This window comes from Dryas octopetala, chromosome 9 (assembly GCF_963921425.1).
Source record: "Dryas octopetala chromosome 9, drDryOcto1.1, whole genome shotgun sequence".
Classification (NCBI taxonomy): Eukaryota; Viridiplantae; Streptophyta; class Magnoliopsida; order Rosales; family Rosaceae; genus Dryas; species Dryas octopetala.
Window position 1 is genome coordinate 356,973 of NC_141374.1, and position 270,772 is coordinate 627,744.

At 36.1% G+C, this 270,772-nt stretch overlaps 15 protein-coding genes, 3 long non-coding RNA genes, 2 other non-coding genes and 4 pseudogenes across 42 annotated transcripts; 12 read left to right on the forward strand and 12 right to left on the reverse strand.

Annotated features, from left to right (window-relative positions):
- Window positions 1-7,323: 7,323 nt before the first annotated feature.
- CP12-3 (CP12 domain-containing protein 3) lies at window positions 7,324-8,091 on the reverse strand. The gene has a single exon (XM_086227729.1). The coding sequence runs from the start codon at window positions 7,926-7,928 to the stop codon at window positions 7,545-7,547; it is 384 nt and encodes a 127-aa protein (XP_086083855.1). The 5' UTR covers window positions 7,929-8,091; the 3' UTR covers window positions 7,324-7,544.
- Window positions 8,092-19,628: 11,537 nt separating this feature from the next.
- Window positions 19,629-22,997, forward strand: BUBR1 (BUB1-related (BUB1: budding uninhibited by benzymidazol 1)). Its single transcript, XM_086227948.1, has 12 exons — window positions 19,629-19,759; window positions 19,985-20,209; window positions 20,313-20,372; window positions 20,553-20,697; window positions 20,817-20,974; window positions 21,057-21,138; window positions 21,229-21,295; window positions 21,363-21,417; window positions 22,110-22,269; window positions 22,374-22,453; window positions 22,688-22,765; window positions 22,860-22,997. The coding sequence occupies exons 2-12, from the start codon at window positions 19,998-20,000 to the stop codon at window positions 22,921-22,923; spliced, it is 1,161 nt and encodes a 386-aa protein (XP_086084074.1). The 5' UTR covers window positions 19,629-19,759; window positions 19,985-19,997; the 3' UTR covers window positions 22,924-22,997.
- Window positions 22,998-35,862: 12,865 nt separating this feature from the next.
- On the forward strand, window positions 35,863-37,981 carry BZIP60 (basic region/leucine zipper motif 60). The gene is made up of 4 exons (XM_086228132.1): window positions 35,863-36,472; window positions 36,802-37,022; window positions 37,446-37,739; window positions 37,830-37,981. The coding sequence occupies exons 1-3, from the start codon at window positions 35,982-35,984 to the stop codon at window positions 37,694-37,696; spliced, it is 963 nt and encodes a 320-aa protein (XP_086084258.1). The 5' UTR covers window positions 35,863-35,981; the 3' UTR covers window positions 37,697-37,739; window positions 37,830-37,981.
- A 116-nt stretch (window positions 37,982-38,097) lies between these two features.
- LOC147273010 (uncharacterized) lies at window positions 38,098-40,184 on the forward strand. 2 transcript variants are annotated; one of them, XR_015119683.1, is made up of 4 exons: window positions 38,098-38,257; window positions 39,425-39,819; window positions 39,902-40,006; window positions 40,102-40,184. It is a non-coding gene; the product is annotated as an uncharacterized LOC147273010 (long non-coding RNA). The 2 variants fall into 2 exon arrangements; XR_015119682.1 differs by lacking the exon at window positions 38,098-38,257 and having other exon boundaries at window positions 38,267-39,819.
- Window positions 40,185-46,873: 6,689 nt separating this feature from the next.
- On the forward strand, window positions 46,874-53,068 carry LOC147273011 (pyrophosphate--fructose 6-phosphate 1-phosphotransferase subunit alpha). The gene is made up of 19 exons (XM_086257401.1): window positions 46,874-47,114; window positions 47,632-47,804; window positions 48,127-48,239; window positions 48,425-48,499; window positions 48,594-48,707; window positions 48,794-48,861; window positions 49,086-49,169; window positions 50,241-50,294; window positions 50,472-50,552; window positions 50,655-50,748; window positions 50,828-50,901; window positions 51,083-51,193; window positions 51,274-51,318; window positions 51,399-51,455; window positions 51,669-51,773; window positions 51,859-51,975; window positions 52,104-52,207; window positions 52,319-52,484; window positions 52,771-53,068. Exons 1-19 carry the CDS (start codon window positions 47,025-47,027, stop codon window positions 52,897-52,899), a joined length of 1,854 nt encoding a protein of 617 aa, XP_086113527.1. The 5' UTR covers window positions 46,874-47,024; the 3' UTR covers window positions 52,900-53,068.
- A 221-nt stretch (window positions 53,069-53,289) lies between these two features.
- On the reverse strand, window positions 53,290-54,306 carry LOC147273012 (non-functional pseudokinase ZED1-like). The gene has a single exon (XM_086256615.1). It carries the CDS (start codon window positions 54,304-54,306, stop codon window positions 53,290-53,292), a length of 1,017 nt encoding a protein of 338 aa, XP_086112741.1.
- A 16,580-nt stretch (window positions 54,307-70,886) lies between these two features.
- Window positions 70,887-74,375, forward strand: LOC147273013 (protein FAR1-RELATED SEQUENCE 5-like). 2 transcript variants are annotated; one of them, XM_086257014.1, is made up of 3 exons: window positions 70,887-71,109; window positions 71,437-73,411; window positions 73,956-74,375. In XM_086257014.1, exons 2-3 carry the CDS (start codon window positions 71,489-71,491, stop codon window positions 74,118-74,120), a joined length of 2,088 nt encoding a protein of 695 aa, XP_086113140.1. In that variant the 5' UTR covers window positions 70,887-71,109; window positions 71,437-71,488; the 3' UTR covers window positions 74,121-74,375. The 2 variants fall into 2 exon arrangements, with proteins under 2 accessions (XP_086113140.1, XP_086113139.1); XM_086257013.1 differs by having other exon boundaries at window positions 70,887-73,411.
- A 1,485-nt stretch (window positions 74,376-75,860) lies between these two features.
- On the forward strand, window positions 75,861-77,797 carry CDKB2;1 (cyclin-dependent kinase B2;1). Its single transcript, XM_086256177.1, has 8 exons — window positions 75,861-76,138; window positions 76,403-76,544; window positions 76,671-76,732; window positions 76,858-76,969; window positions 77,069-77,162; window positions 77,258-77,327; window positions 77,424-77,562; window positions 77,660-77,797. The coding sequence occupies exons 1-8, from the start codon at window positions 75,918-75,920 to the stop codon at window positions 77,750-77,752; spliced, it is 933 nt and encodes a 310-aa protein (XP_086112303.1). The 5' UTR covers window positions 75,861-75,917; the 3' UTR covers window positions 77,753-77,797.
- A 95-nt stretch (window positions 77,798-77,892) lies between these two features.
- Window positions 77,893-80,975, reverse strand: LOC147273015 (protein PIN-LIKES 3-like). The gene is made up of 10 exons (XM_086256176.1): window positions 80,602-80,975; window positions 80,266-80,345; window positions 80,050-80,174; window positions 79,856-79,977; window positions 79,557-79,772; window positions 79,333-79,425; window positions 79,110-79,210; window positions 78,654-78,706; window positions 78,388-78,573; window positions 77,893-78,208 (listed from the first exon to the last, which is right to left on the reverse strand). Exons 1-10 carry the CDS (start codon window positions 80,734-80,736, stop codon window positions 78,078-78,080), a joined length of 1,242 nt encoding a protein of 413 aa, XP_086112302.1. The 5' UTR covers window positions 80,737-80,975; the 3' UTR covers window positions 77,893-78,077.
- A 12,117-nt stretch (window positions 80,976-93,092) lies between these two features.
- On the reverse strand, window positions 93,093-94,748 carry LOC147273016 (uncharacterized; annotated as a pseudogene).
- An 8,737-nt stretch (window positions 94,749-103,485) lies between these two features.
- Window positions 103,486-119,039, forward strand: LOC147273017 (ARID/BRIGHT DNA-binding domain-containing protein). 3 transcript variants are annotated; one of them, XM_086227653.1, is made up of 14 exons: window positions 103,486-103,846; window positions 104,134-104,397; window positions 104,536-104,684; window positions 104,771-104,810; window positions 110,979-111,031; window positions 111,559-111,604; window positions 112,071-112,163; window positions 112,415-112,534; window positions 112,662-112,713; window positions 112,809-112,881; window positions 113,780-113,846; window positions 113,957-114,007; window positions 118,236-118,328; window positions 118,687-119,039. In XM_086227653.1, exons 2-14 carry the CDS (start codon window positions 104,134-104,136, stop codon window positions 118,789-118,791), a joined length of 1,206 nt encoding a protein of 401 aa, XP_086083779.1. In that variant the 5' UTR covers window positions 103,486-103,846; the 3' UTR covers window positions 118,792-119,039. The 3 variants fall into 3 exon arrangements, with proteins under 3 accessions (XP_086083779.1, XP_086083780.1, XP_086083781.1); XM_086227654.1 differs by having other exon boundaries at window positions 104,134-104,370; XM_086227655.1 differs by lacking the exons at window positions 118,236-118,328; window positions 118,687-119,039 and adding an exon at window positions 116,789-116,886.
- Window positions 119,040-122,237: 3,198 nt separating this feature from the next.
- LOC147273018 (ATP-dependent Clp protease proteolytic subunit 5, chloroplastic-like) lies at window positions 122,238-127,917 on the reverse strand (annotated as a pseudogene). Its single transcript, XR_015124263.1, has 6 exons — window positions 127,462-127,917; window positions 126,808-126,926; window positions 126,595-126,708; window positions 126,030-126,513; window positions 125,286-125,439; window positions 122,238-122,547 (listed from the first exon to the last, which is right to left on the reverse strand). The product of XR_015124263.1 is annotated as an ATP-dependent Clp protease proteolytic subunit 5, chloroplastic-like (transcript).
- Window positions 127,918-137,600: 9,683 nt separating this feature from the next.
- Window positions 137,601-143,246, reverse strand: LOC147273019 (AT-hook motif nuclear-localized protein 27 pseudogene; annotated as a pseudogene). Of its 3 annotated transcripts, none has more exons than XR_015124217.1 (2): window positions 143,032-143,246; window positions 137,601-139,317 (listed from the first exon to the last, which is right to left on the reverse strand). The product of XR_015124217.1 is annotated as an AT-hook motif nuclear-localized protein 27 pseudogene, transcript variant X3 (transcript). The 3 variants fall into 3 exon arrangements; XR_015124216.1 differs by lacking the exon at window positions 143,032-143,246 and adding an exon at window positions 139,398-139,519 and having other exon boundaries at window positions 137,601-139,301; XR_015124215.1 differs by lacking the exon at window positions 143,032-143,246 and adding an exon at window positions 139,398-139,462.
- A 10,530-nt stretch (window positions 143,247-153,776) lies between these two features.
- On the reverse strand, window positions 153,777-154,628 carry LOC147273020 (subtilisin-like protease). The gene is made up of 3 exons (XM_086227925.1): window positions 154,365-154,628; window positions 154,163-154,234; window positions 153,777-154,059 (listed from the first exon to the last, which is right to left on the reverse strand). The coding sequence occupies exons 1-3, from the start codon at window positions 154,527-154,529 to the stop codon at window positions 154,006-154,008; spliced, it is 291 nt and encodes a 96-aa protein (XP_086084051.1). The 5' UTR covers window positions 154,530-154,628; the 3' UTR covers window positions 153,777-154,005.
- Window positions 154,629-169,048: 14,420 nt separating this feature from the next.
- LOC147273021 (cinnamoyl-CoA reductase 1-like) lies at window positions 169,049-171,984 on the forward strand (annotated as a pseudogene). The gene is made up of 6 exons (XR_015124194.1): window positions 169,049-169,216; window positions 169,501-169,670; window positions 169,864-170,049; window positions 170,859-171,014; window positions 171,254-171,443; window positions 171,581-171,984. The product of XR_015124194.1 is annotated as a cinnamoyl-CoA reductase 1-like (transcript).
- Window positions 171,985-173,204: 1,220 nt separating this feature from the next.
- Window positions 173,205-175,313, reverse strand: LOC147273022 (Photosystem II reaction center PsbP family protein). 2 transcript variants are annotated; one of them, XM_086227522.1, is made up of 9 exons: window positions 175,171-175,313; window positions 174,985-175,069; window positions 174,802-174,911; window positions 174,617-174,682; window positions 174,345-174,410; window positions 174,133-174,215; window positions 173,848-174,042; window positions 173,584-173,628; window positions 173,205-173,444 (listed from the first exon to the last, which is right to left on the reverse strand). In XM_086227522.1, exons 1-9 carry the CDS (start codon window positions 175,247-175,249, stop codon window positions 173,418-173,420), a joined length of 756 nt encoding a protein of 251 aa, XP_086083648.1. In that variant the 5' UTR covers window positions 175,250-175,313; the 3' UTR covers window positions 173,205-173,417. The 2 variants fall into 2 exon arrangements, with proteins under 2 accessions (XP_086083648.1, XP_086083647.1); XM_086227521.1 differs by having other exon boundaries at window positions 174,345-174,422.
- Window positions 175,314-185,118: 9,805 nt separating this feature from the next.
- MGT6 (magnesium transporter 6) lies at window positions 185,119-191,646 on the forward strand. The gene is made up of 4 exons (XM_086228552.1): window positions 185,119-185,814; window positions 187,254-187,702; window positions 189,928-190,203; window positions 191,068-191,646. Exons 1-4 carry the CDS (start codon window positions 185,475-185,477, stop codon window positions 191,344-191,346), a joined length of 1,344 nt encoding a protein of 447 aa, XP_086084678.1. The 5' UTR covers window positions 185,119-185,474; the 3' UTR covers window positions 191,347-191,646.
- Window positions 191,647-205,402: 13,756 nt separating this feature from the next.
- On the reverse strand, window positions 205,403-205,509 carry LOC147273024 (small nucleolar RNA R71). Its single transcript, XR_015119796.1, has one exon. It is a non-coding gene; the product is annotated as a small nucleolar RNA R71 (small nucleolar RNA).
- A 12,433-nt stretch (window positions 205,510-217,942) lies between these two features.
- LOC147273025 (uncharacterized) lies at window positions 217,943-219,310 on the forward strand. The gene is made up of 2 exons (XR_015119717.1): window positions 217,943-218,099; window positions 218,873-219,310. It is a non-coding gene; the product is annotated as an uncharacterized LOC147273025 (long non-coding RNA).
- A 9,911-nt stretch (window positions 219,311-229,221) lies between these two features.
- Window positions 229,222-234,372, forward strand: LOC147273026 (AT-hook motif nuclear-localized protein 10-like). 2 transcript variants are annotated; one of them, XM_086257100.1, is made up of 6 exons: window positions 229,222-229,435; window positions 230,022-230,548; window positions 231,873-231,916; window positions 232,790-232,921; window positions 233,416-233,577; window positions 233,710-234,372. In XM_086257100.1, the coding sequence occupies exons 2-6, from the start codon at window positions 230,101-230,103 to the stop codon at window positions 233,950-233,952; spliced, it is 1,029 nt and encodes a 342-aa protein (XP_086113226.1). In that variant the 5' UTR covers window positions 229,222-229,435; window positions 230,022-230,100; the 3' UTR covers window positions 233,953-234,372. The 2 variants fall into 2 exon arrangements, with proteins under 2 accessions (XP_086113226.1, XP_086113225.1); XM_086257099.1 differs by having other exon boundaries at window positions 229,223-229,435; window positions 231,864-231,916.
- Window positions 234,373-252,378: 18,006 nt separating this feature from the next.
- On the reverse strand, window positions 252,379-256,319 carry LOC147273027 (uncharacterized). 5 transcript variants are annotated; one of them, XR_015119618.1, is made up of 6 exons: window positions 255,287-255,754; window positions 254,241-254,341; window positions 253,273-253,346; window positions 252,936-253,050; window positions 252,778-252,822; window positions 252,379-252,602 (listed from the first exon to the last, which is right to left on the reverse strand). It is a non-coding gene; the product is annotated as an uncharacterized LOC147273027 (long non-coding RNA). The 5 variants fall into 5 exon arrangements; XR_015119617.1 differs by adding an exon at window positions 256,030-256,319 and having other exon boundaries at window positions 252,379-253,050; window positions 255,287-255,364; XR_015119616.1 differs by having other exon boundaries at window positions 252,379-253,050; window positions 255,287-255,364; window positions 255,447-255,754.
- Window positions 256,320-257,872: 1,553 nt separating this feature from the next.
- On the reverse strand, window positions 257,873-262,721 carry LOC147273028 (nuclear pore complex protein GP210-like). 8 transcript variants are annotated; one of them, XM_086228629.1, is made up of 8 exons: window positions 262,357-262,721; window positions 261,094-261,163; window positions 260,735-260,768; window positions 260,140-260,199; window positions 259,932-260,000; window positions 259,537-259,683; window positions 258,925-259,077; window positions 257,874-258,111 (listed from the first exon to the last, which is right to left on the reverse strand). In XM_086228629.1, exons 3-8 carry the CDS (start codon window positions 260,756-260,758, stop codon window positions 258,043-258,045), a joined length of 522 nt encoding a protein of 173 aa, XP_086084755.1. In that variant the 5' UTR covers window positions 260,759-260,768; window positions 261,094-261,163; window positions 262,357-262,721; the 3' UTR covers window positions 257,874-258,042. The 8 variants fall into 8 exon arrangements, with proteins under 8 accessions (XP_086084762.1, XP_086084755.1, XP_086084754.1 ...); XM_086228634.1 differs by having other exon boundaries at window positions 257,875-258,111; window positions 260,307-260,768; window positions 262,357-262,718; XM_086228628.1 differs by lacking the exon at window positions 261,094-261,163.
- Window positions 262,722-265,314: 2,593 nt separating this feature from the next.
- LOC147273029 (heavy metal-associated isoprenylated plant protein 28-like) lies at window positions 265,315-266,176 on the reverse strand. Its single transcript, XM_086228450.1, has 3 exons — window positions 266,034-266,176; window positions 265,767-265,839; window positions 265,315-265,663 (listed from the first exon to the last, which is right to left on the reverse strand). The coding sequence occupies exons 1-3, from the start codon at window positions 266,037-266,039 to the stop codon at window positions 265,455-265,457; spliced, it is 288 nt and encodes a 95-aa protein (XP_086084576.1). The 5' UTR covers window positions 266,040-266,176; the 3' UTR covers window positions 265,315-265,454.
- Window positions 266,177-268,097: 1,921 nt separating this feature from the next.
- Window positions 268,098-268,182, forward strand: TRNAM-CAU (transfer RNA methionine (anticodon CAU)). Its single transcript is given in 2 exon segments — window positions 268,098-268,135; window positions 268,147-268,182. It is a non-coding gene; the product is annotated as a tRNA-Met (tRNA).
- Window positions 268,183-270,772: the final 2,590 nt, after the last annotated feature.

Here is a 270,772-nt window from a genome sequence, read left to right on the forward strand (position 1 = left end):
TTGTGCCCCTTGAGCAAGAAGAGCACAAATAATTATGTTCTTTTAACATTGGTAACAGCACGGTCACTAAATTCATATTTGTTTTCGCAATTGATGTTTCCGCTTTGAATAAGGCACAATTAAGTGTTATGTGTCAAACGCATAGACACAAATGCCTGTACCTTTTGTGCTTCCGTTCTGACAGTGAGACAGTCTTCACAGTTCATTTGACATGACATTTAAATTCACATGGCACAAATACAAAATTGTGCCCAAAGAGTGTATTTTAATAAATAAAAAACATATTGATATGTACAACAAATTTAAGCCTTTTTCATACAATATAGTATTGTTTATACAAAAATTATACGAAAAATATAAACACCAAAATATAATTTTTATTATCCTTTAAATTCAAAACTATCAAACAACCAAAATATCTTAACACCAAAATAAACACTATCAGATTCTTCATATCTCTTGAGTGTACCACTAGATGCTGACACAAGAAATCATCATAATTCCCCATGTATGTGAAGCTCTCCTTCTCTCTCTTTCACAAACCCAGAAAACTAAAACTCGCAGCCAAGGCAAGCTCTAAACTTTTTCGGATCATGCTTTAATATTAAAGAAATCAAAGATATGCATAAAAATAAAAATTGGCAACCAAACCCACAAACATCAACAAGAACATCATCTTCTTCTTTATCAAATATTCCCAATCGACAACCTGTAAATGTATCACCTTCACCTAACCTGCAAAACAACCAACAAAACTATGAGTGAAAGAAAAAAATAAATTAAAAAGAAACAAACCCATCCAACCAAAAGAAATAATTAAAAAAGATAAAAAATTGAAATTACAGAAACAAACCCACCCCCACCCGACCCATTCACCATACCCCCAGTCCACTGTTGGTGTCCCTCTCGCGCTAGAGGTCGATTTGATCGTCGGGCACCAACAGTGGTCTGGTGACGGAGGCAGGTATAGAAAGAGAAAGAAATGGAGAGAAACAGGGAAGGAGGGAGGGAGGGAGGGAGGGAGAGAGAGAGAGAGAGAGAGAGAGAGAGAGAGAGAGAGAGAGAGAGAGAGAAGGAGAAGACAGAAAGAGAGAACGAGAAGGAAAGGGAGAGAGGAATACACAGTCTTGAAACTGTAATCCTATTGAAGACAGAGTTTATTGGGAAGTGTAATGTTTAATCAATTAATCTCATTAAATATTCAATTGGGCACAAATGAGCACTTTTGTGTTCACCCACAAGCACAAATAGTATATTCATGTCATCGGGTGATCATATCAATCTGATGCAGATGTGATGGGAGGGTTTTTTACATATGAATTTCGGCACGAAATTTGTGTCCATTATGAGAGGACACATATAGGTGGCACAAATCAAGTATGCCCAAAAATTACAAAGCACGTATCAACTACCATTTGTGTTCAATGTAAAAAAGGTATCACAAAACTATATTTGTGTTCTTTAATTGTGCCCAATGCCCATTTCTCTAGTAGTGATTGGTTTTGGTTGTGTTAAGAGAAAAGACTTTTTTTTTTAAGGCTTTTATTTAAAAGGAGTAACTTGCATGTTTGTTTCGGTGTTGTTAGCGTTTAAAAAGGAAAAGTTCGGTTTTTAACTTTGGTCTTACTTTCTAGACTGAGTTTTGTTCATGCTTGTTCAGTTGGGGTTGTGAAAGATCAAAAGATGAAAAGACACTTCTTACTCATGTTTCAAGTTTCGTTTAAAAACTGTTTTTTCTTACCTTTCGGGACTAAAACAGGATTCTGTATTTCTATGTAAGGATTTTTGATCTCAAATTTTTATGAGTGAAACTAGACTTGGTATTGAAAGTTTTAAGATAAAAATCAAGTGAAACAGAGTTGAAATGAGATTGTAGTGATTTTCTAAAGATGACTGAAAATAATGGACTGATCAGTGTTTTGATAGTTTCGTTGAAACTATGGGTATATTTTGTTGGGATCTGGAGCTCCGTTTGACTTGAAAACTTTTATGTGACCACTTGGATGAGTATGTTTTCACTCTGTAAAATTTGAGAACATTTGAACGGATACAAAAATTATGAAAATTCGTACTAATTTTGAGGTACAATTTGGAAGGTTTCTAAATAAATGAGAGTTTTGAAAGAAAGTTTACTTTCTGGTAAGTTAGAGGTTTTTTATCACAGAAAATTCTTATTTAAGTTTTAGTTTTGAAACTTATTTTCTTTTAAAGGTTTACACCTTGCTTATTTGAAAAACAAGTGAAAGTATTTTTGTGTGCTTAAGTGTAATGCTTGGGGTTTGTGTGTTTGTTAGGAAACCGAGTGGAGAACTTTGAGCTTGGAAGGTTTGGCAGCTAGGTAGGGGGAACCGACCTAATAAATTATGTTTTCCTATATGTATACACTACTATGTGGTATGCTTGTGTTTGTTAAGAGGATAAGAGATGTGTTGTTAATAGGTTTAAAATGGAACAATGAAAAAGAGCAACATGTAATCAAATTGGTTTACTTACTAGGGCATAACTTAATCACTCTTATCATTGTTCATTATTAACGAAAGTTAAGGAAAATAAGAGAGGGAATTGTTAGACACCCTTTATGGGACTGAGTTAAAGTTGTGGTATTGTTCTATCCTAGAGCTTGAAGCATGAACCCTTTTCTAACTACTTCAGTTTCAGAAGGAAAGTGTTTTATTACTCTTATTGAACTCTCTCATATGTTTCGGTTGGCATAATTTTTGGATGTGAGTTTAATGAGAGTAAGAATGTGAATGTTAATTAAGTTGTTGTTATAAGGTTCTTGTAATTGATCCATGAATCCGGCTTTTTCATAGCAACAATGTCAATTGAACAAGACCCTATTTTGCATGCATTGGATTGGCTGGGAATTGTGTACTTGCTGCCATGATAATGTTCATATCATACATATCATGTCATTAGTTCATACATATTTTTGAAATGTTGAGACTAATGAGAAGTTTAAGTGTTTGGACCTTTTTTACTTGAAACAGTGGGTTTCATTTTATAAACCTTGGGTTCGAATCCCTAAAACATCGGTGTGTGGACCCTAGAGGGTTATGTTTGAGAGTATGCTAGGAGGGTGACATGCTGTAAATACAACCTATTTTGTGTTGTAATAATAGCCTTTGTGGGCCTTGGATGGACGTTTCGCTATCCGAATTCATCACTATGGATTGGGAAGGGAGTAAGATAGTTGACAAGAAGAGCCTATCGGTACTAAGGTCCACTGTTATTTATACAGGTTTTTGATTATGTGAGCAACAACCCACATGTATGCTTGCATGGCACTATTCACGTTGCATAACCATGCATGAGATTGATTTGGGAATGTTGACTAATAAATTAATCTAAAACCGTGTAACTCTTGGAATTCAGTATGATATTGTGCTATCATTGTTTTAGTGATTGGTTATTTGATTTGTGCAATATTATGATCTTATTTGGTTAATGTGGAAGAACAGAAACTCTAGAAAAGTATTGAAGTGATCCTTGTGCTTGTCCTAAATATTTACTATAAGTGTTTTCTTGAAAACTCTATTTTAGTATCAAGTAAATTATTGTGTGTAAAAGGTTTTGGGTCGGTGAGCACAGGATCAGCTGTTTTGGTGATGCTCACTCCTACACAGACTCTTTTGCATGTAACTTTAAATACTAATTTGGGAATGTAAAGTATGACATCGGAATCCAACGTTTTGAACCCCGCCTCACCAATTTGATCGCCTATCAGACTCACTAGTGAAGAGAAGGATCCGTCTATGATCGAGTGGGTAACTAACCACGTATACTTAGTTAATTTGATTGGTAGTCTATTTCCTATTTAATTATTACATGGCTCATAAAAAGTTTGTAAACGGTTTGGTTTTTATCCTTTAGGAAAAAGTTTCCCTATACTATTGTTTTGGGTGGTTTCCTAAACTCCATTTATTTTAATTTAAAGAGGAACTGACTTTTGTATTTAACTATGAAGTTGGGCCTATTTCATATATACCACAAGAACCGGACATTTACGTCTTCAGTTGGGTTCGCAATCTTTCACTGTTTCCATGTGCATCTATCCATTCCATTTCCAATTCTTTCTATGTTGGAAGTATGAGTGTTTAGCCTTAACGTTAATGGAAAAGAAAAAAATTTATTCTCAACATTCTAAGCTACAAACAAAAATATTTTTGTTTTAAAAGTTATTCCATTGACGTGGCAGCTGCCATGTCTCAAATCTCCTAGGCCCAGGTTTGGGACATGACACTTTTAACAGTAGTGCTACATATACCACATTTTTATACCATAATTTCATACCACCTTATGTGGCAACTTACATGGCATTTATACATTGGATACTAAAAAATAAAAAGAAAAACCCAAAAAGAAAAAGAAAAACATTGTCCAATAAAGTAATGACACGTCAGATGGTATAAAAATGTGGTATAAAAATATGGTAAGTATAGCATTATTCTTATAATCATCCATCTTTATACTTTCCAACCCAATTAGTTGATAGGCATGTTGTTTTGTTTAAACTACCATTCTCTGGTAGGGTGGGCATAAACCTGCCCAACCCACCAACCCGCCCATTTAACTCGACTTGGGTCGGTTCCAACCCATGTCAAAACAAGACAACCCACAGGCTCTACCCTATTAAACCCGACACTTATTGGGTCAGTTTCAATTTGGATACCCTACTGCCCGTATCCCACCCGCCCACCCAATTAATTATAAATTTATATTATTTATATTTTATTCAATGTATAGCAAGCCCAATTAAGGCCATTAATTATTGTCCTTAAATATTCCAAGGCTTGGAGTTGGGCAAAGCAAGTGAATGGGTGTGAGATGTTTTTATAATGGAAGTGAAGGGTTCAGTTTCACACTTTTGGCGATGTGGGATTGTAGGATTCAGAATTGCCTTGATGAAATGCATTAAAATGCATCTGCTTTTCTCCTCTTATAAAAGGAGTCCCTAGGCTTCACTCAAAACACACAGCCACTTGAGATTGTTAAATCTCGTGGGCTGGGCCTCTAACATCTGGGCCATAGTTAAAATTTCTCTTTGAATTTTAGTTTTTGGGTTGTGTGGTATTGTTGTTGGTTTGGCCCGTAACCGACTCAATTAAATCGCCAAACCAATTCAATCGAACCCGACTAACTAGCCTATTAACTGGGCAGTTTAGGTTGCCAAATTTTAGGCTCGACTTTTCGGCCCAGTTGGCAGGTTGGGCCTTAACCCCCCCCCCCTCCCGATGCCCAGCCCTATTCTGATTTGAAAAAGAAAACCCATTGAGCAAATCATTGGGTTTTGTAATTTTTTTCATAAATTTTTTTTGGTTTTGTTCCATCCAAAATAAATTACAATCTATAGTTTCTGTTATTTTCAAACTCATTATGTAAATAAATACATCCACTTATGCATCGATATGTATGTAATCCATTTAAAATTTGTTTTTGGCACCAAGAGATCTGAGTTTAATGGTTGAAGCTTTTTGAGATTAAGAAATCTGGGTAACAATTGATAGATATGAAAATTGATCTAAAATTTTGATGGTCGACATTTTGGTCAATTTGGATGGTGTTGTGGCCAGCTTAGATAGTGATGCAGCTAAGTTTTGTCAACCCTGAGTGTTTCTTTTTTCAAACCCTAAGGGGTATATTTGTCTGAAAATTGCCAAAGAGTTATGAAATGTAAGACCCATAATCTTAATCTTCATTAAAAATTGTTATTTTATAAAATTGCCCAAAACCTTACATCAAATAGCAACATAGAGGAGAGCCAACTTGGTTTATCCTCAATCCATTTTTGGAACTCAGATTTTGCTAAAGATGTGCCACTTGATTACTATTACGAACTCTTGTCGTGCATCCTCATTTCTCAGATCTTGTTTCGAGTATCATGTCTTTTATTTTTCTACTGGTCTTCCGTCCTTTTATTTCTTATGTTATTCACGCTTGTACTTCTTTTGAACAGTTTTATCGTATTTCGGGTTGACCCATTTTGTTGTAAATATTTCTTAAACATAATCCCTGCTTTCGGTGATGTTTACTAGGGCTTCTTTTGTATAAAACTCAAATACCCTAGTGGGTTGGTTTGTATTTAATATTTAAATTGATGCATTTCAGATCTTGTGTGCATGTGTTACTTTAATCCAACCCAAATCCATTTGCAAAAAGGACTTAACTTGTTCTAAGAAACTTGAGAGTCTAATGCTCGGAGTATGGGTATTATACTTTCGAGGTTTTTGGAACGAGTGCCGCTTTGGTATCTCGGTTAAGGGCTGCTACATTTGGGTGGGATATATCTGTCTTCAAGTTATGTTATATGTATAGATAGATGAAATCTTTTAAACCTAGATATTTTGGTAGATTTGATATTCTCAAATATTTAAAATCAAATTAGGAGTATAGATGCTTAAAATTAAGATTTTTAATTTGTTTCCCTTATTTCTCTTAAGGGGCAAAATAGAACTACGAAAATATGGAATTAAATATTTGGACTTAATTTGACCAAAAAATAAAGAGACCTAAGCTAAATCCAACTTGAGTTTTTTTTTTTTTTTTTATATAGTATCTAAGAGCAATTCTCACGACATCCGGGTTATCCGTATATAATTCGTATGAAATTCCATACCAGCAATCCTATATATTAATTATGTATAAATGAGCAATCTAATTTCATGTATGCATATAGGATTGGCAAATAAGATTGATATATAGGATTGGTTTGGGGGTGTGGACACACTTGCCTAAATTTGGGTAACGGCTACAAGAGAGAAATCGAAAGGAAACTGTATCTGACCAGGGATGGACGCTCGGGTAACCTTCAAGGTCTCTAACTCCTCGATTCAGAAAGCTTCTGCCTACACCTTCCTGCACCCTCCATCTAAATCATCCGCAATGGCTCCGTATTTCTTGCTACGAGCTTAACGGTGGCTACGAGACGGTATTAGGATTTTCTGACATGAGATTGGCATATAAGATTGCTTGTTTATACAAAATTGGCATACAAAATTGCTCATATAAAATTTTATATGTGGTAGACTTGGATGGGAGAATTACTCCTTATATGCCTCAACGAAGGGAACCTCTTTTCTTTTGCTATCTTGCTATTGTAGTTGTGTAATTTTGGGTTTCTAGTTACCATCTACCTCTTGGGTACTTAATTAGTTGTTTTTAATTCTATTGTTTAAGGGTACGCACCTTTTGTTGATCACATTACAAAACAATTTGGTTGGGATGAAATTCCCCAGTCCCAACCCCGAGTTATGCAGGAAGGCTAATAAATACCAATTTAATTAAGAATTATGGGCATTGCACAAAATAAAACTAAAGAAAATTAAACAAGAGCACCTCACATAGTAATTACTAATTATATTATATTATTATACAGATTTATTAATTTATTTGGGTGTTACACTGTGACTAACAGATGCAGCAGCATACATACTAGACTGGTAGTGGATGAAGATGAGAACGGTACGATCTATGATTGAAAGGGTGGATGATAATTGAAAATAATAGTCTGATTTAAGTAAGAATACATGGATGGATCTAATGAATCAATGATCGTAGAGTCGGCACTCGTCGGTTTCAGGGTTGTCCTGACAGAAGGACTCAAGAGGATCGTGTTTCTGCAGCTTAAGCCTGAGATCCGCCTTGGCTTGGCTGACCTCCTCCACCTCGTCCCACGCCACCTTGCACTCGTCCGTGATTGGGTCGCCTTGCCCGCCGCACACCTCCTTCGCCTCCATCACCTTCTTCTCGATCATCTCCGTCAGCTGCTTCTCCCTCATCTGCGTCCCTTTGAACTTCACCACCGCCATCGCCTTCGTATTCCTCTTCCTCACACTCACTCCCACTGGAACACTCGTATTAACCCCCTTTCTCATAAACCACACCGACGGTAAATCCATCTGAAAACTCGAAGCTGATAAAGAAACCATCGATGCTCGATCGATCTCTCTGAAACTGATCCAAACCCTCACTCTCTACTCTCTACTCTCTACTCAGGTCTCCCTAACAAAATAATGATGAGAGAGAAACACCTTGACGGATTTACCTAAATACCCCAATCAAAAAGCCCGAATGGAACTCTCTAGAATAGAACAGCACTTTCTTTGTGTTACATGATTGACTTGAATTAATTATCCTTATTTATTGGGTTACTTGTCCCTTGGCATGGACAGGTAATAGTCTAATCATTGCTACAGGGAAGAAAAGAGGGCACATCGCTAGCCTTATCCACAACCACAACAACAAAACTCTTTGGAAATTTCGGATAACGACCACAACCAAAACATCCAATCAGGGCCAGCCAATCTCTTTTATTTCTTGAGCAATGCTGTCATCACAAATTCACATCCAACGGTACAAAACCTACGGTTTAGAGTATGGCTAGATTGGTTTGACCAAAAAATCAAGATCCTACCCAAAATTGCTCCAACTGATGTCGAGAATAACCCTATTAGAGAGGAATCGTATCGAGATCTCAGTTTGCCAACCAAACCGGTATGTTCGGTTCCAGTTCTCAGATCCTAAAACCGCTGGTTTACCGAACCAAATCGAACCGAGTATATATAACATTTAATTTAAATATTACATTTTTATACATTTCTATACCCTAAAATACCTTTCTATAATACATTTATATATATTTCTATAATTTATATAAAAAATATATAAATTTATAAACCCTAAACCCATTCTATACCCTAAACCCCATAATTAATAATTTATATAATACATTTCTATATAAAAACTAATTAAAAAGACCCTAAACTAATATTATATCATATTCTAAACAATTTATACCATATAAGTATATAACTATAAACTAAATACTAAACTCTAGATCCTATTCCTATATCTCATACCCTAAACCCTATTGTGTATTTTAAAAATTTTAAATCTTATACATTATAAGGCTTATTATATCCTATACCGATATACCATATACCCTAAGACTGTAATTGATAATAATTCAATAATTTATAGTTGGTATATAACTAATAACTATAATCTATAGAAATGTTTAGTATGGTATAATATGATAATAGTCTATAAATAATAACTATTGTCTATATAAATGTTTAGGGTATAGAAATGTATTATATAAAATATGTTTATATAAATTATAAAACATATGTAATACAAGGTAAAAACTCCAAACCCTAAACCCCACCCAAACCCCAATGTCCAAACCCCAAAATACCCTAAGTCTAAATTTTTAATGAATTTTTAAAACTTTTTATTTTTATTTTTTAATCTTCTCTTCTCTCTCCTACCAACACTCCCTCTTTCTCTCTCATTTCTCTCACTTTCCCTTTCTATTTCCCCAACTTCACGCTCTCTCTCTCTCTCTCTCTCTCTCTCTCTCTCTCTCTCTCTCTCTCTCTCGCCATGCCTTTGATCGGTGATACACTGTCGTCCTGGCTGATGGACACGAGACCACCTTCGAAATGCTCACCTCTCCCTCCTCTCTTTGCCCATATGTTTTGATTTTCCATAAATCCAAGGATCGCGGCGACCTGAGCTGGGGCAGAGTCGAGCCCTTTGCCGGCGATCTCTGTGCTCTGACGGCTTTGCGACTTCCCACCACCCAAAACTCATTCCTCTTGTCGAGCCGGTCATTTTGGTACCTTTCTCTCATGCCGACGACTCCCCAACGCGGAGAATCGAAGCCACCCAGTTCGACCTCCGACGACTTCTCTCTCTCTCTCTCTCTCTCTCTCTCTCTCTCTCTCTTAACTCAAGCCGGTCAAGGCCTATATCGAGCCGAAACGACCAGAAATGCCGGTCCGACCGAGTGTCAGTTTACCAGCATTTCGGTTCTGGTCTCGGTAACCAAAAGGGTCATCTGAGGGGGGTCCAGTCGGTTGCCGGTTTGGGGTTCTCGATTCAGTAACCGGACCGAACCCACCCCTAGTTTAGAGGATTCTTGCGGTCCTTTTTTATTTTTTTTCTTTTGCATCCTCCCCTTAATGTGAAATGGGGCTAACATGCCTTCCCAATTCATCTCATATTCTTATCTTTTAGATTTAGAGAAATTTCATTAAATAACACTTTTTAATATCACTCTTAACTTTTTTAACCCTTTTCCCTCAAAATTAACTTTTTTTACTTTTTGGCCACTTTTCAGACAAAAACATCCTTTTAATTGCCACATTTTCAATATTTATCAACCAAAAAATTGATTTTAACAAAAATATTAAAAATAATAATAATAATAATAATAATAATAATAATAATAATAAATATGATGAATTGACTGCAACATCATCTAAATTAGTAGATGTAGCACCATTTGTTGAACATATCTCGACCATTGTCATTCACCATTTGTCAACCATTTGTCGACGATTAAATTTCATATCTAAAATAACAAACACAAGTCAAACTTATATAACTCATAATTTTTTCAATCTGGAACAGCAAACCCAGATTGAAATTTCATATCTAGAACAACAAACCTAGATCGACATAAAGATCTAAAAGTGAAAAAATTGACAAAAAAATGTGAATTTATTAAAATTGACAAATAGATGGTGCTACAGAAACCTATATAAATCAAACTTTTATCTTATTTGTGTAAATATTTATGAACAATTAGTAACCCATAAATCAAACAAAATTTATTAGAAAATTCATCATTGATTAAATCCAAGGAATAAAATTTCATTTTTTTGGGATACCGAAATTTTAACACTGATATATCAAATTTTCGTTAATATTTCTCTGAAATTTCGCTCACTTACACAGTCATTTTTCTCTCTTCCCTTTCTCGGTGAGGGGAAGATTTTGGTGGTGAAGAGCAGCAGCGATTTGGCTGGAGATAGCTCATATATCAATCATTCAATCCTATTCCTATCCTAGTGCTTTAGTTTATATAATAAACATAGACTATTATTATGAAGAGATTGCTTTTAAGATGCCAGTTATTAAGTAGTTAGATACCACCTCTCCCTCTTTTTTTTTTTAAGCTTTCCACTCGCAAAAAATATATATATAAATAAATATATATATATATACAAATAAAAACATGGTAATGGTTTAAACCATCACTGAACAAAAAAAAAAACAATTGGTGAAGTCAACAATCGTTAAAGGAATTTATAAAAAAATTCAAAATATTGCAGCAAATTAAGATGAGGAAATCAATCAATCATTAAGGAAATGAAGTAAAGACACCTATATTAAAAAACAAAAACCAAATAGAAATTATGCTATGAATCTGTCTTCCACAAAAGAATAAATTTGAAAGTTATTTTGGAGATGTAACCATTCATATATCAAATTACCTATGGATAGAGATTTGTAATATATTAATCAGTACAACAAACGTTGTATTTAGTATTTTATTAATTAATATAAGCCTGCTGTTATAAAACGAATTGAACAACTACAAGTAACTTGTATTTTTTTTTTTTTTTACATTTTGTCATGTACTTTGTTTTCTAATAAAAATATACTGACATGATTATATGTGGACCGAATCACAAATTAATTATGAACAAAAGTAGAGTATGGTGATTTATTCTTGTTTGGTATATAGATAGAGTATGGTCCATATTGTATGGACAAATTACAATGTAGAGTATGAGCAAATTATACAAATTATAGAGTATGGACAAATTATGTATGTCCTTGCAAATTATACAATTAGTCCATGAACAATTAAACATCATTTGTTATTAATTATGTTTGTTTTTGCAAATTATACAAATTATAGAGTATGAATAAATTATACAAATTATAGAGTATGAACAAATTATACAAATTATGTAAATTATACCCTCTTAATATTAATGTAATACAAATTATACAAATTCTTCAATTAGTCCATTAACAATTAAATAATTATACAATTGAAGTGTTTGTTCAGTAAAATTTATGTAATTATTAATTAGTGAACCATTTTTATTTAACAGTATTTGCTTCCAACGCGCATTATATTAATCTTATATCATTTGAAACCTATTATATAATTTAGTTTCTTTAATATTTTTTATCAATGTAGTAGATAATATGTTAAATAAACATATAATAAAGTTTCATTTAAAATTTATATCGTTTCTGTTTAATTTTTGTCGAAATTTAAAATTTATAGAAATTTTCATCCAAATTTCTACGAAATCCAAATTTTATTCCTTATAATTTAAATCAACAATGATAACATTTCAGAATTCAAAGTTGAAACAAAAAATAGATTACATAAAAAAATTAATAAATTAATATGATGAACTGGGATTGGGATTTGGCAATTGATTTGCGGAGGAAGATGCATCCTCGACTGATGAAGCACAACAGCCTCCGCACGAAGCAATTGTGGGTTAGGAAATGGAAGATATGCAAGTGGGCAAAGGATTTGGATCCGACAATGCAAATGGAAGATTTGGCAATTGTGGGTCCAACGATTGATATCCTCGTCGATGCCGTCACTCAGATCCCTTTGATCTGGGTTTCTTCTTTGATCAACTCACTGAGCTCAGATCCCTTTCACTTACTTCTCATTCAACCTTGTTTCAACAACCAATATGATGAACTAGGGTGCAACACTAGAGAGAGAGAGAGAGAGAGAGATCAGTTCATCAGGGGAGATCTGAAGTGAAATGGGAAGATGCAGATCAGGGGTATTTTTGTCCCAAATTTAATTTTAGACTATATGTTTTACCTTAAAAATATATTTGGTCCATATAGTTTCAAAACTTTGCATTTGGTTTATGTCGTATACAATCTTAGGATAATTTTAACAAAACTCGAATTTTCAATTTGGGAATAAATTATCTATTTTTTTCTAGAAAAATTTTGTTAGGAGATTTAAAGACCATCTTATGGTTTTCCAAAACTTAATTTGAATTTTCATTTTCGTATTTATTTGCTAAAGAGATTGAGGCTTGCTGAATTTTAAAGGTTTGAACTTTAAGTTTGAGATTTCTTTAAATTTTTATTTGAAAATCAAATTCAATGTTATATATATAATTTTTAGTCCTTCTTGAGTAAAACTTGCGAATTTAAACAAGTTATTAATTTCAATTTGAGAAAAAAATTTCATGTTGGGTGTAAAATGTCTTAAGATTGCAAATCATATAAAACATGTTAAAGCCCCATAGATCTAACTCACTCTTAAAATTGGCTTGTAAAAGGAGGATTTCTTGAGGCTTATACACTGTGCAACCCAATTATATCATGGCGATATGAGATATTTAACAAAACACATGGACTAAATGCCAGAGTTTTGAAACCATATGGATCAAATCTGTTTTCGGGGTTAAACACAGGGACCAAAATCATTTTTTTTGCTTAACTTTGGGAGAAAGTTGTGAGAATGTGGAGTGTGTTGTCCCACATTGAAAAATTATAGCCTTGTATAAGTGCTTATAAGGGTCTTCGACCTCTCCTCCTATTGTTAATTTGTTTTAGAATGAATGCTCCAATTTCCTTCATGGTTCAAATTTTAGACTAAAAAAAAAAAAATTTATGTACAATTTCACCTTTAACATTGGAGATCGAGCCATGGTCCAAATTTAAATTTTTACCCATACTTATCCTCAAATTGGAGGAAAATATAGGAAAAGAACTAGAAATGCTCTTACTTCCTCTTTCATCATCCTTTGTTCAGTATGTGTAATCCAAACACTTGATCTCCCAGCTCCTCTCATCTCATCCCCCACTACTACAAAACACCCTATTTGTGGTGGTTTTAATTCGCTATCAAAAATAATTTTCTAGCGGAACAATTGCAAAATCTGCCAGGATTGCAATGCACGGGCGGATAAGGTCTCTGATAGGATAAAATGCGCAGGGAAAGCACTTTTCCTGGCGAACAGCTGTCTAAATTCGCCTGGACATTAATTTTACGCTGACAAGGCATTAAAGTTTAATCCGACAGGAAAATTATTCACGTCAGATATAAGCGCCATCATATGTATTATTCCTGGCGAATTAGTCCGACAGGAAACCTTCCGCGTCGGACCAATCCGCTAGCATTCGCATTATTCATGTTAGATATATCCACAAGTAAAAGTAATAAAATATATAAATAAAAAATAAAAAATTCTTTCCTGGCGGATATAACCGCTAGAATCATTTAATATATATAAAAAAATAAATACAATTGTATTTGAAATAATTAATATACATAGGGGTAAGTTCCCTCCATTTTTATGGACTTCCCCCATAAAATATAACCATAACTCTCTATAAAAACACTATCAATATGAAATCCATCACGTAGAGACGAAATTCTGCTCATGTGAGGAAAGAATAGAGGCTTAGGGTTTCGAAGAACATACTTGGTGTGTGACGATGAAATCGGTGGGTCAGAGGCACTACTATTGTACGTGGTTTTTCGGCTACGAGGGTCATGACATGGACCGATGAAAACCTTGGAAGAAGGTTCGATGATTGTTCCAGAGAAGGTTGTATAAAATCTCTATGTTTGTTTTATTTTCATTACACATCTAGATTCCTCTGTTTTTTGGGTGAGTAATTTTCTGCTTTTATTTGCAGAGATTTAGCAGAGGATGTGACTTCATCATATGTATGGATCCTCCCATGTGTGCAAGGTCAAGGCAATTGATACCTAGATTGATAAGGACGAGTTTTCTAGAGACACAGGTTGATCGGGTTCAAGCAAGGGTGAAAAAGCTTTGCTTTTGTTTGCTCATGTCTTGAGTGGTTTTTGTGTTTTTCTGGGTGAATGGCAAGGGGAATGGACCATACATGTTGTTTTCGGGTTACTAATGTTTTGGGGTTGGTCATTAAGAGTTGAATGGAATAGAACAACGCTATCCCTTTTTGTCTTGTGTATCGCCTTTGTTATTTTCTAGAATGACATTTAGGACTTCCTTATATTGTAATGACAATGTTTAAGTTCAATGAAATGTTACTTTAGCAATTTTGAATATTTAGAACATTTTTTCTTTTGGATTGTATTGAAGATAAACACATAAACCTATTAAAGGAAAGAATTGACCATTCACAAATGAGCCTTGTCTTTTGCAATCAAAATTCATTCCATTTAATTCGATCGAATTGCAAATGAGCCCTGTATTTTCAATCCAAATTAAGTACGTCATATGGACAAACAATCAAAGGAGACCTATTATGCAATCAAAACAAAGCATTCCAAACCACATAAAGCCAAAAATAGTTCTATAAAAACTTAGTTAAATTATCATCCCATTCACTTCAACATTTTCCTAAACATGACAATAAATCCTTAACCAAATAATATATACAAAAAAAAAAAAAAAAAAAATTCCAACTAAAAAATAGTCACATTTTTCCTAAGACTTGTGCAAAAAATCTTGTGATCATCCTAACTCCAAATTACTATTTAGAACACAAAAAATCAATATTAGCTTCAAAGGAACCTCCAAGGGATTCTCTTCTTGACAAGTGATTTGAATCTTTTATTGGAGAGATAAGAGGTAGTCACATTTGAAGTAGAAGGCTGTGATAAGGATTGTGGCCTCACTTGTGGCAGAATGAATGTTGACTGTGATGATGAAGATGGTCCCATAGAGGTTGAAGGTTGAGATGACACTTCTCTGATTAGGGGGTTGGATGAGAAGGGAGGCTAAGATTACCATGCGGGTGTTGGTCTTAGTGAAGCCTTTCTTGATTCCTGCATTGAATGCCTAGACTTCAATCTCAGATTTGGGGTTTCTTTCTTACTTGCAAGCAAACTCAAGTCCGTAAATATTGTGTTTCAAACTGCTATTAAACAAAGAACAAAATGACAAGGTTCTTGACCTAGTCCATAAATATTGGTCGATTGTCAGTTTTGAGAAATCACTTAATTCGGTTGGTCGGGTGGGTTGGTTGTTTGGCCAATATGGGTCCGACCCGACCCGACCCATTCCCAGCCCTACTTGAAATACTCCCTTTAATATATTGGTAGATGGTTTTGAACTTACCAGAGTCTATTAGATATAACACCATTTTGAATACCCTATTTTAGAGTAAGCGTAGTAGGTAAAATAAATGTGTGAGGACGTTTTTTTTTTTCTACGTCGGATAATAGCTTAGACATGAATTTGTGAATATTTACAAAAAATGTCATTGCTCCAATTTGAGTAATATTTAAAGATCCATGATTTGAGGCATTTATTACTCCTAATTTTGAATGTTTTAATTGATGAAATTTCATGATTCATGCATCCAATTAAAAAAAAAAATTTGTTACCAATTATGAACATCAACATATAAACACTCAAATACAAAAAAATTAAACACCCAATATACATATAATATACCTATAATATGGATAAACAAAAATGAACACAGTAAGCCTCCACTTTGGGTAAAAAAAAAGAAGAGAAAAATATCTAATAAAAATGTAATAAATCCAACACAATACAAACATAACACTAAGATATATAAATATAAATACCAATACCTTGGACTCAGGTATATAAAACAAAAGAAGAAAAATAAGAAGATACCTATTGCTCAGGTCAAGAAAAATGTATAATTACCAACTTCCTTAATTTTGAGGTATATATACCAATGGTTTCATCACCTCTTACTCAGGTAGAAAATGTGAAGAAAAAAAAAAAAAAGCTTTTTTACCAAAATACCACCTGGGCTATAGGGATGTACTCCCGTACCACCCAAACTTTTTTTCTTGTCAATTTACCACCTGTCATCCATTTCTGTCAATTTTTCTGTTAACTTAAAGGGTACTATTGTCAATTCATGTTATAGAATATCTTTAAAAAAAAAAAATCCAAATAAAACTCTAAACTAAAAAAAAAAAAAAAAAACCAAATCTAGCCAATCCACCCTCACCCATGATGTGGGACCCTGTAAATTTTTTTAATTTTATTTGAAATTTATTATGAGATTTTGATAATTTATTTAAAGAAGTTATGGAAGTCAAAAATAATATTTTGACTCCTTAGATAATTAATACTCACTGAGATGAGTCCGTATGATTTTTCGGTGATTTTTTACGAGACCCGAGCTATTTTTAAGGAATTTACAAAAGTAATATTTAATTATACTTAAGGGCAAACTAGGAAGTTTAAGAAAAAAGTTGATTATTTAATAGAAATATAGATGGCAGGTGCTACATTGGCACATATTGATAACTTTAGGTGGTAAATTGGCAAAAAAAAAAAAGTTTAAATGGTACGAGAGCACACCCCCTATAGTCCAAGGTATTTGAGTAAAAAAGCCAAAAAAGCCAAAAAAACCAAAAACAAAAACCACAATCATGGGTGAGGGTGGATTGGCGACATTGGCACGTTACTTACATGTAAGTAAGGATGACAGGAAACTTGAAAAACACTGCAAAAAACGTTGTGTTGAACTTTTGAAATTGTTAACCTAAAGAACATGTGAGAATGTAAGCTTAATAATGTTTGAAAAACGTAAATGACGTTTCTTCTTAATCTTTTAATGTTGGTCGTATTACACTAATTTGGACAAGAAAATACCTATTTTGAAAATTGAAAACGAAATTAAAAAGGATATACTTAATAGTAAACTATTCAAAACCCCATAATTAGAGCTTAGTTATTTCAAAACCTCCACCTTTATTAAAACTAATTCAAAACCCCCTATTAGTCACTTAAACTCTCCCAAAACCCCATGGTCAACTAACATCCACCTATGTTTGACCCACATTTTTTTAAATATTCCTATTATAACCCTGTTATTCAAAATCAGTTTTCTTTTTTAATTTCTCTCATCCTCACGCTCTCTCTCTCTCTCTCTCTCTCTCTCTCTCTCTCTCATTCCCGCACCTTCTCTGTTCTCTCTCCTCCGCGTGCGGCGATCGCCGGCGCGTGTGGCGTCGTCTGGCAACGGTTGCCAGCAAGACCACCACCACCACCACAAGCTTCGTCTTTCTCTCCTCTTCCTCCCTCTGTCATCACTCGCCCCGAATTAAGCCCAAACAGCCCAGATCGCTGCGACTACGATCGGTGGTGCTCGCCGGCGATCTGCCTTTTTCGGCAGAGTTGGAATGCCAAACCACCCAAGCCTTCTTCCTCTCGACGTCATGAGCACGATGGTGTGCTCGGATTCTCCATCCAATCAGCCACGGCGGCAGATCGATGCCACAAAGGCCGCGGCTTTTCCGCCGGAGATCTGCCTTTTCCGGCAGCCATTTATGACGAGTCAGGTACCTATCTTCTTCACCTCGTTGTGCTCTTCAATTATATGTATTTGGATTGGTCCAATTGTTGAAGAAACAAGAAAATCCAAATCAAACCTCACGACCACTGCGGCTGCTCTGCCGCGAGTGGTGGCGATTAAAACCTTATTTTATTCATTTTTTAGTGGGTGAAAATTCAGTTTCTTGGATGGAACTTTAAGCCTATATTTATTGATTAAACAGTTTCAGTTTGTGAAATATGAGTTTTAAATGAATTTTGAATGAAATTATGGTTCTGAAATATGATGAATCAAATTTGCAAGTAGAAACAGATCGAGGCAGTGGCGACTGTCGTGTACTCGTCGCGCGTGAGGTGATCGGACGACGTTGTCTAGAGTTTCAGTTTCACTAAATTCAATTTCAGTGAATTCAGTTTCAGTGCATTCAGTGAACTGAATTTGAATTTAATGAATGCAATGAAATTGAATTCAGACTGAAACTGAATTTAGTCTATAGTGAAACACTGAATTGATATAATTGTTATTTTTTGTCAAGTAAAGGTGTAATTATTTTAGTGAAGGTGTAATTGTTTCATCACTTAATTCAGTTTCAGTAAGTGAATTTATAACTGAATTCTTCAATTCAGTGTAACTGAATTTCTGAAATTTAGTTTCACTGTAATTGAATTCTTGAAATTCAGTTTTAGTGTAACTGAATTCTTGAAATTCAGTTTTAGTGTAATGAAATTCAATTTCAGTGTTTGATTTTAGTTTTAGCGAAATATTGAGTTCTAACAAAAACTTCAATTCCAGAAAAAAAAAAAAAACAGTTTCACCAAAATTCAGTTATAGTGATGTCAGCGTGCGTCAGAAGGGTAATTTAGGATTATAAGTTATAGGGGGTTTTGAAAGAGTTTCTAGATGGGTGGGGGTTTAGGCAAATTTTTTAGGTGATTAGGGAGTTTAAAATTAGGCACTATATACTTAATTTACAAAGTCAAACATAAATGAGAATTAATTACCAAAAAAATAAATGACTAAACCTTTTAAATAAGGCATTAATACACACTAATTTGGAAAACTCAGAAAACTTTAAAATTTGGAAACGAAAACCAGAAATGAAAAATCTTAATATTCAACTTTATAAATTAATGTTAATTAATTACAAAATTATTTTATGATAATACCTTGAAATAAAGCATTAATTGACAAAAATAAAATTTACTTTTTTTCAAATCACAAAATGAATTTTTTTACAAAAAATGGATAATCCTACGTGACAAATTAAAAAATAAATATATATTTAATTTCTAAAAAAAAAAAAGTAATATCAAATTGAATCTCCAAAAATAGATGTATTTTTAATTAGCTCAACAAAAGAGCCGTCGAACCACGTCTAGGAGCGGGAGAGTACTAATTTGAATTTAAAGTTGAAAAAAAAAAATAATAGTAAACTTCTTCAGACCTCGTCCACCAGCACACCGCCCCTCTCAAGGCTCATCCCTCGCAGGCTATCATCTCATTATTTTCATCCGCCATCAGAAATTTCTATCAAAACTCGATCTTTTCAAGTTGTCATTCCTTCCTGACTGGCCGATAATTCACTCTTCTCCCTCTCAGATCTTTCACTCTCGAGTTTCCGTTGGATTGGCTTGTTTCCGGTCTGCAGGTAAGCTTCAAATTTCACGAGAACAACTTTCTATTTTCTGTGATTTTTGAATTTTATGAACACCAAACATGAAAATATTACTGAAATCTTGTAATTATGTGCAACTACTTGTGATTTGGTGGCTGGGAGATAAGCAATGGTAGTTTTAATTTTTTCTGGATTTTATTCTCGTTATAAATTAATCTTTTTTTTCTTGGAATTCTTGGTGCCCAAATTGGGATACAGTGCGGGAGTGAGTATGGCGGATAGTGGAGTTGAGATAGAGAAAGTGGAGAGGTTGGACCCAGAGACGGAGTTTTTGGCATCGAAGCGAGAGACAGGGAACGAGTGGGAGCTGTTTAAGGAGAATGTACGGCCCTTGAAGAGAGGCCGCAAAGTTGCCATCTTGAACGACGCTCTCAAATCTCACACCGACAATCAACTCAAGAAGTCCCTCTTTGACCAACGAAGGTCTTCTTCTTCTTCTTCAAAGGATCAACTTCATCTTCCTTCACTTCCTCGCTTTTCTATATAAAGGCCTTTATCTTGATTTTTATTCCTTTTTAATCATTAGGCGGTTGATTCAAGCCATTGACGAGTATCAAGGAGATGATCCTCTCCACCCATGGCTTGAGTGAGTACTCACTACTACTCTCTACTTTTTCCCATTTCAATCATTTCATTTGCATCTTTTCCATTTCGCAAATGGGGTGTTATAACTTGTTGCACAGAAAACAAAAATGTAGGTTTTTTGTTATTATTTGTGACTTGGTATGTTGTCCTTCAATTTTCTATCTTTGTCTCTCTCTGAAAGGTGCATCAAGTGGGTTCAGGAAGCATTTCCCCCTGGTGGGGATAGCTCGGGATTGGTTGTGATATACGAACAATGTGTGCGCACATTTTGGCATTCAGACCGCTACAAGGATGATCTCCGCTATCTCAAAGTCTGGTTGGAATATGTGGGTTCTTTTCCTTTCTCATGTTCAAATTTGACATTACTTTCTTTCTAGTTCTAGCCTTCTAGGTGCCAGTTTCAGACCCTTAATTGATAATGTTGAGAATGAAATTCATTCTGCAGGCTGAAAATTGTGCGGATGCTCAAGTCATTTACAGTTTTCTCGATGCAAATGAAATTGGCAAGACACATTCTGAGTTCTACATATCACATGCTTTGCTCATGGAATCCAAGAACAAAATGAAAGCTGCCAATGAAATATTTAATCTTGGGATATCTAGGTTACCTTTTGTTGAATTTGATGTCTCGTTTTTTGGTGTTTCGTACACATTGTAGAACTGCATTAATTATTCCATTTTACAGGAATGCTCAGCCCATAGAAAAATTGAAGGATGCATTTAGGAAATTTCTTGCTCGCTCAATGAGAATGCCAAAAGCTTCAGAGGTATGAAAACCCATTTACTGTTTTTGCAGGACATATTTTAGTATTGGTTTTGTACAAGCCATTTACTCTTCAATCTTTTTGAACTTTTAGGAGGATTCAATGGAGAATCACTTGCCTACCCGGAGCTTTGGAACTCTCCTTTCTAGGGGAGAAAATCGTAAGTTCTATTGCTATTTTCTGGATTAGTATATTCCTGCATTATTTAATTCCAAGAGATGTTGCAGGAATGCAGACCATGGAGAGCTCTGATCTGTTGAGGAAGAATTTGAAGCGAGACAGGTGAGCGTATGGAGTTTCATATACTTTATTTTCTCTAGGTTAGTTGGATTATTCTAAGTAAAAATATTTGTCCTGAATTGTACTGAACCTCAGAAACTTGTTAACGTATCACCTAAAACCCAATAAGTTGTATGTCCATTATCAGTTCAATTATGCCAGTTTTGATAATTTGTCGTTGCACAAGAAATTTGATTCCAAAAGGTGTTGAATGAGATTTTGTTATTGTTTTCTCTTTAGTTTCTTTTTCTTGAAAATAGAAATTGATAGTAATATACCTAGAAGCTGAGCATTCTTTGTTTAGTTTCTGTAAATGCAGTGAAAGTGACTTCAAACACATCTTGATTCCATTAGTCATTATATTCTTGTAATAAAGGTCTTTCTAAAATAATGAGGCAGATCAGTTAAGTAGTTTAACTTTTCTGGTGACTGAAATTTCCACTGTCATAACTTATATTGTGATTTTTTTTCACTGGACTTATAAACTTCCTTTTGTTTAGTTCGTTCCATTAGTCAGATCCTTCATTTCTCTTTCTTATTCTTTTTTTTTTTTTTTTTGTCATTCTTCTTCCATTCACTTAATATGATGCTTGATCAATATGCACATACTTTGTTTTGCCTGTGGGCATGCTGTTTATATTTATGAGCTGTTAGAAAACTGGTGCATGAGATCATAAGTTTTCCTGGCATTTTAGGGTTGGCGTCCCAGCTCCGATTAGCATTTACAAAGATTCAAATTCTGTTGATATTGGCTCGCATCACCATCCAGACCAGAATTCTTGGCGCACCCTTGGACCTAGAACAGAGAGAAATAAAGAAAATAATGCAATCCCTACCAAGTGGACAACATACAAGGTTTTCTACCCTCTTCTGCTTCAATATATAATTGATGGAAAATTTGATACTTTGATATGCTCACAGCGAGTTATCAAACTGTAACTAAGGTTTAATTCTTTCAGATTCCTCAGAGACCTGGGTCTAGAACTGGCGGAGCAGGTGCTAGTAGTATTGAGGTTTTTGTCGATGAAGAATGTGAAGAGTGAGTAATATGACAGTTAATTTAGTTTAATCAGTATTTTTTTTTTTTTAAATGTTAACCCATCTTGGTAACTTATTCTGAAAACGTGATCCCATATGACAAACTGTTGTAACAATCTAGAGCAGCTTTTGTGATGTTTTCAGAAGTTTGTTAAAATAATGGCAGGGTTTCTGTTGCAAAACAATTCTTTCCATCGCATTATTATTTATTTGCTTGTTACAATTTTCTTTCCAGGACACATGGAATGAATGTTGAGGGTGCCAAGTCTTCAACCTTGCAGCTTAGACAGGGGGATGAGCGTGACCTCAAAAAGTAAGCATTAGTTTTTCTGAGAATTTTGGTTTAGAATCTAATATGCTGTTTGTTTCAATTGGTAATAAGCATTTCCAAATGTTGTTTTGTGCAGGGAAACGGAGTTGTTGAGGGAGGATCCATTACGCAATTTCCCTCCAAACAGCCTTCCTAGATGATAAATGCATTAATTCTATGATTGTTGCAGTGCTGTGTGATTTCTTGGTGGGTCAACTTTTTGTCTCCAAAGCCTTATCCATGTTTATGCATTTCAAGTTTCAAGTTGGATGTGTTAACTTTCAACTTAACTTGTTTAAAGGTTGAGAAATTCTGGGGCAAGCAGACTCATGGCCTGTGATCTTGTGATCTTGATAAGATCCTAACCCTGGTTCTCCTGCTTACTCAAGCTCATGTCAAGACATTTCATCAGCCCATTCTCCAGTAGACCAACACACTGTTGTGATTGTTTTGCTGATTGTGTAGGAATATTCCTCAGCTTCTAGAAGTGCTTTGTAATCCTTCGGGAAAAATATGCTTGCTGATACAATTAAATTTGGGTGAATTCCACCAGAATTAACTGATGTATGTTTGTGATATTCTATGGATATGCAAAGAGCAATCTATAATCTGATGTTTAGAAATTAGAATTTCTCCTTTCAGTTGGTCAACTTTCACCTGAATACGCATTTACAAATAAAGTCTCACTTCATTATTAGTTTGTATTAGAGGAGAAGCCCCTTTGGTTCCGCAATAAAACATAATTTTAGTTTAATGGGCTTGTGTTCTAATGAGATAATTAATTAAGAAGCTCCATTAACTTGTGGTTATGTTCAGTGTTACAGTTTGGTTTTCTTTTCCTTCTTTCTTCCATTTGTTATTATTATTATTTTTAGTTTATTTTATAATTAGTGTCTTGTGACTCTGGCTTGACTATGCTGTGATTTAGAATCAACCCAATTGAAGTGGAGGGAAAATTAGGTTAAAAAATAAGAAATCTGTAATAGGGGTGTTTGATCTTTGCCTCTGTTCCTTTAAATATCACCGGGGTAGCAATCATGAATCAAGAACTTCTGGAGAGAGCATGAATGACATTTAATAGAGGTATAACCCGGGATGTGAGTGTGAGTGTTCTTGTAGATAAATTAATTTCTGAGTTTTAGAGATTTGGAAAAAAAACGAGGAAGGGATGAAGCTAGAGAGCAATATCATGGTCTACAGAGTATGGGTTTCAACATGTGATTTGCTACCCACCCATTCAAGGTGGGGGGTGTCCTACTAACTCAAGGGCTTAGGGGTGCCATACGTGGCTTAACCTTCATCGTAGAATTAATCACTTTAATGCTCTGATTAGTTACAAGTCCATGCTATAAGGCTTGGCAAGATAAGAGCAATAAGGAAAGCGAAGATAGTGAAGGAATCTCAATGGAAAATGTAAATGAAGAGAGGGTGTGGATTTTTTTTCGGCCTAAAAAAAAATGATTTTTTTTTTTTATTTTTTATCACAAATGGTCCATCAACTTTCACCCAAATATCAATTTAGTCTTTAAAGTGTATTTTCCCTCAATATGGTTCTCTATTTTTACTACCGCATATCCATGTTGTCCTTTCATTGTATTTCGTTCAAATTTTCATAAAAAATTGTTATGTGCAATGCACGTAATCCTTTTTCCATGGGCAAAATAGTCTTCACACGTTCTATAACCATTCAAAAATATCTTACAAATTTTTTGTCACTCTTTAATTCCAAGTTTACCTTTAAAAAATACTAAACAAATTAAAGATAAAATAATTAAAAAAAAATCATCTCCAACTCTAGTTTTAACACATTCTCTCTCAATGTGTTAAGACATTATCATCCCTGAAAAAAGGTTTCGTGCAGCACACATGATCATTTTATACAGAAATTCAAATAGAATTGAACAAAAGAGCAACATTGATGTGTAGTGGTAAATATGAAGGATTACATTGAGTGAATATATATTTTAAAGACCAAATTGATATTTTGATAAAAAGTTGAGGAACCATTTGTGATAAAAAGTCAAAAAAATGCTGTTATTCTCACCCTTTATTCATCTCACCCACCTTATTTTTCCACTTCTTATTTAATTTTATAAAATATGAATATACTCTTTTCATCCACCAATATTCCTCCACCAATATTCCCAAGTAGGATTACTATTTGGTAGCGCATAAAAACGTTTAGTGGCAACAAAACATGGAGAAAAACTTTGATGGGAACAACCCCAGCCAACTCACTTCGCTGAGTGGCACTAACATCCATTCAAAATTTGCCATTTGTTCCATTTTATTTTCAATTTTCAATTTATTTTCTCTCTAAAATTTACTTTTAGATAAAATTAAAAAAAATTAATTAACAAATGGCAAATTTTGAATAGATGGTAGTGCCACTCAGCAAGGTGAGTTAGCAGGGGTTGTTCCCACCGAAGTTTTTCTCCTCCAGTGACAACTTGCCTATAGCTTATTATTATTTTTTATTCTTTTTCTAAATAATTATTTGCTATTTTTCAATTATAAGTATGTTTTTTTAAGTACTTGTTGGGTAACTCAGTTGGAATGACACTAGATTTACTTACAATGCATCCAAGTTTGATCCCCCTCTAAATAAAAAATAAATGTATGCCTTCTTAAGTAATTTTTCCAAAGTAAAATTAGATTTAAATTTTGAACAAATGACAATAATGGTCCTCGAACTTTACCTTTATTATCACTTTGGTTCACAAACTTGTTTTTTGAATTCTATAGTCTGTAAAATTTCACCTGTGTATCACTTAAGTCTATTCCATCAATTATAGTCACGTAGGTAAAAATGGTAACTCATCCCTTCTTTTTTCCCAACGTGATATACATGACTAAAATTGACAAAAAAATATAGATAAAATTGACGGAATGGACTAAAGTGATATACGGGTGAAAATTCGTGAACTATAAAATTCAAAAAACAAGTTTGTGGACCAAAGTGATACTTGGTTCTCTTTGGGTTGTTTATTCCCAAATAATTGGGAATTATTCCTTCCACTTTTGTTGCTCATGGGTTGGTAGAACTTAGTTTCATTTTGCTTCAATTGTTACCATTATCCAAGCCGGTGGCCCAATATTAATGGCGTTTTTCATAAATTACAATATTCTTAGTGCAGGGGGTTGTACGTGAGTTCCATTGAAATGTCTTAGTACAGGGGGTTGTGCGTGAATCCATTAACAACACATGGATTAGCTGATTTGGGGGTTGTGGCAAGAAGACATACATAACCATTGTTGGTTTGATTGCCGAAGGCGTGAACGGCCCATTACTCAGGTCAGTTGTGAACTCATATTTTTGTGTATATTTTTTGTGGTTTCATGGGTTGCTCAGCTTCAAACATTGAAATCTTTGTGGTTCTATTTTTTTTATTTGGGGTTTAGCACTTTAGTGTGTTTTGAGATTCGTTAAGATAGTAAATTAATGTTTTGATTGTCGTGGTTGGTGTTAGTGATCATTGATTAGAGTTTGCTGCAATCATGATTTTGCAATGGTATTTTAGAGATTTGAGTTATTATGTTCTAGGAGTCAAGCATGAGAATTCTTAATAAATTGATAAATTGATTAGTTTCACTCATACCAACAAAAACTGTTGTATATATACAATTAACAAACTCTCTTCATTTGGTGCTGTATTGTGTAACCACTGAGGCAATGTACTTTTTGTTTATATTGTCTTGATGTACCCAGTGGGAATTTAGTGTATATGGTTTTCAATAGCCAGCTGTACCTCAATTAAATGTTTTGGTTTTTAATAACTTTTTACTTGCTGGAAGGCTGAGTTTGAGCTCTATAAGTCATATTGATAAAAATGCCCAATGTTATTGTTGATTTTAGCTTGAGTCATAAAATAAAAAATTCCTATATTGTTCCTGCTATCCTTTGTTTAATTTTGTATTAATATGCCTTATTTCCAAGTGACTTGCAATTTGACTTATTGCAGTAATCGTGCAGGCTAAGACTGCGTTTCTGTACTATAGCAACCAGGGTTATTGCTTGATTGAAGGCTCATCCAGTGTATCACTTAGTTGGAGCAATTATGAATAAGGGTTGGGTAAAGCTTGATCGCAAGAGCCTTGAGTATCAGACTCACCTCACGCAGTTCCTAGATACCTGTTTCTGAAACCATTCTGTTGATAATAGAGTACAATGTCCTTGTCGATTATGCTACAATAGATTTTGGAGGTTTAGAGATGAAATTCATGACCATCTTATAGTTGAAAGTATGGATCCTAGGTACATGGAATTGCAATGGATCAATCACGAAGAGCCTTTAACGAATCCAAGCATTCCCTATAATGAAACTGACATTGGTGTTATGAAGCACGACACTGAGTTATTTAACATGCACTATATGATTGGTGATCTATTTTCTTCATCAAGCAGTACTGAGCCAGTAGAAGGCAACTGTACAACCCCACCAAATGCCCCTAGATGTAGTTCGGAAGCCCAAAAGTTCTACAAATTTTTGGAGGATGCGGATGCCCCACTTTATCCCGGTTGTGACCGCATCAAAAGGCTTGAGTTCATTTTTTCTCTTTATCATATAAAATGTTTGCACGGTTGGTCTGACAAGTTTGTTTCTGACCTTCTAACCTTGCTCAAGAGATCCTTTCCTATAGGAAAGACGCTCTCTCCATGTTTTATCATGCATACTAGGAAACTGATTGGTGAGCTTGGCTTGTCATACGAAAAGATTGACGCTTGTCGACATGATGACTGTATGCATTTTTGGAAGGATCACAATAGTGATGTCTCATGCAAGATATGTGGAGAAGACCAGTACACCAGCTAGGGAAGTGGAAGTGGTCACAAGGTTGTCGCTAAGGTTTTGAGGTACTTTACACTTGCTCCACGACTTCAACAATTGTATATGTCAAGGCATACTACTGAGTATATGACTTGGTACGCTTCAAACTGTGTGAAATATGGTATCATAAGGCATCTGGCTGACTCTTCTTCTTGGAAGGAATTGGACAATCATTTTTCTCACTTTGTAAATGACCCACGAAATGTCAGAATCGGTCTAGCAAGCGATGAGTTTAATCCGTTTGGGCACATGAGTAGCCAACACAGCACTTGGCCTGTAGTTATTTCAATCTATAATTTGCCCTCTAGATATGCATGAAGCAGCCATACTTGTTCCTTTCTCTGCTGATTCCGGGTACTAAAGCCCCGGGAAATGACATTAACATTTACTTGGAACCCCTTGTGGAAGAGTTATGTTTCTTGTGGACTGAGGGCATTCGTACTTACAATATTGCAAAAACCAGTCATTCACCATGCGGGCAGCATTGCTTTGGACAATAAATGATTTTCCGGCAATTGCCAATTTGTCCGACTGGAGCACGAAAGGAAAATTGGCTTGTCCACAGTGTAACCATTTCATGGAATCCCAATACTTGAAGCGGGGTCACAAGCACTGTTATTTGGGCCACCAGAGGTTCCTTCTAATTCACCACCGGTTTCGAAGAGAGATGAGTGCTTTCAATGAGATGGTTGAGAAACGGCTTGCCCTTATCTCCTTAACTGGGACTGCCGGTTTGCAACAGCTAAGCACTCTATCGTTCAAATTTGGCAAGCGTCAGTTCAACCCACTTGCTACGCAATGCAGTAGTTCAGGTGAATTGATAAACTACACTGGTCCATGGAAGAAGCAAAGTGTATTTTTTACTTTACCGTACTGGGAGTTCAATCTCCTTTGTCATAACCTGGACGTCATGCATATTGAGAAAAATGAATGCGACAATTTGGTGGGTACACTCCTGGGAATTGAAGCCAAAAACAAAGATGACATCAATGCAAAGGTTGATTTGGAGTTGCTAAATTGGAAGCCGCTAGACCCATCAGACGTGTAAGTAAAATTTACTGACCGCCTGCAGCATTCACCTTGAGCAACATGGAGAAGGTACAGTTTTGCAAACTGTTAAAAAGTGTGAAACTCCCAGATGGGTATTCATCAAACCTTGCTCGATGTATCAACGTCAAGGAGAAAAAAATCCAGGGTTTGAAGATTCACGACTTTCACGTGCTTCTACAACATTTAGTTCCGTTAGCTATAAGGAGGTTGCTCTCGAAGCCTATCACTTCCATTTTCCTTGAGTTATGTAATTTCTTCAAGACTATTTGTAACAAAACATCCACTTCGAAGGCATTCCTGGATCTGACCCCCCGTATAGCTCTAACATTGTGTCAAATAGAGCGTATCTTTCCCCCTGCATTTTTCGATGTTATGATTTATCTGTCAATACATCTTGCCACCGAAGCCTCTATTGGGGGACCAGTTCAGTACAGATGGATGTATCCAATTGAGAGGTACAAAACAAACATAAAACTATATTTTTTGTGTTTATATTATTATGCTAACACTTTGTGTTGTTGGTACCTTCCACTGAAATGACTTCAGATTAATAACTATCAAATTTATTGATCAATCACTAGGTACCTACACACTCTCAAGTCTTATGTGAGAAACAAAAGTCGGCCAGAAGGCAGCATAGCTGAGGGATACATCATTGAGGAGTGCTTGTCCTTCTGTTCAATGTATTTGGAAGGAGTTGACACTCGCCGCAATCGTGTTGGCAGAAATAGCTACGAAGGTGAGAATGTCACTCGGCTAGGTTATGCTATTTTCCAGGGGCAAGGCAATCCCAAAGATAGTGACACCAAATTCTTATTAGACAACAAGTTGAGGGAATGTGCGCATCGCAATGTTCTTTTTAATTGTGCAGAAGTTCAAGACTTTGTCAGATATGAACTCAGTAACCATTTGTAATCCGTTTCCAGTCATAATACAAATGCTCTATTGAACTGTCTTCATGTTACTAAACTATTTTGATACACATTATGTTCTTATTTCTAAGTTTTCTTTTTAGTCAACATCAGGCTGCAATACGTTCTTCGTGGAGTAGGTAAACAACTTTTTTGGAATTAAGCTGACACCCAAGCAGATAATACACTAACCAACACCTTTAAGAACCATGTAAGTCGGTATTCTCTCTAGAATACTTTTATTATTTTAAAAAATTTAGTCTTCATCATGTAGTTATTGCCAACTACATTCTTCTTAAGCTTCTGTAGCAGTGTTCCATTATACAACTCTAATTCCTACAATCCAATGAATAATATAATCTATTAGTTCAATCAAACTATAACAAAAATTAAAACTCCTAGGAATTCTCTTGTACAATATCCATGCTATTTCATAATGCTTTACCAAACATAATGTATATCTAAGAATTATCTTTAATTCATGTAAACCTTCTATCTAGTACTACTTTTTTAAAAAAATTGTCCAAACCTTATTGCAACAGTAAAAAAATGAAACAAAACTCATTAACTAAATTAACATAAGACCTTTTCATGCTCACAAAAGAAGAAAGGCAAGTGGTCAATAATTGTTGCAACCACTTAAAAGACATTTTATAACTGTTTCTCTTCTTTAACTTGTAAGTTGCAGATTAATCCATACAACACCACAAATTATATGGATCACAAGACAATACAAATAGGTCCAAAATTAATATAAATGTGTCCAATAAAGAAAATGATTCACAATATAATAAATCAATAAATATTGCCATGCATTCATCATAGTCCCAAATAGCATGAGGTTATCAAGCTAAAGGAAACATAGCTCACCAAATCTGCAAATAGCAAATATTTGTTATGTGTACGAAATGTCCCAACTAATATGCATGATGCCAACTAAAAGTTATCAAGATATTATTATACATAAAGTATAAGTCACATAAATAAATTAGGAAAGAACTATAATTGGGTCAAAGCACTTACATTAGCAATGTAATAGATAATAAAGTTAATTCCAATGATATATCAAGATTGTTTGATCAACCTACGTTGCTTTAAACAGTAAATGAGATATATAAATAATTTATAGCATTAGATTTCAAGTAAAATTATCATCAATGGGTGCTCATCACACTTCAAGTTAAATATTAGGCTAGCTATTGTACCAAACAATCATCTACGCAAATCAAAAAGTAATAGATAAATCCACTTACAATATAATTTGGATTCCTTTTTATGCAAGTCGAATTTTACAACTACTCCAGTAAGCTATTGATGATAATGGTTGTAATTTTACAACTACTCTATTATGTCATAAAAATCCAATTTTGGTGTAGTGATTGGTACTAGCCTTAATCTATATCTCATAGAGAACTGTTTTGGCATCTAGATTGACAACCAATTGAAGTCTGGAGTTTAGGTGGACCCTGACTTAGTGGCACTGTCATACGGCCCAAGTAACTTGGCTACTTGGTACAAAAGTTATCTCTCAAATGGATTCTGATTCAGAATCAAGGATGTTGACATTAAGAAGAAGAACTAGAATAGTGGAGTGTTTGTTATAGCTGACACCAATAGTTATGCTAGCAAACGAGACATGAACCCCAAGATCGATCTTGTAGGATACTACGGTGTTTTGACAGACATTATAGAATTACAATATGATGAGAATAATGTGTTATTCTATTCGACTGCGAATGGGTTGACACGGTCGCTAGTGTAAAAAAAGACGAGTTTGGTTTTAAATTAGTGTCTTTCAAGAGATTGCTCTGGTCGAATGACACCTTGGTCCTTTCGAAACATGCTATGCAAGTCTTCTACGTCGACGACCCTATAGATAAAGGGTGGAAAGCTGCAATAAACACCCAACCCGTGATTTATACGACATGTCAACTATGAGTGCTGGGGATGTTTGTGGTGCACAAGTTTTTGACAATCTTGGCACCGACAACAATTAACGTGTTGCAGCCTACACACGATATTAATGGCACGACAATATATCGTCCCTTCACGCCCCCGCACTCTTGAGTCAGGTAAGCCTATTCAAACTTGCTTTAGGTGAAGTGCTGAATTTTTTCTTAATTGTTGTTATTGTCCATTCATTTGTTTCCCATGACATGTTATGAATCCTTTAATTGTTTTCAAGTGTTTCGATTGGTGCTATAGCATGTTGTTTATGAAGCACATATTAATAGAAGCCATGAGTGCACTGTGGAAGGTCTATGAATGATGTTCAGAAAATATATATTAGCCTTGTGTCATATAAATAATTTGAGAAGTAGCTAATTTTTGGTATGCTGCTTAGTGTTTTAATTTGAAGGGTGTTAGAAGGGGGTTTAATCATGATTGTTATCATGTAAGATGTTTCTCCTATTATCTTCAAAATGCTATGGTTGTTGTGCTATGCATATGGTTGAGGAATGGCTAGTTCATCATCATTGAAAACCTCTACAAAAAATGGAGAACTTATTAGATGTGAGGAGCGAGTTACTAGTAGATGCAGTAGGCGACATATGGCATGACTTCCCTAACAGGAAAGGGATTAGTCAGGTCCCTTAACTAGGGCGCGCTTCGTAGGGTGTTGGCAAACAGCTAAGACCACGACTACATTGAGTTTTGCAGACAGTGCGAGATGATCAAGTCTGACTGAAATAAATTATTTGAGCCAGACTTTATGAAGTTTGTGATATTTTACGAAAATCTTTTGGAACAACATGGGGAATACCACAATTTCACTAGAATGGATGTGGTACGTGAACTGGGAGAAAGAGATGGATCCAGTGATCCTGCCTGATGGGAGACGAGTTTGAGGTGCTTTTAAGGTCACTCGCTTGTTGGCAGTAGGTGAGTATGTTTTGTTAGCTGATGTTATGAACTTAGTGGTATGACAATTAGGGATGTTATGAACCTGGTGGTATGACAATAGGTGAGAATGAATGTAGTATTTTTATCAAAGTTGGTGGAGAACTTAGTAGTATGACAATTAGGGATGTTATGAACTTAGTGGTATGACATTGGGTGAGAATGAATGTAGTATTTTTATCAAAGTTGGTGGAGTTTGCAGAAAGTGAACTTTTGAAAATGTATGCAGTCAGACTAAGATGTATCAGTTAAGCTTGTGTAATCAGTTTCAATGCTTTAAAGTAGTCTAATTATAATTGAGCCATATATTAATGCATTTTGTAGGTTTGTTTGGCAAGCATTTGCCATTAATAGGACAATAATTAAATAGGGTGGCATAATACATGAACTCCATCAATAAACCCAAAAACCTTATGAGTTATGTAAGGTTAACTAATACAGTCACCTTTATAAAATATGAAGTTAAGCCAAAGATATATATGTTAACATTTTATGGACGAAACCTTAAAGTGTATATTCAATTACAATATATATTTAAGTATATGTAGATCTTATTTTAAAGAAAATTATATAAAGAGTGATATATATGTACATGACAAGTGGGGAAACCCCTTTTACACTCATAGTCATAGATGGTTGAAAAGCAAACGTAATAGTTTTCCTACTCCCCCAAAAAAGTGGGGATCTATAAAGTACAAAATAAATACACCTATTCTAACTATGTGATTGGGTATCATCTGTGTTAGAAATGATATTGCATGTGGTAAACCATCCAATTGAGCAGTAAACGTGATAGCCAATTTTGGTTGAACTGTTGTTTGAAATATTCATTTATATGTTTTAATAAGGTAAGTGTGGATAGACAGGAAGAGCTGGATAGGCGCATGGCAGAGTATGAAGGGATCCCAGCAAACCCATTTATCACTTCTATTGTCTGCAACAGGATATTTGGAGAAGTAGTAGGACCTGAAACTGGTGGACGAGTAAGAGCGATGGGCTTGGGGTAGCACCCGCAAATATACCTGGCTTGGTAGTTCAGCGACGTGGGGTTGGGGCAGAGCTTCAAGAACTGAGGTTGCCGAATGAGCAACTGGTGGCTGAGGCAGCCAGACAAGTGGAGGTTCAGAGGCTTGAGATGGAGCACAACCGAGGTGTAATGGAGCAGTATCGTGTTGAAATGGAGAGGCTGCTGATGATCAACACTCAAGAGATATTGAACATGCAAAGGCAGCAGTCCCAACAAGATTTCAACTTCAATGGGAGGCTGACCACAGCTTTAGACAGCTACTTCAGGGGTAGCATTGGCACAAACATGAGCAACACTGCTTACTTGGCACCCGCACTGCCCCCACTTCAAATTGGCACAAATTTCTTCGATCTTCCACATAGGCCCTCTGCATTTAATTCATTCTCTAGAGGGGGAATGACTGGTTCCCCACATATGACGCAACAGCTTCCTAATCATGACATAGGAGCGGAGGATGGAGCTGGGGAAGCTGTTGGCGCTTCAACCAGCGGAAGTGGGAGGTCATAACAAACTTGATTCTGGCAAACGGTGCAAGGCTGCTAGTAAGAATCCTTTTGTTGTTCTGAGTATTATGATAATTAAGCTCTTTTGGACACCTTTTGTGATGGAAATGCAAACTTGGTAGTTTATATTATGGTTTAGGCTATGATATATATTATCAAGTTTGTAAGGGTGGATAAATACTTGAAAAGTATATGATTAAGTGTTGCAGCCAATAATTATCAAACATGGGTTTTGGTATCTCTGCTAATTATTGTTGTAGAAATTGTGAACTGTCTAAGTTATTGAGAATGGTTGTAACTTTGCACTTCTAAGTCTGCTTGTAACATTTAGAGAATTTCAATATATGCAGCATTTCCATTTTACATCAAACTTGCAAGTCTGTTCTGGTTTGGTTGTTCCATTTAACTTCTTACAGTTTATTTTCCTTGCTTATATGAAATTGAGATATCTGCTAGTCTGTTAGTACCAATTAGATGTGTTTAGTTGGTGGTGCAGAATTGTGCTTGTTGTCATGCAAGTATCAGCTAAGACACTTTTGAGAATAAGATTATGAAAAATGCCTGGCAAGTACCACTATTAACATTGAACCAACCCAGAAATGCAGTTCTAGTACTTGCAAATTTAGTTTTAATTGGTTACTGCATAAATTTTAATCCCACTGTAGCAAATATGTGGTGAGAAATGTAAATTGAATGCCAATTAATTTATCACCACAGTTCTGGAATGGTGGAGGAGTTTTGAAATTTGAAAACCAAATAAGCAACCAATTCACAAATGGTGGGGATGCGCAACATCCAACTGTTAGGATTAGTGATCTACCTAATCCACTTTTAACAAAATAGTACTCATGTCCATGGGATGGGATTGTTTATTGGGATTAATGCTCACCAATGTAGCAACTTTACAAGTAATGATGAAGGGGAAAAACCAACTACCTGCAGGATAAGTGAGAAGCAAGGGTATCAGACTATGATGACAGTTTGTGTCTTCAGAATCCACCATTCCTATATTTGGGTTTCCTTAGATGGCTTGCCACCCCATTTTGTACCTCTAACATGATAATAGTAGCTGAAGGGTAGCAATTGGAAATCCAAACCAAATATAGTGGTTGTTGACTCAATAGATAACATAAAACATTGGTGGTGATAACCATAAAATGTTGTAGTGCATCAACTATGTCCAGAGTGTCATTTAACGATTTTATGGACATAAACCTTGACGAACGTGCTATATTGTAAATTGTCATTATAAATTTGAAAAAAAAAAAAAAAATTGTGGACCAACATACCCCTATCATTTGTGGATGTATTTGTAAGTGAGTCTAAATTTTTGAGAAATTTAGAAAATTAACCTATTTTGATTGCTATTAAAGATTTATAACCTTTTTTTTTTTTTAGAAATTTGACCTTAGAATAATGCTTGAACTCCCATCGAAAAGTGCTCAAACCCCCCTAGAGTAATACTTGAACTCTATCGAGTAGTGCTCGAGGAGTGTTCGAGCACTTCTCGAGGGGGGTTCAAACACTACTCAAGGGTCAAATTAAAAAAAAAAAAAAAGATTAAAAGTTTTTATTTGACTTCAATTTTGATTAATTTTTCAAATTTCTCTAAAGTTTTATATAAAAAGTGGTGCCCCTTTAAAATTATTGATATATTTACGGGTGGGAATAACAGCAGTGAGCAGTTACAGCACTCAAAAAAAATTGTCTGAATTTTTCTTTGTCCAGCTGGCATGATTCTATTGGCGTGGTGATGGCATCGCTGCAAATCCTATGTGGCTTGAGAATATATAGCGATGATGTGAAGATGATCACACTTGGAGCAGCGAGACAAGCACTGCCGCACGTGTCATCCCTGAGTTTTCTTACTGAAGAAGAGTCTGAGTTTGACCCAGAAACCGCGTTTCCATTCCCTTTTCTATGCTATGCTATGCTATATATTCCTCCAATGTCCGTGTATTTGTTTTGGTATTTAGGGTTTTGTAAATAGTTTTGAATATGGAATCGGAAGGAGACGTTGAATTCTTGGGCAACGACAATGACATGGTGATCGGAGAAATCGATTGGGATGTTCTGTTGGAGGGCGCGAACGCGTTGGATGCGTTAGAGTTAGAGTTGGAAAATCCAGTCGTCCCGGCAACTGGTTCTTCGTCGTCTTCATCATCGTCAACGGTGGAGGATGCTCCGGCGAACCCATCGCCGGATTCGTTTCCCTCTTGGATCGGTGAGATTGAGACCATTCTGATGAAAGACGACGATGACGGCAAAAAGGTTGTTGCTTCGACGGAGGAGCCTAGTAATCAATTCTATCAGGATTTTATAGCAGATATACTCGTGGAGTCGCCTTCCACTGACGGTCCTACTGACGTGGATTCCAACGCTTGCGCCGATTCGGAGAAGGAAAAACTCGGCGGATCGCCGCTCAACGATGACGTCGACGCCGACGCCGACGCCGACGCTGACGATCCCATCTCCAAGAAAAGGAGAAGGTACCATTAATTTGTTCTTATAATCTTATTATTATTCCTAAATGTTTGTGTTAGGGTTTTCCAATTTTATCAAGCAAGATTTATTTCATGGGCTTTGCTCTTAATTGCAAATAATTTGGTTTTAAATTTCTGTGGTTGTGGTGTAATTATACGATGACATTTTATAATCAGAAAATGATAGTTTTGTAATGGGAGTATTATTTTATTACAAGTTCAGTTTTTTAATGCTTTAATAAGAGATGGAATTTAGTGGGCAAGGCCAAAGTAAATGAATAAATGGACTATTGTAGAAATAATATGATATAGTAGAATGTGGTTTGGAATTCCAGGCAGCTGAGAAATAAGGATGCGGCGATGAGATCAAGGGAGAGGAGAAAGACTTATGTGAACGATCTGGAGATGAAGAGCAAGTACTTTGAAGCAGAATGCAGGAGACTGGGGCGTTTGCTCCAGACCTGTTATGCTGAGAATCATGCTTTGCGCCTCAGTTTGCAGATGAGCAATGTATATGGTGCTTCCGCCACCAAGCAGGAGTCTGCTGTGCTCTTGGGTATGCTTTATCAACCATCTTCTCTTTGCTTCCTTTGTTTATCCTGGTATCATCAAGCTTAGTAGGTTGGGGGAAAAGTGGGATAATTTTTTTGGCATGTTAAAATTAAAATCATAACCGAAATTTGTGGGGCCTTGTAGCAATTGTGTGCATAGATTTACCGCCACGCTACACCCTAGGCTTGAGATTGAATTTCCTCCATCATATGGCTGATTTACAAAAAAAAAAAACAAAACAAAACTAAACTAAACAAAGCAAAACAAAATATAAAGTTAAAACCATGACTGAAATCTGAAGTATTATTTGGCTTTTGGTATGCTTGCAATGAATGCTAATTAGATCATACACAATGTGTTGGCTACAATGATCTGGAATACTTGGTGTTTGGCATGCTGATTAGTTTTGGTCATGGTTGCTCTGCAGAACTCCTGCTGTTGGGTTCCCTGCTTTGGTTGGTGGACATCATCTGCCCGTTGGCTCTACCTCTAATGGCCCTCCTACTAAATCGAGGGAGGGTTCCTCGGGACAACCTGGGAAGGAAAGCTCTAAAAAGCGTGGGTCCAAGAGAGGCAGGAAGTAAGATGTTTGGGCATTTGGTGCTACAATCTTTTGTTAAAAGTAGGAGATGCAAAGCTTCCAGGACAAAGATGAAACAGAGTTTCCTTGTTTCTTGAGTTTTCTTACGAGCTGCCTCTCCCTCTAACCTTAACTGTTGAGGTTCGTTGGTTGGTGTTGGTTTGTTCTTTTATTTTATTTTTTTCCATTTTCTTTTAGTTGCTGATAGGACCTTTGGTTCTTTTGCATTAGGCGTTTTGGGCATTAATGCTGGCGGGGAGGGCCTTATCGAGTAGACTATCTAGATCACCATTATGTTTTGAACTATGATATGGAAATCCTTCAATTATGCTTTTGTACCCTCTTCTTGGTTAATTTATAATGAGATCGTTATATATATAGAAGTAGTTGCTTTACTAAACATGGTCTATTTTTTATGGTTTTATAATTCACATGATTGGTATTTGTTTCCTCTTGGGGGATTCATCTCAGTTGAACACTTCCTTTTTTTTAGATCCAAGTGATATTTCATTTGTTAAGGTGCGGCTGAAATAAGTTCAGAGTTTGTGTTTAGACAAAAGAGAGAGAAAGAGGAGCAATTGAGTCGTGAGACTTACAAAAGCTCTGATACCATGATAAGCTTTGCAAGAATATGGTTTGAAGCCTCAAATCATTCTGAGGTATTCCATTGAATATATAGGATATACAAACGTGTTTAAATGAGCTGTACAAGCTAGAGTTACACTCCTTAATTTCATGAATTGTCTAGCCTATACGTAATAACTCTTAAATTACATGAATTATAATTACAATAAATGAGATAAAAGGGAAAGTCAACTAAACCAGGTAAACTAAGTAACAAGCAAGCCAACTAATGTATATCTCGTAATGGTGCGTGAAGGAGAAGGATCATAACTGAAATTAACAAGGAAAACAATTAGGGTGAGCCTCAGTAAGAGCTGTGAACGGCACCCTCGAACAGTTATTTGATTCTTTCTTCTTCTTTGTTCTTTTATTCTTCTTTTTTAGATGGTAATGAAGACAGAATATCTTAAGTTTTGCAAAGTGCATTTTTGGGGTCAAAGGGAGCTTAAATAAAGTTCAGGAGTGGCTGAAAGTAGGAAATTTAAAAATGAGAAAGAAGAATTAAGAATGAAGAAACCTTAAAGTCTCATTGAGGCCATTCTGGGAGTCTCACCAGAAACTTTCAAACTTCCAAGAAATTTCATTAATCAAAAGTTGGGTAATTCCTCTATAAAGAATTGCTTATATTAAGGTTTTTTTTTATTTTTTATAGGAGACTTGTTTATATTAATGTTAAATCCTAATACAGTATGAAGAAGCTATTATAAAATTAGGGTGATAATCCAATAGACATAAAGCAACCTAAAACTGTAAACTAAAAACAATTATTGGAAGAAACACATATTGGAAGATAATCCAATAGAAAAACACCTTTCATCTCTATATGCATGAATGCCTTTAAAGTTTAAACATTGTTTCATATTCGCAACTAAAAACAATTAACAGAAAAAACTAAATCCCTATGCTCGCACTTAAAGTATATGTCCATCTATCAACTCCATACCATGGTTATCCCATACATTTTCAACTTTTGCATTTCTAATCCATCTTTTCAAAACATATTGATCAGGCAAATAAAAGTCACCATGCACTTTTAAAAATGCTACAATGTGTCTACAAGGGATTCCTTCAAACTCAAAATATTGGCAACTACACTTTGCAAAATTAGAAATCTTATCGTACACAAGCTCTCGCACTTTAAAATCCTCTTTACCAACCCTTTCAACTACATAAACTGACTTCATGTCATCATCATTTTTCAGTTTTGCAAAATAAGCATCACTTTCAAAAATCTTTCAACCCTGTATGGAGTTGATAGATGGACATAAGTCATTGATGATGGAAAATACGAAGTTATCTCAACTTTTTTCGGAGGCAGTTGATCTTTCTTTGCTCTCAAAAGAAGGGACTAAGTATTTAACAGAGACACTCGAATCAGCTGTGGATCAAATTAAGCAACTCAATAGCACTATGAATATTGAAGAGGTGCAAGTAGCGAATAAAGAGTGTGAGCTGGTCATTTATGAACCGCTACCAGTTAAAGCAAAAGGATGAAGCCAACAAAAGAGAAGGCAATCGGTAAGCCTAGACTTTGTAAAGCATGTGGACAACGTGGAGTGGCACATGATAAAAGAAATTGTCCAAAATTGAAGGACCGGTATGCATTTTATAGTTGTTCTTTGATCATTTATTTCCATTTAATTACATTATACTTGTGTTGAATTTTTATTTTCTTTTAGGTCTATCATCCTAAACAACAAAGAAACGCATGTTGAAGAACCAAATTTTGTTGTGTACTCTCCATCTTTTGAAGAATCACTTCCATGATTATTTTTTCTCATAAGGTATGTGAGCCAAAAATTATTTACAACTACTTTGCACTTGTCAAGTTGTCAAACTGTAGTAACATTTTATTTGTCATTTCTCCATTTGCCTCCAGGTTTTATCAGGTTGGGCTAGTTATCTTATGCGGATGAAGAATTATAGATGACTAGATGAGTCAAATTTTTTTTTTTTTTTTATTTTTTATGGAGAACTAGATTTTATATTATGTCAGTGACTTCTTTTGTTTTTTATTTTCTATTTTCTGTACATTTAATCAAGCTACAATTGTCTTGCAATTAAAGTGATCAATGATTATTTGCCCCTTTGATATAAAATTTTATCACCAAGTTGTGTCAGAATATGTGAGTTACGCCCAGCGCACTATTCGCTAAGCTAGTGATTATGGGAACTAGTTTGTTACTTGGATCAATAATCAACTAGCGTATATGAATGGCCACTTTTTCAGAAGTACACCAGCTGAATTTCACTTGCTCAAGAAAATAGGACCACTTATTTTTATTGGACAAATTGGTTGCCAAAACAAGAATGTTTGACACACTATTGTTGAGTGGAGAAGCATGAGACATTAAAATTTGTTTAGTTGTAAGTGTTATTATCATAGCAAGTTAGCAACTAATAGCATCTACAAGAAGCTTGTAAGCAAGCTTAATTAAAATTCACAGCTTTAAATTGATGTACTTTTGCACCTCATGCATCTTACGTACTATTGGACAAATATATTGCCTCAACTTGGTAAACACAAGCAACCTTCCTTCGCCTACAAAACGAATGATATACTTCATTTGAAATTGATATTTGACACTTTCACAAGAAAACAAAAAAAGAAGAAGATTATGTTTTCATGGTGACCAAGCTAGTTAACCAATATGATCTATATACAAGTACTATCCAAGATTGATAACAAAAAAATCAAGGCTGATATTATATCACAAAAGTAGAGCTGCACACAAGCACAAGGTGAACCTCTCTCGATCTATAGATAATCAAATTAATTGCTTGTACAAACATTAGTAATTATACAATACCAACATTAGCTCAATTCTAACAAAAGAAAAACAATTTTGTCCAGAAATATCCAATAAGTCCTTCTAGACCTTCCACCTTCAATAGGGTTTAGGAATGCATCATTAATAGCCAACATGGAAGCTGGATTTTTGGCTTGAGGCAATCAAATGCTTCTCCTCTTACTTTATCTGCTTTCAGCACAAAATCATCCATACACGATGAAACTAGTAATGCTGCCCAAACATGAATGAGTTGGCTTTCAGAAAATAACACAAATTATAACCAAAAGTTTTCTGGTTTTTCACATCAATTTTTCAAGTAATACTACATAAAGAAGATGTCCTTAACAAAGCAAAACAGGAAAGAACTAGAAAGATCCATTAAGATCTTCTTTTTTTTTAAAAAAAAAAGTGTCCAAAATCGTAAAGAACAAAATTGATATATATATTGAACCGATAATAATTATCTTTATAAAGAGAATTTTAGCCAAAAAAAATTCTATTCAGAATAATCTCAATAAGTGCCGAAAAAATTATAACCAAACTAATAGAGATGCAACAATTAGAAAAAATCAATTTCAAATGTAGAGATAGAGTTGTAGCAAATTAAAGAAGTTCGATTGAGAATATTCCCTGCAAATACCCAGAAAAAAAAAAAAAAAAGTTATAGGCAAACCAAATTTGGAGATACTGAATTAAACAAGCATAAAATCCTTTAAAATCATCAGAGAATAATATAGAGATTGCATATGCTGAGCCATAAAAAATCGAAAACAATTAAAAAAGCCTATGATCAAAACGTACCTGGTGTTTGGCAACAAGGAGGCCAAAGGGAGAGCGAGAGAAGACGATGAAGGGGGGGAGAGAGAAGGAGAGTTAGGGTTCTACAATGCTTCTGAACGTGGGAGAGTTGCAACGTGAGTTTAATTCTTTTTTTTATTTTTCTTGAACGTGATTTTTTTGGAATGGGTGGGTTTTTGAGTTGGGTCAAGTAATTTAAGTTGGATAGTAGGCTGAATAAATTGTAGCCGGTTTAGAGAGATGTTAGTTTCTTATTATTTTACAAACAAGTTAGTTTTAGAGCGCTCATATATATATATATATAATTTTGTAAATGACATAAATTACAAATTTTAATTAATCTAGTCCCACCGACTACCCACCCACGCCACCACCTTCCCCACCCTCTGAGTCTCCAACTACACTCGTCTCTCTCTTCTATTCTCTCTTCTCTTCTCTCTATATACTCCTCATCTCTTCTTTGCATATTAAAATTCCTTCACAAGTTTGATTTATTTTTTTCTCCAATTCCAAGAGCCCAGCAACCAAAGACAAAAAAAGCATCTCCATTAATTGCATCTTCTTAGAATAAACTTGGAAATCAAGTTGGGATCAGATTGATGGGGATCCCAAATGGCAGACCAAACAAAGATTAGCCCAACATATTTCAATCACAATCATAATTGTTACAAAAAAAAAAAAAAAAAGAATGACAAGGCTGCAACGGCTGCCACTGGAGGGAAGTGAAAGAGTTTAGAGAGAGAAATAAGAGAGAAAAAGAAAGGGGAGGAGGTTATGAGGGTGGTTGGAGGGGGGGAAGGAGGTGGCGTGGGTGGAGATGGGTGAGTAGTGGGCTTTATGATTTTTTGTTTTTCTAACCTTTTAATTTCTTAATATTATTTGTGGGAAAAAAAAGTTTGTAGATGTGGCAAGATCTAAGTCATAAATGATTATTAGAGGGCTGAGATCAAAAGTCAGGTATAGTCTAGTAGGAAGAAAACTAGCAAAGGATCCAAGCCTGGATGGTGGTTGTGGTGGGTGGGTCTTTTTTCTTAAAATCTCAAATGTTATGGATTTTGGAAATGACACTTATTTAGGTGGAATTTAAAGTCATAATTTATGACTCTCAAATTCCATAATTTTTCCTGCGTAAAATTCTAAGATTTCCGTATTAATGAGACCAAACAAGGGAATTAGAGATTTTCATTTCTCAAATTCTGACTTTTAATGAAATACCAAGTTAAATTTCTCTATCCAAACACACTGTAAGTGCCTGTTTTAGTTTACTTATAACTAAATGATATTCTCTCTCCTCTCAACCATATCTAGCTAATGAAAAAGCAGTTCCTAAAATAGTTAAGTGAATAGCTAATCTGTTGGAGTATGATTTTAGGAGGAAATCAACTAATATATTATATAGCTAGGGAAGGAGATAACTAACCTGTTGGAGTTGCTCTTATAAGATATGTTTAAATATATCAAAATTAAGTTATATTTCATTTACTGTTTTAAATTTTTTATTAACTTGAATATCAAAAGTAATTTGCAGTAATTTAAAATTGTGACATAAGTATATAATTGCGTTACACTTATAATCGCCCCCAAGGACCCCAGCAATAGAATTACAACTGTGGGGCAACCAAAAAGTTGTAAGTGTGACTGTTACATTCCTGATTCAAACCTAATACGTAGTATAGAATTGGTGAATATTAAAAATATTTTTCAGCCCACTCATTTTGAAAACTTGGCTTCCTCCATGTTATTCTAGCCTTCTAGACTTCTAGCTAGTAGCTACTGGAGGAAAAAAAAAAAAAAAAAACAATGCCGCTGGGTGTGTAGGAATTTTGGAAAGAGAGAATTGAAAATACGAGCGCTGAGTGTTAGGTAGGTACAGATCCGGTGGGCAGTGATGATTTTACTTTTTAGTTATGCAGTTTGGTAAGTCTGTGAGCTCCTTTGAAATTACAAGAATACCCCTAGCTGCATATTCAAAGCGAATGTGCGCAAAAAGATGCCTTACCTTCCAATTCCCAAATTCCATCTTCCCAGCTAGTATTCCATCCCGCGAGGATGTAGCATTATCAAATTTGCCCTTTTAAGTCTTTAACTTTCTCACATTTATATATTTCCCCTAAGCTTCTTTTATTTTTTCAACGTCAATCCCATCCTAAACCTATTTTTCTAGTTACAATGCTAAACCTTTTATTTTGTCAATGCGATGAATATCACTCAAAATAGTTGTGTTACGAAAGCTCTTTCATGTGGTTATTGTGTGGATTAAAAGTAATTATGGCATTTTTCTTTTCTTTTCTTTTCTTTTTTTGCTAGGTATTTTTTTTTTGTTTTTCTTAAGTCTCAATCAATAATAGCATGATAGGATAACTTATTTGCAAAAACACGTTGATAGGGCAATCCACTTTAATGAACCGAGCGCTCGCCAATTTTTGTGTGTGTGTTTAACAATATAGTTACTATTGGATAGTAAAACCATTGTCATTGGGCAACAATAATTATACAAAATCGCATAAAAAAAGATATTTATAGATATACATCTTGCTTTTTTTCTTACATACGTCAAAAATTCGTAAACCAACATAAAACACAAAAATTCAAGCTGATAACAATAACAATGGTGTTACTGTTTGTTACTTTATGATAGTAATAATAGTTATTACTGTCGAACAATAACTATATGCCCAATACATAAAAGTATAAATAAAAGAGACGTCGAGCGCTTGACATTGTAGATTGGCACCTCCCAGTTATAATGTGGACCTCTTTATAATTTTTTAAAAAAGAAGTGGGTGTTCTTAATATTGCAAATTTTAAGTGGGTTGATTCATTATTAGTGGATGTAAATTGGACTTATAATTATATTTTGATTTTTTTCTTCCCTTTCAATTTCATGGCAACATAATTTTTTTTTTTGGTACAATTATGGCAACATAATTTTGCATGCTATATAAAACAATATAAAATCAGTAGTCTCACTCCGATTGCTTTTAATTGTATGCTAATCCATTCTTTTATCTATAGGTATTGTCTTGTGGTGTTGTAATAAAAAAAAAAAATTGAACTATTTGCTGTTTTAATAAAATTAGGGTTACAAACTTATGTCATGCTATATATGCTAGATGGTAACAACTTTATATAACTGAAAAAAAAAAACAAGAAAATAATGTGACCAATGTACACATTGAAAGGTCCAATTTTAATGCAAATTTAGGATAAAAAATAGTTTTTTTTTTTTTTTAAGAAAAATAGTTTATTTCATTATAATTTCTTTTAGGTGAGTATATGAAGCTTTTATAATTGGGTTAGTGAGCTTGCAAGATGTTTTTAATAACGATATTTTTAATATAATATTCAAATATTAAACTCTAAATCTAAAATGAATTTAATAAGAGATACCTTTTTGCGAATGGTAATTGTTGATATTCGTAATGATCGAGCACAACTACGCGTCGTAGAAATAGAAATGACGAGACTTGAGTGATTCTTAGATCGTTGTTTGCCTAGACATGGGCTAAGGAAAATGCCTAAGAGACTAGAAGCACGTACGGAGGCCCGAAAGGTCTAGTGGATGGGGTGAGACCCAAGCATGGGCTCGAGACCCAAAGGACAAAGGCCCAGTAATGGGCTTGGCGACCAGTGGGCCAAGTCTGGTGAGGCTTGGTGACCCAAAGAAGCGAGGTTAGGCTAGCCTTAGCTTAGACATAGGTGGTAGCCCGTGATGGACCATGAGTTAGCAGTCATGGGTGCGAGCACTCAATATCATAAAAGCGCATGGTCTAAGAGGGCCTTGATGGAGTGAACGTGCGAGGCTAAGGATAACTTAGTCTCAGCACGAAAGGAAGGCCCAAGCCCTAATGATCTAGGCTTAGGGCTTTGTTGTTGGGGAGTCTCAGAGGCCTACACCTGGGGGACGCCCCAGGGAGAGGGTGCTTTGAAAATGACCCGATACCGGTGTCGACTCAGGATTGCACTTGGGGAGGTGGTGAGATCCATATGCGACTAGGGTGGAGAGGATGAGTTTCTTAACTAGAAGGCCCAGCTTGCGCGAGAGTTAGCTTAGGAGGAGACGTTTTATACTTGGACAAGGAGTCACGACTTATCTTAAACTAAGTTTTAGGCGGCAAGCTATTAGGAACCCTAATTGGACAAGGACTAGGAAACCTTCGACCATAATCACTATAAATAGGGTGCGCTAGCCCCCATGTAAGACAGACAACCCTAGCTCTCTAGAATACTCTAAAGGTGTGATTATTGACTTGAGCGTCAGAGGATCTTTGGCCGGTACCACATCGGTGCCTCCTTACGCTTAGTGTCCTTTTGTTTTGAGTGTGCAAGGTAGAAAGAGAGTGACATGGAGGTTAAATGCTAGTTTGATTGCGTGACGAATTTAACGCATCAACAGTAATAAAGTAATAATATTTTTTTTAAATTAATCAATGAATTTTGAACTCAGGACCTTCTTCCTAAAAAGAAGGGATTATGTGCAATCCACTAGATCAAATAATCATTGTCATAGTAAGAAAAAATATAAGGAGTCTATATATGACATTTTCCTGCATCTGCATCTACCACTACAAAATTGCAACTACACTATATATTCTCAATAAAGAATACTAACTTTATATCTTCAACCAATAAACCTACTAAAGCATGCTAAACATACTTTAAAAAAAACATATATCAACCCCACAAATATTAAGTATAAAATCAAGAAAAAAATTTGATTGGCAAACTATAAATGCTGCTGCAGCTATAGTTGCTATGTAGATGCAGTTGATGAGCGCTCATTGGTCTAAGTACACTGACAAACACACATGGCGCATGCAAACTGTCATTTTGAGTAACGGAATAAATTTATGTCATTTTTAGTAATTTAAGAAATTTTTAAGCTCTTGTGAGTAATAAACCTTTAAAAAAGGAGGGATATTCGTATGAGCGATGGTAGAAGTTGGGGCAAATGAGTGAACGAAAAATAGAGGGGATGGCTAAGTGGTAATAAAAGGGGAAGTGAGGGGTGAATTGGGAATTAAAAGGAGGAAAGAGAAAAGAGCAGAAGAGGAGAGGAGGCATAGTTGGTTGTATCGCCAAATGCCAATGGCCGGGTGGTTTTGCCCCCTATAAAAACGGTCTTTTGAAGACCCACCCACCCCTCACTACTTGAAGTTGTACTTCACAACAAACACAACACGCGAATCACAGATTCACAGACAACTCTCCCATGGATTCAGACTACGGCATTCCCAGAGAACTCTCCGATGTTCAGAAACACCGATCCCTCTACCAACCTCAGCTTCCTCCTTGTCTCCAGGTCCATCTCTACCTCTTTTTCTTTTCAATCCTACAATTTCCTCCACCTTTTCACTTCTTTCTCACTAGTCTTTGCGATTCGTGTTGCTGTTTTCTCCTTCCAAATTTCAGATCCAGTTACGATTAGATCTACTGGGTATCCATCCCTAAACAAAACTAAAACTTTGATGGAACTCTCTGAACGAATCTGTTGTGTGTTTATTGTATCATCTGTTTTAGGTCTGTTGCATTGCCTGCATATTAATTAACTGTTGCAGATTTGCTATTCTAATATATTAAAGAATCACGTCCATGACGTTACCATACTGCTTCATTCTAAAATCTAAATGAGATGCACATGCTTGATTTAGTGTATTTCCTACGCAATCTATGAATGATTTGAGGATTTTCCATCTCCTTAACATAATTCTTTTGATGTCTGGGGTTGATCAATTATTTTTAAATGGGGTGATTTATCTTTTACTTCAGAGTGTTGAAATATTTTACCGAGGACATGTTTATGCATTGTCATTTCGCAGGGAGTTACCGTAAGGGTTGAATTTGGTGATGCAACTACATCTTTAGACCCCATAGATGCCCACACCATCGGTCGATACTTTCCACACACTTACGGTCAGCCTTTGGCTCACTTTCTCAGGGCGACTGCTAAAGTTTCCGGTGCTCAGGTTATTACTGAGCATCCAGCTATTAGGTATGTGCACATGTTGCATTATATCCAGTCATGTAATAAGTAAACATGATACTTTCTTGAATTTTAACGACTCCTGTTACGTAATTTGTCTGCTGTTGTAACTCTTACTGCCGATATTTTAATCTGACTACTATTGTTTGCATTTATCATCCTTAATTTTCAGTCTGAATGTTCACATGGTCTCTCCCTCTGTTATCTCCTTATTTATTGTCATACTGGTTGTCTGGTGGTGTTCCAGTTATACATATTTGGTTTAAATCTATCCAAATACTTTTTTTTTTTTTTCTGAATTATTTATTATTTAAATTATTTTCTTTAACAGGGTTGGGATTGTCTTTTGTGGGAGACAATCTCCTGGAGGACACAATGTCATATGGGGTCTTTACGATGCTCTCAAAATTCACAACCCCAAGAGTACCTTGCTTGGGTTTTTGGGTACGCCATATTCTCTTCTTTGGGTCTTTGTATCTAGTTTTTTGTTGTTTGCATTGGGTTATTAACTCATGTTGTGTAAAATGATTTTATTGTTTCCTGTAAAGTTTTTCTGGATTCTCTCTCTCTCTCTCTCTCTCATCATAGAAATTGACATTCCGTAAGACGATACTCTTATCTGTTAACAGGTGGTTCTGAAGGTTTATTTGCACAAAAAACTCTTGAGATAACAGATGACATTCTTGCAACCTACAAAAATCAAGGTAGGAAGTGACAGGAATAAATTTTACTGTTTTGAGGGATTCATTTTTTAATGTTAAAACTTATGACCTGTGTGATATGATTGTGCTTGACCAGGTGGTTATGATTTGTTGGGACGCACAAAAGATCAAATTAGAACAATTGAGCAAGTCAATGCCGCACTAAAGTCATGCAAGGATTTGAAATTGGATGGCCTTGTCATTATTGGAGGTATAGTTGATTCCTAAGGTTTTTTTAGTTGGTGTATACAGTTTCAAACTACATGAATTGAACTTTTAAGTTTGATTTATTTGAAGGGGTGACATCAAACACGGATGCCGCTCAGCTTGCAGAGACATTTGCTGAAGCAAAATGCTCAACAAAGGTACTTTTTGAATGATACTGTAACATAACCTATTGTTTCCTCAATTACTGTTTATATGTGGCAACATAATTAAAATTTTAGTGCTTCTAATATAATTGTCTACCTTGCGCCTTGTGTAACTTAATTGGGTATATGCATGTGCTACCGCAATATTGATTGCATGCTTTAATTGGCTATATCTATATGCTACCACAATTTTGATTGCACATTTTAATTTTGTGCAGGTGGTTGGGGTTCCTGTCACGTTGAATGGAGATCTTAAGAACCAGTTTGTGGAAACTAATGTTGGGTTTGATACAATATGTAAGGTATAAGTCAAATGATGCTAACATTTTACCTGCAAGAGCAAGGGACTCCCTTGAGAGCTTTCTCAACTTTCCTTCTATTATTATCTTTCTTTTTCTTTTGGATAGATCTTCTTAAGTTCCTTCAAAAGTGAATTTGCCTTATGTCACATCATAATCATATTTTTTTCTTTAGTATGGCAATGTGTATTTCTTTAAAAGTGAGTTAAACGTGAGATTGTGTTGGGGCACTTGCGTGCCGTGCGTAGGGGTGTGTTTCGGTTGGATCAGATCAGAAATAGGGTGTTCCAATTCCAATCCAAAAATTTTCGGAATGGAATTTCTATTCCAATTCGATTCCAAAAAATCCGAATTTCAACATCTCATTCTGATTCAGAATTTTCGGATTTTTTCGGAATATCACATTTTCGGAACTTTCAGATAAAAAATCGAAATTTTCACATTTTCTTATATTCGGAATATTTTTTAGACCATCTTCGGATTTTTTGTGTGTGAATAATTAATGATGAAATTAATTGCCCCATCTTCGATCTCCCCTCCCCCATAATAAAAACAAAATACACATATATTTATAATATACATATGTTTATATTAATAGTATTAGTCATCTTTTTTTAATATATATGTGTGTGTTTGAAACAAATAACAAATTAATGAAACATATAGTAGAAAACTAAATAAATTATTAAATATATAATATTGAATATAAATACGGAATAAATTGGCATAATTTCAGAAATATCATATCGGAATGCCTTAGGAAAATTTCGGATCGGAATTCGGAATTTACAGAAACATTCCAATTCCAATCCAATTTTTTTCGGAATTTTCGGATTTGATTCGGGTGTTCCAAAATTGGAAATTTTCGGATTGGAATCGGTCGGATTCGGATTTTCCAATCCAAATCACACCCCTATGCGTGCGTAACACTGGTTGATTGCTTGATGTTAGTTATATAATAACCATGTATAGAATTTGTTTGGATTTTAGTAAAAATACTGTTTTTTTAGATGGCTTACTTAGTTATAGAATATCATGAAGAAAATTGAATTTTCTGCTATCTCCTTTACTCAGGTCAATTCCCAGCTGATCAGCAATGTCTGCACTGATGCTCTTTCTGCAGAGAAGGTAATGTACTCAATTCACATAATTTGCTTATCCTAAGTGAACTTATCATTTCACAGTCTCTTTATGCTCTTTGAAGTGTTTGTATGTCTTGTTGATCTTTCTGCACCACAAATTTTCTTTATTGTGAATTAATTCTCTCATATAAAGTATAATTAACTTAACTTTCTCTCTTTCCAGTATTATTATTTCATCCGACTCATGGGCCGGAAGGCATCACATGTTGCCTTGGAGTGCACCCTCCAATCCCATCCAAACATGGTTAGCATTCTTTGTCTGTGGTTGCTCTAATCTAAAATGTTGTTCTGCCTCTGGTAGTTTCCTTGATCTCTTTTCTCAAATCAAATTCTATGCTTTCTGCAGGTAATTCTTGGGGAGGAGGTAGCTGCATCAAAACTAACTCTTTTTGACATTACAACACAAATTTGTGATGCAGTCCAAGCCCGTGCAGAACAAGGTTCCCAATAGTCTTGTTGCTTTCCTTTCATTGTTTGGGTTTCATGTTTCTGTGCCCTAATCTAATTCCTCTGGTTCAGAAAAGAATCATGGTGTCATCCTATTGCCAGAAGGACTTATAGAAAACATTCCTGAAGTGCATGCTCTCTTGAGGGTAATGCATGCAAATATATCCTTTTCTCCGCATCTCTCTCCCCAGCCCCCAAGTGATGAAGTTTCTGTTTGGTTTTGTTTTTGTTTTTATTTCCATGCAAAACCAAAATTTGTTTTCTCTTTCCTGATATTTCCAACCTATCTTAATTTTTATGTTAATACTGGAATCTTGTTCCTTACAGGAAATTCATGGTTTGCTTAGGAAAGGAGTTTCTGTTGATAACATATCTTCCCAAATTTCACCTTGGGCATCTGCTTTGTTTGAGTTTTTGCCACCCTTTATCAAGAAACAGGTTCCAGTCAGCCTTTTGATAAATATCTGCCATTTAGTCGATCTTGATGAATAATTGGGTCTTTTTGTTTTTTGTTACAGCTTCTCCTTTTCCCGGAATCAGATGACTCTGCACAGTTATCCCAGGTAATTGCCTTCAGATATACCTATTTTGTTAATGGAATTACCCAACTAAAGGTCCTTGATTATTTTGTTTTCTTCTACAGATTGAGACAGAAAAACTCATTGCACATCTTGTGGAGGTGGAGATGAATAGGCGCCTGGTATATTCTCTCTCTCCCTCTCTGAAAACCAACTGGACCGTTATTTCATTTACTTTTATTTTTGATAATATTTGTGTTTCTGTATTTCTAAATATAGATAATGTCTATTTGTATTTTCCATCCTTATTCTTTATATAGGTAATTGATTTCTTAAGAAAATTCTACGGGTTAATGTTTAACTATTGGTACTGATGTGTTTTGTTATTTGAGCAGAAAGAAGGCACATACAAGGGGAAGAAATTTAATGCTATCTGCCACTTTTTCGGTTATCAAGCTCGGGGGTCTTTACCATCAAAATTCGATTGTGACTATGCCTATGTATGTTACTTTCTAGGGCCATTTCATCTCCTCAATCTTTGTGCTATTTCTATGCTTCTTTTTAATATAATTAATACCCTTGCAGGTTCTAGGGAACATCTGCTACCATATTCTCGCAGCTGGTTTGAATGGTTTCATGGCAACTATAACTAACCTGAAGAATCCTGTGAACAAGTGGCGTTGTGGTGCTGCTCCATTTACTGTAAGGATTTCCTTCTTATAAATATGTGTCTTTTGTTTGTAAATTTTCTTTCCTGTCTTTTCAGTTCCTTGGTGTTTTAGTGGTTTAGGACATTGACACCTTTGACTTCATTTGATTAATGCTATTAGGCAATGATGACTGTTAAGCGTTGGTCTCAAAATCCTGGGGCTACTTCGATCGGAAAACCTGCTATTCATCCGGCTACTGTAGATTTGAAAAGCAAAGCATATGAGTAAGTCATGATATGAGTCTTGTTTATATAATGAGACCACGCTTGCCCATCTGAGAATAGTCGACCATTATTCTACATTGCTTTTACACTGCTGTTTGACTTTGGTTGCAGGCTGTTGAGACAAAATGCTACAAAATTCCTGCTGGATGATATTTACAGAAATCCAGGGCCTCTTCAATTTGATGGTCCTGGTGCCGATTCTAAGGCTGTCACACTGTGTGTTGAAGACCAGGATTACATGGGGCGTATCAAGGAACTGCAGGAATATCTTGACAAGGTACTCAAAATGCCAGTCTCATTTTCTTTTTTGTTTCAATTGTACACATTAGGAAATTACAATGAATTGTGTGAGAATGCAGATGTCATTTAGAATGTTGTGATTGATTATCTATACGGTGATGAAAGTTTATATGGGAGGATAGCAAATATATGTTTGTGTAGCTCCTTTGTTGCATGATTAACAATGAATGCTGTTTAATCTGTTGGTATGGTCTCTGTGGCATTCATGATTTTAGTTCTAATAGATTTCTCTCTCTCTCTCTCTCTCTCTCTCTCCTCTCCAGGTTCGAACCATTGTAAAGCCTGGGTGCTCACAGGAGGTTCTGAAAGCAGCTTTGAGTGTCATGGCCTCTGTGACTGAAGTCCTCTCTGTTATGTCGTCACATTCTTCCAATGGCCAGTCATCTTTTTAAGAGTAACTTAATTGCTGAACTTTACTGGTGTTGATGCCTATTGTACGTGGAATTCTAAACTGCTTTGGCATCTTCATCTCTATTTTCTTGGTTAATATGCGGATTGTAGGAGGTTTGGAACTGTCAAATTATGGTAATAATCAAGATTTTGTTTTCCCTTTGCATGTAACTTTTTGTGCAAAATAATTGAGGATTGTATTTCAAATTTTGACAAAGATGAAATGATGTTGATGTTAGTAAGTTGTCTGCCATGTGAGCAAATGCTTTTTCACCATATTGCATCCTTTGTAGCAGTTATCGAAAAGACAGAATAAGAAATGGATTATAAAGAAACTGAGAAAGCATGTCCTCTATGGTCGACATTTCAATTCAGTAAAAGAAACTTTTTATTCAATGGAGGCTCCTGATGTGTTTGAGCGCTTTTGCCACTTCCTTGATTGTAGGTCTGTCTTCAGGGTTCAATCTGAGACACCTCAGTGTGAGCTCTGCACACTCCATTTGTTGTCTATTGTTTCCTTGATCACACATTGTTGTCATTGGCTTTCTTAAGACATTCTCAACAACTTCCTTTTCTATCTCATCCCAACTGCAATTACGAGCCCTTAACATCGAACCTCTTCTACTAGTACTGGAACAATCTTCTTCTGCAACTCCAAGTCCCAGCTCATCACATTCATGCAGTATATTCCATGCTTTCTTTCCTGTAAAAATCTCGAACAATACAGCCCCAAAGCCGTAAACGTCGCTCTTATCTGTAAATCGACCTGTAGCATGCGATTCAGGTGCAATAAACCCAACACTCCCCACCACTTGAGCGTCTACATGTTTCTCACCCAAAGGAACTGGTAAACACAGACCAAACTCGAAAAGGTTGGCAACAAAATCATAGTCCAAGAATATATTCCTTGACTTGATTTCGCGATGAATGATGGACTTGGACACACCCTCATGAAGATAAGCAACTGCTTCTGCTATTTCTGTAGCTATCCTCATCTTGCTGTCCCATGACAGTCGGCAAAGATGGCCAAACATATGATCATGGAGATTGCCATTACCTGCAAATTCGAAGACAAGTGTGGGGAGTTGGGTCTCCAAGCAACACCCCAAGAACTTCAACACGTTTTTGTGCTTGCTTAACTGTGAAGCCACTGCAACTTCATTCACGTACCATGCTACATAATCATCATCTGGGATTGATAAGGTAGCCCTGAAGTTCTTGACAGAAATTTCACGACCTTCATGAGAACCTTGGTACAATGTATAGGTCAAGCCGTTGTGTAGAATTTTGGTTTGGCTGTAGTTGTTTGTTGCAGTTCGGAGCTCATCGTTGGAGAATATCCGATAAGGATTACATTGGCCGTTGAAAGAATTGATGAGATGCTCTAAAATCCGAGCTCCATTCACCATGGCGAAGCCCTCCTCTTCTTTTTGAGCTTTGGAAAATCTAAGACACGGAAACATGTTTCAGTAATCAGTGATTGAGGTTTGTAGGTACGTAATTTGTGGTTCCACAAATCTTGATATATAGAAACGGTGCGTGCCTACCGTTGAAAATGGATCGAAATTGATATGTTTCCTTTAGCTAGAAAGTCCACAAAGCATAAACATGTTCACACATGCTGCCTTCAATTGATATGTTGTAGTTTCAAATTGATATTTGAAACGACGTTTTTGGTTCACATTTTTCGTACGAAAAAAAGCAATAGAATGAGATGTTAATTTCTTTCTATCATTCTTGTTTAATCTTCATAAACAAGAAATTTCACTGCTTGTCCAAGTCACAAATTTGAGTCATAAAAAAAAAAAAAAAAGAAGAGAGATTGTATGCATCATTACCTCAAACTAACATCCATAATCATCAAATATTTCCACAATCATCATCCAAGAAATATCCTAAAATTTAGAAGTTCATCAAACTAAGGAAAACAATGAGAAAATTATAAAAGTCATTACATCACATTAAGATCCATAATCACCATCTAGTAGGAACATATCTCAATCACGAACTCCCTGCTCTTGAATGAGTTTCTGAACATATGCATCCCTTTCCTCATCATTACCCATAAACTTGAACACAAATATTGTTGTTTGATCTGCAAACAAGGTCAATAGTTGGATACGAACCGAAATAAGAAGCCCCATCCTCCTTAACTCATCCGCTATGAATTTGTTCTCATTGCGATCCTTCAAACTATTAGCTAGCACTTGCACTTTGGTGTCTATATTCTCATTCATAGACTGAAAGGCATCAGCAATTTTTCCTAAACCATCAAAAAGCCAGTCAGCTAGTCTTGCCCTCTTCCTACTTGAGGATGCAGCCTGAGTACCTACTTAGAACCGCATTGAAGTACCTACTAATTGTCTCTCGAGATCGCCCAAATCTATTATGAATTGTACGATTTTTTATGTGATAGGCAAGTATATGTAAGAACATACAAACTTGCTCCTCAACGCACGCCCTACCATTCATCTTCAACCCTCCACTAGTACAAAGTAATTCACACAAAATTCCAAAGGTGAATCTATCCATTCGGAGCTCATTCACACATGTTATATCACTATCACTTATAAAGCGATCTAGAAGACTCAATCGAGTCTCATTCCTAGCAAAAGTACGATTCTTAAGATGATACTTTTCATAGTAATATGCAATTATAACATATGTGACAGCAACCATCATCATGGATGGACACAATCGAAGCCTCTCTAACTCTATTGCAAGTATAGCTGTAACAATCCTCTTTCTCTTTTGGGTCATCACTTGTTTTTTATTTTGATCCATCTCTAGTCATCATATGAAAAAAAAAATTAATTAAGTATCTAGATAAAAGAAAGAAGCAACAAAATAGCCCCAAGTATCCAGATAAATTAAAAAAAAAAAAAAAAAATATATATATATATATATAAAGAAGCAATTAAATTCTTCCTAAATGGTTTCATAAGTTTGACATGTTAATTCTTTCCTATAAACCAAACAGCAAATTAGATTCATACATTATTATGATACCAATCTAGGCCTGCATAACATATAAGACAGTTGGGTGATCTGGCCATTTACCATGTATTATGTTCAATATATACCCAATTGGCCAATTGCAATTTACTACACCAAACTTTTTCAATGTGGTAAACCAGCCTTCTTTTGTCAGAAGCACAAACAATTCTTAGATACTGCCCCTTTTTTTCTTCCCAAAATATTAAAAAATGTTGATTAAAAATTGTACGTAAAAGACCAAATTTAAGAAATGGTTATTAACTAAAGACAAAATCCATAATGTTACCAAAGATAAACTAGATGTTGCAATGGGCAATAATAATGAAAAGATCTAACCAGCAACATCAAGTCAGAAAAGGGACTTAGAAGGCTAGACAGACATGCAACATGCAAGATAACCCACGCACATACTTCCAATTTCCAAACATGAATAATAGAGAAAAAGCATGGAACTTGAAATGAAAGAAACAATGAACAAGAAGCAACTATTAGTATGATATTTCTCCACTTCAGAGACCCAGTTTACATACAAAGAAATCATTCAATCAACCAAAATGGTCCCAAGAAACTGGAACACTCGAAAATAGGAATGGAATCATCTCATATATGTAAAAAAGCATAGAGAAAAAGAAAATTAAAGAAGCCAAGAAAATATCCAAAAGAAAGCAGTGAAGAAGACCCAAGATCAAGAATATCATGTTCTAAAATCAATCAATCTGTACATATAGTTCTATCAAAAGAATGTCTGAACAATGTATGAAAGAATCATAACATAACCCATATGAAAAATAGCTGGAGAACCTTTGATTTTACAAAGATTTTTGTCATCCCTAAACCCAAAAAATAAAAATAAAAAAAATTCTAAAGATTAGAGAAGGGAAAAATTTACAAACAGGACACATATTTTGATGGTTGTTTCATTTTATGACATTAATTTTGCTTTGTGTTAATGAATGACACATATTTTTATTTTGTGTCAATTAAGGACCATGTTTTTTTTTTTTTTTTTCAATTTTTATCTCAACTTTGGTCCAATGTTGGACCGATCAAAATTCCACCAAATTCAGAAAAATTATACTGGGTTTAAAGATATGCATCTTCTTTTTACAACCATATAAAGATCACCCAAATCGGATCTCTACAACTCCAGATAATCGGCCCCAAAGTAGAGTACCCGAAATTGTCCGATTTTCCAAATTTTTTCCCAGAGGTCCGATTGGACAGTTTCGGGTACCCTACTTTTGGGCCAATTATCTGGAGTTGTAGATGTCTGATTTGAGTGATCGTTATATAGTTGTAAAGAGAAAATACAGAGCTTTAAACCAAATATAAGTTTGCTAGATTTGGTGGAGTTTTGATGGGTCCAATGTCAGGTCAAAGTTGAGATAAAACAGGGTCCTTAATTGACACAAAATAAAAGTATGTGTCCTTCATTAACACGAATCAAAATTCATGTCTTGAAATAAAACAACCATCAAAGTATGTGTCATGTTTGTAAATTTTTTCCATTATAGAAACACCTGGTGAGGAGAAGACGGAGATGAGCATGACAAAGAGCAGAAAAGATGGAGGCGATTGATTCTTGAAAAGAAGATCTGAAACATGGAGGCAAGCATGTGAGCAGCAAACGACCCAGGGCAAGAGACGACCTAGCAGCAAGAGACGCCTCTTTCAGAGTGTGTTTGTGCTTGTCCCTTCGTGTCCCACCTATTTGGGACCAGACTAAGTGTTTAGTCCTATATATTTTGTAAAGCGCACCAAACATGGGACACGAGACTGTTGTCTATTTTAATTGAATAGTTATGTCCTGTCCCATGATCCAAACAAAGCCTTAAAGCCTAGTATGATCTCTACCTTGGGAGGCTCGGTTTACTTGGGGCAAGCACAAGGTAGCTGTAACACCTTTAATTTTCGCCTTATGTTAATTTTGTTACTAAAGCTTTCTAACCTTGTTCTTAAGGTTTGTTAAAAGAATTGGAATTTCCCTAACTTTATTTTAACTAACCAAGACCTTTGATTGTGGTTCTAGAGTTTAGTTGCTTGGAAGTGAATTTTGAAAAAAGGAAATTCAAGAGTTTGGCGATTATTTTATTTATTTTCATTTTTCAGAATTAAATTATGAGTTGAGAATTTTTCATAATTTTAACTAACCAAGATCTTTGATTGTGGTTCTAGAGTTTAGTTGCTTGGAAGTGAATTTTGAAAAAAGGAAATTCAAGAGTTTGACGATTATTTTATTTATTTTCATTTTTCAGAATTAAATTATGAGTTATGGATTTTTCATAATTTTTCTAGAAATGATTTAACTGTTTGAGGCTATAGGAAATTAGTGATCATCAATATGAGTCCGTAGGATTTTTCAGAAAACTATTTGGAGTCCCGAGCTATTTTTGGTGAATTTCTGAAGTTTGGATAAATTAGAAAAAAGGAAATTAATAGAAATTCTGATGCGAACGTTGACTGGGCTGACAGCATCCACGTGGCACGCTCCGGTTGGAGGAGGCACGCTGACTGGGTGCAAGTCAGCGAGCTCACGAGCTCCTGAATGAGACCGGCCGCACTTGATCACCCTCCCACGATTTAATCCTAGCCACTCAGCCTCATTAAAGCCCATTCGATTTGAGCTGTCCATTCGTTGGAGCAACCTGGTCATGCCGGGTGGGTCTCTTTGACCCGCGTGTTGACCCGAATCGCCCTACCCATTTAACCCGCCAGATTACCCATATTCTTTCACAAAATACCCGTTTTCTTGACTTGTTTACCCATCGGACCCGGTTCGTGTTTTAAGCCTTGTTTGTGCATTTTTAGTACATTTTGTACCACATTGGAAACTCACAACTTCTTCCTACCCCCTTGTGCCTATAAATAAAGACATTTGTACCTCATTTTCACTTGCACCACCAAATAGAGTTTGAGAACTTCTCACTCTAACTTTAATTTCTCTTTCTCTCTGTATAAAGATTATTATCCTCTATATTCTGGAGTAAACTCATATTTTTTAGAAGCTCCCTCTTAGTAAAATATTTTGAGGTTTTCTCTTGGAGGAGAAGACCCAAGCTTGGAGAGCTTAGTGGAATCTAACTTTGGAGGTCTACAACCGAATAAGGGTTCTAGTCTTTTCTTTCTTATTTATTTTTCTTAGGCTTTAATATTAGGTTGCATCCTTAGATTAATTAAGTATAATTTTTTTATTAATTAAGTATGCCTAGGTTTATTTTGGAGATTTAAATGCTTAATTTATTTGGTTAATTAAGCATGATTAGTTGTAACCTTAATTTAGAGATTTAATTAAAGGTTATTAACTTGTAGAGATTAAATTGGATTTAAGCTATTATTCAAACTTGATTAATTAGTAAAATATTTTAGAGAAATACTAATTAATTAAATACTTGGATAATACTTAGGTTTGATTTATTCTAACCTAAATTAATTTGTGGAATTGCTTTAAACCAAGGTAATTAGTCAAGTAGTTTGACTTTAAAATTAACTTGAAACTTAGAAACCTTAAAGAGTTAGTCCACTTAGGACTAGAGTCTTTAGGGACGTGTGACCTAAAAAGATGGATCATAACGAGATTGTGTTGAACTTAACTTTTAACTAAGTTGTTGTATTGTCGGACACTAGGAACACCGGTTACAGAATGATTTCTTTGTGACGTGATAAGAATGCGATGGATTCGAAACGGATGGTAATGCATAGGCTATGTAAGAGAATACGTGAAGAGCATTGGATTCTAGGTAGGGGGATTTATCTTACATTCCTGACTATGGACTCTTGTGTGTGTTTATGTTTTTAAATTGTTATAACATGCTATGATCTGTGAGCATGGGTAGCATTGTACACACATGACCCTGGGTGCAAGTCTCTAAACCTTCTAGAAGTGATCAGTCAAAGTTATGGGGTGCCTAGCCAAGCTAATACGTGTGACGTGTGCTTGTGCAAAGCCAGGGCTCAAAACCGATCAATTGGCAGATGGTACGGTTCTCAAATCCCTACCTCTGCCTTTTTGTATTCTCACTATAAATGATTATTGTGAATTTGCATGCTTATAATCATAATTACTGTACAACCAAGTCATAAATGTTTTGTAAAAGATTTTAAAGGAAATGTTTGAAGAACTTGTTTTGGATGATTTAAGAATCCGATGGAAAAAGATTTTCACTAGGAAAGGTTTTGTGATTTTCAAACCTAGCAGGGTCCCCTGAGAGAAATCATGATCGTATGAGATGCTTACCCCCTACATTGTTTTTGTGTTCCTAGTTTATTAGATGTTTTTATATATAGGTACGAGCATGGTAAAGAGACGAACTTGGACGAGGGTCGAGCAGAGTAGCATCTTGAGACTTGTCAACTTCTTGTATTCAATTGATGTTGTTATTTAATTGATATATCATGTCGAGTATGTTTGGTTGATTTTTCCTCTATTGATTTGAGATGGTTTTGAGTTATTTACTTTGATTTTACGTTTGCGTAGTTTTAAAACCTTTACTCTATGCTTGCTATGTATTTCAAATTTATTTAATTTTTCAAGGTTGCAATGAACCACAGTAACCTTGGGGGTTGGTGTTATAAAGAAGTCTTATTTTTACTTCACATGTTTCCGCTATTTATTATTAGTGCCTAATTTTAAACACCCTAATCACCAAAAAAATTTGTCTAAACCCCCACCCATCTAGAAACTCTTTCAAAACCCCTTACAACTTATAATCCTAAATTACCCTTCTGACGCGCGCTGACGCATGCTGACACGTGCTGACGTCACTGTAACTGAATTTTGGTGAAATTGTTTTTTTTTTTTTTGGAATTGAAGTTTTTGCTAAAACTCAATATTTCGCTAAAACTAAAATCAAACACTGAAATTGAATTTCATTACACTAAAACTGAATTTCAAAAATTCAGTTACACTAAAACTGAATTTCGAGAATTCAATTACACTGAAACTGAATTTCGAGAATTCAATTACACTGAAACTGAATTTTAGAAATTCAGTTACACTAAATTGAAGAATTCAGTTATAAATTCACTTACTGAAACTGAATTAAGTGATGAAACAATTACACCTCGACTAAAATGCAATTACACCTTAATTAAAAAACAATTACACATTTACTAAAACAATTACACTTCACTAAAACAGTTACACCTTTACTGAATTTCGTTTCACTAAAAAGAACACAGCAACCTATCAAAAAAAAAAAAACAACAATACAACAAGTCATTGAGATGAGAGGAGTAGCCAACAATACAACGTCGTCTGATCACCTCACGCGTGACGAGTACACGACAGTCGCCACTGCCTCGAACTGTTTCTACCTGCAAATTTGATTCATCATATTTCAGAACCATAATTTCATTCAAAATTCATTTAAAACTCATGTTTCACGAACTGAATGTTTCACAAACTGAAACTGTTTCACGAAATAAAACTGTTTAATCAATAAATTAAGTAAATTTGTATATACTTATAAATCAATTAAAAACCACATTTCTATCTGATTTATAACAAATTCAATTAAAACAGATTCACAAATTATATATTTCACAGACAGATTCACAAATCAATTTCAAATTAGGGTTTTCAAATCAGGGCTTTTGAAATTCAAGGCAATTGAACCAAAATTTGTATACCAGTAGAGAGAGACTGTCAAGGGGAGAAGAATGAGACCGGAACCACTTCAATCCGCCGCTGGAATCGCCGGCAAAGACGGCGATAAGTCTCAGACTTTCTCGGCAACGATTCGTCGTCCACGGTGGTCAGTTAGAGAATCAGAGACTACCATCACACTCACCACGTCGAGAGGAAGCTTCTGGAAGTGAAGAGCGGCTGCGACGTCGTCAGAATCTCGAAGTCACCGCTGGAGATGACGATCGGACTTCGGGCTGTATTTGGGTTTCTGTGGATTTTATGGGAAAGAAAAGGCCATGGATAGATAGAGGAGGAAGAGGCGAGAAGAACCCAACCGGTCTGACACCTCGTCGTCGCTGGAATTGACGGATCGCCGGCGAGAGAGCTCAGATCTGCCTAGACCCAATCCGGCGTCGACGTTTGGTTTCACGGCACGTGGAGGGCATAGGGAGGAAGAGAGAGGAGAGACGAGAAGATTGGGATCGGTCTCGCCGGCAACCGTTGCCGGACGACGGAGCACTCGCCGATGACAGCCACGCGGAGAGAGAGAGAGAGAGAGAGAGAGAGAGAGAGAGAGAGAGAGAGAGAGAGAGAGAGAGAGAGAGAGAGAGAGAGAACACAGAGGAGAAAGAGAATGTGAGAGAGAGAAATGTGATTAACTGATTAAGTGACCAGCTGGGGTTATAATTGGAATATTAGAAAATTTGGGGTCAAACCCAGTTGGTTGTTAGTTGACCAGGGGGTTTTGGGAGAGTTTAAATAACTAATAGGGGGTTCTGAATTAACTTTAGTAAAGCTGGAGGTTTTGAAATAACTAAGCTCTAATTTGGGGGTTTTGAATAGTTTACACATTTATTATCTCTAATCTAATCCGGTCCATTAAATTCAAAATGCTCAACCCTCCTTGGGTGTCTTGGGGGATTAATGCTTGTTTAGTGACGTTTAATCTCTTGGGATATTTAAGGTAGGTGCATCTGTTGCATATTCGGGATTCGGGGTGTAACAGTAGTAAATTGGGCAAATTTGATTGGAACTTTTTTTTTTTTCAAGAAGGTAAAAAATACTTCATTTTAACTCACAAAATCCTTTTCTACCCAACAAACAAAATCAATACAAAAGAGAGTATATTTAGATAAAGAATGAGTAACTCAGCATATCTTCTTCCACTAACTAAAAAACTAAAAAGAAATCAAGAACCTCACCCCACCTCACCTCACCTCACCTCACCTCACCTCACCTCACCTCATTTTACCTTACAACATCGCCACTCTAACCTTGTACTCTTTGGCAACATCGTCATCATCCACCATCTCTCTGTGAGAATGTGGAGTGTTGTCCCACATTGGAAGATTATAACATTGCATAGTGGTTTATAAGGGTCTTGAGCTACTTCTCTTATTGTCAATTGGTTTTGAGATGGATAATTAGATTTTTTTATGGTATCAGAGCAGGTTCACTCGCGCGTGTTAGACCTAGTGGCCACATATGCTCCACATCACCCAATATGAGTATGAGTTGTCCACGAGTTTGGCTTAAAGTGGCGCTACACGTGTGGGGGCAACTTGGGCTACTCTAGAGAGAGAGAGAGAAAAAAAAAAGTTTTCTTAATTTAAAGAGAAAATATAATTACATCGTAATTAAAGTTAAACAAGTGTCATGTTTTAAGTAGGTGGTTATGGCACTCACCAAGATGATGTGGCAAGAGACTTCCCCACATAAGTTTTTCTTGATCAATTAAATACCAAAGAGCGTATTTTCAAATTTATATCCAATCCCATGGATTTTGATTGTGTTTTTTTTGCCATAATCACATTGAATCTCTGAGTTATCTTTTCAAAGATTATACGTAGTTTTGGATGTGATTAGAAAATAATTGTCTGACACTTCTCTGTTGCTAGAACTCTTTTCTTGAATGGCTAACTCATCTTTGGTCTCAATCTTAATAGTTGACGATGAGCTGACCAGTTTGATACCAGGTGGTGTAGGTAGGATTGGGAGAGGTGGATAGGCCGCCGCACCTGTGAATCATCAGCTAGTGTAGTGACGGTTAAAGGAGGAGTCGGATGTGAATCGTCAACGAACTTCCAAAGATCATGTCCAACAATGAAAGGACGCATTTGACGTTGCCAAAGGAGATAGTTTGACTCAGTCAGCTTTAAGAACTACGCAATATTAAGATCAGGAAGGGTTGAAGGGGGATCAAATTAAAGAAGACGCCATGAGAGAGGCGAGAGAAAAAGGAGGAGGTGCACGCGGCTAGGGTTTTGAGAGAAGAAAGGGAGGAGGTGAGGCTAAAATCCTAGGGCTCTTGATGCCATGTAGAAATATGTATTTCTCATTAATCAACATGTAACACATTACAAGTATTTATAGAATACAATGGTGTAACCCTCAAGACATCTTAATACACAAGTAAGCTATAACTAGGAAAGTGTAAGCCAATCCGAGAAATCCTAGGACTCCTTGATTACTATGGAAGTCATGCTATCAAATTTGAGAACATTGAAATGATATATATAAATTAGGTTGTATTGATAATTGAAGCATGGGTCTGGTTCGTATGTGGTAGTTTAATAAAAATTACTTTGAACAAAAATCATGGGTCTTCCTTCTTTATTCGATCATTTTTTGAATGTCAATTTTATTCTCGATCCCTGCCTACATGAACCAAATAATAACATGTACGTTTTAAATTCATGGAAACATGGAGTGAAAATTAAGCTAGCAAAATCAAAAGTAAACATGCAATAATAAAAAGATGAAGGGTAATTAAGTACTAGATCAGAGCTGTGGTGGTTAATTAATATAAGTATATATATATATATATATATTACTGAAAATAGGATTGGGCCACTTTATTTCTTAGCTTCACTAGCTGCTCTAAATTTTTCTATATCTTCTGTTTTCCAAATTTTGTTTTTTGTTTTTTGTTTTTTATACATTTATTAGCATTACTTGTATGCAATCTTCATTTTCTTTGAAATTTCTTTAATGTGGAGTTTGAAACCTCTGAATGAAACTTTTGATGAAAACCATATACCATATACATTGTGAAGTTAATTATTACTGGATCACTTAAGAAATAAAGAGAACAACCATTTTAAACCTCAAGATTTTACCATTTAGTTAGTTATGATCATTACTGACATTATAAATTTTTTATGTTGGCTCTCATTTTTTATATAAGTAACCTATTAAATTTTTAATGTAGATGAATGCTACAAATAATAATGATGAGGAGTCTGGTGAAGTTTCAAAGAGAGTGGATCGAAGTACTCAAAATATAGATTGAAAATACAACAGATACAAGCCCTAAAGGATAACTCCTAATACAGCTGTATATATTTATCTTAGATATTATGTATTTATCTCTGTTCTCTTTATGATAATGATGTAAGCTTAGTCATACCTTTTAGGACTCTTGTATCTATGCTCTATATATTGGAATACAATGGACTCCACAAGTGTGATTGATTCTCTGATTTATTTCATGGTATCAGAGCCACTAGAGTCCAACGACAAACACTCTACTGCTTTCTAACTCTAGTTCATTCAATCTCAATTCTTTTTTTTTTCTTTTCTCCTTATCATGTTGTCTGCTGCAGATAGCAGTCATGTCTCACACTCTGCGCCCTCCTCCATCTCCGGCCCAACTACTGTAACCGTGAAGCTTCATAAAAGTAACTATTCAATCTGGCTAGCCCAGATTCTCCCTCTAATTAAGAGCAGAGGACTCACTGCTTTTATTGATGGTTCTAGTCAATGTCCAAATGCTTTTCTAGTGGATCCTAAGACAGGCAAAGACACTGATGTCGTGAACCCTGCTTATGAAGAATGGATTCAAAAGGATCAACTAGTTCTTTCCTGGATCAATGGATCAATGGATCAATGAGTGAGAGCATGCTTGGTACCGTCACACGGCACAACTCTGCTCATACAACTTGGGCATCTCTTCAAAGGAGGTTTGCTTCTAAGTCTCAGAATAAAATTATTCAACTTAGAGGAGAATTGTTGCGTACTTTGCGAGGTGATCTTTCTATAACTGAGTATTTGGATCGTATCAATTCTATTGCTGATAACCTATCTTTATGTGGTGCTGCTGTGTCTGATCAAGATTTAGTTGCTACTATTATGCACAATGTTGGTTCTTTGTATGAAAATACAGTTAGTGCAACTCAGGCTCGGGACAGTCCTATCACTTATGATGATTTGGAGGCACTCCTTCTCAGTGCCGAACGTCGACTACATGCTATTCATACTCCAGTCACTGACCTTGGGGTCTCTGCTATGGTTGCCTCTCGCAACACTCGTGGTGGCTTCAAAACTCGTGCTTTTCCGTTTGGTCATCGTGGTGGTTGTGGTCCATCGCGTGGTCGAGGCCGTGGCTCTGGCTTTTCTAGTTTTAATTTTTCAGGTACCAACTCGGGTAATGCAGGTGGTGTTCTTGCTTCTCAGAAGTCTGGAAGCTCTACTGGTAGTATACTTGGTTCCAACCAAGGACATAATTCTCATGGTAACAATCACTCATCTGCTGGATTTTTTTCTCATACGGGAAACCGTATTCAATGTCAAATATGTGGTCGAAATGGGCACTCTGCCCTTGATTGCTATAACAGAATGAATGGTGCCTATGAGGGACGTATTCCCACTCCACAACTCACAGCCATGGCCGCCCAAACCTCTTCTACTGGCACTACTTCTTGGCTTACTGATACTGGAGCCAATGCTCATATTACCACTGAGATTGGTAATTTAGTCAATCCTCGAGAGTATCTTGGTGGGGATAATGTTAATGGTGTTCTTGGTGGCTCAGGTTTGAATATCAAACATATTGGTCATTCCTCTTTATCTCTTCCACATCGTTCTTTCTCTCTCTCTAATATTCTTCATTGTCCATCTGCATCAACCAATATTCTTTCTGTTAATCAATTTTCCAAAGATAATCATTGTTATTTTACTTTCTTTCCTGATTTCTTTCGTGTGCAGGATTTGGGGACGGGGAAGATTCTTTTCCAAGGCAGGAGTGACAATGGTCTCTACCCATTCCCTATTCCGATCAGTTCTTCTTCTCTTAGTGGTCGAGTTGCATGTTTAGGTGTTCGTGTGCCTGGTGAACTTTGGCACTCACGGCTTGGTCACCCGTTTTCACCAATTTTCAAGTCTTTAGTTGCTCATAATAAATTGCCAATTTCTTGCTCTCTTAAGTTGTCGTTTTGTCAGTCTTGTCCTTTGGGCAAAAGTGTTAAACTTCCTTTTGAATTATCTTCTAGTATTTCCAAATTTCCTTTACAATTAATCCATTCCGATGTATGGAGTTCCCCATGTTATTCAATTTCCGGATTTAAGTACTATGTTCTTTTTGTGGATGACTATTCTAGATATTCATGGATATATCCAATGCATTTCAAATTTGAAGTCTTTAATCATTTTGTTAAATTTAAAAATTTGGTGGAAAACATGTTTTCAAGCACAATCAAAGCTTTTCAATCAGATGGTGGTGGAGAGTACAAAAATAAACAATTTTTGGAATTTTTTACTCATCATGGGATTCAACATAGATTTTCATGTCCCCATCATTCGGAACAAAATGGACTGGCCGAGTGTAAACATCGACACATAGTGCATACTGGTCTTACGCGTATGGCTCATGCAAACATGCCCAGCTTTTATTGAGCTGAAGCTTTACACACGGCAGTTTATCTAATTAATAGATTACCTACACGTGTTCTTGGTCACATTTCTTCTTTTGAAAGAATTTTTAACAAGTCTCCAAATTATTCCTTTTTTAAGGTCTTTGGTTGTAGTTGTTTTCCATATTTGCGTCCCTACAACACTCATAAATTGCAGTTTTGGTCCATTAGATGTGTGTTTCTCGGTTACTCCTTAAATCAATTGGGATATAGGTGTCTTGACTTATCTACTGGCAGAATTTTTTTATCTCGTCATGTTGTGTTTGATGAGCAGAGTTTTCCGTTTCAAGAGACCATTGGCGCTACTACTACGGGGGTGTCTTCTCCATCCTCAAATCTGCAAGCATCTAATCCACCATTAACAGTTTTTGCACCATCCTCCACTACTGCTGGACCTCTGCCCTCCGCTACTCCTATTCCAACTCCGTAATCTCCAGTTGCCACTTCAAACCCAGTGTCTACCTTGCCCCATTCACCTTTACCACTGCCTGCTACTACGATACTAGTCAGCCCTACAACTGCTCAGTCATGCAGTGCTCCCTCATCTCCAACTCGTACCTTGACTCCTCCAGTAAGTCGGTCTGCCCCTTCTTCTCCACCTTCATCTTCACTTATTGCACCATTAGCATTACCTCCACCTCCATCCTCTCAAGTAAGTTCTCTCAATACTCACTCAATGGTAACACGAGGCAAGGATGGTATTATTAAGCCCAACTCCAAATATTCTCTGCATGTGGCCTTTAATTCCACTAATGATGAGCCTTCTTGTTTTAGTCAAGCAAATAAACAAGAGTGTTGGCGGCATGCAATGGCTGATGAATTTCAAGCATTACAAATGACTGGTACATGGATATTGGTTCCACCGAATTCTACCATGAATATTTTACCCAATAAATGGGTTTTTCGTATTAAACGCAAGTCGGATGGCTCCATTGAGCGGTTTAAGGCCCGCCTTGTGGCTAATGGTTTCCACCAGCAAGAGGGACTTGATTATGGCGAAACTTTCAGCCTCGTTGTTAACCATTCCACCATTCGTCTCATTTTGGCTCTATCAGTTCAGTTCAATTGGCCTATTCGGCAACTAGATGTCCAAAATGCATTCTTGCATGGCTTTGTGTCTGAAGATGTGTATATGAGGCAGCCCATTGGATTTGTTGATCCTAAATATGTTTGCAAACTTCGCCGATCTCTCTACGGGCTTAAGCAAGCACCTAGGGCTTGGTTCAACTGTTTTTCTTCTCATTTAGAAGATTTGGGGTTCACAGCTTCCATGTCTAATTACTCTCTCTTTACTTATCATAGTGGATCAGTCCATATTTTTCTCTTAATTTATGTGGATGATATTCTTATTACAGGCACAAGTCAATCTCATATTACTAATTTAATCTCTACATTGGGGTCCTTGTTTATGATGAAAGATCTTGGCCCAGTTCATTTTTTTCTTGGCATGGAAATCCACCGTTCTTCACAGGGTTTGCATTTAAATCAATCCAAGTATGTGCTTGATCTTCTTCGGCGTACAAATATGTTGGATGCTAAACCCGTCTCCACTCCAGTGGTTAGTGGCCGTCGCCTTAGTGCATCTGATGGTGATCCTCTATCTGATTACACTCAATATTGTAGTGTGGTGGGAGCTCTCCAATATCTTACTCTTACTCGTCCAGAAATTGCTTTTGCTGTGCATCAAGTTTGCCAATTCATGCATCAACCAACCACTACTCACTGGGCTGCTGTCAAAAGAATCCTTCGCTATCTCAAGCATACTCATTCTCATGGTTTAACTTATACTCCTGGTTCTCTGCAACTTACAGCTTATTCTGATGCGGATTATGCAGGTGATCCTAATAATCGCCGTTCCACAGGAGGGTACTGTATTTATTTAGGCTCCAACTTAATTTCATGGAGCTCCAAGAAGCATAATGGGGTTTCCAGGTCAAGTACAGAGGCCGAGTATCGGCAACTAGCGCACACAGCGGCTACTCTATCATGGTTTCGTTTCCTGTTTCGAGATTTGCAAAATTTTCTTTCTTGTCCGGTTCTATGGTGTGATAATATCAGTGCTCTTGCTTTGGCCTCTAATCCTGTATTCCATACACGTACTAGACATGTTGAGGTCGACTACCACTACGTTCGAGAAAAGGTTGTTTGTAAGGAACTTCAAGTCTGTTATGTTTCCTCCCATGAGCCTTGCAGACATCTTCACAAAGGGGTTGTCCACTGCTCATTTTCTTTCTCTTCGCTACAAGCTTCCAGTGCGCTCTTGCATCCTCAGCTTGCGGGGGTGTAAAGGATAACTCCTAATACAGCTGTATATATTTATCTTAGATATTATGTATTTATCTCTGTTCTCTTTATGATAATGATGTAAGCTTAGTCATACCTTTTAGGACTCTTGTAGTTGTATCTATGCTCTATATATTGGAATACAATGGACTCCACAAGTGTGATTGATTCTCTGATTTATTTCAAGCCCTACAAAGAAAAAGGCTAAAGGCATAGCAGTAGGTAAGCGTAAATTGAATTTTTGGCATGAGAGGTAAATTTCATATAACTTTATACTACTATTTTTCTTTTTTATTCTCATAAAGTAATATTTGTAATTGTTGTTTCTTTTTATGCTTAGTTTTAGATAAAGAACATGCTGACTTGGAACAACTCACTGAAGACGTCTTCAATTTGATTATTGAGGATAGTAGAAACAGATTAAAACAATGCTCTAATAGCATTTCTACTAATGATTGATGAAAGGTATTGACATTTAATGTTGTGGTTGTAATCTATATACAATTGTTACCTCTAATTTACATTACATCATGATCAGATCAATCATAACTCATAAGTATATCTCATATATGTTCTGTTTCAGGGCAGAATCAGAGAAGTACTTGGTGTGACATCAATCATTTCCTAAAGTGGTGCACATGCAATGTGTTTTTATCATTTGCTTTTGTTCTATTTTTATCAGAGAAGTACTTGTTCTGTTTTGACTGCAATATGCTTTTCAAGTCTTCATGTGTAGATGATATATCAATTATCAATGTTGTTTTTTTTTTTTTTTCCTTAGATTCTTTTGCATTTATTTTGGAACGTATGTATTTAAATTTGGAGTGTAATTTATGGAATATTGTAAGATGTATTGCAAATCATATTTGTAATGTATTGTTTTTATGACTTATGGAGTATTGTAAAATGATTATTAATTATATTTTTGCTTAAAAACGATTAATTTTTTCTTTGTAATAGGTAGAACTAGTCGTGTTCACCCGTTATTTTTCATATGGTGTTTGTGTTGGTCTTTTTGTCACCCATAGCTTAATGGGTTGCGTCGTGTTCATGTTGGTCTTTTTGTCATCCATAGCTTAACGAATCATATCATATTTACTAATTTTCATTAACGAGTTGTGTCGTGTTTAACCCAAACACGCAAAATCACGAACGGTGGCCAAATCTATTTACTATCACAGTATCACATAAGTTAAAAGTTAGCAGGAGAAAGCTAGAACTCTATCAATATGCACTAACCAAAACTAGCAGACTGTCGGCATTTAAGGAAACCACGTCATTAAGCACATTGTTGACTGCTGCATCGAGTAGCAGCAGATCATTACCCCTCCATAAGAGGAACAAAGTTCCATCTTCCTCTCTCACACCCAAAAGTGTTTTCCCCAAACTGAAAACCCTCAAATCCCCAAATTCCCTCCTATCCCTCTCAACGCTCTCAACCGAACCAAAACTAGTGCAAAGCTCTGGACTTTCTTTTTAAATTTTATGTCACATTGCCACCAAAAATGACAAACCTACCATGAAGTTGAAATTCAACTGCGTAGTTTTGGTCCGTTGAAGCTCGCCTGCAACTGCAAATTTCCACACCTTGTTGCTTTTCCTGAGCTCTCTCTGCGGTCAGTTCTCTTTCTCTGTTTCTCTCTGCCACCACCCACTGGTTTTTTAATTTTAGTATTCTGCAGCCATAAAACCCCACCATATCCATATGGACGTGTCAATACAATTTAAAATCTTGAAATTATTGGGGAAGTTAGAGACTTTATAATCATCACCTTCATATAATCAGTCATGGACTTTGAGCCTCTCAACATTGAGAATGATGTGGTGGAATTTGACATGGGTGGTTCTGGCGAAGATGACACCACTGCCCTCGACTTACAACACCCAGATGATAACTATGATATTTTCGATGATGATTTAGTCCAACCCTCTGATTCTACTAGGTCTCGTGATGATTTCGCTAATGGGGATCCCAACCTTGAACCCTATGAGGGCATGGAATTCGATTCTGAACAGGCCTCCCGCATTTTCTATAATTCTTATGCACGGCGAGTTGGTTTCAGCACCCGGGTTAGCGTGTATCAGCGCTCACGTCGTGATGGCTCCATCATATGCCGCCAAATTGTGTGTTCCCGTGAAGGCTTTCGTCGTGATGGAGGTGAAAATAGGTCCAAGCGGCAGCGTACAATCACTAGAGTTGGCTGTAAAGCACAGATGACCGTGAAGAAACAGAGTTCAGGAAGATGGGCAGTTTCGAAACTAGTTAAGGAACATAATCATGAGCTTGTGCCTCCAGATAAGGTGCATTGTCTCCGTTCACATAGGCACGTCTCTGGTCCTGCTCGAAGCCTGATTGATACCCTTCAAGCGGCTGGGATGGGTCCTAGTGGGGTAATGTCTGTGCTGATCAAGGAATCGGGTGGAATTAATAATGTTGGTTTTACAAAAGTCGATTGCCAGAATTATATGAGTAGCAGCAGGCAGAGAACTCTAGGGAGTGGTGGTCAGTTCGTTTTTGACTATTTGAAGAGAATGCAGGTCGAGGATCCTGGTTTCTTTTGTGCCGTCCAGGGTGATCTTGAGAATCCAACAGGAAACATTTTCTGGGCCGATGCAAATTCAAGAATGAATTATAACTACTTTGGAGATACTGTTACATTTGACACAACATATAGAACAAACCGATACCGGGTCCCATTTGCCCCATTTACTGGGTGGAACCATCACGGGCAGCCTGTTTTATTTGGATGTGCATTACTCCTTAATGAGTCAGAGTCCTCATTTGTTTGGCTATTCCAGACTTGGCTAGCTGCAATGTCTAGCCGTCATCCCTTCTCAATTACAACAGACCAGGATAGAATCATTCGGGCTGCCGTTATGCAAGTATTCCCTGGAACCCGCCACCGATTTTGTAAATGGAACGTGTTCCGGGAGGCTCAGGAGAAGTTGTCCGACCTGTATCACTCACACCCCACTTTTGAAGCTGAGTTCCAGAGGTGCATCAATGTGACAGAGACAATTGACGAATTTGAGTCGTGTTGGGAGTCCCTTCTTCAAAGGTATGATCTTGCGGATAATGAATGGCTTCAGTCAATGTACGATGCTCGGCAGCAATGGGTGCCGGTTTTTCTTCGGGATACATTTTTTGGGGAGATGGCCGCAGCCCAAGGAAGTGATAATATAAACTCATACTTTGATGGCTATATAAATGCATCAACCAATATTCAGGTGCTGATAAAGCAATATGAAAAAGCGATCGCCACTCGCCATGAAAAGGAAGTAAAGGCAGATTATGATACAATGAACATCTCTCCAGTTCTAAGGACACCATCTCCAATGGAAAAACAAGCTGCAAAACTTTATACAAGGATAATATTCATGAAATTCCAAGAGGAATTGGTCGAGACACTTGCTTATCCTGCAACTATGGTTGATGATACAGGATCAGAAACCATGTATCGGGTCGCAAAATTTGGGGAAGACCACAGAGCAAACATTGTTAGGTTCAATGTTTTTGAGAAGAAAGCTATCTGTTGCTGCCAAATGTTTGAGTTTTCTGGTATTATTTGTAGGCACATATTAGCAGTCTTCAGAGTAACCAATGTTCTTACACTTCCATCACACTACATATTGAAACGTTGGACCAAAAATGCAAAAAGTGGAGTTTTATGGGACGAACACACTCTTGGATTCTCAAATAATTCTCAAGATTCCTCTGCTGCTTGGTATGACAACCTACGCAGGGAAGCCATCAAATATGTAGAAGAGGGGGTAGAATCTGTGCATGTTTATAATGTGGCAATGGACGCCCTTCATGAGGCTGCGAACATGGTTGCTGCTGCAAAGAAGCTTGGTCCTGGAGTAGTGATACAAAATAGTCCGATTAATTGTAGCCAGCAGCTTCAGTCTTGTACTGTGGTAAGTTCTTTTCGCAGAAGAGGCTTCACTTTGCTTGGCCTCTGCATTGTAACATTTTGTTGTATGTTTTCAAGACATAATTGTGTGCTCAGTGCTGTGTGTATCATCTTCAATATGCCTCCCTTTTTTCTCTGTCATTTGGAACTTTCTGCAGGTCTTTTCTCCAAAAACTATGTGTCTAAAAATCTGAACAGATGTTCTAGACATCAAATTGGGTTTTAATTCATATCAAATTAAAATGGTCTAGGAATATGTAGATCTTCAGTTTCTAAGCCATAGATTCTGTCATTCGTTTTTGATTAAATTTTGGAATAATATACCCTATCCATTGATTGGTGATCTTAAATAAAATTTTGAGAGGAATTGGGGAAAAATTATGAAAGGACTTAGAAATTGTCCAAGTATGTATCTAGTTTTGAAAAATCACACAATTTCAGAATTATTTTTTCACCAATTTCCACAGTTTGCTGCTCTAGGTTCTTTAATGCATTTTGATCTGTTTGTTGCTTTCTTCTAACTTCTGCCCTTGTCTTCAATTTTGTAGGATCAAGACAAGAGAATTCAGGAATTGGCAGCTGAGGTGGGAAATGCAAGTCAGCAATGTGAAGCATATAGAGCAAAGCTATTTTCTGTTCTGAAGGATATGGAAGAACAGAAGTTAAAGATATCAGTGAATGTTCGGAATGTAAGGCTAAATCTAAAAAGTTAGAACCTTTCCACCCCTTTCTTGTAAACTACCAAAAAGCAAGTGGAAGAGGGAGTCTACACCGATGCTAATATTAAGGGGATATTGGAATGTTTTTGTTTTCCCCTTATTGTAGGCCGGGAAATTATGCAGAGTTGTAGAATAGTGTTTATGTAGTTGATGGAGAAGAAATCAAATAACTTTTGATGTCTTCCTGTTGTATATAAAGGTTTTGTTAGAGCAACATGTTCTCTTGTGTAACTCTTGAGTGGAACTTGGTTCTTTTTTTGTTTTTGTTGGGTAACATTGAATGGAGCATTATGCAAGATGTATGCTGTTCCATGTCTAGTCTCTCCAGGACAAAAATCTCCAAAGTACTGCTTATTTGGAAATCAGAAATGAAAAATGCATGCCTAACCCACAAAAAAGGAGTAAAAAATAAAAGAAAAGAAATGAAGCAACGCAGGGAAAAATTATTCTGTATAATCGATATATTAACACGTGGTATAACCAGTCTATGTGTTATAAATTTATAATATAAACACATCGTCTAATAATACCCTTAGTTGTTAGATTGGTTATACTACGTGGCGGTATATCAGTTATACCTTATAATTTTTCCAGCGGAGGCATGAGTGGGATTTTATTTGAGAAATTTTATTTAATAATCCATTTAAATATCCCTTAAACTTTTTTGACCCCCTAGCTCCAAAATTAACTTTTATGATGCTTTTGCCTGTGAAATACCCATAATACCCTTCATATATATAAAAAAAGAAAAAAAAAAAAACCCCACGTCGCCCAGGAAAACCCACAAAAAAAAACCCCTCGCCTCCCCCTCGTCGCCCAGGAAAACCCAGAAAATGGTTGATTTTTTAAGAGATCAAACCCATCAAACCCATCAAAACCCAGAAAATTTTCAGATATGGTGGAATTTGTGGTTGTCATGTGGCCATGTGGCGACCACAAATTCGACCATATGGCGATCAGAAATTCCACCAGATCGTGTTATAGCACATTCCACTAGATTTGAGTTTTCGAATTTTTTTTTTGTTTTTTTGTTTTTCAAATTTGAGTTAGAAGAGAAGGGGAGAGAGATAGAGAGAGAAAATGATGGGTCGCTGGCTGGTGCCCACCACCATCCTCCACCTCCTCCACCGACCTCTCATCTCTGTCTCTGTCTCCCTTTCCCTCTCAACCCATTTAGAGAAAAATTCAGATCTAGATTTCGAATTTTGTTTTTTAGATGTGGATTGGGAGAGAAGGGGAGAGAGATAGATAGAGGAGATGATGGGTCATTGGCCAGTGAGGGAGGTCGCTCTCCATGGCGATTGCTGCAGGAAGAAGGTGGATGAGGGTTTGGCTATTGCAACAACTTGTCCAATTTTTGGTCGACACATGGTGGACTGTATCGACATTTTTGTATATAAAAGAGTATTTTGGTCTGAAAAATACAAAATGATCATTATTATTAGTTTTGGGGTTATGGGGTCAAAAAAGTTTAAGGGGTATTTAAAAAGGTTATTGAATAAAATTTCTCATTCTATTTTCTGTTTTGATGGGCCGCTCAATTGGGCCTAGTGGGGGTGGGCCAACATGGAAAGGGGGCTTTTTATGGAGAAAAAAGAAGAAGAAGAATGACGTTAGAGGATTTGAATTTCAAAAAGAGTGGCCGTTGGGGGGCAACGATCAAAATGCTCTTAAAACGGTTATATATATAAGGGAGGGTCGGGATCTAATGTAAAGGCGTTGGAGACTCGAAAATTGAAATCAAAATCAGCGAAGCAAGAGAGAGAGAGAGAGAGAGAGAGAGAGAGAGAGATGGCAGGGAATGCAGTGTCGGCGATGGAGGCGTTCGAGAAGCTGGAGAAGGTGGGAGAGGGGACCTACGGGAAGGTGTACAGGGCCCGAGAGAAGGCCACCGGGAAGATCGTGGCCCTCAAGAAGACTCGACTCCACGAGGACGAGGAAGGCGTCCCTCCCACCACTCTCCGCGAGGTCTCCATCTTGCGCATGCTCTCCAGGGACCCCCACGTCGTCAGGTACTACCACTCTTTCTAGGGTTTCATCAATTCTTCGATTTTATTGCGTTTCTTAATTGCTTGTTAGAAACCCAAAACCCAGGGTTTCATTTCTCTATTTTGTGTTTTTTTTTTTTTTTTTTTGGAATAGGGTTTTAAATTAATCTGACGGATACCATGTTCTCTGTTCTTGTATTCATAGAGATGAATAAAATTCTTGGATTTTCTTTGTTTCTATTGCGTTTGTTAATTGATGGTTATGTAACCCAAAACCCATACCTATAGGTTAATGGACGTGAAACAAGGCCAGAACAAGGAGGGCAAGACTGTACTCTACTTGGTGTTTGAGTACATGGACACTGATCTTAAGAAATACATTCGCAGCTTCCGTCAGTCTGGAGAATTCATTCTTCCCCCCATCGTTAAGGTCTAAATTGGATTCTAATTCTGGGTGTTTTATTTTCTGCTTCTTCTCCCAAATCTTTGTTCCCAATCAATTTTAATGAATCACATATATTTATTAACATAAATGGTGATTTCTATTGTAATGCAGAGTCTGATGTACCAACTCTGCAAAGGTGTTGCCTTTTGCCACGGTCATGGAATCTTACACAGGTAAGCCTTTGTCACACAGATACGCAAGAAAGTACACGATTACATGCTGCTACTATTTATTTATTTATTTTTCATTTTTTGCTCTTCTTGGTTGGTTCATTTTCTTTTGCCACATTGAGCTGCAGGGATCTAAAGCCTCACAATCTCCTGATGGACCGCAAGACTATGATGCTTAAAATTGCAGATCTTGGACTAGCTCGAGCATTTACTGTACCAATCAAGAAGTATACTCATGAGGTAGTGCATGCTTTCTGATTTTTTTAGTTCAAGAGGTTTTGATTACAAGTTATCTTGCTTTACCAGAGTAGTGAATGAATTTGTGGAATTATGTTGCAGATATTGACCCTTTGGTATAGGGCTCCTGAAGTCCTTTTGGGAGCTACCCATTACTCAACCGCAGTGGATATCTGGTCTGTTGGCTGTATATTTGGTAAACATATTTTTTTCTAATGAGTGTGTTTGATTTTCAATAATTTAATTTTCAATTGCGCCATTGGTTTAATAGTATATTCTATTTGAATGTAGCTGAACTTGTCACAAAGCAAGCACTCTTCCCTGGGGATTCTGAGCTGCAGCAGCTCCTACATATATTCAGGTTCACTAAGATGGCTTCCACTTACCCTTAGCAGTAATGTGCCTTCTTTCTTCCTGGTCATTTAGACTAATTTTTCTTTATGGATCTTTGATGTAGGCTATTAGGCACTCCAAATGAACAAGTGTGGCCAGGTGTAAGCAAACTCATGAACTGGCATGAGTACCCCCAGTGGAGTCCTCAAAGTTTGTCAAAGGCTGTTCCCAATTTGGATGACAATGGATTGAATTTGCTGTCGGTATGTCAGACCACTCAAATTGGTTGATACACTTTATAACAAGTTTTTGGTTTTCTATATGGTAAGTAATGCTTGTTTTAAATGTTTACATTTACAGGAAATGTTGCAATATGAGCCTGCAAAACGTATTTCAGCCAAGAAAGCAATGGAACACCCTTACTTTGATGATCTGAACAAGGCTTCTCTCTGAAAAAACATGATTTAGCAGATGACAGAAGCACACTATCATATGTGGATTGGGATGCTTTCTTTTGATCATCGCTAACAGATGTTTTGTAGTGAATTTTATTTGCTTTCCTCAAGCATATTTGCAGTTGTAATATCTTAGGATTGATCAGAAAAAGTGGATTGCTCAACTTTGCTTAATTCTAATGTCTGATTACAAGACTGAAAACTACCATTGCTGTTTACAATTTGCAAGAATGTTTTTTTGTTTGACAAATTTGCCTACGATTCTATTAGAAGACTGATGTATAAAATTTTGCCGCAAATGGATAATCTGCCTTGTTGCCGGTTCACATTCGGACCACAAGCCACATGAAGAATGCCGACCAAAAGGTAAGTGATACCGAAGCAAAAATGTACGTCCACAGCATGATGACTGAACATTCCTTCTCTCCGGCTCCAAACAATTGAGTGATGGTTCCTGCCAATTATTAAGGATAAATGTTGAGAACATGAAGGAAATTTGGTAATTGAAGATAAGGTGCATATTTGTTAGGGAAAAGAGTGACTGAGGCTGATCACAATTGAACCAATTTGCACATTACAATTTGTGTTGCTAAATAGTTGGACAGAAACCTGCCAGAGATTTCTGGTTTATACCTATGTTCATTGCAGGAGGGAGTGAGAACTGAATCAGAAGAACAAACAGATACAATGGGTCAGAGTGCACCAAGCCAAATTTTAGTGCCCCTTTAACAATCAATATGCCTGTAAGAGGCAGGAAAACATAGCGAACAAATATGATGCCAACAACGAGGGATTTCTGTATCCCTGACCCTCTCAAACCTGAAAGAACAATTTCAAATGAGTTAAACTAAAACTTAAGTATCAACATAGAAAAAGGTCGCCCTCGTATGAGTTTGTACCTTTAAGTAGGTTTCCTCCTACTATCAAAGTGAGAGTTGGGATAGCTCCATCTCTGCAATCAAAAAGAGAGAAGTTAAAATACCTAAATAAGCAACAAAGTGAACATTCAACCAAAAAAAAAAAAGCAACCAAGTGAACAATACTGTCTTTGCAATCAAATTTTAGCATGGTGAATACACCGTCTCTGCAACCATCTGCTTTGACCATGTTTTGTGCAATTCGGATTAACACTAGAGGACTATTCTACAATGCACAATCAACCAGTCTTACTTGTGTGAACGAACTATACTACTACAGCACATGAGAATCAGAATGCGCGGCAATAGGACCAAACATACATCTTCACTAGAATCTTACAATATTAGAAACTACAACATTAGCGTTGGTTGTCCATAAGTGCAAACATCAGGTCTAAATGACAAGAGTTGGATACAGTTTGTGCATAAGTTTTATACCCCAACAACAAAGTAGTGTCTTGGATCACCCGTAGAGGAGCACCATCTCCTATCAACAATTTTCTAATCTGAGGGACGAGTCCGATTACAAACCCAGAAATCTATAAAGAAAAAAGCTCAAGTTTGGTCATTGTGTCAATAAACTATTGCTTAAGCTGCATCAAAATGCATTTACATCAGAAAAATAATTGAAACAAATAAATAAAGTGATGAAAGGTCATACCGCTGCCATAGTTGAAGGGGCAAATATTGTTTTCAGATTGATATTTCTAAACACCATCACTATACGTTGCATTATTTTACCTGAATTTGTCACCTGCCATGACAAATGACAACGATATGCCATGTTATACACAAATTATAAGTAGTTGGAATACATGAACAAAGCGAAAAATGATGGTAACATAACAAAGTTAGCAATTCAGTTAGAAAAATGAGGTTAGCAACCTTATCTTTTTCTTGAGATATAGTGCAGGGCAGTGCAAGTTGATCAGAATCGTCCCCCACTATCACATAGTCCTTTGAAGAAAGCAGAGGCTCACTGCAACTTACTTGGTTTGATGTGGAGGATCTCCCAGAAGACTGGGTAGTGTCTTGGGTGTCCCTCGTTGAAGATATCCGCACAATATTATACACATAGGACCACAAATAAATTGCTCCTATCTATAGAAGAAAAACAATTGTTTGAGGACCAGAAAAGTGGTAAAGTAATAAAAGTTATTGAGGAGCAGAAGAAATGTAGGTACCGCCATTGAAAGCGAAGCATAAGCCAATCCATAAGAACGACAGACATCAGGAGCTCCAAATGGGCTCCCTTTTTCTTTACAAACAGCTGGGATTATAATGAGGAGCATGTTCCCCAAATTTCCTGTTCACATAAACTCAGTGATTTAGAAGGCAGAAGCTAGGTGGTGGTACAAATTAAGATTCAGAAAACAACCTGCAGCACAGCAACCCAAGATGAGGCCTCGCAGATGAGCCGGAGGCCTTGTTAGTTGGATGAGTATCCATCCTAGTATTGAACCTATAATAAATGTGATGAGGATATTCACCGGCATGAACCACCTACACATTCACATTCGATCAAACTACTTGTAAACTTTTTAATTATCCCATTAGAAACTGATAATTACTCATTAATGAAACTGTAACTCACAACTTAATCATGCTTTCATAAGTTATTGTCTGCGCAAGGTTGGTCCCCACCAGGGCAGGACTGAATACATAAAATACAACCTGTTCACAAAAATATCACAATCACATTCTGAAAGATGACTGCATGATGCATGTAGAAATTACAGTGAAACCAAACAGAACTGCATGGAAATTCTTTGATTTTAGCAACCAACAGATTCTGTGTTTTTTTTTTTTTTTTTTTTTGTTAAAAAAAGAAAGAAAGAAAGAAGATTGTGTTCAACATGAGTAAAGCTGAAAAAATCGTAAGCCACACAAACTATCAAAATAAATAAAACTGATAAAATTAAGAATTTACTGTGTTTAACTGCTTCCTAGTATCATCTCCTAAAATATTGACTCGATCAAGTGCAAGATATGAGCCAAGCGCAGTAATTAAGAGCACTTTCAATACTGGAATTGATGCGGTGATGAAGAGCTGAAAAAGTCCCATCTTTGCTCCAAACCAAGCCCTTCGACCACCCTCTCAATTCTGAAAACGGTCTTCACCAATTACCAGTTATCTCCTCCGCTAACAAAGAAGAACAAAAGACAAACAAATTATACCTATAATGTGTGAGGATTTGAAGAACACAATATAAATATATAAAATGACGCAGCCGGCAGAAGAGGACAGAGCAGGATATTATTATTAATATCAAATTGTTCAATATTATGTCAGAATTTGTTCAACGACAAAAGAGATGCATTGAATGAATTGATGAATATGAGAAAATGGTTGCGACTTACCAAGAAGCACATGGTGTGCACAAGCGTATACGGTCTTTGTAAGTCCTAATAAGCAAGAGCAGGTTGCATCCAATTAATGTGGATATGAAAATGAGGCACTGCGTCAGCACGTGCGTCTCTTGTGTTGGTGGATGCCTCAAATGCCGATCGACAACCAATTCACGTCTGCATTTTCTGTCTTTTTCCGGTTGCTATTGACGACTGAATTTGCATGGCATCCCCTGGCGTTGTGGGACCCATCTCTCTCTCTCTAGTCTCTATCTCTTAATGTCCCTTTCTCTAATTTTGTCACATGCTCATAATGCTCAGTGATCATTCAATTCATTTCTAATAAATCCCCCTTTTCTCTCTACCTCTTGTCATCTTGTGTGTCTAAACCACCCTAACAACAGATTCTCAGAACAGATTTAATGGTCCTAAATGGATGGCCATGCATCCATGTGATGCAATTAAAATACAAAAGATTCCCAAACAAAAAATAAAGGAGATCCCTCAAAAGTCAAAACCCAACAAAAAAGCAAAAACGTTACACTCGTGCTGTCAGCCATCCAATCCCAATTTCTTATTCCTTAGTTATTCCTCAATTTATATCAGCCCTGGCCCTATTCCTCCTTTAAACCCTATTTCTTATTGGTTTGTGCATGAATAAGAAATAAAAGTTATCCAGTTTTTTAATTATTCTTTCATCTATTATATATAATAAATAAAGGTATGTAATAAATGAAAGAGATTATAATTGGTATTTTCAAATATTAGAAAGGATATATTTATTTAGAAAAAGTGTAATAAATGCTTTTTCAAGATGAGGGAAAACAAAATCCAAGTTGGATAAAGAGATTCATTTTCCTCTTTTTTAGTGAATCATGGAACAATAAATCATTTCTCATCCTTACATTTACCAAACATGAGAATTGAATTGATTTCTCATTCTCAAGCCTCCAAAATTTAAACCAAACAAGCTCTTAGTTCTTACTCATCTCTTTTTTATTTTCATTTTTCTTTGATAAGGATGGCTCTCACCCATCTTAACCTTCACAACCGGGTACAAACATATTGTCAAGAAGCTTCTAATTATATTTCTTATAAGCATAAAAAATATGATTATCATAAGCATGAGAAATGTGATTCATTGAATTTGAAAATTTTAATAAGTGAATTAGAATGCAATGACTCACCTTTATCATACTTATGTATGCTCATGTTTCTTATGATGCTTATAAGAGATTTTCTCAATTTTATATTTAATTATGTTAATATCTTTATTTTTGAGAAATTTGATCTCTTATAAACGTGAGTAATGTGAGTCATTGAATTGTAAGGTTTTAATAGGTGCTTTGTAATCTAATGGTTGACATTTTTAGTGTTGATGTATGCTCACCTTTTTTGCTAAATGAGAATTTCTCTTTCATTTTTAATAGTTTCTTTGTTTTGTTTTGGGGAAGATGAGAACTTGCATTAGGTACAATAATAATAATAATTATTATGAAGTGATTATATGAGTTGAATGGGAATTGAGAATGATGATATATTCCCATTAGAGTTTCTTCTGTTGATAGCTCACTAGGCTGAAACAAAACAAACGAGTGAAACAACTTACAAGTTATACACTTATACACATACACATTTGCTAGCAAAGCTTCACTGTTGCTGAGCTCATCTCCAGTACTCCACAACAAGAAAGCCGGCAAATAAAACTACCAAAAATAAAGGACCAATTAAACGGATATCTTTTACTAGAAAGCAAAAGCAAATTAAGCCTGATAAAACGTGTTTGAGGAATAAAAACTGATTGATTTTGATTGACCACAAAAGTGGTATTTATATAGAGGGTCTATAACACAATTACAGGGAAATAAATGACTACACTAATTACATATTAATAGAAATAAATGAATACACTAATTACATATTAATACCATATAATAAATGTATACACTAATTACATATTAATACCATATAATAAATGAATACACTAATTATATATTAATGCCATATAATTCCCATTAATTACACAGTTGACTCACGTCAACACTCCCCCTCAAGTTGGTGCACATATGTCACACATGCCCAACTTGACTAGTGAGTCAAGAAATACCTTGCTCACTACTTTCTTAGTAAGCACATCCGCTAATTGATCTTCGGACTTGACAAACGGAAAGTTAATTATTCCAGCCTCAAGTTTCTCTTTGATAAAGTGTCTGTCAACCTCAACATGCTTAGTCCGATCGTGCTGAACAGGGTTATGAGCAATATAAATTGCTGACTTATTATCACAATGTAACCTCATACCAATCCTTCGTTTAAAACCAAGGTCTGTCAATAAGTTTCTCAACCACAGTAGCTCACATACTCCTAGTGCCATACCTATGTACTCTGCTTCTGCACTCGACCTAGCTACAACCTTTTGTTTCTTACTTCTCCAAGTTACAAGATTTCCTCCTACAAAGGTGAAGTATCCTGAGGTTGACCTTCTGTTATCAGCTGAGCCTGCCTAATATGCATCAGTGTAGCCTTCAACATTCAGTTGACCATACTTAGAAAACAACAAGCTTTTACTTGGAGCAGACTTTAGATATCTCAGTATGCGCTCCACAGCATCCATATGAGGTTTGCATGGAGCGTGCATAAACTGACTCACAACACTCACTGCATAAGCAATGTCAGGCCTAGTATGAGACAAATATATTAATTTACCAACCAGCCGTTGATATCTCCCTTTATCAGTAGGAGATGCACTCAAGCATTCAAAAAACTTGTGGTTCTGTTCAATTGGAGTGCAGATTGGTTTACACCCCATCATTCCTGTTTCAGATAAAAGGTCAATACTTTCGTTGAGAAAGGAAAATCCCATTTTTAGACCGAGCAACCTCAATCCCAAGAAAGTATTTCAAGTCTCCAAGTTGCTTCATCTCAAATTCAGTGGCCAAATACCTCTGTAAGTTGGATATCTCTTCAGCATCATCACCTGTCACTACCATATCATCCACATATATAATTAAGGCAGTAACTTTACCTCCTTTACTCTTCAAGAATAAAGTGTGATCGGAATTACTCTGTCTGTAACCATAATTTTTCATTGACTTGGAAAATTTACCAAACCACGCTCTTGGAGACTGCTTCAACCCATATTAGGTCTTTTTCAACTTACACACCTTCCTTGTTCTAGAAAATTCAGATATGCCTGGCGAAGGATCCATATAATCCTCTTCAGTTAAATCACCATGTAAGAACGCATTCTTTACATCAAACTGAAGAAGTGGCCAATCTAAATTAGCAGCCAATGACAACAGTACTCTAACTGTGTTTAGTTTAGCCACTGAAGCAAAAGTTTCCTCATAGTCTATGTCATATGATTGAGTATACCCTTTTGCTACCAACCTGGCTTTAAATCTTTCAACGGACCCATCTGCATTGTGCTTGACTGCGAACACCCACCGACATCCCACTATATTCTTTCCCTTTTGTAGTGAAACAAGTTCCCAGGTTCCATTCTTTTCCAGCGCTTCCATTTCCACATCCATATCTTTAGTCCACCTAGAACCTGCTAAGGCATCCTGCAATTTACTAAGAATAGAGACATCAGATAATTGATGTACATAAGATACATAAGACTTGGATAGCCTGTGAGATGAGATATGGTTACTAATGGGATACTTAACTTTGGCCTTAGGGTCAGGTTCATATGTGACAGAGGGTTGACCACGAGTAGAGTGAGGTGGAAGTTGATATTTAGAAGGGTTAGACTCAAGAGTAACTAAATTATGATTATGAGAATCAAGATTAGACAATACCTCTGTGGAATCGATAGGAGAAGATTGGACCAATGGTTCAGTCGGAGTAGTAAGTGGTAGTGTACTATCATGGACCATAGTCTCGGAACCTTGGGAATCATCAAACACATTAGAAGAACCACGAATTTCCTCACCAATCAAGTGGGACTGGTCCTCCAGTGACTGTTCTTCTGCGGACCAATCTTGATGATGCTCTGAGGATCAGTCCTCTAAGGCATGCTCCTGCAATTCAGCGCCAGTAAATGCCTCAAAGAACCCAAAATCTTCGCGATTCTGCACTTCATCAATGGTCTCCCCCTGAAGGGAAGAATCAGAGATCCGGCTGGAATAAAAGAACAGATGTTCATGAAAAGTCACATCCATGGTAACATACATTCGCCGTGAAGACGGATGATAACATTTATATCCCTTCTGAGATGACCCATATCCAACAAACACACATTCTAATGCACGAGGTTCAAGTTTAGACCGTTGATGAGAATGTAAGTGAACATACACCACACAACCAAATACCTTAGGTTCCAAATGAAGAACTGAGGGTAATGAACAGTGATCGGATAAGACATCTAACGGTCGTCGAAAACCAAGGGCACTGGAGGGAGTCCGGTTGATCAAGTAGACAGCAGAACTCAAGGCATCACCCCACAAATGTGACAGAACATGACCCCCAAGAAGAAGAGAGCAAGTAACTTCCAAAAAATGTCGGTTCTTACGCTCCGCCACCCCATTTTGTTGAGGAGTGTGAGGACAAGAGGTCTGGTGGAGAACCCCAACAGAATGCAAAAAATCAATGAACTCCCGATTTCATATACTCACCACCATTATTAGACCGAAGAACTTTAATAGCAGACCCAAATTGAGTTAAGACCATCTGATGGAATTGTTTGAACACAACACACACATCACTTTTATACTTCAGAAAATATACCTAGGTCATCCTGGTGCAATCATCTATGAAAGTAACAAACCAACGCATGTCATTATCAGTGGTGCATGGCACTGGTCCCCAAACATCTGAATGAATTAAAGCAAAAGGAATTCCAACTTGATTATCATGTGAATGAAAAACTGTTCGATGACTCTTAGCCAACAAACATGTAGCACAATGAAAATCGGAAAGATTACACCCAACAAATAATGAAGGAAATAAACGCCGAAGGTAACGAAAGGAGGGATGACCTAATCGCTTATGCCACAACCAAATCTGCCTCTTATTATGAAAACTATCACCACCCACATGATGAGAGAAACTGTTACCATCTGGCTTTGGAAACCCGCTATCTAGATAGTATAAACCACCTCGTCTTTCACCACTGCCAATCCTCTCCTTGGTACGAATGTCCTGAAATACACAATGAATTGGAAAGAAAAGAGCAACACAATTATAAGACTTGGTTAGTTGACTGACAGCAAATTACAATTAAGAGAAGGTACAAAGAGAGTGTTTGTTAAGGATAAGGAAGATGACACAAACACAGTGCCTACTCCAACAACCGTAGAAGACACCATTGGCATTTGTAATAAACGGCTTTGCGCATTTAGAGGACAAACTCTGAAACACATAGTGATCACAAGTCATATGATCTGTTGCACCTGTATCAATTATTCATGCACTATCACAGGTAAATTATGGAGTGCTCAAAGCGAAACTAAATGTACCTGACTTGGCAACAAAGCCGGAAGCGATGACAGAATGGCCTCTGGGAACCAGTTCCTCCACCTTAGGATCAGAAGACACCTTCTGCCCCTTTGGATGTCATGCCGAATAACCATGTAGTTTGAAGCATGTCTCAACCACATGACCGTCACCACCACAATGAGTACACTTTTGAGACTTCTTAGAATCAAATCGATTAAGAGCATGCTTGCTCACCATGGCAGCCCCATCAACCTGAGATGCTCCAAGCATAGCATCTTGTCTATTTACCCCTTGACACACCGTCGCATAGGCCGCCTGCAAATTTGGAAGAGGAGACATAGCAAGAATTCGTGCCCGAGCACCATCCAAATAAGAATCCAAGCCAGCCAAGAACACATACAGCCGGTGAGAATTCTGGATGGTATTGTATTGCTCAATGTCATGAGTACACTCCATAGTACACGGCTCGATCGCATCAATTTCCTGCCACAATTTTTGCAACTTTCCAAAATAAAGAATAATATACCCTCCATTTTTTCGGATAGAAAATACCTCACAATGAAGCTGGTATGCCTTTGAGGCATCTTGTCCCACCTAATAGGTCTGTTTCAGTGCATCCCAAATGGCTTTCGCAGTAGGCAAACGAAGAAAGATGGTCCGGATGTCTTTTGTCATGGCATCAAGAAGCCATGACTTCACCATGCAATCATCCTCATCCCAAGTTTCATATTTTGCAGAATCCACATCTTTGGGTGCTGCGTTTGAACCAGTGATAAAGCCCAATCGTTTCCTGCCTTTGATTTTGTTATGAGCATTAAGAGCCCAGTCAACATAGTTAACGCCATCAAGCTTCTTAGGAGTGATTAAAGCGGACATCTCTTACGAACTCAATGGTGGGAGAGATGAATCCACCACATTCTTGCCTTTATGACGGACTAGAAGAGTCAGAACCATCAACCATAACTGATGATTGAGTGGTAGTAGTAGCAGCGGCAGAGAAGAATAAAAAAAAGATCTTGGCTCACAAACTATAATTTGGATCCCTAAACAACTTTACAGAGATCAAAAAACAAGATAAGTTTGTACGATTTTGTGGAAGGAATTGATAACCAAGGTACCTAGAATCACAATATTCCCAAAACACAAACAAAACCCTTATTCCTATGGATATGCAAAGGCATAAGGGGTTGCTCTGATACCATGATAAAACGTGTTTGAGGAATAAAAACTGATTGATTTCGATTGACCGCAAAAGTGGCCGGTATTTATACAGAGGGTCTATAACATAATTACAGGGAAATAAATGACTACACTAATTACATATTAATAGAAATAAATGAATACACTAATTACATATTAATACCATATAATGTATACACTAATTACATATTAATACCATATAATAAATGAATACATTAAGGGTTTTTTTCATATTTGGTACCTGAACTTTGACCTATGTCTCAATGTGGTACCTAAACTTTAATTTGTCTCTATTAGGTACCTTAACTATTATTTTGTCTCTAATTGGTATGAAACCAAACTTCTGTTAAAAAAATTAACAGAAGTAGGGGCATTTTTGTCCAATTCGTTTGCCCATCTTCATCTTCTTCCCGAGCCCCTTTTTTTCCTTATCCTCTATAGAACCAAACCCATTCAACTTCAGCAAATCTGAATAAAGCTAGAACCTAAACCCAATCCCACCTCCCATAAACTCTCTCTCTCTCTCTCTCTCTCTCTCTCTCTCTCTCTCTCTCTCTCTCTCTCTTTACTCTTCTTTCTTCTCACCTTCCACCTCCGTGATGTGTGAAAAATCAATGTGTGAAATTGCTGGTGGTGTGTGAAAAATGAAAATTGACAGGGCATGCAACTGGCACTGGTGTGATTGAACATGGGACTACCGGCGGAGTGGGGCGGTGGCTAGCGGCGGATGTGGGTAGCGATGATACAATGAGAAGGAGAGAATATACAAGGCCAGACCCCATGATAAGGCCAAACTCAAAGCAGTTGCTTTAAGCGATCAAAATTGCTATATGCATATGTCAATGACATATCTCCTAATGTTCACACGAACATGTTGGTAGCAGCAAGTGAAAGAAATGATCTTCATTTTGTTTGTGAAATTTACAAAGTTGCAACTGGGTCTTCTCAACGATTGAACTCAACTAGCTATCTCACTATTGCCAATGCTTTTGCAAAGACAGATGATTGTGATGAGCTGCTACTCAGACTCACTAAGCAAGTACTGGAACTGGTTGGGAGGTGGGATTGAGTGTGGGTTATAGATTTTTTCTGATTTGGTGGAGTTAGCATGGGTTTAGTTCATTGGCCAAAAAAAAAAAAGAATGAGTTTGGTTCTATGGAGGATAGAGAAAACAAGGGCTTTGGAAAGGAGATGAAGATGGGTAAACAAATTGGACAAAACTGCCCCCCACTTCTGTTAATTTCTTTAACAGAAGTTTGGTTTGATATCAATTAGAGATAGAATAATAGTTAAGGTACCTGATAGAGACAAATCAAAGTTTATGTACCACATTGAGACATAGGTCAAAGTTCAGGTACTAAATATGAAAATAACTCATACACTAATTATATATTAATGCCATATAATTCTCATTAATTACACAGTTGATCGACTCACGTCAACAAAGCCTCCACTTTAGAAGTTTAGATCATAAAAAAAAGTGATGAATGAAGTCAAAAGCAGTCAAAATTGTTGAGGTGAAACGACCCTACACGCCAACAAAGAAGAGGGCGGAAGGGCTACCTTACCAAGTCTGCAAATATAGCAGTTGTTGGCTTCAGGAATTTCCAGACAAAACCAGAAAAATAAATATATCAGACCCAAAAAAAAAAAAACCTTGAAAAAAATAAAATAAATACCAAAAAAGGACTAGTCACAAAGATTGTAAACACATCGGTTTAAACTGAACAATAGTAACACGAGGAAAAGTGTAGCACCATCGTTCCATATCTTGGACAGCCATAATGGGCAGAGACAATTTGAGCATGTGAGCATAATAATATTGACTGGGTGAGTGCGCACTACTCATTTTGCTTACCATGCCCGATTACAAGATGGAACAAGCTGTCAAATACTTCCATCAGTATGACTAGAGTAAAAAAAAAAAAAAAAAAAAAGCGAATTAAAAGGGGCGTAATCCAAGGTGTACAAAACAAATTGACCAAACAAAAAACAAAGTTGTTCAAAACAAGGTCATTACGGCCACTAATTTGAGAAGTTAAAAAAAAAAATCTATACAAAAATAGCATAAGTGGGATAATGTCACGCCTCTTACACATGTACGAGAGATTTTTTGGTGTAACCGATACACCGTCACGTTGTATAACTAATCCAACGTGTCATAATATGGGTGAATGTTATTAATATTATACCCTAAAAGAGATAAACATATTGTTCAACAATACCCTTATACGTTGGATTGGTTACACCACGTGATGGTGTATCGGTTACACATTAAAAATTCTCCACGTGTACATGTCAAAGTAGGGGTCACTACAAAAAAAAACACATTAGGCGACGAATTTTTTGTCAGCTAAGAATTTGGGCGACAAATTTTCTGTCGGCTAAAGCTTGTCGCTCTAGACTTTAGGCAACGAATTATTAAAATTCGTCGCCTAAAGTGTACATTTAGGCGACAAAAACCAGATTTAGGCGACAAAAACCAGATTTGGGCGATGAATATGGTTCATCACCCATCATGACTTTTGGCGACGAAATGTCAGATTCGTCGCTTGAAGTCATTTTGGGCGACGAACCATATTCGTCGCCTGAAGTAACCTAGGGCAACTAAATTTGAACTTCGCCGCTTAAAGTAACTATAGGCAACAACTCAAATTCATCGCCCAAAGAGACTTTGGGCGACGAAGTTAAAATTTTGCCACCCTAGGTTACTTCAGGTGACGAATATGGTTCGTCGCCCAAAATGTTTTTATTTTTCATTTTTTATTTTTTATTTTTAAGCTTTTCAAAGTTATATAAATATAACACAAAATTTATTTAATAACTTTTTATTAACACAAATTAGCAAAATTATAATTTCATACAAAGTAATAATAACCCTAATGGTTAATCTAGTTATTCTAAACCGGTAGCGTCATCGTCATTCATGTCTGGCGGCGGCTAATGACAAGATAGTAGCGGGACAAACCCAGGTATCGTCCTCGTCAACGTGGCGTACAACGCCTCCTTCTCCGCTCTCTCGGCTCGTAAGTCCTCCTGCAACTTCTTCACTTGAGCGGACAATCCTACGACGACTGCAGATGGCTGAGAAGAAGACGAAGACGAAGACCGAACATCATGAATCCGCCCATATCCCATGCCACGTATTTCCTTAATAGGCCTAACACCCAATGAGTCTATCATAATACAAAGGCCGACATCGGGATCGGGTACTGGGATCGACTCTAACGGAGTACCCGGAGGGTGCTGCTCGGCCAAGCCCTCCAAATATCTTCTCGAGTTAGCTATCATTTCATCCTTCAAAATATTATATACATAAATAACCAATTAGAAAATTTAATATAAATATAAAAAATTGTGAAAAAATTAAAATATAAAAAACTAACATGTTTTGCCTTAGCCGCATCACAACCGAGATGAACATAAATATCCCCGAAAATGTATCTCCGGGAATTGCGACCTACCCTGAAAAATAAAATAATGTTGTTAAAGACCTGAACAATATTAAGGAATATATATGTATTAAATTAAATAATGATATACCCGACGTCGCGACTCCACCTGATATGAGATGGGCGTCGGACCACTATGATGGTTAAACGGCTTCCTTTTTCGGTTCCTGTCATTGGCAACCGACTTCCTCTGTCAAATATTGTACAAATTGTAAATGTGTTAGTGTATATATACAATAATATAATAACAAAAGAATAATCAGTTTTTTGAAGTATTAACATGATGAAAACGTACCAAAAACGCGGGGCTTATGAAATGATTGCACAAAAAATGTCACTGGTCAAGCCGCTCTACCAACTCCATAGGGGGGTTCGCCAATGCCTCAACTGCCGACGAAAATCCCTTAAAGTTCCTGTGTAGTTTGTGCTTCAACTGCCTGTAGGACTTGATGAGTAAATTCATCATGTACGTAACTGTGAGGGGATGATCCATCTGAATGTCAAAATTAACCTAAAAAAAATATTAAATTGTTAGGAATAATCAAATTCATTATTTTGTATTAATTATTGAGATATACTCACTGAGATGGAGCGGATCACTTTGTTTTGAATCTCTGACGGCAATTTCATTACAAGGAAAAAACCCTTTAACAACATGCATTTCGCGTTGTTAAAACCTTTTCACAACGTGAGCCCCTGCGTTGTTGAATCCGCAGTTGTTAATACTCTAGAACAATTAACAGATGCACGTTGTCAAAAGTTCACAAACACGTTGCTAATACATATAACCAGATGTACGAACGAAGAAACAACAAAGTTTGCACGTTGTCTAGTGTATAAGTCGCAACGCGCGGCGCATGTTGTAGTATATACAATTTCGACAACGGGCATATGTGCGTTGTAGTGAATCCTTTGACAACATGCCATGCACGTTGTTATACAAATTAAAAAATATATATATATATATTAACAAACATGACCTATGCAGCTATACTACAACCAAAATTTATATCCACAATAAATCTTATATACCAAAAGAAAATATATCTCATTAATTCACCAATCAAAAGTTATTTCCCAATGAAAAGATAACTAAAATATATATATATTTAGTTAAGAGAATTAAACATCCACCAATTCTTCATATGAAATGAAATTAGAAAATATTAAAGTTGGACACCTTGCATTACAAAATTTGGTGTGTGGCCTATTTGCTAAGTCTGTTCTTCACTATACTAACACCACCATCACCATCACAAGTTCACAACACAAGCTGATGCAAAAACCACCCTATCTTGAATATATTGAAATTGAAATAGGATAGCAGCAAGTCCATCTTGGGGTCACCACTACAAACATACAGAGATGAGAAAATAAGAGAGAGTGAGAAGGGGAGTGACATGTATGTTTGCACTGAATACAAGAAAAACTAGAAGAAAATTGCATCTCAACTGAGGCTGAAAAAATATTGAGGCTGAAATTATGGCATAGTAAATATCAATTGAGGCTGAAAAAATACCTGAAAGAAAGTCATATCTCTTCCTTTTACGAACAATTAAGGATGAATAGTTTTTCTACAGCAATTTGATAGAGCTTTTTGGCCATGCAACTGTACTGCATATAGCTTCATTAAGCCGTTTGAATTCATTTGTGGCCCTATACAAAGATAGTTGTTCATTAAGCACGTCATCAACCCATACCTTCCAACAATCACGCCCAAGGGGTATGTGATGTACGTGCGTCCTTGGGTCTGTTGATGAAATACGTCCTTCAGCCACAACTTTCTTTGAATCGAAATTGTACCAATGCATGAGCTAACACTTTGCATTTTCCAAATTGTTGCTTTTGTCTTGCATCTGACGGCTTCCTTGTTGTGGCTACAAATAGCATAATGAAATTGATATCAAGACTGATGTGTTTATATTTCATCTTAAAGAAAAATATACAAAACTATATTTGTAATGAGAGCCTACTTACAACAGGAGTACATGCATGTGAGCTTATCATATCCTCCACATTTTTGGTTTGGTGCTGTGAAAAAGATACAAGTAAGATTGACATAGAATTTGTAAGTATTAGAACATTATAAGATTGAAACTGACTTAGTACATGGATTATTACACGAAATTAAGTACCTCTTGACTCAATTTTAAAATTGCTTCTAGCTTAGCTTCAAAACTGTCCAACTTTTCACCTTGAGTTTTTACTATAGCTTCAAGCTCCTTAACTCTTACATTACCATGAACTGCTGCATTTACTTTGGAGGGAGTCACACCAAAACCAAGGGCACGAACTCTCCCACGAGTTTTAGGTCCCAAAACTCTTGCAAGAGCATCATCTTGTACAAGATCTTTGCTTAATGGATTCTCTTTTGACTCACTAACCTTCTCTTTTGATTCATCTTGTAAAAGTTGAATATTATCTCAGCAAAATAGCATCAGTATTACACAAGTGAGAGCTTTTGTGAGGCTTACCATTAAGTCACCAGCTACCTCATTGACAGGGGTTCCATCCTTTTTCTGATATGCTTGAAGCCAAAATCAACCCTTGTTATTTGTTCAGGATTAGGATGGTTCAGTTTCTACACGAGTATATAACATATTTAGCTATATTAACTTAGCAAACAGTTCAAGTTAGAAATACAAACAACACAATCAATTCAGTTTGTTACCATTTCCTGCTCCAAGTAAGCATAGCCTCTTCGACTTATTGTATGTTTGATTTTTTGCTTCTTAGCCATTGCTTGGTACTTTTCCCTGTCAGCCTATACAAATATATTTTCAAATGTTAACCAAAAAGAGTACATAATTCAGTTCTAAATTTTCATCACAACTCTATCTGAGAAACTATCATTGCAGAACAGTCAAGTTTGAGGATTAAACTGCACCTCCTCGGAAGGAATTAGCTAATAAGCCTTATATCGTTGGAAAGCTTTGGAAGTCAGCTTTCTAGAGAATTTGACAGATTGTAATTTCGAATTTTATAGAGGGAGATATGATGGTTTTAGTGCCAGCTGTTCAATACAGGAAATTTGTGCGAAAATTTGCCCGAAAAATCAGTTCAAGATTGCAAGAAAAATCAGTTCAAGGCTACTTCGAAAACTAAAATAAAAAAACTTACTCGAAATTGAGGTCCAAGTCTCTCGGTGACAACAATTGGTCTCATGCTGCGTTTGATGTCACATTTGGTGGTTTCAAAAGGCCCATAGCACGTTTCTTATTAGGCATTTCACTTGCTAGGAAAATCTAGCTTGTTACTTTACATCTATATTGCCTCCAATACTTTATCATCATTTGGAAAACAATGGGTTGATGAACCTCATTCACAATGAAGTATTACTGCAATACAATGAATTATTAGATATTAATTTTTTTTTAATACACTTTGATGAAAATATAATAATTAACTGAATGTGTGTCTCACCTGAATTAAAGACCATAAATCACCCTTCAACTTACTCCATTCTTCCTTCTCAAGGTCTTTCCAAGTTATCACGATAGACACATGTTGGCGTGCTATGACATCAAGGAAGGAGACCAGTTTTTGTGAGTTTTTGGCAGGACTCCCATTGTAGTTGGACCTCGTGTCTTTTTTGGTTCTGTATGATATATTTTCAGGGGGCCGGTCTCTCATTATTGGCTGGTTCATTAAGTGAAGTAGTGGCTACCTCATTGGCTGGATGAATAGATGGCAGCATGGGTCTCTCATTGGCTGGATCAATAGACTGCATCATGGGTCTCTCATTGGCTGGATCATCATTCTTCTTCTATTGTTTTGCAGACTTTCCTTTAGGGTCTTGGTCTCAGTCCTTTTCACTCCATTAGTAGTCTTCTTATTGACAATTATAATTCCCTCATTTCCATTATGGGTTTCAGCAACAAAAAGAGCTCAACGTAGCTGTGACCCTCTCTTTTCGGGTCTCTTAGAGGTCTAAATAACCAAGTAATTAAGGGAGCTTGTGAGAAACAACTTATTAAACACTTGATCATGATAAACAGGCCCAAGAAAGAAAGAAAAAAAAAAGTAACTTTTGTGCATCTATTCAAAACCAAATACGTATGTGAAAGCCTTGCCTCAACAGTATCCATTAATTTTGTGACCTTGGCTTGATTCAACAGTGAAGCTAGCTATTCCTCAACAAAATGCTACCAACAAACCTGGAAAAAGAAAGGAGATCGTAGAATTTAGCAAAGTACTTGAGATTATTTTATAAATTAAACTCTTTCATAACTAAGAAGCTACAACTAAAAAAAAAAAATAATTCTAAACATTAATAGAAAAGCAACCACAAACTATTCCACAACAAGCTATTACCCAATTACAAACCATTGATATAAAGATGAAGATACATTTATGTAGTTCACTTAATAAATAGCACAAGCTAGCCATCACACTTGGAATAAGTTTTACTTTAAAAAAAAAAAAATTAGCATAAGCACATCAAAATCACGACACCATGAAATACATTATGCATCACATAGCACCCCATCCACACCCATCCGTGCATATTCTTCTTCCTCATCTCCATTGTAACCAAGTCTTGATCCATCAAATGGTGTAGATGGTACACATTCAATCTCATCACAGCTATCAAACTCTTTAAACCCCCTTGGTGGTGGGTGCATCACAACATACCAATTTGAAGTATCATCCACCCTAGAATAAAAAATTTGCTTCGCTTGTGATGCTAGAATAAAAGGATCCTTTTGAAACTGACTTTGTCCTTGATGGAGGTTGACTAATGTGAACCCATCCTCAACTTTCACACCATTCACAATATTTGCCGAATCGCATTTGAATAGTGCAATATGAAATGAATTATAGGACAAAACTATGACTGACAGGACCGTCCCCCGATTTTGCCCTGAAACTCGGAATGGTCCTGTGGGATCCAAATTCAAGGAAAATCCTACCGAAAATTCGGCAGAACCTCCCCTGAAAATGGACTAACCCAAAAATTTATAAACCTATAAATAACACTTCTAACAATTAACAACCACCTTTACCGCAAACAACAGAGAGTCTCAGACTCAGCAAATAAAAATAATCTATTCAGAGGGTCCAAATGCGATTATCAAAGCTACTAATACAATAAGTTTTACACTAAAACTAAAAGAAATAACAAGGTGGACATGTTGCCTAAAATGTCCGAGGAATAAGAGTGGAAAATTATGTCTCGACGTATATGGCTCGACCTCCACTACCGCTACAACCTGGGGGGACACATTCAAAACAAGACATAAAGAAAAACGTGAGATAAACTCAGTGAGTGGACGAGTTAAGAAAACAAAACATAAAATTTATTCATTCTTTTAGAAGTCTTAAAATAATAATCTCTAAGACTTTACGATCGCTCTTTGAAATCCCTCAGTTTTAAAAACTATTTTCAAAATCTCTTCTCAAACGTCATATGAACTATTTAAACACAAGATAGAAGGGTTAAACAAGTAAGAAGTCGTTCTTTGAAACTTTCTGAGTAAAAGTATTTTGTAGCACCATATACTTAAGAATCAATATTAAACATGAAAAGAAATTTCCTCTTTAAACTTATAAATTAGAAAATCCTTGAAAAGAAAAAGGAAGTTTTATCGTACTCATACCCGTAACTGTAGATAATATCCTGGCCACAATCCCGCGCACGGGCAGGCTCAAACCCTGGCCACAATCTCGTACGGAGAGGTCACTCCGCACGAGCAGGATCATATCCTAGCCACAATCTCGTACGGAGAGGTCACTCCACACGAGCAGGATCATATCCTAGCCACAATCTCGTACGGAGAGGTCACTCCACACGAGCAGGCTCATCCGATCAATACGTGCATTTACACAGCAGTTTTAAAATACTCTTTAAATCTCTATTTACTTTTAAGATAAATGAATAACCCTTTTTTTTCCCCCCTCAACACTCTCCTTAATAATCCAAACCCTAAAGTGTCATCTCTCATATCACAACATCACAATCAACATAAATATTCAAAGAAGACGAATATCCAAGACATATGAAATCTTTTCACAAACTAAGTATAAATTAAAGCATGCCTCTTAAATTAACAATTTCTTCGATAAGAATTTGACATATAAAAATACATTTAAATATTACTTGATCGTTTAAAATATGAAATCCAAGGTATGGGCATTCAAACCTACATGAGTGATTAATTATGAAACTTGAATTTTAAAACTCCAGATCAACTCCAATTTAAAACATAGAGATCAAACCACATAGTAAAACATAATCTTATAAAAAATCAAAGTCCACTCACAGTAAGAAATCTAGCTTCAATCCTCCGCCAGATTGTCTCGAGCCTCGATAATGTTACCTAGTTTTCCGTGAGAGGTGGCCGGAGTAGCCGGAAATCGATGGAAAACCATTAAAGAGCTGAAAACTTTCGAGCTTTGATTTGCTTTGTACAGTCCACTACAGGTTGCAATCTATGTATCAAATGAAAGAGGACGTTGAGACGAATCCATAGCCACCAAGATTGCATCAATCGGACTTCGGACGACCAAGATATGGCCAATCAAAGTTTTTGCTGTAACCCACGGGTAGAGAGAGAGAGAGAGAGAGAGAGAGAAAGAGAAGATGCAGAAGAGAGAGAGATTTTCACGGAGAAGATCAGCTGGCCCGTAAATTACCATTTTGCCTTCCAACTTCAATAGCTCATATTTTGTCCCTCATAACTCGGATTCATGATCCGTTTTCGCCTACACACTCGTAAGCACGAGCTCTATCCAACCATGTCAAAATTATAATTTTTTAAATAAAATTTTCAATTAATCCCTTTAAAAAAAAACTCAAACTTTTCTATTATGAGCATTTGTGTCTAAGTTCTTAAGAAATTCATCCACAATGGATCCGGGTCCGAAAAATATTCTAAAAATTCCTATGGGCTCTTTTTGACTTGTATTATTTTTCTATTGCTTCAACTTAAACTTTGAGTCCCCGAAATATATTCAACTTAATTTAAATATTTCCAAATAAAATTTCAATAAATCCTTAATGACTTCAATTAATTTATAAAAAAAAAAAAATCATTATAACCTCAATTAAGTTTTCATGAATCTCCAAACATTTATTTTTGTCCCCAAATAAATTTAGAAATCTTTTATGGGTTCCACAGCTCAACTTTCCTTTGTATTTCTTAAGTCCACAACAAGTAAAAAAATTTAAATTTCTAGTGAAAATTTGGGTCGGGTTTTTACAATGACATCTCTCAAAACCCCATAGTAATTGACTTTCTCATTAACCATTGCATTGTCCCTTGCACTAGCTCTACAAACCGTTGTCGCTTCAATGGTAACTCCACTCATATGTCGAGATTTCTCTTTATCTTGAGTGCGAAATCAAATACTATAAGCAACCCAGAATATGAAAGGGCCTGCTGCAATGGGCGACGTGAAAGCCACCTTAAAATCTTTGACACATTTTGGACTACCATCTCAGCCTTAATCTGTTTAAGGTATGAGCATAAGTTAGAGATAACAGTGGCAAATAAGATAAAAGTGAAATCTAAATTGTGTAATGTCAAATATATGCATGGCAACCTTATTTGCAAACCATGAAGTGAATGACTCCATGTGTTTCTTCTCTAACAAGCCTTGCATAATCAGTCGTAAGACATCCTAAATGCTATGAACTTAGTTTCAAGTTCAAAATTTCTTTTTCAAAAATTGAGAAACAGTGGTTGGGATAAGTTCCTTAGGAATGTGGTATCTATTTTTGAGAAAAATGGCATTGATGTCCCAGATTTGAGTGCTCGCCATATGGATGGCACAAGTCGAAGTTGTCAGCAACAAGATTTTATTACAGTTGAATATTATTATCATTTTTATATATTTAATGTTGTAATAAATTTTTAGTTGATGAAGTTAGATAGCAGATTCACTGAGGAAACAATGGAACTTTTTAGCCTTAACTCAACATTGGATCCTCGTGATGGGTTCAAATCATTTGACATCGATAAAATGTGCACTTTGGCTGAGAAATTTTATCCTTGGGATTTTGGTGAGCATTAATTGTTTACTTTAAGAGAACAATTGGAACATTATGAGTATGAGGTTCGTGAACTTTTAGCTTTTTCAAAATGTGTCCTCTTTTTCTAAATTATGTCAAGAACTTGTTGGAACAAGAAAAACATACTGGTTGATTGAGAGATTGATTCGTCTTATGTTGACTCTTCCTATTTCAACGGCAACAACAGAGCGAGTATTTTCATCCATGAAAATTATTAAAACTAGACTTCAAAACAAGATATGTGAGTTTTTTGCTGATTGTATGGTTATCCACATTGAAAAAGATCTTGTTGATACTATTAGTTATGATTCTGTGATTGATGATTTTTATCTTATGAAGAATCGTAGAGCACAACTTAAGTAGTGTTATATTGTATTTGCATTGTATGTTTTTTTGTTATTGTCTTTTTTATGACTGCATTTTGAGGTGTATGTTTTCTTATTTATTAATGGAATTCACTCGTACTGTCGAGTTTTCTTTAAATAAATTTATTTTAGATCAAATATGTGTTTTAACAGGTTATTTAAATTTGAAAAGTATAAAAAAAAAAAAAACAAAAACAAAAGAGATGCTGCCAAAATTTCGATAGCCTCCAAGTTTGTGTTTTTTTTTTTTTGTCGCACATAGCCTTTAAGTTTAGCCCACTCTATTTTCAATTTCTAGGTCCGTCCTTGAAAGAAGCAAAACAATACGGTCAAAGCATAAATTTTTTTTTGTTAAAAGTGGCAAGGTTGCTTTTTAAAGCGGTAGTCCATATATTCAAAGCATTTGAGATTAAGTTTGATTGTTCATATTAGCCTTAATGATACAAATTTAAATAGAAATTTTGAAAATAAATGCTGTATAATTTTTTGCACATCTGAGCTGAGATGAAAATTGAATGCAAGAAAATATCAAAATGTCTTGTTCCAACAGCTTTACAGTGAACATGTAGATTTATATATATACATTATGTATAGAATATTCAGTAATGATAAAGAAACAATAACTTGTATTCTCTAATCTGTAAAGATTTCATCAAGAAGAAACTAAATCTAATTGTGGCTTTTTAATATTATTTGGCTTTTTATGATCTATCACATTTTCTACCTTTTAATATTTACTAGTTGGGATGATTAAGCAAGCCTTTAAATGATATACTATTAAGCAAGTCTTTAAATGGTACATCATTAAGCAAGTCTTAAAATGAACCTCATAAGCCAAAAAAATAAAGTACACAAATCTGAAAATGACAATCATCATAAATCATGCCCATGTTCTAAACTGCATCGAAAATGGTACACCAAATTATACAATATTTTTTAAAAAAGATGGAAGCATACTTTAATTATATTACAAGTTTAAAACAACAAAATATAACACACTTAAAACATATTTAACAGAAACTCACCCCTTCCTTAAGACAATGAAACACACCGACAAAACAATTTTAGCGCAGCTTTTCCAAAACCAAGACAACAGCACCTACAGAAAATACAATTTTTTAATTAAAAAGCCCAAAGATGTTTTAACTGTCATTGATCAAATTTTAGAAAAACCTTTGCAGTCATTAATGCATTCTTTATTGGCGCTCAAAATAAGGAAGGATGATATACACCTTCTAGAGTATCATGAAATTTGAAATTCATTAATAGGTTTGGAATTGATGAAACACACCGACAAAACAATTTTAGCGCAGCTTTTCCAAAACCAAGACAACAGCACCTACAGAAAATACAATTTTTTAATTAAAAAGCCCAACGATGTTTTAACTGTCATTGATCAAATTTTAGAAAAACCTTTGCAGTCATTAATGCATTCTTTATTGGCGCTCAAAGTAAGGAAGCATGATATACACCTTCTAGAGTATCATGAAATTTGAAATTCATTAATAGGTTTCGAATTGATGAAACACACCGACAAAACAATTTTAGCGCAGCTTTTCCAAAACCAAGACAACAGCACCTACAGAAAATACAATTTTTTAATTAAAAAGCCCAAAGATGTTTTAACTGTCATCGATCAAATTTTAGAAAAACCTTTGCAGTCATTAATGCATTCTTTATTGGCGCTCAAAATAAGGAAGCATGATATACACCTTCTAGAGTATCATGAAATTTGAAATTCATTAATTGGTTTGGAATTGATTAGTTGGCAATGAAGATGAAAGAAGAGAGAAAATGACAATTCTTAAAAAAGTGACAAAAAAGTAATTAACCAAATCAAATAGACCAAAATGCATATATAAATGGATCTCTTTTTGCTCTACGACACAAATAAATTGACAGAATAAGAAAAAAGAAAAAGGTGATAGTTTATAATTTTGTACTTGATCAAACTGCCTACTGATCAGGGGCCAATAATTTTATGCTTCATGATCCACAAATTGCAAGACATAATCACAAAAAATCATGGCTATGTTGTAAAATTTAATAAGACCATCATATTTAGCGACATAAAATCATGGCTATGTTCTAAAATTTAATAAGACCATCATATTTAGCAACAAAAAAGGAAAATGAAATGAAAACAACTTAGTCAAGCTCTCTCCTCAAAACAGCAGTAAAAAAGAAACATCAATCATAAACAATGAAGCCCTCTCTCTAACTGTTTACTTTGTATTGTATATTTTTAAAACTGCCTACTGACCAGGGGCCAATAACTTTGTTCCTGATCATCCACAAATTGCAAGACACAATCACAAAAAATCATGGTCATGTTCTAAAATTTAAAAAGATCACGACATTAAGCAACATGAAAGGAAATGAAGATGAAAACAACCTAGTGAAGTACTCTCCTCAAAACAAAAGTAAAAAAGAAACATCATTCACAAACAATCAAGCCCTCTCTAATTGGTTACTTCATGTTGTATATTCTTAATCGAGAAAATAGAGGAATTGATGTAAACCCAGAAAAACACAACCCACAACTCTTACCTAGTAGAGGCACAAACCACCAAATAGCCAGAAAAAAAAAAAAATCATGCAAAAGAAATCCAAACTCACAAAAAAGAATGCAAGATTGCACAAAGGATTGCATTCACACACAACAAACACAGAGCACAAAAATACAAATAGACCAATATGAGAGAAGTAGATGAACGAAAATTTTGACTTATCTCGTGAAGAATAGGAGCAGGCCAACAGACAAATTTGCATCCCACGATCGCAAACAGAAATCAAGGGCGATAAGAAGGCCAGATCACGATGAAACAGTGAATTCCTCATCTGGTATAGAGCCTGCGACAACGTCTATCAATCAATGATAAGAAAAGAAAAAAAGAAAAAAAATTCTATAAAATCTTGTGGCTGACCTTCGCTGCAAGTTCAATCGACGACATCTTGCGCATAGGTTCCTCAACAACCCCAACTCATGCGACAACTAGATGGAAAATCTGGTTACAAAACTCATATGAGTGTGTCTGAAATCCAAGAAACCAAATTTTTGATATGGTTAGAAAATGATCACCCAGTCCGAAATGGATGACTTCTGACAGCCAAAAAGGCAAATCAGGGTGAGTGACCAAAAAGGCCACACCCAACCCTACTAACTTGCGATGGCAAGCCATATAAAAACAAAAAAACAAAAAACCCCTGAGACAAAACCGAAAGAATGGAAGGAAACGTAAAAAAATAAAAAAGGCAGGGGTAAAAAGTGAGGGAGGGTGAAATGACCAAAACGGACCCAACTAACCCCACTAATTACAATGGCAAGCGACTATGAAAAAAAGAGAGGGTCAAAACAGACTTTTCACTATACAGCTTAGTTATAGTAGCAGCCTTCAACGCATTTAGTTTATATACAATTTCTTGATTTGCCTAGATTCTTGCACTTCAATTTTGATTGATAATGAGCGGGACGAGGACCTACTCTGGGCTTGGATGTATGGGCCGAAGAACTCTGTATGCCTCCTTGGGCTGGAGGACGCTAGTGTGGCTTCTCTTCTCCATCTCAGTACATCCTTCAGGTTCAGCCCATATAATGTGGGCTGGTGTCATCCATAGATAAAATAGTTTATAAATTATCTTGTAGTAGCAAACTACTAATAAACTTAGTGTAAATGATTCTAAATTAAAAAGTTGGTGTAAAAGATATTTTCAAGATTTTTTACCGATGTACTTGTTGTATTTTCATAGATGCATATTGATTTCGCAGATACATTGAAATTTTTGTGCAAATGCACTAATTTCACAAATACACTTATTGTATTTTTATATATGCACTAGGCCGGCCCTTTTTAGAATTTTGGCAAGCTCAACTTATTTGGCTAATTATCTTTAGTCGGACCCTAAAATAGTCCCATAGGATAAAACAGTAATTAACTTAATAGAAAGGATAGGAATGGAATGTGGTAAAAGTTTGATCTCCCAAAGTTAATCGTCGAGGCGTTGAGTGGAGTCAAAGGCGGTTTCAACTTTGAAGTCGGAAAGGAGCAAAGAGCAGAGGGAACCTGCCTCCCTCGGCCGTGGCCTTTTCTGTTTTGTCTTATTCGCTCGTTAACCAGCTCTGCTCAGCTCTGCATGCCATCAACGTTTGTTTCCATGTATTCCGGATAACAATTCACTTGTCTTTCTCTCTGCTCTTCCACTCTCCCATTACCTGCATTTCCAATTTCCAATTTCCAGACCCAAATCCCTAAACTAAGACGACGCCGTTCCTCTTGCACCCTTCCAGCTTCTCTCTCTACCTCTCTCATTCACTTCAGTCTCACCGGCAGGCCCAGCTTCACATTTTCTTGGTAATTACTTGCCTTTTATTTTTCTATTACTCTGTTTGGTTCCCTGGATAATCAGAGAAAACCAAACGGAACTTACATTTTGCGGTTTTCTTCATTTTTTCTTCCAAAAAAATAAAATTGGGAATGCTATACTTTTATATTAGTCCCACTTTTGCTGGGACCAGGCCGATAGCGTTTGGATTTTCAGAACCATTTCTCATGAAGAGGGAAAACTAAAAGTGCGTTTCTTTGTTTAATTTTTGTTTAATTCATGTGTTTATTTTGTTAAATAATTGAGTTTCATTTAGATGGAGGACAAGGAAAAATTGGGCCAAGATTTGCAGAATGGTTCGGAACAGCAGGAAGCTGAACCGGAAGGCAATGCTGACAAGGACGATCAAGTTATGAGGGATGCTGTTGAGGACCAGACGGATGCGGCTGCTGATGTTAAAGCTAATGATGCTCTTCTTAGAGATGTGCCCATTGAAAATAAGGAAGATGTCAGCAATGCCTGTGTCGAAAATGTAGACAAACATTCTGGGGAGGTGAAGAATGGGTTGTCTGATATCCAAGTACTTTACTTTGATTTTAAACTTCAGACCAAATGTTTTTATTTCACAGCCATTTGAGTAAAATGAATATTGTTTGTCTGCACTAAATTTCTTTTCCCTTCACTTTCTTCGAACAATTATTTTGCATTCAATTTGAAGATGGCTGAGGCTGAGGAATTGGAGGCACCAGAGGATGGGACTCCAACACAGATAGCAGCATTTATGAAGGAGCTGGAGACTTTCTACAGGGAGAGGGCCTTGGAATTTAAGGCCCCTAAGTTTTATGGAGAACCGCTAAATTGCCTTAAGTAAGTTTCTGGTTATAATTGTTTTCACTATTATTTGTCTGAAATCATGCCTGGACTAATTTCTGTGTGCTTTTTGTGGGTTGTAGGTTATGGAGAGCTGTTACTAGATTGGGTGGTTACGATGTGGTATGTATGCATCTTGTTGCTTTTTGAATTAATTAAACTTCATGTTCAGTAGAATCATAAATCTGTTGTGGGCTATGGTCAACGTCTGTTCTGCATGTACATAGCATTGACAAGAAAGCTTGCACTCAAGTACAACTCAATTAAAAGTTTCACACTTTGCTTGTTTATCAGTTTGAGTGTTCACAAAACCATGACAAAATTAACCAAAATTGTGTTTATATAATTCAAAAATGTCTTTCCTCTATGATTAATTTTTTGGCCTGACTGTCATATCAATAATGCATTGACTGGACTGTCAAGTGCTGAGATCTTAGGATGCATGTAAATGAATAGGTTATTTTTGTTGTTGATCTGATCAGTTAGACTAAATTAGATGGAAACTCTAGAGCCTCTGAGTTTTGGGATCCTGTGCTGGAGAAAATCATTAAAAGTTTTCATTGGTGTACTTAGTTTTATCTAGTCTTTCAATTTATTATCTTTATTGTTTTGTATGCTAACACAGGTGGTTAAAAGGATTGAGAATCTGATGAGGGAATTTTTGTGGGAAGGTGTAGGGGAATTTAAAAAGGATCATTTGGTTAGCTGGAAAATTGTGTCTCATCCTCAAAAGTTTAGGTGGCTTGGGGGTGGGAAATTTGAGCAAAAGGAACTTGGTTCTCTTAGGGAAGTGTTGAGATTTTATTTAGAGACTAATTCTCTTTGGCATATAGTTATATGAGCAAATATGGTTTACATGCCTAATTCTCTGTGTTTTACTCTAATCACCAACCACATACTTGGAAAGGGGGAGAGTTTTGTTTCTAGGAAGATACTTGTGTAGGGGACTCCTCTTTTACTGTCCACTGTCCCATCTCTATAGGATTTCTTTATCTCATAATGTTTTCATTTCCAGTTTGTTTGCTCACTCTCCTTTGCCTTCACTGTGGAATTTCAACTTTCATAGTAACTTGAGAGATCCAGGGATTGTGGAGTTTTCCTTGCTTCTAGCATTGATCAAAAAAATTTCATTGTCACAACCTGGACTTGATAGGAGGCAAGGTGTCTTGAGTCTTCAGGTACTTTTTCATGCAAGTCTTTTCTACTCATTAATCACAGATTAAACCTTCCCTATTTTCACTCATCTATTATGATTTGGACAGCCAAGGTGCCTCCCAAAGCCCAATTCTGTTCTTGGATTGTTGCTTATGGTAGGGTAAATGCTTGTGAGGTCCTTTAGTGAAGAGACCATATTTTTTTTTATCCCCTCACTGGTGCTTTATGTGCCAAGGGGCTGCAGGGAGCACTGATAGTCTCTTTTTTCATTGTCCAATGGCTTTGAGATTGTGGTATAATTTGCTTCAAGTTGCTAGGTTGCACTGGATGCTGCCCTTCTCTTGTACTGCCTTGTTTGTGGCAAGTTGTTGTGCTTTTGGTGATGGGGAGAAGGCAAAGGTATTGTGGAGATGTCGCTTGTTAACCATATTGGAGTGAGGTGGCCTGTTTTCTTCTAAATTTGGATTTGGAAGATGCAATCTGATGCAAGACAGAAGCATAGGCTGCTGTCCAGCTATGGTAATAGGGCAAAAACCACAGTAGAAAAGAAAATCCAGAAATAACAGTAGAAAGAGAGAGAATAAAGCTATAGAATCAAAGTTGGAACGTAGAAAGATGAGTTCTAGGATTTAGGAACCCAAAAGAGACTCTCACATCAGAAATCTCTGAATAATATTGTGCCAAAAACTGTCTATTACAACCTAAGCCTTAAGATTATTTAGGAAAACATTTCCTTAATTGACTAAGAAAACAATAAACCTTAGCTAACTAGGAAAACATAAAGTAAAATTACCTTAAAGACCTAATGAAATAAGGAAACTAGACTCTAAATCCAGCTAGGAAATAAAAATTAAAAAGCTAGTAAAAAAAATAATAAGTCTTGGAACCCTAGGAGATGCTCTTGCATCAACTCTACCGGGTTGGGAAAAACTCGACTCCGGCGAGTAAGTCTTCACAACTTCTGCGGATAATCCAGATAAACTCTTCTTGAACTTACAGTCTTGAAATTGATTTCTTCCTTTCCAAACAAAGAGATATTTGGAATATTTGATCAAACCACAGTAGAAAGGAAAATCCAGCAATAACAGTAGAAAGAGAGAGAATAAAGCTATAGAATCAAAGTTGGAACGTAGATAGATGAGTTCTAGGGTTGAGGAACCCAAAAGAAACTCTCACATCAGAAATCTCTGAATAATATTGTGCCAAAAACTATCTATTACAACCTAAGCCTTAAGCTTATATAGGAAAACAATTTCCTTAATTGACTAAGAAAACAATAAACCTTAGCTAACTAGGAAAACAGAAAGTAAAATTACCTTAAAGACCTAATGAAATAAGGAAACTAGACTCTAAATCCAGCTAGGAAATAAAAATTAAAAAACTACTAAAAAAATAATAATAAGTCTTGGAAACCTAGGAGATGCTCCTGCATCAACTCCACCGGGTTGGGAAAAATTCGACTCCGGCGAGTAAGTCTTCACAACTTCTGCGAATAATCTAGATAAACTCTTCTTGAACTTATAGTCTTGAAATTGATTTCTTCCTTTCCAAACAAAGAGATATTTGGAATATTTGATCCTTCTTGAACAGTTAGCTTTATTGTCCATTATCAATCTCACATCCCATAATTTCTTCACATCAATTTTCATTTGATTTACAAAATCGATCAGGTTCTTGGCAATCTTGAAGTTCATTGCATCAACTCCAATAAAATCAACATATTCAGAAGCATTATTTCCTATAGTCTTGGGACTTCAGGATTATGGGCTCATCTTCTATGATGTCTTCAAGAATTTCCTGTACCACCTTATCTTCAAATTTATATTGGTTCCCTTCCTTCAAAAAAATTTCAGACCCAACTTTTTCTTTAGTCTCACCAGATTCTTTGTCATAAGTTTTCTCAAGCTCCAAACAAATAACATAACAAGCTTCAGAATCATCTTTCTAGAAAACTATCAAATACTGGAGGAAGATCTAAATTTAGAAAACTATCATCTTCCAAGTCATCCAAAGTTTCTTCAAAAGGGCTATCCGACTCATGAGAACCACGATTCTCAGATTCAATGCCATCATAAGTGGAACCTGGATAATCATAACTCACCACTTCTTCCAAAAAATGTTCATCCTCAAGACTACCTTCCGGTATGTCCGAGGGGTTGCATCCACCTTCCGGAATCTCCATACGGGCTTTCGCACGTTCCTATCTTCGGATCGTTTCCACCGCTCTTGACAGATCTTCGATCATATGCCACATCTCCGCCATCTCTGTTTGTAGAGCTTGGTTTCCTTGTCCCCCCGCCTCTACCACGTCCAACCAGGGTTTGCTCTGATACTAATTGATAACAGAAGTATAGGCTGCTGTCCAGCTATAGTAATAGGGAAAAAACCACAGTAGAAAGGAAAATCCAGCAATAACAGTAGAAAGAGAGAGAATAAAGCTATAGAATCAAAGTTGAACGTAGATAGATGAGTTCTGGGGTTTAGGAACCCAAAAGAAACTCTTACATCAGAAATCTCTGAATAATATTATGCCAAAAACTGTCTATTACAACCTAAGCCTTAAGCTTATATAGGAAAACAATTTCGTCAATTGACTAAGAAAGCAATTAACCTTAGCTAACTAGGAAACATAAAGTAAAATTAAAGACCTAATGAAATAAGGAAACTCGACTCTAAATCCAGCTAGGAAATAAAAATTAAAAAGCTACTAAAAAAAAAATAATAAGTCTTGGAACCGTAGGAGATGCTCCTGCTTCACAATCTCTTAGGCTATTTGATTTTAGTGGCCTGTGTTTTTATGTTTTGGTTTGGATAGGTGTCATTTTGTCTGTTTTTATGCTATGAGTGTCCTATCGTAAGTTGATTGAGGGCTTTTTTTATGTGGATTGCTGGACAACTTTGATTGTAGCTTTCAATATACTCTTTCTGTTTCTTTTCCAAAAAAATCAAGGTGTTTTGTAGAGGATTGCTAGATTGTTAAAACCATTGACCACCCAAGAATAGTATTTGAATTAAAAGGTTCTAATGCTTACTACATTTAAAAAAATTATGGCAACTTCAATGTTGCGCCAAAATCTAATTGAATCGAGTCGAGTTAACCAAGAAACAAGCATAGCCATCCATGTTTTAAAGAATTTTGGCTGGTGAAATTGATTTGGATTTGGATTGATTCGGACAAAATCTAGTGAAATCCAGTAAGACCCAAAAGGGATGGGTCATAACTTAGCTAGACTTGGTTATAGCTTGGTCTAACTCATTCCAAAATCAAATGGGATCATTATAACTAGAATGGACATGGCTTAAAGCTCTGAATTGGATTGACTTGACATGACCAAGTCCAATCTAACATTGGGCATGTGAAAATCGATTTGGAGCTTTGACTGGCTTGTACAATTGCATGGAGTAATGGTGGTCAACGACGTTGGTCTCGTTCCTTAAATTTTCCTGTTGATCTTTACCTACCAATATCCTACAGCAATCAAAAGGCCCAAATTAAACAAACAGTAGCTTTTCTACCTATTATTTCTATTTGTCCTGCATTATGTTAGTTTCCTTAACTGGTTTGGGAACTTCCCATTATTCTAGATTCTATTTATTGTGTGATTTCCTTGTTCATCATGGACCAGCCTCTATACATAGGCCTTCACGTAACTCTTTTATTACGACTGATATTGAGTAGTGTAGACTAGAACCTGATTCCCTCCTCCTCCTCTCTCTTCTTTTACTTCTTTTTTCATCTTTTTTATTTATTTTGACATTATCCTGAAGGACGAGATCATGAGTTTGAATCTCTACAACTACAACCTTCGAATTTATATTGAATATTACGTGTTGGACTCTCATGTGGTGGGGAAGATATACATGTGATGGGGAGTGTTAAGAGTATATAACAATTTTTGTTCTACATGCTATAAGGGGAAGTATTTTTTTTTTTCTTGTAATTTGTGTGGCCCTAGATGTGAATCTAGGATGGTGTGTGGTATGAGGTGAAGTTGTCCACCTCACACCCAATATAAGTTGTCCACATATATGGCTCAAGTCATGCCGCACGTTAGGGGGCATGTTGAGAGTTAATCCCAGATTGGGAATGTAAAGCCTTGTGTTATACTGTATAATGTCTTGGGCCTCTCCACTTATTGCCAATTAATTTTGGGTTGGATGGTCCAATTTCCACATAAGTATTTGACAGATCACTTCCCACCTAGACATTGCAACAGGTTCTTTTTCTGAGTTGTGTTCCAGACATCTATGACTGTTATGCTCTTTCTTGAGAGGGAGTGTTAGAATTTATGTAGTCTATTTTCCTTAGTTGCCTTTAATTGGTTTGGGAACTTTCCATCATTCTAGATTCTAGTTATGATGTGATGTGATTTGATTTTTTTTTCCTTATTTGACTTGGCTTGGCCTGGCCTCAATCCTTAATGGAACTCTTCTATTAAGACTTTGATATTGACTGATGTAGACTAGAAAACCCTAGCTGACTCTACTTTCTTTTGACACATAAACAAGGGTGCAATGTCTGGAAGTGCACAGTTATATGTTAGGTTGATTGCATCATCCCATTTAATGGACTAAATGTGAACTTGATTTCTAACTTTGCCTTTTGAATTAGCTTGGCACATTTGGCATTGCCCTTGCCTTTCAACATTATAAAATTTGAGCTTAATTGCAAAATGCTTGGCTCTTATCAAACCAAATCCCTACCTCTTTGTTTCAAACCTCAAAAAATGATGTGGAACAGATATGTTTTATTTGAATGGCCTTCTGTAGGAAGTTGTGCTTATGCTTGACAACTTGACTAAGCCCTGGCCCTGATTATATAGGAAAATGTTTTTAGATTCTGTGATACCTTCAGTTATTCCCTTATGCAGGTGTAGAAAACTTTGCCTTTTGCCATTTTATATTGATGTTAATGACTAAAGGAATTATTATTGTTTTTTTCGTGTAATTAGTAAAAGGGAATTTTATTTTCATAGAAGTTTAAGCTGCCAAGGTGTTACTGTCATACATTTCCCCTGTGCTTATTTGTTTGTTGGTATCCGTATCTCTGATATTCATAAAGTTTACTTTTGTTTTTCTTCTTATTATCATGTAAGTATACTCATTTATTGGATTATACTCTATGGGTAACTGTAGGTGACCTCATCGAAGTTATGGCGGCAAGTAGGAGAGTCCTTCCATCCCCCCAAGTAAGAAACATACAGTTAACCGTTGTTTCTAGTGATAATTTAGAACCTGCATTACTCTTAGAAAAAAATTCAGAACTTGCAATTCTTTGACATTTTGAGTTAGCTGTTTTACTGTTTTAGCTGATTTACTGTTGCAGGTTTTTATGGATTTTTCTTTGTAAGCTACATATAGTCATGCCCGCGAAAAGAAAAAAAAGAAGAAAAAAGAGATTACTCTAATAAAAAATTTAGGACCTGCATTACTTTTGACATTTGGTTTGTAAGCTGCATTTAGGTCATATCCCCTAAAAGAAAAAGAAAAAACAAAAACCAAAGGAGATGTTGCAGAGAACTATAATTACCGCTATTTTTTCCTTTCTTATTTTGCATATTTTGGTTTCAAGCTGCTGAACATACCATAATTTCTGGGTCTAATATGGTTTTTTTTTTTCTTTTTTCTTTTTTCTTTTTTCTTTTTTCAATTTTTAAATTCGCAAAATACACTATTCCATTTGATGGACTTAACTGTTTCTCTTTCTCTCACTCAGGACCTGCACAACAGTATCTTGGACGTTCCGCATATTTTATGAGAAGGTAATGTCTGTTTAAGGATGAGATGATCAGCAATTATGAATCTTGCACCCTTAAAAGAACTTGATTTGTCAATAGACTTTAACTCATGATGATTACCAAAATATATATGTGCTTTAGGTATGGGAAATGCTAACTGTAAAGTAGTTAAGTTGCACAAGCATAACTTAAATTGGATCATGTTGTTAATTATGTTAAATACTTAGAATAAAGTGGATTTGTTATTTAATGTGCATATTAAAGGGGATTGGGTTCCTGTTTCTTATCAAATATAAGGGATATCTATTTTTTGTGCTTATGCTTATTTCTCACGGGGAACTTGACAGTCTTGACCCCACTAAAAATGAATATCATGCATCTGTTCTTATTAGACTTTTCCAACTACATGGTGAAAGTGTGTTTCAATCGTCATAATTGCTAGTTGTTGCGAATGTTGTCTTATATTCCCTGAGTTTATCAACTTGTGCAGGCACTTTTAGAATATGAAAAGCATAAGAGGCAAATTGGTGAGCTTCGACTACCCAAAGGACCCCTCACGCAGTCTACAAGTGTTGAGAAGGAGGTGAAATTTCATTTATTTATAATTTTTTTTTATTGCATCTGGATTACCTTTTCTGTACTAGGTTTATAGGGATCTTGTTATTATTACTTACCCAGAAAAATTCATGGTCTGTTTTAGTTTCCTTTCTGAATAGTCAGAATAAGGCCATAATTTCCTCTCTGTCTGTCTGTCTGTCTCTCTCTCTCTCTCTCTATATATATATATATATATACATATATTTAAAGTGATAATTCATTTATTTCTTTGTGCAGGTAAGTAGTCATCAAGCTCCTGGATCAGGTAGGGCACGAAGGGATGCTGCAGCTCGTGCTATGCAGGGTTGGCATGCACAGCGTCTTGGATATGGTGAGGTTGCTGAGCCTATTATTAAGGTCTGTTGAAACTCTGTCTTAGTATAATGACTATACTTATTATTATAAGTTTTGTATGTCTGGAAAATTTGTATGTCGTTCAATGCAGTCTAACTTATGTTTTTTTCAAATTCTTTTACTTGGATAGGACAAGAACTTAAGTTCTACCCCAAAGCGTGAAAAGAATCTTAAAAGCATCGGTACGTTCCCCTGAGTATTCCCCTGCAATGAAAGATCTTTCTGGCCAATCTATGTTTTATGCCCAAGTACATTAACTATCTTATACTCTTGGCAGGTTCTGTTAAACACAAGACACCAGCCAACCTGGAGCATGCTGAAAAAACTACAAATATTGAGGCAGATAAGCAGTTAAGATTGCTGCTTGCTGGTCATTTCTGTAAATTAATTTATTTTACTACGATATTTGTTTTGTTCCAAATCAACTCACCCTACTAGTGTCAGTTGCATATTTTTGTTTTCGTGCATTGATAAAAAGTGATCCTGTCAGCATTTATTTGATTTTTGTGGAGTTCTTGTTGTTATACTTTAATTTGGAATAAACCTTGCTGAGAATAATCTTGTATAGTTTAAATGTAAATCCCCATTGTTAAATTAGAGCATCCAACCCAAAACCAATCGGTAATGGGTTGAGAGACCCATGATTTTATATATTGTGATGCAATGCTTCAAATAAACGATGCAAGATTTTTATATCCTCAACATGTACCCTTACGTGTTGCTGGACTGAACCAAACACATGGATTAATTATATTGAGTGACGTGGAACATGTGTGACCAAATTGTGTTTGACATGTGGGCAAATTGTCCGCTCTAATACCATGTTAAAGTTCGAGTATCCAACCCAAATTCAATTGGAAATGGGTGGAAAGGGCCTAGGGGTTAAATATTGTGATGCAAGGCTTCAAATACTAGATGTGGATTTTTTACATTTTCAACATCCATTTGCATAAAAGAAGCAAAGGACCTTACGAAAGAAATGGATATTTTCCCCATTGGACATTTGCTGCCTTTTGTGCTTTGGTTGCTGATTGGCTGAAGAGAATAATATAAGTGCACCTCTTCAGTAAACTGTAACATGTAGCACTCCCTAACTCCCTCAAAACATTTTAATGCAATAAACAAGGTAAAAATTTGCTAAATAAATCCTACAAGAAACAAATCTGTATGCATATTGAGGCTGCTTTTGATTTTGTTTGTTTATTTTTTTCCTGATCAAATCATGGCTACATGGTTTTCATCTGGTAGGGTAGTCACGACTGTTGCTGATCTTGGACCTCCAGCTGATTGGGTGAAGATCAATGTGCGAGAAACTGTAAGTGTGTTTTGTATTCTTTTTCCTGATATCCTTCCTTAGATTGTAGATTGATTCAATTCCGGGGTATTTTCTCTTGGTCCTAAATCTTTCACTGCCTATGTGCTCAGAAAGATTGCTTTGAAGTATATGCTTTGGTACCTGGTCTTCTGCGTGAGGAGGTGAGCCCTTGTAAAACCCTCTTCCTTTTACCCTTCTATTTACCTCTCCTTTGTGCTTATTTTTGCTATGAACTAATATATGGAGATATGAGGATGGTTGAGATAGAGCAGATGGACTGATGCAGGTTTTGGTTATGTTGAGATTATATATTAGACACTTCTTACACTAATTAAGTCACAATTAATATGGCTCTTGGTAATGACATTCTATTATATTTTGTTCCCTTAGATTTGTTGAAAGAAATTATATTATATAGAAATTCATTTATCTATATCTTGTGTCTGAGTCTGGCATGTGCTTAGAATGCTCCTACAAGGCTATGATTTCATTAATTGTAGCAGTACTTGATTCCTTTTGTAAGTCTATGCGTCTAGCTAAAGGAGAGTATTCTAGAATGTTCGGTAGTGTTTGTCATATAGTGATGCCAATATCATAAACCTTTAGGTATAGTGATAAGGATGGTAAATGCAAGGATGAAAATATTGGTATGTCGGCTCGATATTTTGCAGAAAAATTCGTACTTTAGAAGACGGACAGAGGTAGGCGGGGGTGAAGTTCATATTTCCCCTGGGTGTCACTGTAATCTTGATATTTCGGTCCGGTGAGATTTCGATATTGATATGAAATTGAAGATAAGACTGGAACAACGGCATATCGCTGATGTTGAAGAGAAATTCAAAAACATTTAATGGACATGCCACTGAAATGTCAAGATGAAGAAGCCCAGAAATTAAAAAACCCTAAAACCCATCAGAAGTTAAGAAACCCAGACAAAATCTGAACAGAAAATTGATGTTGATGGTGTAGCTCAAGAAACCCCAACAGAGAACTGATACCCAATAATGGATTTGGTACTCTCTGTTTTAAGAAAATGTCAAAGGGAAGTGTGAAGACATGTCTGCAACTTGGAGAAGCCAAAGAATCGTGTCAGGGAGATAGAAGAAACTAGAATTAAAAAAGAAAAAGAAAAAGGAAAACTAAAGAATTGTCTCCTAACCTTGATGGATCTCTTAATCTCCCTCTTTCTTTGACTGGTCCTTTGCAATGCTAGGCTCAGTATATGTTGGTGCTCCAGGATTGGTTTTGCTAAATGATCGATTGGATGGTTCTTCATCAGACCCTAGTTTCAAATGACTCTCTGTTGAGTCAAACTCTTGCTCATGGACATCGTCATAGTATGGCTGCAAATCTGCCACATTGAAATGTTGTTGACACCACATCCTTAAGTTGCATGCAACAATGGGACAAGAAATCTCAAATTCGTTTTGGTAGATGAGAAATGTCAACCTTTTGTACTTAATAAATTATAATGTAGCGGAACCAGTAAAATAAACCCTAAATTCCTCAAAGAGAAATCTGAGTAAAGAGTCTTCTGTAGTAGGATAAGCTGAAAAGATGAGATCTTAAAAATGATTATCAAATTAATTGGAAAACTGAATGACCTTTCAAGGCTTCAAAGGGTCTTACTTAAAGGCCTATTATATTAAATACATCCAATAAATGTAAATTATGAATGTAAATTCATAATGCATTAATGGATGTATGTTCATAATGTATCTGACTTTAAAACTGAATGTACATTATGAATGAGCATTCATAATGTACTGACCCCTTAGCCTACTCAATGTATTGCCCAGCCCTTTCAATGTACTACATCAAATTATGTACCTAAAAAAGCAAGTAGAACCCCAATCTGGAGAAGCAGAAAAGGCAAGAGCACCATGAGACTTGCAATAACCAAGAGCAAGCCCAGTATAAAAACAAACATAGAACTGTGCAGGGAATATCAGAGCCAAAGGCCAAAGCAAGAAAAACAATAGGCCAGACAATTGAACAAAAAACCAAGAGTACACCAATGTGAGACCCAACAAGAACAACAACCACCACAAGCAGGTACAAAGCCACAAAGAAACCAGCTGATTACTGATATAAAACCAACAGGAAATAATAAGAAACCATATGAATACAGCTTCTTGGGCATCATTCCTCTCTTAACCCAAAATTATGAAAAACCCCCGTCCAGAGCAAGCATCAATCCAGCTCTCATAGGCATTGCTTCCGGAGACAATGAGTGCATGCTATGGCTGCCAACAAAGTTAATTGCTCTGCAAATCTAGAGAGAGAGAGAGAGAGAGAGAGAAGGGGGGGTTTGCCGACTATGTCTGCTGGTGGTGGGGCTAACAGGGTGAAGTGTTGTCGGAAGGGTGGGGGGAGGAGAAGGGGTGGTGGCCAAGGGTTGGGGTGCTGTTGGATGGGTTTGCATTTTTTTCTTTAATTTTTATTAGGTTTTTTATTTTAACTGAGGGAATAATTGAAATTAAAAAACCAAATAAATTTAAAAGAACTCTGTTTTAATTTGGAAACAAAAGTTAATGTAGGGTTCAGTAAGTATTTGGTGGGGTATAAATATAATTTCCTTCAAAAGATTGTGATTAGTAAGTAGTTGACAAAAATATAATTGTCCAAAGATAGGATGTCCTAACCACCCAACAGCTATTCCATCCCCGTTGTCCATTGAGCCCGCTCTGAATAATTATATAATTTTATTCTATATTTTATAAATAGAAAATAAAAATCTATATAATATATATATATACATATTATATAGATTTCTATATATATTATCCATATTATCTATATAATAGATATTTATATATTTAATATTTATATATTTAATAGTAAATATTATTTTTAAATATATTTAAAATAAATATTTATTTATTTAATATTTATTTGGAGCTAAGAGGTAACTGTATCTCTTTTTCCTGCATACCTACCAGATACACTCGAATGAATACACCTGATGGTGGTAAAGTGAGACCACATAAAGAGCTCTTCCTCATTCAGTCAGATTATTCAGTAAGATATGGGTTTTTATTCCTATTCTTGCTAGTCAATAAACACTTTTATGAGAATCAACTTTATTTTCATTTTGATTCCTAACAATTAGTAAACACTTTAATGGGAATGGTAGGTCCTAATTCATCCTCACTTTGATTCCTTCTCATACCGATTCCAATTTAGTAAACATGCCCTAAAGGCTAGGAAGCATCGACACTCCTGGGGGTGGAGTGTCGTGTGTCAAACACCAAAACCAACACGACACGACATGCAATTTGGCGTGTCGGTTAACTTTTTGTCAACTTTGACTTTCCGACACAGCAGCGACACGCGAGAGACACACGGCGACAGACGAGGGACACGACAGGGGCTTATTTGCAAGGTTTTTATTCGTTCGAAATTTTAAACATTTTATGGGTAAAATTAAAAACTTGTAAAACTTGGTACATATATGTTTGGTGCCACTAGGGCTTGTGACGACAGATTGGAAACTCTGAAATCTGAATAGAATGAGAGAGAAAGGGAAGAAACGAGAAAGAAGAGAAGGAGGAGAAAGAAAAAAGTTTTTATTTTATATTTGGAACATGTTTTATGTTATGTATTATGGATTTATATGGTTTTTTTAAGCATAAATATATATATTATTTAATCGACGTGTCGGAGCGTATCGTATCCTAGTTTTTTGGAACTTTGTTGTATCGGTGTGTCATATTGTGTCGTGCCCCCCGTGTATGTGTGTGTGTCCGTGCTTCCTAGCCTAAAGGACAATTAGAGGCAGAAAACAAGTTTCTAGACACAGCTCAACAAACACAGATTTCCAAAGCTATTAACTTTGTTGAATGGTCCACCATCAGTCTATCCTAGTTGAAAATGGCTCGCCATCAAGTCAAACTTTGCTCATGTGCATATTCATAGTATGGCTTCAAATCTGGCATAGTGAAATGTTGGTGAAACCTCCATGCCTTGAGGTAGTTCTACTTGATAAGCTTTTTCACCAAAGATGCTTTAGTATGCGAAATGGGCCGTCATCCTTGTTCCGAAGCTTACCATACTTATTCCTTGGGAACCTCTCTTTAAAAGTGTCTTTGATGCTTATCTGCTGCTTTTTTATACATATTTTACTTTCTTCCAATTTTCACTCTTACTTAAGAATGTGAGTCGGTAATGTATTTTGCCATATCATCAACTTCTGCAATAAATTTGTTAGTGACTATCAGAGGAAGTAAATCAAGTAGACCATTTGGACCATTTGCAAACATTTGTTTATTCTCCTTTATATATGCATGTCCATATGTGTGCAATTACATGTCTGTGTGTATGAATAAAACACCATTTATCACATCTTTATGATGATTGCATGACCTAATCTGTGACACTCATAACCAGGTGCGAGTCCAATCAGATCCGGCTGGACGTCTGGTTATAACAGGTCAACCAGAGCAGGTTGACAATCCTTGGGGTATCACACCGTTTAAAAAGGTATCTCTTACTGCAATACTGACAATAATACTCGCCATTTGCTTTTAGGGTTTGTGCATGGCCCAGTAAGCTCCACTATTAAAAATAAAAAATGTTGTCCCCTGTTGGGTATTCTATCTCAATCACTAATTTGGACAGTCGGAAGCTTTAAATCTTTCCTTATGAGCATTTCTGGTCTTTAAACTAGACTGTCTTATAATGGCCAAAAAAAGTAAAAACTAGACTGTCTTATGAGTGTTTCAGCTTGTCATTTAAAATCTTTAGGAACTGACTTTCTTACTAAAGTACATAACTTCATTATATGTTTGGAAAATTACAAGTGAAATAAAGTTACAATTACAGTCAGTGTGCTTTTCAGGTTGTGAGCTTACCTGGAAGAATTGATCCACTTCAAACATCTGCTGTGGTTAGCCTACATGGTCGGTTATTCGTGCGTGTTCCGTTTGAACAGGGATCGGTTTGAACATTCCTCCTTTCATGGGTCAATTGGTTAATTTTGAGGGTAGAATTACAATTTTTCTTTTTTAGGATAGATTTAGGATGTCAAGGATAATGTATAATCAGTTAAGGTACCAATTTCAATGCAAGCTATGGCTATTTAATTCAAACTAGTGTCTTCTCTAATTATATTTAATGCACTCCTGAACGTGCATGTATGTCGCATATTTTCTCGGATTTGAATACCTACTAATATTTGTGGTATGTTGCATATATATCTCGCAAAGAGAGTCCCCTTCCAAGCATCAGTTCCTATTCAAGGCTACAACCTCCATAACAATTCTAACCCTATAACTATAACATATTCTACATGCTAAGGTATTGCAACTCTTGCTAATTAACATTCTTTGCCAAAAAAAAAAAACATTCTTTATGCTGCCCAAAAGTTAGTATTAACTTGATTGTCAGAGTTTCTGAAAGGATCTGCGGGTCTGACCCCTACTTCAATTAGTATTGTTTTTTTTTTTATTTTTATTTTTTTGGGGAGAAAGAGGGAAGGAGAGATGGGCAGAGAGAAAGAGGAGGGGATGGGGTTGGGTTTCCGGGAGAGAGAAAGAGGAGGGGATGGGGGTTTTAGTGGGGAGAGGGGAGATCGAGTAAGGTGGCGGGGAGGTCGCCGGTCTTGAAGCGAGAGAGAGAGAGAGAGAGAGAGAGAGAGAGAGAGAGAGAGAGGGGGGGGGGGGCGGGCCAGGGTGGCCGTCAGTCTTGACGGGGAGAGAGAGGGAAGGCGAGATGGGCAAAGAGAGGGATGGGGGTTTTGGATAATTTTGTTTTGAGTGTTTTTTGTCATTTCACAAATTAAGTTTTTGGGGTGTAAATAGAAAAAATATATATATGTGCAAATAACAATACTCTTAATATTAAACTAAGTTCTAAGTTCAATTCCCTTAATATATTTTTTTTAAAAAGGTTGTTTGTGGGGACACCATAATCCATAATCGTATCTTGGCCGTGATAATTGACCCCCCACAAATGTCTTGTATTCAATTTGGATTGTAGTTACTACTTAGTCACCAATAAGGTTGTCAATTAGGCAAGTTGACTCGGACTAGAGGTCTAATTGACCTTACCAAGGTTTTAGCATGAGCTCATTTCTGAATTAAAATAGGATCGAGTTCAAACCAATCCAAGTTGGATAAAACCTAAATGCTTTGAATAAGTTTTGAATAATATGTATCATTCTCTTATGGTGTGTTTGGATGGAGAAAAAAAACTTGGAATTTAAACAAAACTCAGCATTTAAGAAATTATATGCTCTAATTTCCTTGTTTGAGTTCATAAATATAGAATTTTGTAATTCTATGTGGAAAAAAACTTGGGTGTCATTTTCAAAATTCCAATTTTTATATAAAAAAAAAAAAAAAAAAGTCGTGTCCACCAATCACCTTGCCAATTAATTACAATACCACCACCACTACCACCATGATGCCGCTACCACCACCACCACCGTCACCATCACTGCCACCGCCACTGCCACCGCCACCATCACCACCATAACCACCGACACCACCTCCACCTCCACCTCCACCTCCACCGCCACCACCACCGTCGCCACCACCACCTCTGCCACCACTACGACCGCCATTGTCGCCACCACCACCATTGACACTGTCACCACCACTACCACCGCCCGCTGCCACCACCACCTCTGCCGCCACCACCACAGCCGCCACTACTGCCACCATTGTCGCTGCCACTGTCACCACCACTGACACCGCCACCACCACCACCACCACCACCACCACCGACACTAACACCGCCGCCGCCTCCATCACCAGTGACATCACCACCACTGCCAATGTCACCGTTGCCACCACCTCCAATACCCCAATTTTTGCCACCACCATTTCTCCCACTGCCCGTGGGCCATCACCCCTACTACCATCGTCAACTCACCACAAACATCATTTTTATTGTTGCCACCATCACCATCAGTCTTTTATAAAACTACTATAAATTTCGTATTTAAATTCTATTATGATTACATTTATCCAAACAAGAGAATTTAGAAATCCTAGAATTTTAAATCACGTCATTTTTAATTCAGTCTTTATGAATTATTTAGTAGTCTAAATTATTTCATCCAAACGCACTATTAAGGAGGGAATATATATATATATATATAGTAGTGCTCTAAAGCTAACTGGTTAACAAGTTAATACGAAACTAATCATGCTTTTAGGCTTACCATATAACTAATCTCATAATATCACTACAACAAAAAACCCTTTCCATGACGTTTGAAAAACGTCATGGAAAGGTTTTCATGGCGTTTTTCAGGCGCCACAAACGAAGTCCTAGATACCGTTGTCATGGAAAGGGTGGCCCTACTACGGCACCCAGAAAACGCCATCTTAAATTGTTTTCATGACGTTGAAAAATTGTCATCCTTCCGCACTTTTTATGACATTTGATTCGTGTCATGTAAAGTCTTTCCATGGCATTAATGAATTGTCATTGAAAATGGTTAACTTTAGATGACTTTCAATAAATGTCATCTAAAGAGTTTACATGGCATGGCTTAAACGCCCTTGAAAGGGTACAATTATATGGTGTTTGATCAGAGTCATGAAAAACCTTTCCATGGCGTTATCCAAATGTCATTTAAAATGGCTAACTTTAGATGACTTTCAGTAGCCGTCATCTAATTGTGTTTGCATGGCAGGATTCAAATCCTATTGAAAGGGTTGGGCCTACTACGACACCTGAAAAATGCCATGTTAAAGTGTTTCAACGTCCTAGATACCGTTGTCATGGAAAGGGTGGCCCTACTACGGCACCCAGAAAACGCCATCTTAAATTGTTTTCATGACGTTGAAAAATTGTCATCCTTCCGCACTTTTTATGACATTTGATTCGTGTCATGTAAAGTCTTTCCATGGCATTAATGAATTGTCATTGAAAATGGTTAACTTTAGATGACTTTCAATAAATGTCATCTAAAGAGTTTACATGGCATCGCTTAAACGCCCTTGAAAGGGTACAATTATATGGTGTTTGATCAGAGTCATGAAAAACCTTTCCATGGCGTTATCCAAATGTCATTTAAAATGGCTAACTTTAGATGACTTTCAGTAGCCGTCATCTAATTGTGTTTGCATGGCAGGATTCAAACCCTATTGAAAGGGTTGGGCCTACTACGACACCTGAAAAATGCCATGTTAAAGTGTTTCAATGACGTGTTTTAAACGTCATGAAAAACCTTTCTCCATTGTTTACATTGCCATTGAAAAAGTTTAACATTAGATGACCTAGATCATTTATGTATGGCATGTTTGAAATGCCATTGCTTTTGATGACTTTACAGGGATGCCATGGAATATTGGGTGTATTTGAAAAAAACAATGATAATACTAATCAATTTTGATCAAATGCATGTATTATGGCAATCTAAAGCTAAACCAATAAGAATGACAGCACCAAATTAGAATTCACATTAAAGTCAACCAAATTATTCAAGGTTTTCCACCATTACAACAAAAGGATAATTATGTAGTAATGAAATCCTAATACACATAATGAAATGTTGTTTAATAATATAGACATTGTTTCTAGCTAGTACATACACCACTAGAAACTTAAAATACTATCCCAAAAAGCACATGTATATAACCTCCAAAGCCAACCTATTAGTGGTAATTTGAGTGAGGATGATTCTGTCCAAAAAGCAGCACTACTTGTGAAGGCCATTCCTAATTCCACTCGATCTTTGCTCCTTGATCTGCAGTGACAATGATAATAAGTGTGAGCAGATAGGCTTTTGGATGAAAAAAATCATGCACATCAAGTCATTGGCCATATCTATGTATGTATGTATGTATGAAGAGCTAAATCCCCAGTTAATATAAACTCATCAAACTCAAGGCAAAGCTTTAATTAATCAAAGCTAGCAAATACAAGGATGTTGCAGACAGAAATGTTGAGGTTGGAGTCTGCCAACAAAACAGATAAATTTGGGACTTCCTAGGCCTAGAGTCCATTCTCAATTCTCAACTAACCACTAAAGATAAGCACTTTGAGATGAGGCAACGCACAACTAAATTCTCAACTCTCAGAACATAAATATTTGGGACTTGTATTGGTCAAATAATAAAACTTGTATTGGTCAGAAATTAATACTCTTTCAATCCTTAATTCATTAGAAAACAGACACACCAAAAAAAGCCATAAGAACAAAAAAATTTACCATTCATTGCTAGATTTGCAATTGCACATTAGGGGGAGAGCATGTATTACTACTTGCTGATGCAGCTGGCATTAAAAAAATATTGATACTACTTAATGCTTTATACTGATACAGTGATACTAAGTAGTTCTTTATTCAGATAGGCTTAATTATTGATTTACCACCCCTCATTCCCACTTTACCACCTGAAAGTTTTTTTGTCCCAGATTACTACCTGTAACTTACATCCGTGTCCCATTTTACCTTGTTCCATCAATAATTCCGTTAATGCTGACGTGGCGCACTGGATGTGCGCCACGTGTCACATCTTTTTTTGTATTTTTTGATTTTTCTATTTTTATAAACTTTGAAAATTAATTAAAAATAGCTCCGAACTTAGAAAAATACACGGAAAATTCCTACTGACTTGTCTTGACTAGTACTAATTTACTATGGGGTCAAAATGCCAATTTTCCCTCTAAAAATTTCCAAAAAATTTGGAAAGTCCAAATTTATTTCTAGAAAATTAAAATACTCTAGACTCTTTGGAAATTCATAGAATAATCTCCCGAACTCCAAAAAATATGAGGTCTGCACCGTTAGTCTTCTAAAAACTAACAATACCTTTCTCGTGAACACTTGCTACCCAAAAGACCTCTCGGTCTTAGAGAAAAATAAAATTCCCTATAAAATAAATTCTAGAAAAATTCTAGAATTTCTGTAAAGTCTCGAAATAATTCTCTAAAACAGGCTTTTGGTAATTTTTCAAAATATTTTTGAGAATTTGTCCAAGGGTTTACGAAAATTCTAGAATTTTTTCTAGAATTTATTTAATAGAGGAAAATTTATTTTAATTTTTTTAGAAATGAATTTGGACTTTCTAATTTTTTTGGAAATTTTTAGAGGGCAAATTGGTAATTTAACCTTATAGTAAATTAGTGCTAGTCAAGACGAGTCCGTAGGAATTTTTCGTGTATTTTTCTGAGTTCAGAGCTATTTTTAATTAATTTTCAAATTATAAAAATAAAAAAATAAAAATAAATGCGAAAAAAAAAAGATGTGACACGTGGCGCACATCTAGCGCGCCACGTCAGCATTAACGGCCAGATCGTCAGCATTAACAGAATTGTTGACGGAACAAGGTAAAATGGGACACGGATGTAAGTTACAGGTGGTAATCTGGGACAAAAAAACTTTCAGGTGGTAAAGTGGGAATGAGTTACAGTTTTGGGTGGTAAATCGATAATTAAGCCATTCAGATATAGAGTTAGAGCTTTATTCAACATGGCACAATAGCAAGAATTTTAAATACAGAAAGTGAGCTTTGTTCAACATAGCACAACATCGTAACCCAATCAGACATATTTATAAGTCACATGTTAGACAATAATCATTGAGTCCAAATATCACCATTTTGGTCGCTAGCTTGCCATACTTGTCTTTCAATAAGGATTACTTAATACCTGCGCTAGTTGGACTATGAAATATAATATACATTTTTAACTTTCATATAGCCAGCATTCCAACTCAATTCTAAACCTTTGTTCCAAGCAATTGATATTGTCTACACAAGTCCTCTTCTTCCAAAATAATTGAGATTCTCAATGTGGATTACTCTTGGCCACTAGCCAAAACCCCAGTAGCATCTTCAACAATCATTATATTTATAGAAAAATAATTGGAAAACAACAAAAAACACTTGTCATTAATTACACAATTTATCTTCTTTTTTTTTTTCCCAATAACTAGGATGGATCCTTTGGTAACGAGTATAATATTTTACAAATCAAATGCTCTCCTACTCAATATTATAATTACATATATGGGACATCTGCACTTTTGCAATTATTCCCCAGTCTCCCCATATGAAGTATTATTTTTAGGAAAACAAAAACAAAAAAACGAGAAGGAAGATGAGGCATTGTGCCACAGGTAAATATCCTATGGGATTTGCCAAGATTAAACAAATAATTATAACATGAAGATGGGACAATGATTTGAGAACTTCAGAATAAGCATGTGATACAACAGTATATTGTAAGGAAAATGAACAAGGTAATGAATTACAATCACATTCAGCAGCAAGATTGGCTATACATCAAAAACCGCATGGTTTTTAAGCCATCCTTTGTAGTTAAGAATTCTAATTTTATTCATATAAAAATTACAATTCCTACTGCAGAAAAATAAGCAATGAAAGTGAGAACAACTAAAAACAAAAACAGAAAAAGAATGAGGATATAATTGGAACACGATTCCCAACAATATACTTATGAATTCTACATCCAGCGTACCTCATCAGCTTCAAAACTTAGTTGCAATAACTGGCTGTGTAGTGTTGCTATGTCTCCTTCAAGTTTCTCTTTCTGATGTGCCTCATCTTCCAGCATCTTGCGAAGCTTTAAGATCTCATAATTTCCAGCTGCCTAGCATATCAAAAGCATTGATCTATGTAACACCAACAAGATGTCAATTCATTAAATGAGATAAGAACTATTAATTAATTGAAAAACAAATATATATATTGATTAATGGTGAGTGGTGATAAACATTGTTTTGGATGCCAACCTTAACAAAAAGTAAGAATTATTGCCATAACAAACACCTCTTTCAGAGTCTAAATACATAGTCGAGTAATACAATATTAACAAACTACGACAGTCTTACAAGTATTAGGCAAATGAAATCTTTCACAAAATAAGTAACATTTCAAGCTTAAATTTGCCTCAGTCTCATGCAGCCACAAGAATAATGAAAACACCACCCTTCAAATTTTATGAACAATGGGAGAAAAACCCAATGAAGAATAGAAATTTCAGCTGTCCCACACACAAAGACAAGAAAAAGAGGGAAAGAAATTAAACAAAAGTTTAAGCAAATCAAGTCAAAAGTATCTAGAAGGTAGGAAAAGAGATGGTTCGAATAAACTTGCATTACCAACACTGGTACCTTTATATCTATGTAAGTTGACACCAAACACATACAGAGACACACTTGGAAGACCCGTTAATAGTAACAAGGGAAGAGAAGGCATGTACCTAGCTGCTAGTCCAACACATACAGTGGAGACATCAGGTGGAATATGCCTTATAGTGTCAAAGATAGCCATACCTAAGCAGATAAAAAATAAGTCAGTCAAGTAATCAGCAACATGCCTTATGAAAAAAAATGGTAAAAATAGCAAGACAGTTTCCTAGGATCGATTATACCAGCAGTAACAGATCCTTCTAGTAAATTTACATATATGACATTATCTTGTTAAGAAATCAGAAAACACACAAACTAATCAATTAATTGCACAATTGTCTTTACCTTACCAAAAGCATTGCAAGATGCATGCATAAGAGAGAGAGCAACAGACAGACAAACAGACAGAGACTGGAAACCAGAAACAAGAATAAAATAGTATAAAAATAACACCCAACAGGCCTTCTTAGGATCAACAGCATCAAGGTAAAGAAGTTGAGCAACAATTATATTTGTCATGTCATCATCAAGAGCTCCCCCACAACGTATTATGCTCTGAGAGTCAAAATAACAACAAAACCATGAGTTAAAAGATAGTAACTAGAAGTGCAGAACTCACCTAAGCTACCACCTTACATGATGGAAAAGTTGACTAATAACACTTTGAAAGCGTTCTTGCACCATTGGGGTGGCCCCTGTCCCTGTGCATATGCAGGAAAGTATGGTGGAGATGGAAATTGCAAATCATCCCTAAAACATCATATTCAAAATGACATAATTAAAATAAATTAACTTGAATTTATCCAAGATAAAACTAATCATGCAGGCATGAATCAAATCCAAACCCACATTATGGACCAAATTCTGGACGAGAACTCCTATCTGGTGCCCAAAATTCACTAGAGTAGACAGCTTTCACTGGAGAACTCGAGAGGTTTTTGCCATTCCCAGCTAACTTTTTCAATTTCCTGCAAAACATAAAAAACTTAATGTTCTATCTGACACCAATAAAATGGAAAGAAAGCTATAAGTTTTCCTTTATCTTGTGGTAACCTTAGCTAAAAATTTCATGATTACAGTAGAGATACAAAATGTACAGAATTGGGCAAATTTTTTAATCCCAGATGTTTGGAAACTCAAAGCATGACCTCTCAATTGAGCTTAAGCTGAAGAAGTTCCCCCAACTTTTAGATAAACATTACAACACTGAAGACCAAACATACAAATAGAACTCATAGTATCACTTTCATTATGCCCATCATTTTTGTCAGCAATTAATTGAAATTTTGAGTTTGCAGTTATTTTTTCGGATTATGAAGTATGAAATTTCTTATCTTGGCCAATCAAAACAGCTCTATTAATATTAGAAATTTGAGATTCGCTAAATAATGAAGATAAAAAATTGAAAACTCAAAATTAGAAATGAATTCACATTCTCATAAACCAAGCATCAAAGTTAAAAAGAAAATATGGAGATTGAGGTTGAGGTTGGTGAGAAAGTACCTGGAAGGAAAGCGTTGGAGACAAGAGCTAGGGTTGGGGGGTGAAGAGGAGGGAGTTGAATCTAAGAGACGAGGTCGAAGTGGAAACGCAGGTCTGAGCCATTGTTGTTTGGTTTACGTATTGAAATTAAAATCGTTGGCTCCTTATCTGAAAAATAAAGCTCACGGCGGCAATGTGCAGAGTGGAGTGTTGGAGCAAGCAACACCTTACTACCTTAAATTAATTTCCAGTCTAATATCTTCCAGTGCAAATCACATTTACTTTGCCCTCAATCCGGATTGGGCCATGCTGAAACTAAGGTAATCCAAATTTGGTTCAGTGTGTGGCTGAGTCTGAAGATAGGTGAGGCTCGTATTTCTACAAAAATTTTCATTCCCACCTGTTGGAGAAAAATATTTTGGCTGAAATTTTTTTCAATTCACCAAATTTTTCCATGGCGTTGAAAGAGTGCCCTGAATTCAAGTATCCATGGCAGTGTTCCTTTTGCCATTAATTTTATGACATTTATGAGTGGTCATGGTTTAGTCAGAGTATCATGACATTGAAAAAACGCTATTCCATTTTTAATTTTTGCTTAATTGTCATAATTAACAACTTATATATTGCATTCTATGACGTTTTAAAACAAAACACCATAATAATACATTTTCATGACATTAATTTTTAAAAAGCCATTAATTAAATGTCCTAAAAAGTTAATTTTGTTGTAATCTAAATTGTACATTTTTTAGGCCATACTTCAAAGATCATCATTGTAGAAAATCAACTAAATCAGAAATCATTTAATTATCAAATTGTGATTAAATAAATAGACGACCATTGTTTTTTATAAAAGCCTATAAATAGTTATTATAATAATCAAATGGTTAAATCACTTTTGATTTTGCAGATTTTTTATTCCTAATATATTTATAAAGTATTCCTAATGCTATTTTTACATGGACCAAGTGGGGATAGGCCTCACCAAAAAGCCCAAGGCCCGAAGCCCGCCCGGCCCATTAGGCCCGAAGACCGATTTGGGCCAGCCCGGCCCGGCCCTGAAAGTCTCTTGGGTTGGGCTTGGGCCATCCCCTTGAAGCTCATAGGCCACCCGAAACCCGGCCTGTTTAGGCCCGCCCAAAACCCAATTTGGGAATCATAACATATTTAATAGGTTCTTCATGTGTTTACTCTAATAAATTATTAATATACTTATTAAGTTATTATATAATACTGTAATGTTAGTAAATAGTAATAGTGTAAACTATATAATACCATAAATAATAAAGTAATAAACTTTTAAAATTATATACAACATTACAACTATAATAAAACATAAATGTATGTGTATGTGTATATATAACTTTTATAATACAACTATAATTAAAGTTATTAAACCACGATCGTCAATTCATTAATTCAACGATCTGAACCGTTCATTTTCTATTTTCATAGTCAAAAATCATCCTTACAAAAAATCGGCTAAATCGAAATTCATCTACCCATTCGATTATCATTAGAAAAACCACGATCGTTCATTAATTCGACCATCGTTATGTCACTTTTACATCTCCAATTAAGCTAACTTTTTGCAAGAATTCTCTTTGAGTGGGGAACTAAAACTTGAACGGTTCGGATCGTTGAAAACACGATCAATATGTGAGCTTTTACATATAAATACACTTGAAGAGTATAATTCTAATAACTTTCCCGTTGAAACCTTGTTGTTTCCATAATTATGAAGACCACAACATGATTTCAACAATCTGTCCCGTTCATTTTCTATGTTCATAGTCAAACATCATCCGTACAAAAAATCGGCTAAATTGAAATTCATCTACCCATTTGATCATCATTAGAAAAACCATGATCATTCATTAATTCGACCACCATTATGTCACTTTTACATCTCCGATTGAACTAATTTTTTGCACAAATTATCTTTGAGTGAGAAACTAAAATTTGAACGATTCGGATCGTTGACAACACAATTGCATCGTTTGTTTATAAAAATATGTAATAAAATATATAATAAAACATATGTACATTTATGTTTTATTATAATTGTAATGTTGTATATAATTTTAAAAGTTTATTATTTATGGTATTACACTATTACTAACATAATAGTATTATATAATAACTTAATAAGCATATTAATAATTTATTGAAGTAAACAAACGAAAGAGTTATTAAATATGTTATGATTCACAAACTTGACAAATAAACTAGTCAGCTTAGTTGGTTGAGAGTTGAAGTTTGTTATGTGAGGTCTCATATTCAAATCACAACATAGCCAAAATCCTATATTTTTGTTGAAGATATATATGTGTCTAAACAGGCTTTGGGCCCATTTGGGCCGCCCGTTCGGGTCTAGCCCGGCCCGGCCCTCCAAGCCCGTAAGCCAAAGCTCAATTGGCGGGCCTTGGATTTGTGTATTAAAGCCCAAGTCTGGCCCGAAAGCCCTATTGGGCTTCTATAATTCAAGCCCAAGTCCGGCCCAAACCCGAAAAATGCCCGGCCCGGCCCATTGCCGACCCCTAAGTGGGGAGAATATTTGGCACTTGATGTGAGTGGCTCATGTGTCACATAACTGTTTAAACGTGCATTTATCCACTCCCATGAACCTCTCATGTAGTTAATTGGAATCTTATACCTACAACAGAAGCTTGAATGTAAGAAAATAACTAGTTCCTTATTTTTTTGGATCTGGCAAATCACCTCTATGATGGACTGAGCTTATAATTAAAGCACATTAAAAAAAAAAAAAAAAACTGTAGGTCTCTAGCTACTGGTCTCTCCATAGTCATGTTCAGTCTGAAATTCCATTAATCCGTAGACTTAGAGTGGGAGAGAGACTAGACTATTGTCTACCTACTCAATTATGGCTAGAGGTAATGGTCATTATTGGTTACTGAGATTTTATCATCTTGAAAGTTATGGCTAGAGGTAATGGTCATTATTGCTCTCGCTTACTACTAATAATTTTTGCATTAGTATTTGTAGGTAATTAATAAGGATGATTTGAAGTAATTAGGCCTTTAGAAGCATTATAATGGCAAGAAACCCTTGTGCGTCCAATGAGGCATGTTCTTTAATTATATTCTTGAATAGGCTTAATTATCGATTTACCACCCAAAACTGTAACTCATTCCCACTTTACCACCTGAAAGTTTTTTTGTCCCAGATTACCACTTATAACTTACATCCGTGTCCCATTTTACCTTGTTCCGTCAACAATTCCGTTAATGCTGACGATCTGGCCGTTAATGCTGACGTGGCGCGCTAGATGTGCGCCACGTGTCACATCTTTTTTTATTTTTCGCATTTATTTATTTTTATAAACTTTGAAAATTAATTAAAAATAGCTCCGAACTCAGAAAAATACACGAAAAATTTCTACGGACTCGTCTTGACTAGCACTAATTTATTATAAGGTTAAATTACCAATTTGCCCTCTACAAATTTCCAAAAAAATTAGAAAGTCCAAACTTATTTCTAAAAAATTAAAATAAATTTTCCTCTAATAAATAAATTCTAGAAAAAATTCTAGAATTTTCGTAAACTCTTGGACAAATTCTCAAAAATATTTTGAAAAATTACCAAAAGCCTGTTTTAGAGAATTATTTTGAGACTTTACAGAAATTCTAGAATTTATTTTATAGGGAATTTTATTTTCCTCTAAGACCGAGAGGTCTTTTGGGTAGCAAGTGTTCACGAGAAAGGTATTGTTAGTTTTTAGAAGACTAACGGTGCAGACCTCATATTTTTTGGAGTTCGGGAGATTATTCTATGAATTTCAAAAGAATCTAGAGTATTTTAATTTTCTAGAAATAAATTTAGACTTTCCAAATTTTTTGGAAATTTTTAGAGGGAAAATTGACATTTTTACCCCATAGTAAATTAGTACTAGTCAAGACAAGTCAGTAGGAATTTTCCGTGTATTTTTCTAAGCTCGGAGCTATTTTTAATTAATTTTCAAAGTTTATAAAAATAGAAAAATCAAAAAAAATCAAAAAATACAAAAAAATGTGACACGTGGTGCACATCCAGCGTGCCACGTCAGCATTAACGGAATTGTTGACGGAACAAGGTAAAATGAGATACGGGTATAAGTTACAGGTGGTAATGTAGGACAAAAAAACTTTCAGGTGGTAAAGTGGGAATCAGTTACAGTTTTGGGTGATAAATCGATAATTAAGCCTTCTTGAATAATTTAAAATATTAATAGACGATTAAATAAAAAAGATCATGCTTTCTAACATCTTCGATCCCTTGCTTCTTCAAAGGTTTCCTCTTCCTTGTACATAGTTGCTTCAGTCAACAAAGACTAATATATATGAATATATGATGGATGACCAGGACCGGCCCACAGATATTTGGAGCCCCATATTACAAGTCCACACAAATAAAATTAAAGTGCTTTTTTTGGTTTTTTCGTTCTATTGTCAGACGACATGCATCTAGAATATAAAAAAATATAAAGTAAATGATTATAAAGCCCAATTTTGGGCTTTCACTACTTTTAAGACCCAGGCCTTTTTTTGGTGTTTGAAGGAAGCCCAATTTATACCAACCCGGTCCTCACTTCCGTCTCCGTCATTCTCTCTCCGTCTCTTTTTCTCTCCGTCTATCTCCATCTCCCTCTCTTTCTCTGTCTGCAAGCTTTGCCGCTGCTCCCTTCTCCGGCGACTCACCATTGTTGCCGTCGTTGATCGGACAATTGTTGCCCCTGCTTGGATCGATCTCGGTGCCTTTCTTCGGCAAACCACCACGAAGATGATCCTCCCTTCGCTTTGAGAAAGAGGTAGCAGAAGCCTCAGCTCCAGATCGACCTCCTTCCTCACTCCCCACCTCACAATTATGTCTCTCTCTTCCTATCTCTATATCTCTTTTCTCTCTCAGCTTAGCTTGGAAACATGGCCTACGCTACCACTGAATTAGGGTTTCTGATTTTGGGACTCCAATTTCAGATTTTGGGGTTTCTCTCTCCACTGATTGGTTTGTATGCTAAGCCATGAAAGTAATGGATTATTAAATGATGTTGAGGAATTGAGTTTCTAAAAGGTAGAACGTGGCATTAGCTTCTGTACTTGTAGTTTGTGTAACTACTTATCTATAGTATCAGTTTGTGTAACTACTTGTATATTAGTGTTTCATTATCATTATTAAGTAATTCATTGTTTGTGTTTCAATGGCAGGGGAGGTTTGTTTCTCTTGACTTTTCCTCGACTAGAATTCTGTGGTCATGCCTATATTTGTTTAGGTGGCAATTCAAGTAGGAATCAAAGATGTACTACTGGAAATTTTATATATTGTTCAAATCATTTATAGTTATGTCATGCATCTTAGTTATGTTAGTAGAATATGTCATATTCATTTTATAGCCAATATGTAAGTGGAGGTACGATTGTTACTGCTTGTCAGTAGCAATATGTAAGTGGGTTATACAGTAATATGTGATTGTTATTTAAAATGTTATTTTATAGCCAATATGTAAGTGGGGTTACGATTGTTACTGTTTGTCAGTAGCAATATGTAAGTGGGGTTACGATTGACTTTTCCTTAAAAATGTTTGTTGATGCTTAGTTGCTGCGTTAAAAAGTGGTGTTTGTAGACATAATTTTATAGCAATAGGTGATTATTATTGCAGACAGTAGCAATAGGTGATTGTTATTATCAAACAATAACAATACCTGATTACTACTGCGAAGCAGTAGCAATAGATTATTATTACTGTCAGGCAGTGGCAATATATGATTGTTACTGTCAGACAGTAGCACTAGGTGATTGTTACTATTCGATAGTAACAATTATATTTATTATTAAAACACAAAAGATTATGGATGTCTCATTCTTGATTTTTTGCGTTTTATGTTGGTTATTATTTAATATGTTTATGGAATAAAAATTACCTAAATTATGATTTATTTTTTTTTGTACCAATTGACACTGAAATTAAGAAAAAAAATAAATTTAAAACACTGTAGCGCTCTACAGTAACAGCGTTACTGTAGCAGTGCTTGTTTTAAAATGTGAGCCGCTACAGTAAAATACTGTAGCGTATGCCGGATGAACAGTACATTTTAAAAAATGGACTTTAAAAAAAACCCAAAAATATATATATCAATGAAATGTTGTTTTTAAGAATTATCAAAAATCACGTTGTGAGTTTAGGCCTCTTTACAATCAAAAACATATTTTTTTAGATCTCCAGAAAATTATGCTCGATTATTAACCCAAACTGGCTCTTTAAAGTTTTATAATTTACCAATGAGCAAGGTAAGAGGGCCAGCCCATCAGAATTGCATGCAAAGGTAAAGAAACCAAAATAAACAAATACAATTTTTGGCACAATTGAGGTCCTTGAGGATCCAACAAGGTTCCCTTTGTTTCCATGATTGTGCAAGAATCGCCACATGCACCAAGTACAAGTACAAGTACAAGTTAATGTGCAATTAATGATGGACTTTTTATATTTTGTATAGTAACTAATCACATAGGAAAATCAACATTGTGAAGCCCTATAAAATTGGGGTCTGGTGTGGTTGCACCACCTAGGTCCTAGGACCGGCCCTGTGAATGACACATGTTATGAAAATATATTATAAGATGTTCTAGTTTCGCTAATAACCATTTGGTTTAATATATGGCAGCCAATCTCTCATTTGTGGATGAGGTACTGAATTTAAATCTCATATTATTCATTAATAAAGAAAAAAAAAAATATGTTATAGTTCCACTATTGCATTTTTTAATTAATTAATTCATATATATTGCTCAGAAAAGAAATATCAGGCCCACTGCTTTTTCATCATTATCTTCCTTTCTTTTGTGTGGCTTGAAGCTAGGGGCCGGGGTGATTCATCAATCTAACCAACTTTCTGGGAAAATCTAAATAATGAAAATTGTACAAGACAGATCGATATTGAGTGCAGAAAGAAACGGTAGATCTGTTCGATCAATATGTAAAGAAAATATGCATGAATAAATCATGACAATCATTATATCATTATATATTGTGATGTTAATTTGCATATCAATCAGTAGTGCTAGATATACCACATTTTTATACCATAATTTTATACCACCTTATGTGGCAACTTACATGCCATTCATACATTAGATACTAAAAAAAAAAAAAAAAACCCAAAAAAAAAAAAAAAAAACTCTATCCAATAAAGTAATGACACGTGAGATGGTATAAGAATGTGGTATAAGAAATGTGGTAAGTATAGCATTATTCCATATCAATATATGCTAGCTATAGAAGAAGTTGTACATGCGTGCGCATATATTGTTAAATATTGCTTTAGATCATGCTGAACAAAGAGGACATTTCGCCCCCTTGGATCTACACCAGTCAGAAAGTAAAGAAACACTACTAGCTTTTCAGTTAAAATCATGACCAACGAAATGGATCAATTAATTATGCTAATGGTGTTCTACCAAATTACTATATAGTTCTTTCAAGACCTTGTTATCAATCGACTATAATGAACAAACAAACAACTATAGAAAGACAAATAATAATAGAGAACTTTAGGGTTTGTTTGGAAGTATTTCTATAAGAAGCGCTTTCATTAACTAGAAGCACTTTTGTTAGAAAGACATAATTTTTTTCAAAAGAAATTCAAGTGCTAGCTGCTTATGAATGTATAGCTCTGTTTTCTCAGAAAGCGTTTCCAAGTGTTTTTATAATTTAAAAGTATTTTTATTTTATTTTTTGCTAAACACAAACAAAAATATTTTTGACTATTTAAAAGCACTTTTAAAGCTTCTAAAAATATTGTCAAACAACGATTTAAGAGTGTTCTTACGTCCTCAAAAAAGTTACAACTTATAAAGACTTTGTCTCACGCTCTAGGGTTTTAATCTCTCTTTCACGCTCTAGGTTTAAATCTCTCTGTCATGCTCTAGATTTTACTCTCTCCCACGTCTAGAGTTTAATCTCTCTCACATTCTAGGTCTTAATCTCTCTCTCACATTTAATTGGTTACTCTCTCACACATTTAATTGGTTACTCTATAGTGTAAAACATAGAGTTTTTCTACATCTTATTAATTTATACCTTTAATTATACGTATATAATATATAGACCTTAATTAGGCTGCAATCCAAAATAGGAAAATAAAAAGCTGAAAGTTGAGCTTTAGTAATTTGCCTCTCAGAAGCTCCAGCTTCACGTACCTCAAGCTTCATTCTGAATTTGATCCATATATACTTCATCTTAACACCCCAAGAATTCTCCCATATAATTAGTCCAAAAATCCTCCATAAGTGAGCCAAAAACACAACAATTGGCCTACAGGCCTCCTGGTCCTTGGAGTATGGAATAATTAGCAAGATATATATATATATATATATATATAAGTAACTCACTTTTTGCAGAATATTAATATTAAAAAATTAGGATTAAATGCCAAATGTCAATAGTTTTTTAATAAAACAGCAAGACACTAATTTTTTTTAGTTTAGGTACTAACCTAGAGTAAAACGTTTTGGATTAGGTCACAAATCAGTTTGTTATACAGTTGTGACTGTTGAATTGTAATTGTCGAACAGTCACAGTTGTGACTATTTAAAATTTATAAAAAATCCAAATTTTTAAGGGTTTCATACTTTTGATTTAGGTTTGGGGAATGAAATCCTATAACCCAAAGACTAAATATTAAAGTTTAAGCCTTACAAATATTGAAAAAACAACAAATCAATAAAAAAGTTATGACTGTTAGACAGTCATAGTTCGATATAACCATGTTTTTTAAAGTTGATACCTAAACTGAAATTTAGTACCTAAAATGAAGTGACATAAATATTTTAGTAGTTAAAATGAAAAAACATTATAATTTGGTACCTAAAGTCAATGAACCTTATTAATATTGCATATGAGAGGAGTTTAGGCCTCAGCATGCTTTTACCAAAAAGATCTCAGAGTTTATGACAGAAAATCAAAATGATCAAGAAAAAGATGCTATCAACATATATAAAACTATAAATTAAAGAGATGGACGTAGGAATCAATATATATTTCCAGTTCTTAATTAGTAATTTTTTTAAAACTCCTTTTCATCAAGTTTCAACAATTAAACCATAAAATATAACTACCAGGTTTTTTTGGGGTTATTGGGTTCCTTTTTATCCGACTAGGTAATTAAACATTATATTATTAGTATATATATAGGAGCTCAACTCAAGTAGACTCCACTCTTTGTACTCATAGAACCCCAAACTGAGAGACATTATGTTTTAAGGTGTGCAAACTATATTTACAATTTTTAACTCCCTTGGAAATTGACCAAAAAAATAAAAAACTCCCTTGGACACAGTACTGTATTTACGTTTTGTAACTGACAAGAACGTTAATTAGATTTTTCTACTTTCTACTGCTGTAACGTTTGGTCAGCCAACTGCAAGTTCGATAAGAGAGAGATGCAGCTTTGGCATCGTTTCTCGAAACTCAGTTCTAGACTTCTAGGGTTCCTTTTATTTATTTATTTTTTATTTGTTCTGTAAGAGTGAAACAGGCTTTCCAAGGTGCTTAATTACTTTTGCTCTGTTGGGTAAGTAAAAAATGTAGTCAAGGAATCAAAAAAAGATGGAGAACATGCACATATACCCACATGCAATGCAACAAAAACAAACGCCGGCCACTCAAGTTTGGGTTCAGGCCATCTTGTAAAAAACAAGGAACTAAAGAAATTTATACATATATGGGCATTTTAATTGTTAATTTAACTAAAAGAAAACATAGGATATCACACTTCAACGCACCAAAAGAAAAGTACATATGCATATATATATAATAATATATATATTATTATATGAATTAATGGATGTTTGTGATTGTGAATATATATAAAAGAAAGAGAGACATTAAGAAATATCGATAAATAATTAAAGAGAAAACCAGATCAAAGACCATCAAATATATATATATATTTAAGTTAGTATTTAAGTAAGGAAAAGATCCAATCAAAGGATTAATAAATTGGTGTCTGTATATCTATATATATATATGCATATATCATATATATCAATGTTCATTAGAAATAATGAAGACGACGAAACACATTCTTTATATTGAATCAAAAACAACAACATATATAACATATATATGACGATGAAGTACTTGTACTGGTGCAGAAGATATAGAAACTTGAAAATGAAACCCTAGAAATTAATTAATGTGCATCGCCAAAATACAAGTAACAAGCATTTATGTATAAAACTAGCTGAGATCAATTGAGAAAGTAGATGGGAAACAGTAGTAACCCATTGATTTGGAATTGATTCATTAGTTACTGACCTTGCCAAATGCCAAATGCCAAATGCCAAGTGATCGAAGATCTGCATCCTTGTTTTGTAGCTTATTTCTTGACTGATCGATCCGTACACCATTCAGCCCTGATGAATAATGTGCAACTTAAATGAAGGAAAGCATTGATTTAATTCGGTTCCAAGCTTGCTTAATTCTTTTAATTGGATGGTTGATGATCGAATGGAGGATCAAAATGAGCACCACTACTAGAAGATCGACTAGTAGTCTAAAATGGAGGGCGTGGAGTAGTAGTTCCAGCGGTGCCCCACCCGAACAAATCAGGACCCGGAAAGGGATAGTTCCCTGCCCCCATATTCCCTCCCAGATTGAAAACCCCAACACCACTACTGGTGCCAGTTCCCTGATGATCCCCAAGCTGCTGTCCTCCACCAGTCACCCCCGACGACTGCGACGCCGTCGGCTGTTGGACTTGCAAGCCTCCGCCACCGCCACCGCCACCACCACCACCCCCAGTAGCCTCTTCTTGATCCTCATGACCATCCGCTACTAATGGTAGCCTTTCAAACACCGCATTTGCAAACGACGCAGCCATCAAAACCACTGGCCCCGAAGCCATCAGCGGGCCCACCACGCTTCCTCCTACGATCTGCCCCTGCCCGCCCGCCAAGAATATCGACAGTCCTCCCGCACCCGGCGGTGCCGGAGGCGGAAGCACCGTCCCCGACAGCGAAAGTATCTCGAACCGCCCGTGGAGAGTGACCACACTCCCCGCGGGCGACGCAGGCTGACGCAGCGTGACATTGGCCACGGTGCCACTGCCACTCAGCACGCACACTCCTCTCCCCCTTCTTCTGGCGTAGTTTGAGACGCTGTCAACGATGTCGGCTCCGGCTGAGACTTCCAGCACGTGGGAGCGGAGAGCGTTGGGGCTGTCACGTGTCACGATGATCGGGGGCTTGGGTTTGTTCTTGGAGCCTGCAGGACGGCCACGCTGGCGGCGGGTGGAGGAACCACTGCCACCACCACCACCACCACCGGAACTGGTGGCGGCGGTGTCAGATTCGATCTTATTGTGGTGTTGGTGTTGGTGTTGGAGGGGAGGGGAGTCTTTAGAATCAGAAGAGGGTTGTGTGGTTTGGTGGTGGTGGTCATGTACATGTACAGAAAGAGATGGTGAATTAATTAGAGGTGGTCTGTGGATGTGGAATTCGGGCGTCAAGAGCTGGTGGACGTAACGAGAACCACTTGGGGTGCCAGCAGCTGCCTCATTATTGTACCCCGCCATCGCCACATCTAATTTCTCCCACCACTTATTTGCCAGCTTCAATTCCTTTCTCTCGATCTGCTGCACCGATAGATCGATGGATCTGATTACAAATCTTCTCAACTTTCTAAGCAGTCGTCTGAGGCTGAGACTAGTACTGCTTAGCTTGAGTGCACAGTTTCTACATACCCCCGAAAATTCCAAGTACTAGCAAGTACTGCAGCTTCTGCTCCGACCGCCCTTTCCAATCAGACCCAAAACAAGCTGTCAAAATCCAAAGCCAAGGACTACCTCGTACGCGTTGCTACGGTCTGCCTGCAAATTATCAGATCTTCAAGAAAAAAAAGAAACATAAAGGGGGGATTTCCAACAATATATACTTGAGTGTAAACGTAATTAACAACAAATTACATTAATGATCGAAACGGAGAAATTAGCAAGAAAGCTAGCTCATTAATTTGACATGGAAAATTCCCAGATAATTAGATGCCACTGTTGAGCTGTGGACTGTGAAGAAGAAAAATATGAAATTCTTCTGCGACTACTGTATGAATGAGTTTGAGAAGAGAGAAAGATGCGAGAGTTTTGAGGAGGAAATGCTGGAAAAGTGTGCGGTAAAAGCAGAATTCCAAGCAATTACCAACACAAAAAAGGAACCTATTTAGTATATCATGCTACGCGCTCACCGGCCCCATGGTGCGCGCGTCTACATTCCCGAATGCATTCATCTTGCACAATAACGATTATGTCATATTTACTTATTGGGCAGAGTTAAACACTATGTTAATTAATTATGTTGACTACGTTTTTTTCAATTTCCTATCAATTGGAGAATCCAATTTACAATTAATTGATAATAAGTGTAGAAGATGGATGTATATTGTCATCTATCTTATGTGATTGACCCAACTAGCATAATTCATGTGATTTAATTAATCATCTATTTTGGTCAAAGCTAGACTTCTTATCTTAGAGGGTCACACTCATTTTTTACCAAATGTGACAAATCTCTTGTTATACACTCACTTATCTCAATGCATGAGTCACTTATACGTTTCAGAACATAGGCGTTATGCTCATTATAAGACCATAGTTATGTACGCTGAATTGTCGATCAACACCTATCAATAGATGCACAAGATAATTGTGAACATAGATAGAGCTCTCATTTAACAAGCTTATAAAACTCTATACGACTGCTATATCATCTTTGCTCGTGTTTAGTATACTTATTCTCTAGTAAGCACTCATATGCTCACCTAATCACCTTAGTGTCCCAACATGTGTAGCCTGAGAGCGGCTATTCTCCCCTTAAATAGGTGAAACACATGCTAGTGGTACTAGGTAACATAACAGTAATAATTTTCCTCAATTTGAATTTCTATATTAAATACGAAACAATCAATAATAATAATTTTCTTATATATAATTAAATAATTAATTAGATTTATTATGTTCTAAATAAATAAAGAGCAAATTATCTGTAAGTACCTCAATTATACACTGATTTTTAATTTAGTACCCCAACTTTAAAAATTTGACAAAAAGTATCTTAACTTTCATTTTGTGTCAAAATAGTACCTCCGTTAGTTTTTCTGTCAAATAAACCGTTATATGCTGACGTGACAGGGGTATTTTCGTCTTTTTACCCACATTTAAAAGATAATAATATTTTTAAAAACTTTTGAATAAAAAAAATTCTTAAAAAAATTAAAACTTTTAAAATAAACATTAAAAAAATTAAAACTTTTTATTTTTAATTTTTTTCCCTCCCCTTCTCGCCCCCAGCCATCCCCTCCCCTTCCTGCCACCACCACCCAGCCCCCACCCATCCCTTCCATTTTCCCGCCTCCACCCAGCCCCCACCCAGCCATCCCCTCCCCTTCTCGCCACCACCCAGCCCTCTACCCCCCACCCCCAGTCCCGCACCCCAAACCCAGCACCAACCCTCCCTCACCCATCCATTCCCGCCCCCACCCATCCCTTCCCCACCCATCCCCGCCCCCACCCCCAGTCCCGCACCCCACCCATCCATCCCTTCCCCACCCATCCTCGCCCCCACCCCCACCCAGCCATCCCTTCCCCTTCCCTCCACCACCCAGCCCCCATCCAGCCTTCCCCCACCCATCCCCTCCCCTCCCCGCCCCCACCCATCCTACCACCTCTCCTGCCCGACCCACCCTCTCCCCCCCCCACCCCCAATCCCGTCGCACCATTTGCAGAGAAAGGCGCCGCAGCGGCAAGACCCACACCCGCGTGCGGCAACGACGTGGGTGCCCTTGCTCCCCCCCAATAGCCCCGTCGCACCCCACACCCAGCACCAGCCCCAGCCCCCCCACCCTCTTTCTTCTTCCCCACCCTCCCCCCAATCCAGCCCCTCCCCGACACACCCCAACCTCAACCCAGCCCCCTCACCCTCCCTGCCCCCCAAAAAAAATTTAAAATTTTGAAAAGTTTTAATTTTTTTAAGAATTTTTTTTTATTCAAAAGTTTTTAAAAATATTATTATATTTTAAATGTGGATAAAAAGACGAAAATACCCCTGTCACGTCAGCATATAACGGTTTATTTGACAGAAAAACTAACGGAGGTACTATTTTGACACAAAATGAAAGTTAAGGTACTTTTTGTCAAATTTTTAAAGTTGGGGTACTAAATTGAAAATCAGTGTATAATTGAGGTACTTATAGATAATTTGCTTATAAATAAATAATTGACTTTAAGACATAATTCTAGAATCTTCCTTTTGCAAAATATTCATCATCTCTCCTTCCTCTGCTTAATTGACATAATGGTCATGTTATATATTTCTCTAGTAAGCACTCATATGCTCACCTAATCACCTTAGTGTCCCAACATGTGTAGCCTGAGAGCGGTTCTCCCCTTAAATAGGTGAAACACATGCTAGTGGTACTAGGTAACATAAGAGTAATAATTTTCCTCAATTTGAATTTCTATATTAAATACGAAACAATGAATAATAATAATTTTCTTATATTAATTAAATAATTAATTAGATTTATTATGTTCTAAATAAATAAATAATTGACTTTAAGACATAATTCTAGAATCTTCCTTTTGCAAAATATTCATCATCTATCCTTCCTCTGCTAAATTGACATAATGGTCATGTTATTTGTCTGAGGCTAATCTAGTAGCGGATGCATATTTGGGCAAGGACAAGGTGAGTAATGTTTGAACTTGGAAGGCTATATGCTGGAAAATGTGATTTAGATTAGAGTCATGTTTTTTTTCCGCATTGCCTTTTTGAGAAGTTATCAATTAGTATATAAAGAATTAATTAAACCACACACTAATCTTGAGGCTTTTTTTTGGCCAAAATCTTGAGGCTTTAATTTTTTAAAAAATCTCATTTTTATTAAAAACCTAAGTGACTAAATTTGAGAAAATATGGACATGTATGATTTGTACCAGAGTCCACAAAAGTGTTGGATCAGTCTAATCCATCCAATTTTGCACAACACTATTTTCTCTTTCTTGGTAACAGATAGGATGTTATGTATTTGATAAGCGGGATTTTGGTTGGCCTTGAGGTTTCTATATATATATAAGCTTTCTTTTGTATATCCCCTCTTCCAAAGAAAAAAAAAAAAAAAAACTAGAGATGCGTGATGCCTCATGAAGTAGAGAGGATTAAATTAAATAGGTAATTATAAAGATATGCAAATTAACTCTAATTACGTAATGGAGAAAGGCATATATATATGTTGTGTTAGCTTTACAGCCTTTACCCAAGTCTCTTTAATAAGATGGGCAACAACTAATTTGACATTTATGATCTCTGGATAGATAAGTTGTCGAGTGGGTATTGCGGACTTTCTGAGTTGGACCAGTTGGTTACCACAAAAAAGCAATCGCGTAGCTTATTGAATATTGATTGTCCGACGAGGCTTTTGTCATCATTACTGTTCCAGCAACTTAAAGCTAGATAACAATTAAAAATTTGTTGAAAAGAAGAAATATGCCTTATTAATCTAGAAAAGACTTTGATAGCGATTTGTACCATTTGCAGAGAAAATATTACCTCAAAGCAGGTTCCATGGCAGCTGTACCCTTTGTTGAATGAAATTTTGAACCATTCTGCTGATTTTTCATCTGTGACTTAAAAGTGGGTGGGTCGAGAAACCAACAGAGCCGCAGATGTGATCTCTAGGCTTGCTAATTGGAGGATGTGCCCTTTGGACTGGGTCTCTGTGCCCTTTGGGTGTGTTGGTACTGATGGGCTTTTTTTAGATTAGCTTTTGAGTTTCTGGTTGATCACTGCAGATTTGTTAGTGTGTTGGTATTGTATTGTCCTTTTTGTTTTCTGCTACTTTGTTGCTTTGGTTATTTAGTAGTTGCTGTGTTTTCTTTGTAAACTTGTTCTTTGTCTTTGGGCTTATTTAATGAATTGATGTTTCCCTAGCCATAAAAAAAAAAATATAATAATAAATAATTACCTCATAGCTAGTTAGCTAGTTATATGCTTTTTTTAATTACTTAATGCAGAATGGTTGACAGAGAAATTTATGCAATAGTTTGATCGTTGTAAATTCAAAAAATCTGAGAAATGATTTCTACTAGTTGGAGGGTATGGAGAAATGATTTCTACTAGTTGGAGGGTATGGTTCTGAAAGTGGCAATATTGCATATCGATTCGAAGGGAATCGTGATACGAGTCAAACTCATCGCTTTGCCCATATGTCTTTTTCGACCTTCCGAGATCGTTTAGGGCCTCAAATCTGCGTTTTAAACTTTCAGACATTTTATTTATTTGCGTTTATATTTTATTTGGAATTATAATTACCCGTGGACCTTAATTATAAGGTTGTTTGCATCTTAGGGTTTCTTAAGCGTATTTAAGCAATTTTACAATTAATAAACAATTATTATTCAGAATTTATCAATTTAACTATTGGGGTTTTCTCTCAATTTCTTAGTGAATTTCAGGGTTCTTGTTCTTTTAGGTTCACGCTTGTAAAGCTTGGTCGATTGTACTGCATCACTTGCTCTAATTAAGGTTTCTGCTAATTAATTAAGCTGGTAAGATTCACTTGATTCCCACACATGCATTGGGTATAAATATATATACATATAATTCAAATTAGAATGAGTTTATATTAACTAATCTTACATTTACAGTAATATCTGGCATCATCCACCATGCATATTAATGTAAGCTTAAACTCCATAATCAGTAAAACCAACATGAAATGAATCATTCTTGTTGACAGACAAACAATTAAGTAAGAGCCAATAACATTAATAGAATTCTACCTGATGATGCCATTTCCACAAGAACAAGAACAGAACAAATTAATAAGTCTTCTTCACTAATTATTCTAACAATTATTCTAACAATAGTTAATTATACTATTGGTTTATTTATTTTTGTCCAGTTTATCCTATTTTGGCCACAAGGCAGGCATGAACCATCTCGATCACCCAAAATAAAAGTCTTGCGTGAATACATGGAGCAGTCGAGTATGGTACAAAGATTTAGTGTTAACTGCACTATACATATCAGCATATATATATATATGAACGGATGTCGCCTTATACACGTCTCAATCAAAAATATTTGAAAAAGGATCGATTGTAGGGCCCTATTAATCGACCCTTGGAGAAATGGAAGGACAAGGAGTGGAGGGACTTGAACTCCAAAGTCGAAAGGAGGAAATTAAATTGAAGGGAAGGCAAGGTATAGCTTTGGCTTTGGGCCATTGCCCTCTTATTGGAACTTGGACTTGGAGGTGGGTCCATCTTCCTTTCCTTTCCGTGGGACATGGGGTCGCAGTGCACATACGTACAGTGAAGACTGATGCAGATCGATGAAGGATCGATGAGAGGCGGCCAATTAAGAACACGTGCGCATGCTCGGAAGCGAACAAGGGTCACGTGAGGTCAACAGGTCTGCGTGACAGCGCCAGACCAGGCCACTTGGAAGCTGTCAGGACATCGAAACTTGGTCAGCCTTATCCGATGCGATTGATGCGATTGCGAGGCTCGGCCGATATGCGAATTTGTAATCCAAATGATGGTGTAAGGTTCAGCGGAGGTGACTCAAAATTGGGCATGCAGTTGAAAATGCAGTACCAATGCATACCAACTTTAGGAGTACCAGTCCTCTTATAGTTAGTCAGTCCCCAGCCACACACGCTAAACTAAATAGTCTAATAAATTAATATATAGGACCCACCTTCAGTGGTGACTACTGACGTGTATGATGGTAGACACATGTACAAAGATTAGAAAAACTGTGTCTTAGGGTTGGTGGTAAAGGGTTAAGAATAAGTTTGGTTAGGATTCGATTGCCCCAACTCGGGTAATTAAACACACAGAGAATTACACAATTAATTATTGATCTAATAATATTTTTTTTACTTAATTGAAATATTTCTTAAACTTGAATTTAGTTTTTTCGAATTAGAAAAAATACATATATAAAACTGGAGATTCCAATTCAAATTTATTAACAATATATAAATGGAAAATCTCACCTTTTTATAAATCACTATACATTATTATAATTTTTTTAATGTGAAAAAACATTTCACATTCTCACAGTATTTGCACACATATACATAAGCTTGTTCGAAGTACTGCTTGCCCAGTTGCCCTTCCAAACAAGGCCAAGGTTAAACCAGACAGTAAAGAAATTAAGAAAGAAATAGACAAACACGACGATGCGTCCTTTCCAAAAAAAAATGTTGGAAAGTTCAAATTATCGATGCCACCATCCTTGTTGTTATTGAATGTTGATTGTAATCTTGATGGAGGAAGCAGCAAGTTGGTGAGTTGATATATATCGTTAATTACTTTTTGGTGGTCTCAACTCTCAACTACTGCATTAAGGTTTGGGTAGAAAAAAATAAATAATACTAATATATATATATAAAGAGAAAAAATGGACAAAAAAAAAAAAAGAGGCAAATTTGGATTGGGCGTTTGCTTTCTCTCTTGTAAGCTTAGCTACTTCAATTTCTTGATTTTGATTATGTTCTATTTCTTACTCTTGTTAAAAAAAAATGCGAAACAAAAAAAGAAATAAAAGAAAAAAAATAAAAGGACAGTAAAAAGAGAGAGAGAGGAAAAAGAACAAAAGAAAAAGGTTATTTAGTCTAGACAAAAATCGACCAATGCTGCTGATCTGGACATGTCAACCGTTGTTGTTAGGTCTGAATATAGAAGTTGACGGCTACTGTACGTTAAAATTCGACCGCTACTGTTAGATCTGATAGAATTTGACCGCTGCTGCTAGGTCTAGATAAAAGTTGACCGTGGCTGTTTGGTGTGGAAAAAAGTTAATAGTGGCTGCTTGGTTCGGATGAATGTCAACCGCAAGATCTTTAATTTGACACTTGTTCAAGCTGAACAATAGAGAATATAGTTTGATTAGAATTCAGGATTTAATTTTGTTATTATGAGTTGATTAAGGAATTAGATTCCTAGTTGATTATGAAATAGAGTTATTTTCCTAGTTGATTATGTAATAGGTTTATTTTCCTAGTTCGGTATTGTTTCTACTATTATAAAAATTCCACTAAGAAGAAGAAGAATATACAACTGGAAAAGATTTTTGACAAAGCTCATATAAATAAATAAACAGGAGTTGTTACTAATGCTCAACCAAAAAAAAAAATTATTAAAAGGGAAGAAACAAAGGGTTGACGAATGGGAACTGAGTGTTGTAGAAAATACAGATAGTGGAGACGAAACTGATTTTGATTAAAAAAAAAAAAAGATACAGAATTTATTAGGAAAAAAAACAAAGGAAAAGAGCTTCAGCTTCCGCATTATTAAAAACTCCATACCAAATTTTCAAGCTAGAACATCAAATTAGGGATTAAAGTTGTTAAAATTCTACATTGACAGGATACAGTTGGGATGTACATGATAAGAGTTCAAGTGAGAAGAGTCATTCCTCTTCTCAACCTAAGGAGCCCTAGTATTAATTATCTTATTTCTCTATGTATTATCAGCATTTTTATTTATTTTGTATAGACTATAGATAGATACTCCAACTGTAGGATAACTAATCTAGTTTTTCCTATCTATTTGATTGTAAACATGTTGTAATTAAGTATACTCTATAAAATATACAAAGCCAAGCCCTTAGTTGTGTGGCTTAAATCATATCCTGGTTTCGACACTTGTTTCGTGATTTACGTCTTTCTCTCACTTGTTCTCAGTTATATATAGTGTGATAACATTAGTGCTCTCTCCGAGCAAGGACTCGCCATGTGGAGATGGAGATTGATTATCGCTATGTGCGTGAAAAGGTTGCTTGTAAAGAACATTGGCTATATTTATACTCTTAATCAAATTGCTGATACTTTTACCAAAGGTCTCTCCCCTCAATTGTTTGGCTATCTTATTGCCAACGCACGATACCAAGCAACCCACCCGAACAACCATCATTAAGGTTGGCACTATTGTTAGGCCAAGATACAACACTTTGTGAAGTGACAATATGCACCTTCGGGCAATGCAACCGACACCCAATCGAGGCCGACGACACCCCCACTGATGCCAATGACAATGATGCTGAAGCGGTTCAATTGAGCATAGATGAGAATGCTCCAGCCTTTCAACCACTTAGTAATAGTCATCCGAGGCCACCTGGCAGAAACAAATCAAAGAAGGCCAAACACAATAATCCTCAAGCGGCTCAAATTGCTAAGAATAACGAATACAAACAAAGGCAAAAAGACTTGGATCATGAAAAATGGACCTCACCACCATGCATGTTCAGAGAACAACGAGCGTTTTGGGAGGTACGACAGCGTGAAGTTATGGCAAGATGGAATGCAAGTACTGCTAACAAGGCAAATCAGGGCACATCAAGCTCAGGAAGATACTATCCCGGCCAACACCAACTTTTCACAATTTGACTAATGCTTCATTGTATTTTCAATTATGTTTGTCGTCTACTTTATGTGTGTTTCATCAATATGCGTGTACTTTATATCGTATAGTATTATGAATTGAAATAAAATATTATATTATTAAGGGTATTGTGTTGTGTTTACCATTTTTATACATTTTAAATATAAAAAAATATCAAACAACTTGAAAGATAATTTAGTGGAGAGAAAATAGAGAAATTATAATTGGGTAATAAAATAAAATATTCAAATATATCTAATATTGACCTTATATTAAATATCTCGTTAAAATAAAATATAAATTATAACTTAACAATTATTTAATTTTAATTATATTTATATTTAATTTAATTAAGTATAACAATATGACTCAGCATATAACAAAATTACTATTCACGCCACTTTGATACTCCTGTATGAGTATCACACTCACCACACTATTGTGGAAAGCCTTGGTAGCTTAATTGTGGTTGATTAGACGGTCCAAAAAAAAGTTGGGAAATAATAATGAAGGGCCATTAAGGGGGACAATGCGCCGCACCACATATCGATCACTTAATTATCCACGTGTCTTAATTTGTTTATAAAATTATAATTAATAATATATTAAAGTAATTAAATTAGTCCAGTACTGCAGACGGTGAAGGCGTACTGCCTGCCCACGTAGGCTCGACTTGTATTCTTTCCAATATTTTTCGATCTAAATATGCTGGAGGGGACAACATCCCCTCGCTTCAGTTTCCATGCCCTTCCACTTTAATTACTTTTGGTCCCAACCAAATAAACACTAAATTATGACTACTGTATGTTGCTACACTCCTCTACTCCTATGCATGTTCAAATTTCTGGTGTTCCTTCTTAGTTTCAACACCAAGTGTTTACAATTTACTTTCGAAGAGTTATTCTCCAATGCAAAACGAGGATTGCAGGTTACAAGCGAGATGAGTGTCAATGGTCGGTAACCATAACCATAGAACAATGATCGATTCAGTTCTCAATTACTGAGTTGTTTTTTTTCCTCCTTTTCTGGGTACAAGGTTAGATCGAAGCCCATGTTGATGTCCCTTATAATAATGGAAACAAGAGTGAGATTTAATTTTTTTATTTGAGCTTGTTAGATATTTAGAGGGTATTTAGGACACTCGTAGCTAATGGCTTGTGTAAGCTTTTATTATAATTTTATTTAGAAGTAGAGGAGAAATACAAGGCTTTAGTAGATGTCTAAGACAATAGGACTTAGGACTATGGCTTTTAGTATTGCCTCTAACTTGTATTACAATAGGCCTTCTCATCTTATAGATGTTGCTAACCGACATACCCAAAGGACTTGGCTTTTTCTAGCCATAAATTTATCATATATTCTAGATAATTTCACAAACTCGTAAACTTCTCTAGTTAAGATAGTTACTAATAGATTTATCCAGAATACTCTTTCTTCTTATCAAGTTATCATTTAGATTTTTAGAATTATGTAGAACTATGTGAAATATTCTACCTTTAATTTGTATGAGATTTGAGAAAATTTCTAAAATTTTGTAATATTTTCCAGTAATGTGCGTTAATTTTCAACAGAGCTGAGGGGGAGAGTATCCTTGTTTGGTTAGTGTTTACAGAAGAAATTAAAATCATTTTATAGATGAGGCTGAGAATGTTGTGGAATGTAGAAGTATTTATGTTAAGAAACCAGATGCTCCCGTGGCTTGATGTTCTAGTCTTGAGTCGACGAGGAGAGACTAGAGAGAGCTCCTTCTCAGACGCACGTGAGTGGTGATAATGGTGACCAAGAATTCAACGACCATACATGTAACACAAAGCTGACATGGAACTATTCACGTGACCCAAATCCACGTGGATAAGTGGGTGGCTGGGACAGTCGAACCAATAATTTGGATCCAGCCCCACAATCACGTGTGTCCTCTCACCGCGATGCACTCCACATTTGTGGACGTCATCACCATCTCATAGGATCCTTCGTCCTTGTATTTGTTGTCCCAACTTCTATAGTAAATGAATTTGTGTGGAAACAAACTTGTATATTTATGAAAGAAACATATAGATTTATAACACTTTGTTCTTGTTTGATGCAAGATATTGGATTAGATAAGTTAAATTGTTAAATTAATGTATATTCAATGAAGAAGATGGGGAAAAGATAGATTAACCATAAGGAAAAATTTATTCCCACTAATCACACTATTTTTGTGGGGATTAGAAGATATAAGTTTTCCCTTATGACTAATCAATCTTCTTCTCATTTGATCCTTCAAATTAGAAGTTTATTCTTCGAGTACATATGAAGTAAGCTGCTTAACCTATTCAATCAAATCATATGCATCAAACGAAATCTTTGTGTGTACATTTTTTGCATAATGCGAGCAACTTCATTATGTCGATATTGAAATTGTCTGGTTATAGGGATCACTGAATAATTCACATCCCACATAGTTGCATATAAATAATATTAGGACTAGGTTTGGTTCAGTTCGATTCTGCTCAGTTTTAGGGATGAATCGCGGACCGAACCGATTACAAGGAATTGATTCGGTTTAGTTCTACCGGTAAAAGTATTCACAATCAAACCGAACCAAACCTAATCCTATATGTTCAATCGGTTTGGCCTGGCATTTTTTTTTTTTCCTGTTTTAACTTATTGACCAAAATCTTCAAGCTGGAAATAGCACAACAAAGAGTGACTCAGTGACATATAAGGTTGCAATCCAACAAACTATAAAACTTTTTGTATACTAAAATCTAGCAAGATATTCCCTTTAGGGAATTAACCACTGAAACAACCAATTTCTATGATTCAATAAATATAGATTCACTATCAATTCCCTAATTCTCATCTTTAACAATTGCCAAAGTCACAAGTTGGTTCAGGTATTGAGAAAGTAAATGGCCTCAATTCAGCAAGAAAATTCTTGATCATCATAATTTATATGTTCAGGTAGAAACAACCAATTTCTATGATTCAACATGTACAACATTACCCACAATTCTAGTTCAAATTTAATAAATTGGAACATAATCAAACATAAAATTTATAATACTGAGAAAAAAATTCAACAAATCCAAAAAGAAAAATCGAACTTGAAAAAATTGAACAGAATTTCGATTAGGGTTTCAAAATCATACTTGATTTTGAAAGTTTTCCTTGGCAGTGGATTGAAACTCGAGATTGATGAGAAGAATTCAAGAACCCCTGAAAACGAAATTAGGGTTTGTTGAGTTCCTTTGAACCCCCCAAAATGGAAATCGGGGGAATTGAAGGAGATGAAACATAAAAAAGAGAAGGAAGACTAACTTCGTGAGGGGTGGGTTTCACTGATTTCGATTTGGGGGAGTGGGTTTGAATGAGTGAGGCCGTGAGGTCGGAGGTGAGGGAGAATGAGTGAAAGAGAAATGGAGAATGAGAGTGGGAGATAGAGAATGAGTGTGAGAGAATTAGAGAGAGAGAGAGAATGAATAGAGGGACTAAGGGGGTCAAAGGTCATAGGCAGGTGGTTCGCAGTGCCTGCGAGAGACAATGAGAGAGGGAGAGTGTCGGGCTGAGAGAGAATGAGAGGGTGTGAGAGTCTGAGAGTGAAACAAGATAGGAGGAGAATGGATTGATGGGGAAAGCAAATAACCAAAATGATGTCATTTCATAGTTTTCATGCAGCCATCGGTTCAATTCGAACTGATCCGAACCAAAAGGATGGTCGATTCGGTTCGATTTTTGGTCAAAGACCGACTTTTTTGGTTTGGTTCGGTCGCTTTTTGGTTTTCAAACCCACCCCCAAATAAAATACTAGCTACTTTCATAAACCATGATGCATTCGTACTATTTTATCATGCTGATCGTCACATGCTAATGCAATATGATCGGCAATTCAAAAGATAACACATATCTTTTTTATTTTTAAAAAACCATGTATTGCGAAAATATTTGTTTTCTTCAAGTATGAAGTATTGAATTCCTTTGAGTGATCCATCGCATCAATACAATAATTTGAAATGACAATTCACCAAAGTTTTTGTCATATAACCGAAAGGGCAAAAGTGCAGGAGCTTTAGGACTATGCCCCATCTTACATAAACAAGGATGCATTCTACTATTCCTCCTAAATTCATGCATGAATTTGATCAGTAGATCGATTTGTCCCAGACATAAAATAGCCACTCCATGGGCCCTTCATGTATTTCACCTCATCTTAAGTCCTTTAGTGGTGCATATACCGAAACCAACCCTCACCTACCCAGCCACCCAGAATCAAAAAAGAAAGGGCGTACCTCAGACTCAAGATGAAATCAGTCGTTCCATATTTATATGGCTTTCAGATGGGGGGCATAAAATAAGAAGATGACATCAAGTTTAGTTTATGATATGACCAACATCAGCTTTAGCTGGTGTATGACTGTCTTCGTCATTGACTTATACTAAGCATTTCACCATCAGACAGACATAAGTTTGTACTTTGTATCTAACCATTTCTCTTCAAGAGTTTGGGATAAAGTGGCAAGCAAATTTCCCACATCATCATCCTCATCTCTGAACTTACATACAATCTCCACTATGTGAGATTGAGATTGTATTTGCTCTTTCATAAAAAAGGAATTAAAGATAGGAGAATAGGATTCTAGGAGGCAAAAGATTCCATCAACCACTTGTTTCAAACTTTCATAATGAAAAGAGCAAGAAAGAAAAAAAAAAATGTATTGAAAAGAGAACTAAAATCTATATAAATTTGACTAAAGCAAACAAAGTGGCAAGAGAAATGACATTATCTTTTCTTAGAAAAATACTATTCTTCCCAAACTCTTTTTCCAACTCTTCCCAACTAGGTTCCAAAATATTACAGGTCTCATTTCATGCAAGAGAATGGAAACAAAAAATAATAGAAAAAAACAAGTTGGGATGAATAACATTTTAATATGTCGTATCTTGCCCCACAAATTCTAGGCACATGCGAGGTGCTAGCTTAGATGATGCATCTGACTGTTTTAGTTCCTTTGCATTGAGAGGTTTGGAGTCACATTTTCTATATTGTGCTATACTGACCCAATCGAACTGCCACTTTTCCATAGAACTTTCTTGCCCTGTAGACCTTCATTGATATCACATTCTTCCAATAGGACTGCACAATCTTAAAAATCAAAGGAACCACATCCTCCCAGCACACCATGAAGGTTACAAAAGTTACAACTTGCAACCACTCAAAGAAACAAGGCCTCTGTAGAAGGGTAGGTACTTGATACAACCTTGCATCAATGTGACTGTGAGTCAAGGTTGAATCATCTGAACTTTTTTTACTGCCTTTTGCTTACTAAAGTACTACTTTTATAACCAAATAGGTTTGTTCCAGAGGAAATAGAAGAAGAAACATATTCAAGGACAGGATTAGGACAAGAAGAGCCTCACAAAAAGCAAAACCTATATGCAAATGTTGAGAGGAAATAACCTAGTCCTGATTCGATAGACTAGCTAGCATTCCAAGGGTAAGGAATGCTCTAAACCTTGACAATATCAACCTAGCCATGAGAAGGTATTGCCAATAATCAATGACATACTCAAAAAAGGGTAAGATATTGCTTGCATTCGCATCATTAAAAAGTTTTTCATACTCAAAATGTGATGTTCATCAATGAAGATTTAAATTAGATTTGTGTTGGGTGTGCAAAACGCAATTGAAATGAAACACCAACAAGAGAAATGATGAAACAGTGAGTGGGAAAAAAAAAAAAAAGCAATAACTCCACCCGAACTACCTATTAGTCCATGGAACGAAAAAGAAAATGTGCACCATGAAAGCACAATCAATTCAACATCTTAGTCCTTATGAAAATAGATCGTAAATCGATGAATGTGTTTCTAAATTTTATTATCCAGACATTGATGTCAAAACAGCTAACATGTTTTCAATCAGACAAATGAAATGAGCCCCCACTTTATCTTTTTTGGTCAGTTTACATTGCCAGTAGAACTGTAAATAAATAGGTGTTCAAAACTGGACTTGTACACAGTTTATTTCAAAATATACAAAGGTATTTCAGGCTAACATAATTTCCACAAACATTACAATTACAAGACCTGACTGATAATTCAGCGACTTAAGACAACAGAAACACTATTGTAACTTACAACTTACAAGTTACTCCTCCGGTTTTCGATTTTTATTCTTGTTTCCATATATCAAACCAGTCTCCTGAAACACAATTCAATTCTCATTACCCAACAAGTAGTTGAGAAATTCAATTAATTTCATTTAAGACTATCACAAACTCAGATGTGGATGCGTTTCACAATACCTGAGGATCAGGAACGGGTTTCCGTTTCTCTACATACCCATGTGGATCCGAAGAAGCTAAAGCAGCCCTTTCCTGCAAACCCAAAATTAGAGTTAGCTGTTAGCTTTAGACCCTTGGTTTAATTGTCCAATTTAATCCAGAAAATAAAACATAACAAGTATGTATGTATGTATGTATGTATGTATGTAAGTAGAAGACGAACCTGTTGTTCTCGCTTGAGGTCCTGTGAGGGCTTGACCCAGAGGAAGTAGGCTAGAGTCCCAGCCACAACCCACGAGGCCATGTTGCTTCCTCCTCTTAGCCCTCCCATCGAATTCCCTACGAACGACCTCGCATTTCCCAATGTTCTTCTCCAACTGCTCGTCATTCCAGTGGGAACTTAGGGTTTTGTAGCGTCTTTCGCCGATAAGGGATTTAGGATTTTTGATTGCCAAAGTGTTCCTCCTTGTCAATGTCCGATCTGCAACTCCCAAAAACTGTTGCACCGAGACGGTGGAATCAGAAGGGCCCGCTCAAGTAAAGAAAGGAATTTAGGCCTATTGGGCCTCCCTTGCAGTCCAAGAGTTTTGATTGACTATTAGGCCTCTTGGGCCGAAATTTGATGTGGGCCCAACCCACGTGAAAAGCAAAGAGGAGAGAGAGAGGTAGACATATGATGGGCAATGTTCAGGTTCAAAATCGACAACCCATATTTTGTTACATATCCGGATCTTCTCCTAAGCTAGCTAATCTCCTAATCTAACTAAGTTTTTTATTTTAAAGTTCCATTTGTCTATTGTAAGATCCTATGGTCTACAATAATTTAGGAATTTGTTTTTCATTTATATTGTGAAATGTAAACCTTTAACTTAAAAAATAAATAAATAAATAAAGGGATTAATATCATTTTGCTCCCCAGACTATTACACTTGTATCAGTTTGCTCCTCATACTTCTAATTTGGAAAATTAAAGACTCTGACTTTTTCAATTTTGCCAATTGAGGTTCTTTTGTCAATTTACACATTTTTTATCCAAATCTTTGAGGGCAAAATGGTCCCTTCCAATTAGATCTTATCATTTTTTCTTCATGCATCATTTTTCCTCTTTTATTTCTTGCTAAATTTTGCTTGATCATCTCGACATTTTAGATGAAAAATGTATAAATTGACGGAATAACCTTAATTGGCAAAATTGAAAAAGTCAGGGTCCTTAATTTTCCAAATTAGAAGTCTGGGGAGCAAACTGATACATGTGTAATAGTCTGGGGAGCAAAATGACATTAATCCCATAAATAAATGAAAACGTAGACTTTTTTTCCCGATGAATTCGTCTCCTACATAGAACCCTTGGCTGCCAAGGACAAAATAAAAAATATCATGCCATTGCTGCCAGAGCTAACAACTTGCTCAAGTTCACTCCATGAATTGGTTGCTCAAATTTGTCTTGACATGGTAATTCGGATTGATTCTGAAAGCATATTATCTCTCTCTCTCTTTCTCTCTCTCTCTCTCTCTTCTATGTCTGACTTACAACAATCAAAAGATCTGCTTTTTGCAACCATGTTGAATTCCTTGGGTTCAAATTGGTATCCAATAGCCCAACGACACCTCTTCAAAATTCCCAATCCCAATTCTTGAAGCTCCCTAGTTTTGTTGAAAAAAATGAATGAATAAATAAAAAAAATAAAAAAGAATAAAAAAATATATTTGCGTTTTCATATATGTAGCATGAAATTTTCACAACCAGATGTTCTATAACAAAATGGTACAATTAAGTTTCTAGGTTATTCACATTCATTGATTTGATATCATTTTTTTAGCAGATTCAGTGGGGTAACTTTGTGGATGCAACCAATTCATGGAGTGAACCTGAGCAAGTCGTTAGCTTTGGTAGCAATGGCGTGGTATAATATTCTCCCATGTTTTCGTTTATTTATTTATTTTTAAGTTAAAAGGTTTATATTTCACAATTTAAATGAAAAACAAATTCCTAAATTATTGTAGCCATAGGATCTTATAAGCCCTTCCACAGTGAAGGTCTGAGTTTGATTCTGATTTATATCTGAAAAGTGACATGATTCCTACCTAAATAGTGCTGAGAGTGATTTCTATATTTGTTGTATCCACAGTAGTGCTAAGAGTGATATTTGAGAGTAATATTGTTGTACCAAATTAATTCAGGCCTAATCTTAATTAATGATCATTAATTTTTATTTTTAATTATGAAAATTATACCAATGTCATTATTTTAATAAAATCTTTAAAAAGAGTCCAATTTTTCATATATTTAAATATTAATTATTTGAAGAGTAGAGAATTACTTTTTTTTTTTATCTTGATCTAATGCACCATTTAATAAAGGTTAATTAATGCACCAAAATTTCACACACAACACACAAATTTATTTCATTTCATAAACATGAACCATAAACTGGGCACATACGTAACTTGCATAAGGAAAAATAATAAAAAAAATGAAAAATAAGCAACACACATAGATAATAATTGAAAAAAAATAAGAAAAGAAATAACAATGATCAATGTAATTTGGTATTAGGTGGCGCAGCTGCCTAATAAACTCAATTAAAACCACACTGAGTTATAGGACCTCAATTTTTTGCTTAAGTGTTGACTCAGAAACTAATCAAATAAACATAAATCTGAACCTCAAATTGACTCTCGAAATAAACTCACAGATCTTGCATCCAACTTAAATCAAACACATGCAAATGCCAAGTGACAACCTAAGCACTCAAAAGATCCATCATTGTAGGCATCTCAGTGCTAGCAACAACTAAAGTGGTGTGTGATTGTTTTGCAAAGTGTATTCACCTTTCAAGGGTTTAAGTTATCATGCTCATGTGAGAAATGTGTGTTCATTATGTTTGTATTTCAGATTAAACATTAGCAACACAGAGAAGGCAGAGATACAATTTTGGTGCCTGGAAAAACCAAAAATGGGTTAAAAAATCAAAGGTCTTTTTGGGCTGACCAGACAATCCACTATTCAAGAGTTTCAATACAAGGGAAAGCACACAAACACACTCATTCACTTAAATCATAATCTAAGTGGCAGTTTATTACCCTTGTGCAAACTTTTTGAGCCAAGTAATCAATCTATCATGTCATTGGCAGCTCACAGCTTGAGCTCTTCAATGCACGACACCGACGACAAACAGGCACAACGGAAACGGAACAGATGCTATGAAATGCAACTGAGGATTCTATAAGAATCAGCTCCTTCAAGTAATCAAAACTTGAAGTAGTCGATGGAGAATCCAATACTAAAATCTATATGAATGTTTCAAGATGATGATGAACATAAAACCAACTCAGATTTTAGAAAACACAAAAATCACTTTGAAAGATCAATTTTCATCAAAAACCAATTTTCTCACTATAACTCTCTCTAAAACAACACAGAGACAAATTCAATGAATTCAAGAGTTACCCACAAAAGAGATGACACCCTTTGTTTTGTACAAACTATTCTCACCTAATCGGGACACATGGATGATTCCTACTTGTTTGAGCTAAGGACAAAATGACAGCAAAAAAGGAATGTCCAAGAATGGAATCATAGGCTGGTTTGTGATGAGAAGGATGATGTGGATTGAGATAAGAGAGGAATGAAATATTTGCGCGCAGCAAACAAAATATCCACATGTGAGTGAGTGTGAGTTGGGAGAGACAGTACAGTGCACGTGAGTGTGTGTAGGAGATAATGAACAGTGCACGTGAGTGAGAAATTTGAGCAGAGGGATATTCACATGGTGTGTGCGTGAATTTTGAGCTAAGGAATAAAAACTCATGTGCACAACACATGTTTCTTATTAAGGAAAGCCTATTTAAAACATGTAAGGAATTAATTCACTACACATGAAAAATGATGCATGAGATGCATTTCACCTTAGTCCACTTGTTTTGATTTTTCCATTCTTGATCTCCTCAACCCAAAACAAACTCTAACAAGCTAATTGTAAATTCTAGGGGTGGGCATTTTAACCGCGGACCGCCAAAACCGGCCGAACCGCACCGCAAAAAACCACGTTTGACAAAAAAAAGTCAACACCGCCAAAAAAACCGAACCGCACCACTTCTCTCTGGTTCCGGTTCTACACCTTATTTAACCGCACCGAACCGAACCGCACCGCATACTTGCAAAAAATATATTTTTTTATATTTTATACACATATTGTCATATACACCATTTTATATATTTTTTATATATATTTATACCATTTTTATATACTTTTTATACACTTTTTGTACACATTTTTATACACTTTAGACCCTAAACCCTAAACCCTAATAAAATATTGGGTGCAGGTATGACTTTTGAGGCTTTGAGTTGCTTGAGGTTTTGACTTTTGAGGTCTGATTTGTTTGGTTTCAGCTGCTGCCTAGTTGCTGCCTGCTGGAGGTTTTAGCTGCTGCCTGCTGCCTAGTGCCTGCTGCCTAAGTTAAAACTTTGTTATTTTTGGCCTTTTGGTTGGTCTATTGGTTTGTAAACTTTGTTATTTTTTGGTTGGTTTGTAAGTTAATTAACTTAATTGGTTTACTTTGTTATTTTTTGGTTGGTCTATAAGTTAGTTAACTTAATTGGTTAACTTTGTTATTTTGTTTGGTTGGTTTGTAAGTTACTAAGTTGTAGACTTGTAGTCACTTTATTTGTTTGATTTTGAAGCAGGTTTATAACTTGTAGTAAACTAGTAACTAGTAAATTAGTAACTTTGTTTTAAGCAGGTTCTTAACTTGTAGTTGTAGTCATTATAATTGATTTTGTTTTTAACTTTTAAGTTTTAAGTAATAAGCAGGTTAAGCAAAGTTTAATGTGTGAGTCTTTTTGGTTAAGTTCATTGAATTAACTTGTAAATTTGTTTTCTTGTTGCCAAAACTTGTTAATTAGGATGGGTTTGCATCATTAAATAATTGGGCTTAGGCTTAAAAAAACAAGTGTGAGGCCCAAAAGTGTCAATCTGAATAATAGCCCATTAGGCCCAGAACCGTGGTGAAGAACTGCACCGCACCGCATCTTGAATGGTCTGGTTTGGTTTGGTTTTTTTTATTTTTTTCACGGTTTTATGCACCGAACCGCACAGTCTATTCATGTCTGGCGCGGTGCACGGTTCCGGGGGAAAAGTGAGTCGAACCGCACCGCACCGCGCCCACCCCTAGTAAATTCTATCCTAAAGCTTGTTGAATGTGGCAAATATAAAATAAACATAATGATTTTGGCAAGGAAAATCTAATTTAAAAATTCTTAGAACTAACAATCAATAGCTTCGATTTGCTTGGATGAGACTCCCTTCGCGACTCCAGAGGTGGGCAATTAGATCTTGCTTAAGTTTTAGGTTCTGGGCAATTAGAAGTAGTTGGTTATGAGCAAATGTTGCCTTGTTGCCCGGTCCCAAGGGACATATCGCTGTGTGTTGGAGGTACCACCATGGATCGGTTGTTGCTCACCATAATATTGGTCACAGCTCTGGCTGCAATCACCATCAAATTTCAAATTTCTTCTTCTAACTCATCTTTTTCAGTGGTATCGTGACAAGACACCAAGTTTGGGTTTATGAACGGCATCCTGAAAGATGAATTATTGGTAAACTAGGTGAACACATGAATATTTAAAGAAAAAAGTGGACGTAAAATTTTATCATGTCAGAAGCTTATCTCTTTGAAATCTAAATGAATCTGAATCTTATCTTGACAAAATCCAATCCGTACGTAATCTTATCATGTCAATTTAACATATATATATCTCTTCAAAATCTAAATGAATCTGAACCTTATTTTGACAAAATCCAATTTGTACGTAATCTTATCATGTCAATTTGACGTATCTCTTCAAAATCTAAATGAATTTGAACCTCATCTTGACAAAATCCACTCTGTATATAATCTGTATTATGTTAGGGGGTGATAGTTATGAAAAGGCGCATTTGGAGTCGAAAGTAGATTCATTAAAATAATTGGAATTACAAACACAATTGAAAATACAATATGCTTACAACATAATCGAAAATACAATGATAAACTACTCATGAGGTGGAAAATCCATATTTGGATAGTAGTACCTGGCGGATGTTGACGTGCCCTCATTCTTTGCATTAGCCCTATCACGTGCACTCAATTTTTCTTGCACTTCAATTTGATGTTGTTCCCAAAATGCTTTTCGTGCCCCGTGCTTGGTATCTGTGTCTATTTTCATGACCTCCACATCTTTTTGTTCCCTTTGCTCTTCATCAATCATCTTCTCTCTAGCTAGGCGCTGAGCATCAAGAACCTGCTCCCTTTGGTAGAATTTCTCCATGTGATTGGCAATTTTGTTCACGTTCGGATTATCTTGCTTAGTCTTTTTTGAAAGATTTCCTCCAAGTGGCCTAGAACGGGCATTAGATAGTGGTTGAAATGCCAGTGCTTCCTCAGCTGGGGTTTCTGCATTGGAGTCGTCATTTGGTGTTTTATCAATGTCGGTGGGGGTGTTGGTATCGGCAACGTTTGAAGAACCCCACTTCACACAGTGTCTTGTAATAATGGCCATATATGGGAAAACCTGAAAGATTTGTTTTTATTTAAAGATTTATACCGCGCATATGCTTGATCCACCTATACAAATGATTCGAAAGAAATTAATAATTAGGTATACGGAAAACATATAACTCAAATAATTTGTTAAAAAAAAAAAACTCACCAACATGTCATTATTGACACCGCTAGCACACTCTCTTTGAGCCGCAAGGTAGTTAGTCCACATTTTTGTGCAATAATGGCTTATTGTCCTAAAATGAGCTTTGAGAGCGTCGGGTTGTCGACCCAAGGAGCGGGCTTAGGGATAATTCTCAATATATATATAGCGTGAATTTCTGCCCACCACTCGGGATTTCTTTGATTGGCACCAAGGGTCTGATTCAACGTTTTTGCTAGCCAAGTCTTCACGAGAGCAATTTCTTCATCGCTCGACCACGACGAACCTTTCTTCCCTATCAATGAAAAAACAAAAATTTATGTAAGACTTTTTTGAGAGAAAAAGATTGATGAATGTGTGAAAATGGATGAAGATAAGGGTGTATTTATAGAAAAAAAATATGAAACTAGCCGTTGGAGTTCCTCCCATATTTTCTATAATTTTTTTAATAATTTTTCTATAATTTTTTGCATTTTTCTATGATTTTTTTATTAATTATTCAATTAAAAATACGTAGTATTTAATCTTGTATGTTGATCTCAAACGGACAAGTCATTAAAGCCATTAGATTGCAACGGTCATGAGTCTGCAGCTGGTATGAAGGTGCGCCAGTGTGGGTCCCGCGTCAGAAATGCAAATCACGTGGGCTGCTTTATTTGTTGGCAGGCTGCTTTTGATTGTTGGTGGGCCAACTGCCAGGGATAGAAATCAAACTCACTGATGTTTAGGAATTAACATCACAAATAGAAATTAGGCCAAATAGAAATCTATATCTCCGGCCCACTATGAGAGTGGATTTCTATTTTTGAGTTTGATTTATTGGAATTAAAATCAAACTCAGGCTTTCACTGTGGAAGGCCTAATAGACACATGACACTTTAAAGTAAAAAGCTTAGCTAGCTTAGGAGAGGATTCGAATCCTTTTGTTACGTTGGGTTGTCTGAATTTTGAACAGTTCAGAGTATTGGACCGTTGTGTTTGATTTTTTTTAATTCATAAATTTACCAATAAATGAAAGAAATAATAAGAAAATTTTGGAAAGATTTTGAAGGTTGGTATTAGGTGGTTTATCTGCCTAATTAACCTGATTAGAAACACGATTAGTGATGAGAACCAATTTTTGATTAACTGATCACAACAGAAAGTATTCTACTCGTGCACCTAGCGACCAATCAAACAAGTAATAATCTGTAGCTACAGATTGACACTCGAAAACAAAACACAAATTTTGCAACCAACACAAATCAAACACACACAAGGATTAAGTGACAACCTATGCACTCAAATGATCCATCAGTGTAAGCATCCAAGTGCTATCAATAACTAAAGTGGTGTGTGAGCAGATTTTCAAACTTTCATTTAGCATTCAAAAGGTTAAGTTAACATGCTAAAGTGGAGTGTGTGATTTTGTGATAGAATTTTCAAATTAATAATAAACAACACAATGAAGATAAACAACAAACAAGACACAAGATTGTTCATCCAGAAAAACCCCTAACGATTAAAAATCCGGGGGACTTTTCCAGCTGATCAAGCAATCCACTATCAAGGGTTTCAATACAAGCAATCACACAACAAGCTAAATCACTTTAGTCCTAATACTAAGTGGCAGCTTCTTACCATTGTGCATCCATGTGCAAACACCTTGAAGCTAGCAATCAGTCATTCATGCCATTGGCAGCTTCTTCTCGAGCTCTTTAACGCACGGCACCAATCGCAACCAAGCAAGTGGATTCCAAAGATAATGCTATGAAATGCAAGTATGGATTCTTTAAAAATCAGCTCCCTCAAGATACAAAACTTAGAGAAGTTGATGGAGAATCTAAAATCTAAAATCTAAAATCTATATGATTGTTTGATGAAGATAAAGAATACTCAAGACCCACTCAGATTGTAGAAACAAAAACCCAGATTTTAGAAAACAATTTTCATAAGAAAAATGATTTTTCCTCATTGGTATAACAAAAACACACTCTCTCTAAAAATGTCCAAGGCGTAAATTCAGAAATGAAAGAGGTGAGGAGATGTGTGAGCTGTACCCAAGGAGTTAAATTTCGTTTTTCAGGGGTATGAAAATTTGAGCATATATTCGTCAACATTTCGTCGAAATTTTCGAAATTTCGCTCTGTCTTCTCCAATAATTTCTCCTTTTTTGTTTTCTCCAGTAGTTTCTCTTTCTCTGTCTTCACTCTTCGCAAGAGAGGGAGATCCCAGCCAACTCCCGGCCATATTTAGGCAGCCCAAGAGGGGAGAAGAAATCGGGGAGGAGAGGAGGAAGAGATCGGAGAGAAGAAGAGGAAGAGAGGGAGAAGAGAAGGAGGAAGAGATTTATGCGCCTGGGCTGGAAAATGGAAGAGAGAAATGAGAGGGAAGAAGAGGCTCTGCCACGGGAAGGAAAATGGAAGGAAAAGCCGAAAAGGTGAGGAAAAGGAAGTGAAGGAAAGAGAAAGAAAAAAAAATTCACTCACGGACTCACCAAACAATATTCAAGTCAGCTAGCTAGCTGTCCACCTAAGACCCAGCTTTTATTTCTTCTCTTTTGAGGTAGGCCAACGCTGACACAGTCAAGGTTCAAATACTTAATGGATACTATTAAGTCTATTATCATGTGAAGAGAAACAAAAAGGGTGATGTGTCATGTACTTAATGGATACTATTATTATGTGAAGAGAAACAAAAAAGTAAAAAAAAAAAAAAGAGGTTAAGGGTTGATTGGGGTTTGGGATTTGGGACTTTTGGGCAATTGAAAAGATAAAAAAGAGTTTGAAGTTTCGTTTAATTATTTTTAAACTCTAAACTCTAATATATTTTTATATAAAAAATAATAAAAAATACCCTAAGAGGCCTAAACTCTAATATCTTATATTATATCATAAACAATATAGAGTATAGATTATATAGTATGAAGAATATATTAATTATATTTATTCATTATACTAAGTTTATTTAACAGTATTTGCCTTCAGCGCGCATTATATTCATCACATATCACTTGAAACCTACCATATAATTTAGTTTTTTTAATGTTTTTTTATCAATATAGTAGACAATATGTTAAATAAACATATGGTAAAGTTTCATTCAAAATTTCCGTATTTTGATAGTAATTTCCATCGAATTTTTGTCGAAATTTAAAAATCTTCGAAATTTCCGTCGAAATTTCCATCGAAATTTCCTCGAAACCCGAAATTTTATTCCTTGGCCGTACCCTACATTTTATCAAAATCATTCTTATCTAATTTAGACACTTAGAGGCTCCTCAATGGTTTGAGCAAGAGGACAAAACTAACAAAAAATAATATCCAAGAATATTGCCAAGAAAATATAAGAATAATGATGTGGCTGAGAATTAATAAAACGGTAAGAGGAAATTTTAGCCAAGCAAAATACACAGCCACCTGTACGTGTGAGATGTGGAGTGGGAGAGATGATGAATAGTGTACTGGTGCTGTGTCTGTGCGCGTGAAAACAAGTTGAAGGCTAAAGAGCTAACATCACATGTCCTTTAAAAATTGAATTAATGAAAGTTTAGCTCATGTGTCGTGCATAGGCCTCACCAAAAAGCCCAAGGCCCGAAGCCCGCCTGGCCCATTAGGCTCAAAGCCCAATCTAGCCCGAAATTTGAGCTGGCCCGGCCCGGCCCGAAAGTCCCTTGGGCTGGGCTTGGGCCAGCTCCTTGAAGCCCACGGCCCGCCCGAAGCCCGGCCCGATTAGGCCCGCTCGAAGCCTAGTCCAAAGCCCGTTTACACACAAATATATCTTCAATAAAAAAAAAATATAAGATTTTGACTATGTTTTGATTCGAACATTAGACCTCACAGAACTAGCTTCAACTCTTAACCAACTAAGCTGACTAGGTTATTTGTCTAGTTTGTGAATCATAACATATTTAATACGTTTTTTGTTTGTTTACTCCAATAAATTAGGTTTTACATAATTTTTATATAATTAATATAATGTATTAATAATTTAATATATAAGGAATCTCAAGTTTTGTATTAAATATTTAAATGGATTATTTGGGATTTGGATTGTTTTAAAAGTATTATTTGGGGTTTGGTTTGGGGTTTAGAGTTTTTATTACAAATGTTTTATAAACATACGATGAAATTGTATTTTCAACGATCTAAACCGTTCATTTTTTAGTTATTCACTCAAATATCATCCCTGCAAAAAATTAGCTCAATCGGAGATGTAGAAGTTAGGTAACGGTGGTCCAACTTATGAACGATCGTGGTTTTTCTAATGATAATCGAACAGGTAAATGAATTCCGATTTGGCCAATTTTTTGTAAGGATGATCTTTGACTATAAACATAGAAAATTAACGGCTCAGATTGTTGAAATTACGTTGTGGTTTTCACAATTATGAAAACGACAAGGTTTCAATGGGAAAGTTATTAGAATTATACTTTTCAAGTGTATTTATATGTAGAAGCTCACATCTCAATCGTGTTTTTAACGATCTGAACCGTTCATGTTTTAGTTTCCCACTCAAAGATAATCCATGCAAAAAATAAGCTCAATCAAAGATGTAAAAGTGAGGTAACGGTGGTCGAATTAATGAACGATCGTGGTTTAATAACTTTAATTATAGTTGTATTATAAAAGTTGTATATACACATGTACATTTATGTTTTATTATAGTTGTAATGTTGTATATAATTTAAAAGTTTATTATTTATGGTATTACACTATTACTAACATAATAGTATTATATAATAACTTAATAAGCATATTAATTATTTATTGAAGTAAACAAACGAAAGAGCTATTAAATATGTTATGATTCACAAACTAGACAAATAAACTAGTCAGCTCAGTTTGTTGAGAGTTGAAATTTGTTATGTGAGGTCTCATGTTCAAATCACAACATAGCCAAAATTTGATATTTTTTTATTGAAGATATATATATATGTGTGTAAATAGACTTTGGGCCCATTATGGGCCGCCCGTTCGGGCCCAGCCCGGCCCGCAAGCCCCGAGCCCGATGGGCCGGCCTTGGGCTTGTGTTAAGGCCCAAGCCTGGCCCGGCCCGAAGCCCAATTGGGCTCTTCTAATTCAAGCCCAAGCCCGGCCCGAACCCAAAAGATTTGGGCCGAGCTGGCCCAGCCCGGCACATTGCCGACCCTTAGCCGTGCATATGCTTGTTTAAAAGCATGAAATGAGCTATAAAAGCCAATTTACGAAATGAGTTTTGAAGTATCAACAGTCATACTGATTTCGTGAAATCATAAAATGCATTATACCTTAGAGCTTTTGCATTGCAACTTCAATCTTGATTTCTTTATCCCAAGTGTTTTTAACCTTAATTCTAGCCTAGAGTTTGTGAGTGAATAATTAAAAATAATTACATTGATTTTGGCAAGGAAAAGCCAATTCAAAATCCTAAAATCTAACATATTTCAAAAATTTTTAGAAAAACTTTACTAATGTTTCCAACAACTACTTCACCCAAATTTATAAATGTTAAATTTGATCACGTTTTCTAAATTTTCTAACACTACCAAATTTCGTAATAAGTTAAATATATTCAATATTAGTATCATTATAAAGATCTCATCGAAATATTTACAAGGGTATAAATTTCATAATATTGAAGTTATTAAATTATATTATTGAAAACTTAATAATAAAATAAAGGTATATTCTAATTTGGTACAAAAATTTGACTTTTAGCACAATTTGAACAAAAATAACTATTATTCTCACTATGAGTACTATTCATGCTAAAAATATTAGTCTCACTTGTAGATTGGGCATTAAGGCCTTCCACACCATCCATGTGAGAAGGAGAGACTGAGTCGAGAGAAAGAAGACAAAGAGAGTGAGATAAGAAAGAGAGAGACATAGAGAAAAACAATAGATATTTACACGTGCAACAACAGACTGTATAATCTTAGTAGACTTATTGTCCTTCTCGTTAGGTTTTAGGTTGGTTGTATCTCTAGTTAAGCTTTTTAGATTTTTTGTATCTAGAGGTAATTTATTAAAAATAAAAACAACAAACAAACATTACTTATTAATTCACAAAATGCAATTTTCTATAATTGTAAACACAACATATATACTCTAATTCTAATAAAAAACATGCAGGTGTAAATAAAAAGCTAAACTGAAAAGGTTTGACAAAAACTAAAAAAAAAAAAAAAAAATTACAATTGAAAAGAAGTAAAATAGAACACTATAATTTTATACAAAACATACCGGTCTAAGAACTAAACTGAACTATAACTAAGCATGCAGGTACACAAAATTTTTGCACCTTAAGTCAAAAAGTAAACTGACATTACATCACAAACTAAATTTATTCACAAATTTCTATTGTAATTAAAGGCCCGTTTGACACTGCTTTTAAAATTGACAAAAGCGCTTTCAGATTAATAAAGCTTTTGGTTGTGTTTGGCGAAATAAATAAAAGTGCTTATGGATTATAAAAGCGCTTTTAAGTGGTTTTTTGAGAAGCACCTGTCAGGTGCTTCCTCAAGAAGCACTTCCAAGTGCTTAATTTTGCATGAAACACTTGAATTTTTTATAAAAATCTATATGTGCTTATGAGTAGAAGCACTTCCAACAAAAACTCTACTGATTATAAGCGCTTCTAAGAAGCAGTGTCAAACGGGCCCTAAATTTGAAACAACTATAAATACTACCGAAACTAAACAAGTAAAAGAATTAACTATCACAAACAAAATAAAATCAAAGACTAAACGAAAACAAAAGAAAATAGCAATCAAATCAAATCAAACAAAATCTAAGGAAAAAAATGTAAATCTTATAAACGCATGCAATCAAATCACCAATAAAAGATGAGAAAAACAACAACAAAACAAAGGATCAAAGATCAAAATCCCCACAAAGATGAAAACCTAGCAGTCAAAAACCCCCAATCGAAAATTGAAACCTTAGGGAACAAAAAAGCCAGAGAACTCGAAGATGGCAAGATCCCGATCAAAATTTCAAGTTCACGATCAAAGATTGCAACATCGCAAGCTCGAGATTCGCATCAGAAGCTCAAAACCGAGATCGAAATCTCACCACCAATATTGGAAGCTCATAATGAAAAAAAAAATAAAAAAATAAGGGTCCTTTAAGTAGAAACCCAAAATGAGAAAGCAATTAAGTAGAACCCCAAACTATCTAATGAGTGCTCGGTAGGAATTGCTGAGCGCTCGGTGGTTCTTGTCGATCGTTCAGCGTTGCAGATGTAGCCTGGATCTGCGACCTTTTCTCTGTATCTGCAACCTAAAACATGCATCTACAACCTAAAAGCTACATCTGCAATCTAAAAAGATGCATCTACAACCTAAAAAGATGCATCTACAACCTAAAAAGATGCATCTGCAATCTAAAAATGTGCAAATGCAAATGCATATTTGCATCGCCTTGCTCGGCAGGCTACCGAGCTCTCAATATAACTGAAATCAAAGAATATAATTGAATTTTTATTTTTTTTCTCTCTGCACATGCGTACACAGATAGATTGAGTTTCTAATTAATTTTTTATTTGGCTCTTAAGAATAGACAAATGACATTAATTACCTGCTTGTTTCACTAGAATCAAAATTTTATTTAGGGTTAAATACAAAAATGGTCCATAAACTTTACTGTGCATCTCAATTTAGTCTACTAAGTATAAAAAGTGTCAATTTGGTCCACGAACTTTTCAAATTGTACCAAACAGTACAAACGTTAACTTCTATCGAAAAATTTAACGGAAACTGGTCATGTGCATAGCAAGTGACCACACTTTCAGAGGCATTCTAGTCCGTTCATCACATTTTCATGTGACCAATTCCGTTAATTTTCGGATGAAAGTTAACGTTTGTATTGTTTTGGTATAACTTAAAAAATTCATAGACCAAATTGACATTTTTTATAATTAATGAACAAAATTAAAAATCAGTGTAAAGTTCGTGAACCATTTTATACTTTAACTCTTTTATTTATTTCTTATTTTCTTCAGTTCTTTACGTGCTGTTACAGGGTTACTGCTGTATACGGTGAGATCAAAAAAGGGACGTTTCTTTGGATTCAAAAGTGTCAAATGACGTCAAAGACTCAAAGGAAAGAAAATGACGGTGCGAGGAAGAGCGAGAAAAAGAAAGCAGAACTATCTAGTGAGTAGTGACTGAAAAATATGCTTTTATATTAGGCTCTTCTCGTGAACAGTTGAACCTTTAAGGCTACCCTAAAAAGAATATGCATTAACACAGAGAGAGAGAGAGAGAGAGAGAGAGAGAGAGAGAGAGAGAGTTGTTCGTACTAAAATGGCGGTTGAGAAGGGAAGGTTTTGTGTAACAGGGGCTGGAGGGTTCGTTGGCTCCTGGGTCGTTAAGCTTCTCCTTTCCAAGGATTGCGTTGTCCACGGAACCGTTAGAGAACCCGGTAATTCCTTCTCTTTCTTCCTTTTGTTCATTCATTCTTTAGTAAATTATTGTGAACAATACACTTTCTATTTTTATTGTTTGCTATGTTACTGTTTCATCGCCGGATGCATCTGTTTTTCATTTTCATTAATTATCAGCTAGATCTCGCTTATATTGATTAAATATTACATATTTCCTGTTTAATTAACGAAAAAGGTATACATCAATAACAACTAGCAAAATCTTGGAAATGGGTGCATTGTGAAATTCTTGATAATACTGTGTCTGTGTGTGTGTATGCAGGGAATGACAAGTACGCCCACTTGAAAAAACTTGACAAGGCATCTGAGAACCTGAAACTATTCAAAGCGGAGTTATTGAACTATGACTCCCTTTGCGCAGCAATTGTAGGTTGCGACGGAGTTTTTCATGTTGCCAGCCCAGTTCCGTCCACCACCGTGCCAAATCCTGAGGCAAGAATCTTATCTTTCTCTCATTCACCCCCCAATACACTCGTTTGTCTTGTTCGCATAACAATGGTTCTAACTTCTAAGCTATATAATGAATATGATTCCTGCAGTATTTGAAGGATTGTACAGTGAGTGTATGTATGGTTCATAAAATTTTAGTGTGCTAAGGTAATATTTTGATGTATCTCTGTTGCAGGTACAAGTGATTGAACCTGCCGTGAAGGGAACCCTTAATGTACTTAAAGCATGTGTTGAAGCAAAAGTCAAGCGAGTTGTGTTTGTGTCCTCTGTTGCTGCTGTGTCCATGAATCCTAGGTGGTCTCAAGGTCAAGTGTTGGATGAAACTTGTTGGTCGGACAAGGAATATTGCAGAAAAACTGAGGTAATTACCCCATGATCACCAATTATAATTGTCTGATGAACGGTCTTAATGATCAATGCAGCTTGTAATACGTACAGTAGTGGAACCAAGAAATGAAAACACATACACACTAAGAAGAAGAGAATACCAAGAACAAAAGACTTCTATAATAACAATTTGTGATTGTCCAGGGAATATCAAGAGAATAGGAGTAAAAGAGTGAAGACTCTATATATACTATGAAGTTTTTATAGAAATAGTAATCCTAAAGAAATGTGAATAATCCTCATTAAAACTGGAAAGTAAAAAAAAAAAAAAAAATAGGAAACAGGAACTTACCCTTGTTCAGAAGTTTGGAGATTGACCAAAATCCTAAAACTACATATGTAATTAGAATCATGACAAGCTCTTTTTGAAATTGAAATTTAGATTTTACATTTAGAGGTTATTACAAAAACAAAATTTACTAAAACAGTAAATTTGTGTGTTTATTTATTGAGGCATAAAAAATGTAATTTTATTGGAAAAAAATGTTAGGGTCCATGGAAAAGCTATACATCTTGAAGATCTTGACCCTTCATTTAGGTAGAACTCATCCATGTAGATCTTGTTCATAATTTCATCTAGTGCCTTTTTGCTTTCTTAGAATGAGACAAATCCATGTAGGCACTAGCTATGCAGACTGCATCACTTTACTCTTAAGTTATTTTATTGTCATTATATCACATTCTTATTAGGTGTTACAAAATTTAGCAATTATGAACATAGACTGATCTCTACTGCAATAAATCTACATTTGTATGTTGACTGTCTAGTTATTGTTTTGCTAGAATTGGTATTGCCTTTCAAAAACTGAAGCAGAATGTGAGGCACTGGAGTTTGCAAAAAGAACTGGGCTTGACCTTATAACTGTTTGTCCTACACTTGTATGGGGACCAATTCTGCAGTCCACTGCAAATGCAAGGTCCTTGTCAAGTTTTTGAAGGGTACTTACTTTTGACATAAACACATGGTGCATTAATTTAGTTTTAAAAAAAGCTCATCTTTAGGTAACTGTCTACATATTCTGTTTGGTTTGTCTATTTTTGTCTCCCATTTTGGTTTTTATGAAGCAGGATCTAGGTTTAGCCCCCATTCATGATCTTTAGTAAGTTGCACATAGGGCTGCATTTTCTCATAATCTATATTATACATATTAACTGGCTTTAACAATGTCTTCATGCAGAAGGGTATGAGTCATTGGAAAACAAGCACCGTAAAATAGTTGATGTTCAAGATGTAGCTGAAGCACTCCTTCTGGCATATGAGAAGCCTGAGGCTGAAGGAAGGTACATATGCACTGCTCACAATACCAAGGCAGGGGATATTTTTGAGAAGCTGAGGAGCATTTATCCTAATTACAATTATCCTAAAAAGTAAGGTTTTCCTTTTACTTTAATAGTTGGAATTAGAATGAGGGACTTTGTACTTCTGAATTAATGGACAAGAATTTCTGTTGTTATGGTTTGCTTTCTTTACTAATTTGAGTATGCATGTGTATGTATATTGGCAGATTTGTTGAAGTAGAAGGAGAAACAAGGGTGAGCTCCGAGAAACTGCAAAGGCTGGGTTGGAGTTACCGTGCATTGGAAGAGACTCTCATTGACTCTGTTGAAAGCTATAGAGAGGTTGGACTCTTAGATTGAACCATCTCACGAAGATGAAAACTTGTCTCAACTATTGCAAAACTTGTCTCAACTATTGCAATGCCAATTAAGCTTGTGGAATCCAGAGGACCAATATGTACTTCTAATGTGAGATTCTTCATTTAATGGTAAATAAGGGATCTCTTGTGGGACTCATTCCACTTTGTAATTGGACGATCGTAGTCGTCTATATTTTATGGATCAACTTTGCAAAAAATTAGATAAATCAGAAACATCATTTAACTGTTTAATTAAATAGTCATCCTTTCAAGTGTTTGTCTAAAACATTATGTTTGTTAATTTATTTGATTAAAATTAGATATCTTAATGATTGTTTATTTGTTTAATTTTTTGCAGAGATGATTTTTGAATAGAAACTTACAAATTTGTCAAATTGAATTGTTAAAATACGATATAGAATGTCCCCCCGAAGAATCACTTAAATAAAATTATTTAAGTAGCTTGCATCCTTCAAATTAAGACAGGAGACGTGTCTTTGCTGTGATGGAGTCGTATTGTCCCCTAAGATTAGGTCTTGACTCTCATTATATCTCAAAATCTTTTTGAAATCTTTGGATGATGATAGAGGAAAGATGCCTAAACTGCTAAACAGTCATCTCCATTATTATCCCCCACTGAATGATGGCTCTTGCATGGTATGAGAGGTTATTTCTTCATCTTTGGATGATAGAGATGAAGCATTTGTCATCTCATCTTTTGACTGAATTAATAATTGAATTTGTGATTTTAACTCTTCTTTGGATAACTTGTGTATGTTCACAATTAGAGAATTAAAAGTGAATTGGAAATCCGGATGTTCTTGTTCATCAATAAGATTAATTACTAGATTTGAAGATTCTCTCAGCTCATAAGAAGTTCCTGTAAAGTCAAGATAGCTGGCATCAAATCTAATCCACCATTTTTTTTTGTGAGTCTTTCCAGATATGGGATATAATCACAGGTATATGATCATCGCCTTCAACGACTCAAAACCATTTTATTATCCATGGGACTTCATAAATCACAAGGAACATGAAAAAGAATCTTCTACAGTTGAAAGGAGCAAAAGGGGAAGTTGTCCTTATAAACGAGGCTGTAATTGCAATATTTTTATTGCATACAGATTACAAAACATAGCTATGATGATTGATGGGAACTTGGCAAGAAAAGGTTCATGTATTGTAATTAACGAACGACGGTGGTGGCTGGTTTTGGGTCAATTATTTTCGGGTTCTCTTGCCAAACCAAACTCATTTGATGCATGTTTTTTAAATCAAACCCAAACTAATTTCGGTATACCTAGAAAGCTTCAAGAAGGCTGAAGAATTATTAAGAAACTGGATACACTTTGGGTTCCAATCATTAGAGCCTGCTTCTTTCCAGATTATAATTCCCTCCATGGTGGTACTCCCTCCCCATCCCCATCATCTGATTTTCAGGGTTGAGGCTCTTAGAAGTTAGCACCAAGCCAGGATCATGGCTCTTCCAAAATGCAGATATAACAAAAATCATGAAATCTCAAATAGAGTTGCTGCTGCAATACAAATATACAATCTACATAAATCTGTAGTTACTTAAACGCAATCTGTATTACATGTAGAAATCTTCTCTTGGCAGCTGTTTGGTTGAAATGTCTTACATTATATTACCACGAAATTTTGAATGTAATTGATCAATCAAAATTGGAGCCCTTGAGGTTGTTTGTCAAATGAACCTAAAGGATTTGACAGCCTGCAAAACCAAAGAAAACTTTAAACTTTGGGTAAATAAATCACAAGTCAGTTAAAAGGAAAAGATTTAACTAACTATATGCCCAAATATCAAATATTTTGTCTATGTATAATTAAACATTTTTATGTTTTAAACTCACTTTCTCAATTTTGGAACTGTATTTATCTGATTCTTCCTCTACAAACTGCAGAAAAATATTGAACTGTAAGCATCAAATGAAGAAAGAAAGAAACTCAAACTGAAACACAGAATTTAGAAGGAAATGATGTTTAGCATAATATGTAATGTTCTTTTATCAGACAGTCTAGCCTAGCAACATAAGCATCTTATATTGTTTGCCAATAGAGGATCTTCTTAGCATAGTGTATGTACTATAGTATCTAGTATAATTCCATTTAATTACCTGTCCAGTGACGGTATATAGTCTGTTGTACCAGCCGTTGGATGCCATCCCAAGTGCTGAAAACAGGTGCTTGCAACTTTCACCAGGTTTTTGTAGCGAATACTCAACGTAGTAAAGCCCTTTAGATGCTTTGCAATCTATAAGCTTTGCTTTCACTCCTGCTGGCCTTTGCCAGCTCCTGTCCAGTCCACTCACCTTTGAAGCCAAACTTAATGTGTAAATTAACAAACTTCCCTACCAAAAAAATTATGCACAAACTAAAATTACAAGAAATAAAGCAAGTACCAGAGTCTCAGCAAAGGCTTCGACTTTGCCAAACGATTCCATCTTTGTAAAATCTGGACCAAGCCCCGTGATTACAACACTAACTGAAGCAGCAATCAATTATTAACAAGGTTCATTAGTTGAGGAATCAGAAATAGGTACTAAAGAGACAGATTAAATTAGCTAAATAAACAATGCTAAATTATAAACCCTGAGATTGAGAGATTACCCACTTGAGCTATAACCATCTTCAGGGTAGAAAGCAGTTACTGATTTAAATCCACTTGGTTCTCCTGCTCCTACTTGCCAGTCTCCAAAAACAAATACTTAAGCATTCAGTACTATAGTTATGCTCCAAATTAGTTTAAATGCATATTACTTTTACTTAAGAAATATAACTGCTAGTGATATATGAATGAAGAATTAAACATATTGAATCCAACCATTCAATTCGATTCAATTAATTTTGTATATACACTAACCCAGTGAGTGGGTATTCATTCACCTTGAGGAATCCATATCTTGAATTTGTTGACATCATCCGTGTAACCACGAAAACCCTCTGGCTCATCTGAAACTCAAATCTAAAGAAATTAAAATTTAACTCATGAAATGAAATTCAACTACAAACTATGAAAAATCAAAAGATAAATGAAGAGGTTGGGAGAGAAATTATCCATTTTTTTATACCATTCTCTGCCAATGCATTTGTGGTAAACATTTCCGGAAAAGAAAAAGCAGCAAACGTCGTTCCGAGCAAAACTTGTCTTCTCTTAGCTTGACATAATTGAATGCCAAAACTGTAAAACAAAAAGAGTTACATATACATTCCCCTTTCCGAAATGAATTAAGAGAAATTAAACAGTTATACACCATGGTTCTGGTTCTGGCTCTGGTTCGTGTTCTTGTTCTTTGTTTTTGCAACATTGCACATAGCGTTTTCTACAGATTTTGATCCCTGGAGAGAGAGAAGCAAGAATTGAGGTGATTAAGTGTGACCTGCGAAGAGTGAAAGTAGTGATTGGGGTGTGGGAGTCATGAGCTGATAGACACAGACACCTCTCTTGTTCGACGAAGCGGCGAAGTGGCATGTGCGAGGTCGCAGGGACAGAGAATACCAAGACGCAACGCACGCCATGCCTTTTAGATTTGCTTCTGCCTTCTGCTTTGTTTCTTCGTTTCTGTTTGCTCTATTTTGGGCCATTAAGTGCATTTCTTTCTTTCTTTTTCTTTTTCCTCTTCACTTTCACAATATCTTTTTCCCCAAGGAAAATTTAGCAAAACGACATGAACTTGCATAGTTGCACTTGCCCATATAATTTTTTTTTTTTTTTTCTATCATCCTGTATTTTTAACTTTTATTGTCCTATTTATTAGGGTTTAGGGTTTAAGGGTAAAGTTCAAACAAAAAATTTTAAGGGGCAAACCACAATTGATTTAATTAAAAACTGAAAAAAGAAACTAAAAAGTGCGGTTGGTGTAGTGTAGGCTATGTAGCAACCCCAAAAAGTGCAATTATAATGAAATTTTTGTGTTAATAAGGACTTATTTGGATGTGTGAGAGTAAGTATTACTCTGAGATTTATGGGTTTAACATTTAGAACTTATAATTTTTACACAACAGTGCAAGAGTACAGCCACAATTGAGTGTAACTGTAGTGCATTTGTAGTCGAATGTTTGACTATAAACTATAAAGTAACATGTGCACAAGATATTAAATTTCGAAATTTTCGCCAAAAATTTAGTTTTTTTAGGGTGCCGAAATCGAAATACATGTTTAATAATTTTTCGGGAGATTTCGCCGAAATTTCAAAAATTTCGGCGAAATTTACCGAAATTTATCGAAATTATTGAAATTTTCATATTTTCTATTTTCTCCAAGTTCAGAAATTCACCAAAAATAGCTCGAGACTCTAAATAATTCACCGAAAAATTCTATGGACTTGTATTGATGAGTACTAATTTCCTATAACCTCAAAATAGTCAAATTGCTTTCAAAAAAATTATGAAAAATCCTACTCTTATAATTTAATTCTGAAAAAAATAATAATCGCCAAATTCTTGAATTTTCATTTTCTAAAATTCATTTCCACACAACTAAACTCTAGAACCACAACCAAAGGTCTAAGTTAGTTAAAATAAATTTAAAGAAATTTCTAATTCCTTTAAACAAACCTTAAAACAAATCTGAAAAATTTAAGTAACAAAATTACCATAAGCCAAAATTTGGTTGTTACACTTAGTGAAGACAAAGCTTGGCTAGGTGAGAGGCACGGGAAAAAGGGAAGGAAAGATAAAAAATAAAAAATAAAAGACTGAAGAGAGAGGCACGAGGAAAAAAAAAAAAGGGGAGAAAAAAGGAGGGGGGGTTTGGGGCCTTTGGGCAATTGGAAAAAAAAAAAAAGTTTGAGATTTCGTTTAGTTATTTTAAACCTTAAACTTTAATACATTTCTATATAAAAAAATAATTAAAAGTATCATAAAGGGCTTAAAACCTAATATCCTAAAGAATATATAGTATATAGGGTTTAATGTATAAATTATAGAGTATAAAGAGTATTAGAGTATATAAAATATATAGAGTATTAAGGTTTAGATTTTAGTGTATAATTAAATTATACAGTGTAAAGAATATACTAATTTTGTTTATTCATTATACTAATTTTATTTAACAGTATTTGCTCCAGCGCGCATTATATTCACCTTATATCACATGAAACCTACTATATAATTTGATTTCTTCAATGTTTTTTATCAATTTAGTAGATAATATGTTAAATAAACATATGGTAAAGTTTCATTCAAAATTTTCGTATTTTGATAGCAATTTCCGTCTAATTTTTATCGAAATTTAAAAATCTTCGAAATTTCCGTCGAAATTTCTTTCGAAATTTTCTCGAAACCCGAAATTTTATTCCTTGCATGTGCACTAATTATTCTTGATATTTAAATATTTACTTGAATATTTATGACCAAGTTAAAAAAATTTAGAACCCTTATAATAATTGTCTAAAAAAATAGTGAAAGCAATAATAGTAAATAATTACCAACCTCCATTTTGGAGCTACGTCATTTCAAAGCGCGCATTTACCTATCAATCAAGTAGCAATATGAAATTTTTTGATTTTAACCGAACCGAACCATCATTGATAATATATATTAATTTTTATATATTAATTATTTTATATATGATTTTAATATCTATTAATATAAGCGATCAAAGAAAAAAAAAGATGGATCAAAGAAGAAACATACAAACCTACAAAGCGCCCTCATCAATATAAGCTAATCTTGTTTTCTATTTTTGCTCATTTAGTCTTCCCTTTTTTTTTTTTTTATCCAATATCAATGTTTCATTTCTCTCTTTTAATGTTACCATTCGTCTCTCAGATTCATCGATCATACGAATTATTGCTCTCCATCAATGACTATGATAACCCCTGGTTGGTTGCAAAGAACTGGTCAGATGCGGCAGTCAGAGTAGAGCCAAGATTGTGCGGAGATTTGGAGATCTGTTTGGAGATCACAAGCTTTAGATCTCCGATTGTGATCTATGATCTTGTTTTGCTGCCTTGATTTTGTGATTTGATTGAAGGCGCTTTGTAGGTCTGTATGTTTCTTCTTTGATCCATCTTTTTTTTTTTCTTTCTTTGATCTTGTTTTCTGACCTTGATTTTGTGATTTTATCGAAGTTGCTTTGTAGATATGTATATTTCTTCTTTGATCCATCTTTTTTTTTTTAATTCAGTTTCATTGGTCGATTTCAGTTGCAGTGATCGCTTTTGGTTTTAGTTGTTGTTAATTTGGCTCGCATTTGAAGATTTCCTGGTTCATGGAGAATTTCCATGGTATTCTAGGATGAAGTTAGGAGTCCAAATAGGTGTTGGAAGATTATTAATTTTTGGTGCGTTTTGGACTTCGTTTTAGGCAAGTTTTGAGGTTTTCCTTGTATATAAAGGAAACTTATTTCCTACTCAAAGTTAACTTTCTTCCTACTTTATCTAGGATTGTAATCTAAGGCCTATAGTTATAAATAGGACCTTAGGGGCTTAGAAAAACGTGAGAGAATCAGATTAGAGTGAGCAAGTCCTTAGGATTCTTGGGAGGCACACAATCTAGAATAGGTGAGATCAAGATTAGGTAATTAATCTTGGGTGAGAGATCTAGAGTTCTTGGGAAACACTTTGTGAAAGGGTGTACAAGGGATTTGGGGATTGGGTTATGTGATTTAGTCCAATTGTAATCTTAATACTTATTATTCTCATAGTGAAGAACGAAGATCTCTCCCGGGGACGTAGGCAGGAATTTTGGCGAACCTCGTAACAAATCTCGGTGTGATTGTGTGTGCTTGTTGGTTTATTATTTTCTGTTTTCTTGGCCGTGTTTGTTCTTTATCTTTCATCGAATTATTGCTTGTATGACGTGACGGTGGGAATTAGGATTTAATTCTCAAACTACATCAACAATTGATATCAGAGCCAGGTTTCGTGTTCATCGATCGTGGTTCCGTTTTTATCGATCAAGGGTAATTTGTCATGGTAGCGGGAAATAGTGGTGTTTCATCTTTTAAGGTGGAGCAATTTGATGGAAGAGGTAACTTTACTCTATGGCAAAAGAGAGTGAAGGATGTCCTAGTTTCGCAAGGCGTGGCACGCGCCTTGAAGGGAAAGGAAGAAGGAAAGCCAGCAAAGATGACAGATGATGACTGGGAAGATTAGAGTGCAGGTGTGTGAGCACGATTCGGCTTTATATTGCTGATAATATTATCAACAATATAGATGAAGATTCTGCCCCGGAATTGTGGAAGAAACTAGAAAAGCTTTATTTAGCTCAGAAGTCTATGGCCACAAAGTTGAATCTGAAGCGGGACATATATAAGCTGAAGATGGAAGCGGGTGCAAATCTCATGGATCATATGAACGTGTTCAAAGGACTGCTGAATCAACTCGAAAGAGTTGGGGTAAAGATTGAGGAAGAAGATCGAGCCCTCTTACTTCTAACCTCGCTTCCTGATACATATGACAACATAGTGGATATTTTCTTGTATGGTAAGGATACACTGAAGATGGAGGAGGTCGAGTCAACTCTCTTGTCTAGTGAAAGGAGAAAGAAAGTTGAGGATAAAGATTCCTTGTTTGTTGCTCATGGTCAAAGAGGAAGGCAAACTACCAGTGGTTCTAGTGATAATAGCAAGGCTAGATCAAAGGGTAGTGGTAAGGGCTGACAGTGCTACAAGTGCAAAGAGTGGGGACACATAAAGAAGGATTGTCCGACTTGGAATAAGAAGGATGGTCATGGCTCTACGGCGGTAGCAAACTGTAATGAATTTGGAGAACTTCTCACAGTCTCTATAGGTAACACTTCTTCTCATGGTAATTGGATATTGGATTCGGGTTCTACTCACCATATATGCTCTAGGAAAGAATATTTTGAAAAGTTTCAAGAGTCAAAGGGAGGATCTTTCTCTTTGCCTGACGGGTCCAAAGTTGACGTCATGGTGGTTGGAATGGTGAAGATCAAGATGTTCAATGGGGTGGAGCATACTTTGGGTGGAGTCGCTTATGTCCCAAAGCTACAAATTAAGGAATTTGATATCCTTGAGTAGGTTGGATTCCAAGGGCTACCTGGTTTTGATAGCAGGTGGAGTCATGAAAATTACTCATGGAAGCATGGTCCTAATGAAGGAAGAGAAGTGTGGTGGTCTATATTGTTTGATAGGAACTCAAACCTCGATGGTTGGTTGGAAACGAAATGCACAAGAAATCAAGCGCTTGAGGAAGGTCTCGTTTGCGGGTACAGCAGAGACGGTTGTGACATGTTTCCAAGGTTCAAACGATGGTGAGAAAGGAGATCCTATTGGAGGAGGGGGTGAATCGAGGCCCCTCTTCGGTGCTAATCGGTAATTGGTTACACGATGCAGCTGCACATATGTATTGGCCGTGCGAATCAAGGGTGGACCATAGTTTCTTGATTCGGGTTATGTGTAGTTAGTACAAGGTCAAGGCCAATGGTATTTGGTGCAAGGTAATTTGCATGATATGCTCGCTAAGATGAAGATTGTTGTTAATTTGGCTCGCATTTGAAGATTTCCTGGTTCATAGAGGATTTCCATGGCATTCTAGGATGAAGTTAGGAGTCCAAATAGGTGTTGGAAGATTATTAATTCCTGGTGCGTTTTGGACTTCGTTTTTGGGCAAGTTTTGAGGTTTTCCTTGTGTATAAAGGAAACTTATTTCCTACTCAAAGTTAACTTTCTTCCTACTTTATCTAGGATTGTAATATAAGGCCTATAGTTATAAATAGAACCTTAAGGGCTTAGAAAAACATGAGAGAATCAGATTAGAGTGAGCAAGTCCTTAGGATTCTTGGGAGGCACACAATCTAGAATAGGTGAGATCAAGATTAGGTAATTAGTCTTGGGTGAGAGATCTAGGGTTCTTGGGAAATACTTTGTGAAAGGGTGTACAAGGGATTTTGGGGATTGGGTTATGTGATTTAGTCCAATTGTAATCTTAATACTTATTATTCTCATAGTGAAGAACAGAGATCTCTCCCGAGGACGTAGGTAGGAATTTTGCCGAACCTCGTAACAAATCTCGGTGTGATTGTGTGTGCTTATTGGTTTATTATTTTCTGTTTTATTGGCCGTGTTTGTTCTTTATCTTTCATCGAATTATTGCTTGTACGACGTGACGGTGGGAATTATGATTTAATTCTCAAACTACATCAACATTAGTTGCAGTGATCGATTTAAGTTTTAGTTTAAGTAATCGATTTTAGTTTCAGTTACAGTGATTGATTTCGGTTTCAGTTTTAGTTACAATTTGAATTTTTTTTTTATCAATTTCAATTAATTTCAGTGATTAGTTTGATGTTTAGTTATAGTTTCAGTTTAGGTGTATTTTGCACCTAAAATATAATCAGGTGGATGGCAAGAAATTTTGGGAGAGTTTTGGGATGGCAGAGGCGAGGAAAAAATAATCTAATGGCTAGGAGCTTAAAATTATAGACTAAAACAATAATAATTTCTTGTCCAACACTTTTGAAAATTTCCTTTTAATAATAACAATAGGAGCATGAAGATTGGCATGGACACCAGATATCATATGCAAATTTATTTGTCTTACTATAATAATGTCTACACTTATTGTCAACCAATATATATGAAATGCCAAATTTACCCTTATTACTTAAAATGAAAGTAACAATATATTAAAATGAAAGGATGATATGATAATTTCAAATATTTCGTTTCCTTCTTGTTTGTCTCTCCTTGTCGAGAGTGGTTTGAAGTTTTAGGAGCACTATCTTTTTCTTGTTCTAAACCCTAGGCGCCGTCGATATTGGTTTTTTCTTAGGGTTTATGTATGAATTCTCAACGTTTTTGCATGTTTTTGCCTCAGTTGTGGTCTCTCTATGTGCGCGTGTAGAAGTGTGGGGGTGTGATTGTGTACTATGGATAGGGATGCAACTCGGGTAGGTTAGGAGGATTGGAAAGTCAAACCATTGTTTATTTTTCAGGTTCGGGTTTGGATTTGGGTTTAGGCGGGTTGTAAATAAGTGAAGTCAATACAACCCAACCGTAACTTGGATTGGGCTCAAGTTGCCCAATTTCCTGAGTTGGGCTTAACCCACAAAATTGATAAAAGTAAGACACAACAATCTACACTACATGAAAAGTTAGCAAAGGTCACTTTTGTTATTAACTAATTAAGAAACCAGTGCAATTCATGTTTTCTATAGTCAGAATACACTGTTCTTGCTTTGAACATTTAATGCAATTCCCCAAACAATTGTAAATGGAGTAACTAACATGTTTAGGGATAGCCAAATTCGTGATTACTAACTTAAGCAACCCAAACCCACAAAGTTGAGAAATTTGGAAAACTAACCTAAATTGAAGTCAAATAAAGACTTTTAACCTTTTTTTAATTTTTAGAAATTTGACCATTGAGTAGTGCTCGAACCCCCCTCAAACACTACTCGATAGGGTTCAAATACTACTCAAGGAGGGTTCGAGCACTACTCGAGGGTCAAATTAAAAAAAAAAAAAAAAAAGAAGATTAAAAGTCTTTAATGGCGACAATCAAAATGATTTCTCCAAAGTGCAACCTTCCAAACTATTGCAAAAATATCTTTAAGAGGATGTAATTGAATGATCCTAGAGGGATCTTGCTCCTCTACTTTAGAGAGTGTGCTGTTGCATGTCTTTCATAAAATCATGAGCATTAAAACAATCCAATGGTCTAAGATATGCCACATCACCTCTATTAATATTTAATAAAATTAGACTAATAAAAAATAAAGAAAACCCCACCCCCACTCGTTGTAGCACCCCAGTCCTAGCCCCTCCATTCTTTCTTGTAGCCTCCTTTGACATCAGCTACCTCCTATTTTTCTCCTCACCTGAATGAATTCTTCGAGAACCTTCTTTTCCGAATGCGCCAATCCTCAACCACTCGCTCTCGTTTGTCGTCGTTGTTCGTAAGTAGATAATCAAATTCACCGAGGTCTGACGGCGGCGATCTGAAGTTGTAAAAAGAAAAAGAAATAGATAGAAAAAAAAAAAAACTGCATGAGAGAGAAATAGTAGGAGGTGGTCACCGAAAAGAAAGGAGGAGTTGGTCGTCGGAAAAATGAGAGGGGTGGGGATGGGGGTGCTGCAATGGGCGGGGGCAGGGGTTGGGTTTTCTTTATTGTTTATTGAGAGCAGTTTTGCTCACCTCCTTTAACTCAGGTGTATGCTCACCTCCCATCTAAAATTCTGCCATGTGTTTAAAAAATTAACCATGAGTTAATATATTGTATTTAATTATTTGTGATATTATAATGATGAGAGAGAAAAATAATTTGACAACTCTTTTTTACTTTTATCCTTATCTTTTATTACTCAACTTTTTTCACTTTTTTATTACCTATTAATTTTTATTTTCTCTTTTATTTAATTATTTCTAATAATTTTCGCTTCTTTTGTTTTTTTGCTCTTCTACAGTACGCCTCTAGTATCTAAAAAACCACATCCATTTAATAATTTTTGCTTTTTTTTTTTTGCTCTTTTCTAATAAGCCTCCAGTACCCAAAAAACCACATCCAATTTTTTTGGGTCAATTTCTCATGTATACACCTTTTATCTATTTTTTTAATTAATTAAAAAAAATAATCCAACAACACCTTTTTTTTTTTTGCCTAAGAATTCTTCTTTCTTGTCTTATACATGACCTTTTCATATCAAACAAATTCTTAGGTCAATCTAAGGTGTTGCAGGATTTGAAGAGAGAAGAATAGTTGCAACGACATAATTTTTTTTATTTTTTTTAACTCATGTAACTTTTTTGTTGGATTTTCTATGTATGTAAATGAGTTGTTTTAGATTTTTGTTTGGCCAACATTTTAGATTAAACTTTGCAAATGAGTTTTTTGTTCGAATTGCAAATGTGTTGTTAGAATATTTTATTTTTTAATTAATTAAAAAAATAGATAAATGTGTATACAAGAGAAGACCCAAAAAAATGGATGTGATTTTTTGAGTACTAGAGGCGTACTGGAGAAGAGCAAAAAAACAAAAAAGTAAAAATTATTAGAAATAATTAAATAAAAGAGAAAAGAGAAATTAACAGGTGATCAAAAAAAGTTGAGTAATAAAAGATAAGGATAAAATAAGAAAAGAGTTGTCAAATTATTTTTCTCTCTCACCATTATAACATCATAAATAATTAAATACAATAGATTAACTCATGGTTAGTTTTTTAAACACGTGACAGTATTTTAGATGGGAGGTGAGCATACACCTGAGTTAAAGGAGGTGAGCAAAACTGCTCTCTTGTTTATTTTTCTAATTTTATTAAAATAGAGGTGATGTGGCATATTTAGACCTATTGGATTGTTTTAATACTATGATTTTGTGAAATGCATGCAACAGCACACTCTCTTAAGGTAGAGAAGCAAGATCCATGTTAGCAGTGACGAATGCACGTTGTGGGCTGCATGGGCTGCAGCCCATGCTCTTTTTCTGGTTTTTTAGCTTACCTAGGTAGCTTAGCCCATCCAATTTCCATCCCAAGCACAGTAGCCCACTACCCACAGTTTAAGTATTTTTTTTTTTCTGCTGAGGAACAACTTTTCACATGCTGCAGCTACTGCCTCTTTGTTTAATGAAAAAAAATTACTTTTACTTACTTCCACTCCCCCCAAAAACAGCCCATAGATCCGCACTTGCTCCAACTTCTTTCCTCTGCAGCTCCAAAACTCATCTCCCCGGCCCCACACAAATAGCTCAACCCTCCAATCTCCAAGGGGTGCCAAGCCGCCAAGGTATTATATATGTATTTGCACCCAATCTCTATACTTTTTTTTGGCTCAACTATCTATTAAAATTAGAAATTTTTGCAATTTTAAAATTAGAGCTTTGATTATTTTTTATAATTAAATTAGGGTTTGATTCTTTTTTTGATTAAACTATAGCTTGATTATTGTGATGGTTAAATTACAAATTGATTGGGAACATATAAAACAATATAAAATTCTAAATTGGGAACCTATCAAGTTGGGATTTGAAAAATTGGGAACATATAAACAATAGACATGCAATTCTAAATTTAAGTTGTATATTTTTTATGTGCAGATATTCATTTTCAAGGTATTAACTAAGTGACTCATACTTATAGGTCTACAAGTTATTATTGTTTGATCATCCACATTAAAAGAGAATTTTCTAATAGTATCGATACTTAATGATTTTTGCTATTTGAAGAAACATATGACCCAACTTAGATAGTATTATATTGTATTTGCATTGCATATTTAATTGTTGTATTGCTATCTTTTTTTTTGTGCGATTTTTTTCATTTGTTTAGATATGCATTTTTAGGGTAAGGCTCATTATGTTTCCCCTAATTAGGTGTAACTTTTTTTTTTTGCTAATGAAATTCATTTATACGGTCGAGTTTCACTCGTAAGCTAAGTTTAGCCCACCCCATTTTAAAATCCTGGATTCGTCCCTGCATGTTAGAGGCATCATAAGTCATAACACACGCCCCCTCAGTCACTGATCTTCTAACAATGGCCGTCTATATCGACGGTAAATAAGTTACTGGGCATATCCTCCAACCTCCTGAGTTTTGAAACCCCAACCCTCCTCCCCTACATCTCAATTGCTTAACCTCAATTTTTTTAATTTGTAAGGCAGATGTGGGTATTTCAGTTATATTGATCATTCAGTTGGAACCCATATGCTTTTGGGTAAGAGATATCGGTATTGGTTTACAAATTGGGATCTAAATGGTGTTTTGATGTGAGTTGAACAAAACCCTTGTCGTTTGATTCGATCATAGAATTTAATTCACAGACACACAAACACAACGAAATGGGGAAGGGTCCCTTCTCGTTCAAGCGGAGCAGCAGCCGCCGGCGCCCCAGAAAGTTTGTCGGCCCTCCGCCGTCCCAGTTTCCCTCTCCGCCTCAGCCGATCAGATCCGGCGGTGGCTCGCCGCCCCCCAATAGCAATAACAATAGTCTGATTATGGTGGCTGGTGTGAAGGGGAAGAAGAAGGCTGCCGGAGCCAGGCTCTGGATGCGATTCGACCGCTGGGGTGGATCGGAGCTCGTCGAGTGCGACAAGAACGCCATTATTCGACGCGCTGCCATTCCCGCTCGCGACTTGCGGATTCTCGGCCCTGTCTTCTCCCATTCCTGCAGAATCCTTGGTACTCACATTTGCCTAATTTCTTCTGTTTTGCCATTTTCTGTTATCTGAATTTGCTAATTTTGTTCAATATGTTCATCTGCGTTTTGGGTTTTGAAGCTTTTATCAAGTTATGCTGCTTTGGGTGTTTTACTTTTTAGCATATGCTTGCATTATTGAGCTTGAGGAGATTGGAATTCTGGGTTGAGAGAGCAACTTGTAAGAGAGACCTTTTAGGGGAATTATTATCAAATTTGTACTTTAGTTCGGAATCACTTGTCAGATTTTGGGTCTTTAAAATTTATATCTAATCTCAACTGAAGTGGTCAGTTAAGCAACCTACACATGCATTTGAAGTTACGACTTAGGACCTTGAGATTCTTGAGCTACATGACAAAAAATTTAGCTCTCAATTAATGTTGTTTCAAATTTTGGTTTTTTTATTGTTACAAATTTAGTTGTTTTTAATCCATCGGAGTAGAATATTTTCTAGTTAATCTTATTGTTATAGAAGATTTTGTAGCATAATTGGTATATCATATGTGTAGTGTTTCTGAGTTCAAATTATAATAACTGGTTTTAAGACGAGTTGAAACTTATATCAGTATCAAAATTTCTCTCCATTGCTCTCTTCTAGGTTCTTTTGTCTAAACTAGAGGAGGAAAATTGGTGGGTTAGGGCGGGTAATTAATGGGTTGGGTTGGTAGTTATCTGATGGAGGACAGGAGCACACGCTGCTGTCTTGCTACTATATTAGGGCAAAAACCACAGTAGAAAGGAAAATCCAGCAATAACAGTAGAAAAAAGAGAGAATAAAGCTATGGAATCAAAGTTGGAACATAGATAGATGAGTTCTAGGGGTTAGGAACCCAAAAGAAACTCTCACATGAGAAATCTCTGAATAATATTATGCCAAAAACTGTCTATTACAACCTAAGCCTTAAGCTTATATAGGGAAAACATAAACCTAAGATAACTAGGAAAAGCATAAACCTAAACTAACTAGGAAAACATAAAATAAAATTACCTTAAAAGACCTAATGAAATAAGGAAACTAGACTCTAAATCCAGCTAGGAAATAAAAATTAAAAAGCTACTAAAAAATAATAATAAGTCTTGGAACCCTAGGAGATGCTCCTGCATCATTATCCATTTACCAGTTTAAATTTTGAGCTTATCACCATATCCACTGTTCGTACTTTCATGTATCTATGCTGACCCGTATGATATATTAATTGCCAATTCATCTGTCTCCATATAAAGCTTGTCCAGTCCCCATCTAAATGACATCTTTCAGAGATATACAATATATGAGTACAACTTTAGTGCATGTTTTAATCAGACTTATCTTGAGACAGTCTTTTTTGCATTAGCTGCTAGTGTTTCAATTGTGAACTGTGTGTGTAGTCATAGTAGATCATGATGAAAAATGGAAATGCTTATTCCTTCTTTCAATTGCAGCTAGGGAGAAGGCCATGGTGGTTAATCTGGAATTTATAAAGGTTATAGTTACAGCTGAAGAGGTTTTGTTGCTTGATCCTCTTCGGCAGGAAGTTCTTCCTTTTGCGGATCAGCTAAGACAACAGCTTCCTCATAAAGGCCAATCTAGGATTGAAGAAGCAAGTCTAGTAGAAGAACAAGATAATGAAATGGATGCTTCAACAGGAAGGCAATGGTTACCTGTTCCAGAGGCTGTTGAAGGTTTGCAGTGTGAGCTCCCATTTGAGTTTCAGGTTCTGGAGATTGCATTAGAAGTTGTCTGTACATTCTTGGATTCCAGTGTGGCAGACCTTGAGAGAGAAGCTTACCCTGTTTTGGATGAACTGGCCAGAAACGTTAGCACCAAGAATCTTGAACTTGTGCGGAGTTTGAAAAGCAATCTTACCCGTTTGCTTGCACGTGTACAGAAGGTATGCTTGCTGAATCTTATTTCATGAGGGATCACTTTTGGTCATTGTTCTCTTTATTATATTGTCCGGATGATCTATGTTTGGTATACCATATTTTCTTTTTTTATTAAATATGCCATATGTCTAATTTTATCCTTTCCGGCATCGATAACCTGACACAACTTTTAGTGAAGATGTTTGTCAAGTCATGTTCCTTGTGGTATTTTGTTTTGGAAAATGAAAAAAGCTTCTTGGAGCATTGATGCAGGACCAATAAGGGAGGATAACTGAAGGGAGAAGAACAAGATAGAGTCTACGTTCAATTCAATATTTCATAATCAAGTCTACTTTCTCCTATCTACATACTAGGCAGTCCAAACCCAATCAGGAAATAAAATTAAGCAAACCTTAATAGTTAAAGAATCCAAACTAAAATCAAGCAAGCCCTACATAAAATAAAATCCTAAAATTAATAAAATGAAAATCTCAAAATTAACATGAAACAGTAGATCCCAAAGTGACATAAATAAACTATAATGAAGCGTCTCCATACTATCTGCACCAAGCATGTTTCATGAATTTGGAGTTAACAGCCTAGATACATCAATGTGTCAAAGTTAGTAGTACTCTCGTAAAATGCATTCAATTCACTAACCAAAGTGCATTTACATTCATTTCAGCATAGCTTTCTGCCATCCTAGTCACATCGCGTTGGCTGTTCTGGTCATATATGTTATGTTTTTTTGGCACCCTGAATAACTCATTTTAGGTGAGAGCCATTGTTATGGCATCTGGTTTCATTAAGTTACCTTGGTCTTTGTTTATTTTATTTTATTTTATTTTTTAAATTTCGGTACAATGGGGGCCGAAGCCCAAAATTAAAACAACTAACAACAAGTCCGGGCTTGGCCAAACCAGCCCAGTCTTCCTCCAAGAGAATTCAAAGACAAGTAGGAGGGTCCAATAAGACATGACATTATCCATCTTAGCCAAGCAAGTCTGCAGAAAAATTCCTCTCCCTGTACACATGATCTAACCTGCAGCTCTACTTATCAGTCAGCAACCTCTTGCAATCTTCAACCAAACCAAGAAAAGGGTGGTTGTAGAGGTCTTTGTTTAGTTTGCTACTTATAGTAAAAAAGAAATGCAATTTTTCTCTTTATAGCCTCTCCCGCATTCAAGCCATATGAAGAGTTGCAAAGGCTTCTGGCTTCTATATCCCAAACTTTAAATCAGACCTTAGCATAAGTTTATTGTAACCTGTAATATATCTCTGCTTAGGAAATTGAAATTAAGATGTTAAAGATGTGAGAGGTCCATTTTCTAAATGTTCCTGTGGATGAGTAACATGCGTTTGAATAAGTCTTGAAAGGGGGCTCTTGTTCTGCTGAATAATTAGATAAGCTTCTGATGAGATTTATAGCATGCATACTGCCTGGTTTTGTTTAGACTTGTTCGAGTTCTAGTATTTGATTCTTTTTTGGCCAATAAAACTGAGTGTAGATGAAATGAATGTCATCTGAACTTGAGGTTTACTATTGATGGGAGGCTGGGCTTCTCTTGAAATTGTTTGTACATGACGGGGTGGTATAATCAACATTCTCATAAATTGTTTCATTTCTTTAAAATTAAAAATTAAAAATAAAAATAAAATTGATTTTTGACAGTGTGGATAGTGAAGAGGCTGGGACTAAGTTCAAATGAAGGATATACATTTCTCATGGCAGCTCGATGGTGTCCTGCTATACTTGGATATTGGAGTGGGATTGATGTGGTTAGGTCATGGGTGATTCATTTTGTTAGTTTCTAGGGTTGGGTTGTCTCAAGATTATGCAGGGATAATAAACAAAAGATCCCCTCCCTCCCTCCCTCCCTCCCTCCCTCGCTCCCTTTCTTTCTCTCTTCTTCCACTCGTAGGTCTTCCCGGAAAGCTCTATTTGTTCTTGTTTGGATTGAGGAATATGCACTTTTTGTAAATGGTAGATACTTTTTTTTTTTTTTTTCAGGCAAATGTCATTTACTCTTCACCATTATTCTCTTTTTCTTGCATAATAATGTGTGCGGAATTCTATACTAAAATATGCACTTGAAATAGAGAAATTGGTACTCTTTACAATTTGACAATATGCTTGGAAAAGTTCCTGTAAATGGTTTTGATATTTACATGTCTCATCTATATGCCACTTTTTTATATTTATTACTATTTTTATTTTTGAGTGTGAAGCATGCATCTGGCTAAATGTCAGGTGAGGGATGAAATTGAACATTTGTTGGATGACAATGAAGATATGGCACATTTATATTTGACAAGGAAGTGGGTTCAGAATCAACAATCTGAGGCTTTGTTGGGGCGTTCTGCCTCAAATAACAACAGCACCACTGCATCCCATCTTCGTCGGCTTAGTTCTAACAGAAGTGTGGTAACTAGCAACAATATGGATGTAGATGATGTAGAGGATCTAGAGATGTTGCTTGAGGCATATTTTATGCAACTGGATGGAACCCGTAACAAGATATTGTCGGTGAGTGCCATTCGTACTGAACTTAGCTTAGTGACCTGTGACTTTTAAATTCAATGTCTGTAAATGCTTTCTTTGGACCTGATTCTGGAGAAATTGACCCTTTATAGAAAACAACATTTAAAGATTATTTTTTGTCACCATTAGGGTGCTTTCTAATGCAGTTACATCAACTTTGATCCGGTTCCATATAACTAAATTTAGTTTTTTTTTTTTTTTTTGGTGAAATATAAGTTATATAACTAAGTTCAGTTAAGATTTATTTATATATGTGCACAGTTTTCTGTGAGAAGTTCCACTGTTGCACTTGCTTCTGGAATAATTTGGAGGCTTTAGACCCTTTTGGATACCAAGTTGGAACTGATTCAGTTATCAGTGCTAAATGAGAATTTTAATTTAGAAACCAGTCTCAATTCGGGAAGATTATTGGCTGTAAAGATTAGAGATCATTCTTCTAATTAACTAATTCATCACATGATAATAGCCATCATTTTGGCCCTTTTGACTTTGAATGTGATGCTTTTTGTCTCCTTGCGTATTTTTGTTCTTTTAAATGGTAGTACAAGACATCTGAAAATGTAGTTTAGTCATGGTCAAAGATGCAACTGTTCAGTCTAAGAGCTGACTTTCAGGGTGAAAGACATGGTCTGTGGTTCTTTTGACTGAACCTAATGGATCTCTAAATTGTTTTAAATAGCAGGTTAAATTACCAGTGGATACCTTTTGCCCTTTTTATTTCAGCTAAATGAGGTATCTAAGATCCAATGACAAATTGGTAGACGATTGACCTGTACAGATTGGGCATGTCAATTGTGTTTTTGTCGCCTTAAAACTTTCTCAGGTTCTTATCTTGCCCATTGGATGTAGGTTCGGGAGTATATCGATGACACAGAAGACTATGTCAATATCCAACTTGACAACCAGCGAAACGAACTCATTCAGCTGCAGTTGACATTGACCATTGCATCATTTGCTGTAGCTATGGAAACCTTGATATCTGGGATATTTGGTATGAACATTCCCTGTGTATTATACGAAATGCAAGGGATATTTTGGCCCTTTGTCGGAGGCATCACTGCATTTTCTGTATTGCTTTTCTTCCTTATCTTTGGGTATGCCAGGTGGAAGAAGCTGCTTGGTTCTTGAGTCCACTTTAGTATCTGTTGTAGATTTTACTAGATTCACAAACTTATTTATGAACCTGCCAAGGGAGGAGTCTTTTAAGTATATGCTGAAATGAAATCTAGGAGCACACATGTTGTATTTTAGTAGGTTTCACATTTTCAGGGATTTCATGTCTTGGTACGACAAGAACTTCTGTAACATCATCCATACTTGTGAACTGATGTAACATCAGCCTGATTTAATCTGCCATTCCATGGCACGAAGGTTATCTGTTAGTGTACTATTCGATACGACAATAAGAATGAACTTTCACATTTCATATATTAATTAATACTGTCATATTTGAAATTCCGACATGATTGTGTGGTGAGTCAGGGTTCTACATATCATATTGTAACTATTCTATTCTCTAAAATCTTGCAATATTAGGGTCACCAAATTTGTTTCATAAATGATGTGTTGGTGTTTCATTTGTTCAGATCTACGGTTTACTCTAGTCTAAACCCTATTTATTTCTAACAATGTACTATCATATCATTTGCTACATTATTTAGTAAATCAATTTGGTGACTTGAGTATAAGGGGAATGCTATCCACCTTTTTTTAATTTATCTTCTCCACCGATTTTTTCTTTTATTATTATTATTCCGCAATGTAAATTCATGATAGGAGCAATGTATTTTTTAGATTTAACTATGAAGATCATCTTTGCAAAAAATTAACTAAATTGGAAATCATTTGGTTACGTAACTGTGATTAAATAAACAAACGGTTTTTGTAATAATTTGATTCACCGTTTGTTTATTTGATAACGATTACATGACCAAATGATTTCCGATGTAGTTAATTTTTTGCAACAATGATCTTCTAATAATTATCTAAAATAAACAGTTTCGATCATGAAAATACATTTTAAAATGAGAATAATAAAAGAGAAGGTCGGTGGAGAAACTGGATAGCATTCCTCTTAGTATAATTGTTGGACTTCATGGAGCACTTGGAGAAGTAGAAAGCAACTCAAAGTCTCGAGACTCTCAACCAGAGAACCATGGATGGGGGTGTTTTCTAACTGAAGGAGCTATATGTCACTCGAGGTGCTCTAGGAAACTCCATAAACCCAACTCTACAACTGCAAAGGGAAGAAATGTGAATTGGAAACCATTCCAATTTCCAAAGCCTAGCTAAGAAAGGGTTGTCATTATTTTAAAAGGAGTTGGTTCCATTGTTGAATTAAATTTGTCCATTGTTGTGTTAACCATTGCATTTACCTATTAAAGCTCAGGGTTCTCTCATGATATGCAAGGCTTCCATAATTAAATCACAATTTGGACAGGTCTGGTCCTCTGCTTGTTGAGGAGTGGTGTGGAATCCAAAATCTTGATATTTTATATCATTATTTAAATTTTGACATTTTTCATCTTTATTTCCTAATTTACTAAGTCTCTTAAAATTTATTTTCTTTTACTTTAGTTTCTTGCATTATATTTTCTTTTTATTTTAAATTTTTATTAAAATCAACCATCAATTTCTTAGCTAGGTTAGTTTTAAATTAATTTAAGGTTTAGATTAGTCGTATCCTTTTCCAAGAATCCTCGTGGGATCCACCTCTTTTGTTACAATCTATACTCCATTAGATCGTACACTTGCGAGTAATAATAAAATAGACAACAGTTGTATCATATATTAACTTGAAGCATGATCTTATAAAATTTAAATTCTTTTATGTTTATGTAATCAATTTTAATTTCCAACACTTATACTTTACGTATCTTCCTTAAGGTTATTCTTGTAAACTCAAAACACTAGCGGGTTGGTTTATTGTTTAATATAACTATCCTATTGTTACCTACAAAAATCACGGCAAGACTGGCCGGGAGATTTGTCTAGAACACTGGTAGTCTTTCTAAATGATTGCGGGCGTGCCACTGCACGACCGAGATGGCCGGTTCGCAGAGTGTGATGTTGGTTACTTCGTATTGAATTTCTTATTTCGCGCCGTGAATTACCTCACTTCTTACCAAACAATTGCATGGTGAGTAAGGAACAATTGCCTCGCCTAGGATCAACTGTCTTGATTTTCAAGGACTTTACTCACCTGGTGATACGATGACTGCATGCTCAAAATTAACGATGCGATGAATAACAACTTGTGAAACTATGTGTAAAGAAAAATAATGGACTTTGATGAAAAAAGTGTGAGCAATCTGATAATCACGAAATTGGGTAACAATTATAGTTATAATAACAATTCTCATAATGAAAGTCATGAAAAACTAGGATTAAGCTAAAAGAAATCGATACCATGAACAATGAGATCCTAGCAAAGCTAAAACAAAAAGAATAATTTGCTTGAGAGCTTGAAGAACTTGAGAAATCGAGATGCTTGATTTGAGATTTGTATTGGGTTGTGTTGAATGTGTAACAACCTGATCCAAATTTCACTAGGAATTTGAAATTTTATTGGTTGTGGACCTAGGAAACACAAAGGAGAGTTGAGTTGTGGGACCTAATTAAGAAACTTTTTTTTTTTTTAAGTTAATTTGGAGACAATAATAAGCTTTGGAGTGTATAGAGAAACTTTTTGAGTTTATATAGATTTGGATGAATTAATTTAATTCATTAAAGAATTATTGGAATGATTGAGATTTATTTGGTAATGTTGGATTTTTTTTATTTGAAATGTATTTGAGGACTTAAAGTTTGAAGTTGACTCAGTAGAAAATTAGTACAAGTCAGGAGGAACCCATAGGAATTTACGGAACATTTTTTGAACCTCGGATAGTGAAATTTTTTTGAAGTTGTGGACAATTACGCCCTTAATATAAAAGTTTAGGTTTTTATAGAAAATAATTGGAAGGTATCTGTATGAATACTAATTTCGAACATGATTGGATAGAGTTCGAACTCACGAACACATAGACGCGAACCATTCGTAAATCGATCGAAATTACGGTTTAAGAGTTACATACAATACAAGTGAAGGGCAATTTTGTAAAATTGCACTTAAAGGTTTTTAAAACCCATTTTTTCAAAAAACTCTCATTCTCTCTCTTCTCTCTAGAAAATTCTAGTGTACATTCTTCTCTCTCTCCATAATTCTCTCTTTCTCTTACACACACACACACACACACACACACACACTCTCTCTCTCTCTCTCTCTATCTCTCTATCTTTTCTTTCTTTCTCCCTGCAACCTCTCTTCTTCTTTTCTCTCCCGCACCTCTGTCTGCAACCACCAGCCACCACAACCATCCCCACCGACCCCCTCCCATCAACCCAAGCCACCTACACGACCCCCTCGTGTTCCCTTTCATCTCTCTTCCCTCTTCCCTCTCCCCTGCGCACATTCAGCCACTGCCAAGTAATAGAATACTAATTTTGGAAGAGAGAAAATAAGAAAGGAATTCAATTCATTCATAACTCTGGTGTGATTCTTACAGCAGCATTAATACCCCGAGATGTTTAACTACACCTAGAGAATGTGACTCACATAACTCAATCAACATATGCCATGTGGCACTATAAAATCCTACATAGCAGCTGACTCACAAATTGAAAAATAATACCAGCAATACAAATAAATGTAAAATATAAAAGAACTATCAAAACTTTACTGAAACTTATATGGCATCCCATCAAGTCTTCCCCCCCAAACAGAAAGCCTGTCCTCATGCCTGAAATTCCGGAAAGCGGTGGCGAATAGAAGCAGCATCCTCCCAGGTGGCATCCTTAATTGGAAATCCTATCCATTGAATCAACCATTGAGTAACAGGTTGGTTATTGCGCTTCACCAAGCCACGATCCAAAACCTTGTAAGGAATCAACTGAGCTGAATTGGAATCGACCATGGGCGGTAGTGTGGGAGAAAGCACCACATTCTGACCAAGTTTGGCTTTAAGGAGTGACACATGGAAGACGGGATGGATCTTGGATGAGGCAGGGAGAAGCAAACGATAAGCTACAGACCCCACTTTTGCTGCAATCTGAAACGGACCATAATAACGTGGAGAGAGCTTGTGACAGTGGCAAGCATGAACAGAGTGTTAGCGGTAAGGTTGTAATTTAAGATAGACCCAATCCCCAACCGCGAAAAAGCGCTCAGTGCAATTTTGGTCGGCATAATGCTTTATGTGTGACTGAGCAAGCTGAAGGTTTGTCTTAAAAGTCGACAAAAGGGCATCTCTGTCACGTAAGGCAATATCTACCTGTGAACTGTGGTAGAACCTGGAAGATAAGAGACAACAGAAAGGGGACACAACCGTAAAGAGCTTGGAATGGTGTCATCTTAATGGCAGAATGGTAGGTGGTGTTGTACCACCATTCAGCCCATGGAATTCCTGCATACCAAGTAGAAGGTCTATCCCCAACAAAGCAACGTAATTTATAAGAAATGCTCCAAAGTCCTATTAAGGACCTCAGTCTGACCATCTGTTTGGGGATGGTATGTAGTACTCCAACAAAGTTGAGTGCCTTGGAGTTTAAAGAAGGTCTCCCAAAAATTACTAAGGAAAACTGGATCTCTGTTATTGACTATGGTTCGGGGCATGCCATGCAACCTAAATATTTCTTTGACAAAAAAATCAGCCACTTGCTTAGTTGTATAAGGGTGTGACAAGGGAAGGAAGTGACCATACTTGGTAAGGTGTTGATTGTTTTTTTAGAACAAATTAAATAACTCAATTCTAAGTATACTCGCAAGTGCACGAATCGCATCAATAGCAAAGCATGTAAATACGAGGTCGATCCCACGAGGAATGGTTAAATACCATCAAATCAATTTGATCTATCCACTAACACACACACACGATATGGGGGGTTGTAAGTTGTGAAACACACGCACACCACCAAACACACGCACACACCCGATTGTCTTGCAATGCTAAGATATCTGAATCCATCACATATTAAAAGATAACAACTATTATGGTGACATGCAATTCAATGTAAACACACATAATTAAGTTTGCTAGCTGAAAGGCCTTGATTATCGGACACTCTCTAACTATGTTTTCCTTATTCATAAATTAAGAGCTTGATTATCGCTACTTAACCTAGTTAACTCACATGTTCCTAGGAAGCTTGATTATCGTCTACCTAAGCTGTTAACCATGCAAGAGTCATTAAGAACTTATGAAAACAGCAAACACATAGAGCATGATAGAATCTTGATTATCGATCTAGATGACATCTATGAAACCTATTTATCAAAGATAAGTTCTTAGGTTATCTTCTTGTTACCTACTGAATTGATTAGCTTGATTATCACCTTTCAATTTCATAACATTTACTAGATGCAAACATACCTAAGGTGGCCAGCCAAAGAATGAAAACAACTAGAATCAATTTAACAAGACAATAGGAATTAATCACATGCAAACTTCACATAAAATCAGATGGCTTTATTTCATTAACCATAAATCAACATTGAATCAAATAATATGGATATCATCATAATCTTAACATGCAAGAACAATCAAATTAACTCATAAATAAATTGAGAAACAAAAGAAACATAACATATATAAATTCACAATCCATTGTTGAACAAATAACAAAACTAATTAAACAATTGAAATAACAGAAAATTAAGAAAAAGCATAGAGAGGGCTGCGGCACAAGAAGGAGAAAGAGAGAGACCACACAAGCTATTCCTCACGGCTAGGGTTAGCTAGGGCTTGCGGCAAAGTGGCTCTCTTTTTCTCTCTCTCAATGTCGACTACTCTCTCTCTAGAAATCTGAAAAGTATTGCAAAGCTAAAATTAAATTGTGTTTTGAATTATGAGAGAATGGGGTCCTTATATAGGAGTGAGGAGGTGAAGCTTTCCTTGTCCCATAAGGCTTCTAATTTTCGGCCAAAAGTGGGCCTTGGGCTGATTTGGGCTCTTTTTGGGCGTAACTCCCTTTTCAGCTCGCGGAACTGCTGCGCTACCTCCACTAAAATGGCTATAACTTGAGCTACGCAACTCGGAATCAAAATCCGTAAAATTCCCTGCGAAGCTAACATCCGTAGCTTTTCGACCATATATGGCATGACACCTGATTCGATCTGTAGAGGTACAGAATCACTGTCGAAATTCATGTTCAATTTCCCAGGGTTTTGACTTCTTCTTCAACTAGGATTCCTTGTGATCTTTGACTGAATCTTGTGAGATTTTCCTTGAGCATGAAGGATTCCTTCCCCTTGGGCCTTGAATCAGCTGAGTGGGTGCGGCATACACTTGGGCTCTTGGACCTTGAAATGGCACCACTTGGGCTTCCTCCATTTGGGCTTGCAATAGGTGCATGGCCTTGGTCCTTTGGGCTAGGGTTATGCGCATGGCCCTTAGTGCATGGGCTGCATGTGTGGTCCATGTCATGAGATGATGTGGCATAGTTGACCATTGACTTTGACCAAAAGTCAACCTTGACAAAAAAGATTCCCCAAAAGATTCTGTCTGAGATTTTCCAAAGATTCCTTTCAGATTCCAGATCCTTTTAGAAGATTCCCTCAAGATTCTTTTTCTCATTTTTTCCATTTTTAGCTCAAAATAGCCTCATTTAGCTTCTTTCTCCATCATTGCTTCATTTAACCTACAAAACGCTAAAACAAACTAACAAGACCTAAAATATCGAGTTCTTGCACTCTAGGTTAGGGAATTAGTATCATAAAATGATGCAAATTTGACACTCAACATAAGGCGATCCACCACTACCAAGATAACACTCTTGCCAGCTGAAGTGGGAAAACCCTCAATGAAGTCAAGTGAAATGTCAAACCAAGCACTCGCAGGAATAGGAAGAGGTTGAAGTAAACCAGGTGGATGGATGGCTTCATAACGCTGCCTCTGACACACATCACATTCAGCCACAAACTTTTTAATATCTTTTTTTATGTCAGGCCACATGAAACTCCTTGTTAATCGTTTGTATGTCCTGAGATAACCTGAATGCCCCCCAGTAGCGCCCCTATGGAATTTCGTGAGTAAGGTGGCTCGCCACTTAGAAACTTGAGGAACAAAGACCCTATCCTTATAGTAAAGAGTATGGTCACAGAGAGAAAAGCCTTTTTTTGTTGGTAAACCATCTTGAAGGGCATAAATGAGAGCAAGAACTTCAGCGTACTGTTGATACTCACACTGGATATCAAGAATAAAATCAAACAGAGGTCGAGATTGCCCAGTTAAAGCTAATAATTCAGGTTGTCTAGATAATGCATCTGGAACCTGATTGTGAACACCAGCTCTAAAGTGAACAGTGTAGTTATATCACAGTAATTTAATCAACCACCTTTGTTGAGCCGGAGTGGTGATACGTTGCTCAAGAAAATGTTGAATTGTACGGTGGTCTGTAATGATTTTAAAATGATGGCCTAAGAGGTACGGTCACCATTTTTGGACAGCATAGACCACTGCCATCATTTCCCGATCATAGACTGAAAGCGCTAGATTCCGTGGTGATAAAGGCTTGCTAAGATATGCAATGGGGTGTCCGTCCTGTGTTAAAACAACCCCTATGCCAATCCCGGAAGCGTCGCATTCTACAGAAAATTCTTTAGAGAAATCAGGCAAGGCAAGCACAGGTGTTGTAATGAGAGCGTACTTGAGCTGTTCAAAAGCTTTCTCTGATGTTGTAGTCCACTGGAAACCATCTTTTCGCAACATATCAGTTAATGGCCGAGCGATAAGCCTATAATTTTTAACAAATTTTCTATAATAACAGTGAGCCCCAAGAAGCCTCGCAAGCCTTTGAGAGTGTTAGGCCTAGACCACTGTTTAATTTATGCAATCAATCTTGGAAGAGTCAACAGCCACCCCACCAGCAGAAATAATATGCCCCAAATACTCCACAAAGGTTGTCCCAAAACTGCACTTACTAAGCTTAATCTTGAGTTGATGATGCCTTAGAGTGTCCAACACAGTACGCAAATGAATGAGATGGTCTTGCAACGATGAACTATAAATAAGTATATCGTCGAAGAACACCAGAACAAAATTACGCAAATAGGCGCGAAATATGTCGTTCATAAGCGACTGAAAAATGGATGGTGCATTAGTAAGCTCAAAAGGCATAACTAAGAACTCAAAGTGCCCATCGTGAGTTCGAAAAGCTGTCTTCTCCACATCAGCTGAATGTATTCGTATTTGGTGATACCCCGCACATAAATCTAACTTGGAAAAAACAGAGGCACCATGTAATTCATCAAGTAGTTCATCAATTAAAGGGATGAGAAAGCGATCCTTAACTGTGGCGGCATTTAGAGCGCGATAATCAACACACATGCGCCACGACCCATCCTTTTTCTTTACTAACAATACTGGAGAAGAGTATGGGCTCACACTTGGTCGAATTACTCCTCCCTCTAACAGCTCAGCGACTATCTTCTCTATTTCAGCCTTTTGAAAAGAAGGATATCTGTAAGGCCTCACATTGACAGGCATTGTACCAGGTATGAGAGGAATGTGATGATCATGATGGTGTGATGGTGGAAGTGTAGTTGGTGGCGCAAAGAGGTCATAATACTGGTCTAGTAACTGCTGGAGCAACGGGTGTGGAAGGGAGGGAGTAAACTCATGGTGCAGGGTATGAAGTTGTGCCAAGAAGGCCTGTTTCTCACTGCATAAAAGTTTAGTCATAGAAAACCAGTTGACCCAAGAGGCTTAAGTAGAGATTTTTCATTGTAATGTATAAGTCCGATCCATAATAGTGAATTGCATCGACAATAACTTGAAATTCCATAATATGTAACCCAAAGTTTTTAGCCAAGTTGCACCCAAGAGTCTTTCACAACCTGTAACTGGCAGAAGATAGAGGTCTGTTTGGAATTCATACCCCTGCAAATTAAGAGTTAACCCCTGGACCAAACCCTTGGTACTCATGTAAAAACCACTAGCAACTAGTACCTGCAGATTGTTAACTTTATCCACCATACCATGATAAGAATTGACAAGTGAGGGGTGAATAAAGTTATGTGTTGCGCTAGAGTCTATTAAAACATGTACCTTCCGGTGGCCAAGCAGGCCATATACTCTCATTGTCTCAGGCCGAGTAGAACCAATGATCACGTGCAACTGAATCAAGGGCTCGACGTCCTCTACTCGCTGATCAACAACCTCTAACATAGCCACATCATTGTCGACCCCAGGAGAGTCGGGTGAATGTACTAGGTAACCATCAGTGACTTCAATTAACATGGCTTGACCTTTCTTACAACTGTGATCTTTGGTATATGGCTCATCACAAGAAAAACACACATTCCTAGCACATTTGTCTTGATATTCAGCGTGAGAAAATTTACGAGCGGCGGGAAACACAGAGCCAGGGGGCCGAGGATGTGGAATGGGAATAGGAGGGGCAAGCAAAGCACGAACAGGAGGAGTGGGTAGTGGTAATCGAGGAGGTTGGTATGGTGCTGGAAGAACGGGTCGAGTAGGAAAGACCCAGGGTGAAGATCGACGACCTCCATACTTAGTAGGTATGAGAGGATTAATGTCGGATCCACAAGGACAAATGATTGATTTACCTATTCAAAGCAATTTACGTGAAGGACTGTCTTTAACATAATATATCATTTCTTGTTACGGAGCCCGCAAAGGAGTTGTGGATACTGTTGTATGAACATCAGATGCTAGATATCTTACACGCAGACTTGTTGAAGTAGTTCAACACATTGTTGTACATATATAGAACGGATTGTGGCACCATTCCAGGCTTATTGATAATCCATGATCAACTTCCTTTCGTAGTACCTTACCCCCAGGGGAAGTCGAATCCCCGCTGCCTCCTTGAAAGAGAGCCGAGCCAAATCAAAAGCATGCACACGGAAGATTTTGATGACAGTGGTATTGGGGAATATTTGCGGAGTGGTCCCTCTGTATCAGGCACTACGATAAAAAGTTGAGTGTCTTTTTTCCCTCCTTTAAAGAAAACTGTAGGAGTAGTACAACCCGCTTCTCTGACTTGATTCTTCTCTGAAGGCTAGGTCAAGTAGCCTTCCACCGAATCAACGAATGGAGAGAAGCGCGCAAACAGAGCCAGACGTTACTTAGGCAATGCCGACCTACACGAATCCCTTCCTCTAGAAGGAGTGAACCCGACCACTTCACTCGAAGTCCTTGACTCTCATTCCTTTTGAGGAATCTGCCCAAGGAAAGGCAATCCCAATGAAGAGAATTCCGTGTGACTCCCAATCCTGTGACGAGATCACCACTTCTCTCAGTAATGGACTTCCTTGAATTCTTCCTTAGCCTTAGATGTCCTTTCATTGATTCTCGAACCTCCTTGGGCAGATTCCTCAAAAGGAATGAGAGTCAAGGACTTCGAGTGAAGTGGTCGGGTTCACTCCTTCTAGAGGAAGGGATTCGTGTACTGATTGCTTGCCTTAGCTTCCTTCTAATGCTCGAACTACACTCTGCTAGCTCCTATGCTTCCACTTTCAGACAGTTCCTAGAAAAGAAATACTAGATTGATAACAGGGAAGAGCACTATTTAAGACAGATATCCTCAAGGTTCTGGGTCGTTGAGCACACACATCCACTCGAAGTTCCTCCTGGAGCCCACCTAAGAAACAAGCTAGCAAGAGCTCGTCGGAAAAGTCTGGGGCACGATAAGCTAGCTTTGTGAATTGGGACTGATACTCAGCAACAGACCCCACCTGGTGGAGTTTTGCCAAAGCAGCTTGAAAGTCAAGTGGATCATAAAATCCAAAGCGTTGTAAGAGCATATCAGAGAACAATGCCCAATCCTTGGGGTAACGTGCTTAATACCATTGCTACCAAGCAGCGGCGTCGCCAATGAGATGCATAACAGCCACCCCCACCTTCCGATTATTCGGAACTTAATAGTGATCGAAGAATTGGTCCGCTCGAGTAAGCCAATCCAGGGGATCCTCACCACTGAAATGATCAAGTTCTAACAGAAGATGGCGCAGAGAGGGTTGAAAAGGGTCTGGCGGGTGGGTGGGTTGTGGGTCAATGGGGAGGGAAAATTGTGGGGTTTGTGGGATGGTGGTGGGTGGGATATCAGGCTGAAAGGGGAAAGGCTGGTTGGTTTGGGGATAATGAGTATACAGTGGGGAAGAGTGGCCATGAGGGAGAGGATGAAGCCATGGTCGCATGGGTGTGTAGATGGCATGGATGTGAGGGCGGGGAATGTGGGTGTGGGCAAAGTGTGGAGACGAAGTGGGTATAACATCGGTCAATGAAGTGGGAATTGTGTAGGAAGGGGAAGCAGAGAAAGAGCCAAAAGAAGGCAATACCGCAGTAGAACCATCGTCAACCAACACCGATTTGGGTCCCCGTCGTAACTGGCGGAACTCCTCCATGAAATCTCTGCGATGCGCCTCCTGCTTGGAAGATAATGAAATGACAACATCACGGAGCTCCTGAACTTCCGATGTCACCTGGGCACGAAGAGATTGGAACAACAGCTCCATCGGGGAGCTCTCCACCACCGGCACAGCAGAGGAGTCAGATCCCATTCGAAGGGCTCTGATACCACTTAATAAAATACTAATACTGGAAGAGAGAAAATAAGAAAGGAATTCAATTCATTCATAACTCTGGTGTGATTCTTACAGTAGCATTAATACCCCGAGATGTCTAACTACACCTGGAGAATGTGACTCACATAACTCAATCAACATATGTTGCACTATAAAATCCTATATAGCAGCTGACTCACAAATTAAAAATAATAGCAGCAATACAAATAAATGTAAAATATAAAAGAACTACCAAAACTCTACTGAAACTTATGTGGCATCCCATCACCAAGCTCTCGTCGCCGGCCACCTCCAGCCGAACCCGACCATCGACGAGCTCCTCTTGCCGGTACAAACCCCCCACCAGCGCTCCTTGGCAGCCCAGCCCCGCGCGCATAGGAACAATGCCAGAAATCCACAGTTTCAGCTGCTTCTTCCTTCGCCGATTTCGACCATCTTCTTTCGCCAACCACTGTGATCTCCGGTGGGTTTTCCTTCTCTCTTAGTAGGTTTTAATTCCCCTATGTTCTTGGTTGTTAAAAGTTAAGAAATTGAAACTTGTAATTGTGGGTTTAAGGCTATTTTCAGGTTCCCTTTAAATCTCAGAGTTGTGGGCTGTTATTGATGTTTTCTTGGACAAATTACATCCCCAGGGACTCCAATTGTTGTATAGAACTAGAAACTTAGAGTAATTTGGAGGATTTTGAATTCTTGGAGGAGTTGAATTCAAGGGTTGGAACCCATTTCGGGCCTGCTGGAAATCTCTGGGTTTTGTGGTGTTTTTGGCATAGCTTTGAGTAATTCTCCACTAGTAGAAACCTCCTAGTGCCGACCCCAATGAGAAACTTTAAGAAATTATGAGTTTTGAGTGAGTTTGATCTTTGGAGCCGTCAATTTGGTCAGTGGCAGCAATGATGACGAATTTTTAGTTTCTAATTTTGATTTCTAGGGTATCTTTTGAGAGTCTTTTTTGGGAATGGTTATCGATTTTGGATAGAGTGAAAGTATTGGTAATGTTCAGATTGCATTTGGTCAGAGTTTGGGTACTTTTCCGATACCGAACTAGCTCTAGAATAAATTATGGTTTTGGCTAAGCTCGATCTACATAATTAATTTTTAGTTTATGGTTGGTTTACTTTGTGTATTTAACGAATTTGAGCCGGGAAGTTTTGGAACTAAGTAAAGTAGTGTAGGCTTAAGAGAAGAAGATTCTAATTCGTTGTGTTGAGCGAGAGTTGGCTGGGAAGTTAGGTTTCATACACACACACACACACCTTATTTGTCGTTGAGTCGAGACTAATTGTGTCACATGTTTTATTCTATAGGCCGACACGATTTGGAGGAGGATCGAAGCTAGGATTCTCACTATGAGTAGACTCTTGTTTCTTTAAATGATTTATGAAATTCGTGATTTATTTTGGATATGTAAATTTTAGTCGTGAAACAGAAGTTTGAATAGACTTTTGGTTTTCTAAAGAATTCATGAAAATTCTATCAATCATTTCATACTTAATACCTTGGAAATTGATTTTAGGATTTGATCCTTGGTGTTAGATTTTGAATTTCAAATGCTATCATAAATAAATTTTTAACATTTGTCTTTATAAGTTGTTGGACATTGGAAGGGAATCTAGTTTCTTATTTTTATACACATGGGTTATTTCATATCTTGATTTATGGTAAAAAATATTTGATTGGTTTTATGTATTTGAATGTGATTTATTGAGGACTATTTTACTAGTTGTGCTTATGCATTGTGGATTGAGAATTTAAAGTTTCTGGGAATGATAAAGATATTTTCTATCCGTGAAAAAAGATATTATGTTTTGGTTATGGGAAATAGTTTCAACTACATTTTCAGTACCCTCCAGGTTATCGGATTGGATAGGTCTTTGAGACCTATTACGGCACACACATAGGATTTGGGTCATGTGTCGTGATGCTTAGCCCTTTGGGGGTGGCTCTTCGTGCACGCAAGACAGGATTATTGGTTCTGCATGCGTATGACAGATTCTTGGCTCTACGCATGTTGATATGTTCATAAATTCACATCCTTTTATATTTCTCTTACTTAGTTTTTGTGAGTTCATTTGATTAAAAGCTTTAAATTTTATTTAGTTTTGTGTTTTTGGCTTCCGAGCAATAAAATGAGAAATTTCACCATTTATTCTGCTTAATAGATTTTGACATGAATCTAATTGGAGATAGAAGCTAACACCCTGTAGTTATTTCAGGTTAAATTTCGTGACATTTGAAGACTTCTAAGATGTTCATTTTGAATTTCAAAGTCAGCCCAAAACTGCACCCGAGGAGAACTAAGTCAGCTACATTGTGTGAGACATAACTTTTTGGTCCGAGCTTGGATTGAGGTATATAGCTTTCATGGAATGACAAGTAGTGATCCCTACTTACATATATATCATCGAATTTTGTGAAGCTTGCTTAACCGTACAACTAAATGGAATTAATGAGGACAATTTGAGGTTAAGGCTTTTCCCATTCTCATTGAAGGACAAAGCTAAGCAATGGTTATACAAGTTACCGGCTGCAAGCATCCACACATGGAAGGAAATGCAAAAGAGCTTTCTCCAAAAGTTCTTTCCACCATCAAAGACCAATGCTCTTAGGCAACTCTTAATGCAATTTAGGGAGCAACCTAATGAGCTATTTCATGAAGCATGGGAGAGATTCAAAGATATGAAAAATTGTTGCCCTAATCATGGTCTCACCAAGTGGATGATTCTCAACTTCTTCTACAATGGATTGACTCAAGAGACAAGGAGAAGAGTGGACTATGCATGTGGAGGAAGCTTTAAAGACAAAACCGAAAGGGAGGCCGTGGAGGTTCTTGACAATTTGAGTGAGACTTCATAACTTTGGGACAATATCAATGATAGGTTGCCAATGAAGAATGTGAACTTATTTATGATAAAGCAACAAAGAAGAGGAGTATTTGAGATGGACACCCCTCACATCAATGTGCAACAAGAGTTGAAGAAGATAGAGACCACAATGAACAAGAAGCTTGATTTGCTTCTCAATGCTCAACAAGGGAATTCTAGCCATGCACCATCTTCATCTATGGCAAGCAAGGAAGTGGAGCATAGTTGTATGATATGTGAGAGCTTGCAACATGAGACAATGCAATGCCCTCAATGAGGTTCATTTCTGGAATTTATGGAGCAATGCAACCAACTTAGTTATCAACAAAGACCAATGAATGATCCCTATAGCAACACTTACAATCTGGGGTGGAGAAATAATCCAAACTTTAGATAGAGTGACCAACCAAAAGCACCTCAAGCACCATCCTATCCTAGTCGTGAGCAAGGCCCAATGTTTCAAAGGCTTAATGGTGGCTATCAAGGTGCTAGTAGCTCTTCATTCAACAACCAAAAAGCCATCAATTCATATTAAGCTCCTAGGGCACCCTACCAAGCTCCTTCTCAACAACAACAAATGCATCAAGAGGTAATCAAAAAACCCTCTATTGAAGATTTGCTAACTAGTTTCATCATAGAGAGCAAAGGAAATCAAGCCAAGCAAGATGAAAAGATCAACATTCTAAGCAATGGTTTGAACAAACTTGAGATGCAAATGAGGCAATTGGCCAATGAGGTTAGAGAAAGGAAGCAAGGTGTGTTTCCAAGCATTGTTGAGAACAATCCAAAGCATTAGCAAGCTATACTTATCACTACCTTGAGAAGTGGCAAGGAGTATAACAATCAAGTAACCTTGCCAAGCTTTGAGGAAGAGGTACAAGAGTAACCTAGGGAGCACACCAAGGCACAACAAGGAAAGCCACTTGCACCACTCGGATTTGAGAAGTAAGAGAAGAACAAAGAGAAAGTTATGGAATTGGGTGATAGTGAGGTGAATTTGGGGTACAATGATGGTTATCCTAAGGCTTTGAAGGACAATCTTAATACCAAGGCCGAGAGTAGCATCAAGGAGAAGCAAGAGAAAGAGCAATCCGAGAGACCATGCAAGAGAGGTATCACATTCAACCCTCCTTTGAATATAGTGCAAGATTTTGAGCCACCACTTCTATATCCTCAAGTTCAAAAGAAGCAAGAAGCCAAGGCAAAGAAAGAGAAAAAGAAGAATGAGCTTCTTGAGTTGTTCAAGAAAGTGGACATCAACATTCCACTCATCAATGCCATCAAGACCATTCCTTCCTATTTCAAGTTCTTGAAGGATCTATGCACAAACAAGAGGTACAAGACAATTTGAGAAGAATGACAAGGTGGTACTAAGTGAGCAAGTGAGTGCTGTTTTGCAAAGGAAGCTTCCACCAAAGTTGAAAGATTCGGGCTCCTTTACCGTCCCTTGCACCATTGGAAACCAACCTTTTGAGAGAGCCTTGATGGATTTAGGGGCAAGCATCAATTTTATGCCTTATCATGTGTATGAGAGATTAGGTCATGGAGACATCTCTTCCATCACTATTTCTCTTCAATTGGCAGATAGGAGCATTGTGTATCCAGGAGGAGCGGTGGAGGACGTTCTTGTGAAGGTTGATGAGCTCATTATACAGGCGGATTTCATTATTCTTGACATGGAGGAGGTACAAACAAGTGGAAATGACTTGCCTGTTATCTTTGGCCGTGCATTCATGGCAACGACAGATGCCAAAATTGATGTTAAGGAAGGGCTTATGACCATGACCGTTCATGACACTACCATTTCCTTTAGGGTCTTTGATGCATTGAAGAAGCCATCACACGCTCATGATTGTTACCGGATTGAAGTGATGGATTGCATTGACAAATTTGTGAAGAATACATTCATTGAGACATCAACAAAGGATCCTTTGGAAGCTTGTATCATGCACAATGGCATGGATTTCATGGAAGATGAGACACTTGAGGCATTGAACACACTTGAGGCCGTGAGGCCCTACACACCACACTTGCCTCCCAAGTTTGAGGTATGTCCTTCTAACCCTACTCCTTTACTCCCATCAATTGCATGCCCCTTTAAATTTGAGCTTAAACTTCTTCCTACACATTTAAAGTATGCTTTTATTGGTGAAAACCACACGTTGCCCGTAATTGTGTCTTCTTATTTGAGTGATTTGCATGAAAGTAAGCTTATGAGAGTTCTTAGAGAACACAAAAGAGCACTTGGATGGACCATAGCCGATTTTAAGGGATTGAACCCTAATTTGTGCATGCATAGAATTCTCCTTGAAGATGATATCAAGCCAACAAAGGATGCTCAAAGAAGACTCAACCCTCCTATGAAAGAAGTTGTTAGAGGGGAGATCATGAAGCTACTTAATGTGAGAGTGATATATCCCATTTCGGATTCAAAGTGGGTGTCACCGGTTCAAGTTGTGCCCAAGAAAGGTGGAGTGACCATGGTAGCAAATGAGAAGGGAGAGCTTGTGCCACAAAGACTCCCCACGGGTTGGAGGGTGTGTATTGACTATAGGAAGCTCAACAATGCCACAAGGAAGGATCATTTCCCATTGTCATTCATTGATCAAATGTTGGAGAGATTGGCCGGCCATTCTTACTATTGCTTTCTTGATGGGTATAGTGGCTACAATCAAATCCCTATAGCACCGGAAGATCAAGAGAAGACCACTTTCACTTGTCCATATGAAACTTTTGCATAGGAGGATGCCCTTTGGTTTATGCAATGCTCCGGCCACCTTTCAAAGATGCAAGATGTTAATTTTTAGTGACATGGTGGAGCGCTCCATTGAGGTATTCATGGATGATTTTAGTGTTTTTGGCTCTTCCTTTGATGATTGTCTTCACCACTTGGATCTTGTACTTCAAAGATATGAAGAAACCAACCTTATGCTCAATTGGGAAAAATGTCATTTCATGGTTCAAGAAGGCATAGTTTAGGGTTTAGGGTTTAGGGTTGTTTGTGCATTTTGTAAACTACCATGCTAGTGGAGGCAAGTTTGTGCCTAAAGAGTTTGACTACCAAGCCAAGAAGAGGTTTTTGAAGGAGGCAAGACACTACATTTGGGATGATCCCTTCTTGTTCAAAATGTGTAAAGATCAAGTGATAAGAAGATGTGTGCACCAAGATGAAGTTCAAAGCATTTTTAACATTGCCATTTATATGCTTGTGGAGGACACTTTGGAGGCAAGAAAACCGCACTAAAGGTACTCACTAGTGGATTCTTTTGGCCTACCATATTTAAAGATGCATATGCTTTTGTTACTAATTGTGATAGATGCTAAAGGGTTGGAAACATTTCATCAAGAGATCAAATGCCCCTAACTAATATCTTGGAAGTTGAATTGTTTGATTGTTGGGGCATTGACTTTATGGGACCATTCCCTAGTTTCTATGACAATTTATATATTCTTGTGTGTGTTGATTATGTGTCAAAGTGGGTTGAGGCCGTGGCATCCAAGACAAATGATCACAAGATGGTTATGAAATTCTTCAAGGAGAACATCTTTTCAAGGTTTGGCACTCCTAGGGTTCTCATTAGTGATGGAGGATCACATTTCATCAACAAGCCCCTGGAAGCCTTACTCAAGAAGTATGATGTGAAGCACAAAGTGAGCACTCCCTATCATCCACAAACTAGTGGACAAGTTGAGATTTTAAATAGGGAGATCAAACATATCCTAGAGAAGATGGTGAACACTTCAAGGAAGGATTGAAGTTTGAAGTTGAATAATACTTTGTGGGCATATAGAACAGCATTCAAGACACTTTTGGGAATGTCACCTTATAAGCTTGTGTATGGGAAGACATGCCATCTACCCGTGGAATTTGAAGACAAGGCTTTTTGGGCACTTAAAGAGTTGAATTTTAACTTTATCAAGGCCGGTGAGAGGAGGAAGCTTGATCTTTGTGAGCTTGATGAGTTGAGTTATGAGGCATTTTCATATGCCAAGTTATACAAGGAGAAAACCAAAGCATACCATGATAAGAAGCTTGTGAAGAAGAATTTTAAGCCAAACCAACTTGTGCTTCTTTACAATTCAAGATTAAAGTTGTTTCCGGGCAAACTTAGATCAAGATGAAATGGTCCATTTCAAGTAGTTCAAGTCTTTCTCCATGGAGCCATTGAAATCAAGAACATGAAGAGTGGGGATGTGTTCAAAGTGAATGGTCACCGTTTGAAGCCCTACTTCTCGACTAGCTTTAATTAAGAAGAGGAAGTCCTTTACTTTAAGGATGCTCATTGTGCACCATAAAGGCAACCCAAGTGTTGGAGGTCTACAAGGGAGAGTTTTTATTGATCCTTACCTTGTTTTTAGTTTCTTCATTTTTGCTTTGTTGTTTGTATTATTGTGTTTTGTGTTGTGTGTTGTGTGTTGTTTATCTTTCACCCCATGCATGAATTTTTCATTGAAAAACTTTCAAAGTCACTTTTTAGCATTGAGGACAATGTTAGATTCAAGTGTGGGGGGAATGTATTTTTTGTTGAAAATGTTTAATTTTTGTTGTTTAATAAGGGCTAAGAAGAGAATGAGCATGTTTAGGTCTTAGAAATTCCTCTCTTGTTTATAGTGAGTTATGAGACCTTGTTTGAATCTACTTACACAAACTTTGTCAATTTGGTACATTGTAATGAGAGAAGCATAGTAAGACTTGCGTGAACCAACTATGCCATATATGTGAGTTTTGAGCCTAATGGAAGTGCATATATTGTTCTAGCACTTTGTTTTTCTTGTGTGATCAATCTTGTGCATATTGCATCTCTAGAATTTATTTAATATCCTTAAAACTTTGTGTCATGTATGAATGCATCATGGAAATAATCTAGGCATTAGGAATCCACCATGGCCAAATGAGCATGATCCCTAATATGTTATATCCATTAGATTGCCATTTTGTGCCTTTATGTTAGCCTTTCATTTCTTTCCACTACAAATGTCTTATTCTTTTGCTTAAACACTAGCGTTACCCTTTCCAAGCTAACTAGTGAGCAATATGAGATTGAGTTATGTTAAGGTGCTTGCAAAGAAATAAGTTCGGGGGTTTTGGGAAAGACAAATGTGAGGTTGTTCTATGTATGCAAAAAAAAAAAAAAGGTGTGATTGTGATTGCATGTCCAACTGTCAAACAGGGTGTGGATGTGATAACTTTGATAATACAATTATATGTCCGGCTTGAAAGGATTGGTTAAAAAAAAAAGTTTTATTCAAGAAATAAAAAGTGTTTTTAGTTTAAATTTGGGGGAATGGTTTGAGGGTTGAGTTTTGACAAGCATTTTAAAGTCCTTAAAGTTCTTAAATCTCAACAAGAGAATTGCTCATTATATTTGCTTGGAATTTGTAATACCCTTTCCTTTTCATTTCTTTAACCACTCACCCTAAACCCCATTACAACCTAATAAAAGTTCTTTTGATCCAAGATATTTTGTGCATGACTAGTGGAGATGAGATTGAGTAGCAAACATATAGAGGCATATGCACAACATTACATTGACTGCACACACTAACCCTTAAACACTTGTGTGAAAATAGAGAGCATTCCAATGAGTGTTTGGTTATCCAAGTTTGAATTGCATATCTTGTTAATGCATTGAATTGACATATGGTTTATAGTGCACACACTCACTCAAGCATGTGTTTCATGTCTTTTTATTAGCACTAGAGGAAAATCTAGGAAATATTTTGTGCTTATGAAATTCATAATTCTATCTTGTGTTTTTCTTTATTGTGTGTTTTGTTTGCTCGAGGACGAGCAAAACCTAAGTTTGGGGGTATTTGATATGTTCATAAATTCACATCCTTTTATATTCCTCTTACTTAGTTTTTGTGAGTTCATTTGATTAAAAGCTTTAAATTTCATTTACTTTTGTGTTTTTGGCTTCCGAGCAATAAAATGAGGAATTTCACCATTTATTCTCCTTAATAGATTTTGACATGAATCTAATTGGAGATAGAAGCTAACACCTTGAAGTTATTCCAGGTTAAATTTCGTGATATTTGAAGACTTTTAAGGTGTTCATTTTGAATTTCAAAGTCAACCAAAAATTGCACCCGAGGAGAACTGAGTCAGCTGCATTGTGTGGGGCATAAATTTTTGGTCTGAGCTTGGATTGAGGCATATAATATATGGTTGTAAAGAAGACATCCAGAGCTTTCTATTGATAAATAAAATGTAAATTCCTGGATTGGTTAAGGCCTCCAAATTGCTCTCCAAAGACAGCTCAGAAATTCTATCAACAAAAGGACAAAGTGGTCCCAAGGCATCTTTTCATTTTGGGTAATTGCCTATCACATGCTCTCTTTCCTTCCCCTTTGTTCGCCCATTCTAAGCAAAATTCAGAAACCACAATGTGAAGGCTCTAAATGAGGCAAAGAGAATATCTACCTATCTCAACATCCTTCAAGGATCATCTATTGAGGGATAAGATGAAATATTCTCATTTTTTAATGAACAATACTTGGGTCACCCCTTGGGGGTACCTCAAGGTCACCCAACCCCCTCAAATTTTAATTTTGGCAATGTTGATGTATGATCAGAACCGTTCACTTTTTAGATAACATATTAAAGATCATCTTTGCAAAAAAATCAAATCAATCGAAAATCGTTTGATTATATAACTGTTAATTGAATAGAACAAATAGATGGTCTTCAATTAAAGAATGATTTTTTTACCAAACCGTTGATTTTTTTATTTAATCAACAACAGTTATATAACTAAACGATTTTCGATTGAGTTAATTTTTTGTAGAGAAGATCTATAATAAGTGATCTAAAAAGTGAACGGTTCTGATCATGTGCCGGCATTGCCGAATCAGAAGTTGAGGGGATAGGGTGACCTTGAGGTACCCCCAAGGGGTGACCCAAATATTGTTCTTTTTGAATTAACCAAAACTTATCCCTTCATTTCCTTTTAATCCTAGCCATGTGTTCTAGACATAACAACTCACCCAAATCATAAAACACTCTCTCAATTTCGAGCTCTCCTCTCCATCCTCTCTAATTTCACTCATTCCATCATCTCATCTCATCTCAAAACCCTAACTTTTTCTCATCTTTCTTCATCATTTCTTTTATTCATCTTCCCTCCATCAACTTTTCCTCTCCAAAAAGCCAAACATCATCACAACACCCATCTACCTTATTCACCACCATTATTGCAAGAGGAGCTTGGAGGCACTGAGGACAATAAGCTATTTTGGACATCCTTAGAGGAGTGACACCCTTTGGGAGCTTGGCTTCAACATTTAGAGTTTTCTCTTTTCCCTCTTGTTTCCATTTATGTTTCAATTTGTGATGTTGTTTGTAACTTTTATGGTTAGTGAGTAGTTTCTTGACTTGGGGTTAGGGATGTAGCCCTAGCCCAACCATGTAATGATTTTGTGATTTGTGATATAAATGCCCTTTTGGATATATATGCTCTTATGCTAATTTAAAGATCATGACTTGTATGTGTGAATTTATCACTTGTGCATATGAGAAATGTTGTCATGTAGAAATTGGAGATTGGTAACCTTTAGTTTCTAAAGCTTGTTGCATAAAAGCATGGTAATTTAAAAGCACCTTGGTTGGATTGTTTTAATTGCTTGGATTCCTCATCCTTAGAACTTTATGCACCTAGGGTTTGCTATGACATTAATCTTAGGTAGTTGCCTATCACCTTAGTTGGGTTAGTTGATAACATGAAAAAGTATGTGCCATAATTTACCTTGATCGGGGGTTAGGAGGGAATCTAATCTATCTAATTTGGCATAATAACTAATTGCATTGTTTGTTACATGGGAGGGTTAGTGTGAACTCCTAATAACCCAAAATCCTTCATCATTATTGAATTTAATTTGTATTTGAATTTGCTTGCATTTCCATTTTTTAGTTTCAAATTCTAGTATTACTTATCATCAATCAACCAAATAACAACTCAACACTACACAATTGCACATACCATTATGTTTAGTCTTGGCTTTGCATAGTACATAGTAGGTTGTTTGTTAGTTTTATAACCCTAAAATCAATCTAGCTTGTGGTTGAAATCTCAATCCAATCTCTTGGGTACGACAACCCCCTACTTCCATTTTCATACTAAAACTTACAAATCTTGCACTTGAGGTAGGATAATAACACATGTATGACAGGTTTTGTGGGTAACTGACTTAGTAGACATTGTTATAAATATATTATATGATTTTAATTTGATTATTTATCTTATATTTATAATTTACTCAAAATTTTAGTGTTTGAAGTTTCGATAAGTTGATTTTGCTCCAGTTTGATTTATTAATTTATGTTAAAAACCTTGAACGTATTTTAGAAAACGTTTTAAAACTGGGGGATTTTAAAAGAGCAATGTGAGGTTTTAGAGTTAAATTGATTTTAAGGATTTCTGAAAAGATAAATAACTTTTACGTTTTGTCTTCATAACATATCCACTCACTGAGTTTATCTCACGTTTTCCTATATTTTTGTTTTAAATTTTCCTCCAGGATGCACTACAAGAATATTGTCAATAGATATCACCTATTTTATATCAGATTTGAATGTGATTGATATTATAAAACTTATAATATCAGATAATTTTTTAGCTGATTTCTAAACTCTATTAGATATCACATGGTTTTTTTTCAACTGATATATAATATTTTCATTTTTCTAAGAACTTATAAAGACATCAGTATAAATTGTTAACTGATATCTTAAAACAACACTTATAATTTTTTATCCTAACACTGATATGTAATGTATTTTTTCTGACTTAAATTTTTTTGTCCTACTCCCAAGTCCCAACACTTAGACATATACAGATATACTAAAAATTAAAAACCTAGGTCTATCTCTCAGCTCACTTCTCTGTCTCTCTCTCTCTCGCCGTCGCCTCCTCCTCCTGCCCCTTCTCCCTCTGGTCTCCGTCTCCTCCAACACCCAGCCAAGGACCCGATTCGAACCCTAAATGTGTCAAACCCATTTCCAGCGATCCATCGTTTCAGACTCGATCTCACTCTGAGTCTCTCAAAGCTCAGACACGCCCCCGCGTACGCCTCCCTAATCTGCTCGCTCGATCTACCCAGTCGCCAGTGGCGGCCATTGCCTTGGTCGCTCGTGAAGCATCACCCCTTCTCCGACTTTGGGTTGCGGCGTCGATTGGAGGTTCGAAAAGTATGTGGGTTTCCATTCTCTGTCTTCTAATTCTGTTAGTTTAGGTTTCTAAACTTCTTCAATTTAAAGGGATTTCTTAAAGTTAGGGTATATATTCCTTAAATTTCCGAGATCATGGGGCACGATTGAGGTTAGGGAAATTACTTCCTTCGGTTTTTCTTCAATTTGAAGGTTTTAATATTTATCAGTTCCATGAATTTCCCACATCAATTTTGGGTATGAAAACGGGGTTGTGGCTTGGTTTTGGGATGGGTCTGTGGCTGGGTTTTTGGGATGGGTATGTGGCTTAGAGCAGTTTCCTATGGATTTTGGTTCCACTGATTTTGTGGGTGGTGTCTGTATTATTCATGGAGATGAGAATTTGAGGAGGGTGATGAAGTTATAGAACTTCCCACGGGTATTATTGGCTTTGGAGATGGAAAAGGGGCAGTAATTGACAATGGCACAATCCTGGCGTATCTTAACCTGGACATTTATGATTCATTTACGAAAAAGGTAGATAATGCTCTGTTAGTTCACATTCATTTGGATTTTGTCGTCTAAATTCTTACATTGGTATTTCTTGTTTTTTTTTTTCTCAAAAAAACTTACACTGGTATATTTGATAAATAAGATATATTAGCCCGGCAGCCTAACCTGAAATCGCTTACTGTCGAGGAGTAGTTTACATGTTTTGAGTATTCCAAAAAGTAAATCATTAGCTAATACTTTTTCATTCTATTTTATTGATTATATTGTTAGTTTTTGTTATATGCATTGGTTACTTACTTTTTTTTCCAAATCGCTAATTTAAGGTCTAAACAATAGAAGTTTTGCTTTACTTATATGAAGAGCAGTGAGACTCGTAGAAAAATACCTTACTTTTCTTGTGGTTTTTTTCTTGCAATGTTGATAATGCATTTCCAGTTGTGAAGTTCAATTTTAAGAATTCCGTTACTCTGATAGTATATCCTCAAGATTATCAATTCCGGTTACGTGTAAGTTATTTAGTGATTTAATTATTTATTTTGTGATCCATTGAAAATGGATTTTATCCCAAGCTGTCTTTCCCTGTTTGCTTAAGATTAATAGTGTTTACAACAAGGAAAATCAAATAATCTTGAGGGTTGATGTTCTTGAGGCATTGCTAAGGTACAATTATATACCCTGTATTTGGTTTATTTTGTTCTCTCTAATGGGATATAATGTGTGTGAGGTTTTGGTTTCTCATGGCCTGACATGTATATAGGTTTGGCATAAGTCCAAAGTGTTTATTCTCAGACTAGTTTCTTGATGGAGTGTCTAACAAAAGTCTTCTAGGCTTCTATGTGTTCAGTAGTTCTATTGGCACTGTTGTATTCTATTGGAAAACAATGCCATGCGGCCCCTAGTCTTTTTAAGTCAATGTTGTGCAAATGAAGCTGCATTATAAAATTATGAAAAAAGGAAGGTAAAACCAAGCTGTGTAGAATATTTAAGATAAATGTAGGATAGTAATCTTGAGTGTTCTTAGTTTCATGTATGTCTATTTCTATGTCAATTCATGTATTTTTGCCTTTATTTACAAGGTTATATGATGGACAAGGCATAAGCTAGTTTGGGTTATTAGCTAGAACTCTGCACAAGAACAAGAAGAATTATATTGTAAGTTTTTCTAGCTATTGGGTATACAGTATACTTAATTACTAGTTGGCACTTTTGGAAATGAGAGTCTATCTCTGTTTCTGATATGTTCTCTTTCTTGCATATTTTTGAACATGAATGTTAATTCAAAGCCTTTCAGCAGGCCTACAATGTCTTGTTGAATGTTTGATTCAGTATGCCTTTTGCTCTTTAATTTTTCTGCTGCTGAATCTCTTCTTAATTCGTGTAGCTTCTTGATAAGTTGGTCATACTTAGTTTTATTAGAGGATACATGTGGACTTAATTTAGCATTCTAATTTCCTTATTGCTTGGTCATACTTAGTTGCTTAATTTAGCATTCTAATTTAGCTACTCCCTTTGCATGTGAATGGTTTATATTTGTGTGCTTTAACTTTTTTTTTTTTTTTTATATGTATTATCTATGATATGTAGATTTGCATATGAATTCCTATATATGGCGTTTGGCTTTCTTTATAATGGAAATGGTTTGTTTCTGCATTATTAATGAAATTGAACAACACAAAATTACTGTTGTCAGATAGGATGAGAATATCTGCATTAGCATTCACCACACGCCCATGTCATACACTAGCTAGACTTAAAATATTGTTGTTAGTGTTACTGAGTATAGGGGTCAGAACCAATCAAATCCACACCACCTCTTGTGGAGTCCAGAGTCAAGTCCACGTGGTTCTTGGTAGCTTGATAGATGGCTTAAAGCTTAATGAAGGGCTTAGATTTTGGATTGGACACCCATTTGCACATGCATATATGGCACCTGCAAATACACACATAGGTATCATTGCTTTAGTGTTCAGCATGGGCTGAGCTAACTAATATTTGCTCATCTTTTAGCAAATGCTGAAGTATGCATCATCTTGTACCTTTACTTTAAATATTTACTCATCTTTCATAAGTGATGTAAGTTCCTTGCACATGCATACAAATTTCTGCTACTTGTTCAGTCCTTTTTTTTTTTTTTTCAATTATCTATTTTGGGAAGTGCAGGGGATTTGCCTGTGGAGCGAGGATTTGACTTGGGCTCTAAAATCTCTTGAGTAAAATGGAGAAGCTTTCGGTCTTCCAACTTTTCAAATTTAACAGGAATCTTTTGGGTTATCCCATCATAACATGTTGATTTTTCCCCCTCACAGAATCTTTTAGGATGTTAATTCATTCTTCTCTCCCCCTTGATAGGATAGGTATTATTTTGTTGTTTAGTCATCATATTCTCAAATGTATTAAGCTTCTATTAAGTTATTTAAATGTTATTCGCCTATTGCATTTGATTTTTGTCTAATGCAACAAATGTTTTTTCTTTTCTCCAGACTGTACATGAAGGTTGGATCTATCAGTTGAAGCTGTTCTGTGATAAAGATTACCCAGAGAAGCCACCCAGTGTTCGTTTTTATTAACGGATTAACATGACTTGTGTTAACCATGAAACTGGAGTGGTATGCTTCTAATTTAATTTCATATACATTCACTTGATTTTGTTGTGCAGTTGTTGCTGTGGTTTGCATTTTTTTCTCGCTGCTGCTAGTGATTTGCACTTAAAATATTTGATTGGTTCTGACCCGTATACTCAATAACAGCAAAGAAGGGGCTGAAGGTAGCCATTAAGGTATGTTAACCTTTGAAATGTACACACCACACGCGGAGACACATGTGTGTCAGTATTAGTTGGTAGTGCATTACTGCAACCTTTAATGTTCTTTTTGTTGCTGCTTCTCTTCTTTTCATGGGTAATCTATGGAGTTGTCCTGTGAAGAATTAGAGGGCCTTATCACTTTTTTATGAAAGTGGCTTGTAGAAATTTAGGTTTTCATTAGATCAATGCTCTTTTGTATGTGTAATAACAAAGCAATTCTACTAACAGATTGATAGTTTTCCAAATTATTACTAAATCACAAGTGTAAGTGCTATATTAGATGTCATAAAAAACATGGCCCATGTCTCTGTTAACCTTGTGTGGTTTTGTCAATTAATCTATGATTTTGGATACTTGAACCAGCTGCATGGCCCAAAATTGTATTGCCTTTATGTTGTTCATACATTTGGATTGAATACTTGGAGTATGAAGTGTAATGCAATTGAATCTAATCTGATCTGCCTTTTGTCCTTTTAAGTGGTTCATTAAGTAATGTATACGTACTGCCCAAATTTTTGACTAAGTTCAACTTGAAGAAACTGCATCTTTGTGCCCTTTTAATTAAGTTCAGGTTACCAATTGGTCCAAACTGCAGCTGGAGTAAAAAGGCAACCTTATTTATTCTTTATGCATGTTTAGTTGAAAATTGAGATGAATAAGGCATGCATGTAGTCAGTATATAGGACTTGTGAGATCAATGAATTTGTGGTTAAATTTGAGAATATATATTCCTTTGATGTTTTCAGTGGTCCAATCTGAAGATCAAGCGAAGCGGATACACACAAGATCAAATAGATGAGGTGCGGGTGGAATGGGGAGATTTGTGAACTTCAATTATCTTGAGACCGACAAGTTGGTAGGTGGTGTACGTTTGCCTTTTTTGTGGATAGAATTTGCTGTCGAGCATGTTCATATTTTGCAAAGCATGGAAGAAGATTGAAGATTGGTGCTTTTAATTAGAATACATGCTGCCATGCCAATATTTTGTAAATGGTGGCAAAAGTTAGAACTAGCTAGAGACATAGTGCTGATTTGCAGATTAATTAGCCTAGCTGCTGCCATGCTAATATTTTGTACATGTGGGCAGCTTTAATTTGGTATATTACAACTTGTGTTTTGGTTTTGTAAAGGTCTTCACAAGCATGTTTTGGTTATCTTATTAGATATTTGTACTGTAAACCTTTTGGGGCAGCTTTGAATATTGTTATTGGTAATTATTGAAATATATATATGGAATGAGAATGAAAGATTTTGTGTCTGCATAAATTTCTGGCCATTTCAATTTACTGGCTAAAATTTATGTATTGATATCCTTTTTAGGTGAAAAAAAACTGATATATAATGTACATAACAACTGGTCTAAAGGATGTTTTGATATCAGTTTTGGACTAATAATTGATATTTTATAACGCTTTGATATCAGGTTCTTTCTCAGATTTGATATAAAAACAATATTTAGATATCAGGATCTATTCCATACCTGATATTGATATCAAGATTATATATATCAGATTCTACTATAGACCTGATATTGATACTATAGTTTTATATCATATTCTACCTCAAACCTGATATTGATATCGGGTTATATGTCAGTATTAGTATCCAATACGATATCTATTGACCAATCCTGTTGATACTTGGATTTTATAGATATCAGAAATAATATCAAATTGGATATCCATTTCGTATTTAGGATATCAGGTTGAAAAAGAAAAATGATATATAAACAATGTTTACATATCAGTTTAAAACTGATATCTAAAATGTGAACATTAGATATCACGACGCGCTATATCAGACGGCTACCCAAATAGATATCAGTCCACGACTGATATCTATCGACATTTTTGTTGTAGTGATGTAGCAGTGGTGGAGGTCGAGTCATCTACGTCGAGGCAAACTTCCCATTTTCTTTCCACGAACATTGTAGGCTTATGTTCATCATGTTAACTTATTTAGTTTTAGTGTAACGCATATTGTAATAGTGGCTTTGATGACCGGACTTGGAAGCTCCTACTAAACTATGTTTTGATGGGTCTGAGACCCTTTTAATTGTGGTAGATGTAACGACCCGACCCAAATTTCAATTGAAATTTGAATTCTTACTTAACTTTGGTTTTTAAGAGGCTTTAAAGGAAGTTTAGTTGTATGACTTTGAAAAAAAATTTCTAAATTTCTTTAGAAGTTTTTGAGAATTTATGCGATGTTTCCACCGAAATCAATTTTTTTTTACGTTATTTAAAGTTTATTTAGTTTAAAATGCTTCGTTTTAAATTGTGAGACCTCGTATTTTTCCAAGATTTATTTTGAAAAGTATTTTAAATATTTTGGGAATTTATTTGAGAAATAAAAGGTTTTGGGTTAAATATTAAATTTTCTTTTTAAATTAGTTTGACCCTGTCAGTTTCTAGGATTTTGTATTGGCTGTTTCTTGTCAAAATCATTGTATTTATTTTTTAATTATTCACTCACAAGCTCTAGGCTAGAATTAAGGATCAAGAACACTTATGTTGAAGAAATCAAGATTGAAACTGAAAAGAAAAAGGCCTTAAGGTATAAGACACTTCATGCATTTCACGAAAAACAGTTTTGTGTCTATTTGATTAGTCACTCACTGATCATAAGGACAATTTTCTTCACACGTGCACTGCACATGCAGTTTTAACACTTAAATGATTGTGTCACTTCAGTGAGCCATTTCGTGATTTGTTATTTAAAGCCCATTTCATTTAAAGTTCATTTCATGTTTTCTAAACATGCATGTACACAGCACATGAACTGGTTCTTTCATTGAATCAATCCATTCAGGACATGTGCTTTATCATTTCAGCTAGCCTTCACGCACTCACACACACCTCAGAACTATTCATCTTATTTATCTTTTCTAAATTTTGCAAATTAAAGAAATAATTGATTTTACAGCTCCACATTCTTATCCACAGCTGTACTAGGATATCTTTCTAGGACAAAAAGAATATGCCCTTTATTTGTCTCTTGCGGATAGCCATTGATTGGCTTCCATGTGGCACGAGTAGACATGGTTGGTGCGTGTGTGTGTTGTACAGGGTATATGAGTACAATGGTCTAGCTTTTCTTTGTGAGTTTATGAGCATTTTTTTTCTTGGGTATTCTAGCTGAGTGTTAGCTTAGGTTATTTGCGTGAGTACTAATTTTTTCAAGTAAGAAAATGGTTTTTGAAATTGAAAACTAAATGATTTTCTTAACTTGTTTTTCATCATCTAAAATCTGAATGTGTTTGAGTGTGTTCTAAAGCAACCCACTTAGCCAATATGAATCCCCCTTTGACCCGCGTGTTGACCCGCCCATTAACCCATCGAATCCACCCATTTTGTCTCATAAAATACCTGTTTTCGACCCACAGATACCTCATTTAACCCAGTTCGAAATTCCTTTCTTGTTAGTGCATTTTTAATTCAATTTGTCCCACATTGAAAACTCACAACTTCTTCCCACCCCCTTGTGCCTATAAATAAATATCCTTGTACCTTATTTTCACTTGCACCACTGTTGTAAAATTTTATTTACTCGCAAATATACGAATTTAGTAGTATTCTAACGAGGTCGAACCTCAAGGAGTGATGCAAAACAATACACTAAGCTTAAACTTAAGTTAATTTAAAACTAACCTAGTTTGAAAATTTTGTTGGTTTGTGAGACAACTTAAAATAAAATGCAACTAAAGTAAAAAACAAATAAAGTAGATGAAAAGAGAATAAAGTAAATAAAGGTGCAAGAATTTAAATATTAAATCTAGAAAGGAAAATAACAACTCTTTGGTTTTAGAAGCTAAACAATGGTATAAGAACCAAGGTTAGGGTTCCACACCACTTATGAACATATTAAGTGAGATTTTTAGTAATTTCCTAAAAAGGAGGGCACCCAAGAGTCACTTGATGCCCTCTTACAAATATAAATTTGAATTGAGCACAAAAATTGAAGATTTATATGGTAGATCTTGATTTTGCTTAGAAAATACAAACTTTAAGCAACTAAAGTGAACCAAAACTAAGGAACAACTAGAGCTAAAAAATGTTTGTGTTTAAAAGATTAACCATAAAGCTAAAATGTGGAAATATGATCTAACTACCCATAATATATGACATTATGGGTAAAAGATGATCTCTTTTTAATGTTAATATCAAAATCTAGAGCTTGTAGGATTTTAAACAAGGGAAAAATTAACATAAAGACCTCACTTAATAATATTCATGGTGATGCTTTCCCCTTACCTTGGTAAGGGGGTTTAGTGACCACCCATGAACTTAGATCTTAAATAACAATAAATAAATAAATAAATAAGCATGTAATTTAAAGAACAAAAAAATAAATAACACTACTAATCATAAAGTAAAGAACTACATAAAATAAAAGGTATAAAGTAAATAAAGGATTAGGAGAAGAGAGAAGAGAGACATAATATTAAAGTTAACCATAAAGTAAAGAACTACATAAAATAAAAGGCATAAAGTAAATAAAGGATTAAGAGAAGAGAAAAGAAAGACATAATATTAAAGTTTCATCAATTAAAAGTGCAAGAAAATTACATTCCTATTCTCTCTCAAACATCATAGCCAAAGGGCTTGAGAGAGAAATCCTAGGAGAATACTAGAAAAAGGCAGAAAATTAAAATGTAGAGTGAAAGGTGTGAAGAAGGGGCTGAAGGCTCCTTTAAATAGGCAAAGACTAGGTATGTGATGAGGAAAGGATCAGCACAAAAGCTGGTGGCAGCTGTGAGAAGAGTCTAGAGTCGCCATGTGTCGCGCAGCTATAGGCTGGGATGAGATATTTATGGAGAGAATGTGCGGAAGAAAAAGAGCCGAGGATAATTTGTTTAAGTTTTTTCACTTATACGAGCTCTAGTGAGCTTACCGGGTTATTTATTTGAATGACCCGGTGTACCATGAATATGGTGCAGTGTGGTTGATGTTTTGCAGGTTAAGCAGGCTGAGGAGAAGATGAGGCATTGGGACCTATTTTAATTTAATTTAACCGATTTTATAAAGTGATTTTACATAAATGTTTTTGGGATCGCACTCTGTTTTATTATATGTATTTATTTATTATGTTAAGTGTATGGTTCATTCTTTGAAAATGGGTTTAAATGGCAGTGTTTCAGTATGTTTATTGGGCCCGAGGTTCGGGGTGTTACAGTGGGTGCATCTATTGCCTACCCGGGGTTCGGGGTGTGATGGAAAACTCCCAACAATGGGATTTCTACAACCCACACGATAGACAAGCCAAAGAACCAAAGCGTGGGGGGTTGTAAGAAGTGAGAGGCGATGTAGACTTAGTGTCTAGATTGAGAGCCTAACAAGAAAGGTGGAGACCTTAGCTTTGAGTCAAACCATGATCAAGTTCTGGTAACCAAGTCCAAAGTGAGGTTTGTTCTCATTATGCTAGCCCAATGTCCAAGCGTGTCCTTCCTTGTATAATTTTTCCGAAAGCAATGTTAAGCATGCGAATGCCTTTAACAATTTTAGAAAGTCATTTGTGAATCAAAGCACCTTTTTCTAGACTTATAACCCCAACTAAAGGAATCACCCAAATTTTTCTTTGAGACAAAACCAACCCCAAAGGAACTTAGAAGGAAATTCAATGCATGCCAAACAATTCATTATGTCCTCCTAATCTCTCATATTCCCATGTTCCTCACTCCACTCCACTCCACAAAGTGTTGCCCCATAACAAACTCCATCATCAATCTTAGAGGACACTCTCCAAAAGTTCATATAATTGACTGGTCAAGCCTTTGTCGAGGTTAAAGCTTCCACCCAACAAAAACACAAGCCATTACAAAGCTAGAACATCAAATAGGTCAATTAGCCACCATTGTAGAAGAGAGAGAAGGGCAATTTTCTGAGTCAACCCGTTCCTAATCAAAAGGGTCAATTTCTTGTTGATGCATCTAGTTCATCAAATCCTTATGAGCATGTCAAGTCCATCACAACTCTTAGGTCGGGTAGGCAAGTTGATAACAAGGTTCAAATGCAAAATTTGGAAGATAAAAATGTCGACAAAGATGAATTAGGTGACTTAGAGCCTCACAACTCTAAAGATACTCATAATGTCAAATCCAAAGAAAAATAACCTTTGATTCTTGATTTTCCCAAGACTCCTCTACCACCCATTCCTCCTCTCTCTCTCTCTCTCTCTCTCTCTCTCTCTCTCTCTCTCTCTCTCTCTCTCTCTCTCTCTCTCTCTCTCTCTCTCTCTCTCTCTCCTCCCCCCCAAAGAGATATATATGCACTTGCCCCTTGATCTAGTTGGGTTCCCTTTGTTCAAACCACACCGCCGTCGCCTCTTCTCTCTTCCCCCTACCCCGATCATCCCTCCTTTCCCCACTCCCTGAGCCCCTTGTTGCTAGCAAACTCCGACAACCCCCACCCTTTCTCTCTCTCTACCGACAACCCCCACCCTCTCTCTCTCTATCGACAATCTCCACCTTCTTCTTCTTCTTCCATGGCTGCAATCGGTGGGAGGCCACTGAGAGCTGTTATTTACTTTTCTTTTATTTTCTTTTTTCCAATTTTTCATTTTGTTTTTTTCTATTTTATTAATTGATTTTGTATTATATATTATATTTTAATATGAAAAAAGTTTGTGGGGTCAAATGAGAAAATTGTGTAGGTCTATTTAGATTTTTTTTTTTTAAATAGTCTACAATATGAATTGAAAAAAATACCCTTAGAGTAAACAAATTTTAATAGAAGTAAACGGAAGGTGCCACATTGTCACTTTTGTGTAAGTATGAGTTGTTAATTATGTATTTGTTTTTTGGATGGTAAATGTGCACACCTTCAATAGTTTGGGTGGTATCAAGGTGTTAAATTTCTAAATTTTCAGCGAAATTTCGCCGAAAATTTTGATTTTTTAGGGTGTCGAAATCGAAACCCATATTTGTTAACTTTTCGTAATAATTTCGCCGAAATCCTCGTAATTTCGCCGAAATCCTCGAAATTTCGACGAAATTTTCGACGGGAGAAAGAGAAGACTGGTTTTGGGTTTTAGAAGGCTGGGTTTTGGGAGAAAGAGGGGGCGGCAGGGGGGAGATCGAGGAAGAAAGAGGCCGGCAAGGAGGAGATCGAGGGAGAAAGATGGGGCGGCGGCAGGGGGGCGACAGGGGGGAGATGAAGGAGAAAGAGAGGAGGGAGAAAGAGGTGAGGGTGAGGGTGAGTTGGTGATGGAGATGCAGAGAGAGAGAGGGATAGATGAATGAGAGTGAGAGTGAGAGAGATATGCATAAATATGCACTGCTATGTTGGTTGTTGGCTCTAGTTTGGCTAAAGGTCTCTTATGCTTTCTTTGCCTGATTTTCCATTGCCTTACTGAGGTTGGAGGTTTCCTCTACTTGCTGCTTTTGGCCGCTAATATGTCTGCTTTGCTTCCTTGTGTCTAATTCCCATTAGTTGCTACTGTGGTCTAGTTCGGGTTTTCTTTTGCTATGAGTTGTTTCTGCTGTCGACCTTGCTGTGCAATTGGGCCTTGTTGCCCTGCTTGTATTATTTTTGGGCTAGCCTAATTGCTGCCTGGTTGTTGTTTGCTTTTTAAGATGAACAAAAAATGATAGTGAATTGTTATATTTTTATGATGGAAGTATATGAAATATTACTTTACCTAATATTTAGGCCCAGATATGAGATGTTATTGCTTTTAGGTCCACTTTAGAAAGAGGTGAAGAAGAAGAAGAAAAAAAAAAAGAACTGGAGAGTGGAGACTCACGGGGGAAAAGAAAGGAAAGAAAAGGAAGGAAAGAAAAAGAAGAAGAAAAAAAAAAGAGATAAAATTAAAAGGTTTACGGCCTTTGGGCAATTGTAAAGAAAAAAATAGTTTGAGATTTCGTTTGGCAGTTTTGGAGTTTCGTTTAGTTGTTTTTAATGTTAATAATTATAAACCCCCTAGTTAGAGAGAAAATCTCTCATAACCTCCACCCAAAATCTACCTCTCCTATAACCCCCAATCTTACAGTTAATATTTTCCTAAACCCCCTAGTCAACTAATACCCAGCCAAGTTTGACTCCCCATCTTTTAATTTTTCAGTTTTACCCCTTTTCTTTATTTTCATTTTCCATCTGTGGGTGCTTTTTTTTTTCTCTCTCTCTCTCCCATCTGCGTGCCCTCTCTCCCATCTGCGTTCTCTTTTTCCCTGCTACTGTCGTCGGCGCGTGCACCGCCGTGGTGACGGTTGTCAGTGATACCGGTCCCATCACACTCGCCTCTCCTTCCTCTTCCTCTCCTTGCCCTCCACTCTCCGCGAAACATAACATTGACGCTGGATCGGTCTAGGCAAACCCGAGCTCCCTCACCGGCGATCCTTCAATTCCGGCGACGACTAGGTGTCAGACCGGTTAGGTTCTTCTCGCCTCTTCCTCCTCTATCTGTCCATGGCCTTTTCTTTTCCATAAAATCCACAGAAACCAAATGTAGCTCGAAGTCCGATCGTCATCTCCGACGGTGACTTCGAGATTCCGGCGACGTCGCAGCCGCTCTCCATTTCCAGAAGCTTCCTCTCGACGTGGTGAGTGTGATGGTGGTCTCCGATTCTCCAATTGACCACCGTGGACGACGAATCGACGCCGTTGCCGGCGATTCCGGTGGCGGATTGAAGTGGTTCTGGTCTCATTCTTCTCCCCTTGACAGTCTCTCTCTACTGGTATACAAATTTGGGTTCAATTGCATTGAATTTCAAAAGCACTAATTTGAAATTGATTTGTGAATCTGTTTGTGAAATGTATAGTTTGTGAATATGTTTTAATTGAATTTGTTATTAATCGGATAGAAATGTAGGTTTTTTAATTGATTTATAAGTATATACAAATTTACTTCATTTATTAATTAAACAGTTTCAGTTCGTGAAACATGAGTTTTAAATGAATTTTGAATGAAATTGTGGTCCTGAAATATTTTGAATCAAATTTGCAGGTAGAAACAGATCGAGGCAGTGACGGCTGTTGTGTACTCATCGCGTGTGAGATGATTGGACGACGTTGTCTAGGGTTTCAGTTTCACTAAATTCAATTTCAGTGAATTCAGTTTCAGTGCATTCAATGAACTGAATTTGAATTTAATGAATGCACTGAAACTGAATTCAGACTGAAACTGAATTTAGTCTCTAGTGAAACACTGAATTGATATAATTGTTATTTTTTGTCAAGTAAAGGTGTAATTTTTTTTTTGGACAAAATAATGGTGTAATTATTTTTTTTATTCTAGTTAATAATAACGTAAAATTATATTTTTTTAGTGTAACTGAATTTTTGAAATTCAGTTTCACTGATCCACGTCAGCATGCGTTAGAGAGCATCATCGCACGTGTCAGAGAGCGTTAGCACGCGCGTCAGAGCGCGTCAGAAAGGTAAAAAAGGTATTATAAGTTTTAGGGGGTTTTGTGAGAGTTTCTAGATAGGTGGGGGTTTAGGAAAAAGTTTTTGGTTGATTAGGGGGTTTAAAATTACCCACTATTGTTTTTAAACCTTAAACCAGTAAACTCTAATATATTTCTATATAAAAAATAATTAAAAATATCCTAAAGGGCCTAAACCCTAATATCATATACTATATCTTAAACAATATAGAGTATAGATTATAAAATATATAAGGTTTAGTGTATAGATTATAGAGTATAAATAATATACTAATTTCATTTATGCATTATACTAGTTTTATTTAACAGTATTTGTCTCCAGCGCGCATTATATTTATCTTATATCACATGAAACCTACTATATAATTTGGTTTCTTCAATGTTTTTTATCAATTTAGTAGATAATATGTTAAATAAATATATGATAAAGTTTCATTCAAAATTTTCGTATTTTGATAGCAATTTCCGTCGTTTTTGTCTAATTTTTGTTGAAATTTAAAAATCTTCAAAATTTCGGTCTAAATTTCCATCGAAATTTTCTCGAAACCCGAAATTTTATTTCTTTGGTGGTATTAGTGTAAAAAAACCTTATTAATATGGAAAACGAAAGAGGAAATGATAAAAGAAAGCGCCAAAAATAAAAGGCCAAAGTGCACTTTTAGTCTCTGTAGTTTGAGTTATGTTTCACTTTCGTCCATGCAGTTTCAATTTTTTTTTTTTTTTTGGTTATGTAGTTTACAAATTGTTGCAGTTTAAGGACAAATTAGGATTTTTGTCAATTAATTCGTTAAATTAGTCATTGAATCGCTAACAATATGTAAAGTATATGACCAAAATTGAAATAGTTTGTAAAGTACATGACTAAAAGCACAACAAATTAGACGATTGGATGAACAAAAATGTTAACATATCCTTGAATTGTAACGATTTATAAATTATATGACCAAAATCATAACAATTGAAACTACATGAATCAAAGTGAAACTTAACTCAAACTACATGGATCAAAAGTGAATAATGGCCAAAGTAAAATAAACAAAATAATATTTAGGCCAGTACTATTATGACTATCCTAAACTGCTGAGTTGACCACTATATTTCAAAATTTCAACTTTATCCTTAAACAAAAAATTTCAATTTTGTTCGTTCGGTCATTCGACAGTTATCTACCGAAATATTTATGGTTATGCGACAGTTATCTGCTGAACATTGGTGGATTATTCGGTGGATAACCACTAAATGAAAATGAAAAAAGCATTCGATAGTTATTTGTCAAAATATTTGTATTTATTCGATACTTATCTGCCGAACATTGGTGAATGTTTCGGTAGATGATCACCGAATGAATCTAGGTGATTTTATTATATTTTTGCAATAAAGGATAAAATAAAAAAAAAAGTTGGACAAAATATATTAGGGTGGTCTGCATAACCTCACTCTAATCTTTATCTATTCAGGTTGAGAGTAGCAAATGACAGACTGACAGTTACTCGCTGGGCTTGGAGGACGCGACCAATTTTTTTAAATTATTATAAAATTATAAAAGCGAGTAATCTTAACCACAGTTGACAATTGACCCAAGGGAAAAAGCGAATAGCAATGAAGGCGTTTAAATTAGAGACTGATGCAGTTAAATTATTAATATATTTTTATTCCCACCAAAAAAAAAAAAAAAAAGATATATATTTTTGTAGGAAAGCAAAATAACAAATTAGGGCTCGGCTTTTACTTCCTTTTTAAATATAATCCCGTAGAGGCGAAGGCACGAAATAAAAAGAAAATAAGAAAAAGAAATTAAAATATTAGTATATTACTAAATATTCAGATTTCTCGCATTTCTTAGCAAAAGGGCTTCGGAGCCGTTCTGCGTTTTCGTTCCGGAAACCTAGAATTTCTGCGTCGGCATAATTTTTCTAAATCATTGGTAAGTTTAATGGAATTTTTTTGGGTTATTTTCGATTTTCCTAATTTTCAGTGTATTTTCGTAATGATTCTTTTACTGTGAATTTTCAAAATAAATAATAGATTTATTTATTTTCTTAAAAATTGTTCGTGGGTGTAACTTGCTGATTTTTGTTTGATTTAAGCTTTAATATCAAAATATATGGCATGATCTACGCTGAAATTTTGAAAAAAAAAAATTGTAATTTTCGTGGTCTTTAAAACAGGTCTGTAAGTTTAATGTACTTCTCGCAGTTATTAGGTTTCTTGTTGGTTGTGTAAATGAAGTTGGGTTGGATTTACTCTGAGATTTGAGGAAAGTGTGCTGTTGGGGTCAGGGTTTAGATACTCTTGCTTACTTGGAGTTTCCATCTCTTTCATGTTTTTGTTTTACTGGTGGTTAAGAATAAAGATACTAATATATATATTTTATTTCTAAAAATAATTTTTATTTAAAAGATTTTATTTGTTCACTTTGTTTGTGGATTAGGGTTTGTAAATTGTGATGTTCCGAAAAAATGGTGAATCCCTTTATCTGAAAAGTTCTTTTGTTTTGGGTTGTGTCTCAGGGATTGGTTTTATGGAATTTTAGTGGAACTGCAACTTCAAATTGCGAAAAAAAAAAAAAAAAATAGAAAATAGAAAAAAATGTCAGGATCTGAGACAGGAGTGATGACGAGTAGAGAAGCCTTTGGCGTCGTACAGAACATGCACTTAAACTTCACTACTCCTGACGGCACTCCTCTCTACAATCCCGTCGCTGCCACCTCACCCTCTTACCAGACCTCTGCCGCCGCCGCCGCCGCCACCGGCAGTGCTATTCCGGCTGCCGGAGAAGGCTCAGCAGGTTGTGGTGTTATGCCTCCTGGGCTCAACATCAACATGGGTACCGAGCCATTGAAGAGGAAGAGAGGGAGGCCCAGGAAGTATGGGCCTGAGGGCACCATGGCATTGGCTCTCTCACCTTCAGCCCAGTCCAGTGGAGGTTTTTCTCCTCCTCCTCCTCCTTCTGGAGGTTCTGCCTCACCCACTTCCATCAAGAAAACCAGAGGCAGACCACCTGGTTCTACTAAGAAGCAACAATTGGAAGCTCCGGGTAAGCCTTTTTCCTTTTTATTCTACTTGGGTTTTCTCCAAATCATCTGAATCTTATTGGGTTTGCTTTTATTTTATATGGGGTTTATTTTAAATCTGCATAGTTTTGTGTGTTTGATATTGTTTTTGTTTTTCTACTACCATGTCTCGCGTTTGACTTATTCACTTATTCCCTTGCCGGGATCGTCTGAGTTTTAGTTTTTTCTACTTATTAAAATCTCTGTTGGAGGTTGTTGTCCCCCGCTTGGGTTTCTAACAGGAAATGAAATGAGATTTAATAACTGGAAATATTCGTGGATGACTCTCTCATATAGAAAAGGGTACAAGTTTATGCTGGAACTTGGGATCCGTTTGATGTCTATAGATTCTTATGTGTCAAATTACTTTTCAGCCCTGGATTGCTGTATTGCAATTGAATACTGTCTTGACCTTTGATATTCATAATATTTTCATGCATATATGATATCATATGATGATAGTGATTTTTGGTATTTGCTACAACTTATGACTTTCCTTTCAATTGGAATTAAGTGTTTTAAATTATTTATGTCCAGTCTCTTTATAGGAGAACTCTACATTGATAAGATCTTAGAAAACATGTTCAATAATAAAATATAGTTTGGTTGGCGTCAATATGTATGCATCATTTTTCCTTTTGAAATTTTCCATATATAAGCAGAGAAGTCCTCTTGCTGCTTAAATTTCCTTATAATGTTCGATTTAGATTTTCAACAATCAATTGACAAAACTAGAATAGTCAATGAAACAAATTTGTTTATTTGGTTCATATACACTATCTTCTCAGCACGTGCTTTCTGCTCGTGTCAAGAGGCGTTTTCTATTGCGCATACATTATTTTATTTTTTTTGTAAATATTGTTTCTTATTCTCATTCTCAAATTCAACTGGTGATCAGACTGTTTAATTTTCAGATACTGAGAGTACAAGCAAATGATGTTCAATTGTAAGGATTTGAAAATATTTCGCTGAAGTGATGAAAATTGCATGAACAATATCATCAAATGTGAATGCCAATTAATAGAGAACTTTTAATTTTAAAATGAAAACAACCCTCTAAATCTGACTGAAATTTCCTTGATCAATTTAGATTTTCAACCATCAATCAACAAAAGTAGAACAGTCAAGGATACAAATTCGTTTATTTGGTTCATATATACTTATGCATGCTGCATGCGTGCAGTGTGTTCTTATTTTATTGTTTCTGTTTCGAAAATCAAATTTTCATGTTGCTTGTTTCCTGTAAATTACTGTGGAACAAGAACTATATTATGTTTTAATTTGTTTTCTTGTTTGTAGGATCTGCAGGGTTTGGATTTACGCCACATGTTATCCCTGTTAAAGCTGGAGAGGTGTCTAGTTGCCCTTTTCTTTCCATAATAATCTATTATTCCTTCTCCTTGTTTGAACATCACCATATTCTTAGTTTTGAATAATTATTGATCTAGAAATAATATTTGATTGCACTATAAATATATCTAGCCAATATGTTAAGCCGTTAATGGTCCTTGGTGTTTCCATATTTTCTAAATACTGATCTCTTCCATATTAAGAACTTTTTAATTTGAATGATTAGATACTTATTCTCCAATTATAGTTAATGGATTCCTGACATATTCATCTAGTGAGAATCTTGTAAAGTTCCTGATTTTTTGTTGATTCTTCATCTATTGAAATTAATCACAATTAGTTACAATGTGTATTCGGAAACTATAAGGTGAATGAGATTGGGAGTGCTGGGTATGTTATATTCAAATAATTCTTTTATGAGATTTAAATCCAAATAATTTTTTTAATGAGAATTGAATTAAAATGTTTTTTTTTTTTTTTTCCTTGAAAGTGAATAACAATAAAATTGAGGAGCAACATTTATAATTTAGAGAGTGAATGTGCCATTTGGTTGTTGCGGTTTCCTTCACATTTTTCTGAATTATTTTCCCATGTGAATTAAAGTGTTATCATATATATATATATATATATATATATATATATTAGAACCGTTTATTCTTTAAAGAAATACACCTTAAAAAATTCTCCAAAGGGTATCAGTTTCCATATATGTCACAGTCGGATCCCATGTCAAGCACTCATCATTTTTGCAAGGTGCATAATAGGATTGAATGTCAATTATCTTTCATATGCCTGCTTTTTTCCTTGGCTTTTATATTCATAATTTTCTAGTTGATTATGGTATTGGAATTCATTTTGTTGCATTTATCTTTCAGGATGTGTCATCAAAGATAATGTCATTTTCTCAGAATGGTCGTAGGGCTGTTTGCATCTTGTCAGCAAATGGAGCCATATCGAATGTGACTCTTCGCCGACAAGCCACATCTGGTGGAACTGTAACATATGAGGTTTGTGAAATTGCTAGCTAGTCTGTTGGCCTTTCCTTGTATCCAAGATGAACTGTTACATATGTTGTGTTGACCTTTTGATACAGTATTGTTGGAAGTATGTTAGACATCAATAGTTGTCCTCTGGGAATGTTGAGTTGTTGACAGGAGAGAATTATTTTAAATTTATCTAGGAACGGTTTGTTATTTTTCTGTTAGGAATGGTGATTGTTTCCCAACTGATGACTTTATGCCGTTGTGTAAAATTTTTCATATATCCCTCATATTTCAGTTTAGATTAGTTACAGAAGTGATTTTTTGATGCTTATGGTATTGCTGCTCTTTGTAGTTTAGATTGTCACCTGACCTAACACAAGTAATTATCGTAAAACTGTTTGTCACTTAATCATTGGGTAGTTACTTACTATGGGGGGTAGGCTTCATTCTATGTATATTTTCTGATCTTGTGAAATACGCTCTGCTAATTCCTTTTTTCTATGAATTTTCATATGCAGGGGCGGTTTGAAATTCTGTCACTTTCTGGTTCATTTCTTCTATCTGAAAATGGTGGTCAGCGGAGCAGAACTGGGAGTTTAAGCGTGTCATTATCTGGCCCAGATGGTCAAATTTTAGGTGGTGGTGTGGAAGGTCTTCTAACGGCTGCCTCCCCTGTTCAGGTACATTTTTTAGCTTCCCCCAAATAACTAATATTTGTTTGTTTGTTTATTTATTTTGAACTTCTTATGATGTGCAAATTAATAGTTGAATCTAATAGAAGCAGTGATTTTAGAATTCTGAATCCATTGCAGGTAGTTGTTGGGAGTTTTGTTGCAGATGGTCGAAAAGAATCAAAGACAACGAACCAAATGGAGGGTTTGTCTGCAGTACCAAGGTTTGCAACAGGTAGTGGGCCAACAGGGGCAAGTAGCCCACCGTCACATGGAACTCCCAGTGAATCTTCAGGTGGGCCTGGGAGTCCGCTTAACCAGAGTACCGGAGCCTGCAATAATGGTACCAACCCACAAGGCATGTCAAGTATGCCATGGAAGTGAAATAACCTTTTCACTAATTTCGTGTAGTAGGCATGATCAGCAATGATGTTGTGCTTCTTAATTTCATTCAAAGTCTTGAGGGACACCCATTGTAGTCTCAGAGTGATATTGTAATGTTAGTTTAGTAGACTGCTTTACAGCTTCGCCTTATAGGATATGACCAGCTGAAAGTGTCAACTAGGTAACCACATGACGTGAAGCTTGTGTCACTGTGAAATAGAAATTAGATTAAGGCTTGTGCTTCTAGGACTAGGACTTGGAAGGATTAGGATGAGTTGGTGATCCAGTTTATCATGTGTTGGCTTGTTGTACTTGTAATAGTACTTGTAGACTTGTAGTCGTTGTTTGTTGCCCATAACATATGCTAAACTTCAACTTTGTTTCCTATTGATAAGATGGTAATTGCTGCCAATTTTATTCCGACCTTTTTGTTTTTCTGAGTCATCTGTTGTGCCTATTTTGGGATATGATGTTACCTGCACTTCTTTTCTATTCATTTGTTTTTCGGTGATTGTGGGTGGTGCATGGGAATATGGGATACGCATGCCTTGTTTCATTATAATACCACTTGGTCTACCGAGGTGTTAACTCCATTTGTTACTGTTGTAATATTGATATACTTATTTATCAGTTTGAATTATGCAAAGACTTGCCAGGAAGGCTTGACCTGCTATTATTGTCTTCACAATTACATAGAGAAAGACTTTCATGTAAAAGTGTATACACTTATTCTTACAATCTCTTCACATTTTAGTCATGATCAGGCATTGTGAAAGTGTGGATGTATACACCCTTATATGCAAGTTTTATCATCATGTTTATATTGTAGGCCCATCTAGAGTTTTCATTTTCCTCTCTTGCCATATGAGATTGTAGCAGCCTTTCCCTCTTGAGGACTCACCATCGGGTCATAGCCAAGCTCTTCCTTAGCTTTAGCGATAAGACCAGTAATTTTGGTATCCTAAACCAGATGATGCCATGTGGCAGGCGTCCTAATTTTCTGTATTTTCTTTTATTGTTTAAACTTATAAAATCCACCAATAATATATTTAAAAAATTATAATTAAATACCAAATATCAATAATATTTATCAAAATAGTAAGACTAAATTTTCTAGTTTAGGTACAATCTAAAGCAAGATATTGGATAAGACCACAATTTGTATGAAACGTACTTTTTTTTGGTCACGGGTACTTGAGAAAAGTGTCGAGCACTCGGTGGTCTTTAGTTGTCTTTTTTGTTTTTTGTTTTTGTTTTATGGGTTTGGTACGTAGCTATGATTGTCACACATTTACAATTGTGACTATCATGCAGTCATAGTTGTGATTGTATGAAGTTCATAAAAATTCAGAGTTTATAAGGATTTAAGGCTTTTAATTTAGGCCTGACCTATAGACTAAACATTAATGCTCCATAGCTAACATTAGGCTTTGTTTTTCTGCAACTATGTCTAGCTAAACTCTATAGCAAGGGCTAGGATGAAATCCTAACTATGTCATATTTACATTCATGAATTTTTTAAGTTATTAATTTAATGAAAATGTTGATGAATTCTTAATCTCTATTTTAATTATATGCTATTTGTATGTTTTATATGATTGTTCACCGTAAGTTGTATGCATCTAGTTATAGTTAAGAAATTGTGTAGGATAACCAATAACATAATTTAGGTGAATGAATTTTTTCTAAGTGAAGTTCATGAGATTAAGTTTTATAAAATCATAAGGTAAACACCATGCTCTTATATTTTATATGTTTGTCAATTCTCACAAAGTTTAATGAATATTTGCTTGTTAACTTAAAGGATAACCAAGATTAAGTTGCATGCTTAGATAACTGGCTAGTAGGCCTAATCTGGTATTAGTTTCATGCCTTAGGAGAATTAAACCTCAAGTGTTGTAGCTCGGACTCGTGTGTGACAAACTTTATCAACTATTTTGAGAATTATATGCTTGCATCCATGTTTGTTTAGATGATCCGTTAGTGGTGGATTCGAAAACCGTAGTGTCTCATTATCATTGTTTTTTCTCTAACTGAAATTGCTCTTGCTTGTTTATTGTTTACATACTTTCAATTGCCTCTATTTAATTTTATGTTCTCAAAACTCAATTCAAATCCCCTTAATCTGTGTGTGCGCATGTGTTTTAGGTTAGTTGTGAGATCCTGAAAATTGGTTTATAATTTATTTTGGAGTAATTGAGGTTTATTGATAATTATCTTGTTAATTTGGAGACAATAGAATTTATCTGAGAAATTTCAGGACTGAAAAAGGAATTCGAGGTTGTAGAAAAATAAAATTAATTGAGATGAGTTCATAGGATTTTATAGAATGTTTTACAGATCTCGAAAGTGATTTTGGTGATTTATTTGGATTTGAAATAATTTCAGTGGGCCATTGAAGATCAATAAAAAAATTAGAAAAGGCCCGACCTTAATTTTAGTCTTGTTGGAAAGGTTTCGGGTCAACGAGTGCGTAGACGCAAACAAAACACGATTAGGAGTTACGGTTTGAGAATTACGAACATGTGAACTTGCATTATTGTAATTTCGTGTGGAAGGATTTTAAAACAAAAAAAAAAAAAATCAGAATTTATATCTCATTTCTCTCTCTCCCTACGTCCCTCTCTCTCGGCCCCTCACTCTCGCCGTTTCTCTCTCCGGCGCTTGAGGGCACATGACGCTATGGCTGGGGTCGGGCTTTGGCCTGCCGCCATCGCCGCCTCTCCCCCTTCCTCCTCTGATCTCGGTTTAACCCAGAACCTCCCTAAATCGAAAACCTAGCCCCAATCTGATCGGGGTCCTTCGGCGGTGAAGCGTCTTTTCCAGCGAAATTGGAGGGCCGGACTACCTGGGTGTTGCTTCTTTTTGTATAAGTCAAGGAGTTAAATTTCGATTTTTGAAGGTACCGAAATTTTATCACACAACTATAAATATTTCGCGAGAATTTCGTCGAAATGTTCAAATTTCGCGAAATTTCGCTTAGAGAGATACAAACCCAACCCTTTTTCATGGAGTTTATAGATCTTCGTCTGTCATGGCATGATTGGGGAGGGAGGAGAGATAAGAGATGGGGAGCTTCTCCTTGCTGGCAGATACAAACCCAGCCACCGGCGTGATTAGGGAGGGAGGAGAGAGAAGAGAGAAGAGATGAGGAGGGAGAGAAGGAGAGAGGGAAGATCTGGGAAGGATTGGCGCAGAGAGGGGAGAGGGAGGACCGGAGGAGAGAAGAGATATATCATATATGCAAGTTGCAACATAGTGGCTGAGAGGAGAGAAATGAGAGGAAAGAAGAAAGTCACGGGAAGGAAAGAAAAAAAAAAAAGGAAAGAAAAAAAAAGAAAAAAAAAAAAAAAAAAAAAAAAGGTTTAGGATTTATTGGGGTTTGAGACCTTTGAGCAATTAGAAAGAAAAAAAAGGATTTAGAGTTTGTTTAGCTCTTTTGGAGTTTCGTTTAGTTATTTTTAAACCTTAAATCATAATACATTTTTTTATAAAAAATAATTAAAAATACTCTAAAGAATATAAACCCTAATATCTTATACTATATCTTAAAGAATATAGAGCATATAGAGTTTAGTGTATATATTATAAAATATAAAGAGTATTAGGGTATATAGAGTATATAGGGTTTAGTGTATAGATTATAGAGTATAAAAAATATATTAATTTCATTTATTCATTATACTAATTTTATTTAACAGTATTTGTCTTCAGCGCGCAATGTTCATTTTATATCACATGAAACCTACTATATAATTTGATTTATTCAATGTTTTTTTTTTATCAATGTAGTAGATAATATATTAAATAAACATATAGTAAAGTTTCATTTAAAATTTCCGTATTTTGATAGCAATTTCCATCGTTTCTGTCTAATTTTTGTCAAAATTTAAAATTTGTGGGAAATTTCCATCGAAATTTCTGCGAAATCCAAAATTTTACTCCTTGTGTATAACTTGTTTTTCTTGGAATTTAGAAACGAATACCAAGTTGTAGCTCGCAAATATACAAATCGCTCATGTAAGCATAGCTTATAAGTACGAGGTTAATCCCACGAGGAATAGGTAAATATACATCAAACCAATTCAACTTACCAAATAGAATTCACTAACACACACACACGGCAGGGGGGTTGTAGGTTTCGAACTCACGCACACCACCAAACACACAAACACACACACGCATACACATGATTATCTTGCAATGTTGAGCTTTCAGTTTCCAATCCAAATATGCACAATTAAACCATCCAAGGCTAATAGAAAATTGATTCAAACACAACAAATCAAAGGTTGACTGCTAAAAAGGTTTGGCTAGTTACTTTCTCGCAATTGTTCCCCTAAGACATAATTAAGAGCTTATCGGGCTTCCCTAATTAGTTAACTTACATGTTCCCTAGGATTAAACTAAGGCAGCTGTTACCCATGTAAGAGTCCTTAAGATCTATGAGAACGTCAAACATGCACAACATACAAGATTTGACTATTTCCTTGTAGAGGTCCTACAAATCCATTATCAAGAATAATTTCTTATTCCTTCGTTACTTGTGATTTAGTGTATTTGACTATTTCACAACTAAACCTAATAAATCGACTAAATGCAATTATCTTAAGGTGACCAATCAAAGAGTGCATACAGCCTAGCATACGAGTTCTATTAGATAAATAGATTTTGATAAGTGCAAACATCAAATCAAATTACCAAGAGACGGATAAATGATTTGTTAACTCATGAAAATTAAAAATTCAACCTACAACTCAACATGCAAAATAAATCAAACTAAGACATAAGGAAAATAAAGAAACAAAACTGAATTATATAAATGAATTCTCAATCCATATTGATAAACAAGTTAATTAAAAAGAAACAAGAAAAACAAAAGAAGAAGACAAGAAGAAACAAAGGGTGGCTGCGGCAAAGCTAGGGCACAAGCTAGGGTTCGGCATAAATCCTCTTCCCTTCCCTTGTGTCACGCCTCCCTCTCTCCCTCTTTCTCTCTCTCTCTCTCTCTCTCTCTCTCTCTCTCTCTCTCTCTCTCTCTCTCTTTCTCTCTCTTAAGCTCTCTTAATTTCAGAAAAATAAAACAATGCAAAAGTCTAGGACTAGTTGTCCCTGATTTGTGAGAGAGTGAGGGTCTTATATAGAAGTGAGGAGGTGGAGGCTTTCCTTATCCCACAAGGCTAGGGTTTTGTTGCAAAGGATGGGTCTTGGGTTGATTTGGATAATTTTTGGGCGTCACCTGATTTTCTGTTCACGGAACTACTGCGCTACCTCCACTAAAACGGCTATATCTTGAGCTAGACAACTCGAAAACAAGATCCGTAAAATTTCCTACGAAGCTAACATCCGTACCTTTCCAACGATATATGGCATGTCATTTAGTTCGATCTGGATAAGTACAGGATTGTAGTCGACTTTGATGCTCTATTTTTCCAAGGTTTCGACTAGGGCTTTCTCCTCGGACTTAGGAAAGGTCATGCGCATGTTCCTTTTTGCCCTTCAATCTCCGTACCTAACTAGGAAAGCCAAAACTACCCCAGAAAAACAACTGATGCTCATTGCCTTTGGGAGTCCAGTCAGCCACTTCCCCCTGGAAATTTCAACGAGCCAAAATCACAACAATCTCCAACTTGGTGAGTGGGAACCAAAGCCATGAATGTTGTATCTTCGAGATATCCTATAGTCTTGAAAGTAACCTCGAACAAACCTCCAAAAACCCTTCACCTTGGCAAAACTTCTTGCCTTAATGCACCTTAAGTGAGAAGGTGTTCCACCTCAACCTTTAACAAGTAACATGATTGATCAAGCTTAAGCAATGCTTGAACTTTTCTGTCTACACTGGCTTTGTAAGAAAATCTGCTGCGTTGTCGCTTGTGTGCACCTTTTCTATACAAATCTCCTTTGAATCAACCCAATCTCTGATTCGGTGGTACCTCACATCAATGTGTTTGGATCTTCTATGAAAAACTTGGTTCTTTGCCAAATAAATGGCACTTTGACTATCACATTTAATTTTCACACTCTTGAGTGATTCCCATTTGGTTTGCCAAACCACTGAGCCAAATAGCTTCCTTTCTAGCTTCAGCCAAAGCAATGTACTCTGCTTCTGTAGTTGACAAAGCTGTAATTGGTTGCAATAGAGCTCTCCAACTGATTGGTCCACCTACACATGTAAACACATAGCCTGTTGTAGACCTAGTCTTGTCCAAATCTCCTGCATAGTCTGCATCCACATACCCCAACACACTTGTTTTTTCTTTTTGCTTCTCAAACAAAATACCATGACTCTTTGTACCCTTCAAGTATCGAAAATCCACTTGATTGCAGCTCAATGTTGCTTTCCATATTTTGACATATACTTGGATACTACACTTATTGCTTGAGCTAGGTCGGGTCGTGTGCAAACCAGTGCATACATAAGGCAACCCACGGCACTAGCATAGGGCACCTTCTTCATCTCTTCAATTTCTTCTTCAGATTTAGGACACTGCTGCCCACTTAACTTAAAATGAGCTGCCAAAGGTGTAGAGACCGCCTTTGCGTCTTGCATGTTGAATTTTTTCAGAATTTTCTGAATATACTTGACTTGTGACAGTTGAATCTGATTTGCAGCTCTATCCCTTTTAATTTCCATGCCAAGGATCTTTTGTGCAGCCCCTAAATCCTTCATGTCGAATTCCTTACTCAACATAACCTTCAAGTCTTCAATCCTTGACTTGTCTTGACAAGCTATTAACATGTCGTCCACATATAGCAATAACAATATGATAACCCTATCTTTGTATACATGATAGTACACACAACAATCATATAAGCACCTTCTAAAATTAATTTTCAGCATATAAGAATCAAACCTCTTGTACCATTGCCTTGGAGATTTCTTCAAACCATATAAAGACTTCTTAAGCCTGCAAACTAGATCTTCTTTTCCAGTCTCGACAAAGCCTTCTGGTTGAGCCATGTAATTGTCTCCTCCAGATTCCCATGGAGAAAGGCCGTCTTCACATCCATTTGCTAAATTTCCATGTCATGTTGAACTTCCATTGCTAAAAGCAATCTTATTGAAGTATGCTTAACCACTGGTGAAAAAATCTCATCATAATCGACTCCTTCCTTTTGTAAGTACCCTTTGGCTACAAGTCTTGCTTTAAACCTCACGGCCTCTTGCTCATGTATCCCATCTTTCTTCCTAAACACCCACTTGCATCCAACTAGCTTTCTATCTTTGGGTTTAGGAACCAACTCCCAGACAGAGTTCTTATACAGAGACTCCATCTCTTCTGACATAGCACCTATCCAACTTTCTCGTTCTTCACTCGCTATAGCTTCTTGATACGTAGTTGGATCTCCTTGACTAATGTTTAGAGCATAATTAACCTCTTTCGTTCAAAACCATATTTCTGTGGTGGTTTTGTAACCCTCTTAGGTTTGTCAAGTGCTATGCTCCTTTGAAATCCAGGTGGTACTTGTGTAGATGCTTGAACTTGTAGGGATGGACTACGGATTAGGGAGTGCTCAATCTGCTCCACCGAATTTCTAATTGGTGAGTGATGCTGCTGCTCTTCTTCTTCTTCATTACCATAATCATCTTCTTCTTGCTCAATTGGCTCCACCCGAGCTTGAATGTCTTCATCAATAACCGATTTGGTGACAAGTACATCAATTGCTTCTGTTTCAACATCAAACGATTTCCCATCTTTCTTGTTCTCTTCTTGATTTAGAGGCATAGTTTTCTCATCAAAAACAACATCTCAACTGATTATCTTCTTGCTAGCAACAATATCCCAAAGCTTGAAACCCTTCACTCATTTCTCAAACCCCAAGAATATACAATGTGTAGACTTTGGCTTGAGTTTTGATCTCTCATCGCTTGGAATATGTGCATAGGCGCTGCAGCCAAATACTCTAAGATTAGAGTAATTCACTTGCTTTTTGGACCACACCTTTTCTGCACTCTTAAATTCGACAACCTTTGATGGCGACCGGTTAATCAAGTAACTTGCATGATTAACAGCTTCAGCCCAAAAACTATCAGGCAAACCCGCATGAAATCTCATGCTTCTTTCTCTCTCCATGGGAGTTCTGTTCATTCTTTCAGCAGCCCCGTTTTGTTGAGGAGTCTTCTTAACTATGAAGTGCCTTGTTATACCTTCTTCTTTGCAAAAACTTAAAAATTCACCGCTCTTGTATTCACCCCCATTGTCGCTTCTTATGTACTTGATCTTTCTCCCTATTTGGTTTTCAACTTCTGCTTTCCACTCCTTGAACTTAGTGAAAACTTCAGATTTCTCCCTCATGAAATAGACCCAAACCTTCCGAGTGAATATAATCGAGTACTCCTTTGGTCTTGCTATCTGACTTTGTAAACTTGAAAGACACCCTACCTTGCTTTCCGAGAACACAATACTTGCAGAATTCTAGCTTACAGTAATTTGCACCGTTTAGAAGACCTTTCTTGTGCAATTCTTGCAAACCCCTCTCACTGATGTTCCCTAGTCGATGATGCCAAAGCTCAGTTTTATCTTCAATCCGCATTCTTCTTTGTGGAAATAGCTGCTCCACCTGTTATTGTAGTTCCCATGAGCCTGTAAAGATTGTTCTGTTGAATTTCGGCCTTCACTACCACAAGTGACCCTTTGATTATCTTGAGTTTCCCACCTTCAGAACAGAAACTAAACCCAGCCTTGTCTAAGGTACCCAAAGAAATCAAATTCTTCCTTAACCTAGGAACGTATCTGACATTCCCCAAAGTCCTTATTATTCCATCATGCATCCGGATCTTAATATTGCCAATCCCAATTATAGGACATGATGAATTATCTCCCATTAACACATCTCCGCAGCTGCTATCCTTGTAAGTTTCGAATCATTCCTTTATTGCACACATATGGAATATGCACCCGGTATCCAAAATCCAACTTGTGAAAGCCTTAGAGCCTGATGTAACTGAAAGTAACTCTCCATCACTCTCTTCTTTGGTGACTGTACTAGCTGAACCTGAGTCTCTTTCCATCTTAGCTTTCCTATCTTTCCAAGTCTTGCAGTTCTTCTTCCAATGATCCATTGAACCACACACGAAGCAACCTTCTTTTAGTTTTCCCTTGGATTTTGATCTACCTTTGTTGCTGTTTTTCTCTCCCTTCTTGTTCGACCGACCCCTCTCATTTCCCTTGGCATAAAGCCCTTGTGTCTGAGAGCCATCGGTTAAGTCATCTAGCTTGGCAAATGACTGAAGAGCTTGCACAACATCATCAAGCTTCAAAGTCTCCTTTCCAAACATTAAGGTTGTTCGGAAGTGCTTGAATGATGGTGGTAGAGATCGCAACAAGATGATCACCTTGTCATCATCTTTATAGACTTCTTCTACTTTGGTGAGATTAGCTAAGCAATTCTGAAATTTGCATATATGATTAGCTACATCTTCACCTTCTTCTAGTCGAAGTCCGAACAGTTCATCCTTTATAAAGAGCTTATTAGACACAGTTTTGCCCATATAAACACTTTCCAACTTTTCCCAAGCTTCTTTTGCTGTAGGTAGGTTGGATTCCAAGGGCTACCTAGTTTTGATAGCAAGTGGAGTCATGAAAATTACTCATGGAAGCATGGTCCTAATGAAGGGAGAGAAGTGTAGTGGTTTATATCGTTTGATATGGATTCAAACCTTGATGGTTGGTTGGAAACGGAATGCACAAGAAATCAAGCGATTGAGGAAGGTCTCGGTTGCGGGTATAGCAGAGACAGTTGTGACATGTTTCCAAGGTTCAAACGAGGGTGAGAAAGGAGATCTTATTGGAGGAGGGGGTGAATCAAGGCCCCTGGCCTCTTCGGTGCTAACCGGTAATTGGTTACACGATGCAACTACACATAGGTATTGCAGTGCGAATCAAGGGTGGACCATAGTTTCTTGATTCGGGTTATGTGTAGTTGGTACAAGGTCAAGGCCAATGGTATTTGGTGTAAGGTAATTTGCATGGTATACTCACCAAGGTGGAGATTATTGTTAATTTGGCTCGCATTTGAAGATTTCCTAGTTCATGGAGGATTTCTATGGTATTCTAGAATGAAGTTAGGAGTCTAAATAGGTGTTGGAAGGTTATTGATTCCTGGTGCGTTTTGGGCAAGTTTTGAGGTTTTCCTTGTGTATAAAGGAAACTTATTTCCTACTCAAAGTTAACTTTCTTCCTACTTTATCTAAGATTGTAATATAAGGCCTATGGTTATAATAAGGACCTTAGAGGCTTAGAAAAACTGGAAAGAATCAGATTAGAGTGAGCAAGTCCTTGGGATTCTTGGGAGGCACACAATCTAGAATAGGTGAGATCAAGATTAGGTAATTAATCTTGGGTGAAAGATCTAGGGTTCTTGGGAAACACTTTGTAAAAGGGTGTACAAGGGATTTGGAGATTGGGTTATGTGATTTAGTCTAATTGTAATCTTATACTTATTATTCTCATAGTGAAGAACAGAGATCTCTCCCTGGGACGTAGACAGAAATTTTGCCGAACCTCGTAACAAATCTCGGTGTGATTGTGTGTGCTTGTTGGTTTATTATTTTATGTTTTCTTGGCCGTGTTTGTTATTTATCTTTCATCGAATTATTGCTTGTACGCCGTGACGGTGGGAATTAGGATTTAATTCTCAAACTACATCAACATCCTCATGGGTTAGGGTTGTGCACATGGCCCAAACAGATGTAAAAGTTTCTAGAACCTTTGACCTTAAATTTGACCAACATCTCCTAGTCCACCTAGGATTCCTCGTCCCACTTGGCTTTCACTTTGACCATCTTGCCCCTCATGACTCCCAACAGGAATAAGATTACTTCTCCTACTAGGATTAGGTTTCTTAGTCCAACAAGGATTTCTTGCTTCAATTGAGATTTCTCAAATATAACCTCGGACAATGATGATTTCTTCTTTTCCAAGACTTGATCTTTCCTTGTGTAACCAGGAATCCTACTTTGACTAAGATTTCAGCTTTCTTAGTTTGACTAGGATTTTTCCTCTTTTTCTAGTGTGATTAGGAAATGTCCTAAAATGGCTCATTTAGCTTTTTTCTTCATCATTGTTTCATTTTACCTACAAAACACTAAAACAAACCAAAAGACACGAAAACATCGAGTTCTTGCACTCTAGGTTAGGGAGTTAGTATCATAAAACAACGTAGATTGAGCACTCAACACTGGGTTTTGTTCGTCTCATCATGGTGAGCAACGTGGTGTGTTTGGATTCCTCAACCAACCACCCTGCGTGGCGAATCGAATCTGAGAAGCTTGGCAGCTTTCCGTCGTCGATTCCGATGACTCCGGTAGTGGATGATAGTGAAATCATTTGGGTTTTTCTCATTTCTTCCTGCTCTTTCTATTGGTATAAATATTTGTTGTCAATTGTGCCCAAATCAGAAAACCCCAATTCGATCCTCTCGGCCACCGTAGCTCCACTGCGGGTGGTGGCGATTTGAGCCCTACTCACTTCTGTTTTTAATCAATTCTAACTTGTTGTATCTATTGGGATTTGAATTTATTTGAAATTCTTTGTCCAGGTACTTTGTTGCCGCTACCACCGTGAGCTCTGCCATTTGTGGTGGCGGATTGGATGTTTTCTTCCTCTGTTCTGTCTTTTTGAAACCACAGAAACATATTTCAAGCCTCAATTCTATTAGTATTGTATTATGGGTGTTGAAATAGGTTGGGCATCCATCGTACGTGGCAGCTGCCGCTCATTCCGGTCATGTTGTCATTAGTTTGCGAACATTGTGTCATTTTGGATAGTTGTTGGTTTTGAACAAGTCATATTAGCTCAGAAACCTTTGTTCTGATGCCATCTCAGTTATCAAATCCAAAACTCGAAATAAACGATTTCGGACAAACTCGACCCTATCTAATTATTCAACCCAAATCATTTATTATTTATATTTTTTTCAATTAAGAAATAACCTTATAAAGTAATCTAGTTTCCTTTTTACTAGAAAGGGTATTTTGGTCTTTTATACGAAACTCATAGTGTTTGTTTCGTACCAAGGTCGGTTGTGTTCATTCGTTAAACCTAATCCATTTATATTCGGATTAGAATTGGGTAAAAGTAATCCTAGAATGCAAACTTGGACTCTCGATTCAGTCCAAGGGCATTTCAGTCATTTCAATTGTTATCACTAAAACCTGTGTTATCGGTTTCTCGTAAAATTTGACCTTTAACGACTCTAGCTAAAGGTAGGGTTTATTTATGTAATTTTGTGAAAGTACTTGAATTCGAGTAATTTGGTTTTATTTTAAGATTAGTTGGTTTTGTATTGGAATTAAGATTTTAAATCAATTACGTGAACTGGTGATGATGGTGTTGTAAGGACAATTTAGAAGTTTCTCGAATCGACATGTGGGATCAGACTAAGCTCTAGAATTCAGGTAGGGGGATCTGGGGAAGCTTTGACTGCAAATTTGATGGTATTGAATCTTTGTTTAAAAATACGATGTGTGTGCTAATACGTGACTTATATGAATTATCTGAATTACTTGAGCATGACATAAATTAGTTAATTATTATATATAATTATGTGCATTTATTTGAATGTGAAGCATAATTCATTGAGAATTGAAGTTAAAGTGGTGAGAAGAGATTGATGATTTAAATTTTGTTATTTAAATTTCATAGTGTGCGCGGGGACTGAAGCACCTTCAGCAGAGACTGATAAAACGATTTAAACCCCAAGGCGCATTGGGACCTTCAGCTGCGGTCGAAGTTAGGATATCTTGCACTTTAGCTGCAATTAAAGTGAAGATGTGTCTCGCAATTTATATTTCAATATGCATCGAGTGTTAATTCGTATGATAGGGCACTCGGGGGCACAGTGGTAAAATGTATGGTATGGGACGTGCAGGCCTATTTGTTCTATTATATGGATGAACTCTTTATCCATATTATGAGGCTTAAATCGAGGAAGTGCAGCACAACATTCATGCATTAATAAGATTATTATGTTATATATTATTTGCTCCATGTTGTATGTTTCATTGAGCTTCAGTATAATTAATTTTGCATGATAAGATTGATTGTCCCTATTGAGCCGTTGGTTAGAGCTCAACCCCTCATATACTTTGCAGGTATTGTAACAAGAGATATAGTGCGAAACCAACCAGAAGTAATTATTGTGAGTAGATGTGAACCAAGTTGAAGTTGCTAATGATTTTGAAACTGAGAAGGATATAATGTACAGTTTTAAGTATGACTTATTTTGTATATTAAACTTGAATCCAGTTTGTGGTACAATAATAGTACGAAGTTTATCTACTTTTATTTTATTTTCTATTGTCACATTCTGGTTATAGAAATAATTCTATAATTAGAATTTACTTCTATAACCAGAATGTGATTCACACCTTAATCCGAGATTAACTCTTAATCTCGAATTGGGGTGTGACATTAATTCTTGCCAAATTAGGTTAATAATTTGCTTCGGTTGCACAATCTTTGTAGTATCGACCTCGTGCTTACACACTTTGCTATTAAGTGATTTGTGCACTTGCGAGTATTTTAAAACAAAATTTAAGTACTCAGCTTTGGTTAATTGAATTCTACACAATAGGAATGCATGCCAAGCAAGTTACCTCTTAGTTGTTCGATTGGTCATATATGTAAATAGGCTGCTCGGTATAGTATTGATGTGCCTTCGATTTTGAAATACCTTCAAACATACTATTGATTTCCTGATCAATCAGAAATTTAAATAGGTTGGTCGGTGAATATCTACTTATTTAGTAAATTATAATATTGAAGTACATGTATGTCAAGCATGTTGCTACTTTGTTGTTAGGTGGGATATATATATTAAGATGGTCTTTTTTGGTACATTTTACATTGAGGAGCTGATAGCCCTTATATAATTATGAGTAGTAGAAAGAACCATATATTGGAGCAAATTCTACGATGATCAAAATTGACCAACCAAACTCTCAGCATAGTACGAGAGTAAGGGAAAGCCACGTTGCAACTCATGGAACTTGATCACTCCTGGTTAATGGTATTGGGGTACATGGCCACCTTCCACCTGACACACCACTAAGGACAATTGCAAAGGTTTCATGTAAGTACCATCCACCTATAGCAAGTAGCCAAGTACACTCACTTTTCATGAGAACCACAAGTAGCACCAAAACCTCTTGGTCTTTCACGTAGCAAGCTCTAAAACTATTGGAAACTATCCCACATCAGAAATGTATGGATTCCTTGAACCAAAAAGCCTCTATAAAAGGACCCTCCCTCTATCATACAAAGGTCCCAAATTGCTCTTCCCTTTACCTATGTAATTGTAATATACTCTCTGCATAGTGAATATATGAAACTACTCTTCTTGGATGTAGACCAAATTGGGTGAACCACATAAACACTTGTGTTCACTATGTATGTGGTCTATCTCCTTTGTTGGCAAACCAATTTTGGGCATTAACAACAACTGCAAGTCTGCAACTTAGATATGAGATGAGATGGGAAACAAAGAGGTAGGGTTGGAGAGAGAGATTGAGAGTGAAAAAATGAGAAGGTATTTATCACAACTTCTTTGGTATAATTCCATGATAATTGATTATGACCACAATGGTGGTAAATATACAGAGCCCTATAGCATAATTACAGACATAATTACAGGAAATAATAAGGTAATAATTACAGCCAAAATATCTTCTAATTATGATACCGTTGACTTACGTCAACACTCCCTCTCAAGTTGATGCATATATATCACACATGCCCAACTTGTTAAATGAGTCCTAAGCACTTTGTTTGCCACCGCCTTTGTTAACACATCTACAAGCTGATCCTCAGATTTCACAAATAGAAAACTAATGATCTTGGCTTCAAATTTTTATTTGATGAAGTGTCTGACAATCTCAATGTGTTTAGTTCTATCATGCTGAACAGGATTGTGTGCTATATCAATGGCAGATTTGTTATCACAATACAAATCCATAAGTTTGGTAGGCTGACAGCCTAGATCAGTTAACAAGTTTCTCAACCACAAAAGCTCAAGTACTCCAAGCGCCATACCTCTATACTCAGACTCTGCACTTGACCTAGATGCAACATGTACGTTGTTTCTTACTCCTCCAAGTTACAAGATTTCCTCCTACAAAAGTAACATAGCCTGAAGTTGATATTCTATCGTTTGCTGAGCCTCCCCAGTCTACATCAGTAAAACCTTCAAATTCAAGTGACCATGATTAGCAAAAAAAAACCCTTTGCCAGGAGCAGATTCCAATACTGTAAAATCTGCTCCACAGCATCCATATGAGGTTTACACGGGGCATGCATAAACTGACTTGCTACACTAACAGCATAAGAAATGTCAGGTCTAGTATGAGATAGATATATCAACCTCCTAACAAGTCACTGGTATTGCTCTTTATCTGCGGGTGAAAACACTCAAAAATTTTATGATTCTGCTAAATAGGAGTCTCAGTTGGCTTACACCCAAGCATACCAGTTTCAGACAACAAGTCCAAACATATTCCCTTTGAGACAAGAAGATGCCATGTTTGGAACGAGCAACTTCAATTCTGAGGAAAAACTTTAAACCCCCAGTTGTTTTATTTCAAATTCTCTGGACAAATACTTATGTAAGTTGGAGATTTCTTCATGATCATCCTCTGTCAAAACCATATCATCAACATAAATGATAAGAGCAGTGATCTTTCCTTTCCTTCTTTTTAAGAAGAGGGTATTGTCAGAGTTACTCTATCGATAACCATAATTTTTCATAGCACGGGTGAATCTTCCAAACCAAGCTCTTAGAGATTGTTTTAGGCCATACAAAGACTTTCTCAATCTGCACATTAGTTCTGTACTATCAAATTCTGGTATACCAGGAAGGGGATCCATATACACTTCTTCAATCAAGTCACCATGCAAAAGACGTTCTTAACATCGAATTGAAGAAGTGGCCACTCTCTGTTTGCAGCTAAAGACAACAGAACACGCACTGTATTTAGCTTAGCAACAGGGACAAAAGTCTCCAGGTAGTCTATGCCATAAGACTAAATGCACCCCTTTACCACCAAACGAGCCTTGTATCTTTCAACTAACCCATCAGCTTTTTGTTTGACTGCAAATACCCATCTGCAGCCTACTATCTTCTTTCCCTTAGGTAATGACACCAATTCGTAGGTTGAATTCTTTTTCAGTGCCTCCATCTCTTCTGCCATAGCCTTGGTCCACCTAGAATCTGTAAGAGCATCCTGCAATCTATTAGGAATAGAAACAGAAGATAATTGTAGGACATAAGCTAAATTCATATATATGACTTTGACAACCTAACAGAAGATACTTGATTACCGATTGGATATCTAATTTTGGCTTTTGGGTCTGGGTCATATTTAACTAATGGTTGTCCTTGGTTAGACCGAGGTGGAAGAACGAATTTTGGAACAATAGAATCAAGATTAGGACTAGGAATTAAATCATGAGTATTGATGGTTACCTCAGTTTGAGACTCAGGAGAAGATTGATCCAATGAAGTGAGAGAGATGGTAGTACTATCACAGAATGGGTCTTTAGTTTCAGAACTAATGTTAGAATGAGTGTGTAATCCATCCTGCATTTCATTATCATCCATACTCACAAAATGATCAGTAGATTGATCTGGCATAGCTTCTACCATATCAGCAGTCTCACCCATATCACGACTAGTGCCTTCTTCTGATTGTGAAAAAACTCATAACTGATCAAAGAACACCATATCCTCTTGATTCTGAAGTTCACTAGTATTCTCCCCTTGAAGTGTAGAAACTGAGACACCACGGAAATAGAAAAATTGGTGTTCATGAAAAGTAACATACATAGAAATATAGAAGCATTGAGTAGAAGGATGGTAGCACCGATAGCCCTTTTGTGAAGAACCATAGCCCACAAATACACATTATAGGGCCCGAGACTCGAGCTTGGACCACTGATGAAAATGTAAATGCACAAAAACAACACATCTGAACACCCGTGGCTCTAAATGAAGTACACTGAGTAAGGTACAAAAATCTAATAAGGCATCCAATGGGTGGCGAAATTCAAGGACACTGAATGGTGTTCGATTGACCACCTAAAGAAGACGGCACATGACCACCTAGAAGAAAAGACCTAGTGACTTCCAATAAATGCCGATTCTTCCGCTCAGCAACCCCATTCTGTTGCGGAGAATGAGGGCATGAAGTTTGGTGAAGAATCCCAGCAGACGTAAGATACTGAGTCAACTCCTTATTGACAAACTCACCACCATTATTAGAACGTAGAACCTTGATATGAAGAGCAAATTGGGTGAGGACCATTTTATGAAAGAGTTGAAAAACAATAAACACATCACCTTTATGCTTCAAAAGATAGACTCAACTCATTCGAGTGCAATCATCAATAAATGTTACAAACCATTTCATTCCTTTATTGGTAATAAACGGGGCAGGTCCCCAAACATCTGAGTGAACTAAAGCAAAAGGAACATCCATACGTTTATCACTGGAATGAAATACAGTACAATGGCTTTTCGCCAACACACAAACATCACAACTGAGATTGGAGAGACTAGAACCAACAAATAAGGAAGGAAATAGCCGCCTAAGGTAACCAAAGGAAAGGATGACCAAGTCGGTGATGCCACAACCAAATCTGCTTCTTATTCTGCAAGGAACTATCACTAACCACACTCACAAGTTCTCTACTATTTGACTGAGTGATCCCACTGTCCAGATAATACAATTCACCACTCCGCCTACCACTGTCAATCTTTTCCTTGGTATGAATGTCCTGGAAAAAACAACGAGTAGGAAAAAATGTGGCCACATATAATTATAACACTACTACAAAAAAGCGAATAGACAACGGGTAAAAACCGTTGTCTAGTGTTCCCAAATACTGTCGTCTAATCGACCGACGTCTATTGGAGTACCAATAGACAACGGGTAATATCCGTTGTCTTGTAAACATTAACACAATGGTTTTAATTTAAACCTATTGTATATACATCCTTAAAAACTAATGGTTTAGGAGATACCGTTGTTGCGTACCTATCTAAACATCGGTTTTTAAATAAAAACCGATGTGTACTAATAGGTGAGACAACGGTTTTTATACCCTAATGTATGTATTTTACAACTATTTTAAGTATAAACACAAGGTGAAATGGCCATTAAGACAACGGTTTATGTATAATAATCATTGTGTAAGATAATAATTTCAATTTACTTTGATGTATACAATGCTTTGGTACATCGATTTCTATTGAAAACCATTGTAAGACGACACTTAGTACAACAATTTTAACCATATAACCGTTGTGTAAGATAATAATTTCAATTTAATTTCGATGTATATAATGCTTTGGTACATCGGTTTCTATTGAAAACCATTACAGTACAGCACTTAGTTATAGTATACCAATGCACGCTCATGCTCAAAATTAAATCAAAAGATATTTCATATATATATGTAAGATTACATTACATGATAGGTTCCATAAGTGTATCAATTGTACAAAAAATACATTCAGTCAAACTAGCTTAAAAGAAGAGGCACAAAAAATAAAAATAAACCTAGCTTAACATAACACATTTACTTCCTTCCAACTTGACCCCCCTAAGTCACAAGCATATGCATCCATATCTGTCATCTTCTTACTACCAACTACAATCAAAGCAAAGCTAATAGGATACCAATGCAATGCAAAGTAATAAGTAAGTCATATGCAAGCTCTAAATAAAAAAATTGAAAACACTATTATAATCCTTGATAATTTTGTATATTTACAGAATTTGAATAATGTGAAACTTAAGAGTAACAATAGCAGATTGATACTCACAAAGATGAACCGGTTCAAATGTAATGATTCGCATGCTATATTTTCCTGTCAACAAAAGCTTCAAATTTAGAAAGAAGGTAAAACAATTTGTATTAGATGAATGGAAAGAGAAAATTCACTAAAAGACAAGAAAGGGAAAAGAAAGAAAGCAATACTACCTCACCAAATAATGAACGAGACCTACAAGCAGCCCAAAGCCAATATCTTGAGTGAGTATATTTGGGTGGAAACACAAATTAATGTCATCACTGGAATTGCTAAACATGGAATCAACTGGAACATCATGTACAATCTGGTATCATTATATGTTTTGCAACCAACTTGTGAACCATATTTAGCAAACCCAAAAAAAAAAAAAAACTCAGTTGCTAAGACTGCCTTATTTGGATCCTACAGAAGAAAATAAAAAAACCAAACCAAACGCTTTTATACAAGTATGCCTAAGATATCTCTAGTCAGTACTCATTCATATAAAGCACAAAATTATAAACTTACCTCTGCTGCCACTTTCCTTGCCTCAACTGAATCTACTTTATTCTCATCTAGTGCCATAACCATGTTCGGATTGCCTTGTCATAAGGGAAAAAATAAAATTATATAGAATTAAAGTCATATTGGAAAAAATAAAGAAGCCAGTATACATTTAGTGTAAAAAAGTTAGCATGCCCCACCATGAAAAAATCAAATTTACTTGGTTTTAGTACTTTTAGATTAATTGAATCTGGATTTGTACATGAAAAAAAAAATTAATAATAATAAACTGCAAACTCATGGTTAGCATATTAGTATTATCACAATACAAAAAGGAATACAAGAACCTTATATGCAACATCCTTCAAGGTTTGATGATTCTCCAATTTTAGCTTGATTGTGTTTATCCCTTGAGCTTGATTCTTGTGAAGTTTTTAATTAATTACCTCCAAGGGTAACAAAAAAATTCAAATTGCAAACACTTTGGACACTTGATTAGGATTACTAAGTCAAACTCATTAATAATAAAACAAGAGAACTGCTAGTTAATTATCAAACTATAACCCATAAGATGGAATATATTAATCAAATTTGGAGTAACTTAGTGGACCTTATATTACCCTTTCTTAATATATATATATATATAATTTCCATTTAACTGCTACCACTCAAAAATTTCACTATGATCATCTTTCTATCTAGCTAGTACTACATAGTAATATACGTGAGCATCATTGACATTGCATGTATTAGATATGTAGCTAGCTAGCATGGTGCAGCATTTCTAAGTTATTGATATGAATATAATAATGCCTAGAACTAGAAGATATACAAAAATGAAAAGTACCTAATACTCGATGATCCAATCAGTGGAAGCAAACTAACCAGAGCATCTTTTTGAAACCAAAGGAAAAAAAAAAAAAATTCAATACAGGATCCCTTACACAATGAAATTGTTCTAGAATATCTTCTCCCTTACATAATGAACTTACTCTTTCAAAAATAAATCCTGGACCTATGGCTTCAAAGAAAGTAGTGACGCACTTCATGGCATGAGTTCGGGTCTTAATATCTGCGACCCGTTCTCTTAAACCTGTCAACGTACACAACACAATTGAATATACTAGATTTGAGGACCATCTGTCCATCCAGAACAACCAGAGAGAGAGAGAGAGACAGATAGAGAAAACAAATCCCCAAATCCTGATGTGTAATTTAAATTAAAGAACACTCAAAATAGTAATTTAACAACAAATGACATTTTCACCAAAACAGTAATTAACAACAAAAGACATTGTTAAATCTGTCTTGCAACAAATTAATCAAAACCATAAATTTAATACCTAAACTTTTTTTCACTCCAACCAGGTACAGCATAAAGTAAATGAATTAATAATTCAAATGACTGGTCAATATCCTGGAAACCTTCCACAAACACTTGTTTTTTTTTTTTTTTTTTTTTTTTTTCAAAACTAACCATTTTTTTAAACCTCTCATGACTCGAGATCATGAGGTTTTCCTAAATTTTTAAAAGTGTTTTGCAGCAAAGGAAATTCACTCTATTGTTCTATCATTTCTCTAAATAAGTGACTAGAGAAAAGAGCAACACCATGATGCAAAAAGCTTGTTGATCATATAACCTAAAAGATTATTTTGGTAATTGAACCTCCCTTCTCTGTGGCTTACTGTTTCTTTAACACAAAAATGGGGGAGGGGGGAAATTAAAAAGAATCTATCTTGTAGGTCAGCATGCATGCATGCATGCAAGTGGCATTAATTTGGAGTGCTAAAGAATAAACAACATTAATCTAGCGTGTTAGCAATTAAATGGAACAAGGATACATTTGACATCAATAGCAAATTAGAACTGATCAGTGAATAAGTTACCACCTTTCAAAGTACTTAGAGAATCAATTAATCAAAATGAGTTTGGTTAACAGCTTAATACTTATTCCAAGAAATACATGTCAATAAATCTTAATAGAAGTTTAGAATGATAAAAGTGCATGTGAATTGAAACATCAAACAATAAGTATACCATGTGAGAACTAGTAGTCAGCTGTCTTGGTCTCCAATTCCCATATTTTCCACCTGCTGATCTGAAAGAGCTAGCTATCTAACAAGAATTTGAAAACAATTATTAGAATGAGAGAGACAGAGTGAGACAGGGAAAAGGGTGAAGAGATTTGGATTGATACCTTTGCTCTGCACAAAACCAAGGTAAGTAATTGAAACCCACCCCAAATCTAGTTAGAATCCACCTTCAAAAGCCTACAAATCTCAAACCCAGCCTCCAAAGCACAAAGATGACAACAGACCCCCACCCACAAAATCACTGGAACCAAAATCTACCACAAAACTGAACTCGAAACTACTCCAAGCCACAGAAACAAAATCCCATCCTAAACCCAGCCAGAATCCTATTTTCAGACCCAAAAACCCACCGTCAAAATCTTAGCCCTACCCCCCTCCTAAAACATAAATCAAGAAATCCACAAACCCATTGGAAAGCAAACCCCTCTGCCCTTAAAGCAGCTCTTAAACCCCAAAATCGAATACATAATAATAAAAAGAAAGAAACCTTAAATTGAACTTAGATCAAAATCTTCAAATTGAAGTTTGTTCTTTTATCTTTGACTCCAAATCAAGCTTCAAATGAGCGAAACATTTCAAACCCAAACCAATATAGATCTAAACAATTCTTGGTAACTTTTAAGTTGGCAACTTTGACACCAGCTTTGAATTCATATGAACCCCAAAAAAACCCTAACCCAAATGTACCTGAATGGGAGTGTAGAGATGGGCGAAGATGATGAACGGGAGTGCAGAGATGGGCGATTTGTGGCTTTCTGTTTCAGTTGGTTTGTGGCTTTATCAATGTTTCAGTCGATTTATGCAGAGATGGGTGATGCGGTATGAGATGGAGATGGAGATGGAGATACATGATGAAGACGAAGATGGAGATGGAGCTGCGGGATGGTGAAGTCTGATCGATGTGAAGATGAAGATGAAGATCAGTGTGAGGATGAAGATGGAGATCGGTGTGTGAGTGTGAGTGTCTGAAAGTGGGTGAAGTCAGAGGGCTTTGACCCAAAAGACTTAACGCGTGATATGATTTCATTAACGCAGACATGTGTTTTGTCAAATACAAAGACTCGTAAAAATTTTTATTTTTGTGAAATTTGTCCAACACAACGATATTTCCTAATACTATTGTCTGTTAATTGTTAGGAAAAATTATCAAACCAAATATCATGGGATAATATATCTTAATATAACGGTTTGTTAAAAATCGTTGTGTGGTAAATTAAGATAACAGAAAAAATACAAACCGTTGTCTATTAACCGATGTCTATTATGTTTTTTATAGTAGGTACACAATTATGAGTTTTGGTTAGTTTACTAACAGAAATAAGATTGCAATTTAAAGAATGAACAAATAAAGCATCTTTCAAGGATTAACTAGATGATAAGCACACAGTGCCGCCCCTTACAACAGGCGATGACACACCATTGTCATTGACAAATGGTTTAGGATAAGTGGATGATAGATGACTAAAAACATAACGATTGGACGTCATATGATCTGCAGCACTTGTATCAATTATCCATGCACTATCACTAGAAGAAGCAGAGTTACTCATAACAAAGTTAGGTATAAGCAATAAAGCCGGAGGAGCTACCTGAGTTCACCTTGGAACCGGTGTCTACAGCTATTGGAGAAGAAGCGGAAGCCTTCTTTCCCTTAGGATGCCATTCCGAATAGCCATGTAACTTGAAACACTTCTCCACCACATGGCTCGTACAACCACAATCACTACAAGAAAAACCTTAATATATATCAGTGATAAACCGATATCTATTTAGGTTTCCAACCGATATATTGAGTGCTGATATCTATTCTCCCATATTACATATCGGTTATACACTAATGTCTATACTATATTAGATATCGTATTTGTTTGATAATCTGATATGATATACCACCATCGTTATCAGATATTAATCATTTCTGATATCTTAAAAACTGCATTCCGATATGTAAGATACTTATGATATCATTAGTAATTTTGAAACCGATATAAAAAATATATTCAATATCGTCTTGGTACTTAAAATCAGATATAAAATGAGTATAGCATATCGGTTTTGTAATTAAAATTGGATATAAATGGTGTATCACATATCGGTTTTGTACTTAAAATCGGATATAAAAGGTGTATAACATATCGATTTGGTACTTAAAATCGGATATAAAAAGTGTATAACATATCGGTTTTATACTTAAAATCTGATATAAAAGGTGTATAATATATCAGTTTTGTACTTAAAATCTGATATAAAAGTACTCTTTAAATATCGATTTTTTGTTTTTAAAATGATGTTGAAACTTCCTTGCTTATCGTTGCATTTTTACAAAATCTGATATGCAATAGGCTTCTGATATTGATAGAAATTAATTGGTAAATATGCATCCACCCAACAATTACTAAGCTTCTAAAGTAATCCAACTTAAATTCTTCCATTCATATAAATGAATCCAACATCCAAACTAGAAGTTAACAAAATAAGATTACAAATCCATATAGATTTATGGATAGCCCTCATCATGTATACCCCAAAATCACTATACATGATGAGGGCTATCCATAAATCTAGGCCTAAATTCTGTCTATACAAAATATTGGAATGTCAACTAGCTAGTATATATCTCATATCCACAGAAAAATGCTCCAAAAGGTACCAAATAACATGCATGTCAGTCTAAATAAAATTCATGGAAACAAAATCTCCTCATTCAACCCATACTTCATCTATTTGTTCCTGTGTGTAACTGCTCCGCTTGTTCTTCAGGTGACTCCACTAAAAATGAGAAAGAAAAGTGCATTAATAAGATTGCAGCAAGGGTAGCAAGGATCCCAAAGGACATTAAGTGCATTAATAACATGAAACATATACTGAAACCAAATTTGTATCAGTTGGCAGCAAGGGCTTTAGTTTGAATTTAATAGAGATTGCATTTCTAGAATCCCAAAAGGCAACAAAATGTAGGCCATGCCAGCAAGGGCTTTAGTTTGAATTTAATTGAGATTGCATTTCTAGAATCCCAAAAGGCAACGAAATGTTGGCCATGCCAGCAAGGGCTTTCAGATGGCATCACATATATATGATTGAGAAAATGGATCATGTAAGTATCAGCCACAGTCAAGGGCATAACAATGAGAACATACTCAATGACTATCTAGGTAAAATTTAGAAAGTTACCATCTAAACTACACGCATGAGTCAAGCAATTTGAGCAAGCAAAACTGAAAAATATACTAGTTTGAAGAAGTATAATAAGGCTTATTCTGTAAGAAAAATAAAACATGAAGTTTGAAAAGTAATCTGCCAAGGCAAAAGTTCCTTCAGAAATATGTCATAATAGAGTCAATCCCCTTTCTGGTGTAGATGTATTCTTCCTATTTAATTTGTGTAGTAATATGTCATAATATAGTGTTAGACATGGAAGCACAGAGACACATTTCTCTTCTAGTTTCTGAAAAATCTGCTGGTTGTCTTGAGACATTAATCATTTTTTTTTTTTGTGTGCACTATATATATTTGGCATCTGGTCATACTGACATATCATCTCTTTTGATGTTGACTTAAAAATGTTTAGTATCTTAATCTTACCCTTGATGGATTAAAGCTTGCAGCTGCAATAGGCGCTCCTAAAACTGTGAAAGTTACCAACCACAAACCTCCAAGACGAAGGAAAAAAGGCCTAGGTCCCAGTTCGCCCCATGAGTACAAGACTTCGTTCTTCAAAGATGAGTACTCATTCACCTATTATGGAACCAAATAGCTGTAAGTATGAATTGTTAAGGCATATTGCATATATGCAAGATATTATGTGCAAGATATTATGTGCGTGGAACTGTTTCTATTTTTTTCCTTTTCCTTGTTTATATATTTTATTTTATTTTCTGCCCAAGTGATTGGGTGCATAATAAGGGATTGCCCTGAGTTAACCTCAAAACCTCTTCTCACCCTTTTAAAATTTAATCACTTAGACCTAATCATCTAGGGATTCAACCACCTACTTTCTTAGATTGAATCCCATGACTTAAAATTGGCTAAGAGCTGGTTTCAATTTGTTTCCACAGCATATGAAACATTTCACTCACTACTAAACACAGTTTTCTTTCTTGTGCTTCTTTTTATGTTGTGTTCAGATTCATATAAGAGAACAATTAAAAGTCTAAATTTGTTGTCCACAAAGCCATATCAAAATGAGGAACTTACAAATAAAGTTGTGATCCCAAGATTCATAGCCAAAATTTTAAATTTCGGACTATTAACATATCCACCACCTGGGCTGGATATATCATCAATATCTAACAACTCAATAATATGATCCTCAACATGCACATGAATATTCATGTAGGCCAACTGCAAACCATTGAACCTCTCACATGTAAGAAATAAAGCAAGAATATGGCTTACAAATTGTGCTCACACACAGATAAGAAAACAAACAAGGTCAAGAATATCTACAAAAAAAAAAAAGCTTAATTATTCACATGCAAACTGGAACTAATTCCCTCAATTGTGTTCTACCAAATCCACTTTTGAGCATGCAGCAGAAGACATACTGAGACACATAGCTCCAGGTGCTACTAGATCAAGTCAATTCAAACCTGATAAGAGTCAAATGTCCTCCCATCACTAATCCCAGCCATTAAATCAATAGTATGTGAGTTCCCTTCCTGAAATTATCAAGTAGGATAACATTAAATCCATAGCTGCTTCATAATGGATTCTGGGGGGTGGGGAGAATTTAAGGAATGGGATGAAAAAAGATACCACATAACCAAAAAAGACAAAAATCACACCGGGATAACATACCATAAGGCTTATTTCTTCTGGTGAGACAATCTTTATCCAGTCAATGTCAGCACCTTGTACCTACAAAATATAAGCCTTTATGAGAAACTACAAAGGCAAAGCTGGCAGATTCAACATGAAGAAAGAAGGTGTGTGACCGATAACACTACAAGAATAATAGGGTTTACCATCTGATGGGAAACAGTCACCTTCCCCACTCACAGGGACTCTTAAGAGTCACCAAAGTCCAATGGTGACAGTGCAGCCACCCTTAGCATGACAGTCTCACAGGATGGGGTCGGTATTGGCCTACAGGGTATGTTTCTATATCAATCCTTCTCTATTTTCCATTTTATGTATTTTTTTGATTAAACATAACCTGCCAATGTGTCAGGCGGCAGGCCTTGTTGTCTAATATCATTCATTGCCCACTAACAGTCCCTTAATAAAAAAATTTCATGGGGACAAAAGGAGCAACAGTCGCTGAAATTTTCAAAATTAAAAAAATTGGGGGAATCCAACAATTCCCCCATTGTTAAAATTTTATAACTATTCAGATTTGTAAATAAATTTAATATACAAGAATACATATTGTATTTTTTATTTAGCCTCTCATCAATCCATGTAATTTCATCACCATAGCCTCTCATCTGCAAACAAACACAATAATATTAGCTAAGAGTATAGCCCAAAGATCGTAATATCTCAAAGAAGAAAAACACTTGGCAAATAATATAGAGAACAGTTTTGCGAGCATTTTCAACCAAGAAAATTCAAACAGTCCTTACACAAAAAGTAGCATTATAAAGCCATCATTAGATTCATTACAATCACCAAACCGGAATTGGAATACTAAAATGCCCCCTTTTTTTATAAGAAACTAGCCCCTGTTCTAATCATGGCATGTTTAAATAGCAAAAAGGAAAGTTCAAATGGCTATGCGTAAAGCACAACAAATGGATTTTCTTGACTTACCCATATGCCTCATAATAACACATATAAATACTAGTACTAGGAACCATGACTAATCACAGATCTGGACTACCTACATAATCAAAAATAAAACAGGAAAAAAACCATGAAATGATATCATTAGTATATGGTATAATCTATTGATACAATTTTTATGAATCTCACAAAAACCCAATACAGTATCAACACGATATGTAGGTAAATATCTTAAATAGCTTTTAACAAAAAAATCACTGGAACACTAACATAAAGCATAACATGACTCTTAACAAAGCATATTTAGAAAAAGATAAAAGGGGGCACTATTGATGCTCCCTAAAGAGCACTCCCCTACCACTAAACGCCTTTTAAGAAAGTCTTTGGGATAAGAATTGATTCTATAAAACAAACCAAATGAGCAAGTCAATCAACTGTGCACAGTACTATAAACCACCAATTTTAAAGGTCTAACAACTGTTTAATTGAAATGAACAAATAAATTTACTAATTTACCCCCTCCATATATAATTGATTCTACTTCAAAAAAAGGGGTACTTATTAGTTATTACAAAGCTATATCAAGTACCAATACAAAAGCTGCATATTCAAAGAGCAGTGGATGATAAAAGAACAGAACTTTTTTATCCTTTACTTGAAAACTTGTCCAGACGGCCTTTTAACTTTTTAAAAGTCAAATTCGAAACCATAGGATGATAGTTCAACTACTAGAGTCCATACAAAGAAAAATAAAGCATTTATTGTGAATTTGTGATAGATTACAAATTAATTACCATTAAACAACTTCTTTTAATTTACACCCAAAAAAAAAAAAAAAAAAAACTACTTTTAATGAGAATAAAGTACAAAAAGAAAAACCACAAATAATAAATCAGATAAAAAATTCGCAATTTGAATTGGAATACTAAATTCAGACCTCAACTACAGACATGCAAGATTAATGATTATAAAAAAAATGGAGAACTCCAATTCCAAACAAATGAAAGAAGATTCGTAAAACCCAAATCAAATCAAAATGATGTCACGGGAAGGACCCATAATTCAGATCTCAATGGAGCAAGTGCAGGAGAAAAAATTAGCAACACCCAAATCAAAATCAATGAATAACCATAACCAACATTCAGAAGCAAAACAAAAACCCCTAAACAGAAATCCTACATCCTTAATCCCTAAACAGAAACCCAAATTAAAAATTACTTAAATCCCTAAACAGAAACCCAAATTAAAAATTACCGAAATCCCTAAACAGAAACCTAAATTAAAAATTACCTTAGATTGGCGATGGGTGACTAGGTGAGAGTCGGGACGGACGATGGGTTATAAATAGAGAGGATGGTGGTGAGACAGAGAGATGGAGGCCATATATGATGAGATAAAGAGAGGATGGTGGTGAGACGGAGGGAGGGAGGCGACGATGACTGCGTGAGACAGAGAGATGGATGAGACGAGAGAGGATGCGGCGAGAGAGAGAGAGAGAGCTGTGGTGACGGCGACGTCGAGAGAGCTGTGGCGACGGCGACGGCGAGAGAGTTGGCGACGATGGCGAGAGAGAGAGAGAGCTAGAGGCTGAGGGTTGAGGGAGGCGTGCGATGCGAGTGTGAGGGAATGTGTGTGTTTGATCGAGAGGCCAGTGAGAGATATCGTGACTTAGGTTAGGAAACTCAGCCAAAATTTTTAAGTTGCGGGAAATGTGTTTTTTTAGGTGAAATATAGTTATCAGTTATGATTTTTACATATCAGTTTTATCTATTTGTTAATCAAAAATACAAAATTAAGATATCGAAAGAAAAAAATGGTGATATATTAATGAGTTAAGATATCATTTAAAAAATTAACTGATATCTAAAAATTTATAATATCAGTTAATATAAAAACTGATATTAAAATAGTGATATGTATTAAAGTTTTTCTTGTAGTGAATGATTACACTTCCGATCAAGTTTTTTAGCATCCTTATAGGAGATCGGACGAGCTACCATAGCCATTCCAGGACTCTCTAATGGACTTCCTAACATTGCCTCTTGCCGATTTGCCTCAGAGCACACTATAACATATGCCGCTTGCAATCTCAGGAGAGGAGACATAGCGAGAACCCTGCCTCTAACTCCATCTAGATGAGTGTCTAAGCTAGCTAAAAACATATATAACCTCTGAGAGTTAACCATAGTTGTATACTTCTCAATATCTCTAGCACATTCCATAATGCATGGTTCAATTGCATCAATATCCTGGCAAAGTTTCTGCAACTTGCCAGAATAAGAGATAATAGAAACACCATTCTGATGCACAGACATTACCTCACAGTGCAATTGATATGCCTTGGAGGCATCTTGACTCACGGTGCAGGTCTGTTTGGCTACCTCCCATATATCTTTTGTTGTTGGTAATCAAATAAAGAGATTGAATTTCTTTAGTCATAGCATCAAGGAGCCATGACTTAACCAAGCAGTTCTCATCCTCCCATACTTCAAATTCATCTGACTGCACATCTGTTGGAGCAGCTCTTGTCCCTATAATGAAGCCCTAACGTTTTTGACCCCGTATCGTGTTCTGGGCATTTAAGGCCCATTCAACATAATTGGACTCGTCAAGCCTCTTTGGAGTGATGATGGATGATAGTTTGTGAGAACTCACCAAAGGAAGAGGCTTTGAGTCAGCCACATCCTTACTGGTATTTGGGTCAACCACAGCCTTGCTGGTATTGGAAATAGAGGATGGAGAACTGGATTTGTCACCCATGGAAGCAACAGGAAAATAGCCGTGAAGTGAGTAATCGAACACACTAGAAACGTCTGATCGAAGTGGAGTGATCGTTTGAGCACTGATGAGTGTGCGATTGATCGAAGCAAGAGATTGAATGGCAGATCGAATGAAGCAAGCGAGTGATTCAATGGCGAGAACAAGCAATCGATCAGTAATTGATCAAACACCAGCAACGTATCTGATCAGCGCAGCAGAATAATGATTCCTCTGTCTTGCAGCTGAATTACCAAACACAGAAGAACTAGTGTTTACAAACAAGGATCGAATCCAATCACTCGACTTGTAAAGGATCGAGGATTGGCAGATGTAAAGATCAAGAAAACTACACACCTAAAGACGTCAAACCAAGACTTAACTCTAATCCCTATGGAGAAGAAGAGGTGACGAGGGTAGGCTCTGATACCATATCACAACATCTTTAGTATAATTCCATGATAATTGATTATGACCACAATGATGGTAAATATACAAAGCCCTATAGCATAATTACAGGTAATTGATATAATTACAACCCAAATATCTTCTAATTATGATATCGTTGACTCACGCCAACAGTATTTTGGACCTTTCACATTCAAAAAGGGACATAAATGTAATGTTTGGATAAGTGAGGTTATTGCAGCAAGTGGGGTCGCCAAAGAGGTCATTAGGCTAAGTTTCCCTTTTGCCTTTGGATGAAACGATAGCTTGGATAAAAATATGATGAGTTTTAATGTCCTATGTTTGGATTTTGAATGTTTCATTAAAATGTGGGCCGGTTATCAAAGTTGTTTCCGCATGGGCCTTTTTATCAAGTGGGGCTGCTATTTGGACTTATAAAAAAAACTCTTAAAAATAATTATAAATATAAAGCAAGTAAATAAAACTATTCTTTTTTTTATTTATTTATATAAGTAAATAAAACTATTCTAATTAGACAAAAATTAGAAAAGAGAAACTAAACTAATTAAAACTCACGCCAACAATGATACCAGTTGCTCATGTGCTCACCTATAAGCTATTTTATTTTATTTTTTTTAACTTTCGATTTAATTTTAGGTCATGTTATGAATCTCAACTTCTTTTCATAACTTTTCTTTTTCACAAAAAAAAATTAGAACTCTTAACATTTTTCTTTAGGTTATGCTCGAGGTACAAGAATTGATAAGGAGAAGTCCAGTTTGATTTTGGTGCATCAACACAAGTTATCAATTGTCTTAATTACCTTGCTACTTCACTTTAAAAAGCAAAACAAAAACAAAAACAAATCTCTTATATTGGCTTTCGTCATCATGATTCATAAAAAATGAAAATAAAAAAGTGATTGGCATATATTGTATATGATGGGAACCAAAGGTAGCGGTAGTCAATTAATACAGATCGAAGTTTGGCGAAAGCTGAAAATGTTATATATGATGTATTCTTCAATTTCACTCTAGCTATGTATCTATCATCCATCATAGGACATGAGGCACTTGTTTTGTAATTTTCAAAAGGGAAAAAGAAAAAGTAAAAAAATAGAAGTCGAAGTATGAGAATCACAATGCAGTGGGGTAGGGAGTGGGACAAAGAAAAAAGAAAAAGATGAAATGAAGAAGCTTTTAAAAGTTGGATGGATCAAAATTCTAGAAGAAGTTGAAGTTGAAGTTGTTGAATCTCAAGCTTCCATAAGTGGCGCTGGCATTGGCATAAGCAGTGAGGAGCTCATTTCGGGCACACCAGAAATCAGCTTTCAATCCACTTCTCCTGATTGCTTTCAGTAATTTGTTCCTATGTGCATATCCTGTTACAACCACCTTCTGACTCTGTGCATCTACTTCCACCTTCTCTATCCCTGTACATTATTAACTAATAAATTAATATTGGATATATACATAATGCAATGCATGAATGCATATTATTAATTAATATTGGATATATAATAACTGTGACCTCACCTTTCAGTTTTGAGAGGCATTTCCTAAGTCGCTTCTCATGTATGCCAACCATCTCCACCTTCAGTTCCACAGTCTGCAAATTTATTCACACATGCATATAATTCAACAAGAAACAGATATATATATATATATATATATAAGGGAGACAATTAAATTAAACAATCGCTAGCTAGTAGCTAGCTGCATGTTACTTAATTGAGAAGATTAAACACATTAATAAATTGTTCTAATTAATTAGAAGTCATATATATATATAATGCAATTTACCTCCATATATGTTGGTACAGAAGATGAGAACGATGGATGGGAGCATGCAATCCAAAGGGTACTTCAGGCTCAATTCAATTAGAAGAAACTATCAAATTGTCAGTTGGTAGGGAATGAATGAATGAAGATTGAACAGATAGGAGCATGGCAGGCACTTATATATGTATAACACTAACAGGTTACAACATATATACAGCTAGGGGGGACATGGAAAAGATAGAATAAACAATAAAGTACTGGATGGGCCTTGGTTTTTGGGACTGCTACAACTACAAGAAATCATCTGCTTTGCTTTTTCAAAGACAGAAACAAATACCTAGACAGACGTGAAATTAAAATGATCGAACCTCAAAGAAAAAAGGAAAACGGTTACCCAAATGGAGACTTGAGTAGCTAGTGAGCTCAAGGCTCAAGCTTCTAGGCTTTCCCTCCCAACAAAGCAATGTGAGTCTCAAGCATTTTGAAATGATTGGGTTTGACGGTCCAACTTGGCTTTTTCCTACTTCTTTAGAATCTTTATCTTGGCTTCATTTGGAATATTAATTACAGTCAATTCCTCATATAGGAATTGGGATTCTCTCACAGTCTGAAACATTAATGAATTAATATATTCCCACCTGAATTATCTTAATTAGTCTTCATGTTCTTTTTTATTGGTCTGGAGTACTTTATACAGGGAAATATAATTTTGTTTACATATTTTTTTCATTCAGTATCAATTAATTGTGAATTGAATACTTTAACTTTTAGTAAATAAAAAAAATAATTTATTTATCAAATTTAATAGTCAGACGTACTTCTACGTCTCTCAATAGAGGGAACATATAAAATCTTATATTATAATATATAAGTTTTAAAATTTTTAATTTATTAATAATTAATTTTGAGTTTAATGCTTCAACTTCAACACAAATAAATATTGAAAGCATGCATGCATGGTGGTGTGGATGTTACTTGTCATTCAATTATGCCCCTGTCAACTTCGTCACAGCTTGATTACCTCCACATCAACCTTCATTAGCATTCGTCATGTCTTGATCACCGCCTTTATTACCAACTTGATCTTCTCCTTGATTACTATTTGATAGAATTAGAGCATTCAACCCAAAACCAATTGGCTATGGGTGGAGAGGCCCAAGATTTATAAGCACATATGTTAAGCTCTAGTTTTCCGATGTGGGACATTGCTCCACATTACTCTCAACACGCCCCTGCACGTGTGGCGATATTTTGAGCCTTACACGTGAACAAATTATATTGGGTGACGTGGGAGCACGTGTAGCCGTTGGGCCTTACACGCGGATAACCAAGCTCTGATACCATGATAGAATTAGAGCATCCAACCCAAAACCAATTGGCTATGGGTGGAGAGGCCCAAGACTTATAAGCACATATGTTAAGCTCTAGTTTTCCGATGTGGGACATTGCTCCACATTACTCTCAACACTATTATATATGTTTTTCTTTTCTTAATTAATTAATGACATTAATTTATCTGTATAAATGTAATGCTTTGCAGTCTCTAAAATACACTTAGAATTATTCTTGAATCCTTCGACTTAACGACAGTGAACCTGCATCTGACATATATGGGGACATGTTTAATTAAGTTATTCTTTATATGGTTGAAAATGACAGAGTGATCCCTCGATCTCCTTGTAATATAACAGTGCTGACTCAGCATGCTTCATACTTGTCCACATTGCATAATGCAAGGTGGCTGGGAAAAAGGAAAAGAGCGAAAAAGAGAAAAGAGAATAAAACTTGAAGACGCTGATCACCAAAGGGAAAAAAAACTGCCCAGCAAGTTTGGTATTTTTGGGTTCTATGTAGTTTGCTTACCCCTTAATTAATTAATAGATTCTACGATTTAAAAGGAAGACTTGAAAGTGACGCTTTGGTGTGCTCATGTCCAGTGGATGTGATTTAGATCAAGTTAGATTTGTTTTAGTGGCAAAAGTCGGGAAATCTACCTGCACCATATATTTAGGCCAAAAACGAAACCGTATATACTTGTAAAAGTTGTATACAATATATAGGGTATCAAACGCTATTTCAGCAGATGGGGTGGTGGCGCAGTTGGCTAGCGCGTAGGTCTCATAGCTTCTGAGTGATCCTGAGGTCGAGAGTTCGAGCCTCTCTCACCCCATTCCTTTTCTTCTACATTTTTCTTAAATTACACTGCCCAATAGATAACAATCGATTTTCCAAATTTGGCTTTAATGTCTTTTGACTTTGCTTAATATATTTACTTATTTTCACTTGATCTTCTGTGTTCTCATCCTCTAGCTCTTCCCTATTTCTGTCTTCCTGCAAGCCATTCTCAGCCCAGGTCGTGCAAGATTAATGATGATAAGAAGAAATGAAGATATATAATAAGGGAGTGCTATGAGATTAGAGAGTGGGAGCTCTGGTGGTAGGCTTGGGCCGGATTGAAGCTCAAACCATCAGCCGGTCAGGCCGAACATGAGGGTTGAGAAAAGCCTAATCTAGACTGGCCGACTAAGGTGCGGGTCGAGCGGGTTGGGCCGAGATCGGTTTGGTCGGTGTAATGGGTCGGTTCGGTTTGGGCAGACAATTTTGTATCTTTTTTTAAACAACCAAATTTACAAAGGGATATTGGCCTTTTTTAACTTTTATTACACAGAAACCGCCCAAACATTTAGAGAGCTGCTATTTGCACACCCATTTTCTTATCTTTGCACACTCTTCATCACTTAATTAGTGATTTTACAGATTTGTCTCATTGTGAAAAGACCCCCAACACACCACATCTCTCTTCTCTCCTTTCTACTCCCACCCGGTGCCTTGCCCTATCTCTCCGACTTCTCTCTCCCCTCTCTGGCTCCTCTCTACGACGACCACCCCGGCCCTCCCAACCCCATGCCAAGCCCTCCCCTCCTCTCTTCGGCTTCTCTCTCCCCTCTTTCTCCCCTCTCTCCTTCCCTCCCTTTCCCTTTCTCTCTCTGTTCGAACATCCACCTTAGAAAAAAAATGTAGCTGGTTCACCGAACATCTATGATACAATTGGGCTCAACTTACCCATGCTATGGGAGCGAAATCCCTCATGGTGAACCACAAGACATGATTGTCTCCTCCAATTAAGAACGCCATGCTCTCTTGTTTGCCCCGTTTTTTAGAACCTTCGCAATGTGCAAAGTGGAGCAACAAATAATGCACAACCAACCCACTAGATGTTAAATCATGATCCAGATCGAGGAATTAAGTGTCCAAAATCTTGTTGTTTATGTTCTTTATACAATAACCCTATGCAGATCGACATGCGACCTTTGCATTGTGTACATGATACTCGTTGATTAACACATACTCTTTCTCTGAGGCATGTCTTGCATAACATTAAAGCCCCATTTGTTTCACTGTGTTAGCTCGGATAGTGTTAAATAAGCTCATAATATCATGTTTGGCACAAACCAAGCTTAGCTTAAGTGGGACTCCAATATCCGGCCCAACTTAAAATCACCTTCTTAGGCATTGTAAGACAACATGATCTCAGACTCTTCGTTGAATAACACCTGTGTTCACCTATGTTCTCTCTCGCAAAATAGCACCTATCGCACACCTCAACGATCGCGCACACCTCAATGCTCGACGTCGTTCATCTTCACTCAATCGGTGATCTCTCTCTCTACTCTCTTCCTATCTCATTCTCTCTAGCTCTACTATGTCCTTTGTTGATGATATATTGGGTTTCTTTTTTTCTATTTTGATAACCAGATCTAAGGGTTTTTTTTTTATCTATGGCCTTAATTCAATTGGGTTTTTATTTTGATAACTTATATGTGTTCATTGAAGTAATTATCTGCCATTTTTGGGGTTTTTTTTAGCATTTGTATTTTGTAATTTCTTGGGGGTTTTTTTTTGTTATGTATTGCAATTTTTTTGGGGTAATTATAGCCCAGTTTTGTTCTTTCTCTTTGATCTGCTTAATTTCTTTGTTTGTCTTGGTCTTGGTTAATTATTCCTGTGAGATTTCTTAATTAAATTCATGTGGGTTTTATTTGTTTTCCTTTTTCCTCATACTCGAAGCTGCACGTTTTAGAACTTGAATCAGTACTGGGGTTTTGTTTAGTTGTGGCTAACTCTTTCCAATTTGGTATTGTGTACTTTTTGTATGAAGAGATTCATTTGAAAATTCTGCACAATGTCCAAACTTCCTACAAACACCAACTCACATAATTATAACTTGGAATCAGCTTTGACTTGGTATATACTGCAAGATATAGTCTGCTTATAGTAAGGAGTAAAAATAAGGAGAGATAATCCATGCAAAGATTGTTTGTTAATATAAATCCATCACTATATACTTTTCATATCTTGGGTAATATTCTCAAGTAATATAAGGTGGTGCCTTAACATTATTGTAATATATATTGTCTTACCTTACTATGACATGGCATGAAAACACACACACACAAAAATATACATGTATGTACAAAATTGAGTCCAAGTAGTAATAAAGACTAATTAAGAATCAATTGACTAACAAATTAAGAATCTGAACAAAAAACTTATTACAGCTTCTTGTATAATGTCCATAGGCATTATTATTATTAGGAAAAAAATAAATTAACAACAAGGAGAAAAAAGAAGTCTTTCATGTACTGATTATGTCTGACTTGTGAAACATATAGTCATAGTCATATATCCATATATATTATCTGCATATATATCCATATATATATATATATATATTATCTCATAGTCATATTTTGATATGG

Bases quoted from the DNA above. Each gene is read 5' to 3' on its own strand.
- CP12-3 (XM_086227729.1), bottom strand. From the start codon at position 7,928: ATGGTTTCTTTATCAGCTTCGAGTTTTCAGATGGATTTACCGTCGGTG.
- BUBR1 (XM_086227948.1), top strand. From the start codon at position 19,998: ATGGCGGATAGTGGAGTTGAGATAGAGAAAGTGGAGAGGTTGGACCCA. The intron at 22,270-22,373 runs GTTTTCTACCCT...TAATTCTTTCAG, and splicing joins CCAAGTGGACAACATACAAG to ATTCCTCAGAGACCTGGGTC. The intron at 22,454-22,687 runs GTGAGTAATATG...TTTTCTTTCCAG, and splicing joins GTCGATGAAGAATGTGAAGA to GACACATGGAATGAATGTTG.
- BZIP60 (XM_086228132.1), top strand. From the start codon at position 35,982: ATGGAATCGGAAGGAGACGTTGAATTCTTGGGCAACGACAATGACATG. The intron at 36,473-36,801 runs GTACCATTAATT...TTGGAATTCCAG, and splicing joins ATCTCCAAGAAAAGGAGAAG to GCAGCTGAGAAATAAGGATG. The intron at 37,023-37,445 runs GTATGCTTTATC...GTTGCTCTGCAG, and splicing joins GGAGTCTGCTGTGCTCTTGG to AACTCCTGCTGTTGGGTTCC.
- LOC147273011 (XM_086257401.1), top strand. From the start codon at position 47,025: ATGGATTCAGACTACGGCATTCCCAGAGAACTCTCCGATGTTCAGAAA. The intron at 50,295-50,471 runs GTAATGTACTCA...CTCTCTTTCCAG, and splicing joins ATGCTCTTTCTGCAGAGAAG to TATTATTATTTCATCCGACT. The intron at 51,194-51,273 runs GTTCCAGTCAGC...TTTTTGTTACAG, and splicing joins CACCCTTTATCAAGAAACAG to CTTCTCCTTTTCCCGGAATC.
- LOC147273012 (XM_086256615.1), bottom strand. From the start codon at position 54,306: ATGGTGAATGGAGCTCGGATTTTAGAGCATCTCATCAATTCTTTCAAC.
- LOC147273013 (XM_086257013.1), top strand. From the start codon at position 71,282: ATGGACTTTGAGCCTCTCAACATTGAGAATGATGTGGTGGAATTTGAC. The intron at 73,412-73,955 runs GTAAGTTCTTTT...TCAATTTTGTAG, and splicing joins AGCTTCAGTCTTGTACTGTG to GATCAAGACAAGAGAATTCA.
- LOC147273015 (XM_086256176.1), bottom strand. From the start codon at position 80,736: ATGGGACTTTTTCAGCTCTTCATCACCGCATCAATTCCAGTATTGAAA. The intron at 79,978-80,049 runs GTTGTTTTCTGA...TTATGTGAACAG, and splicing joins CTTGGGTTGCTGTGCTGCAG to GAAATTTGGGGAACATGCTC. The intron at 78,209-78,387 runs GTATAAACCAGA...AATAATTGGCAG, and splicing joins CCCTCCTGCAATGAACATAG to GAACCATCACTCAATTGTTT.
- LOC147273017 (XM_086227653.1), top strand. From the start codon at position 104,134: ATGGAGGACAAGGAAAAATTGGGCCAAGATTTGCAGAATGGTTCGGAA. The intron at 104,398-104,535 runs GTACTTTACTTT...TTCAATTTGAAG, and splicing joins ATGGGTTGTCTGATATCCAA to ATGGCTGAGGCTGAGGAATT. The intron at 112,535-112,661 runs GTCTGTTGAAAC...TTACTTGGATAG, and splicing joins TTGCTGAGCCTATTATTAAG to GACAAGAACTTAAGTTCTAC.
- LOC147273020 (XM_086227925.1), bottom strand. From the start codon at position 154,529: ATGACGAGCAGTTGGAGAAGAACATTGGGAAATGCGAGGTCGTTCGTA. The intron at 154,235-154,364 runs GTTCGTCTTCTA...TTGGGTTTGCAG, and splicing joins ACCTCAAGCGAGAACAACAG to GAAAGGGCTGCTTTAGCTTC. The intron at 154,060-154,162 runs GTATTGTGAAAC...ATTGTGTTTCAG, and splicing joins AACCCGTTCCTGATCCTCAG to GAGACTGGTTTGATATATGG.
- LOC147273022 (XM_086227521.1), bottom strand. From the start codon at position 175,249: ATGGCGTGCGTTGCGTCTTGGTATTCTCTGTCCCTGCGACCTCGCACA. The intron at 175,070-175,170 runs GTGTCTGTGTCT...CTCTCTCTCCAG, and splicing joins CGCTTCGTCGAACAAGAGAG to GGATCAAAATCTGTAGAAAA. The intron at 174,683-174,801 runs GTATAAAAAAAT...TTTGAGTTTCAG, and splicing joins AAATGCATTGGCAGAGAATG to ATGAGCCAGAGGGTTTTCGT.
- MGT6 (XM_086228552.1), top strand. From the start codon at position 185,475: ATGGGGAAGGGTCCCTTCTCGTTCAAGCGGAGCAGCAGCCGCCGGCGC. The intron at 185,815-187,253 runs GTACTCACATTT...TTTCAATTGCAG, and splicing joins CCATTCCTGCAGAATCCTTG to CTAGGGAGAAGGCCATGGTG. The intron at 190,204-191,067 runs GTGAGTGCCATT...CATTGGATGTAG, and splicing joins CCCGTAACAAGATATTGTCG to GTTCGGGAGTATATCGATGA.
- LOC147273026 (XM_086257099.1), top strand. From the start codon at position 230,101: ATGTCAGGATCTGAGACAGGAGTGATGACGAGTAGAGAAGCCTTTGGC. The intron at 230,549-231,863 runs GTAAGCCTTTTT...TCTTGTTTGTAG, and splicing joins GCAACAATTGGAAGCTCCGG to GATCTGCAGGGTTTGGATTT. The intron at 232,922-233,415 runs GTTTGTGAAATT...TTTCATATGCAG, and splicing joins GTGGAACTGTAACATATGAG to GGGCGGTTTGAAATTCTGTC.
- LOC147273028 (XM_086228628.1), bottom strand. From the start codon at position 260,758: ATGGTGATGAAATTACATGGATTG. The intron at 259,684-259,931 runs GTTTGAATTGAC...AATGGTTTGCAG, and splicing joins GGACATTTGACTCTTATCAG to TTGGCCTACATGAATATTCA. The intron at 258,112-258,924 runs GTAAGATTAAGA...TCTCATTTTTAG, and splicing joins CAAGCTTTAATCCATCAAGG to TGGAGTCACCTGAAGAACAA.
- LOC147273029 (XM_086228450.1), bottom strand. The intron at 265,664-265,766 runs GTGAGGTCACAG...AATAATGTACAG, and splicing joins ATGCCTCTCAAAACTGAAAG to GGATAGAGAAGGTGGAAGTA.